This window comes from Muscardinus avellanarius (genome assembly GCF_963383645.1).
Source record: "Muscardinus avellanarius genome assembly, chromosome: 15".
Taxonomy (NCBI): domain Eukaryota; kingdom Metazoa; phylum Chordata; class Mammalia; order Rodentia; family Gliridae; genus Muscardinus; species Muscardinus avellanarius.
This window is the reverse complement of record NC_137801.1, coordinates 57,089,283-57,377,640: the sequence shown is the minus strand read 5'-3', so window position 1 is coordinate 57,377,640 and position 288,358 is coordinate 57,089,283. Positions and strand designations below refer to the sequence as shown.

The window sequence follows — 288,358 nt, the reverse complement described above, 5'->3', positions numbered from 1 at the left end:
CATCCTAGGAAATGGCTTTCCAGAGTCAGCATCCTTCCACCCGCAGCGGCACATGGCATCACTGCACAACATTGCCTTAGAAACTTCGTGCTTAGGAGCCCGGCGTGGTGGTGCACGCTTGTAATCCCAGCATTTGGGAGGCTGAGACCGGAGGATCGTGGTTTGAAAACAGCCTCGGCTACTTAGTGAGGCCCTTGGCAACTCAGTGAGACCCTGTTTCAAAAACAAAAAGACTACAAAATAGGGCTGGGGGTGTAGCTCGGAGGTACAATGCCCCTGGGTTCCATCTCCAATACCGCAAAAGAAAAAAAGATTAATGGTCATCAAAAATCAGAAAAGCTGGCGTGGTGGTGCATGCCTGTAATCCCAGTACCTAGGAGGCTGAGACAGAAGAATCACAGGTTGGAGGGCAGCTCACAGTAACATAGTGAGATCCTGTCTCAAAAGAAAAAATAAAATAGGGCTGAGGGTATAGCTCAGTACCCCCCCACACACATACATACCCCTAAATAGTTAAATAAACCAGAAGAAAAAGTTTGGGTCACCAGGAAACTTTCAAGAAGAAAGAAAATCCTGATAGTCAAGCATTTCAACAAGCAAAGATTCCCCAAAAGGTAGAGAAACAGAATGGACAATTGGAACTAGAACAAAAATCACAAGTAGAAGATGCAACGCCTTTTTTTTTTTTCCAGTACTGGGGATGGAACCCAGGGACAGTTTACCTCCAAGCTACACCCCCAGTCCTATTTTTTTCATTCTTTAATTTTTGAAACAGGGTCTCACTGAGTTGCAAAGGGCCTCACTAAGTAGTAGCTAAGGCTGTCCATGAACCATGATCTCCTGTCTCAGCCTCCCAAATGCTGGGATTACAAGCCTGTGCCACTACACCTGGCTTCAATGCCATCATTAAGTACTTGTGTAACAAATCCCTCCTGTGTGGTCATAGGAGACTTACTGCACGGGGCCAGAAGGTCACAGGCAGCGCAGGCTCCAGCCCAGCACGTGTGGCTCTGCTTCAGCTGGACTTCTCTGCCACCCTTTTGGCCCTGTCTTCTTCCCATGTCTGTTCCTGTCCACAGCTATTCAGGCATCTCATGCAGAGCCAACAGCTCCTGAAGGAGGGACTCCTTCCCTTGTCTCTTTTAATGACCCAGTAAACTTTGCCTACAGTTCCAGATTCCCCTTCCCATCTTATTGGCTGAGGTGGAGTCACACAACCCTTCCTAAGTCAATCACTTGCAAAAGTGAATGCTACCTTCCTGAACAGCTCAGGGCATTAGGGTTTCCTCCCCTTCACAGGCTCCTTCATGGACCCCAGACATGCAAGGGCTCTATGGGCCAGGAAAAGCAGTGAGTGTGTTGCAGGCAGGGTTTCTCACTCTGACACTGCAGATAGGAAGTGTGTTGGGGAGTATTTTCCGCATCAACCCCCGGGGAGGGGGGAGTAGAACCACAATGCAATCATGATCATCGCTTTAGCCGATCCCACAGGGAGCTCTGGGAGGTGACAGTTCAGAGTTGCTCCACACTGGATGAGTCTCAGAGTGGAACTCAGCCCACAGCTGCTGCCATCGACATTTCCAGTAGAGGGATGGGGTGTAGCTCAGTGGTACAGCATGTGCCTAGCATCATGCATGAGGGGCTGGGCTCAATTCCCAGTACCACAAACAAAACAACAGTCTAGTCCTACTAGACAGGGGAAACTTCAGTCTTGGAGGATGGTTCGGGGTAACTAGACTGTCATTCACTTCAGGGGAAATAGACGTTGCATGGGCAATCCCTCATGTCTCCAAGGAATCAAACTGGAGTCCACACGCTTCTTCAGAGAAAACATTATATGGCAGCCATTACAAAGACTATCTCTGGAACCCCAGTATCTCCTTACTCCTCCACTTCCCTAGGAAGAGGGAGCGGGAGAGTCTCCAGGAGGCAGCTACTACTCTGGTCTTCATGAGGACAGCTGGAAGGCAGCTGCACAGACTGAGTTTGGTGGGATCTAAGCCCTCAGATTTAAGGGGCATGATGCCCACAAGAATGAAAATCCGCAGGATTAATTCTGAACAAGCCAAGAGCCTGCTAAGCCCTGGCATCTGCTGATCTTCCTAAATCACACACATTAGACCGTTCCGTTCCACATTTCCATAGTGTGCTTCCTGCCAAGCTTCCCAATACACTTGACACAATAGGAAAATCAAAATGAGCAGTTAAAACAATTATAAATATGCAGGTCAACTAAATATGCCTTTATCTAGGGTTTAAGCATAGTCAACAGGGTTTAATCCAAAACTGAGTTTTGGACAAAGAAAGGCTCTACAAAATAATAAAAAAAAAAAGGGAGTAAAGATGTTTGAGCGAGCAGGGCATGGTGGTGCACACCTGTAATCCCAGTACTTGGGAAGCTGAAACAGGAGGATCACAGGTTCCCAGCCAGCCTCAGCAATTTAGTGATACTCTCAGCAATTTAGTGAGACCATGTTTCCAAATAAAAAATAAAACAGGGATGGGGGTATAGTCTGAAGCTCGAAGGCCCCTGAGTTCCATACAAACAAACAAACAAATTTGCGTGGATGTTTTCTGTCTCATTAAAATACTAAAATACCATTTTCTCCAGCCTCTCTGTGCTGCTCTGGCTCCCTGCCTCCCATCCCCCGCTCTCTGAAGATGCTGTAGCGAGATCACTAACCTGGCTGCAGGGCCAACTCCCAGGAAGTGGTATGCTAGGGCATGAAAACAGTCATCACTGAAAAGAACTGGGGAAATTACTTTATTCATTGTTGTATAGGTAGTTCAATGCCTAAGAATTAAAGCTATACACATGAGACTTTGTGTGTACATTCAGGAAGTACAGAGATTATGTGTTACTGAAACTGCAAGCATTTCAATCAAGTAAATAGAGTGAGGAGCTCAAATCTGATACTGTGAGCTGCTCCAAAGCCAACCAGCAGCGCTAGAGCTGTGTGTGTGTGTGTGTGTGTGTGTGTGTGTGTGTGTGTGTGTTATTGGAGATCGAGCCCAGGACTTGAGCATGCTAGGTAAATGCTTGACCACTGAGAGCTACACTTCCAGGCCTCTTTTTTTTTTTCTTTTTGCAGTATGGGGGATGGAACCCAGGGGCTTTCTACCTCCAAGCTACACCCCAGCCCTATTTTCTGTATTCCTTATTTTGAAATAGGGTCTTACTGAGTTGCAAAGAGCCTCACTAAGTAGCTGAGGCTGTCTGCGAACTGCGATCCTCCTGTCTCAGCCTCCTGAATGCTGGGTATACAAACCTGTGCCATCACACCCGGCTCCAGGCCTCTTGTTTTCTTCCTTCCTTCTTTACTTTTTTTTTTTTTGGTGGCAATGCTAAAGATTGAACCTAGGGATGCTCTACCTCTAAGCTACACCCCCAGCCCTTTTACTTTTTTTTTTGAAACAGGATCTCACTAAGTTGCCAAGGCTGTCCTCAAACCTGTGTCGCTCTTGTTTAGCCTTCCAAATAGGAAGATTACAGCCATTCACCGAATGCCTTGCTCTTATCCTTTACATTCTTTTTTTTTTTTTTTTTTTTTTTGGTGAGGGGATTGAACCCAGGGGTATTCTACCTCTGAGCTATACCCCCAGCCCTCTTTTATTTTTATTTTTAAACAGGGTCTCACTAGGTTGGTAAGTCTCACTACTTGTTGAGGCTGTTTTCAAATCTGCAATCAATCCTCCTGACTCAGCCTCCCAAGTACTGGGATTATAAACGTGCACCACCACGCCCGGCTCCTCATATCCTTTTCATTTTTTCCTTTTCCTTTTTTTTGTGGGTCTGGGGGGGCATTTGACCTCCGAGCTACACTGCTGCCCTATTTTTTACTCTTTATTTTGAAACAGGGTCTCACTGAGTTGCGGAGGGCCTCACTAAGTAGCTGAGGCTGTCCTCGAATCGCGATCCTCTGGTCTCAGCCTCTCGAAGGCTGGGATTACAAGTGTGTGCCACCACGCCCAGCTCTCTTACCTCTTTCTTTCTTTCTTTCTTTCTTTCTTTCTTTCTTTCTTTCTTTCTTTCTTTCTTTCTTTCTTTCTTTCTTTCTTTCTTTCTGGTACTGGGGATGGAACCCTTCTACTTCTGGGCTACACTCCCAGAATTATTTTATATATTTTTTGGAAACAGGGTCTTTTAAGGTTGTGAGGCTGGCTTCGAACCTGTGCGGTCCTCCTGTCTCCGCCTCCCAAACCCAGGGATTACAAGCGTGCACCACCACTCCTGGCCTTATCCTTTTCTTTTTTCCTTTTCCTTTCTTTCTTTCTTTCTTTCTTTTCTTTTTTTTTTCTTTCTTTTTTTTTTTTTTTTTTTTGCAGGTCTGGGGATGGAACAAGAACTGTTTACAAGTTCCTCATCCAGCAGTGCAGACACCGGTGTCCTTGGAAGGAACCACTGCAAGGCCCCTTGGGTTGTAAGGATGTACGGCCAGCGCATACTTGTTCAGGAAAAGGGAAATGAAGAACAGTTTTGTTTTGTTTTCTTTATCTTTTTCCTACTCTGGCCTGACAAAGATCACTCCCTCTCATAGGCCCACGGTCTTCTCTGCACTTCCTTTTATTTCTATTTTTATCTCTCAGGTGCTGGGGACCAAATAGAGGGTCCTGTGAGTGCTACGTGTGGCTTCACCGCTGAGCTCATCCCTTGGCCTCCTCTGCAATTCTGAAGCTCGTAAAGCTCTGGGAAATAAAAGTTTTTTTCATAAGATGGCACTAAAACAAAATTAGTTGCAAAATCTGACAGGAATTTAAGGGAAGGTAGTTATAATTTTACAGATCCCATTTTATTTATCCCACGTTTAATTACAAATATGATAATGTGCTTGATCACATTCAAGGCTCTCCTCAAACACATTAATACATCTGTAGTAAAACCTGAGAGCTGGGCGTGGTGGCGCACGATTGTAATCCCAGTGTTCAGGAGGCTGAGACCGGAGGATCGCGGTTCGCGGACAGCCTCAGCTACTTAGTGAGGCCCTCTGCAACTCAGTGAGACCCTGTTTCAAAATAAAGAATAAAAAAAAATTGGGCAGGGGATGTAGCTCGGAGGTAAAATGCCTCTGGGTTCCATTCCCAGACCTGAAAAAAAAAAAAATCTGATGGGAGGAAATAACCCCAAGTGAGGCAGGAATACTGGGTCGTCTTGACTAGTGACCACAGGTTAGCCGTAGGGTCGTGTTGGTGGGGGTATGTGCTGGTTCTGGGCACAGTGAGTAGCTGATGGGAACCACCCATATCCAGCCACCTGTACGGTGGGACGGCAACAAAATCAGCAACCCAGGCCATCATGTTTTTGATGGACAGAAGCACCCATTTTGTAAGGTACATGGCCAGGTATTGAATTGCTAGGATGTGAAACGTATAGTTTTAGTAGTTACAGGCAAACATGTTTCCAAAATTGTTATATCGATTCACATACTCCCATCAGTGTGAGGATTCTACTTGCTCCAAATTCTCACCCAAATTTTGGTATTCTAAAGTCTTTTGAAAGTTTAGCTATCTCAGGGTAGTTGTAGTGGTGCCTCATTATGGTTTTAAATTGTGTATCCTTGATAAGACAAGAAGCACCTTCTCATATACATTATTATTTGGGCAGCTCCTCCTCTTCCTCCTAACATAAGGTGATTATTTAGGAAATTGGGGTTCAGTTTAAGAGAAGGCCATGATAAAGAGTTAAATTCCAGAGAAAGGGTCTGGAACGGTCCATTTCTGGAAATGGGAAATGGCCTTTAGAGTACCAGTACTGGGAATGGCCTAGGAAGATTTGAGAAAGCTCTGATTATTAATATATTTCAAACAGTGGGTGCGGGGCAAATCTGTGAAAGGACTTGGTTTCTGCCTAGGAGCAGGCAACTATTTGAATGTAAATTAACCTAGCTAAAGGTAATTAGCAAGTCCACAGGAGAGGGGAACTAGGGCTTCCTCATCCTCATTCTAAAGACAGGTTTACATAATAATTGGATAATCTAGCTAGGATGGGGGGAGGGGCCGACCTTTGTGAAAGGCGGTACCTTACAGGGTAAGGGGAGGTACCTTACAGGGACATTTACTATGTCAGAATTACATGAACAAGATGGAGGGTGTCATGTATAAAAAGTCTGTTCTGTGTTTTGTACTTTGGTGATTCGTTTTTTACCCTTGGGTAACTGGGTAACACGAGGTTGTAACTATCTTCTGTATTTCTATCTCTTTAATAAACTCCTTTAAATCTTCAGCAAGAGTCCGGGCTATTGCATATCTATCCTTAGCTTAGGACAAGAACCCGTACTTCTTTTTGTGGTTTTTGTGGGTTTTTTTTTTTTTTTTTTTTGGGAAATTATTCCCAGGGGTCTAACAAAGGTCCCTGGGGACAGTTTACCAAGCCATAACATCTTCTTCCAAACCGTAACATGTGCTTTCTTTTGTGAAGTGCCTGTTCAGGTCCTTTGTCCATTTTAAATTGGGTTGCATGCCTTTTTCAGATTAATTTAGAGGCTTTCTCTATGTATTCTAGATTAGTCCTTTGTTAAATATATGTATGGCTTTCCAGGTTCGTTCTTTCTTTCTTTCTTTCTTTCTTTCTTTCTTTCTTTCTTTCTTTCAGGTCTGGGGATGGAACCCAGGAGCATTCGACTTCCGAGCTACACCCCCTACCCTATTTTTTATTCCTTATTTTGAAACCGAGTCTCACTAAGTTGTAAAGGGTCTCACTAAGTAGCTGAGGCTGTCCTTGAACTGCAATCCTGATCCTCTAGTCTCAGCCTCTGGAATGCTGGGATTACAAGTGTGCGTCACCACACCTGGCTTCTTTTCTTTCTGTGGTAGTCAGGTGTGTTCTACCTCTAAGCTACTCCTCCAAGTCCTATTTTTTTTCTTTTCCTTTGCTTTTCTTTTTCTTTTCTTTTTTCTTTTCTTTCTTTTTGGAAACAGGGTCTCACTCGGTTGCAGAGGCTGTCCTCAAACCTCAAATACAAGGCTCCTGTCTCAGCCTTCCAAGTACTGGGATTACACACATATGCCACCATGCTCAGCTCCAGATTTTCTTTGTAAATTAAAAATTCACTGAGCAGAGTCTATCCAGTACTTGGGAAGTTGAGACAGGAGGATTACAGATTCAAGACCACCATGTAATAACTTAGAAACATCCTGATTCAAAATAAAAAATTTTTAGAGCCAAGCGTAGTGGCTCATGCTTGTAATCCCAGTACTTGGGGACTGAGATAGGAGAATCGCAGGTTCAAGACCAGCCTCAGCTACTTAGTGAGGTCCTTCAAAACTTAGTGAAACCCTGTTTCAAAATAAAGACTAAAGGGGACTCTGGGCCCTGGGCTGGAGCGCGTGTAGCACGCCAGACCCCTGGAGAAACTGGGCCCAGTGCCCTGGGTCCCGGGCGGGGGTCGCACAGGGCATGCCAGCCAGGGCCCGGATCACGGGACTCTGGGCCCCGGGCCGGACCGCGTGTAGCATGCCAGACCCCTGGAGAAACCGAGCCCAGTACCTTGGGTCCCAGGCGGGGGTCGCGCGGGGCACGCCAGCTGTGGCCCGGGTCACGGGACTCTGGGCCCCACACAGAGTAGTATGGAGCATGCTGGACCCATGGGGAAACCAGGCCGGGTCACAGTGCTATTGAGTGCCTGGTCCCACTACCTCCTCAAACCACACATACTGTCTTCTCTTATTGAGAAAAAAAAAAGAAAAGAAAAAGAAAAAGAAAAAAGAATATCGGAGAGGGGTTAAGAAGGCCGTTGTGGATGCCAGGATACTGGAGATGCAGACAAAACTTATCCAAATGCACTGGAACTTATGGAAAAATTCCCCGTGAAGGAGGACTGCTGTTTCTCTATATTGTTAAAAATCTTGGACATCACCTGTAAGGAGAGAGTTTAGCGGAGACCAAGGAAAAAGGCGGTATTGAAAGCAGTCTCCACGATGGTGGCGGAGACTTGTATTCAGGAGAAGCAGAAATCGGATCCTACCAACCTTATTTTTTTTTGGAGAAATTACACCAAATGTCGAATGCTACCGTCATGCATGCTTAGGAACACTGGACAACATTCAGAGTGGAAAAAGAGCTTGGGAAGGATTTGAAATGGTGGAGGCAGTGGCAATGGCAGTGGCCAGTACTCAGGGCAGGCAGAGATCTGATGCATTATACCTGGAACCTTTGAAATAATAACCCCAGAGGCAGAATGCTACCACCACGCACCCTCGAGAACATGGGACAATTGGTTGGGCAAAGAGGGTGCTCGGATTGGAGCCTGATGAGGGGTGAGGCTGGTGACAGACACAGCAAAGCTGGGATTGGAGCCTGCCGTGAGGCAAGACCAGTGTTGGAGCCTCCGAGGCCGGGATCGGAGCCTGCCGAGGGGTTAGGCCGATGCTGGGGTCAGTGAGGCCGGGATCGGAGCCTGCCGTGAGGCAAGGCCGGTGCTGGAGCTTCGAGGCAATGACCAGAGCCTGCCGAGGGGTTAGGCTGGTGCCAGGGCCAATGGCTGATATCGGAGCCTGCCGTGAGGCAAGGCCACTACTGGGGTCTCCGAGGCCGAGATCGGAGCCTGCCGAGGGGTTAGGCCAGTGCCAGGGCCAGTGTAGTCGGGACTGGAGCTCACCGTAGGAAAGGCCGGTGCTGGAGCCTCCGAGGCTGGATTGGAGCCTGCCGAGGGGTTAGGCCGGTGCCAGGGCCAGCGGCCGGCATCAGAGTCTGCCATGAGGCAAGGCCAGTGCTGGGGCATCTGAGGCCAGGATAAGAGCCTGCTGAGGGGTTAGGCTGGTGCCGGGGCCAATGGCTGGCATCGGAGCCTGGCATGAGGCAAGGCTGCTACTGGGGCCTCCGAGGCTGGGATCGGAGCCTGCCAAGGGGTTAGGCCGATGCCGGGGCCAGCGGCCAGCATCAGAGCCTGCCGTGAGGCAAGGCTGGTGCTGGGGCCTCCAAGGCTGGGATAAGAGCCTGCCGAGGGGTTAGGCCGGTGCCGGGGCCAATGGCCAGCATCGGAGCCTTCCGTGAGGCAAGGCCGCTACTGAGGCCTCCGAGGCTGGGATTGGAGCCTGCCGAGGGAGGGGTTAGGCCAGTGCCGGGGCCAGTGGCCAGCATCGGAGCCTGCCGTGAGGCAAGGCCAGTGCTGGGGCCTCCGAGGCCGGGATAAGAGCCTGCCGAGGGGTTAGGCCGGTGCCGGGGCCAATGGCCGGCATCGAACCTGCCGTGAGGCAAGGCTGGTGCTGGGGCCTCCGAAGCCGGGATCGGAGCCTGCCGAGGGGTTTGGCTGGTGCTGGGACCAGCAGCCGGCATTGGAGCCTTCCATGAGGCAAGGCCGCTACTGAGGCCTCTGAGGCAGGATTGGAACCTGCCGAGGGCTTAGACCGGTGCTGGGGCCAGCAAGGCCGTCATCGGAGCCTGCCGTGAGGCAAGTCTGGTGCTAGGGCCTCCGAGGCTGGGATCGGAGCCTGCCAAGGGGTTAGGCCGATGCCAGGGCCAACGGCCAGCATTGGAGCCTGACAGGAGGCAAGGCCGCTACTGGGGCCTCCGAGGCTGGGATTGGAGCCTGCTGAGGGGTTAGGCCGGTGCTGGGGCCAGTGAGGCCGGGATCGGAGCCTGCCGTGAGGCTAGGCCGGTGCTGGGGCCTCCAAGGCCGGGATGGGAGCCTGCCAAGAGGTTAGGCCGGTGCCGGGGCCAATGGCTGGCATCGGGAGCCTGCCGTGAGGCAAGGCCTCTACTGGGGCTTCCGAGGCCGGGATCAGAGCCAGCTGAGGGGTTAGGCTGATGTCGGGGCCAGCAAGACCAGAATGGGGGCCTCCCATGAGACAAGGCTGCTGCTTGAGCCAGCGAGGACTGTATCAGTCCACCGGGTAGCCAGGCCACTACTGGGGCTGTCAAGAGTAGGATCGGTACTTGCAACGCGGCATGCACAGAGAAATATCGCAGAAAATAAAAATCAGATGCTTCCCCTAATCAGCAAAAACTAGGAAGGAAAGGGGCAACAGGAAGAGGTTGAGCTATAGAAAGGGCCCTATAGTGAAGCAACTAAGGTGACCAATCAGAGGGTATGGAATAGGGGAGGATGGAGCCTCTTTAAAACACAGGAGGTACATAAACAAATGTATCAAAGTTAATCACCAAACAAGCATGGGATCGAGGGAGGGGGAGGGAATGGAATGGGGACTGGATGAGGGCTAATTGGATGATGTGTGCTTGTATATCCTCTCAAGTCTTGTATTCCAATGTGATATATGATTACAATGCACCAATTAAAAAAAATAAAAAAAAATAAAGACTAAAAAATTGAGCTGGGGATGTAGCTTGGAGGTAGAATGCCCCTGGGTTCTATCTGCAGTACTGAAAAAAAAATTATGAATGAAAAATGAGGCTGGGATATAGCTTAGAAGTTGAATGCCCCTGGGTTCAATCCCTAGTACACAATTAATCAATAAATAAATAAAATTTAAAGTGTTGGGGGTACAGTTTAGAGGTAGAGTGCTCCTATGTTCAACCCCCTACCTCTACCCATGCCACAAATTAACTAATTAAAAATTCCCTGCACTGGGAGGGAGACAAGTCTTTATTCCAACTAGTCAAGGACAAAGGTAGAGAAAGCAATCAGGTAAACTGGAAATTTTTCCATTAACAAGGAGGCAGTGAGCCTTGAATGTTGGACTAGATTTTGGAACTTCTTCCCCTATATTATAAATATGTCTTCTTGTTCCATGGGCAAGAACCCTGAAAGGGTGATGTTCATCTGTTCCAAATAAACTACATTGTATTTAAAATTTTTAAATCCCCTGCATGGAGTTCGGTGAGCTGGGGAGAAGCAAGGTTGGGCGGGGAGACATGTTAGGAGGCTGGGCAGCGAAGACGACAGTTAAAAGATGGAGGTTTGGACTCATGTAGAGAGAGTGGGTATGGGGAGAAGCAGATATTTTGAGATGTTTATGAGCTAGCTAGATTGGCTATTGGGGGAGGAAGAGGAAGATTGTGGAAGAGAAGAGTCCTGGTTTGCTGGACTGAGCGGCTGTGCCGATGGTGGCAGTGCCATTTGCCGAGTCTGGGGACCCTCCGGGCAGGGCGAGAGGGAAGGTGATGGAGTTGGTGGTGGCCAGGGAGAGTGGGCTGCCTGCGTGATGTGCAGGTAGAAATGTCACAAGCAGCAGGATAAGAGTCAGAACCCAGAAGAGAGGCCAGGGGTGAAGCCATAGGGATACCCCTAGCAAGTATCAGCATAGTGATGGTACCTGAATCACAGGTGGATGGAATGTAGGTGACTGGGAGGGGAAGAGGGCCTAGCACAGCTCTTTGGTGGATCAAATTTAGTAAATGGGGCCAGAGAGAAAATCTAGCAAAAGGAAGCCAGGAAGTACTGAGAGATAGGGGGCCCAGGGTGTAGAGGTGCTGCAACCCAGAGGAGAGCGAGCGTCAGCACAGAGGGGAGGGGAGGTGACGGGCCGGCTCCTGGAGGCCAGTGCCCAGCCGCAAGGCACCTGCGGGGTCGGCAGCCTCCGTGGTCTTGACTCCTACGAGGCCGAGAGCATGGCTCAACTCATTGTGTCTTTTTAATGGCACTGATTTGTGATCTATTGGTTACAGGCGCCAATAAGGACTTGTTCATTCAGTGACTATGCCAATTAAAGTCCTAGATCAGAGGCCCTGCTGGTGTTAGGGCCTCATTTGGGATAAAAGGCTGGGAAATGACAGAAAGAGCCCAGAGAAAGAGCATGAAAATGCCTGAGGAGTGAGAGTCCAAGGAACATTTTACTTTTGACCAAATGAAGGAACTCAGGGCTGGGGAAGGAGGGAGTGAAAACTGTAAGTCTATAAGGTGAAGGAGAAAGAAGAACCACTGGGGAGGGGGGCGAGTAGGTCAGCCCCATACATATCTCGTACAAGCTCTATAAATTGGAGTGATTTACAGGGCCTTACAGATAATGAGGTTGGCTATATTATTTCACAAATGAAAGTGACTAAGAAGTAAGAGGAGTCTTCAGAGTGCTCAAAAAATCACTATGGGAACAGCTAGTTACTGGCAAAGCCTGGACGTGCACTGAGGGCACTGCAGTGTGTGGAAAGCGCTGCCGCTGCTACAAGGAGAAGAACTGTCTTCTGCTCCAGAGGTTATATGCCGCAAGTGTAAGACAGCCAAAGGCCTTTGTGCCAGCCGCTATTACTATGGCTCGTAGCTCTAATTTTCAGCCAAAGGAATTTGATCCCCCAACTTCACCAGGAAGAAAACAGCTCTATGGCATGCAGCACAGAAACACTTAGCTTGGCATCAGAAAGGATCCTTTGGGGTTTAATTCCATTTCCAACAGATGAATGGATTACAAAATTATGCAATATACACACAGTGAAATTCTACTAAGCAATAAAGAAAAACAAAATCATGCCATTTGCAGAGAAATGGATGGACCTGGAGAACATTATGTTGAGGTTAGCCAGCCATAGAAGTGCAGGGGCATTTGTTCTCTCTTATGTGGACTAGGGACTAAAGGGGATACAAAATCGACTTTAGTAAAGGAAAAGAAACCTCGGAGAAGTGATGGTGGGGGTCTAGGGAAGGGTGTGGTGTGTGCCGGGGGAGGACCGATGAAGGAAACACTTCCATTGGCAGTATTTGCAAATGTGGGGTTATCAGTGCCAACCTCAATATCATGTATGGGGAAGGGGAGGGACTGAGGAGTGGGGTGCGGGGAGCTCATCAAGTGTGGTGCATGTATCCCAATCACTCTGAACTATATTTTGATGTGAAATTATAATGCACCAATAAAGGAATATTAAAAGAAGGGAAGGAGGGAGGATACCTTTGCTCTGGGAAGAATCCAGGGTATTAGCCTCTCCATCCAATGTCAGTAAGTTCCTATCACTGACAGATTAAGACACAGTCTTACTGTCTTGCCACTGCAGGAGATTTCTGAGAGTATGGATTTCAACCTACCAGCTTGGCCACACACTGCTGGGAGGAATTTCAGGGAAAAGGGAGCCACTGTCCCCCAAAGATGCACACTTTGCCGGCCTGTATCATTAGACCAAACACGGGCTGGCTTCTCTGCCTATGGACAAGCAACATCCTTAACAGTCAGATGTCTGTGCTTTGAAAGATCCCCATGAATGAACATGCTGAGGTATCTAATTGTAATTAAGAGGTTATTTCCCCCAGTCTAGTTCAATAAATCTTGATTAAGCAGCTGACTTACATGAAATGACATCATGTGCTACTAGAAAACTGATATAAGGCCCCGTTCCCCGTTCCCCAGACCTCAAGGAGCTCACCGTCTGGTAAGAAGGTAGCCCTGGGCATCTCAGCTATGGGCTCTGCTATACACAGTGTCCCCACAGGTTAGACGAGACCTGGCAGACTTTTTTGCTCTCTGGTTTTCTGTATGTACTGACACGTTAGGCTCAACTCTGTGAGCAAATACTCTGTACTTTACAGAGGCAAGTTTGCTGGGAGGACATTTGCTCAAATTGGCCCAGGAGGGGAGAGTGTGGGGTGGGAGGAAAGTACAGGAGTCATCCCTTAACACCAATAAATGTGTTGTGCAGAGGCTGGGGATGCAGCTCAGCAGGAGAACACTTGCTTAGCATGTGACGCCCTGGGTTTAATCCCATGCTGCAACAAAGATAAAAATAAACTGTGTTGCAGCAAAGCTAAGCAAGGAGCCTCTTCACTTGGTGGCTACCTTTCCTCAGAACGAAGTCTGAGTCCAACCTTCTGTTCAGCAAGGAAGTTTTTCTTCTCAGATAAAATTAGCTTATTTGGTTTAAAATGCTTTGTTTTAAACGATGCTTATTGGAAAACCACAAAATGATAATAAACATTTTTTTCTTGGTGAGGCCCACTGCTCTGCTCTAACTAGTTAATTTGTAATAATATAGCAGAATCAGGGTGAAGACAGACTCTTCTACCCCATTTTTGCCTCTTTCATACTGAAAAGCTCTCAAAAGCAAGGGTTACTGAGCATCTTTAACTGTCTCCTGTAGCCTTTATATGAGGTTAAAAAGAATGAGTGGAAAGAGCAGGATTGTTTGTATTTTTGCAATAATTTACCCTCTTTGAACATGAGATTGGAGAAAGTACATTTTAGATCTTCTAAAAAGGACACTGAAAGTGTGTCAGATGAACATAAGCTTTCTCTTGCCTCTAAAAAAGTACCCTTTTCAGTTCTTTGGTGTATATTATCTTGTCTGCAAAGGATCTGAATTTAAAGCACATTTCCCACCAGGCCAACTCAACAGCAGTGTAAGAAACATCATCAGATTTCCTACCTAAGTAGGAAGACATAAATGGAAAAACACAGGATCTGAATTTACTTGTTCTTCACCCCCTTCCATTCCTTTAAAAAAGTATATATTTGTCTCTCTATTCTTAAGACTTTTGGCAATACTCATTTAAAAGAAAGAATCATACAGCAATTATTAATTTTGCACGGGATCAACTCTGGCCTCAGATTTCGTTAGAGACCCAGTTACATGAAAAACAGACTGCAATAATTTCATCCCCTCTGGAGTTGCTTGGCAACAGGCCTCGTTCCAGACCATCTCTTCTTGGCCCACAGTGATCTCTTTGAGGTGTCACTCATGATAAGGCAATCATCGCCCTATTGGGGTTGCTTCTGAATGTGTCCCTGTGGTCCTGATGGCCTAGGGGGTTGGTGATTGATTCAGTCTTACTGGCAGGAGTCTGTATATCCCAGGCATGTCAGTTCAGAGAATAAACTGGGATTAGAAAATTTTAGATTTGTGCAATACAGGTTAAACAGAAAAGAAAGCCTGAGAAATGTCTGACGTGATACTGGAGGGGAGTTGGACTGAGATGGGGTAAATATTAAAATCCATTTTAAAAAAGCATTACTAAGCTGGGCGTGGTGGCACACACTTGTAATCCCAGTACTTGGAAGGCTGAGACTGGAGGATTGCAGGTTCATGGCCAGCCTCAGCTACTTAGTGAGGCCCTCCACAACTCAGTGAGACCCTGTTTCAAAAATAAAGAATAAGAGCCAGGCATGGTGGTGCACACTTGTAATCCTAGCGCTTGGGAGGCTGAGACAGGAGGATCGCACAGGTTCGAAGACAGCCTCAGCTACTTAGGGAGGCTCTCAGCAACTTAGTGAGACCCTGTTTTGAAATAAAGTATATATAAAAAAAAATAGGTCTGGGAGTATAGCCCAGAGGTAGCAAAGCCCCTGGGTTTCACCCCCTAGTACCACATACACAAAGTAAGAATAAAATAGGGCTAGAGTTTAAGCTCAGAGGTAGAGTGCCCCTGAGTTCAATCCCTGGTGCCACACACACAAAATAAATTTAAAAAGCATTACTATGTTCTGATTTGGAAATATTTCTAAGCTATATTGCTAAATAGTAACACAAGGTCTATGAAAGTCAACATGGGATGCTAGCTTCTGTAAAGGAGCAGTGAATGGGGAGCAAGAAAATATTGTATGTTTGCATAAAGAAAAATACGGATGGTCACCTGAGTTTGTAGTAAGAATATATAAAGGGCAGAGGCCAGAACAAGATGCCCAGCTTGTGCATATCTTTTCTTTTTTCTTTTTGCAGGTCTGGGGATGGAACCCAGGGGCATTCGACCTCTGAGCTACAGCCCCTGCCCTATTTTTAATTCTTTATTTTGAAACCGGGTCTCACTGAGTTGCAGAGGGCCTCACTAAGTAGCTGAGGCTGTCTGCGAACAGCAATCCTCTGGTCTCAGCCTCCCAATTGCTGGGATTACAAGCGTGCGCCACCACGACCAGCTGTGCATACGTTTATATTGTTTTCCTTTATCAACTAAAAGAATGAGTTATCTAGCCCCACCTCCAAAAAAAAGGGGGAGGAAGAAAAGAAACATCAGAAAATGCTAGCCATCAGCTTGGCATGGTGGCAAATACTTGTAACCCTAGTACTTGTGAGGATGAGGCAGGAGGATCACCGGCTTGAGGCCAACCTCAGCAACTTAGTGAGGTCTTCGGCAACTTGATGAGACCCTATTTCCAAATAAAAAATAAAATAGAGCTGGGGGTGTAGATTGGCAGTGGAATGGTGGAATGCCCTTGGGTTCAATCCCCAGTATCACCAAACAAACAAACAAACAAACAAACATCGCTAGCCATCTAATGCAAGTTGTTATCATTTGGGGGAGTGGGAAAGGCTGGCTGAGGGCATATGGGTGTTCTTTGTGTTATTTTTGCAATTTTGGAGGTGAGTCTGGAATCATTTCAAAATTAAAAGATAAAAGATATTTTCAGTATTAGCAACTCAAACAGATCTATTTCCCTTCCTGTTTAAACCCCCTTCCTGTCATCTTTTGTAAAGAAAATCAATCCGCACTGTTTGAATATTTTGAGTGACTTGGTAGGAGACAAGGAAATCATTAAACATTCTGAGCTACAGAGAAAAGCCCTTAGCTAGAAATCCCAGCTTTGCTCCGAGTGCGGTCCTTTCCCTGTCCTGAGTGGCCTCAGCTTGGTCCTAGGGGCTGGGCTCTGTGTGGAACTTCCATGACGGCAGCATCACTCTTCAATTCAGTGTTTTTTTCTTATCTCTGCAGCAAACAGTCCTCTCTTTTTCTCTCCTACTCTGCCAATATCTTTCTCTACTAGATTTATCTCCTTAACAATGGGTACGAGGGTTATCACCATACATGGCTTCCCTAGTATATACTTTTCCCTTAAGTTTTTCTTTGGAAATTAAAGATTCACATGAAGTTGCAAAAAAAAAAAAAAAAAAAAAAAAGTTCTTTGGTCACATTCTGCATTCCATTCTGGAATACCGCAGCCTCCTAAATTATTTTTTTAAAGTTACTCATTGCGATGCAAAGTTTTGCAGATTTTGAAAAAGTTTAATGTCTTGTATTTACTCTTATAGTAGCATACAGAATAGTTTCACTGCCCTAAAAATATCTCCTGTGGCTCAGTTGTTCAAGTCTCCCCAACCCTGATTCCCTGATAGCCTTGGATCTATTTACCATTTCTATAGCTTTACCTTCTTCAGCATGTTACCTAATTGGACTCATATAGTATCTTCTCTTTTTTTCAGACTGACTTCTTTCACTTAGCTAGACATTTAAGAGTCATCCACACCTTGAACAGCACAGCTCTCTCTTGCTCTCTCTCTCTCTCTCTCTCCTTTTTCTTTTTTTTCCTTTTTTTGGGTAGTAGGGATTGAACCCAGAACTGCACATACTAAGCATATGCTCTACCACGAGTTACATTCCCAGCCTTAGCCAACTTCTTTTTAATGTTATATAATATACCATTGTATGGATGTACAGTTTATATATCTAGCTCCATAGTGAAGATATAAAAGTTTCATAACTACAAAGATTACTCTGTTACTTTTTACAATCATATCCATTTCTTTTCTTTTTTCTTTTTGGTGGTACTGGGGTTCCTGGAAGCCCTTCTACGTCTGGGCTATACTCCCAGACCTATTTTATATTTTTTTATTTGGAAACAGGGTCTCTTAAGCCAGCGAAGCTGGCTCTGAACCAGCGTGATCCTCTTGTCTCTGCCTCCCAAGCGCCGGGATTACAAGCGTGTGCCACCACGCCCGGAACAATCATATCCATTTCTATCCACTCCTCCCCACATACCTAAACTCTGGCAACCACTTACTAATCAATCTCTCCTCTATTTCTAAAATCTTATGTCAAGAATGTTATATAGGCTGGGCGTGGTAGCACATGCTTGTAATCCCAGTATTTGGGAGGCTGAGACAAGAGGATCACAGGTTCAAAGCCAGCCTCAGCTACTTAGTAAGACCCTTTGCATCAGTGAGACCCTGTTTCAAAATAAAGAATAAAAATAGGGCTGGGGGTTTCACTCAGAGGTAAAATGCCCCTGGGTTCCATCCCCAATACCAAGAGAGGGAAAAAAAGCCATAGCAAGGCTCTCAGCAACCTGGTGAGACCCTGTTTCCAAGTAAAGAAAGAAAATCGGGCTGAGGGTGTAGTTTGGAGATAGAAAGCCTCTGGGTTCAATCTCCAGTACAAATAAAAAAGAAAAAGAAAAAACAAAGAAAGAAAGATAGAAAAAAAGAAAGAATGTTACATAAAATTGAATCATATAGTATGTATCTTTTGGGACAGGCTTTTTTTAATGCAACATAATATTCCTGAGATCCATCCAAGTTGGTCCATGTATTAATACTTTATACTGCTGTATTGCATTCTATAATATAGTAATTCCAAAGTTTAACCATTCACCTGTTCAATGACATCCAGATTGCTTCCAAATTTTTACAATTATGAAAAAAGTTACTGTAAACATTCAAGTGCAGGTTTTTGTTTGAGCATAGGTTTTTATTTCTCCAGAGTTTAATTGCTGGGTCATATGGTAAACACGTTTAGGTTTGTAAGAAATTGCTAATCTGTTTTCCAGAGTGGTGTACCAAACAGTATATTCAACATTTGTGTGTTCCAGGTTTTCTTCATCCTTGCTAGCATTTGGTATTACTAATTTTATTTCAGTCATTCTGATAGATGTATGTGCACTTTCTTTTGGAAAGCTATGTATATCTTAAGGTAACTGAGCCATGCGCTTTCCATTAGAGAAATCAACATATAAGGAGAAGTGTCATTTTGGCTCAGTTTTCCTGTTGCTTTGGGCTGTGGCAGTGTATCAGAGCAGAAGTATGTGGTGGATCAAAACTGTTTACCTCATGGCCAGGAAGAAGAGAGAGAGAGAGAGAGAGAGAGAGAGAGAGAGAGAGAGAGAGAGAAGGAGAGAAAGAGAGCCTCATGATTCCCTTTAAAAGCCCTCAGTGACCCAAAGACCCCCAACTAGGTCCTACCTCTTAAAGTTTCTGTACCAGTATTGGGAATGGCCTAGGAAGATTTGAGAAAGCTTTATTATATTTCAAAAATTGGTGAAAGGACTTGGTTTCTGCCCAAAAAAGGGCAACTATTCCAATGTAAATTAACCTAGCTAACGGTAATTAGCAAGTCTATAGGAGAGGGGAGCTAGGACTTCCCGTCCTCATTGTAAAGACAGGTTTACATAATAATTGGGTAATCTAGCTAGGATGGGAGGAGGGGTCGACCTTCAACCATGACCTTCATGAAAAGGGACCTAGGCAGGAAAGTAAGGGAGGTACCTTACAGTGTAAGGGGAGGTACCTTACTACCAGTAAGGGGAGGTCTTACGTGAATGAGATGGAGGGTGTCATGTATAAAAAAGTCTTTTTCCGTGTTTTGTATCTTGGTGAATTCATTCGAAACCCCTCCCCCCATGGGGCTGTAACTGTCTTCTGTGTTTCCATCTTTTTAATAAACTTCTTTAAATCTTCAGCAAGAGTTCGGGCTAATGTATATTTATCCTTAGCTCAGGACAAGAACCCACAGTTTTTTCTGTGGTGTGTGTGTGTGTGTGTGTGTGTGTGTGTGGTTTTATTGGGAAATTATTCCCAGGGGTCTAACGAAGATCCCTGGGGACAGTTTCCCCCAAACAGTAACCCTCACTCCCAAACCGTAACAGTTTCCACAGCCTCCCAAAAGGGCCTCCCTGAGGACCAAGCCTCCCCACACAGGCCTTTGGAGGATATTTAAGATCCAAACTAGCTGGGCGTGGTGGCATACACTTGTAATCCCAGCATTTGGGAGGCTGAAACAGGAGGATCATAAGTTTGAGGCCAGCCTCAGCTACTTAGTGAGGCCCCCTGCAACTTAGTGACACCCCGTCTCAAAATAAAGAATAAAAAATAGGGCTAGCCTATTTTTTATTTTTAATAGCTCAGAGGTAGAATGCCCCTGGGTTCAATCCTCAGTAACACACACACACACACACACACTAAGCCAGGCCTGGTGGCACAGGCTTGTGATCCCAGCACTTGAGAGGCTAAGACAGAAGGACCACAAGTTCATAGCCAGCTTCAGCTACTTAGTTGAGTTTTACACTGTTTTAAAATAAAAAATTGTGTAGGGGTGTACTTGGAGGTAGAAAGCCCTTGGGTTCAATCCCTAGTACAAAAGAATAAGCAACAACAAAAAACCCAAACTATAGCAAGGCAACACTTAACTAACACTTTCTGTGCGCCTGGCTCCAAGTTAGGTGCGTAGAGTGTGGCAGAGACCCCTCTCCTGAATGTGGAGCCAGCTCCTCCAAAGTCACCCCTAAAAGCCTCACAGGCTCACAAGGAAAGACACACGCTGGACGTCGAACCCTTAATTCCGAACAGGAACCTGTACCAGGCACAGGTTCTCTGGGGACTGCCCAGCTCAGAGGTTAAAAGCAGCTCTGTGGAAGGGAAAGACACCGTGCAGATCCAGTAAGGCGCAAGTCAGCTACTGGAAGTCCTGGCGGAGGGAATGACATCGACAGCCTGGGTCTGACCAAAGGACTTCAGATTCTGCCTGTGTTTGCAAAATAGAACTAAGCTAACAAAGCTCCTGCCCACATGTGGTGAAATTGGGCTGATTTTTAACCGAATGAGCACCCTACCCCTTCCCAGAGGGTTCTGCTACAGAAGACTCCCAGGTTACAGTCCAGCTCCAGCTCATTTTCTTCAACTTCTATTTCATTAAAACACGAGACAATGAGTTCCATCTACTAATAGTTGTGATTATGGGGGGAAAAACATTTTTTTGTACAATTAATGGATCTCTTCTAAGGAGCGGAGGTCCTGGATGGATCAAAAATACACAGTTAAAAAAAAAAAAACTCTTTAGGCAAAGATCAGTTTTGCCTGGAATGGCACAAAAAAAAAAAAACTGTGTTCGGAACATCATAGAGCAATAATGCTCTCAGGGAACTTTCTGTCCTTCCAGCACACCTTCCTCCACCCGCCCTTCCTGTCCTTCACCCTAGGGGATATCTATTGTCCTCGCTTTAGTCAGATTTTAAAAAGATATTTATTTATACCCCACCCTACTCCAAAAAGCTTTGAAGTTTTTTGTTTTGTCTTGTGTGTGTATGGGATGAAGTCCAGGAACATTCTACCTCCGAGCTACACCCCCAGTCCTATTTTTTATTCTTTAATTTGAAACAGGGTCTCACTAAGTTGTGGAAGGCCTCAGTAAGTAGCTGAGGCTGGCTGCAAACCTGCAATCCTCCTGTGTCAGCCTCCCAAATGCTGGGATTACAAGTGTGCGACACCATACCTGACTTAAAGAAATTTTAAATATTTTCCTCTAAAAAAAACTAGGGCAACAAAAAGGAAAACAGGCCAGGTGTGGTGGTGCATGCCAATAATCCTAGTACTTGGGAGGCTGAGACAGGAGGACTGTAGATTCAAGACCACCATGAAGTAACTTAGAGGGACCCTGTTTCAAAATAAAAAATAGCTGGGCATGGTGGTGAACACTTGTAACCCCAGCATTTGGGAGGTTGAGACCCAGAGGATCGTGGTTCGCGGACAGCCACAGCTACTTAGTGAGGCCCTTTGCAACTCACTGATGCCCTGTTTCAGAAATGAAAAGACAAAAAGTAGGATTGGGAGTGTAGTTTGGGAGGTAGAATGCCCCTGGGTGATGTACACCTGTAATCTAAGTGCCTGGGAAACTGAGACAGGGGGATGGCTGGCCTGAGGCCAGCCTTAGCAACTTAGTGAGGTCCTATTTCAAAATAAAAGATAAAATAGGGCTTGGGTGTATTCTAGAGGTATTATGCCTCTGGGTTCAACCTCCAGAACCAAAAACAAAAATTTAAATAAATAAATAAATGAAAGCCATCATTTATCTTCTTTTCCCATGTTATGTCTTCAAAGTTCAGTGTGTACTACCATATTTTCTACTTCACAATTTGGTTTTTCTTTCTTTCTTTTTTTTTTTTTTTGTTACTGAGAGTGGAACCCAGAGGCTTTCTACCTCTGGGCTATCCTGCCAGACCTATTTTTATTATTATTATTATTTATTTGTTGGTACTGGGGATGGAATCCAGGGACCTTCTACCTCTGGGCTACACTCCCAGACCTATTTTATACTTTATTTTGAAACAGGGTCTCACTAAATTGCTAAGAGCCTCACTAAGTAGCTGAGGCTGGCTTCGAACCTGCACGATCCTCCTGTCCCAGCCTCCCAAGCGCGGGGATTACAAGCGTGCGCCACCACGCCCGGCAACAATTTGGTTTTTCAATAACTGAAAACTTAGTGGTTTGTCACTTAAGTGAACAGCTTAAGGATTTTCCAGTAGTTTGACTCCAGCTGATGGTTGACTTCCTTTCTAGAAACAATAAAGATGGCTTCTCTGTTGCTCTAATGAGCCAACATAATTAATCTCAAAGACTTTCTGATAATAACTTGCAAAGACATGATAAAACCAGTGCTATGGAGTAAGCTGCACCCCCCCAAATTTTAACATATGTTAAAGCCCCGTTGTGATGGTATTTATTTGTTTTAATTTTTGTGGTACTGAAGATTGAGCTGGGGATATTCTATCTCCGAGCTACAAGCAAGGTCTTGCTAGGTTGAGTAGAGTCCCACTACTTGGCGAGACTGTCCTTGAACCTGCGATCTTTCTGTCTCAGTCTCCCAAATAGCAGAATCTTAAGTGTGAGGCTTACATGTGAATTACAAGCGTGTGCACCACCAGGCCTGGCTAATGTGGGGGTACATAGAGATGGGGCCTCGTCATTAGACTAGTGTCCTCACTGGAAGAGAACTGAGCTTGTGAGATCATCTCTTTCTCTGCCATGTGAGGATACAACGAGAAGGTCACCACCTGTAAGACAGGAAGAAAGCTCTTACCAGGACCCAAAGAGCTGGCACCTTGATCTTGAACTTCCCAGACTCCAAAAGTATAAGAAATAAATACCTATTTTTTTAAACTATCCAGCCTTTGATATTTTGGTAAGGCAGTCCAGGCTGACAAAGATGGTCAAATTAACCAATGAAGAAATACATACTGAGGTGTTCCTGTCGATATATGCTATCTGAGGCATGGCCCTGTCTCTCCTGTCCACGACTGTGATTTCACACAGTTCCTGGGACACAGAAGTTCAAATGCCAACTGAAAATTGTTGAGTGTTTTCTCTGAGCAGGTTACTGTTCTTTTACTTTCTAGAAATGTGCAGCGACAAAGGAATCAGAGGTTCATGACAAGCAACACTTCCTACACCCCCTATACCTACCCAAGGTCCCTCATGGCACCTACATTTTGTGGTGAGCAAAAGCTGAGGCCTCCTATGGAAAGGCCTTTCAGAGCAGCCGTTTCCCTTTGTGGTTTTCATCCTCTCTGCAGGTCACGGAAACCCTGCACCAGCTTGGGGTGTGTTTACTGGATGTGGTGATGATGCGGTTCTGCCAAGTCTTGGCTGGTCACAGATTGAGATATTCTATTCTACCACATGGTTACCCTTTTGGCAGCTCAGCTGCTAGAAATGGCTACAATATAACCATTTTTGAAGGAAATACAGAAGCAAGAAGTCATGTTGAAATATCACCCAGCTCCTTTAAGTTCTGCCTTGGTGGTTTATCTCCGGTCTCGACAGGACTGCCTCACAGTGAGACCGGTTCTGAAGCCACGGGCCTTCCTAAGCCCCGGGCTGTGACAATGTTACACTTGACTTCCTAGGTGCCACCTCATCCTCTCTCCCAAACACTTCTCCATCAGTGTAGGGTGGTGCTCAGAGGCTGCATCACTTCAAGTTTGGCTCCTGCCCTCTTGGGCAACAGGCAAGTGTTTAGTGCAAGAGAAGTGACTAAGATCAACCAATAAATAAACATGTAAACCGGGTGAGGTGGCGCACGCTTGTAATTCCAGCATTCAGGAGGCTGAGACAGGAGGATCTGGGTTCGCGGACAGCCTCAGCTACTTAGTGAGGCCCTTTGCAACTCAGTGAGACCCTGTTTCAAAATAAAGAAAAAAAAAAAAGGACTGGGAGTGTAGCTCAGAGGTAGAATGCCCCTGGGTTCCATCCTCAGTACCACAAAAAATAAAATTAAGTAAAATAAACCACATAAGATACACTTTCATGTTCCAAAACCCTACCTGAGAGTAAAAGCCCCGGTCTATTTAATCAGTCCATACTACTTTTTTTTTTTTTTTTTTTTTTTTTTTTTTTTTGTGGTACTGGGGTTCCTGGAAGCCCGTCTATCTCCGGGCTACACTCCCAGACCTATTTTATTTTTGGAAACAGGGTCTCCTAAACCAGCACGGCTGGCTTCGAACCTGCGCGATCCTCCTGTCTCTGCCTCCCAAGCGCGGGGATTACAAGCGTGCGCCACCACGCCCGGCATTACTTTTAAAAATTATTATTATAAACAAGTTAGGTAGAACAAGCTCTAACTTTAGTGCCGTTAGCACTTCCATTCAGATCATTTCTCCTGACAGAACCACTTGGGGAATGCAACACAGTCTGAAACCCAGGCATACAAAAAAGGCAGAGAATGCACAAGGCCAAAGCTGATGGAACAGGTCCTTAAAATGGCAAAATGACAGTGATTGATGAAATTTGCAATTTTCTATAAACCTGAAATCATTTCCAAATAAAAAACTATAAAAAGGTATAGCTTGGATTTCAGCTTGATTCCTTAAAAAAAAAAAAGTTTTATTGAGCTGGGCATGGTGGTTCACGCCTGTGATCCTTGTACTTGTGAGGCTGAGACAGGAGGATCTCATGTTCGAAGATAGCCTAAGCAAGTAGTGAGACTCTCATGAACCTAGTGAAGCAATGTTTCAAAATAAAATATAAGCCGAGCTTGGTGGCGCACGCTTATAATCTCAGTGCTTGGGAGGCTGAGACAGGAAGACCGCACAGGTTCGAAGCCAGCCTCAGCTACTTAGTGAGGCTCTCAGAAACTTAGTGAAACCTTGTTTTCAAATAAAGTATAAAATAGGCCTGGGAGTATATAGCCCGGAAGTAGAAAAGCCCCTGGGTTACACTCCCACTACCACAAAAAATAAAAAATAAAATAAAATAGGGCTGGGGGTATAGCTTGGAGGTAGAATGGCCCTGGGCTCACTCCCCAATACCATGTACAAAAAAAGTTTTATTGAGATAGTTTATACCAAACTATTCACCAATTCAGAGGGTGAATTTAATTTAGTCAATGTTCTTATTTAAAGTCCATTTAACATGCTACTTAAAATCAATATTCTTGCCGGGCATGGTGGTGCACGCTTGCAATCCCAGCATTTGGGAGGCCGAGACAGGAGGATCGCAATTCGCAGACAGCCTCAGGCTACTTAGTGAGGCCCTTTGCAACTCAGTGAGACCCTGTTTCAAAATAAAGAATAAAAAATCAGGCTGAGGGTGGTGTAGCTCGGAGGAAGAATGTCCCTGGGTTTCATCCCCAGTACTGCCCCCCCCCAAAAAAAAGTCAATGTTCTTTTAGTAAGTTCATAAATTTGTTAAAACATCACCAAAATCTTTTTTTTTTTTCATCCACATCATGGCCATCAATACTTTATTCCCTTTTTTTTGGGGGGGGGGTTTACTGGGGATTGAAGCCAGGGGGTTCTATCTTTGAGCTATACCCCCAGCCCTTTTTATTTTGAAACAGGATCTCACTAAGGTAGCATGCACTGGCCTCAAACCCACCCATGCACAATCTTCCTGTCTCAGCCTCCCAAGTAACTGGGATTACAAGTGTGTGTCACTGCACCCAGTTCATTCCTTTTTATTGCTGAAAAATAGTTTTTGGTGATTGTATGTTTTCATTTCTCTTGGGTATCTATGTAGGAGTATCGTTTACTGGATCATATGGTAACTCTATGTTGTGATTTAGAGAAACTATCAAACTGTTTTAGAAGGTGGCTGTCCCATTTTATAACCCCACTAGCAAGGTAAAGGGTTTCACTTTCTCTTCTTCCTTCTCAATACTTGTTCCTGTCTTTTTCTTTATATAGCCATGCATTGTGGCTTTGATTTGCATTTCTCTACTAATTAATGATATTGAGCATCTTTTCAATGTACTTATGGGCCTGCTGCATCTTCTTTGGACAGATTCTTTTCTATTCAAATCCTTTTTCATGAGTTGGGTGTGATGGCCCACATATGTAATCCCAGTATAGGGAGGTTGAGACAGGAGAATAGCAGGTTCAAAGCTAGCCTCAGGCTGGACGTGGTAGCACATGCTTGTAATCCCAGCACTTGGGAGGCCGAAATAGGAGGATCATACAGGTTCAAAGCCAGCCTAAGCTAATTAGTGAGGCTCTCAGCAACTTAGTGAGACCCTGTTTCAAACTAAAAATAAAATAGGAGCCAGGCGTGGTGGCGCAAATTTGTAATCCCAGCATTCGGGAGGCTGAAACTGGAGGATGGCAGTTTGCAGACAGCCTCAGCTACTTAGTGAGGCCATTCCCAATTTAGTGAGACTCTGTTTCAAAATAAAGAATAAAAATAGGGCATGAGGTGTGGCTCGGAGGTCAAATGCCCCTGGGTTCAATCCCCAGACCCACAAAATATAAATAAATAAATAAATAAATAAATGAATAAATAAATAAATAAATGAAAAAAATAGGGCTGGGGATATAGCTCAGAGGTAGAACACCTCTGGGTTCAATCCCTAGTACTACACACACACACACACAAACACACACACACACACACACACACACTTTCTTTTCCACTTTTTTTTTCAAATTAAGCTTGCTTTTTCTTCCTTTCTTCCTTTCCTTCCTTCTTTCTTTCTTTTTTTGAAGTATTGGCAATGGAAACCAGGGACATTCTACCTCCGAGCTACACCCCCAGCCCTATTTTCTTTATTTTGAAGCTGGGTCTCACTGAGTTGCAGAGGGCCTTACTAATTAGTTGAAGCTGTCCACAAACTGTGATCCTCAGGTCTCAGCCTCCCAAATGCTGAGATTACAAGTGTGCGTCACCACGCCCGGCTCAAATTAAGCTTTTTCTATGACAGCAAGGCTCCCTTCTATTGCCCTTTCACAGCCACTTTGGTTTTGCCCCTACCCTGGCAACCACTAATCTGTTCTTCATTACTTGTATAATTTTGTCATTTCAAGAATGTTATATAAATGAGCCGTGCACTCCTGGGCGTGGTGGCACACGCTTGTAATCCCAGCACGTGGGAGTCTGAGACAGGAGGACCTCACAGCTCTCAACTTAGTGAGACCCTGTTTCTAAATAAATTATAAAAAATAGGGCTGGGGGTGTACCCCGAAGGTAGAATGCCTCTGGATTCCATCCCCAGTACTGAAAAAATAAGAATGTTATATAAATGAAATAATGCAATCTTTTGAGATTCTTTTTTCACTCTGCATAATTCTCTGGAGAATTACATCCATGTTGTTATTGAGAGTGTCCGTCTTTTTATACCATTCCAAGGATGTATCAATTTGTTTAACCACTTATCTGTTCCAGGACATCTAGGCTGTTTCTGGTTTTGGTGTACTATAAGTAAAGTTACTATAAACATGTGTACAGATTCTGGTTTAGACATATGTCCTCATTCCTCTACGATAAATGCCCAGCAGTTAAAACTGCTGGGTTGTAAATTCAGAATAATAATGTAATTCCCTACATCCTCTCAGACCATAATGCACTGAAAGTAGGATCAACAACAAAAAGATCCAGAGGAGCCGCACAAACCCATGGGAACTGAACTTGCATCACAGAATGAAGACTGGACCAGGGAAGAAATGAGGCGAGAGGTTAAGGGACTCATAGGATCAAGTGAGAACAGAGACACACCCACCCTAATCCAAGGGACACACCAAAGGTTGAGTTAGGAGGAAAATGTATAGCATTAAATGCCCACATTAAAAAACAGAAACAAGCCGGCAGTGGTGGCGCACGCTTGTAATCCCCATGCTTGGGAGGCGGAGACTGGAGGATCATGCAGGTTTGAAGCCAGCCTCGCTGGCTTAAGAGACCCTGTTCCACCAACCAACCAACCAACCAACCAACAAACAAACACCCCACAAAACCAAACACCCCCGCCCCCCCAAAAAAAAACAACAGATGGCCGGGCATGGTGGTGGTGGCGCACGCTTGTAATCCCAGTACTTGGGAGGCTGACACAGGAGAACTGCACAGATTCAAAGCCAGCCTCAGCTACTTAGTGAAGCTCTCAGCAACTTAGTGAGACCCTGTTTCCAAATAAAATAGAAAATAGGTCTGGGAGTGTGGCCCAAAGGTAGAAAGCCTCTGGGTTCCACCCCAGCACCACACACACACACACACACACACACACACACACACACACACACAGAAAGACTCAAAATAATCTAATTCAGCACTTCAAGGCCCTTGAAAAGCAGGAGCAAACTAACCCCAATGCCAGCAGAAGGCAGGAAATAATCAAAATCAGAGCAGAGCCAGGTGTGGTGGTGCACACTTAAAATCCCAGTACTTGGGAGGCTGAGACAGGAGAATCCTAGGTTCAAGGCCAGCCTCAGCAACCTTGTGAGGCCCTCTGCAACTTAGTGAGAACCTGTTTCAAAATAAAAAATAAAATCAGGCTGGAGGTATAGCTCAGAGGTAGTATGCCTCTGAGTTCAATACTCAGTACCAAAAATAAAAAATCAGAACAGAAATTAATGATCAATAAAACAAAAAGCTGGCTTTTTGGAAGAACAAACAATATTGACAAGTCTCTTTGGTCAAAGAACAGACAAAGATCATAAGGATGAGATGAAATGGAGATATCACCACAGATAATGTGAAAATACAAAAAAATTATTAGAAGCTATGCAAAGCAAGTCAAAATAAGAAACAAGGCACAGAAATGATGCCAGCAGGTAAGGTGGCCAATATGAATGGTCTGATTAGTTTTAGATGCTGAATAGGAGGTCAGACCATAGTGGCTAGAACTTTCCATCCTCACCTTTATCATACTCCACCAGGGGCTAGAGGTAAAGAAGAAAAGCAGGTAGAACCTCCAGATGAGCTCATAGCAGAGAACAAGAGAGAAGAGGCCTACGGGGAAGAGGAATTTGAGGAGGTGGCCCAGTAGAGCCATGGCCACAAATGCCCCCTGGCCGGAGCTGGATTCAAGCCGAGCAGTTTAGTGAAGCCACTCGAATCTCTTAATCCCATGTACTCTGGGCTAACCAGAAAATAATGCATGCAGCTGAATAAAATTATTGACTCGCCGCCCTTTGGGAATTCTGTGTTTTCCAACAGCCAATTAGAAGATAGTTGTATTAGAAACTGTTGCATGGTGGGCTTTCTTTTCTTTTCTTTTCTTTTTTTTTCGGGTCTGGGGACGGAACCCAGGGGCATTGGACCTCTGAGCTACACCCCCAGCCCTATTTTTTATTCTTTATTTTGAAACAGTGTCTCACTGAGTTGCAGAGGGCCTCACTAAGTAGCTGAGGCTGTCCGCGAACAGCGATCCTCCTGTCTCAGCCTCCCGAATGCTGGGATTACAAACGTGCACCACCACGCCCGGCTTATGATGGGCTTTCAATACTTTTCCTTCCTTCCTTCCTTCCTTCCTTCCTTCCTTCCTTCCTTCCTTCTGTCCATCCTTCCTTCCTTCCCTTCCCTTCCTTCCTCTCCCTCCCTTCCTTCCTTTCTCTCTCCCTCTCCCTCCCTCCCTCTCTTTTTTTCCCCCTTTTGTGGCACTGGGGATTGAACCCAGAGGCATTCTACTTCTAAACTACACTCCCAGCCCTATTTTACGTTTTGTTTTGCAACAGGGTCTCACCAAGTTGCTGAAGCTGGCTGCAAATGTGTGATCCTCCTGTCTCAGCCTCCAGAGCACTGAGATTACAGGCGTGCACCACCATGCCTGGCTCTTCCAATACTTCTGTGAGGCTAGGCACAGTGCCAGGTGCTTCAGATCCACCAATGTCTCTAATCCTTTCTACAGCCCACCAGAAGAGGCCATTGAGGCTTAGACAGTTACTCACTCAAGATCACAAAGCTACCCAACCAATGTTTAACAAGATAAACAGGCACATTAAAAAACTTAAAGAGTTTATTTGAGCAGTTATTCATGAATCAGTGAAAAAACCACAAGTGGGAAAACTTTAATAAGGTGTTTGCAGAAGCAAGGCAAAATATATTTGATTAGTTGAAGTGGAAAATCCCTAATTAGAGGTTGGGGTTTTCGACTGGTAAACCCTCTAGCTAGAGATTAGTTAGCAAATTTGGAAAGGTTAAGCTTATACTTTGCTTTGCTAGGCTATGACTATTCACTCTGAGTGTGCCTTACATGGGAATCTAAGGCACAACTCATTCAATGTAAGGACCTCTTCATTTTTTTTTTTTTTTTGGGGTGGTATTGGGGTTCCTAGAAACCCTTCTACCTCCGGGCTACACTCCCAGACACCTATTTTTTATATTTTTATTTGGAAAGAGGGTCTCTTAACGCAGTGAAGCTGTCTTCGAACCTGCGCGATCCTCTTGTCTCTGCCTCCCAAGCACGGGGATTACAAGCATGCACCACCACGCCCGGCGAACCTCTTCATTATTTTAAAACTAGAGAACTTTCAGTTGTGCCCATCTGACTTTGACACAACTAGCCAAGAATAATGATTCTCAAATTGAGGAAGGACCAATTTTTAAAATTTCCAATCCATCTAAAATGGATACTTTTAGTCAGGAGTGGTGGTATGCGCCTATAATCTCAGTACTTGGGAGACTGAGGCCAGAGGATCGCAAGTTTAAGGACAGCCTCATCAATACAGCAAGACTCTCAGCAACCAAGAAAGACACTGTTTCAAAACAGAAAATAAGGGCTCAAGGTTGCCGGGGTGGTGGCCCATGCTTGTAATCCCAGCATTCAGGAGGCTGGGACCGGATCATGGTTCGCAGGCAGCCTCAGCTACTTAGTGAGGTCCTTTGCAACTCAGTGAGACTCTGTTTCAAAATAAAAAATAGGGCTGGGGGTATAGCTTAGAGGTAGAATGCCCCTAGGTTCCATCACCAGTACTGAAGAAGCAGAAGAAGGAGGAGGAGGAGGAGGAGGAGAAAGAGGAGGAGAAAAGGAGGAGGAGGAGAAAAGGAGGAGGAGGAGGAGGAGGAGGAGGAGGGGGAGGAAAGAAAGAAAAAAAGAAAGAAAAAAAGAAAGAAAGAAAGAAAGAAAGAAAGGAAGGAAGGAAGAAAGAAAGATAAAAGGCTTGAGGTGTAGCCCAGAGGTTCAATTACCAAGTGCCGAAAAAAGGATAAATTTTACAAAATATAAAATGAGCTGTGAGTGGTAGTATCCATCGGTAATTCCAGTACTTGGGAAACTGAACTGGTTCATGACAAATTTTCTCTGAGTAGCAAATTAGAAGCAGTCAAAATTGCATTTTTAAGCCGGGCGTGGTGGTACACACTTATAATACTTGAGAGGCTAAGACAGGAAGATCAGATGTTTTTGGCCACCGTCGGGTACATAGACCCCTCCAAAATTTAGTGAGACCCTGTTTCAAATTAAAGAATAAAATTAGAGCTAGGGGTGTAGCTTGAGGTAGAAAGCCTCTGGGTTCAATCCCTCATAACCACCCCCCCCAATTGCATTTTGCAGATAATCACTTCCATCTAAGACGACACCTGTTTTTCGTTTCCTCTACAGTTATGCCTTTGTGAGAACCAGTCACCTCCTGCATCCTGCATATGAGGGATTCTGGGGACAGTCCACACCACAGAAAAACTGTGCACATGTAACTATTCCCAGGTAAATGCAAGTGGGTGCAGCAGCAGAGCATTTTCAAGAAGAAACAGTCTGGCAGGGGGAGGAGGCACTTCATCTTTTAGATCAGGACCAACAGCGAATGGTGAGAGGTGAAGCCTCACAGGAAGGTTCACTTAAGACACCAGGGGTCTGGTTCAGCCGTGAATTGCTTGCCCAGCATGCAGGAGGGGGCTCTGGAGTCAACTCCCCCCAACCTCAGAGAGAACAGTAAGTGCTGATTTACTCCTTCAATAAAAAAAAAAACCCACTGGCTTACGTGGCCCCCGTAAAACTGGGGCTCAAGAGGATGCTTGTGCCTCTAGGCTGAGTCAAAACATAATGGATTAATTTTCTCTCCTACTCCCAGTAAGTATGTGTGTTGAACTGATCCTACCAGAATGTTAGATGAATGCAGAGTTTGATGTATAATTTTTGCTCAATTCTACTTCTTTTATTTCTTTCTTTTAGTACTAGGGATCGAACTCAGGGGGCATTCTAGCTCTGAGCTACACTCCCAGCTCTTTTAATACTTTGAGATAGTCTTGCTAAATTGCTATGGCTGGCCACAAACCTGTGATCCTCCTGTCTCGGCCTCCCAAGTACTGGGATTACAGGCATGCACCTCCATACCTGGCTAGCACTTCCTTTCTTTTATTTTTTCTTCTTTCATTTTCTATTTTGCAGTACTGGAGATTGAACCTATGGGCACTGGGGTACATCTTCAGCCCTTTTTATTGTGAGACATAATCTCACTAAATTGGCCTTGAATCTGTAATCCTTCTGCTTAGCCTCCAGAGCAGCTGGAATTACAGGTGTGTATCACAGTATCCAGTGCAGTCCCATTCTTGATGGGCATCTTTATATAGTAATTTAGAATTTAAAAATATTCCTCCAATTTCATTCTCTAGGATAAGCAAAAAAATATTATTTTTTTTGGGGGGGAAGGGCTAGGGATTGAAACCAGGGGCATTCTACCTCCAGATATACCTCCAGCCCTTTTAATTTTTTTTTTTTTAATGTTGAAACAAGGTCTTGCTAAGTTGCTAAAGTTGGTCTTGAACCTGCAATCTTCTGTCTCGGCCTTTCAAGTACTAGGATTCAGACATACGCCACCACACCCAGCTTAAACTAAAAACTTCTTGGTGGGTGATCATTTCCAATCTACATCTAAGGATCTTACAAATCAATAAGAGACAAAAAAAGAAAGAGGCAAAGAACCATTTAACAAGGATACAGCAAAAATGTAAAACAAGATGTTCAACCTCATTGGTTGGGAAAATTAAAAACAGGAGTTACTGATTTATCATATTGTATAATATCATAATAGTATGATATCAAACACTGCAAGAGCAAAGGGGAATACATACTCTCATACACTCCTTGTTAAAAGTATGAATTGGTTGGGCCTCTTTAGAAGGCTTTTTGCCAATATCTGCTTGTATCCCAGGTTTAGGGGCCACTTCATACTAACTTTTAAGAGCTGACTGTGCATTAATGTCACGTTAGTAGCTTAATATCGGCCATGGCCAGCCAGGCGTCATAGTTCACACTTGTAATTCCAGTATTTGGAAAGCTGAGACGGGAGGATTGCAGGTTTAAAGCAAGCCTTGACAACTTAGCGAGGCCCTCTGCAACTTAGTGAGAGCCTGTTTCCTAATAAGATATAAAATCGGGCTGGGGTATAACTTGAAGATAGAATGCCTCTGGGTTCAATTCCCAGTACAATTAATTAATTAATTAATTAATTTAAAAAACCATCCATGGTAAGAGAAATCACACCATGGAAATATACAGCTGCTACAAATCAGTCCCTACCACCAATTTTTTTTTTTTTTGAAGACTAGTTGTTAAACACTTACCAGCATTCTACATATAACCCATTATATAGCATGCTATAGTTTGAATCTGAAATGTTCCCCAAAGCCAGGCATGGTGGCGCACGCTTGTAATCCCAGCATTCGGGAGGCTGATATAGAGGATCGCGGTTCGCAGACAGCCTCAGCTACTTAGTGAGGCCCTCTGCAACTCAGTGAGACCGGTTTCAAAATAAAGAATAAAAAATAGGGCAAGGGATGTAGTTTGGAGGTCGAATGCCCCTGGGTTCCATCTCCAGACCCACAAAAAAAAAAAAAAAAAAAAAAAAATGTTCCCCAAAGGCCCACATGTTAAAGGTTTGTTAAAGATATTCTCTATGCCCATTTGATGGGCTATTGTTTGTTGGGTTTTTGTCTCCAGCATGGTGCTCTTGGGAGGTGATGTAACTTTTTTTTTTTTTCCAGTACTGGGGATGGAACCCAGAAGCATTCTACCTCTGAGCTACACCCACAACCCTATTTTTTATTCTTTATTTTGAAGCAGGGTCTCATTGAGTGGCAAAGGACCTAAGTAGCTGAGGCTGGCCATGAACCCCAATCGTGCTGTTTCAGTCTCCCCAGTGCTGGGATTACACGTGTGTGCCACCACACCCAGCTCGTGATATAACTTTTAAAAACTGGAGTCTGGTGGGAGAAGTTAGGCCCATTGGGTGTGTGCCCTTGAAGGGGATTATGAAATTCCAGTGTATTAGTTAGCTTTCTGTGACAGTGACAAAATACCTGAGATAATCAACATAGAAGGTTTTGGCTCACACTGTTAAAAGATTTTAGGTTTCAGCTCATAATTGCTCAGCTTTGTGGTCTTTGGGCCAATGGTGAGGCAGTAATAACATGGTAGAATCACAAAGTAGGAGAAATTACTCATCTCATGGTAGCTGGGAAACAGAAAGACAAGGACCAGGGAGGGTCCCAATAGCCCCTTTATGGCCACAGCCTCAGTGACCTAATAACTTCCTTCATTAGGCCCACTTACTAAAGGCTCCACCATCTCCCAATAGTATCACATGCTCGGCCCAGCTCGAGCCTATGAGGGACATTCAGGACTATAGAAGGTGCTGTCGTCAGACCAGCCACGAAGTAAACAGGCGTCCTCTACCATGTGCTCCTGCCATGATATGCTCTGTTGCCACAATGATCACCGACCACAACCTCCAAAACTGTAGATAAGTCAGTCTCCTCCTCCTCCCCTTCCTTCTTCTACTCTGTGTGTGTGTGGTACTGGGGGATGAACCCAAATGCATTCTCCCTCTGAGCTACATCCCCAGTCCTATTTTATTTTTTATTCTGTGTGTGTGTGTGTGTGTGTGTGTGTGTGTGTGTGTGTGTGTGTGTTTACTGGGGATGGATCCCAGGGGTTTCTACCCTGGGCTACACTCCCAGACCTATTTTATTTGGAAACAGGGTCTCACTAAATTGCTGAGAGCCTCGCTAAGTAGCTAAGGCTGGCTTTGAACCTGCACGATCCTCATTTCTCAGCCTCCCAAGTACTGAGATTACAAGCATGCCCCCCCATGCCCGGCTCTGTTTTTTATTTTGAAACAGGGACTCACTAAACTGCTGAGGCTGGCCTAGAACCTGCGGTCCTCCTGTCTCAGCCTCCCAAGTACTGGGATTACAGGTGTCCCACCACGCCCAGCTTAAGTCTTTTTTCTTTGTAAATTGATTCTGTGTAAATTGATTATCTCATGTATTTTGTTACAGTAATGGAAATCTACATAACACATAGCAATTCCCATGTGAGTGTGTGTGTGTGTGTGTGTGTGTGTGTGTGTGTGGTACTGGGGTGGAACCTAGAGGCTTTCTACCTCCGGGCTACACTCCCAGCCCTATTTTATATTTTATTTGAAAACAGGGTCTCACTGAGTTGCTGAGAGCCTCACTAACTAGCTGAGGCTGGCTTCGAACCTGTGCGATCCTCCTGTCTCAGCCTCCCAAGTGGGGGGAATTACAATCATGCGCCACCACGCCCGGCTTGTGTGTGTGTTTTATACAGGGAACTGAATCCAGAGACATTCTACTTTTGAGCTATACTCCCAGCGATTTTATTTATTTGGAAAGAGGGTCTCACTAGGTTGGTGAGAGTCTCACTACTTGCTGAGGCTGTCTTTTAACCTGTGATTATTAGTCTCCTAAGTACAGGCATTATAGGCATATGCCACCACGCTCAGCTACAATTCTTTTCTAAAATGTATTTGAACATGCTTATAGGTAGGCATGTTCAAAGATGGTCACTGCGCCGGGCGTGGTGGCGCACGCTTGTAATCCCTGCGCTTGGGAGGTTGGGACAGGAGGATCGCACAGGTTCGAACCCAGCTTCAGCTACTGAGTGAGGCTCTCAGCAACTTAGTGAGACCCTGTTTCCAAATAAAGCATAAAATAGGTCTGGGAGTATAGCCCAGAGGTAGAAAAGACCCTGGGTTCAACCCCAGTACCACCAAAAACAAAAACAAAAACAAAACAAAGATGGTCACTGCAGCATTGTTTGCAATGGAGGAAAGTTGGAGACAACCTAAAAACCCATTTTTTAGGGATCTCAAAAACATCATATTCTATGGGATACAATGCAGCAGTTGAATTGAGGTTCATTTTTATTAACCTAAGGAAAAAAAAACTACTAACCTGTGGATGGCCTAGGAATTAACTGAAGAATGACAAATTAACAGGAGGAAAATGTACATACTCTCTCCACACACACACACACACACACACACACACACACACACACCCTAAAGAGAGTGACTTCCAGAATAACCAGCACTAAAGAAACATACCAGCTTAGTAAGGGCAGAGGAATCTGGTGCTTCAAAGAATAGATTTTGCATGAGGCTTGTTGACACACTGTGTTTTGGGAATGTCTTGGTGCTCAAGGTCAGTGACCCCCTAACTGGAGACCTCCCTGGGGAGGGGCCAGTGAGGGAGGCAGACCCAGGAAAGCTCTGCTTTCACCAGATAAGATAATTTCAGATAATATTTCCTTCTGCTTCTCCTGTAGGTCAAGATGTTTCCACTTGCTGGGTTGTTTGATGAGTTGATGGGTTTTTAAATACTAATCTGGAAAAGTCTCAAGACATTGTTGGGGGGTAGTAATTTGTAAGACAGTATATTATGATTGCATTTAAGTTATAGGAATACAGAAAACAATACTGCAAATATGGACATGTCCGCAAGTGGTTAAAATCACAAAAAGAATCAAGAAGCAGACACATGCAAAATGGCCGCAGAGGTTACTGCTGGGGAAGTAGAGAAAACCAGTATGGATGGCACTGGTCCAAGGGAACTTTACTTTTAACTATAAGGTTTAAATACTTCTCAAGGAAAATGTATGTATTTATATGTTATGTGTGTAAAGTTCAAATCAAAAACTCCTTGAAGACAGAATTCCCTTAGGCCAAGAAAGCAATCTGTGTTCTGAACTCCTGAAAGGGAGGCACGTCACTCCTGGAATACAGCCCTCCTCCTCCAGTGACCTGGGCCTCTTGGGCAGGCCTAACTTCTTCCCCTAGGGCTCTCTGGAAATTGTGGGATATCCAGTCAGATTAAGACTTAAAATCCCCTGAAAATTGAGTGCTAGGTGTAGTGGTACATATCTGTAATCCTAGTCACTACTTGGGAGGCTGAGATGGGAGGAGCACAACTTTGAGGACAGCCTCAGTGACATAGCAAGATTCTCGGAAACCTAATGAGACCCCATTTCAAAAATAAAGGGCTGGGTGTAGCTGAGAGGTAGAATGACCCCGAGTTCAATCCCTAGTACCACATACACACACACACACACAGCTCCTGAAAAGGCCAGGATACAGTTGCACACTCCTATAATCCCAGTACAGCCTCAGCAATTTAGTTAGGTCCTCAGCAACTTAGTGAGATACTGTTTCAAAATAAAAAATAAAATAGGTCTGGGGGTGTAGCTCGGAGGTAGAATGCCTCTTAGTTCAATCTCAAGTAGCCAAAATACAAAAAAAAAAAAAAAAACAACCTGAAAAGAACTAAAAAGATTATAATTCTCTTCTCCACATTTAAAAACCACTTCTAGTTGGTCGTGGTGGCGCACACTTGTAATCCCCGTGCTTGGGAGGCGGAGACAGGAGGATCACGCAGATTCGAAGCCAGCCGTGCTGGCTTAAGAGACCCTGTTTCCAAATAAAATATAAAGTAGGTCTGGAAGTGTAGCCCAGAGGTAGAAGGTTTCCATCTTTCCATCTCCAGTACCACCAAAATAAATAAATAAATAAATAAATAAATAAATACCACTTCTACAAAGTTATGATTTTTCCTATTATGATTATGGTGATGCTTTTTTTTTTTTTTTTTTTGGTGGACCTAAGGATGGAACCCAGAGGCATTCGACCTCCAAGCTACACTCCCTGCCCTATTTTTATTTTTTTTAATTTTTTTTTTTTTTTTGCGGGTTTGGAACCCAGGGGCATTTGACCTCCGAGATACACCCCCTGCCCTATATTTTTTATTCTTTATTTTGAAACCAGGTCTCACTGAGTTGCAGAGGGTTTCACTAAGTAGCTGAGGCTGTCCGCGAACCGCGATCCTCCAGTCTCAGCAGTCTTGGCCTCGCCTCCCAAATGCTGGGATTGTTAGATGAATTAAGTTCTTACTTCAGAACCCTCCCCCCCACCCCGAGTTTCCTGAAAGGCCCTGGTCTGACCAGATAAACTACCATCCCCCGACTGGACCTGGTCAGTTACCTGGGAGACCTGCCCTCTTTTGGTGCCCCTGTCCAATCAGTGAAAGGACATTCCTGGCTGACCTGAGCCAATTACCTGACTGCACGACCCCCTCCTGTGGGACTCTAGCCAATTAGCTCAAAAGGCATTTCCCCTAGCTTATTAGCCCCCAACATGAAACCCCAAGCCCATATGTAATGCTGACCCCAGCCTGCCCACTCTCTCTCTCCTTTGTTCTTCTTTTTCTCTCTCCCTCTTTCTTTCTTTCTCCATTTCTTCCTTTCATGCTGACCCTTCCAATAAATCTCTTGGCCACAAGGTGGTCTCTGGTGTGGTCAAACTTTGTCTTTTCGGGGATTACAAGCGTGCGCCACTATGCCCGGCTTTATGGTGATGCTTTTTATATTTCAAAAATCTTTTTAGTCTCTTCAAAATTTTGGCTGGGCATGTTGACACATGCTTGTGACCCAGTACTTGGGAGGTTGATACAGGAGGATTGTATATTCAAGGACAGCCTCAGCAAGTAATGATACTCTCATAACCCTAACAAGACCCTGTTTCAAAATAAAAATTAAGTAGGGCTGGAGGTATAGGTCATGATAGAATGCCCCTGGGCTCAATTTCCAATGTCACCACAAATAAATAAATAAAAAATTGGGGCTTTGCCAGGCATGGTGGTGCAAACTTGTAATCTCAGTTCATAAGACAGGAGGATCATAGGTTCAAAACCAATCATAGCGATTTGGTGAGGCTTTCAGCAACCTAGTGAAATCCTGTTTCTACAGCTGGGCGTGGTGGCGCACGTTTGTAATCCCTGCGCTTGGGAGGCTGAGACAGGAGGATTGCACAGGTTCGAAGCCAGCCTCAGCTAGTTAGTGAGGCTCTCAGCAACTTAGTGAGACCCTGTTTCCAAATAAAATATAAAATAGGGCTGGGAGTATAGCCCAGAGGTAGAAAGCCTCTGGGTTCCACCCCCAGTAACACACACAACACACACACACACACACACACACACACACACACACACACACACACGAAATCCTGTTTCCAAAGAAGAAATAAAATCATCCTGAGATATAACTCAGAGGTAGAATGCCTTTGGGTTCAATCCTTAGTACCCACCCCCTTTTCAAAATTGGGGCTTAGCTACAGGCATGTGCTTAATTCTGACTTACTGGGTAATTTAGCATCTGGCAATTTAAGGTTAAGCAAGAGACCAGCAATTTTCAGTCATTCCCCAAAGAGTAGGATAAAAGAATGGAAGGAAGAGGTAAGAGTTTAATTACTACGAGGATCCTCAAACCAGCATCACAACAACATTGCACAGTTAATTGGCTAAACTGCCAGGTGCAAAACTAGGTGTGGCATCGGAGCTACAAAGAGTGGCACAGGCTCCGTTACTGTAGTAACCACTTTTCTCCCGGGGCTCACTCAAAGCAGTAGGGACTTGCTGGGTCTTGCCCCCGCACCAATGGTTCCTGGGCTGGTTGCCCAATGGGCCTGTGAGTTGATTCTCCCAGGGCTGGGCCCCCAGTGAGGAGATTTCTCCAGCTCTTCAGGGACCTTGAAAACAAAATTCCCTTAGCTTTTTGTTCAGCTGTCTCCATGTGTGCTGGGAAAAGTACTGTTAGTAAAACTTTTGCGTTGGGTCTCCCAATTATTAAAACAACATCCACAAGCACTAATGAAGAAAAGGCCAGCTTTTCCTACCTGTCTCAGCAAGGGAATTGGGTGTCCAGGGAATACCCAGGGGCATCCCATCTCTGAGCTATACCCGCAGTCTTTCTGGTTTGAAAACGGTCTTGCTGAGAATCTGGCTATGTTGCTGAGACTGTCCTCAAACCCGTGATCCTCCTGTCTCAGCTTCAAGTACTGGGATCATAGGTGTGTGCCACCACAGCTGACTCACACATTAATTATGACTTGTTTGCTTCCAGCTCAGAGGGGATCCTGGGAAAGGCACCCCCGAGGTCCACACAGTTCATCTGCACCCAGAGAATTTAGAGTCTCATTTTCAGCTCCATCCACCATCAACCTGGGTCAGTCTTGGGCTCTGGATAAGACTGAAATGTTACAGGGCTAGCCTGTCTTCTTGTGCCATGATTAGGCTGATATTGGTTGATAGGTAAATTTAAACTTGTTGGACAAAGTTCAGTTTTACACATATTAGCAACCTTCACCCCTTTAAGTTTCCATAGTAAATTCTGCTTTGAGGGAAAATTAGAAAGATTTTTTTTTTTAAAGAACCCTCATTCAGCCAGGTATAGTAGCATATACCTGAAATCCCAGTAGCTAGGGGGGAGGGCTGCGGGCTCAAGGCCAGCCTCAGCAACCAGGCAAGACCCTCAGCAACTTAGTGAGACCCTGCTTCAAAGTAAGAAATAGACAGAGCTGGGATGTAGCTCAGTAGAATGCCCCTGGGTTTAGCCTCCAGTATTAAACAAAACACCGAAAAGCCTCATTTCCTCTGGTAACCTGCTGGGGTATACAAACATGAATCTCATGGTTTAATGAGACAATGGTTCTGGTTTTTGTATTTCTTTCACTTTCCCTTCCCTTCCCAGAGCCTCGGCCCTGAGGATTCTCTTTAGGGGGCAGGTCAGAGACCCCTGAAAAAACCTTGGATATTGCCTTCCTTCATAGTTGATTTGGAAAGGCCCCTCAGCTCTGTCACGGAGGCTGCAGAGACTGCTTCTGGCCTCAGTTCCTCAGGGAGGGAGGGAGCCTTGGGGTTTGTCAGGTTGTGCAGTTATCTTCTGTTGGCAGCCAGAGGTTCTCTTACCCAGCTCTGTTTGTCTCTGTTTGACTGTCTTCCATGGGAACACAGCTGACTAGCCCTCCTGGTCTCAGCTCCTCATTTATAACAATTCATCGCCAAGAACCCAAGTGCCCCTGATGAGCTGAATATGATCCATGCGCTCTGTGTGTGTGGGGGGGGGTACTGGGGATGGAATCCAGGGGCATTCTACCTCCAAGCTACACCCCCAGCCCTGTTTTTTATTCTTTATTTTAAAACAGGGTCTCACTGAGTTGCAAAGGGCCTCACTAAGCTGAGGCTGTCTGCGAACCGCGATCCTCCAGTCTCAGCCTCCCGAATGCTGGGATCACAAGCATGCACCACCACATCCAGCTTTCTCTCTCTTTTTTTAATGGTACTAGGGATTGAATCTAAGGGCATTCTGCCTCTGAGGTACACTCTCAGCACTTTCCTAATTTTTGTTTTTGGAACAGGGTCTCAGTAGGTTACTGGGCGTCTCACTATGTTGCTCAGGTTATCTGCAAATCTGCAATTCTCCCGTCTCTGCCTCCCAAGCACTAGGATTAAGGTGTGTGAAACACGTGCGGCTCATCACATCTCTGGATGTTCTTTCCTCTTATGCACATCTGTAAAGGGACTTTTGGAGTATAGCATATAGTAAATGGGGAAACAAAGACATGCACTCTAGTCCCTGCCCTCAAGGAGTTCACAGCACTTGGGAGACAGACAAATGTGAAGAAAAGGAGGCCTACAAATGTAGGTATTGAGATGGCAGGTAGAAAAGCTCAGCAAGCACAAAGGCAGACAAGGCTGGTGCTCTTAGAGGTGTCTGAGACTGTCACACAGGAAGTACACTCAGAATTTACAATCTGAGCCAGGCATACTGGCACACGCTTGTAATCCCAGTACTTGGGAGCCTAGGACAGAAGGATCACAGGTTCACAGCCAGCCTCAGCTACTTAGTAAGACCCTTCACAATTTAGTGAGACCCTGTTTCAAAATAAAGAATAAAAAATAGGGCAGGGGGTGTAGCTCAGAGGTCAAATGCCCCTGGGTTCCATCCCCAGACCCGAAAAGAAAGAGACAGAGAGACATAATAAAAAATAGGGCTGGAGGTATAGCTCAGAGGTAGAGGTACAACACTCTGGGTTCAATCTACAGTGCTACAAAAAAAAGAAAAAAAAGAAAGAAAGAATATTTTTGTTTTTGCAAACAAAAACCTTTACTGTAGGAAAAGCTATCACCTAAGCACAGTGAGCAAGGGCATAGGTATTTTTATAAACACATACTTTTTGAAGGGTCTTACAGATAAAACATAGAAATGCAAGAAAGCATCCCTTAAATTTCTTCCTGACTATGGCCTCATGCACGTACTCTGCCCTATCCAGAAGTTTCCCCATTATCAACAAGAGCTAAAACAGCTTCTACCAGAACCACAAATAAGTCATTCTAAAATCTATGCCAATTCTTAGTCAGGTTTCTAAAATTAGAACAAAAATCAAAATCATATAAAATCCCTGAATTTTTAAAATTAAACATGAAAACAGTATAATAGTATTAAAAAGAAAAAGGTTTTTTAATAACTTTTCACCCTAAAATTTTTTTAGACTGTATATTTTTCCACGGGTACAATCAATCAAATTTATATTTCACCCCTTTCATCCCTCCCCCACCTGCATCCTGTAAACCAACTGAACTCAAAACCTTAATACCAGCAGAAAACAGAAAACTAATCAAGAAAAGATGAAAGAGAAACAAAAGGCCTAATTACAGTCCTTGGAGAATTAATGATGTAAGTACCCATATTTTACTATCTGCTCATGTACAGCTTTAGTATTTTATTCTGGTAATGTATGTAGGGAACTTGTAAGCTGTGTTAGCAGGCACCCTTATCTAGCAGGAAGCAGGCCCAGGCAGGTTCCTTGTGACAAAGGCAAGCTCAATACAGTTGTGATGCTCTGACAATTATGCCATCTCCATATAAGGGAAAACTGACTCCTGAAGATAAAATGGCTATTTACCAAATTTTGAGGCTAAAAACTATATATTCAGCTGGGCATGGTGGCACACACTTGTAATCCCAAAATTCAGGAGGCTGAGACTGGAGGATTGCGGTTCGCAGCCAGCCTCAACTACTTAGTGAGGCCCTCTACAACTCAGTGAGACCCCGTTTCAAAATAAAGAATAAAAAATTGGGCAGGGGTTGTATGTTGTTCATATGTTTCTGAACATATGAACATATGTTCTGGGTTCCAGCCCCAGACCCGCAAAAACAAAAAACAACAACAAAAAACTATGTACTCTATAACTAAAGTGTAAACTAGTCACATGCTGTTTAGCTTTTCCCCTCCTCAGGCAATATCAGCAGTTAAACTACCTGAACACCTTGGCTGTAAGGTAGAGAGCTAAGAATTAAAGTTTAGCAATTGACCAGGCATGGTGATGTATGCCTATAAATCCCAGTACTTGGCTGAGACAGGAGGACTGCAGGTTCAAGGAGTCTCAGCAACTCAGTGATACAGTTTTCAAAAACAGGGCTGGGGGGTGGGGTGGGGAGGGCTGGGGGGGGCGGGGTGACTTGGAGGTAGAATGCCTCTGGGTTCAATTCCCCAGTTCTGAGGAGAAAAAACAATTGTCCCATAAAGGGGGAAAGCAGACTGTTCCCTTAGGAAAGCAGCAATCAACTGGCCCTAGGATTGCTTTTATATCTGTGTGTCTCTTTTACTGGTCTAGATATTTAACTGAGCATTTCAAAAGACAATTATTTTCTAACATTTATTTTCCTTTAATTTCTATCTTCCAAAATCTCACCCAGATCTAAAAAAAGAACTTCAAATAATTAATCTTGACAATGATGTCAGCTATTTAAGACTTCAGATATTCAGTGTCATGCTCTGCTTTTCACCGCCTTCTTGCATTTGGGGGAGAAGAGTTAAGCTAAGTTCTTTAAGTGGTGGACTTCTTTTTGAATCATCATTAAAATAAGACTGGGTGAAGAGAAATTATATAAAATAAAGATGAGGCCATGATGACAGAACTTAGGCCTTTGCTGACAAAGCTAATAGGCCAGAATCGGAGCTTCCAAGAAGAGCTAAACCTGAGGATAAGGCCAAGGCCTTTGCTCATTATCAACATGGCGCCACCGAAATCTGGGGCTACTTTCTGACTTGATTCTGAAAGCTTTTGGCTTGGCTGGCTGATTTCTAACAGACTGAAGCAGGAATAACTTCTACAAGGCTTCACTGAGGTTGGGAGTTCTTTTTATTTCATTTCTTTCACTTGAACTCAAAAGTGGTTGACACCCAGGACCACAGTTATTAGGAAACCTAGTGGGATCTCTGGGACTCTTCTGCTAGTTTTCTTTCTTGGTTCTTTCTATATGCTTACATCATTACCAGGGAGATGTCCTGGTGTGATATAAGTATCCCTTACAAAAATTTCCAAAACATGCTGGATATGGTGGTGTACTTTTGTAATCCCAGTACTTGGGAGGCCGAGACAGGAGGATCACAGGTTCATAGCTGCCTCTGCTACTTAATGAGGCCCTCTGCAACTTAGTGAGATCCTGTTTCAAAATAAATAAAAATTAGGGCTGGAGGTGTAGCTCAGAGGTAGAATCTCAAGTAAAAAAGAAAATTACAAAAACAATTTAATCTCAAGTAAAAAAGAAAATTACAAAAACAATTTAGTGTTAGAAAATACAAAGAAAAGGGGGTGGGGAGAGCGAGCAAGCGCGAGTGTGGTGTGGTGGCGCACGCTTGTAATCCCAGTACTTGGGAGGCTGAGACAGGAGGATCCGGGCTCGCTGCCAGCTTCAGCTACTTAGTGAGGCCCTTCACAACTTATTGAGACCCTATTTCAAAAATAAAGAGTAACAATAATAAAAATCAAGCCGGTGGGGTGTAGCTCAGAAATGGAATGCCCCTGGGTTCAATCCTCAGTACCATGAGAGAGAGAGAGAGAGAGAGAGAGAGAGGGAGAGGGAGAGGGAGAGGGAGAGGGAGAGGGAGAGGGAGAGGGAGAGGGAGAGGGAGAGGGAATGAATGAATAACCAGTTAGGCAAGAAAAAGAGGGATTTACTCACATACTTTGTGTGTGTATTTGTGGTGCTGGGGGTTGAACACAAGGGCATTCTACCTCCAAGTTACACGTACTCCAGCCTTTTATATATATATATATATTTTTGGAAACAGGGTCTCACATTTTTATAACAAACTATAATAGACATATACTCCTTTGGTAATAAGACAAAAAAAATTTTTTTTTGTGTGGTACTGGGGATGGAACCCAGGGGCTTTCTACCTCCAGGCTATACTCCCAGACTTATTTTATATTTTATTTGGAAACAGGGTCTCACTGAGTTGCTGAGAGCCTTACTCAGTAGCTGAGGCTGGCTTCGAACCTGCTCAATCCTCCTGTCTCAGCCTTCCAAGCGCTGGGACTACAAGTGTGTGCCACCACACCTGGCTTAGAAATTGTTTTTAAAAAAACCAGTAAATATAAGATGCCCTACCCAAATAACTTTCATTTCAAAGTGTTTAGTAAGTTGAACACGGTGGTGCACATTTGTAATCTCAGTACTTGGGAGACTGAGACAAGAGGATTACAGGTTTATGGCCGACCTCAGCTATCTATTGAGATCCTCTGCAACTTAAGTGAGACTGTGTTAAAAAAAAAAAAAAAAAAAAAAAAAGAATACCCAAGCATGGTGAGACACACCTGTAATTCCAGTATTTGGGAAGCTGAGATAGGAGGATCATAGGTTCGAGGACAGTCTCAGTATGTAGTGAGATTCTCATCAACATAGTGAGACCTTGTTTCCAAATAAAAATAAAAATAGGGTTGGGGGTGTAGCTGAGAGGTAGAGTGTCCCTGGGTTCAATCTCCAGTACTGCCAAAAAAAAAAAAAAGTGTTTGGTATTAACCTGGAGACCATCTTTAGCAGTTTTCCTTTCTAATTACTATTCTGGAAAACAGTATCAAATAGCAGTAGTTTTTCTAATGACCTAGGGTTTGGAGATTTAATAAAAAGCCTATGCCCTTTGTTGGTTGGTTGGTTGGTTGGTTAGTTGGTTTGAAGCTAGGGACATTTTACCTCTAAGCTATATCTCCAGCCCTTTAAATTTTTTATCTTAAAACAAGGTCTTACTGTATTGCTGAGAGCCTTAAAATGTTGCTGAGCCTATTCAGGAACCTGTGATCCTCCTGTACCCATGTTCACTTTTGTGGATATTACGTTCATGAAATGACCTAAGAAGAGCTTCAAACCACAATGGGTGAGCCATGGACTGTTCCTTTATGCTTCTACAGAATTTCATGGACTCTGCAAGTCAATCCTAATGTGGTAGCTCTATCTTTTCCTTTCAAAGCCATTATCTGATGAGATACTCTTTTCCTCCATTTTACAGGAGACATTAACCAAATTCTCCTGGATCACATGGGTAGCCCTGAGAACAGAAAGCAAGTTTTAATGTTTTTTTTGTTTTGTTTTGCCAAACCACAAGCCTTTCCTGAATCTAAAGTACTGTGTCAAGATGTTTTCTGAAGGGTCCACAGGGGCTACATTTAAAACCTTCTGGTGATTGTTTGCTAACTGCTGGAATGGTTTTAATCAGACAAGAAGCCAACATTTTCAGCTTGGGTGTTGGAAGAGCTCCTAAAATGTCTCCAAACTGACTCAGGAGAAGCTGCTTAACAAAGAGGATGCATGCCTTCCTGGAGACAAACGCATCAGAATGGACATATGCTGTGGCCACAGAACAAGAACACTACAGTTTGGGAACACATTACATCCCGAAGGCAATTGAGGTTTCTAAATATCATCATTATCAGGTGACACACCTGTTGAACAAGGACCACTGCCTCAATGTACTGTTTGACAGCCTACTCTTGGAATATTCTTGGCATTTGGTAACTTCTTGTTTTGATTTAGACATTAAATGTCTCCTAAAGGCTATATGTTGAAGACTTGGTAAAAGGCAAAAGACTTACACAATCCAGAAAAAAACCAGAGTATGCGTTGAAGGCTTGGTTGCCAGGCCTTGGTGCTGTTGGGCGGGGTAGATCTTTTAGGGGAGGGGCCTATGGAAGGTAGATTACTGGGGGCATGCCTGGAAGGAGACACTGTCTCTCTCTGCTTCTTGGCCACCACGGAGCAGTCTGCTCCACCACATGCTCTCTGCCCCATGTGCCGCCCACCCCAGGCCCACAAGCGCTAGCGCCAAGCAACCAGAGACTGAAACCTCTGAAACCATGAGCCAAAGTCAAGCTTTCCTCCTTTTAAACTGATTGTCTTGGGTATTCTGTCTCAGTGATGGAAAGATAACACCCTCCTCTGTTAGGATCTAGGTTTGTTACACCACTTTTTCCTGAGGACATGTTCTGAAAGAAGCTTTACTTGATGACTCAAGTAAAATTTTCTGAGGTAAAAGACTTCATATCACTTCAGTGGACATTTCCCCCACATCCTGACTTGTGACAAGAAAGGGATGGAGCCCCCCTGTTACAAGACCTATCAGATTTAGGCTCCAGAAATGCCCAGCTCTCTCAGTAGTCCAGATCAAACCAAACCCCTCAAGTTTAGGCAGAACTAGTTCAATTACCTGAATTAGTTTTGGGAGTGTCTTACTAGAGTCTACAGGTCAGTCTCTTCCAGTTCAAGCAGGTTCCTCTAGGCCTCAGCTTAGGGCAAGGGACATTTCAGAAAGTACTACATTTGCATGGCTAAAGTATTTTCATTTTGGTAAACTCTGTATTTGCATGATGAAAATTATTCCTTCTTCCTTTTCTAAATTCTTTTTTCCCCCTTTTCTCTTTTCTAATTCTTGAATAACTTATCACATATAAATTCCTAAAAATCTCTCCCAGGAACAAACAAGCATAGGAAGGATTTCTAAAACTGACCCGATCCCAGTCCTACTAACTCCAATAAGGATAAGGCCCTAGAAGCCTACCATTTTGTGTGTGTGTGTGTGTGTGTGTGTGTGCGTGTGTGTGTGTGTGTGTGTGTGTGTGTGTTTGGTATTGGGGATGAAACCCAGGTCCTCACACATGGGTAGGTAAGTGCTATACCACTGAGTTATATCCGTAGCACTACTCCCCACTTCAAAACTTTTCTGTGTGTGGCACTGGGAATTGAACTCAGGGGCATTCTACCTGTGAGCTGCACCCCCCAGCCCTATTTTAAGTTTTAATTTGAAACAAGGTCTTGCTAAATTGCTGAAGCTGGCCTCAAACCTGTGATCCTCCTGTCTCAGCCTACCAAGTCCTGGGATTACAAGCATGTGTCACCATGCCTTGCTAAAATTTTAATACAGATTCTTTTATAAGTTCCCTTAGAGTCTTCAGGCATGCTGAAGTATATATATATGAGAGTTCTTCACTAGAACAACTGTAAAAGTGAAAGATCCTGGCAAAGAGAAGCAGGCAAAATTTGACTTTGAGGATTTAATACCAACAGGGAACAAAATTTTAAAAGTGTCAGTGGGGAGGGATGGTGAACACCTTTGTTTCCACAACTCCAGCTTTCCTTATCATCTTCAGTTAGGCTGGCTTCATCAGTGCGCTGATACTGTCTTCTACTTCTGAGAGCTTCTTCAGGGTTTGGTTGATCTTGACCTCATCAAATTCCAAACACAAAAATTCAGATTTCTGTAAAACATAAGAGGACGTTTTAGAGGAAACTTCTAATATAGCTAAGGCTGTTTATATGCATAATCATGATGATCACACTACAAAGGTCCAGGGCCCTAACCCAGCAAGCCTGGCTCAGGTCTGAATACTTAAGTGACATATTACTCTGTAAAGCAAAATTTCACAATGTACTAAATGAAATCATCTTTCTCTCTCTCTCCCATTCATATTCTCTCTCTCTCTCTCTCTCTCTCTCTCTCTCTCTCTCTCTCTCTCTCTCTCTCTCTCCCTCTCTCTCTTTTGTACTGGAGATTGAACTCAGGAACATTCTACCTCTGAGCTACATCCCCAGTCCTATTTTATTTTTTATTATGAAACAGGGTCTCACTAAGTTACAGACAGCCTCACTAAGTTGTTTGAAGCTGGCTGTGAACCTGAGATCCTCTTGTCTCAGCCTCCCAAGAACTGGGATTACAGGCATGCACCACCACACCTGGATTGAAATTATTTTTATAATCACATTTTATAAGATGTAAAGAGGCAAACAGACACCAGATGTTCTCATTATGACACATGTGAGCTCTTCTCATCTCTTATTTCATTTGATTCTATAATCATTTTTAAGGCACTCAAGTATTGCTATTTTGTAGCTAAGCACTCTGGGGCACGGAAAAATTAATCTGTTTTAAAAAGTCACAAAATGGCAGTGAGATTGTGAACTCCAGGCTCTGGCTGACTCCGAAGTCTGTACTCTCTACAGCACGCTGTCATGTAACAATCAAAGAAATGGTTATGTCAGAAATTATAACAAGCTTCTTGGGAAACATTAGCCAGTCGCCAGACAAATGAAAGATAACCAAATCTTTAAAGAGCAACAAACATTCCCCTGGTCTTTCCACTTGCTTCAAGATTTCCCTCCCCAAAGCTCTCTTGAATACATTATCTCAATCACTACATTATCTCAATCATTAATTAGGATTGATAAATCAATCCCCAGTTAGGTAGATATCAAAGAAGGTCTTTGAAGTGTGGTAGAAGAAGTAATTTTATAGAAGTACAACTCCGTAGGAATCATATAATCCAATTGCTTTGTTTTGCAGATAATGAAATTAATGCCACAAGCATACTAAATAACATACCCAATATCGCTTTGATGATGGCAGATTCACCCAGATAATGTGCTTTTCTATTTCCCTCTCTAAATACAAAAGGCAGGTATGGTTGCGCATGCCTGTAATCCCTAGAGTTGGAAGCTGAGATAGGAGTACTGCAGGTTCAAGGCCAGCCTCAGTAACAGTGAAATATTGTTTCAAAATAGTAAAATTTGGTGCATGCTTGTAATCCCAGTAGCTACGAGACTGAGACAGAAGGAACACAAGTTCAAGACCAGCCTCAGCAACTTACTGAGACACTGTTTCAAAAGTAAAAAATAAAATAGGGCTGAGGGTGCAGCTTCAGCCCCTGGGTTCAATCCTCAGTGCCACAAAAATTAATATAAAACACAGGACTGGGGAACTAGCTCAGAGTTCAATCCTCAGCACTAAAAATAAAGAACATGTGCCCCTCGTCCCAGCATGCCACTTTGGCATACGGATTACTCTGAACTGAAGGCAAGTGAGAATTGACAAATGGAGAAAAAATATTTTTTAAGAGGTTTTTTTTTTTATCTGATTAAAAGCAAAAACTTCTAAGCTATGCATGATGGCACAGATCTGTCATCCTAGTACCTGGGAGGCTAAGACAGGACTGCAGGTTCAGACCACGCTCAGAAACTTAACCAGACCCTTTTTAAAAAATAAAAAGTAGGAGCCGGGCATGGTGGCACACGCTTGTAATCCCAGCATTCTGGAGGCTGAAATAGGATGATCGCGGTTGGCAGACAGCTTCAACTACTTAGTGAGGCCCTTTGCAATTCAGTGAGACCCTGTTTCAAAATAAATAATAAAAAAAATAAGGCTATGGGTGTAGCTCAGAGATAGAATGCCCCTGGGTTCCATCCCAGTACCACAAAAATAAATAAATAAATAAATAAATAAATAAATAAATAAATAAATAAACAAACAGTAGGGCTAGGGATACAGTTTGGAGGCACAATGCCCTGGGTTCAATCCCAAGTACCAAATATACACACATTAAAGAAAAAAAGAAAAAACTTCTGTAAAATAAGGACTGCCATAAATCCATCTTCTGATGGAGTTTCATGGCAATGAAGATGGAAAGTTGTTAACAAGATGAGTCTGCACGAATTCACTCATTAACTGGGCCTAGCGGTGCACAGCTATATTAGCAACTTGGGAGGCTGAGGCAGGAGGATCACAAATTCAGAACGGACAACTCAATAAGAACCTGCCTCATAAATAAAGAAATAAAATAAAAAATAAGGGGTGAGGGATACATCTCATTGGTAGAATGTTTGCCTAGCATGCATAGCCTTTGAGTTCAATTCCCAGTATTACAAAAACAAGCAAGTAAATGAGCTTATTAAAATTCTTTGCATTAGTTTTTCTATATTATTGTCTTCCCACAGTTACTCACTTCATAATTTATTGCTCTTTGTTAAAATGGTGTGTGTGTGTATGTGTAAAGCCCTTGTGCATATAACAGTGAAAATATCAATGGCAATGTATTTTGTAAACGTTTTCTCCTGTTAATCTTTTCCCAGTTTAATTCGCAGGTTTCATACAAAGAACCTGAGGACAGAGGAAAAGTTTCCCATGCTACAGTACTATGGCACTTTCCACTCTGTCCTCAAAATGCAGGAAAAAGAGCAAGCAGCATCTTCAGAGGGAGATCACTGCCATGGCTAGGACAACCTTCAGGAGCTTATTATGGTCAAGTTCTTTTGTTGTTGCTGAACTTGGCTGTCGGCTGCACTGAGTGCTGATGGCGCTCTACCCATGCCCCAGAGGGGAACAAGGGACCTCTCGGGTGTGAGGGTCCACACAGAAGAGCAGCTTCCCCTGGATACCTGTATTTATCCAAGCACATGTGTTTGGACAGAAAATAAGTGTTGCCTCATATGAGAGTTTAGAAACTGTGAAGTTTTCATTTAGTCCAAACAAAAACCAAGTTTAAGTAAGAAAAGAATGTTAATAATGGGAGTTTCTTGTGTTTCAAGTTATAAGAGGAGTTATCACCTTTTGGAAAGAAAAGCAAATTTATGAAAAATTAGTCATTCCATTGGAAAATTTTTCAACAGAGATAGATTTCTTGCCTAGCACATGAAAAACCCAAGGTTCAATTCCTAGACAGTCAGACACACACACACACACACACACACACACTCAGATTTAAAAGTCTTTTGTTCTCTATTAAATTTTACTGAGTTCCTTAGCTTGACTTTAAACTATTTTTTAACATTTGGCCCTGGAAACAAGAGTCCAGAAATGAATAATCACCAGTGTCTCTCTCCCCTTCCTTGTTTTCTATTATTACAGTTCTTGTCTTTTTTTCTCTTCTTCTACAGTCTTCCATTGTGATCAGTTACTTGCTCTAGTAGTAAGTTTTGATTCCTTGCTTATTATTATTATTATCTTTGCTTATTATTATTCCGGGTCTCACTGAGTTGCAAAGGGCTTTGCTAAGTAGCTGATGCTGTCCACGAAGCACGATCTTCTTATTTCAGCCTCCCAAATACTGGGATTACAAGTGTGCACCACCATGCCCAGCTTTTTTTTCTTCTCCTTTATTGTTACATATTTTTAAAATTTTATTTTATTGGTGCACTACAGTCTCGCATCATAATGTGGATCATGTTAGCCGGGCATGGTGGCGCACGCTTGTAATCCCAGCATTCGGGAGGCTGAGACCAGAGGATCACGGTTCACAGACAGCTTCAGCTACTTATTGAGGCCCTCTGCAACCCAGTGAGACCCTGTTTCAAAATAAAGAATAAAAAATAGGGTTGAGGGAGTAGCTTGAAGGTAGAATGCCTCTGGGTTCCATCCTTAGTACCACCCCCAAAAAAATATATATATGTATGGCTGGGAGTGTATCTCGGAGGTAGAATGGCCCTGGGTTCCATCCCCAGTACTGCAAACAACAACAACAAACTACATATAATGTGGAGCACACCAACAATGGCATATATTCACACAGTACTTAGTGCCACCCCAATATTCCATTTTTTAGAGAGTTCCACAAGATGGAAAAAGTGAAGTTTACGTGAGTAATTTACTACCACAGCAACTCTGTAAAATGTTTTATAGAAAAATATTAGCCGGGCGTGGTGGTACATGCCGTAATCTCAGCATTCAGGAGGCTGCAACTGGAGGATCACAGTTCGCGGACAGCTCCAGCTACTTAGCAAGACCCTTCACAACTTAGTGAGACCCTATTTCAAAAGTAAAAGTACTAAAAATTAGGACTGGGGGTTTAGCTAGGAGGTGTAATGCCCTGGGTTCCACCCCCAGTACCGAAAAAAAAAAAAAAAAATTAGAGCCGGGCATGGTGCCACATGCTTGTAATCCCAGTACTTGGGATACTGAGACAGCCAGCCTCAGCTACTTAGGCCCTCTACAGCTTAGTGAGACCCTGGTTGTTGTTGTTGTTGTTGTTGTTGTTGTTGTTGTTGTTGTTGTTCAAATCTGGAGATGGAACCCAGGGGCATTCGACCTCTGGCATACATCCCCAGCCCTATTTTTTTTTCTTTATTTTGAAACCAGGCCTCACTGAGTTGCAAAGGGCCTAAGCAGCTGAAGCTGCCCTCGAACTGTGATCCTCCTGTCTCAGCCTCCCAAATGCTGGGATTACAAGCCTGAGCCACGTCTGGCTTTTATTCTTTATTTTGAAACAGGGTGTCAGCTGGGCATGGTGGTGCGCACTTGTAATCCCAGCATTCAGGAAGCTAAGACCAGAGGATCGCGGTTGGTAGACAGCCTCAACCACTTAGTGAGACCCTCTGCAACTTAGTCAGACCCTGTTTCAAAATAAAGAATAAAAAATAGGGCTGGGGGTGTAGCTTAGAGGTAGAATGTCCCCAGGTTCCATCCCCAGTACCCCCCCCAAAAAAAAAACCCCACAAAGAATAAAACATAGAGCTGGGGATGTAGAACAAAGGTAGAATGCCCATGGGTTCAATCCCCAGTACTACAAAAAAAAAAAAAAAAAGAAAAAGAAAAAAAAAAGGCCGGGCGTGGTGGTGGCACACATTTGTAATCCCAGCATTCAGGAGGCAGAGGCATAAACCAGAGGATTGCAGGTGGACAGCCTCAGCTACTTAGTGAAGCCCTTCACAACTCAGTGAGACCCTATTTAAAAAAAAAAAATTAGAGTTATTGGGAGAAACTTTGTGACTTTACATAACTACTTTTGAAAATCAAGCCTTATGATGTAACTTAAACCAGAAAGATATTGTTCCCAAATACCGATCTTCCTTCAGTGGCTAGGACTATTGCTCTCAGCCTAGGCTACATCTTTAAAACATAAGTACTCTGAATAGAAGTAATACAAACAGCGGTTAACACCTTTATATTACTTAAAGATCAGAAGATTTGGCTGGCGATACAGCTCAGTGGTAGAGGTTCTTGGTTCAATTATCAGCCCACTACTGCTACATATACAACAAATGCAAAATCAGGAGATTTGTTTTCTCACAGCAAGAATAAGTAGCTTGCCTTAAAGCACAGGGTTTACACATTAAGTGGAGTCTGGTAGTGATGGGTATATAGGTGGGGCACAAAGCATAATAGGCAAACTCCTCTCCTTACCCAATAGTCCCTAGCAGATGCACACACATATTCAAAGTGAAGTATCATCATATCTTCCCTGACCTTCTAAACATGAAATCACCAAGATAATCAGGTACCAGGAAAACCCAGGGACCCTTACAAGGGGGCCATTAGCAAGATAAGTGAGGTGAAAGCTGTTAGTTTTGTTAGTATAACAAATCCCTCAGATAATTAACTTATAAAAAGAAAAGGTTTACTTTAGTCCACAGTGTGTGTGTGTCGTGTGTGGTATACTAGGGATTGAATCCAGGGGTATTCTACTTCATAGCTTCACCCAGCCCTATTTTATTTTTATTTTGAAAACGGTCTCACTCAATTGCAAAGGGCTTCACTAAATTGCTGAGACTGGCCGTGAACTTGTGATCCTCCGGTCTCAGCCTCCCAAGTGCTGAGACTGCAGGCATGTGCCACCACACTGTGCTTAGTTCATACTTTCTAAGGTTTCAGTCCATGATTGACAGCCCCTTTGCTTTGGACTTGAGATGGCACAATGTATCATGGCAAGAGTATCTGGAGGTGGCGGAAGCCCAGTCACTTCATTGCTGGGGGTGCGGGGGGGGGGATGAAGGAAGCTGAGGGGCAGTGTCCCACTATCTTTTTCAAGGGCACACCCCCCCAATAACAAGAGGACATTTTCATTAGATCCCACTTCTTAAAGTTTCTACCACCTCCCAACAGTGCCAAGCTATAGCCTGGGCCTTTAAGGGACATTTTAGATCCAAACTACAGCATAAACCAAAGGTGAAATTTATACATACACAACCCACAACCACCTGTACCTCATCCCTACACACACACTCGAGGGCTGCTGTGCTTTCATGTCTACCTAGAGGCTCAGGTCTGTGAGCTAGCAAGGCAATAAAATTCCAAGAACACTGTCCACTCAACCTTTGTTTTAATTTCTAAAAAGAGAAAATGAGACTGTGCCAAGAACAAAACTTTAAGATTCTTTTCTTGGTTTAAGATTTCTTAGCTGGAAACAAGCTAGAAACATAATTTAGAAGAAAACTAGACACACCTATCCTGCTAGTATGTGGACAAAAAGAACATGTATTTTGGCTCGGGCAACCCTGACATGTTTCTGAAAGAAAGAAAATAGTTTTGTTCTTAGCAAGAACAAATGGTTCCATCATTGTTTAATTATATATAGCTAACAAAGACGAACATTGTTATTATTCTCCTAGAGAGTTCAAGGCAGAATGATAGATATTCTGTTTCTCATTAGAGACCAGGGTCAATAAATAATGAAAGACAGAAGTGTCACTGGTCATCATTTTACTACAGAAGGAAGAGAAGGAATGCAGTGATAAGAATTAAAAAATACACAATGATTTGGCTATGTGGTATCTCCCAAAGAGCTCCTGTGCTGGCAGTGCAATATTCAGGGCTAAAATAATTAAATCAGGGCTACTGTGATCAGTGGATAGATCCACTGTGATCTGGATGGACTCACTGAGTGGTAACTGTAGAAGGAAGTGTGGCCAGAGGTAGGTCACTGGGGACATGAACATGGGGACTATTTCTGTCCCTGGGCCCTTTCTGCTTCTCTCTGCTTCTGGCCACCATGAGTTAATCAGCTCTCTTCCACCACCCCTGCGGCCACCATGTTTCTGCCTTGGAGTCAGTTGACCATGGACTGAACCTTTGAAACTGTGAGGCACAATAAACTTCCTCCTCTACGTTGTTTTTGTTAGGCATTTTGGTCACAGTAACAACAACAACAACAACAACAACAACAACACCCTATTATACCCAGAGACTTGCCCCACTGTGTAAAGCCCCGAATCCTTAGTTCTTTGGTCACTTTCAAATCTGATTACTGTCTATTTAACAGAGTACAATGAGGATTCATTAGAGTTACTAGATTCTGTGTTGACTACATGAACACCAAGAACAAAGCCTTTACAAAGAAAAGAGATTTTAGAAACACCAGCAAAAGAAAATAAAATGTAGCCAAGTTTTATAGACCCTAAAAGCTGAATACCAATGAATCACTAGCTAATTTCTGTTTCTTTTCAAAACATCATGTGCCAGTTTATTTTACAACTTCCCATTTAGGGCAGGATTTAATGTTCAGCTGTTCAGATTCTCGTATTCTGAAATCCCCTGTTGAAAAATATCCTGGTAAAAAAAACATTTTTAGCCGGGCGTGGTGGCGCACGCTTGTAATCCCCGCGCTTGGGAGGCGGAGACAGGAGGATTGCGCAGGTTCGAAGCCAGCCATGTGTGCTGGCTTACAAGACCCTGTTTCCAAATAAAAATATAAAATAGGTCTGGGAGTGTAGCCCGGAAGTAGAAGAGCTTACAGGAACCCCAGCACCACCAAAAAAGAAAAAAATAATAATAATAAAACTATTTTTAGGTGCTCTGGTTCGCTCTGAAGGAAGTCATACTAATTTTTGGAAAAGTAGAACTAGTTACCACGTGACAATGAACAGAGTACCTGAGGAACAACTGCTGAGTAGCTGAAAGGCAAATCACATTGACAGGAGAAATTTCACTTAAGAAATGAAGTGACAAAACTCATTGCCTATTAGAGAGGGAACAATGCTGATTTTAGGTTTTAGTTTAAAGTTCAAATTGGGACTCATCATCATTCCTGATGAGGTACATTCCAGAGTCAACTCATTTGCAAACAAATTTGACAAACTAACTACAATATATTTACATGAAAGGAATAAAGAAGATTATCATCTGGCCTCCAAATCAAAGTTGTCTGAACTTACTGGAACATCATTAGTGAGGCAAGAACAAACTATGTGTTGGCACTAGCTTTCTAAGGAGTTCCTGATAACTTACAGATTAAGATAAAAACATGGTGTAATGCATCCAATAAAAATCAGGAGAGGATAACACGGCAGACTCCATGGCAGAGCAGGAAGGCAGAAGTGGTACTAACCAATTCTGGGACTAGAGATTCTATTCAACTAGAGGGAGCACCAGCCTGCTTTGCCAACAGCACCATCTTCCTAACCCAGCTTTCTCAGTGAGGTTCCTTCTTTCCTTCCTTCTCTCTCTCTCTCTCTCTCTCTCTCTCTCTCTCTCTCTCTCTCTCTCTCCCTCCCTCCCTCCCTCCCTCCCTCCCCCCCCCCTCTCTCCTTTTGCAGTACTGGGGATGGAACCCAGGGACATTCTATCTCTGAGCTACACTCCCAGCCCTATTTGTGTGTGTGTGTGGGTCTGGGGATGGAACCCAAGGGCATTCGACCTCTGAGCTACACCCCCTGCCCCACTTGGCAGAAACTATTTGGTCTTGCCCTCGCTGAACTTTATTTTGAAATGTCATTTAATCTATGGGTGTTGCCAGGATAAAAGTTGTCAGGAAGGGGATTAGAAAAGAGTACAATAGAAACTGCCCCTAATCCCCATTCCTACATCCTATTAAGTGCCTCACCTGTCATACTGTGTCCAAAGTCTAGGTGCGGGATTGGGCCACTGTTCTGTAAGAGACTAACGTGGGCCTGAGGGAAGGAGAAAGGGCTCGTAGTCATGCATGGGGTTAATCACCAGCCTCTCTGGCTCAAAGAGCTACTGTAAACTTGTGGAGGTGGTATGTAAGGAGGAGGAAGGAAAGAGGTTACATCTTTATTTTCTAGGGTTGAATTTGGATATCACTTAGGCTGCCTGGTCTTTGTTCAGTTGCAATAATCATCCCTCATATTAACTGTGCTTCGTAGTTTAGAAAACCCTCTCACATGCATGGTTTAGTCTGATCCTTTGAACAGTCTTATTAACTAGGAATAGACAAAGCTAGAAGATAATTATAAAGTGACAGAATCTGCCCCGACCCAAAGCAGATCTTTTTTGCCATATCTACCACAAAGACTGGCAGCAAATGCAATGAACTTGGTGGGATAGTACACATTTGTAATCTCAGTACTTTGGAGGCTGAGGTGGGAGGATATCAGGTTAGAGGCCAGTGTGTTGTAACTTAGCAGGACCCTGTCTCAAAATAAAAAGTGAATAGGGATAGTGGTGTAGCTCAGACATAGAGCATCCCTGGGTTCAATCCTCATTAGCACACATAAGAAGAGAAGAGAAGAGAAGGGGAGGGGAGGGGAGGGGAAGGGAAGGGAAGGGAGGGGAGGGGAGGGGAGAAGGGAGGGGAGGGGAAGGAAGGGGAGGAAAGGAGAGGAAAGAAAAAAGGGGTATTATAGACTTATCTGGTACCACTTATGGAAGAAAAGAAAGTAAGCCTCAGTTACTTATAATTGCCCACAATTCTATAAACTACAGTTTAAAAGCTCAGTCTTTGCAAAAGACAGAGCAAAGAGTCAGGTCATGACTAAGAAAGAAGTAAGATTCATACTTGGTCTTCACCATTCAAGCAGTAGACTTTGGAAGCAGTAGAGAGAAGAGAAAATTCTGGGGAAGGGATAGGAAACAGGGATTATCTCTGGACCCTTGAGAAAAATAAAATGCCACAATAAAAAGAAAAATCACGTGGAAGAAGGGAGTAGAAGAGATTGTAGGAAAAGGATGACAAATCTAAAGACATCCACAAATTCAGAAAAAGACAAAATTACACTAAAAATAACAGAGTGATAATGATAACATAAATAAGCAATGATAACTAACACTGGCTAACATATATTAAACACATAAAAATGTCAAACTTTGTATATGTATCACTTCGTGCAGGTAAGTTCATTTTATCCCATCTTAAAGAGATGCAAAGATAATGAGTAACTTGTTCAAAGCCACACAAGTAGTAAGTGGCAGAGCCAGTTTTAAATCCAAGTGTGACTGGCTTCAGAACCTGAGCACATAACCATTTCACAACACTGACTCAAATTCAGATGTGGCTAAGACACTATCATTTACTGGAACCCATAGGAAAGGAACGGAAGTGAGTGCACCAGACAGTCAAAGAAACAAAGTTCAGTGATACGGAGCCTTCTTGGGACCCACAGGAAAGAAACGGAAGTGAGCGCACCAGAAAGGCCCGAAACCAAAGTTCAGTGATAGAGGGCCTTCCTGGGACCCACAGGAAAGGAACGGAAGTAATAGCACCAGAAAGGCCCGAAACCAAAGTTCAGTGATAGGGGGCTTTACTAGGACCCACAGGAAAAGAACAGAAGTGAGCGCAACAGACAGGCCCGGAACCAAAGTTCAGTGATACGGGGCCTTCCCGGGACCCACAGGAAAGGAACGGAAGTGAGCGCAACAGACAGGCCCAGAAACAAAGTTCAGTGATACGGGGCCTTCCTGGAACCCACAGGAAAGAAACAGAAGTTAGCGCAAGAGACAAGCCCGGAACCAACATCCAGTGATTGGGGCCCTTCCAGGGACCCACAGGAAAAGAATGAAAGTGAGCGCACCAGACAGGCCCGGAACCAAAGTTCAGTGATAGGGGTCCTTCCCAGAACCACAGGAAAACAACAAAAGTGAGCGCAACAGAAAGGCCCGGAATCAAAGTCCAGTGATACGGGGCCTTCCCGGGACCCACAGGAAAGGAACGGAAGTAAGCGCACCATACAGGCCCGGAACCAAAGTTCAGTGATAGGGGGCCTTCTCGGGACCCACACAAAAGGAATGGAAGTGAGCTCACCAGAAAGGCCCAGAACCAACGGCCAGTTATACGGGGCCTTCCTGGGACCCCAGAAAAGGAATGGAAGTGAGCGCACCAGGAAAGTCTGGAACCAACATCCAGTGATACAGGGCCTTCCGGGCACCGACAGGTAAGGAACAGAAGTGAGTGCACCAGACAGGCCTGGAACCAAAGTCCAGTCATATGGGGCCTCCCTGGGACCCACAGGAAAGGAACGGAAGTGAGCGCACTAGAAAGGCCCGGAACCAAAGTCCAGTGATACGGGGCCTTCCCGGGACCCACAGGAAAGGAACGGAAGTGAGCGCAAGAGACAGGCCTGGAATAAAAATTCAGTGATAGGAGGCCTTCCCAGGACCCACAGGAAAGGAATGGAATTGAGCGCACCAGAAAGGCCCGGAACCAAAGTTCAGTGATAGGGGGCCTCCCTGGGACCCACAGGAAAGGAACGGAAGTTAGTGCACCAGACAGGCACGGAACCAAAATTCAGTGATACGGGGCCTTCCCGGGACCCACAGGAAAGGAACGGAAGTGAGCACACCAGAAAGGCCCGGAACCAAAGTTCAGTGATAGGGGGCTGTTCAGGACCCACAGGAAAGGAATGGAAGTGAGCGCACCAGAAAGGCCCGGAACCAAAGTTCAGTGATAGGGGGCCGTTCAGGACCCACAGGAAAGGAACAGAAGTGAGCACACCAGAAAGGCCTAGAACCAAAGTCCAGTGATAGGGGCCTTCCCGGGACCCACACGAAAGGAAGGGAAGTGAGCACACCAGAAAAACACGGAACCAATGTCCAGTGATAGGGGGCCTTCCTGGGACCCACAGGAAAGGAACGGAAGTGAGCGCACCAGAAAGGCCTGGAACCAAAGTCCAGTGATAAGGGGCTTTCCCGGGACCCACAGGAAAGGAACGGAAGTGAGCGCACCAGAAAGGCCCGGAACCAAAGTCCAGTGATAAGGGGCCTACCCGGGACCCACAGGAAAGGAAATGAAGTGAGCACACAATACAGGCCCAGAACCAAAGTTCAGTGATACGGGGCCTGCCCGGGCCCCACAGGAAAGGAACGGAAGTGAGCGCACAAGAAAGGCCCGGAACCAAAATTCAGTGATACAGGGCCTTCCCGGGACCCACAGAAAAGGAACGGAAGTGAGCGCACCAGACAGGCCCGGAACAAAAATTCAGTAATAGGGGCCCTTTCCGGGACCCCATGAAAGGAACAAAAGTGAGCGTACCAGAAAGGCCCGGAACCAAAGTTCAGTGATAGGGGGCCTTCCCAGGACCCACAGGAAAGGAACGGAAGTGAGCGCACCAGAAAGGCCTGGAACCAAAGTCCAGTGATAAGGGGCTTTCCTGGGTCCCACAGGAATGGAACGGAAGTGAGCACACCAGAAAGGCCTGGAACCAAAGTCCAGTGATAAGGGGCTTTCCCGGGACCCACAGGAAAGGAATGGAATTGAGTGCACAATACAGGCCCGGAACCAAAGTTCAGTGATACGGGGCCTTCTCGGGACCCACAGGAAAGGAAATGAAGTGAGAGCAACAGAAAAGCCCGGAACCAACTTCCAGTGATATGGGGCCTTCCCGGGACCAACAGGAAAGGAACGGAAGTGAGCGCAACAGAAAGACCCGGAACCAAATTCCACTGATACGGGGTCTTCTCAGGACCCACAGGAAAGAAACGGAAGTGAGCGCACCAGAAAGGCCCGGAACCAACGTCCAGTGATACAGGGCCTTCCCGGGACCCACAGGAAAAGAACGGAAGTGAGTGCTCCAGATAGGCCCGGAACCAAAGTCCAGTGATACGGGGCCCTCCCGGGACCCACAAGAAAGGAACGGAAGTGAGCGCACTAGAATGGCCCAGAACCAAAGTCCAGTGATATGTGGCCTTCCCGGGAACCACAGGAAAGGTACGGAAGTGAGCGCAACAGAAAGACCTGAAACCAAATTCCAGTGATACTGGGACCTTCCGGGGACCCACAGGAAAGGAACGGAAGTGAGTGCACCAGAAAGGCCCAGAACCAAAGTCCAGTGATAGGGGGCCTTCCCGGACCCAGAGGAAAGGAACGGAAGTGGGCACAACAGAAAGGCCCGGAACCAAAGTCCAGTGAGTGGGGGCTTCCGGGGACCCACAGGAAAGGAACAGAAGTGAGCGCACCAGACAGGCCCAGAACCAAAGTCCAGTTATACGGGGGCTTTTCCGAGACCCACAGGAAAGGAACAGAAGTGAGCGCACCAGAAATGCCCGGAACCAAAGTCCAGTGATAGGGGTCCTTCCTGGGACCCACAGGAAAGGAACGAAAGTGAGTGCACCAGAAAGGCCCGGAACCAAAGTCCAGTGATAGGGGGCCTTCCCGGGACCCACAGGAAAAAAAACGGAAGTGAGCGCACCAGACAGGCCCGGAACCAACTTCCTGTGATAGGGGGCCTTCCGGGGATCCACAGGAAAGGAACGGAAGTGAGTGCAACAGAAAGGCCCGGAACCAAAGTCCAGTGATAGGGGACCTTCCTGGGACCCACAGGAAAGGAATGGAAGTGATCTCACCAGACAGGCCCGGAACCAACGTCCAGTGATAGGGGGCCTTTCGGGACCCACAGGAAAGGAATGGAAGTGAGTGCACTAGAATGGCCCGGAACCAACGTCCAGTGATATAGTGCCTTCCTGGGACCCACAAGAAAGGAACGGAAGTGAGCGCACCAGACAGCCCCGGAACCAACGTCCAGTGATAAGGTGCCTTCTTGGGACCCACAGGAAAGGAACCGAAGTGAGCGAACCAGAAAGGTTTGGAACCAATGTCCAGTGATACAGGGCCTTTCCGGGAGCCACAGGAAAGGAACGGATGTGAGCCCACCAAACAGGCCCGGAACCAAAGTCCAGTGATAGGGGGCCTTCCCAGGACCCACGGGAAAGGAACGGAAGTGAGCGCACCAGACAGGCCCGGAACCAAAGTCCAGTGATAGGGGGCCTTCCCAGGACCCACAGGAAAGGAACGGAAGTGAGCGCACCAGACAGGCCCGGAACCCAAGTTCAGTGATACGGGGCCTTCCTGGGACACACAGGAAACGAACTGAAGTGAGCGCAACAGAAAGGCCCGGAACCAAAGTCCAGTGATAGGGGGCCTTCCCAGGACCCACAGGAAAGGAATGGAAGTGAGCGCAACAGAAAGGCCCAGGCTGTTTTTATGTTATAAATTTGTTACCTACTTTAATAGATGCTTATATTAAATTAGATGCCAATCCTATTATCCCTTAATGATACAAATACAACGTCTGCTTGAACATCGTCGATATCCAATATATATTCAGCATCTTAGGGGACATCATAACCTACCCGGGTTACTATCCAATGGAAATGCCATGGCTGACCAACTGGCCTCCACAAAAGTTCAAGCCCTATCTGTAGAAGAGGCCATGGATTTTCATCGATTAACCCATGTAAATTGGAGGGGATTAAAACACAAATATCTTCTAATCCCTACTAAGGATTTAAAAAGAATTGTTCGCACTTATAAATCATGTCAACCCTTCTTGCAAATACCCCTGTTCAATTGCCTTGACTTAACCCGAGAGACCTATGCCCCAATGGATTATGGCAAGTGGATGTAACTCATTTTCAACCATTTCGAAAACTCAAGTATATTTTTGTTTCCATAGATACCTATTCCAGGGCTGCTTGGGCCTCAGCTCATTCGGGTGAAAAGACAAAACATGCTACAAGTCATTTTCGTCAATTTTTTGCTATTCTTGGTATTCCTGAACAAATCAAAACTGATAATGGCCCTTGTTTTATTAGTCAACATTTTGCCTCTTTCCTACAATTATGGAAAATTATTCACACTATGGGCATTCCATATAACCCAAAAGGACAAGCTTTAATAGAAAAATATAATCATGTCTTAAAAGTTCAATTACAAAAACATAAGGGGGAGTTGCTACCCCCACATGATCAATTAAGAAAAGCATTATTAACCCTAAATATTTTAAATTTTTCAAAAGACTCCAACCTGTCCCCTTTTCATAGGCATTGGACCACAGAGATTCCCTTTTCCTCCATCAAAGTAAAATGGAGAAATCCCCTGACAAGAATGTGGATGGTCCCAGATCCCCTCATAACTGCAGGAAGGAGTTTTAGATGTGTCTTTCCCTATGATGATAAAAGACCACTTTGGATCCCAGCCGTTCATAGTCTTTGCTATGAAGTTGTCCAGCAATGCACCCATACGGATGGAAAGGTTTACTGGACAGCAGTGAGGAATCGGCGTAAATCTCCGGAAGGGAGCGGGTTTATTTTTTATTCATTTATTTATTTTTATTGGTGCATTGTAATCATGTATCACATTGGAATACAAGATTTGAGAGGATATACAAGCACACATCATCCAATTAGCCCTCATCCGGCCCCCATCCCATTTCCTCCCCCTCCCTAGATCCCATACTTGTTTGGTGATTAACTTTGATACATTTGTTTATATACCTCCTGCGTTTTAAAGGGGCTCCATCCTCCCCTATTCCATACCCTCTGATTGGTCACCTTAGTTGCTTCACTATAGGGCCCTTTCTATAGCTCGATCTCTTCCTGTTGCCCCTTTCCTCCTAGTTTTTGGTGATTAGGGGAAGCATCTGATTTATATTTTCTGTGATATTTCTCTGTGCCTGCCACGTTGCAAGTACCGATCCCACTCTTGAAGGCCCCAATAGTGGCCTGGCTACCTGGTGGACTGATCCAGACCTCGCTGGCTCAAGCAGTGGCCTTGCCTCATGGGAGGCCCTGATTCTGATCTCACTGGCCCCGACACCGGCCTAACCCTTCAGCTGGCTCCGATCCCGGCCTCACTGGCCCCAGCACCGGCCTCACCTCAAGGCAGGGTCCAATACTGGCCTTGGCGGCCTCAGTAGCAGACTTGCCTCACGGAAGGCTTCAATGTCGGCCACTGGTCCCGGCACCGGCCTAACCCCTCAGCAGGCTCTGATCCCGGCCTCGGAGGCCCCAGCTCCGGCTTTGCCTCACGGCAGGCTCCGATCCCGGCCTCGCTGGCCCCGGCATCAGCCTAACCCCTCGGCAGGTTCCGATCCTGGCCTCGGAGGCCCCAGTAGCGGCCTTGCCTCACAGCAGGCTCCGATGCCGGCCATTGGCCCCAGCACTGGCCTAACCCCTCGGCACGCTCGGGAGCGTGTTTATAAGGGCAGACAATAACAGTATGCTAGCCCCATGTCATGGTGAACCGGGGGATGAGGTTTTCTGGAATCTTGCCCCCCATCCATGTTACAGATGGTGGTGGAGTCCGAGATGAGGTTCGAAAACAAGAAGTAGTAGCCGGGCGTGGTGGCGCACACCTGTAATCCCCGCGCTTGGGAGGCAGAGACAGGAGGATCGCGCAGGTTCGAAGCCAGCCGCGCGCGCTGGCTTAGGAGACCCTGTTTCCAAATAAAAATGTAAAAATAGGTCTGGGAGTATAGCCCGGAGGTAGAAGGGCTTCCAGGAACCCCAGTACCACCAAAAAAAAAAAAACAACAAACCCCAACCCCCCCAAAAAAAAACAAACAAAAAAAAGAAAACAAGAAGTAGAAAAACAAATTATCCTTTCCCAATATCCTGAGTTAAATTATCATCCCATAGCTCTGCCCAACAACAGAGGGGACTTAGCACTTGATCCCCAAACAGAATCTATTTTGCATTCAACATACAATCTCCTTAATCAAACCTCCCCGGAATTAGCTAGAGATTGTTGGCTTTGTCTTCGAGATGGACCACATCGGCCCTTGGCCCTAATCAATCAAGGGGAGTCCCCAAAACTAGATCACCCCAATTTCTCTATGTCCTACCCATTATCTGTTTAGCTGTTTAAAAAAATCAATAAATAATACCTGTTACTGGGCGCCCAACGTTGATGGTTCAATTTTTGGTCTATAAATATTACTGTTGAATCTTCCTCCCAAAATCTTTGTGATAGCATGGCATATGGATCCTTGTCCCCATCATGGACAGGCCTTTGCACCCTTGCCTCCCTGCTCCCCGATATAAATATTATCCCAGGGGAGGAACCAATGCCCATCCCTCCTTTGATTATTGGGGAGGATGAAAAAGGAGGGCAGTACAAGCCATACCCCTCTTAATCGGCCTGAGGATTACTGCCGGAACTGCCACGGGTGCAGCTGGCCTTGGGATGGCCTTTGAGTTACACAGAAAACTCTCCCTCCAAATGATCGATGGTATTAAGGCCGTCTCAGAAACCATCCTAGACTTACATGCCCAATTAGATTCTCTAGCTGATGTGGTATTACAAAAAGGACGGGAATTGGATTTATTAACAGCCGAAAAGGGAGGCATCTGCTTATTTTTGCAGGAAAAATGCTGTTTTTATGCAAATAGTTCTGGCCTGGTACAAGATAAGATTAAGCAGCTCCAAGATGATCTGGAGAGGCAGCAACTAGATCTTCAGGAGAATTTGTTCTAGACCGGCTTTCATGGACTTTTGCCCTATTTTCTTCCTTTGTTGGGTCTGTTGCTGTTTATCATAGTTTTGTGCACCATAGGCCCCTGTGTTTCTAATAGATTAGTTCAGTTTCTGTTAAAATCAACTAAATAGAAGTGCATTAACAAAGGCTTGCCAGCAAAGAAAATGAATTTTATGATTGGCGCTCTGAATATGACTGCCCCTCTCCCGCCTTACAAGTCCCCCAGATGGGGGAAATTGCAACATGTTAAAGGGCTGGTGTCCAATGATAGGCAAGATCCCCATGGGCCAGGGAAACCTAAGACAGGAGGTACAGCATATCTGTGCTATCCAATGACGGGTAATCCCTTATACTTGATGAGGACAACCTAAGACAGGCCCAGTCCCAATAAAATAAAAGAAAAAGGGGGAGATGTTGGGGTGTGTACATATAGCGCCTAAAGAGATACAGCCTCCCTTGGCCTGAGTGGCCTGCAGGCTAAGCCTTAGGCAAAGTTTATGAACTTCCGCAGAAAAAGGGCTAGACTGCGCCTGGAGGAAGTTACAAAGGTGTGTTTTCCCCAGTCATTATGGGTGGGGAGACTAAGTAGTTTTTCTCTTTTTCCCTTTAAAGGAGCTTCCGCACACATGAATGGCTCGGGATTGGCTGCAAGCTACATGCTGGGCCCGTGAAGAGGTGACCTTTATCCCGATAGGCTAGGCTATTTCCTCATTGGAAATTCCCCTTGTGGTTCTGTGCTATATATATGATGCTTGAAGAAGAATAAACGAGCTCCTGCTTGACTTGGGGGAAAAAAAACCCAGGGCTCTTTACATTTGTAATCAGAAAGAATTCCCAATTCTGACTTATTGTCTATTGCAACATCAATTATTCATCTTTAAAAAAATTACATCAGCATTTATAGGCACTTTGGGAATGCAATAAGAGAAATACATTAAATTGTGAATTTTAGCCATTAACATCCTTCATATTTGGCTCACATCTATTCCATGGCTAAGCCAAGGATAAGTGGAATTGGGTGGAATAAAGTGTTAAGAGAGCCCTTGAGATACACACACACACACACACACACACACACACACACAATCATATAAATGTATACCTATATAATATATACATATATATATGATCCAGGCTTAAATGATATACCATCTAAAACACAGAGAGTACAGGCAATGTGTACATTGCTATAAATAAAAATAAACAAAAATAATCAGTAAAAACAAATGACTCTCACTGTACTTTGTAGCTATCCTTTCAATAAAAAGAAAGTATTTACCATATTACCTTAGATTATGCTTAGTAAATCAGAAATATGAATTATGTGAGAAGAATCAAAAGAAATGAGATAAGCCAAAACAACTAATTAAGGAAAAATGAGGTACAAGCTGGGTACTGTGGCCTGTAATCCTAGTAGTTGGAGACTGAGACAAGAAGATCACAGATTTGAGGTCAGCTTCAGCACCTTAATGAGATCCTCAGAAACTTAGCAAGATTCTATTTTAAAATAAAAATAAAACAGGACTGGGGTATGGCTCAGAGGTGGAACATCCCTGAGTTCGATCCCTAGTACTTCAAAAAGGAAAGGAAGCCGGGTGTGGTGGCGAATGATTGTAATCCCAGCATTTGGGAGGCTGAGACAGGAGGATCGCAGTTCGCAAACAGCCTCAGCTACTTAGTGAGGCCCTCTGCAACTCAGTGAGACCCTGTTTCAAAATAAAGAATAAAAATATAGGGCTGGGGGTGTGGCTCAAAGGTAGAATACTCTTGGGCTCCATCCCCTTTACGACAAAAATAAATAAATAAATAAATAAATAAATAAAATAAATAATAGGAAAGGAAAAGAAGGTGAGGTGTGTCCTCAGTGGAGATATAAGAAAAAATTTTCAACACTATGACATACATACTATATATATATATATATATAAATATATATATATATATATATATATTTTTTTTTTTTTTAATTTGGTGGTACTGGGGTTCCTGGAAACCCTTCTCCCTCCGGGTTACACTCCCAGACCTATTTTATATTTTTATTTGGAAACAGGGTCTCTTGAGCCAACAAGGCTGGCTTCGAACCTACGCCATCCTCCTGTCTCCACCTCCCAAGCGCAGGGATTAGAAGCGTGCGCCACCACGCCCATCTGACATATATTCTCTCTGTGAAATGACTATCTATCTTGCCAATTGGTTTGGTAAATTCTTTGCCATGAGAGGAAGAATGAGTAGAATGCTGGCCTTGATTACTAGCTGAAATGCCTCAGATGAGTTTTTGTTGGTTTCTGAAGAACTTTATCTACATATAAAGAATGTAAGATATTTGATATAGCATTGTCATATAATTTCATGCATAAAAATATAAAAAACACCAATTGTTCACTTATTTACATTTTGCTATAATTGCTATATTTATCATTCTGTTTCTCAAACCCACTTGAGAGTAAATATAAGATGTAGCTGGTGTGGTAGCACACACTTGTAAACCCAGCATTCGGGACACTGTGACCAGAGGATCACAGTTTGCAGACAGCCTCAGCTACTTAGCAAGGTCCTTTGCAACTCAGTGAGACCCTGTTTCAAAAAAAAAGAAGTCTTCCCCATGCTTGGGAGGCTGAGACAGGAGGATCATGCAGATTTGAAGCCAGCCTCAGCTGGCTTAACAGACTCTGTTTCCAAATAAAATATAAAATAGGTCTGGGAGGGAGTGTAGCCCGGAGTTAGAAGGCCCCTGTGTTTCATCCCCAGTACTACAAAAAAAAAAAAAAGAAGAAGAAGTCTAAAAGATAGAGCTGGGGTGTAGCTTGGAGATACACAGTGCTCCTGGGTTCCATCCCCCATACCTCAAAATTAATTAATTAATTAATTAATTAAAAATAAATACAGGATGTCATGCTCCTTTATCCCTAAATTCTTTGGTGTGAATTTCCTAAAGATGAGAACATTCTCTTATAAAGATACAGTTATATAATTTTCATAAATACAGGTTGAATATCCCTAGCCCAAAAGTCTAACATCTGAAATATTACAAAATCCAAAGCGTTCTGAGTGACGAAATGATGCCACATATGGAAAATTCACATCTGACCTCATGTGACAGGCAAAAGTCAAAACACAGGTTCGCTGAAAATAGGGTACAAAATTAGGTTTTAGGCTGTGAGCATAGGTGTATGTGAAACATAAATTAATTTCATATTTACACTTGGGGTCTCATCCCTAAGATATTACATATATGCAAATATTCAAAACACCGAAAATATCTGAAATCTGAAATACTTCTGGTCCTGTGCATTTAGGAGAGATCTCAACCAATATATTGACATCTAATCCTCTCAATATTCAACTTTTATGAGATGCCCCAGTAATATGATGTATAGATTGCTTTCCTGTTCTGAAAGCAAAATCATGATTACACAGTGCATTCAGGCATCCTTATTTTATTTTTTGGTGTGGGTGGAGGGGTGGGCATTGAACCTAGGGTCACTCAATCTAAGAGCTACACCCCCAGTCCTATTTATTTATTTATTTATTTGGCAGTACTGGAGATGGAACCCAGGGGGCATTCTACCTCCAAACTACACCTATTTTTTATTCTTTATTTTGAAACCAGGTCTCACTGAGTTGCAAAGGGACTCACTATGTAGCTGAGGCTGTCTGCGAACTGTGATCCACTATGCCCAGCTAAAATTGTGATTAATTTTACAGATTTAACTGGTGGATTTAATGACAATGCATCTAAAGCAAGCTAACAATTTTGGCGGTAAAACTATGGCTTACACTGCTTTGACTCTGCCACAGTACCTTACACCTAACATTAAAATAGTATCTGCCAGTGAAGCAGTGTTTCTTAAATTTCCACAGGGTGAAATAAGCACTTTCCTCTGACACTAATACATTGCACCTGTAGCAATCTAGTCCAAGAGGCACCTGCCCGCTGGCTGGTGGAAGAGCACCAGAAGTGCCGCGGCTGAGTGGCTGCTTTCCTGAGGTCTGCTCTGGCAGTGGCTGGGGTGGATTTCGACACTGACAGGGCACACTTGCAAACAAGATGCCAGGCTGGAGCTGCTGAGACTGCATCGCCTAGGGGACTCCTAGGTACAGACTTTGTAATCCTGTCTCCACCACTGCCCATCCCAAGAGAAGGAAGAGAATACTCAAATCAAGCACTTTTCTTATAACCAAATTGAGAGATAATTTTAATATTCAACAATAATAAATCAGAAAGCCACAATTTAGATGCCATTCATATTTCATTTTCATAATTTCCTTGCCTTAGCAAGAGGGCAAGGGAGCCTGGTATGCAGAGCATTTCCAATCTACTTGTTTTGATATATTAATCTTAACCTCCCATCTATTGAAATAAATTTATACCAATAAACTTATTTGATTCATATTAATCAATCATGTATGTCAGAGATTGGAACAGAACAAAACAAGGATGATAGCAACTATAAAGATTTCTTAAACTTTAAAAGCATAAATTCACATTGAGGTTTGGAATGAAATTTAATTTGGGTGTTACTGACATTAGTTCAAATATTCAATTATCCCCCCTCCCCCCGTCAATTACAACTTCAAATGAAAGTCAAATGTTCCCTAGGGGTAAAAAAAACAAAAAAAAAATTGTTTTTTCAATGAAAGAAACAAGAAAACCCCAGTGTCATTCATTTCAAACTGTGAGGAAGGATCTCCAGCAAAGATAAGAGGGTTTATAGCTATGTCTTGAAAAGAGAAAAAATTCTAATGTAAAATATTATCTTCATCAACAAAGAGCAAGCCGGGCGTGGTGGCACACACTTGTAATCCCAGCATTTGGGAGGCTGAGACTGGAGGATTGCGGTTCACGGACAGCCTCAGCTACTTAGTGAGGCCCTTCGCAATTCAGTGAGACCTAGTTTCAAAATAAAGAATAAAAAATAGGGCAGGGGTGTAACTCGGAGGTCGAATGCCCCTGGGTTCTATCCCCAGGCCTGCAAACAAACAAACAAACAAACAAACAAACAAACAAAAAACAAAGAGCAAAAAAGTATGTTTATGTCACAGTAGTGACATAAACATTAAAATGGAACTTCTAATAATTTGTCATTTATAGGGCAAGGCCTTAAGTTTGAGACTGAAAAATACATTAAAATAGTTTTAGCTAGGTGCAGTGGTGCATGCCTATAATCCCAGCTACTCAGGAGGATTGCAAATTCAAGGCCAGTCTTGGGAATTTAGTGAGCCACTGGCTCAAAATAAAAAAGGGCTGAAGAAGCATTGTTCAGTGGCAGAAATGTGAACTCTCAACCCAGGTTTAATCTAAACACATGACAATGGAGATGCTATATCCTGAAGGTATGATTAGCCTCTTCTAAATTCAAAAATATCTTTTTATTTGTAGTACTGGAAATGGAACCCAGAGGCATTCTGAGCTACACCCCTAGCTCTATTTTAGTTTTTAATTTGAAACAGGGTCTCACTAAATTGCAGAGGGCCTCATTCAGTTGCTGAGGCTGTTCTGGAACCTGTAATCCTTCTGATTCAGCCTCCCAAATGCTAGGATTACAAGCATGTGCCACCATGCTTGGCTCATAAATACTTTAATTTGAGGGAAAAGGCTCTTCTCATATTATTCTGCTTTGTTGGAGCTCAGAAAATGATAGCCTAAAGTACTTTGACGTGCTGATCTAAAGTAGTCTCATATCTCTGACCTTCCCACTGCACCTGTTTCTCTTTCTTTTCAAAAGCACAGGAGGGGTTTCCTCTTAAGTTTTCTATCCTCTACAACTGCATTACCCACGAGATTTTGATATGATGTTTAAAAGTTCAATATATTTAAGGCATCTAGAAGGTCAGGGTTAGGAAGGAATCTCTACATGTAAAATCTATTTTACACCCAATTTCCCCGCTCTCTCTATAGTGAAGTCAGGAAGTGAGCCCTCCCTTCCACTACTACTGTGGAACCCAAAGCAGTACGGGAGGGGAAGGGAAGCCACTAGTTTGACAATTAGACTGTCTAAATTTAGATCTGGCTCTAACATTATTAGTTGTGTGACCTTGGGGGGAATCCATTTTCTTAAAGTCTGGTTTCCAAATATAAAAAATATGAAAAAATGCCCATTGTACAGGATTTTTATAAAGACTAAAATAGTCTGCGTGGGAGCACCCAGCACTGCACCTTGTGTGAAACAGGCTCTCAACAAGTATTAGTCTGCCTCTCTGTTATACACAACCTGTCCTCTGACACTTTATAAGGAATTCTGCTAACGACTTGGACTACCAGCTCTGTTTTCTTCAAAACAAGCTCTTGGCTCTTCATAGTGACAAATAGTCATGTGAAAAACTCCTGGGGCCTGACATTGTCCCGGAGAAACAAAAAAGTATACACACTGGGGACCAGCACCAGCTGCTTCAGGCTATAACAAGCCCCATCAACCCCTTCCTGCAAGTTTTTACAGTGCTACTTACTTAACATCCTGAGGGGTTTGTGGTCTTCCAAGAGTCTGTCTACTTACAAAGATCAGGCACACTGTCTTCTTTTCCCTTCTTTACAGAGGCCTTTATTCAACAAGACCACCAACTGGATTAAAATATTAGGAATCAAAAAAGTGCCAGGTTCAACCATGAAGAGACTGGCAAAGTCTTGGAAATAAACAGTAAATCCTTCTTAACCTTTCAGAAGCTAGATTTTTGTGCTTTCTGCTCTGAAGAACAGTGGACTTGCTGAATAGTGGTTCAAACATGTCATTTATATTTTCAAAGAACTCTTACCATATGGAAGACTTCTTACTGAAGTTCAGAGTCTTAGACTATAGGTACAATTCTAAACTGCAGTGCCTCCCAACCTCTCCCACTTCATGGGACAGACAGATCTTGATGCATGGAAAGCTCTGAACTAAAGGGACCTGAAAGCAATGATGGCTACAGATGGGGCTCAGGACATGCTACCCAAAACTGATCTTAGGAGACCAGAATATGCCCTCCAACATAAGCCTTTTTGGGCATCAGGACTATAATAAGAAACTGCAGACATAGGACAAGTAACTGAAAAGTTACTCTTTTGTAAGATGAATTTCTATCTAAAAAGGAAATCTCTATTTGTAAGGGTATACCTCTCGGTTTCAGCAAGAGAAGGATAATGAAATCATGAGAGATTCTCAATCAATGGATATGGTATAGACTTAAATCTGCATAATAATCTTAACCTGTTTTATGTTATTTTCCCCTGGGCATTTTAGCCAGGCTTTTCTCTACATTATTCTTTATTTCAGAAAATGATGGTACTTATGCCTCAAGTTTAAAATATACCTTTTAGACCTACTCTAGAGATTGACTCATCTCTCTGGTGTAGATCCCTAGCAGAGCCATGACAGGCTTCATCCACACAGTAAACACGCTAGGCCTAAGTTTCAGTTTCCCAGGAATACAATTAACAGCTAAGTGCCAGTTTTGGCACCTGGGTCAGGGTGAAAAACTCCCAACCAACCCCAGGTGGCACAAATCAAACGGGAGGCACCAAGTATCCTGTCCATTGCTTGAGATAACAGCAATAAAAATTCCTTTTGGTTTAAAGATAACTCCTTTGTAAATCACAGCCCAAGTGACTGAAATCTACAAAACTGCCTTGGAACAAAGACTCGGGGTCCTTGTCAAGTCTCCATTGTGCTGGATGAGACTCAGACCCTAGCTCGACCTAGTTTCCCAATAAACCCCTTCCGGTTTTTGCATTATTGTGTGTGGTGGTGATCTCTGTCACCTTGGGGTCCCTGATTTTGAGTATAACACTGGGTCATCTCTCCTGTATTCTGTAGGTATACAGTGCACCTTACGTCACCCTCTTCAGCTTGAAGAAGCCAGATGAGTCATCATCCTTATTCCTCTGCTACGGGTACATGTATGTAGTAATATGAGGGGAAAATTGATGGAAATAAGCTCATGTTACATGTTAATAGTATTGTAAAAGTTAAAATGTATTTTCTATATTTACCTTTGGCCTGACAGATGTCAGGAGGTTACTAGACAGAGGGGGGAATTTCCAGTATTGGAAATGGCCTAGGAAGATTTGAGAAAGCTCTGATTATTAATAAATATATTTCAAAAATCGTTGTGTTAAAAGGGCAGACTTGGGGAAGGACTTGGTTTCCGCCAAGAAGTAGGCAACTATTCTAATGTAAATTAACCTAGTTAAAGGTAATTAGCAAGTCAATAGGAGAGGGGTACTAGGACTTCCTCATTCTAAAGAAAGGTTTACATAAATGGATAATCTAGCTAGGATGGGAGGAGGGGGTCCACCTTCATGAAATAAGACACCTGGGCATAAACTAAGAGTTCCACAGAAAAAGTAAGGGGAGGAACTTTACAGGGACTTTTACTACATCATAATTACGTGAAACAAGATGGAGGATGTCATGTGTATAAAAGGCTGTTCTGTGTTTTGTGCTTCGGTGATTTTGTTTCGAAGCACCCCCTCATGAGGCTGTAACTGTCTTCTGCATTTCTATCTTTTTAATAAACTTCTTTACATCTTCAGCAAGAGTCTGGGCTATTGCATTATTTATCCTTAGCTCAGGACAAGAACCCATGGTTTTCTTGAGGGGAATTGCTTCAGCAGGGTCTAACAAAGGTCCCCGGGCACTGTTCCCCTAAACAGTAATGGTCACCTCCAAACTGTAACATTCATCTTTCACCGCAACATCTCTTTAACATACAGGTTATTAAACTCATTTGTTAACTTTTTATTTTTAACAGGGGAACCCAGTAAGAACTCATGAAAACTAAAGGAGAAATTACTATCTTCTATACTACAAAGGGTTAATGTCCAAGCAGCACTCAAAGAACCTAGCACAGAGACTTTCTACCACATAAACTAATTGTTTCAACTCCAAGCAGCTCAGGGTCAATGTCCATGCTCTCTTATGGGGCTGATGACTCTGTCAGATTGAAAGGAGAAAGTATATAACAGGAAAACAACAAAAGTTGGGGCATGGTGGTGCACACTTGGAATCCCAGCACTTGGGAGGCTGAGACAGGAAATTGCAGTTTGTGGGCAGCCTTAGCTACTTAGTGAGGCCCTTTGCAACTCTATGAGACCCTGTTTCAAAATAAAGAATAAAAAGCCGGGCATAGTGGCGCACACTTGTAATCCCCCGTGCTTGGGAGGCGGAGACAGGAGGATCGTGCAGGTTTGAAGCCAGCCTCACTGGCTTAAGAGACCCTGTTTCCAAATAAAAATATAAAATAGGTCTGGGAGTGTAGCCCGGAGGTAGAAGGGTTTCCAGGAACCCCAGTACCACCAAAAACAAAGAAAGAAAGAAAGAAAGAAAGAAAGAAAGAAAGAAAGAAAGAAAGAAAGAAAGAAAGAAAGAAGAGAGAGAGAGAGAGAGAAAGAAAGAAAGAAAGAAAGAAAGAAAGAAAGAAAGAAAGGAGTGAGTGAGTAAAAAATAGGGATAAGGGTATAGCTCAGAGGTAGAATGCCCCTGGATTCCATCCCCAATACCGCAAAAACAAAACAAAACAAAAAACCAACTAGCCGGGTGTGGTGCACCCTTGTAATCCCAGCATTTGTGAGGCAGAAACAGTATGATCCAGGTTCACAGCCAGCCTCAGCTACTTAGTGAGACCCTCTGCAATTTAGTGAGACCCTGTTTCAAAGTAAAGAATAAAAAAATAGGGCTGGGGGTGTAGCTTGGAGGTAGAATGCCACTGGGTTTCATCCCCAGTACTGAAAAACAAAACAAAACAATACAAAAAACCAACCAACTAACATTTAACATGTAGTGGCCATTTCTTAATGTAAGAATCACAAAATCTTTTGTTTCTTTATGGTACTGCAAATGGAAGTCAGAGGCATTCTACCTTCAGGCTACCCCAGACCCCCTTTTCTCTTGTGTGTGTGTGTGTGTGTGTGTGTGTGTGTGTGTGTGTGTGTACACACACACACACACACACACACACACACACACACATATTTTTTGTGTAGTCTGGGAGTGAAACTCAGGAACATTCGAACTCCAAGCTATACCCCCGCCCTGTTTTTTATTCTTTAATTTGAAACAGTGTCACTAAATTGCAGAGGGCCTCACTAAGTAGTTGAGGCTGCCAGCAAACAGCTATACTCGTCTCAGCCTCCTGAATTACTGGGATTAAAAGCGTGTGCCACCATGTCTGGCTTATTTTATTATTTTATTTATATTTAGTTGTTGGGATTGAGCCCAGGGGCATTCTACCTCTGAGCTACACTCCAACCCCTATTTATTTTTTCATTTGGAGATAGAGTCTCACTATGCCATGGAAGGCCTCTCTAAGTAGCTGAGGCTGGGCATGAACCTGTGATCCTCATCTCAGCCTCCCAAGTACTAGAATTACAAGCTTGCACCACCTCACCTGGCCCTTTTTCTGTTTTTGTTTGTGGTACGGGATGGAACCCAGGAACACTGTACCTCCTAACTATACCCCAGCCCTATTTTTTAGTCCTTTTTTAATTTTTTTGAAACAGGATCTCACTGAATTGTTAAGGGCCTTGCTAAGTAGCAGAGTTTGTCTACGAACCCTGATCCTCCAGTCTCAGCCTTCCAAACCAAATGCTGAGGTTTACAAGCATGTACCACCATACCCAGCTCCTTTTTCATTTTTCTTTTCTTTCTTTTTTTTTTTTTGCTAGTACTGGGGGTGGAACCCAGAAGCTTTTCTACCTCCAGGCTATACTCCCAGACCTATTTTATACTTTATTTGGAAACAGAGTCTCACTAAGTTGTTGAGAGCCTCACTAAGTAGCTGAGGCTGGCTTCGAACCTGCGCAATCTTCCTGTCTCTGCTTCCCAAGCATGGGGATTATAAGCGTGAGCCACCACGCCTGGCTTGCTTGCTTGCTTATTTATTTATTTATTTATTTATTTATTTATTTATTTATTTATTTGCAGGTCTGAGGATGAAACCCAGGGATATTTGACCTCTGAGCCACACCCCCTGCCCTATTTTTTTATTCTTTATTTTGAAACAGGGTCTCACTAAGTTACAGAGGGCCTCACTAAGTAGCTGAGGCTGTCCCTGAACCGCGATCCTCGGTTTCAGCCTCCCAAATGCTGGGATTACAACCGTGCGCCACCATGCCCAGCTTTTATCCTTTATTTTAAAGGAGGGCCTAAGTAGCTGAGTCTGTCCACAAACTGCAATCCTCTGGTCTTAGCCTCCAAATGCTGGGATTACAAGTATGCGCCACCATGCCTGGCTCTTTTTCTGTTTTTAAACAGTGTCTTCCTAGGTTTCTGAGGCTGTCCTTGAACCTGCGATCCTCTTGTCTCAGCCTCCCAAGTACTGGGATTACAGATGTATGTAAGAATCATAAAATCTTGCCCGGGCATGGTGGCACATGCTTGTAATCCCCATGCTTGGGAGGCGAGACAGGAGGATCGCACTGGTTCGAAGCCAGCCTCGCTGGCTTAAGAGACCCTGTTTCCAAATAAAAAAAATATATAAAATAGGTCTGGGAATGTAGCCCAGAGGTAGAAGGGTTTCCAGGAATCCCAGGTACCCAGTACCACCAAAAAAAAAAAAATCATAAATCTTAAATTAATGAATTAGTCATAAAATACTGAGTATTTTATACTTGTCAAGTATAGTTCTAGACACTGGGAATTCATCTTTAAACAACACAGAGTCTCAGTCCTTAAGGAGCTCACCCCCCATTTTTTTCCAGGTCTTGGCGTGAAACCCAGGGACATTCAACTTCTGAGCTGTACACCCCCTGCACTATTTTTATTTTTTGAAACAGGGTCTCACTAAATTACGGAGTGCCTCACTAAGTAGCTGAGGCTGTCCATGAACCGTGATCCTCCAGTCTCATCCTCCCAAATGCTGGGATTACAAGTGTGAGCCACCACGCTTGGCAGGAGCTCCAATTTTAATGCAAAGAAAAAGACAACAAATTAGAACAATGTAGAAAGCAAATTTAATAGTTTAAAATGTTTAATCTGCAGTAGAGGTGTAGAACAATACTTGTGCTGTCATTAGAAGCTGCTAGCTGCACCAAGTAGCTGACTCTGGAGTAAAGAAGACTGAGTGCACTGCAGCCAGAGGCTAGCCCAGCCCCAAAGCTCAGCCCTCACACGGGGTCCCTGGCTCCGCTCAGGCAGTGCCTCTGCCCTTCGGCAACATACAAAGGCAAGGTGCCATCATTTATAGGGGGGCGATAAAGACCCAGAAAGAGTAGGATTACACAACACAAGACAAGGGATCAGATCCAGGATCTACTCTAATCCTATCACTCAACATTCACAGAAACTTTGGTAGCTCACTTAAATTCTTGAAGCCTGACTTTCTTCATCTTCTTTATTCTACTTCATAGAGCTTTTAGGAAGTTCTACTGAGGCAATAAAATAATATTTAAAATACTTAAAATAATGAACAAATGCTAATATAACTATTAAAATATTTATTAAAAGACTCAAAGGAGAGAGACGGGGGTAACATTTAAAACCAAAATGAGCTCTTGCTCCTATGTCTTAGCTACTTAGAAACCTTTACTTCCTTTTTTTCCCCCCCTAAAAGATTCAGTTACTTTTTAGAGAAAATGAATTCCTAAAATGTTAGTCACTAAGCAAGACACGGTTTCTTGGGGTAAACTACATGAACACACCTTCAAAGCATTCTTTCCTTTTCTTTCAGCTCAAACTTTATGGAGAGACCTAGGAACAGCAGAACACCAATCAAAACCGCCAAGATCACTGAACCACTCTTTCTTTTAGGCTCCTAGAGTAAACTTAGATCATTATAATATTTTGTGGGGGGGGTACTAGGGGTAGAAGCCAGGGGCTTTTCTACCTCTGGGCTATACTCCCAGACCTTTTTTATACTTTATTTGGAAACAGGGTCTAAGTTGCTGGGAGCCTCACTCAGTAGCTGAAGCTGGCTTTGAACCTGTGCAATCCTCCTGTATTAGCCTCCCAAGGGCTGGGATTACAAGTGTGCACCACCATGCTGGCTGGATCATTATAATATTAAAATGATCATTCTGGAGGGTTCCTGTTAGCCATCTTTGTGATGCTGAACTGAGTATGCCCAGAAGCATCTGTGTCCATCATCTTTAAGTGTTCCTGTTCACCATCTTAACCTTTGAACATGTACTCTATGATCTCGAGCTGAATATGCCCAGAAATGTGCCGCCATCTTTTCTTTTTGAATCCTGTACTGAGTATGCTCAAAAATCTACATCCTAAGCGTGGTGGCACATGCCTGTATTTTCAGTACTTGGGAGGTTGATACAGGAGGATCTCAGGTCCGAGGCCAGTCTCAGCGACTTAGTGAGATTCTCAGCAACCTAATGAAACCCTGTTTCAAAATAAAAATAAACAGGACTGTGGGTACAGCTTGGAAGTAGAATGCCCCTGTGCGCAATTGCCAGTACTACAAAAATTAAAAGATAAAAAAATTAAGAGATAATCACCTCTCAGCTCCAGCCTATTGTTTGTAGAAAATTCAACCAAATGTCAAGAGATCTTTATTGCTTCACAAAGTTTCAGAAACTACATTTTTGTGTGACACCCCCAGGGGCTATTATAAATTGAAGGGAATCAGAGCATGCCACCCTAAAATATGCCATCTTGATATAAGGATTAACTTGAACTGAAAGCAAACGAGGAACTGCAGCCAGAGAAAAGCTTTCTACCTTCCCTATTTGCCTTACAGGCAGGGCATAATTTTCTTTTTATGGAGGAGTTGCCCCCCACCCCCACTTTCATACAAGAAGGAGCAGAGCTACTTTGAATCACCTGAGAGGACTGTGGAGTGCAGGCTGTGCCCAGCTCTGAGTTACTCCGTTTTGTGAAGGACCACAAGTTTGCCACAAGTTGCTCCACTTTGAGTGTAAGTGCTGAGGTAGAACATTCTACATCTTGTTTGTACATGTAAACAAACACTATCTGCACAGCACAACTGTAAGTAAATTAATTGTGCTAACAGATAATGACCATCTATAAATGTATCAAATTAAATCAGCAAAACATGGATGCATGTGTGTATCAATCCCAGATGAGAAAATCAGGCCCTTGAGCTCATGACCTCACTAGAAATAATCCTTTTAATTAAGACCCATAAAAGGAGGAGTCTCCCAAGACTGATGGCATATTGACCCCATCACCTGTCACAAAACTTGCCCGGGAAAACTCCCACAGCATTGAACCTTCAGCTCTCCACCCCTGGGCCTGAGCTCAGTGTGGCTTCTCCTTGTCCATGACAAAGACACATGGCCCTCTCCAAGCCGGCATTCTGAAATGCCTGTCCTCTAGATCCTGCCTTAAAGCAAGTTCTGAGCTGTGAACAAGTTCTCTGGCAGGTTTATAATCACATCTGACCACCTTTAGTAATTCTTGTATCTTCTCTCTGCCTTTGTTCTCAGTTCAGCCTCCTAACTCCTGTGGCTACCCTCCTCCTTCCCTAATCTTTCTGTAAAGGATATATACCATTTTGGAAAGTATGATGTGTTACAGATATTAGTAATTAAGACTGGGTTGATATATTAAAGAACCTGAGATGATGATGATGATGATTATTATTTTGCGGGTTTGGGGATGGAACCCAGGGGCATTCGACCTCCAAGCTACACCCCCTGCCCTATTTTTTATTCTTTATTTTGAAACCGGGTCCCACTGAGTTGCAGAGGGCCTCACTAAGTAGCTGAGGCTGTCCGCGAACCACGATCCTCCGGTCTCAGCCTCCCGAATGCTGGGATTACAAGCTTGCGCCACCACGCCCGGCAATTTGCTGAGATTATGACTACAGGTAACCCATGAGTGCTCAATGAACTAAAACCAATGAAAGTACTGCAGCTTGGGAATGCACTTTTATTCTCTTCAATAAATTGTGACACTGTAGAAAGACACAAGCATGTTTAGTCTATGTTAATGACAGAGTTTACTCAAGACAAGTACTTTAGATTCTTAACAACCCAGAGATGGTGTGAGAGAAATCTGCATAACAAACCTTACTAAAACAAATCTTTTCTTCCACTACTTTCTCTTTCTATTACCTTCCACAATTTACCATGCCTAGAAAACTCAATCCTTTTTCCTTTGCATTTTCACCTGCCCACAAGTTATTATTCTTCTTTGAGTCTGAACTACTTTTCTATAAAGACCTCTCAGTGCCAACATAGGATTCTGTTCATCTGTCCCATCGACCTTTTTTTTTTTTGTGTGTGTGTGTGTGTGTGGTGGCTCAGGGGATTGAACCCAGAGGCATTCTACCTCCAAATTACACCCCAATAAAAAAAGTTTTTAGCTGCGCGTGCTGGTGCATGCTTGTAATCCCAGCATTTGGGAGGCAGGGACCAGAGAATTGCAGTGGACAGCCTCAGCTACTTAGCTAGGCCCTTCGCAACTCAGTGAGACTCTGTTTCAAAATAAAAAGACTATAAAATAGGACTGGAGGTTTAGCTTGGAGATAGAATGCCTCTGAGTTCCAGAACTCCAGTACTGGAAAAAAAAATTTAAGCAGGTCGTGGTAGCGCATGCTTGTAATCTCAGTACTTGTGAGTCTGAGACAGGAATATCAGGGTTTGTGGACAGCCTCAGCTACTTAGTGAGGCCCTCTGCAACTTAGAGAGACCCTGTTTTCAAATAAAGAAGAAAAAAATCCGTCTGGGGGTGTATCTTGGAGGTAGAATGTCCCTGAGTTCCATCCTCAGCATCATACACATACAAAAGTTTGTTTGCTTGTTTGCTTGTTTGTTTGTTTACTGCAGTACTGGGAATGGAACCCATGGGTGTTCTATCTCCAAGAAGCACCCCCAATCCTATTTTTTTTTGTTGTTGTTCTTTATTTTGAAACGGGATCTAAGTTGCAGAGTACCTCACTAAGTAGCTGAGGCCATCTGCAAACTGCAATCCTCCTTTCTCAGTCTCCCAAATGCTGGGATTCCAAGCATGAGCCACCACACCTGGCTGGCTGGCTGGCTTTCTTTCTTTCTTTCTCTCTCTCTTTCTTTCTTTCTTTCTCTCTTTCTTTCCTTATTTATTTATTTATTTCCTTATTTATTTATTTATTTATTTATTTATTTTATTTTTGTGGGTTTGAGGATGGAACCCAGGGGCATTCGACCTCCGAGCTACACTCCTTGCCCTATTTTTTATTCTTTATTTTGAAACAGAGTCTCACTAAGTTGTGGAGGGCCTCACTAAGTAGCTGAGGCTGTCCACAAACCACAATCCTCTGGTCTCAGCATCCCTAGTGCTGGGATTACAAGCATGTGCCACCACGCCTGGCTTATTTATTTTCTTTAAATGGGGTCTTGCTAGGATGCCAAAGCTGATGTGAACCCGTAATCCCCTGTCTCACCCTCCTAAATACTGGGATTACTGGTGTGTGCCACCACACACAGTGTACCTTCTGTCAGTTAAATCTACAGGATCCCAGGCACTGAAACTAAAAGAGTAGAGAAAAAGGTTTTTCTTCCTATACAGATTTTATTGTATAGATTTCTTTTACCATTTTGGGCAAAACTGAGTTTTTACTTAAAAAGTATTAGCCAGGCATGGCCTGTAATCCCTGTACTTGAGAGGCTGAGACAGAAGGATCATATGTTTGATGCCAGCGAATTTAGCAAGGCTCTATTTTTTTTTCCAGGTCTGGGGATGGAACCCAGGGGCATTTGACCTCCGAGCTACACCCCCTGCCCTATTTTTTATCCTTTATTTTGAAACCAGGTCTCTCTGAGTTGCAGAGGGCCTCGCTAAGTAGCTAAGGCTGTCCGCAAACCATGATCCTCCGGTCTCAGCCTCCCAAATGCTGGGATTATGTGTGTGCCACCACGCCCAGCCTAGCAAGGCCCTATTTAAGAATAAAATAGGATTAGAGGTGTAGCTTGAAAGTAGAACACTTTTGGGTTCAATTCCTGGTAACCGCATATGTACTTATTGATGCTAACTCATAATGTTATCATTTTTCTGATATGGGGAAGTATTATGCTGGGTCTTGAATACTAGATATAGGAAAGTGAACATTTCAAGCTAATCAATGTGATATACAAAGACAGGAGACAAAAATATGCCTGGCATGTTGAAGGGAGGAAGGAGGCAGATGAAAAAATTAGTTTGCTGAAAGACTGGATCTCTAGCCCAACCTCTAATCCTAAGTAGAACACAGATGGAAAAAACTGCAAAGACATTGAATCCTAAAGAGGTTTATGAATAACTTTTAAAGAATAAAGTCTATAGATATGGCAAACCATTAGAGTAAGGACATTACATTGCACTGTATTTCCTATCTCACTCATGGTTACACTGATGTTCTTTCCATTTTTGCAAAATAGAAGATGAAGCTGAATCCTGAACCATGAAACATAAGAGTTTTGGAAAATTCCCAAATGAATATCAGCTTAACCAAACATACTCTAAATCAGGTCTGTTGGTAATGTGGTGGTCAAGGCTTTCAAAGGAAAATTTAAATGATCTCTAAAGAGCTATTTCTTTCTGATCAATAAAAACATTTAGAATTTAAAACTCAGAAAGCTACTGGTTAGGCTGGCATACTGTCAGGTTCATCATCAGGCAGTGCTCTTAAAAGACTGCCTGTCGTGTGGCAAGAAGCTGGGTGGGGAAGGCTAGACTCAAAAAGTCTTCAACCAGGAACAAGGAAATACCGCCATCCACATTTACCATGTAAGAGACATGTTTCAACCTCAAGAGTCAGTTTTGTTTTCTTTGGCAACATATGACTCTGGGGCTATCAGTCCAGTTGATACTCTTAGTAAAATTCCTGAAGACAGCTGGGCATGGTGGCACACGCTTGTAATCCCAGCATTTGGGAGGCTGAGACAAGAGGATCCTGGTTCATGGACAGCCTCAGCTACTTAGTGAGGCCCTCTGCAACTCAGTGAGACCCTGTTTCAAAATAAAGAATAAAAAATAGAGCCGGGGTGTAGCTTGGAGTTAGAATGCTCCTGGGTTCCATCCCCAGTACAAAAAAAAAAAAAAAAAAAAAAAAATCCTGAAGACAAATGGCCAGGAGAATAGAGTTAATGATTCTCACCATGACCACCATACCTTTGCTCTTTCAGAGAAAGCAGTATAGAGGACAAAGTTGAAAAGGGACATATATGCATTGCTAAAGAACATAAACTTCATTTATGAGGCAACAAGGAAACCATTAATGAGTTTTGGCCAGGTAAAGAACATGAGCATAGCAGATTTTAAGAAAAATTAATCTGGCCATAATATTCAAGATGCTTTGAAGCAGGGAAGGAGCAGAAGCAGGGAGAATTTATGCACATACAGTGTTGAGAATAAGGGCAGTGAGAAGGCCAGCCTGGGCCTCAGGGCCTAGGAAACCATGAGCAACTGGTGCTATTTTTCATGGGCATGTCTGTCAAGGCAAACCCACACATGTGCATGTGTACTTCACAGAGTCTCTGCTTCTGCCAACTCTTCTTTTCTCCCTTCTATAGTACAGAGAGAGCCAGTGACATTTACTACAAGAACTCAAGCTCAATGTGACCTCTCAGTTACACTGCTCACCATCATCTGGCAGCTTCACTACATCAGTTAACTCAAAATCCAGAGAGGACTCCATCCCACTAAAAACTATTTTATCTGCCTAAGCAGAGCCCATCACAGCATGCCATGCAAACATGCCTACTGAGCCTCCTTTGTTTAAGGTTTTCTCTGGTTTAACTAGCTGAGGACAGTAAGCAGTGCTGAAAGGCTGGTGTCTGCTACTCCTACAGTGAGTAAGGGAAAAGTGACTTCTCTTAGGTTAGCTGGCAGAACAGGGTGTTCTGTGGTGTTACGACAGTACCACAGATTGAGTGATTTTTTTTGGTACTAGGGGTTGAACCTATGGGTGTTGTGCCTCCAAGTTATAACCCCAGCCCTAGTTTTTATTTTTTATTTTGAAATAGTCTCACCATATTGTGGAGGACCTTATTAAGTTGCTGAGGCTGGCCGAAAACTTATGATGCTCTTGTCTCAGCCTCCAAAGTAATGGAATGACAAGAATACGCTATGCATCATGCTCACACTGGGTAATTTATTAAAAAGTAAAAATTAGTCCTAGCCGGGCATGGTGGTACATGTTTGTAATCCCAGCATTTGGGAGGCTGAGACAGGAAGATTGTGGTTTGTGCACAGCCTCAGCTACTTAGTGGGGTCTTTATTTTGAAATCCTGTTTCAAAATAAAGAATAAAAAATAGGGCTTAAGGGTATAGCTTGGAGGTAGAATGCCCCTGGGTTCCATCTCCAGGACTACACACACCAAAAAAAAAAAAAAAAGCCCTTACAATTTTGCACCTGACTAAGATCTTCTTGATACATATCCCATGGCAGGAGGTGGAAGGGCAGGAGAGTACTTGTGTGAGAGCCAAAGGAAACCCACAACCTCAAGACCTAAACACCTCCTAACACTGTTACCCTGGGGATTACATCTCCAACACATATTGGAAGGACTTTCTCAAACCACAACAGTAGGACTGGCAATGCTGAGTTCTTTTTTGCTATAGCTCAAAGAAGAGCAAAAACAAAGCTATCCTAGGTAGAACATAGAGAACATTTAAAACCAAGAAGAAGAGCCAGGGCTGGTGGCGCACACTTCTAATGCCAGTGCTTGGGAGGCTGAGACAGGAGGATCACAGGTTCGAAGCCAGCCTCAGCAGCTTAGTGAGGCTCTCAGCAACTTAGACCCTGTTCCCAAATAAAGTAGGTCTGGAGGTGTAGCATGGAGGTAGAAGGCCACTCTGGGTTCCATTCCTAGTACCACCAAAAAAAAAAAAAAAAAAGAAGAAGAAGAAGAAGAAGAAGAAGAAGAAGAAGAAGAAGAAGAAGAAGAAGAAATAGTCCTTTAAGATCAGCAAACATATAGATTTAACAGGTACTGATAGAAATAAATTAAACAAATGCCGACAAATTCACACACACACACACACACACACACACGCATGTATAGCCATATATAATTATATTCCTTGATCTAAAAAGCAAGCTATCATATATACTGAAGTTTCACACAAGTGGAAAATAATTATTTTCTAAAAGATTTCATGAGTCTTTTAAATACAATCCCCTTAGGGCTAGGAATGGAGCTCTGTGGTAGAATGTTTGCCTAGTATGCACAAGCCCCTGAGTTCAATTCTCAGCACAGCTAAATAAATAAACAAGTAAAGAAATAAAGACTCTTAATACTGTAAAATTAAAATTTCAGACATTAATGTTCACATGACTTTTCTAGGAACTTACATATTATTTAAAATAACACATGCTAGCCAGGAGTGGTGGTGCACGCTTGTAATCCCAGTATTTGGGAGGCTGAGACAGGAGGATTGTGCTTCGCAGATAACCTCATCTACTTAGTGAGGCCCTTTGCAACCTAGTGAGACCCTGTTTCAAAAAACATAAAGAAAGCCGGGCATGGTGGCGCATGCTCCCCGCACTTGTGAGGCAAAGACAGGAGGATCGCGCAGATTCAAAGCCAGCCGCGCTGGCTTAAGAGACCCTGTTTCCAAATAAGAAGTATAAAATAGGTCTGGAAGTGTAGCCCGGAGGTAGAAAGGCTTCCAGGAACCCCAGTACTACCAAAACAAACAAACCAAAAAAAAAAAAAAACCACATAAAAGAGTAAAAAATAGGGCTGGGAGTATAGCTCAGAGGTAGAATGCCCCTGGGTTCCATCCCCAGTACTGTAAAAAAATATATAAATAAATAAAATAGCACATGCTATTAATAAATCATTTAAATTTAATAAACTCTATTTAGGTTTAATATTTACAGAGTACTATGTAATCTGGACCCCAAAATACAAACCTTAAGCAAAATTAACACAAGCAAGGAAGTTGACAGACATGCAAGGATTTCAATTTTAATTTAAACTTAGAGCAAGCAATTTAGCCCAGATTCTGACAATCAGATATATTTTTCTGTTTTCTTAGTATTCTATACCACTTCCTCTGCCACAAATGCTATGTACAGTTGCTTTCTTTATATAACTGTTTCCTGAGTCTAGAACAGAGATTGTGTTTTTTTCATAGGTGTATCTCTAGCACCTAGAATTGTGCCTGGTACCCAGAAGGTACTTCTAAACAATGAATGACTGGCTAGTGGGAAAGATGAAAGAATGAAATAAAATAAGAGATGTTCTGAATCTAATCAGCCTGTAGTATTGTCCTACAATAAGCTTTAATGAAGACAGATGGAACATATACAACATTAGAATTCTATTATCGAGAATTGTTTGCTTTGGATGATATAAAGTTCCATTTATATTTATATCACTAACTTCAGAAAACATAAAAACACAGAAACTTTTTCTGAACTTTACCATCTGCAAAACAAAATTATTCTTTCTAATCATTTATTTGGAACATGAAGAAGAATCAATTCCTGCAATGGCCCAACTGATCTGCTTAAAGAATTATAGAATTCAACTAAAAGTTGAAAGCAAAACCACCACATGTAAAGTTATAATGGTGTGACGGTGTGTGCTCGCGTGCACTCGCTCTATCTCTCTCTCTCTCTCTTTTTTTTTTTTTTTTGCGGTACTGGGGATGGAACTCAGGGGCATTCTACCTCCAAGCTACACCCCAGCCCTATTTTTTTAGTCTTTTTTTGAAACAGGGAAATTGCAAAAGGCATCACTAAGTAGTAGCTGAGGCTGTCTGTGAACAGTGATCCTCCAGCATCAGCCTCTTAAATGCTGTGATTACAAGCATGTGCCACCATGCCCGGCTGATGTGATGATGTTCTCTACATAGTTTCTATCCACAATCAAATCATGGTAGTGAGGAGGTAGAAAGGAAGTAGGCATATAGGAAAGAGGCCTCAGTAGAAAAACTTAATTTCCTGAGGAGCGACGAATACTAATTAACTTCCAAGGCTCCTAAAAGAGACCAGCTCTTCCAAAGTTCAGAGATAAGAAAGACCAAAGCTTCATAAAACCATCTCTTTACTAATCAACAAACCCAGGAGATATCACTGGAGCATGTCTAACACCCCTACTGAAAGGAGACCCCTCAAAGGACATGCAAATACCCTATGCAAATTTTAAGAACTGCCTCCCAAACTCCAACCAACAAAGGACATGCAGAAATATATAAACCCCTAGACCAGTCACCAGGACGGTTACCCACTCTGGGAACCCCTCCCTGTTGGGGAGCTTTTCTCTCTCTCTCGCAGATCGCGTTAGCTTTGAGAGAAGGTGGGGTGCAATTGAAGGCACTTGGCCGGGGCTACACTCGGGCCGACCAGGGCCCCTGGGGTGACCTGCACTTCTTTTCTGGCAGATCGGGTGGACTCTGGGAGAAAGCAGCTTGCAACTGAAGGCAATTGACTTGGGCTACCCTCAAGTATTGTCCTGAAGGCAGCTGCTCGACATCAGAGACCTGACAGCCCATAGAGGTGTTCTACCAGTTTGCCTATTTCTTTCTGGCAGATCGCATGGACTCTGGGAGAAAGCAGCTTGCAACTGAAGGCAATTGGCTTGGGCTACCCTCAAGTATTGTCCTGAAGACAGCTGCTGGACTTCAGAGTTCCAAAAGCCCTTAGGGGTGTTCAGCCACTTTTCCCTATTCCCTGCTGCTTCTAATAAACCTTTTACTCCCTTCCTGTCATCTGCGGGTGTCATTCTTTACTCACCGCAGATAAGAATCTGGTAAGGAAACGCCGAGTTTCTTCTCAAGAAACCCCATTTCATCTTAAGGAAACACCATGTTTCTTCTCAAGAAACCCCATTTCAGTAGTATGGAAAAAATGTATATACATGATGACCTACAATCTAAAGTCCCATATCACAGATATAAGAGAAAAGGTCTATTATAACACATATAAGAGGGATATTGATCTTCTAGCCAGGAGGATCATGAAACTTCAAGAGTTTCATAAAGAAGATGGCATTTAACTGGGCATGGTTGCACACACTTGTAATCCAAGTACTTGGGAGGCTAAGACAGAGGATGGAAGGTTCGGAGACAGCCTCAGCTACTTAGTGGTAACTTGTTTCAAAATAAAGAATAAAAAACAGGACTGGGGGTATAACTTGGAGGTAGAATGCCCCTGGGTTCAAGCCCCAGTACTGCAAAAATATAAAAAAGATAGCATTTGTTCTAGCATTTTTACAGGAATAAATACAAGAAGGAATATTCTGGAGTAGAGGGAATAATATATATACAAAAATAGTTGAGAATGTTTTTATAAAAATTTCAAGTATAGCCGGGCGTGGTGGCGCACGCTTGTAATCCCCGCGCTTGGGAGGCGGAGACAGGAGGATCGCGCAGGTTCGAAGCCAGCCGCGCACTGGCTTAGGAGACCCTGTTTCCAAAATGAAAATGTAAAAATAGGTCTGGGAGTGTAACCCCAAGGTAGAAGGGCTTCCAGGAACCCCAGTACCACCAAAAAAAAAAAAAAAAAAAAAAAAAAAATTCAAGTATAGTCTGATGGAAAGAGACCATTATCAAGGTGGGACTGAGTCAAAGTGAGAACTCATCATAAGGCATTAGGGACTTCCGGGAAGATGGAGATGGAGGAAAGCGGGGTTTACGAGCCCCGCTAACAACCAATCTCTATTACCACAAAATCAGCGCCTTTGATAGCCAGAAAACACCATCAGCAGAGAAACAAAAAATGTAAATACAAGGGACAGAGAAAAAGGGGGCTGGAAAAATGAGACACCAGAAAAAAACCAGAACGCAGTACTGCAGCCGGAGGCACAGCGCGGAACGGCGCAGGCGCCATCTTTTCTTGCAGCACCAGGCCCCAGGGGGAGGGGGATTCAGAACGGAGGCCAGAGCCACAGAGGAGATACGCCGGCCTCACGCCCGAAGACACGGCAGCAGCGCCTTATTGCCGGCGGCGGCAGCAGCGAGTTCACCGAACGGCTACAGACCAACGCACTCAACAGCCCACCAGGCTCCAGAGAGGAGCGGTGGACAGGGAGACGAGGTGAGCCGCTACGGATCAGCCGGGAGGAATTCAGCAGATTTCTTGGTGCAGGGAGCATCTAAAGCTCCCAGGGGCTGGGCTCGGCACACCTTTCAGGGACTCAGAGCGGAGCTCAAAACCGGAGAAGAAATACGCCAGCCTCACGGCCGAGGGTATGGCAGCAGCGCCATATTGCCACCAGCGGCAGCAGCAGCGAATTCACCGAGTCCAGTAAAGCTCCATCTGCGCACTCAACAACAGTGAGTCAAATTGCCGGCCCCGGAGGAGAAATCCCAGTACTGTACTCCCAGGGACTTGACCCAGTGGGGGAGTGACGGTGGCAGAGATATCACACCATAGGAGAACACCCAACCTGGCATCCCCCATGGTCTAAAGCAGCCTCGATTTACTCTCTGGGTCTGAGACTCTGCCATACAACCCAGTAAAGGGGACTGAGATACCATAGACTCGAGATCCAGAGCACCTTAAGTGAAGTCATAGTGACCCAGGGAAGAACCCAGAGAAGGCACAAACTTCTGAAATCATGGGAAAGAGGAATAACAATGGAGCAATGAATGCCCATACCCCACAACATCAGAACCGGATAAAACAGAAATCCAGAGATTTCTAGAAGATCAAATCAGGAAAATAACTGTAGAAATAATAGAGGTGTTTCGAAAAGAATTCAGAGAGAGCCAAAAAGAGATAAAGGATGCAATTAATGATGTAAAGGCCTCAATTCAAAGTACAAACAACTGACTACACCACATGGAGAATAGAATCTTGATCTTAGAAGATCATTCAAAAAATGAACGCATAGTTTCTAATTTAGAAAAAAAAAATCCAACAGCAGGAATCTGATATTGAAGAAATATGGGCCCATTTTATGAGAGCTAACCTAAGAATAATGGAATAGAAGAGAAAAAAGAAGGTGAAACCAAAGGGATAAGTATTATCTTCAAAGAAATAATAGCAGAAAATTTTCCAAACATAGAGCAAGAGGTTGATACACAGGTCCAGGAAACTTATAGAACTCCCTTTACACAGGATCGGAGAAGAGGATCCCCACGCCACATAATTGTCAAAATGACCAATGTGGAAGCCAAGCAGAGAATCTTAAAGGCAACAAAAACAAAGGGCCAAGTGACATTCAGAGGCAAACCAATTAGAATCACTCCAGACTTCCCAAACCAAGTCATGAGAGCCAGGAGGGCTTGGAGTAACATATTCCAAACTCTAAAAGAAAACAACTTCCAGCCAAAAATTTCCTACCCAGCAAAACTTTCTATCAAATTAAATGGGGAAATAAGAAACTTCCACGACAAACAGAAACTGAAGGAATTTATGTCTTCAAAACCAGTGCTAGAGAAAATACTCAAAGAGATTAACTACAAAGAAGAAATAGGTAACTCACACCAGAACCAGAGAAACAAGATTTTCCATCCAACAGACAACTAAGATTAGTTATCTGTGGAGATTCATTATTTATGTTAGTCTTTTACCTATCTCTAAATTGTATTGTTTGCTTTTATTGTTGCTAATTTTTAGGATTTCTAGTTGGAATATCAATATACCTTCAGATATAGCATTTGGAAATATTTTATCCCATTCTCTCAGTAACTTTTAACTCTGTTTACATTGTCTTTGGATATACAATATTTTTTTTTTTTAGGGAGTTTGCCTACCCTTTTGTTGCCTGTGCCATTGAAATCATATCCAAGAAATCACTGCCAATTTCAATGTTGTGAGGTTTTATGACCCAGATTTTCTTCTAAAAGTTTATAGTCTTAAGATTTATATTTAGGTCTTTTATCTATTTTGAGTTAATATTTGTAAATGGTGGTAGGTAAGGGTCCAATTTTATTCTTTTTCATGTAATTATTATTTTTCAACAATATTTAGTTAAAAGATAATTATTTCTTCCACCAAATGTTCATGGAAACCTTGTCAAAAATAACTTGACAATATATGGAATAATTTATCTCTAGGCTTTTATTTAACTCCAATGGTTTATATATCTGCCTTTAGAACAGTACTACACTGTTTCAATTATTGTAGCTTTATATGGTTTGAAATCAGAAAATATACACCTTCTAGCTTTGTTCTTTTTCGAGATCGTTTTGGGTATCTAGAGCCCATATTCCATATTAGGATAGATTTTTTTGTGAAAAATAAATAAATAAATGTATGATAGTTTCACCTTAAAAAAGAAAAAGAAAGAAATATTCTCTGGTAAGAAAGCAAAAAGAAATATTGAAATGTTATCTTTAAGCCATCAAAAGCTTGGTATCAGACAAATGAGACTGTTATGTGAGATTATCATTGTTAATTTTGGATAAATTGCTATAAATACTAGATGTCAACTACTAAGCCAAGCATGGGAAGGAGGGATGGGGAGGGAACGGGGTGGGGATCGGGTAGGGGCTAACTGAGCGGTGTGTGCATGTATGTCTACAAAAGTATTATTTTTATCCCATTATGATGTATGAATACAGTGCACCAATAAAACAAATAGATTTTTAAAAAACTTAGAAAAAAAATAAGGCATTAGGACTTTATACTTCAGGTGATGAAAAGCTGTGATACAATGGGAAATATATCTTTAATCCTGGTTTCTGACACACAGCCTCTAAAATCTTTAGTATCTCCCAAAGTATCGTTTATGTATATTAATGAGATGACCAGTGGCTAGAGGTCCCTAAATGGTTTCAAGATGGAAGCTGGCAGTCAGAAAGACTAAGGCATGCTTAGAGGGTGGAATTTCAGTCCTACCACCTGAACTATGCAGAGGAGAGGGGCTGGGGATCAAGTTAATCACCAATGATTTAATCAATCATGTTTATATAATAGAACCTCCATAAGTACCCACAAGGACAGGGTTCAAAGAACTTCCAAGTCAATGAACACATCAAGGTACTAGAAGGGTAGCATCCCTTCCCCTAACCTTGCCTTATGCATCTTTCCATTGAGCTGTTCCTGTGTAGTATCCTTTTCAAATAGTAGGTAATAGTAGGTAAAGCTTTTTCCTGAATTCTCTGAGTCATTCCAGCAAATTATTCAACCTAGGAGGATGGAATATTCAATTTTCACCAAGTAGGATAGAAAGTAGGGAACGAATACTTGCAAATGTATCTGACGTGGTGACAATCTTGTGAGACTAAGTTCACAACTGATATCTATGGGGTCTTCACTAACTCCAGCAGTGTGCCAAGTAAACTGCAGAGCCTCCAGGTGGTGGCCAGTAGGTGTTAAGAGACAAAGAGAATGGGCTGGTGTGAGGGGGGGGGAAACTCGCACATTTGATGACAGAAGTGCTGTCATCGAATAATAATAACAGCCCAGAGAAGCCATTCAAGAGCAGTCAAAAGCAAGGTATATATTTCAGAAAACTGAAGAACTAGAAAGGTAAACAATTAGGAACTAGGAGAAGAGGGCCTGATTTTGGGTTTCTGCCATGGGCGTGGTTGGATGAGTACACAAAATACTACAGACATGCAAAACTGGGTAACTGAATGGACTGGAGATGAAGGGAGAAAAGTAACCAAGATCACTTGTATTTCCAGTCTGGGTTATGAGCATGACAGTTATGCCAATAATTGAAAACGAGGGGAAGAAATATACTTGAAGAGTAAGACATACAGAGCTAGAAAAGGCCTGCAGGACATGCAGCTCTGCTTAGCATAAAGCCAAGAAATGTGTATTTGGCCAGACGTGTGGTGCACACCTATAATCCCAGTACCTAGGAGGCTCAGACAGGATGATCACAGGTTGGAGACCAGCCTTAGCAACGTAGCAAGACCCTCAGCAACTTAGTAAGACTCTCTTTCAAAATAAAAAATAAAAGGAGGGCGGTATAGCTCAGAGGTAGAATATCTCTGGGTTCAATCCCGGTACCAACCAATAACCAACAAACAAACAAACAAAAAATGTTGATCTGAGTCTCAGGAAAAAGGAAACCTGAAGATTTGATGCAGCTCACATGGAACTGAGAATGCAGATGAGGGGTTAGAGGGCAGACAGGACTTTCAAGTGAGAGCATAGAGGAAAAAGAAAGCTAAGCCTAGAAAGTATAGGAGAAGTGGTGAAATAATGAAGAAGGCCACCAATAAAGGAGATTAGAAGAGAAGAGAAAGGAAGGGAAGCTTAACAGGAGAAAGCATCAAAGCCATCATGGAAGGAGGGAGAGGTCACAGTATTCAATATGACAAGTGAGCTGAAATGAGATAAGACGATGCTGAATCCAGCAGTAGAACAGTTACGACTTTTCTAAGAAGAGTTTTTTAAAAATAGGTAAAGAATGCCGGCAGGCGCGGTGGCGCACGCTTGTAATCCCAGTGCTTGGGAGGCTGAGACAGGAGGATCGCATGGGTTCAAAGCCAGCCTCAGATACTTAGTGAGGCTCTCAGCACAAAAGTGAGACCCTGTTTCCAAACAAAGTATAAAATAGGTCTGGGAATATAGCCCGGAGGTAGAAAAGCCTACTATCTATAGAAGATTACTTAGAAATCATTCCAAAATTTGATCATTATTTTACATGTACAAAAGTATCTTTATCCAAAAAAATAACAATATAAGCAATCAGTGTCCAAAAGAAGTTTGCATCCTAGGAACACTGTCTAGTATTAGGGAACATTTATGTACAAAGTATTATTCTTACTGAAGACATTTAGGTGATAAAAAAATAAAGAATAGTGTGTCCTTGTTCTTTGTGAAGTCTTAAATATTTTTGAAGAGTGGAATTATTCATCAAGTATCTGTTAAGAACCCACCAGAATTGTATATTTAAGCATAAAATGCACTAATCAGAAAAGAATAAAATTTTCATTTCATGTTTTTATCTTCTGACTAGAAAAAAGTTCAAGCAAGCCGGGTGTGGTGGCACACACTTGTAATCCCCGCGCTTGGGAGGCAGAGACAGGAGGATCGCGCAGGTTTGAAGCCAGCCGCACGCACTGGCTAAGGAGACCCTGTTTCCAAATTTTAAAAAAATGTAAAAATAGGTCTGGGAGTGTAGCCCGGAGGTAGAAGGGCTTCCAGGAACTCTAGTACCACAAAAAAAAAAAAAAAAAAAAAAAAAAAGTTCAAGCAAAAACTGTGGACTTAAGAGTGGCCTAGAAAAACTAAGAAACAGTTTTAAAAATGCATTCCTACTTTTGCTTTTAACTCGATGTGAAACAGATTTCTAACCTCTTAAAGACCACAACTATGTCTGTAAATTAGGATAATAGTATTTTATTTGCCTACCACTTCAGAGGGCCATTTGAGAATTATGAGATAATGTTCTTGTAGCTCTTTGGAAACTCAGATAAAAGGCCTTAATTATCAATAATCAGAGAAATTATCATGATGTCATTTTTCCTACTCAGGTTTCTTTTCCTTCACTAAAGCCTATGCTTGGAAAAGGCTACCAATAATAATAATAACAATAATAATCTTTAAAAATAAGCTTTAGCCTATCTAATCTAGAAGTAAAACAGTTTTAACAATTATAGAGCTTATGTAGAATATTTTAAAGAATACTAATAGCCAGGCATAGTGGCACACACAAATCCTAGTACTTGGGAGGCTGAGACAGGAGGATCCAGGTTTGAGGACAGTCTCAGCAAGTAGTGAGACTCTCATTAACCTAGCAAGACCCTGTTTTCAAGCTGGGTGTGATGGCACACACACATGAATGTATGTAAGTCATTGTATATGTCATCTACTCCCCAGATTTATGACAGTGGAAGTTGTGTTTAGAGATAAATCTATAAAGAAGAAACAAAACTACCCAGAAAATCATGTTTTTTAATTGGCCATATTTAGAAGAACATAGATGTTTAATCACATTCTTTAAAATTCAATATTTCTTGATTGGGTTATTTGTTTTGCTAGTGTACAGCCTTTTGTATATTCTGGATATTAGCCCTCTATCAGAGTGGTAGCTGGTAAAGATCTTCTCCTCCCATTGTGTAGGATTTCTCTTTAGGATCTTTTTTTTTTTTTTAATGGTCTGGGGATGGAACCCAGAGCTACATCCCTGCCCTATTTTTTATTCTTTATTTTGAAACAGAGTCTCACTAAGTTGCAGAGGGCCTCACTAAGTAGCTGAGGCTGTCCGGGAACTGCGATCATCCAGTCTCAGCCTCCTAAATGCTGGAATTACAAGCGTGTCACCACTACACCTGGCTCTCCTTAGATTCTTGGTTTCCTTTGATGAGCAGAAACTTTTTTTTTTTTTTTTTTTTTTTTTTTTTTTTGTGGTACTAGGGTTACTGGAAACCCTTCTACCTCTGGGCTACACTCCCAGACCTATTTTATACTTTTTATTTGGAAACAGGGTCTCTTAAGCCAGCACAGCTGGCTTTGAACCTGCGTGATCCTCCTGTCTTCATCTCCCAAGTACGGGGATTACAAGCGTGTGCCACCATGCCTGGCTGAGCAGAAACTTTTTAATTTGATGCCATTTCACTTTTTAACTATTGCTTTAATTTCCTGCGCTTTGGAGGTCTTGTTGAGAAAGTTACTGCCTGTGCCTATAAGTTTGAGCCTATGCCCTCCTCTTATAGCTTCACAGTCTCTGGTCTAATTTCCATGTCTTTAATCCATATCGAGTTGATTCCTGTGCATGGTGAGAGAGAAGGATTTAGTTCCATCCTTCTACAAATGGATAGCCCATTCTCCCAGCACCATTTGTTGAAAAGACTGTCTTTTCTCCAGTGTATGAGTTTGGCCCCTTTGTCAAAGATCAATTGACTATAAGTGTGTGGGTTTGTTTCTGTACCTTCTATTATGTTTTTTCTATGCCTGTTTTTGTGCCAATACCATGCTATTTTAACTACTATTACTCTGTAGTATAATTTGAAGTCAGGGATTGTGATGCTTCCTGCATTGTTCTTATTGCTGTGAATTGTTTTGGCTATTATGGGTCTTTTGTTTTTCCATATGAAATTCATGGGCAACTAAAATGAAAAGACACTTCACAAAAGAAGAGATACAAATGGCCAAAAGATACATGAAAGAATGTTCAACATCATTAGCCATCAGGGTGATGCAAATCAAAACTAAGTTGATATTCCATCTAACCCCAATTAGAGTGGCAAGCATAAAGAAGTAAAAAAACAACAAATGCTGGTGAGGATGTGGGGAAATAGGAACTCTTACATTGTTGGTGGGAGTGCAAACTAGTTCAGCCGCTAAGGAGATCCGTGTGAAGATTCCATAGAAAACTGGAGATTCCATAGAATGGATCCACCATATGATCTGGCTATACCACTCCTGGGTATTTTCCAAAGGGGTTGAAATCAGAGAACTACAGTAACATATGTATGTTACTGTATGTATGTACCCATGTTCATAGCAGCATAATTGGTAATAGCCAAAACATGGAATCAACCTAGGTCTCCATCAACAGATGAATGGATTGCAAAATTATGGGAAATACACAAAATGGAATTCTACTCAGCAAAAAAGAAGAACAAAACCATGCCATTTGCAAGAAGATGGAAAGACCTGGAGAACATTATGTTAAGTGAGATCGGCCAAGCATAGAAAGAGAAGAGACATATGTTTTCTCTAATATGCTCAAGCTAGGGAGCACTGGGGATACCAGAGGGACTCCAGATAATGGAGGGGAAACCTCAGCAAAGCTAGAAAGGAAGGATTGGAGAGGAAGAAGGCTGAGGTTGATTAATGGAGGACCTACATTTGAATGTATGTATAAAGTGTGAATGTAGCATGGTCAACGTGGACATTCATTGTTGAGGAGGGGAAGGGAAAGCAGGGTGGGCACCAAAAACTGTATGAATATATGACAATGTCAATATGATCCACATTATGATGTGAAACTACAGTGTACCAATAAAAAAGAAAAAAACAGAAAAAAAGGATCAAGGTTCATGGCCAAACTCAGCTACTTAGTGAAGCCCTTTGCAACTCAGTGAGACTCTGTTTCAAAATAAAGAATACAAAATAGGGCTAGAGTGTAACTTGGACATAAATGGCCAGTGGGTTGCATCCCCTGTAACATGTAAGCACCTCCTTGCTCCCTACTTTCAGCTTTTTGGGCTTTGAGATTATGAAACCAAGGCATCCCCTTGGTCCCCAAGAGACTGGACGCTTGCTTCCTGGTCTACACATCTGAGAGAGAGTCCTCAGGGGAGGAGGAAGAACAGTGCTGCTGAGATGGGCTGAAGGCTGAGCCGCTGGAAGGCAGAGAGCTCCCCAGTGTGGGCAGCCCTTGCCAGGTGGCCCGCTGCAAGCTGCAAGGACTCTAGAACTCCTCTCTCCGGCTGTGTTTTGCTGTGGGGTTTTTTTTGTTTGTTTGTTTTGTTTTTTGTTTTTTGTTTTGTTTTGGTAGTACTGGAGATTGAACTCAGGGGCATCTACCTCCAAACTACACCCCCAGCTCTATTTTTTTATTCTTTTTATTTTGAAACAGGGTCTCACTGAGTTGCAAAGAGCCTCACTAAGTAGCTAAGGCTAGCCACAAAACTGCGATCCTCCTGTCTCAGCCTCCCAAATACTAGATTACAAGTATGCACCACCATGCCTGGCTTGAAATGAAAATTTCTATTTTATTTTTTCATTGCTGGTTTAAGATGATTCTGATTATCCTTGTATTTTGAAGAATTTGTTATTTGAAGTATTTTGGAAACAGTCTTTAGGTCTCTTAACTTGGAAAGATAGGTATTAATCTACCCTTCTATTACTCTTGAAAATCAATGGGAAGGATCACACCTCAAAAAACAAGAGAGGAAAGAAGAAGAAAAGAAGCAAAGGAAAGGAAGAAAGGAAGGAAGGAAGGAACGGAGGGAGGGAAGGAAATTGTCTGGAGACTTTTGACTATGGACCAAATCTGGCTTGTTCTTTTTTTTTTGTACTTAGGACTGAACTCAGAGGCATTCTACCTCTACGCTATACCCCTAGCCTGATTTTATTTCTTATTTGGAAACAGGGTCTCACTAGGTTGCTGAGAGCCTCACTAAGTTGGCAAGGCTGGCTTTAAACTTGCAATCCTCCTGTCTCAGCCTCACAAGTACTAGGATTACAAGTGTGCGCCACCATGCCTGGCTTACTCCTGTTTTCTTGACCAACATTTTATTGGAATACAGTTAGAATCATTCATTTTCATATCATCTGTGACTGCTCTCAAGCTCAAACAGCAGACTTGAGTAGCTGTGACAAAGACATTATAACAACAAAAGCTTAAAATGTTTCCCATCCAGTTTTGTTTTTTGTTTTGGTTGTGGTAGCAGGGACAGAACCTTGGGGCATTATATCTCTAGCTATACCCTCAACCTTTTTTAACTTTTAGAAATAGGGTCTCCTAAGTTGCTGAGGCTGGTCTCAGCTGGGATAGCTCTTCCTATCTCAGGCTCCCATGTGTGTGCCACTGCACATCCAGCTCCCATCTAGTTCTCTTTTTAAAACAGTACTAAGGATGAAACCCAGGGGCATTTTACCTCTTAAGCTACACTGCAGCCCAATTTTTTATTCTTTATTTTGAAACAGGGTCGGGTCTCACTGAGTTACAAAGGGCCTCACTAAATAGCTGAGGCTGTTCATGAACCCAGATCCTCCTGTCTCAGCCTCACAATGCTGGGATTACAAGCGTGCACCACCACGCTTGGCTCCTATCTAGTTCTTTATAGAAAAATTCTGCTGACTTCTGCTTTTAGATTAAAAGAGAAAAATACAGAAACAATTCAATATGAGAACATTTATTTGATCCTGGTTCAAGTATCTGCAAAATACATACATGTTCAGAACTAGAAGAGTCTTTGTTCTATTCTTTACATAAAGAAATAGAAAATTAAAAAATTATCTTTTTTTGTGGTACGGTATGGGGGTGGAACCTAGAGGAATTTTACCTCCAAGCTACTCCCCCAGACCTATTTTTTCTAATACTAAGGATAAAACTGAGGAGGCTTCTACCTCCGAGCTACACCCCTAGCCCTATTTTTTATTCTTTATTTTTAAACGGGGTCTCACTAAGTTGTAGAGGACCTAAGTAGCTGAGGCTGGCTGTGAACCATGATCCTCCTGTCTCAGCCTCCCAAATGCTGGGATTACGAGCATGAGCCACCACACCTGGCTTTTTATTTATTTTTAAACAGGGTCCACTAAGTTGCAGAAGGCCTCACAAATTGCTGAGGCCTGTCATGAACTTATGATGCTCCTGTCTCAGCCTTCCAAGTACTAAGATTACAAGCCTGTGCCACCCACGCCCAGCTAAAATTAAAAATTTAGCATCACAAATAAAAAATTTATACAAGCTTTTGGAATGTGGTCTGTGGGAACAGGGGCATCTCCCGTGAGATATGAAGTTAGAAGTCTCTAACTTCCCATCCAGGGATATATTAATAAACACAGGGTGACTTTGAGGTCCAAAGATAAGTGTATTTCTTTTAACCCAGGGCCACTCTTCCACTGAACTGCATCACAGCCCAATCGCCATGTTCATCTTGGGCAGTGAATAACAAACACCAAGAGCACAGGTTATTCACTCACTGAAAACATATTCATTCTTTGCCAATGGAGTAGTGAACAAGGCAGGCCCAGTGCTAGCCTTCATCCTGGTGCTCCTTTTCTGTTTTTGTTTTTGGTTCTCAAGACTGAACCCGGGCCCAGCAGGCATGTGCCCTATCACTGACTATGACCTCCAATCCCCATTCATTCTGGCATTCTTTGAGGACACTCTTTAGCTTTCCAAACACCCCACCCCATTCCTGCAGTACTGGGAATTGAACCCAGGACTCATGCATGCTAGGCAAGTATTACACCACTGAGCTACATTGCCAGGCCTGGCAATTTAGCCCAGGTTGGCCTTAACTTGTGATTCTACTGCTTCAGCTTCCTAAGCCCTGGGATTTCAGACAAGTACTACCACACTTGGCTGGAAATATATTCTTTACATGATTTCTATACCATAGGCAGGAACCACACCAATCACGGCCAGCCTGCCTGCCTTCACTCAGGGGCACCCTACCTCCAAGCTATATATGCCAGCCCTATTTCATTTTGAAATGGGGTCTCACTGAGGCTGGCCTCAAACTTGTGATCCTCCTGTCTCGGTCTCTCAAGTACGGGGATTAGAGGCATGCACCACTGCACCCAGCTAGCACCAGTCATTCTATAGAAGGAAACCTGAGGTTATCAACTATTTAAATTTAGCAGAAAGGAGAATTCTTTGAATAATTACTTCAAACCTTTTGGAAGGATTATATTCAGCTAATACTTTTTATTTAACCCAGGGGCTTTCTACCTTCGGGCTATACTCCCAGCCCTATTTTATATTTTATTTGGAAACAGGGTCTCACTAAGTTGCGAGAGCCTCACTAAGTAGCTGAGGCTGGCTTTGAACCCATGCGATCCTCCTGTCTCAGCCTCCCAAGTGCGGGGATTACCAGTGTGCGTCACCAAGCCAGGCTTCTTCCTCTAATTTAGTAAACTGATATTCCTTAATTTTCTGGCTTTGGATCTTGCCTTCCTTATTCTTCCTATAGACAAATGTCAACCAACACATGACAATCACTACAGATTAGTTATTCTCAGATTAATAATTTAGATCCTGATATATCTCCTGACCACAGTCCCTATATTTCCAGCTATATGCTAGCCACTATTACAAAGTCATCTTCCTAGTGTTAGAACCCTAGTTCTGCCACTAGATTAGCTACAAGAGATGAGTAGGTTACTTAAATATCTGAACCTGCTTCCTTCTCTGTAAATGCAGATAAGAGCAGATCCTTCAGCAAAGGCTCACTGTAATGACCAAATTAAGATCATGCAGGTAGACCCAAGTGTAGCACCTGGCACAAAAAGAATGTGAAAAATATACTGGCCACTTTCTCTGCCAAACTTGCTCATTATCCTGTTTACCATTTCACCAAAGAACATTACTATTCTTCCAGTCACCAACCTCAATTCCCATGATTCTCTCTAATACCTTCCTTTTCTTTACAGCTAACATCCCATTAGTTGTCATATATTTTAGTTTTCCCCAATAAATCCAACTGCAACCAATAAGCATTTATGGAATATCCACTCTGTTCACAGGCACTGTGCCCAGTAAGTAGGGAGAGAAAGAAGAGTTAAGATATGTGATCTGCCTTCAAAAAGATGACAGTGTATCTTCCTCAAACACTACAATTCCTCTCCACTGTCATGCCACCCCTCCCCTAGATCACCTCCCTAGATCCGTGAGGTTTCTCCTCCATTATCTCAAGTCCCTCTGGTATCCCCATTACTCCCTAGTTTTCACATACTAGAGAAGCTTGACTCTTTATGCTATGTGACTGGCTTATCTCACTTAATATAATGTTATCTAGGTCTTCCCATTTTTCTGCAAATGACATAATTTTGTTCTTTATTGTTGAGTAGAATTCCACTGTATGGGTATCCCATAATTTTGTAATCCATTCATCTGTTAATGGACACCTAGATTGGTTCCATAATTTGACTATTGTGAATTGTGCTGCTATGAACATGGATATGCGTATATTACTGTAGTTCTCTGATTTCAACCTCTTTGGAAAGACAACTTCTTAACTGCTGACTTTGCACCTCAATCTTATAATACCTCTAAATACCCTTGATACATCAACAAACTACGTACTCTTCTTGGTATGTGGCCCTGTTTTCTGGCTCCTTTAGTTTGTTCTCACTACTCTTTCCATTTCCCTCCCACTCCTGCTGTCTCACATGTACCCATTCTTCAACATGTGGCCAAAGGCATCCTTTTTCATTACATACCTCTGAGATGTCACCCGAATCCCCTCTGGCCTAATTGTTCTTTCCTGACAAGGACTACAATTACATACATCATGCCTCTTTTTCACAGGTGTCTGATACATTATAACATTTACACTGTTTTGAACACAGTATGCACTCAATAAATTACTAATTGGAGCCAAGGCATGGTGACGCATGCTTATAATCCCAGCATTCGGGAGGCGGAGACTGGAGGATCACAGTCGCAGACAGGCTCAGCTACTTCACAAGGCCCTTTGCAACTCAGTGAGACCCTGTTTCAAAAAACAAAAAAAGACTTAAAAATAGAGCTCAGAGATAGAATGCCCCCCTGGGTTCCATCCCCAGTACCGGGGGGGGGGGGGGATACTAATCTGTTGATAAAAGAATGAATTTGTATGGACCACAGTCTGGCAATTGGCGAGAATGAGAGAAGTCAAATCCATTGCACAGCTCCCAAATGCACCCTGAGTAGCTAAGACAGCAGTTAAGTAACTGCAGGATCTTTTCCTTTCCCTTTATTATAGCCTCTCCCTCTAGACTTCAGCAGGAAAGTTCTAGGAAACTTAGAGCCAGAGTGGTCTCAGACTCTGGGAAATTCCAGCACCTCAGATGGAAATTACCTTTCTCTAGGACTTCCACATCATGATAATGGTATGAAAAACATATGGCTCATACAAATTAGACACTAATAAACTTACTGCTCAGTTTTTATTTCAACAAACACTTCTTATGCTGTCCCACTAAGGCAAGAAGCTGTGCCTAAATTATGGGCTGCAGCTCTCAGAGTGGCCCAGGAGCCAGAGTCTGCATCTAGAGAAGTAGAACTATAACCAGCAAAGAATGAGATCTGAATTCTAGTTTTTCCACATATCAAGACGTTTGGAGAAACTCACTGAGCCAATTTCATTCTGTTCAACTACAAAATGAGAGTTGGAATATTTACTCCATATGATTATATCCAGAGTTAACAAGAATGGCATAAATAAGGGACTTTACCCAGAGACTAAAACCTCATAGATGGGCACTTCCAACCCCAGAAAACTCAAGAGATTCTTCAAAGGTCAAGTTTCGAGATAGAGGTGAGATAAAGTAAGAGTAAGGACTGTAATAAACTTGAGAGACTTCTAAACCGCATTTTGTGTGTGTGTGTGTGTGTGTGATCCTGGGGTTCCTGGAAGCCCTTCTACCTCCGGGCTACACTCCCAGACCTTTTTCTTATACTTTTTTAAAATTTGGAAACAGGGTCCCTTAAGCCAGTGCGTCTGGCTTCGAACCTGCACGATCCTCCTGTCTCCACCTCCCAAGCGCGGGGATTACGAGCGTGCACCACCACACCTGGCCTAAATCGCATTTTAAAGAGGCCAAGCCTGTAATCCCAGTACTTGGGAGGCTGAGACAGGAGGATCACAGGTCTACAGCCAACCTCAGCAACTCAGCCAAACATTGTTTCAAATAAAACAGTTAAAAGGGCTAGAGGTGTAGCTCAATGGTAAAGCACACCTGGTTTCAATTCCCAGTAACACAAAAAACTTAAGATTTTAGAAACCAAGGGGACATTCCACTGCAGCCAATTACTGCTATACAGGAACACAGACCCAGTGATTTTTTTTTTAGTTTCCTGACTAATTTATTTGTGGTCCTGGGGATTGAACCCAGTGGCATCTTACCAATGAGGTACACTCCCAGCCCTTTTTATTTCTTATTTTGAAATACACTCTCATTAAATGGCCAAGGTTAGCCTTAAACCTATGATCTTCCTGTCTCTGCCTTCCAAGTACTGGGATTGCAGGTACAAATGCTCAACTGAAATCTATGTCTTAATGGCTACAGAAGACAGAAACAGCAAACATGGTTCCCTTGCTGGATAGAAGCTTCTAAGACTTTGTGAGAGTGGAAAGTGATCATTTGTTAGTTTCATCACTTGGTTCTTAATTTGTGTGCTGCAAAAACAGTAAAAGAAGATGAACTACATACTACAGTGCTGAGATAATGGCAAACACACACACAAAATAAAGGCCTTGGCTATTCTTTAGCTCTCTGGGCTCCAGGTATTGTATAATACAGAACTTGACTGGTTTTTGTTTCAGGTTCCTTTGGACTTTCCCAAGTGACAGGAGTATCTTTGGTAGTTTGACCTAACATGTAGCATGGTGGTAGTCTCCAAGGAGCATATGCTAATGAGACAACTCAGGGGTGGAGCTTTGAGCCCAACCTCGGGGACAAGGAGTGCTTCAAATTCCATTTAACCACAGGCTAGAGAGCCAATTAATCATACCTACATAATAATTCCCTAAACTGTGGACTCAGGAGCTCAGTGCAAACTCCTGGCTGGTGAGCACACTTATGTGGTGTGAGGAGGACACACTGTATTCCCAGAGAAGAGGGTACAGCTTTGTTCTGGACCTCGCCCTATGCGCTTCCTCATGTGACTGGCCATGATCTGAATGCTTTAAAATTCAACTCTAATCACAAATACAATGCTTTCCTGAGTTCTGTGAGATGTTCTAATTGGGGGGGGGGCTGGGGGGGGGAATGAGTCCAGGGGCATTCTACCTCCAAGCTACAACCCCAGTCCTATTTTTTTTTTTTTAAACAGGGTCATGCTAGGTGGTAAGAATCTCACTACTTGGTGAGACTGTCCTCGAATCTACAATCCTGTCTCGGCCTCCCAAGTACTGGGATTCACACAACCACACCCGGCTTTTTCTAGTTCATTATTACACCCTAGGGGAGTTGTGGAAGCCAACAACACAGTTTAGGTAGTTGGTCAAAAGCCAATGGCCTGGGACCCCAAATTGTGAAATAGGCCTCGAAGTGAGGGAACTATGTAGGGAACTGCACCTTTAATGTTGGGTCGGCTAATACCGGGGTTAGTATTAAAAAGGAAATACTGCAATATGTTAAGAGCATATCCTCTAGTGTAAGATTTAACACTGTTAACACATTTTGATCTAAATTGTTGATGCTACAAAGAATAATTTCAGAAGTAGGCAATAACCAGCAATTTGTACCTCAGCCACAAGTGATGTTAGCAAAGCAAGTGTCACGTGTTACAATGAGAACACAAAGTGAACTTGGAAATTATCTTTTTCTTAAACCAATATGAAAAACTAACCTTTATTCCCTTTGAACACTTACTGTCACAAGCTGGTCAATCAAGAAACACATCCACTGAGGTTTGCCCTTCACACCGCAGCAGTCTGCACGCCCTCACTCCGCTTTGGGTCCTAGCCTTCCCACCATTCCCATCAACCTTTTCCTTCCAGTGGCTCTCGCCTGGGCATTGTCTCCAACACTACCTGAGCTCTGAGGATTTGTCTCATGTCCATTAACTGGCCTTAACTAACAAGGGTTTCTCCTGCCACATCATTCCCTATCACACTGTCATCGATTTTGGCTTTCTCACTGAAAACTTACAAACCTCGCAAATATGCCTCTGTCCTGCTCCTTAGAGTTCTAAAACAAAGAGTTAATGTTATGTTAAACATATGCCAACACCAGGAAAGTAAAAATAGGGTCAGAACATAAAAAAATCTGGCCTTTTGTTATACAAAAACCAAGTTTTCTAAATCTCCCAAATTAAGGCTATAGTAAAACTACTAAATGCTTGGATTGCTTGATTTTGATAGTAAAATCCCTATTCTCCAAGAACAGTTTTTAGTATCTTTTTGCCTAGTTTAAGAATATAACATAACCGGGTGTGGTGGCGCACGCTTGTAATCCCAGCATTTGGGAGGCTGAGACAGGAGGATGGCGGTTCGCGGACAGCCTTAGCTACTTAGTGAGGCCCTCTGCAACTTAGTGAGACCCTGTTTAAAAATAAAGAATAAAAAATTGGGCAGGGGGTATAGCTCGGAGGTAGAATGCCCGTGGGTTCCATCCCCAGACCCGCAAAAAAAAAAAGAAAAAAGAAAAAGAATGTAACACTATTTTGTGTGTGTGTGTGTGTGTTACTGGAGGTTGAGCCCAAGGGGGCATTCTACCCCCAAGATACACACCCAGACCTATTTTACTTTTATTTTGAAACAAGGTCTCCCTACAGAGATAAGTCTCATTACTTGCTGAGACTGTTCTCTACCCTGAAATTCTCCCATCTCAGCCTCCTAAGTACTGGGATTACAAGCACATGCCACCATACCTGGCTATTACACTATCTTTAAAGTTCCTCCATTCCCCTTTTGAATTGTATTCTCTAGTATTACCTTTTAGCAATAAGTACTATACTTGGAGTACTTCCAGTAGACAATTTTCCTCTGTTCCTTTCTTTCTTTCTTTCTTTCTTTCTTTTTTTTTTTTTTTTGCAGGTCTGGGGATAGAACCCAGGAGCATTCCGCTTCTGAACTACACCCCCTGCCCTATTTTTTATTCTTTATTTTGAAACAGGGTCTCACTGAGTTGCAGAGGGCCTAAGTAGTTGGGGCTGTCCATAAACTGCGATCCTCCAGTTTCCGCCTTCTGAATGCTGGGATTACAAACATGCGCCACCATGACCAGCTCTCTCTGTTCCTCTTCAAATTACATTAAATTTACACATAATAACTTACTAGCTTTAGTGTACAGTTCTATAGATTTTGGCAAAGACCTATTATCATGTGATCATCAATGTAATAAAAATATGGAACTGTAATATTCTAAAAAAGTTCTTTCACACCTGTCAGCAATCAACCTCTCGTTTTATACCCTAATAACCACTCATCTGATTTCTGTTCATATGAGTCTACCTTTTATAGAAATATCAATATAAGCCGGGCGTGGTGGCGCACGCTTGTAATCCCCGCACTTGGGAGGCGGAGACAGAAGGATCGCGCTGGCGTAAGAGACCCTGTTTCAAAAATATAAAATAGGTCTGGGAGTGTAGCCCAGAGGTAGAGGGGCTTCCAGGAACCCCAGTACCACCACAAAAAAAAAAAAAAAATGTCAATATAAATACAACTGTATAGAATGAAACCGTTGAATCTGTTTTTACTTAGCCCAAAACACAGGAGAGTCATTCATGTTACTGGACATGTCAGTAATTCATTCCTTTTTATTGTTCAGTAGCACTTCATCATAAGAATGTACCACAATAATTTCCCCAATGATCTACTAAAGGGCATTCTTGCCAGTTATTACAATGCTGCTATAAATGTTTTTGCACAGTTTTATATGAAGATAATTTTTCATTTCTCAGTAAATAAGTACCTAAGAGTAGAATTGCTGAGTCATAAGGTCATAACATTTTTTCTTTCTTTCTTACTTTTTTTTTTTTTTTTTTTTTTTCTGGTACCAGGGATTGAACCCCTGGGGCATTCTACCTCTGAACTGCTGCCACCAACCTGGCTAAGTAATAACATTTTTTCAAGAAGCTGCAAAATGGTTTTCCAAACTCTTACACTATTTTCCATTTTCATCAGCAGTGTATAAGAATTCTAGTTGCTCCAATCTATGTCAATACTTGGCATTGTCAACTTTTTAAATTTCAACAAGTCTAACAGGTGAATATTGTTATCTCATTGTGGTTTTAATTTTTATTTTTCTTAATGGTTAATGATGTTGAGTAATCGTGTGTTCATGTGTCATTCATGCTTTTTTATTGTTACTGAATTTTGAAAATTCTTCATATATTCTAGATACAAGTCATTTATCAAACATGTGCTTTACAAATACTTTGTCTTCTATCTCTGGCTTATCAAAGTCTCTTAATTGTATAGAGAGCAGAAGTTTCTGATATTGACAAAGTCTAAGCTACTAATTTTCTTCTTTGCTTTATATATGAAACAGGTAATGCACTTATGTCATAATGAGGTTTGAGGGAGAGACAGGTCCCACAATGGCATGAAAATCCTATCACACTGACCAGTCACAAAAGGACCCAATTCTTTTTATGGATCAGGTTTTTCAATATCATATCTAAGAATTCTTTACATAACCCAAGATCATACAAAAAAAAAATCCCATTTTTTACTTTTGCTTTGCAAAAGACACCATTAAAAGGATGAAAGAAGCCGGGTGTGGTGGCGCACACTTGTAATCCCAGCATTTGGGAGGCTGAGACCGAAGGATCATGATTCGCAGAGAGCCTCAGCTACTTCATGAGGCCCTCTGCAACTCAGTGAGACCCGGTTTCAGCATAAAGAATAAAAAATAGGGGAGCGGGTGTCGCTCAGAGGTCGAATACCCCTGGGTTACATCCCCAGACCTGCAAAAAATAAATAAATAAATAAAAAAGAATGAAAGAATGAAAGAACAAAGCTGGCCATGGCAACGCACACTTGTAATTCCAGCATTTGGGAGGCTGAGACAGGAGGATTGCAGTTCAAGGACAGCCTCAGCTACTTAGTGAGGCCCTTTACAACTCGTGAGATCCTGTTTCAAAATAAAGAATAAAAATCAGGGCTGCGGGGTGTAGCTCAAAGGTAGAGTGTTCCTGAGTTCCATCCCCAGTACCACAAAAAAGAGAGAAAAAGAGAGAGCATAAAAGAACAAGCCAAAAACTATCCACCTGCAGTGGATACCGAATGAAACTTCTATTCAGATATTATAGCTTTATTCCAGGCTTCATAGAATCTGTCCTATACATTTAAGAGTTTACCTTTTAGCCAGAAATCTCAGTAGAGTACACACCAAGTATTGGCTTCTTCTCCGTTGTTGTCTTTCTTTGAGGGATTTCCCCTTAATTTCAGGCTGGTATAATAGCCTGAAACTCTGTCATCTTGATTTCTCAAGCCAGTTAAGAATTGCAGATTTCTGTCCAAGTTTTAGTTGCCAACCCAGCACTCACTGGAGCCTGCCCTCGGCAAAAAGCTATTGAAAATTCTTAAAAGAAGCATGGACTCTCCCGGCCAGCTCCATTCTTAGGTGCTCACTTCCTGGCAGTTTCTGTCTTGTGCCATTTTTTCAGTGCCTTGAGATAGTTTTTGTTTTTCTTGTTTTGTTTTTATAATTCTCATTTGTGGGATAAGAAGTTAAATACATACTGCTCCACTACTGCCTTAGGTTGAATAAAAACCATCTAAAAATGTTTTTAGAAGAAGAATAGGGGAAAGAAAATTTCCTGTAATGACTTAAGGTTCTTTTCCTTTGCTATTCTGGACATAGATATTATTGGTGTTTATATCCATTATTAAAAGTTGGAAACAGGATGTCTGCATGATACAGGAGAAAAATCTGAGCATGAGCTTCAAGAGACCTAAACTATAGACCCAGCTCTCACATGAACCAAATGTTCTGTGACTCCAAGGTTAATATAACTTTTCACTTCCGTTTACAAGTTTGGAAACAAGCCGGACTGGTGGCGCACACTTGTAATCCCAGGTTTGGGGAGGCTAAGATGGGAGGATCAAGGTTAGAGGACAGCCTCAGCTACTATTTAGTAAGGTTGTTTGCAACTCAGTGAGACCCTGTTTTAAAATAAAGAAAAAAACAATAATAAGGCTGGGGGTGTAACTCGGAGGTAGACTGTCCCTGGGTTTCATCCCTAGTACCACACACAAAAATAGAAGTTTGGAAATAAATGTGCCTGTTCATTTATACTTTATTTATTTATTATTACTTTTTTTTTTTAGTACTAGGGATTGAACCCAGGGAAATTTTACCTCCAAGCTACACCCCCAGCCCTATTTTATTACTCTTTATTTTGAAAAAGACCCTAAGTCATGGAGAGCCTCATTAAGTAGCTGAGGCTGGCTGTAAACCTACTGCTCTCTTGTCTCAGCCTCCCAAGTACTGGGATTACAAGCATGTACCACCATGCTCAGCTTCATTTCTGATTTAAATAATTTGTGCTGATTCTCTTTTTCTTTTAGTTAGTTTGGCTAAGGGATTATCAATCTTGTTAATCTTTTCAAAGAACCAGCATTTTGTTTTGTCAATCATTTGTATTGTGTTTTGTTCTCAGTTTCATTGATTTCTGCTCTGATTTTAACTATCTCCTGCCTTCTTCTGGCATTGGGACAACACTGTTTCTCTTTTCTCAGGTCCTTGAGGTGTGTCATTGGGTTGTTTATTTGGTGACTTTTTGTTTTTCTTACATGGGCAGTCAGTGCTATAAAATGTCCTCTTATCCAGTTGTGGTGGCTCACACCTATAATCTCAGTACTTGAGAGGCTGGGACAAGAGGATCACAGGTTCCACAACAGCCTCATTAAGTAGTGAAACTCTCATCAACCTAGCAAGACCCCGTTTCAAAATAAAAATAAGGTAGGGATGGGGTGTAGCTCAGAGGTAGGATACTGAGGTTCAATCCCCAGTACCATGAAATATAAAGTAAAATTTCCTCTTAAAACCACCTTCAAAGTGCTCCATGTTTTGTTATGTTGTAATTCTATTTTTGTTTAATTCTAGGATTTTTTTATTTCTCCCCTTATTTCTTCTCTGATCCAGTCCCCATTCAAAAGTGTATCATTCAGTCTCCACGTACTAACTTAATTTCCTTTGTTCTTCTTATTGTTGATTTCTACTTCCCTTTCATTATGATCTGAAAAGATGCAGGGAATTATATTACTTCTGAACTTGCTGGTACTTGCTTTGTGTCCCAGGATGTGGTCTGTTTTGGAGAAGGTTCCATAAGCAGCAAAGAAAAGTGTGTGTATTCAGCTGGTTAGAATATTCTGTACATGTCTCTTAGGTCCATTTGGTTTATAGTGTTCTTTAGATCTGAAGAATCTTTACTCATCTTTTGCCTGGAAGATAGATCTAGTGGTGTGAGCAGTGTGTTAAAGTCTCTCAATATTATTGTATTTGGGTCTATTTGAGGCCTGACGTGCCAAAGAGTTTGTTTTATAAAAGTAGGTGCCCCCTACATATCAGGCATAAATATTTACTACCATTACACCTTCTTGTTGGATTGTTACTTTTATTAGTAAGAAGTGACTCACTCTGTCTTTTAAATTTTAGCTTAAAGTCTGTTTTGTCAGATAGGAGCACTGCTATTGCTGCTTATTTTGGGTCTCCAATGTATATCTTTTTCCATCTTTTCACCTTTAGGGTGAGTTTACTGCAAGCAGAATATAGTTGTACTGTGTTCTTTAATCCACACTGCCAGGCCATGCCTTGTAGTTGGGGGGGTTAGACCTTTGACATTTAGTGTTATTACTGAAATGATCACTGTTTCCTATCATTCTGAGTTATAGTTTCTGTTTGATACAATGTTATTTCTACTTCTCTTAGTTGCCCATCTGGTGAAATTCATCCTTTCTCTGGTTCTGCCATATACCTCTTTTATCCTTGTGTCTTATTTCTTTAAATATTTTTTGAAGTGCTGGTTTGGTAGCCAAGAATTCTTTTAGTTTCTGCTTGTCTAGATATATTTCTATTTCTCCATCAATTTTGAATGATATCTTTGCTGGATATAGCAGTCTTTGTTTTGGAAGTTGTTTTCTTTTGGAGTCTGGTGTACATCATACCAGCCCCTGTTGGTTTTCATGATTGGATTTGGAAGTCTGGAGTGATTCTTATTGTTTTACCCCTGAATGTCACCTGTTCTTTTGTTCTTTCTTCTTTTAAGATTCTTTCCTTGGCCTCTATGATAGTCATTTTTATTATTTAGTGGTGTGAAAGAGTTCTTTGATCTTGTCTTATTGATGTTCTGAATGTCCCTGTAGATGGATGTCCAACTTTTTCTATGTTTGGGAAATTCTCTGATATTTTTTCTCTGAAGAAATTTCTAGTACCCTTGGTTTGTGCCTCTAAACTTTTTCCAATGCCTCTTATCTGTAAGTTAGGTCATTTCATAATACTACATATTTCTTGGATAGTCTATGCTCAGCAGGGCCAAAGATCATTATGTTCTGGGCTCATAGTCTAGTTGGCTGAGCTTTAATGGCCAGGGATATCACTGCTAGTCTGCTGGTTAATATCACATGGAGCACTGTTAGTAACAGGCATGCATGTATGCCAGGCTCAAACTCTGGTGACCAGGAGAATGTTGAGGTCCCAGCCTGTAGGTATGACCTCGTGAATCCCTACTGGCCCTGGCCTCATTGCTTTCAGAGCCCACGGTCTGAAAGGGAGAGACTGTACCATTCTGAGCCTATTTAGCCCCAGGGACACTGGTGCTACTCTAGGCAGCTGTGATCACATGAGACCTTGTTGGCCATTGGCGTGGTACTTGCAAGTGTCCAAACACCGCCGAGAGCAAGTTTATAGCCTTCTGAGCCTACAGCAGGGTTGGCTGAGTTATTTTCACCCACAAACACAACTGCTGGCAGTCCTGTGGTGATTGCCTAAGACCTTCCAAGGGCACAGCAAAGTGCCGATCCTGGATCCTTCCAGCCCGAATGTCCCTAGGGACTGTCTGCTAATTCACATTTCAGCTGTGTCTGACTATAGCGCCCACTCCCACCTTCACAGGGATGTGTGTGTGTGTGTGTGTGTGTGTGGTGCTGGGGGTGGAACTCAGGGGCTTATCTACCTCCGGCCTAAACTCCCAAACCTATTTTATACTTTATTTGGAAACAGGGTCTCACTAAGTTGCTGAGAGCCTCACTAAGTAGCTGAGGCTGGCTTCGAACCTAAGTGATCCTCCTGTCTCCGCCTCCCATGCGTTGGGATTACAAGCATGCGCCACCACACCCGGCCAGAGGGATGTTTTGAAAACTCACAGACCCCATGGGTCTGTTTGTTGCCATGCAAATCCCTATATCTATGCAGGCTCCCACTGTGACATTTTGTAAACTCAGTCTTGGAGAGTGCCGCTCACATTTGGGTCCCTGTAGGCAGGGATGAGTTTAGTTGCAACCACGTAATATTGCTGAGTGATTTGCCTGGTTGGTCTATAGATTCACAGTGGTCTTGACAAGGTGTGATGTAGCCACTGGGGTTCCTGCGGGAAGGTCCTGGCATCTCTCAGTCCTAAGTTCAGTGCAGCTGCAGGATTTTGCTGGTCTGTCTTGCTGGACAGTCTGGGGAGTCAAGTTGAAGTATTTAAGTACGGGGGAAGAGTGCGATTGCTTTTGATATAGTTTTCTGCAGTCACTGCTCAACGGCATTCGGCTTCCCCTTTGCTATACTTGCTCTCTGAGAGCCCCTGCTCCTCGTAGCCACGAGACCCGATGTGGGCTCGCCATGCTGGCATTGCCTCTGCTCTCCACTCACTGGACCAGACACGGGGAGCTCTTTTCAGCCTGTGTTCTCTGTGCTGCATCCAATTTAACTGCATCTCAACTGCCCTCTGTTGAGTTCTGGCCACTTTCCTTCTCTTGCCAAGAACCAGTCTTCCCACTGTTTGAGTTCAAAGTCTCAAAATAACCAAAATGTGCTGTCTCCCTCTATTCTGCCATTGCTAATCCTTACTAAGTATTTTAAACCAAAAGAAACTGAGAAAAGGTTACATAAGGTTCCCAAAGTGGGCAATACCATCCCCAGGGGGTGACAGAACAAACACAGACACATAAAAGAATGCAAATTTGTCACTGCATCTTTTTATTTATTTGCTTAAAGAAGATAGATTACCAGGGAGATACTGAGTAATTTTTTTTTTTTCCTGAAAAGGGGGTGGTAGGCCAAAGTTCCACATTTGGAAACCTAGGATTTAGCAGCAAAAGGTTTCTCTGACCCCCTTTTTTGTTGTTGTTGTTGTTGTTGTTGTTGTTTGTTTGTTTGTTTTGAGCTACACCCCACTCCTAACCCTATTTTTATTCTTTATTTTGAAACAGGGTCTCACTAAATTGTGGAGAACCTCACTAAGTAGCTGAGGCTGGCCATGAACCTGTGATCCTCTTGTCTCAGCCTCACAAGTACTGGGATTACAGGCACACACTACCATGCCCAGCTCTGATCTTCTTAAAGACTCTCATGTGACATGTATCATGCCCTATCCCACAGGGAAGGATGATTGCTTAAGACCAAGAGTCAGAGAGACCAAGGAGAACCTGAACAGGCAGGCTTTACTATGTGCGCTCCAATTTAATACCATTAGCTCATATTCCATTTTGTCTAATCATACTTCTATAAAACTACCCATTCATCAAGCCTGACCATATAAATAAATACATAGTTCGTAGTACTTGGAAGGCTGAGACAGGAAGAACCCAGGTTCACAGCCAGCCTCAACAACTCAATGAAGCCCTCTGCAACTTAAGTGAGATTATATTTAAAAAAAAAAAAAAAAAAAAGTAGGGCTGGAATGTAGCTCATTAGTAGAATGCCCCTGGGTTCAATTCTCAGTACCACAAAATAAACAAAAAAATAGTTTTCTCTTTTTCTGAAAGCTCTTATGTCATATAAAACATATGTACGGTTTTCTCCTGTTAATCTATCTTTTGCTATAGGACTGTTAGCCATGACCTGCATCACATAAAAAAAAAATATATTGCTTTTTCTACCCTACAAACCAAAGTCACATAATTTCCATTGGATTTGGGAACAATATTTAACAATGAGGGCCTGCTTTAGTCAAGTTACAAAAAAGATAGAAAAATGCTCTGAATGAGCTATATAAGTAAGCAGGTTTATTCTGATTTTTCATTTAGGAGACTAATTTAAACTATTCATAAAGACCAAGTTCCATCTTTTTATGTATATATGATATTAAAACTTGGACCTGGACTTTAGCAATAACAAAGAGCTTACCAAATCTGTACAGATATACTGCTGATTTGCATCCCTGATCAGTTATGATAAAAGTAAAACAGCTGTAGTCAAAATGTCTCTTCATTGTCCCCTGGAGATTGGGCATTTTCACAGTCTCCCTCATGCATATATTCTGCTCCCTTCTCCTTCAATCTTTAGTGATATTTAAATGTTAAACAAAGATCAAGTTAAGAATTGCAGCATAATAGAGAAAAGAAAGGAGCATTCCTATAGATTATTTCAGAAAATAACTGAGATTGGAATTCAAGAATCCACTTGTCCTCTCTCCAATTTTATCTTTCAAAAGAATGAGAACAAGTGCCCTTCATCAATTCAAATTAAACCTGAGTAATGTCATTTTCATTGCCTATAATCAGCAAATTAAGTGGGGAATTCTGATGTACTTCAGGGTGTGTGGGAAATGGAAAGGCCCAACCAGCACACCTGTGTATGCCACATACTTCTTACAGTCTAACTAGCTACTTCCCATTCTTGTTTCTTTGTTTTTATTTTTTAAAGCTTTTAAAACACTCTACTTTAATAATTAAACTGCATAATATCATTCAAATAATAGCAAAGAGCTTTCCAGTTTAATGGTTCCTCTTCTTCTAAATTATACAGAAATATCTAGGTTAATTTTTGCCATGAGGTATAATCTATCAAAAGTTTCATTCTAAAGACTTTTATTAAAAATGATTAACAATTATAATAAACATCATGCCATCATCTAAATGACATTATTCCTGAAAGAGCATGTGGAATGAAAGTAACAATTAAATTCCATATTCTGTTTAAAATCAGTGGATACAAAATGTCACTACTGTAATTTTCTGGGTCATGGTGGCCTGGAGTTATAATTAGTTTTGATTCACATATTTTTAATCTCTGCATCTTACTGACAAAATTTCAAGCTACATCACACACTTGCCAGATAAAAAGTCATATTTTACAATGTCAAATACTGGCACAGAAAAGCTCTTTGTTTTCTTTTAAGTTAATATATACATTTGCATCCATCCATACAGAAAATCTTTAATAATACTATCTTAGTTAAAATAACTGAAGTCTTTAGTTTCTGAAGACATGGTGACTAAAATATCCTAAAAACATCCTAACAAATGTTGGATAAAAACACATTTTTAAAAATGGTCAAAACCCACAAAAACAGCAAAAGGGTGCCAAGAAAAGAGAGTTGAAAAATCAGTAGATTTACTGATCCCACAAGAAAGAAGACAAAGCTGGAGGCCATAAAATGCAGAGCGGGAATGGAAATGGCAGTATTTTAAAGCTGCAACCCTCAGAGAGCTTTCTCCTGAGCAAAGAGCAGAATAAGCCAGAAAGCTACATACCACAAAGCAAAAGAGATCAAATGAGCTCTAAACCCCAAATGATAAAGCATAAGAAGAAAAGCCACAAACGAGAATAAGCAGAAGCAAAGCTGAGACCTTCCTTCAAGAACGTCACAAATTAAACCATGAGATAAAGATTATTTTAAATAAGAAGGCAGATTTTTTTTTTGGGGGGTGGGGCACTGGGGATGAAACCTAGGGGCATTTTACCTCCAAGCTACACCCCCAACTCTATTTTTTTTTATTCTTTATTTTGAAACAGAGTCTCAGTGGGTTGTAAAGGGTCGGCTGAGGCTGTCTGTGAACGGTGATTTTCCTGTCTCAGCCTTCCAAATTGCTGGGATTACAAGTGTGTGCCACTACGCCTGGCAGCAAGCAGATTTTAAAAGACTCAAATAGAGTTTCTAGAAATAAAAACCACAGGCTGGGTGTGGTGGCAAAGGCTTGTAATCCCTGTGCTTGGGAGGTGGAAACAGGAGGATCACGCAGGTTTGAAGCCAGCCTCGCTTACTTAGGAGACCCTGTTTCCAAATAAAAATATAAAAAAAATAGGTGTCTGGGGATGTAGTCAGGAGGTATAGGGTTTCTAGGAACCCCAGTACCACACACAAAAAAAATTAGATTTTTATTTCATGCCACTAGATCTAAGTGGCTGTTCTAATCACAAAGAAAAATGCTAAAAATTAGCACAGTGATGTTAAGAGTTTATATAAAAAAAGATTCTTAGGTTAATTTATATATAGAATACCCCAGCAAGCACACATGCTATATCTTTTACCAAAAAGTACTGAGTAATTAATGTAGGAACCTGCCTTAAAAAATACATGTATGTCCTAAAATATGATAATGTGTCTGTAAGAAACTCAATATTAGGCCAGGTGTGGTGGCACACATTTGTAATCCCAGCATTTGGGAGGCTGAGACAGGAGGATCACAGTTCGCGGACAGCCTCAGCCATTTAGTGAGGTTCTTTGCAACTCTGTGAGACCCTGTTTCAAAAATAAAGAATAAAAAAAATTGGAGCTGGGTGTCGTGGCTTACGCTTGTAATCCCAGTACTTGGGAGGCTGAGACAGGAGGATCGCACAGGTTTGAAGCCAGCCTCAGCTACTTAGTGAGGCTCTTTGCAACTTAGTGAGACCTTGTTTCCAAATAAATTATAAAATAGGTCTGGGAGTGTAGCCCAAAGGTAGAAAGCCCCTGGGTTTCATCCATAGAACCGCAAAAAAAAAAAAAAAAAAGGGAAGGGGGTGCTGTGGGGGTCGAATGCTCCCGGGTTCCAACCCCAGTACTGCACAAAAAAAAAAAAAAAGCTATATTATTCACATATTAAATAATTTAAGAAGCATTTATTAAGCAGCTACCATGTGTAGGACAAATGTAAGTAAAGTTAAGGAGAATCTATAAACTGTCAGTACTAAATTGAGAGGCAATTCTTGGTTGTAAAAGAATAATTGAATTTTTCTGTCAAGCTTTGATTTTGCTCTCTCTCTTTTTTTTTTTTTTTTTTTTGTGGTACTGGGGGTGGAACCCAGGGGCCTTCTACCTCCCTCCTGTCTCAGCGCACAGGAATTATAAGAATGCGCCACCACGGCCAGCTTGGTTTTGCATTTTTTAATACTTTTTCCCTTTTTTTTGGTGGTACTGGGGTTCCTGGAAACCCTTCTACCTCCAGGCTACACTCCCAAACCTATTTTATATTTTTATTTGGAAACAGGGTCTCTTAAGTCAACGAGGCTGGCTTCAAACCTGCGTGATCCTCCTGTCCCCACGATCATCCTGTCTCCGCCTCCCAAGAATGGGGATTACAAGTGTGCACCACCACGCCTGGCTTCCATTATTTTTTACAGGGCCAAGGATCGAACCCAGTGCTCTGTGCGTGTGCTAGGCAAGCGCTCTGCCACTGAGCCAAATCTTCAACCCCTTCTGTCAAGCTTTAAATAGATTAAATGGACAAGAAATGTGCCAAGATTGTGAAGACTTTTGATTACTAAATTTCAATTAGAACGTATGACTGGCAATCAGAGTATTTTCACAGCTAACAACCTGTCTCAATTTCTCCTCTGTTAAATGGTGACAGCACTTATTTTTTCTACTTTATAGAGAAACTGTGAGGATAACACACACACACACACACACACACACACACACACACACACACACACTGTAAATAAACTTTACAAGTGCTATGGAGATCCAAAGGACTGGCCAAGTAGTGAGTTTTCTGAAAAGAAAAGGAAAAAAACCTATTCATCCTCTTTGTCCTGTACACGTTTATCTATGCAAAATTAAGTTTTAAAGAAAATCTCAAGTGACAACACTGAGAAACAAATCTCCACGGGTCTATCACATTTCTGTGCATTTTGTGGGCAGCAGCACTGACAGCAATCTTTTCAAGAATATGAACAGAGTGAACAGCTTTGGAAGACAGGTGTCCACCTTCAGAGCAGAAGCCAAGTCTGTTTACTCTCTAGTAATGACCATGTCAGCCCAGGATGCAGGGCTCCTCTCCTATAATGCACCCAACTGCATGTGCAGGTGTGACTGAGACCTCTAGTACCATTCCAGTAGAACAGGGCACAAGTAAATGGCACAAATTCAGATGCAATGGCTACTGCTACACCACGAACGATGGAGTTCTTTGTCTCTACCCCAGGAATCTCATGACTTTTGCCAGCACCTATAAAACCATAGCAGACTAACTTACCTTGCTAACGGTAAAATTTTTCATAGTTCTTAAAATGTAAAGAACCATAGCAACTCATTTACATCTTTAATTAGCACAGTGCTCTAAACAGAAATACATTGTTTTGTGATCACTACCTATAAAACAATCTAACACTGTCATCACAGGAAACAATTTATTCAAAGGTCCACATTCTTTGGCTTCAAGATGGTCTTCAGTGGTTTTCCCACTCAAGATTATGACCTACTAGAGCTCATCAGGGTTAACCATGCAGTCATTATTTTATTTCAAAAACACTTAAGACTTAAGTTCCTCATTCCTGCTTTCTTTCACTCTTTTTAAGGAAAGTTTTTGTTGTGGGGTGGTACTAGGGGTAGAACACAGGGACCTTCTACAGAACTCCAGGCTACACCCCCCAAGACCCATTTAATTTTTTTATTTGAAAACAGAGCCTCACTAATTTGCTGAGGCTGGCTTTAAACCTGCAATCCTCCTGCTTTAACCTCCCAAGTACTGGGATTACAAGCATGTGCCACCATGCCCAACTAGGAAATAATTTTGTTAGATATAACTTATGTTAGCATTTGAAACATCTTTCTAAATCCAAAGAATATGAGTTGTGAAGGGGAAAAAAGAAAATCAACACAATAAAAAGCAAACTATAACCAGGAGTGGTGACACACACCTGTAATCCCAGTATTTGGGAGGCTGAGACAGGACCACAGGTTCAAAAGTAGTGAAACTCTCATCAACCTAGTGAGACCCAATTTCAAAATAGAAATAAAATAGGGCTGGGATGTAGTTCAGAGGTAGAATACCCTGAAATTCAGTCTCCACACAAAAATAGCAGAATAATCAACCATATAAATTTGAAATTTGTCAGGTCCTAAAAGATTTTAGTAGGGAGAATTTATTTTGCAGACATACATACCACTAGACACACAAAATAATCTAAAGGAGATTTATACAGTGCAAACTTGTTATTGGAAAAACAACTCAGTTTATTACCCAGGGATGGTCCAGGTATAACGTGTTTAATAGTTAAATCTTGACTCAACAACAGCCAGTTAAACAGGTGTGCCTTTCTGGCTTGTTGCCCTGCCTGGCATGGAGTGCAATTTGTGGGCAATGCATTATTTTACTACTGGGTGATGATGACACAAAAGTACAAGGGACAGGTGGTTATTAACAGCACCCACCAGAACAACATTAGGAGATCTCTACCAGTCTCACAAATTCACAGGCTCCACCAGGGAAAAAGAATCTGAGAACAATACTTTTTCTTTGATGAAAATCAAGTAATTTAGTATAAGACTGAGTTAGATATGCAGAAAAGTTTTGCTGATATTATTAGAGTGTCCAAATGTATGTAGGTATACACATTTTGAAAAGGGGAAACTGTAAAATTGCCCAATTTCCTTCAGGGAGCAGCCTCCACTTCTCATTAAGTACTACTTTTTACTTTTCATTGCGTTTATTTTCTCCTAATTCAAATCTTATAGATTAAAAAAATGTTTCAAGCCGGGCATGGTGGTGCACGCTTGTAATCCCTGCGCTTGGGAGATGGAGACATGAGGATTGCACAGGTTCGAAGCCAGCCGCATGTGCTGGCTTAGGAGACCCTGTTTCCAAATAAAAATATAAAATAGGTCTGGGAGTGTAGCCCAGAGGTATAAGGGCTTCCAGGAACCCCAGTACTGCAAAAAAAAAAAAAAAAAAAATTTTTTTCAAGTACTAATATTAGGACTAGGAATATAGCTCAGTGGCAGAGTATTTGTTTAGAATAAGTGAAGCTGCAGCTTTGGGGCTCAGCACTGCAAAATAAGTAAATAAAAGCAATAATAACATTATTACATCTAATGTTAAAAAAATACCATAACACTAGAAGGTCTAGGTAAAGCCATATGGAGATAATGCTAAAATTTAAAGTATCAATGAAGCCAGACGTGGTAGCACAAGCTTGTAATCCCAGCATTTGGGAGGCTGAGACCAAGGGTATCGGTTTGCTGACAGCCTTAGCTACTTAGTGAGGCACTCCACAACTCGGTGAGACCCTGTTTCAAAATAAAGAATAAAAAATTGGGCAAGGGGGGTAGCTCAGAGGTCAAATGCCTCTGGGTTCCATCCCCAGACCTGCAAAAAAAAAAAAGTATAAATGAGCCCGGTATGGTGATGCATACTTGTAATCCCAGTACTTGGGAGGCTAAGACAGGAATACGGCAGGTTCACAGCCAGCCTCGGCTACTTAGCAATGCCCTTCACAATTTAGTGAGGCCCTTTTTCAAAATAAAGAGTAATAAAATAGGGCTGGGGATGTAGCTTGGAGGTAGAATTTCCCTGGGTTCAATCCCTAGTACTGCAAAAAGTAATGAATAAATAAATAAAGTATAAATGAACAGGGTCATTTGTTTCCAAACTTGTAAACAGAAGTGAAAAGTTATATTAACTTTGGAATCACAGAACATTTGGTTCATATGAGAGCTAATTTAGGTCTCTTGAAGCTCATGCTCAGATTTTTCTCCTGTATCATGCAGACATCCTGTTTCCAACTTTTAATAATGGATATAAAACACCAATAATATCTATGTCCAGAATAGCAAAGGAAAAGAACCTTAAGTCATTACAGGAAATTTTCTTTCCCCTATTCTTCTTCTAAAAACATTTTTAGATGGTTTTTATTCAACCTAAGACAGTAGTGGAGCAGTATGTATTTAACTTCTTATCCCACAAATGAGAATTATAAAAACAAAACAAGAAAAACAAAAACTATCTCAAGGCACTGAAAAAATGGCACAAGACAGAAACTGCCAGGAAGTGAGCACCTAAGAATGGAGCTGGCGGGGAGAGTCCATGCTTCTTTTAAGAATTTTCAATAGCTTTTTGCCGAGGGCAGGCTCCAGTGAGTGCTGGGTTGGTAACTAAAACTTGGACAGAAATCTGCAATTCTTAAATGGCTTGAGAAATCAAGATGACAGAGTTTCAGGCTATTATACCAGCCTGAAATTAAGGGGAAATCCCTCAAAGAAAGACAACAACGGAGAAGAAGCCAATACTTGGTGTGTACTCTACTGAGATTTCTGGCTAAAAGGTAAACTCTTAAATGTATAGGACAGATTCTATGAAGCCTGGAATAAAGTTATAATATCTGAACAGAAATTTCAGCAGGTATCCACTACAAGTGAAAGAGTTTGGTATTGGAGTCAGCCAAGTCAACTGCTTGCAAACACACAAAAAAATCATAGTTCCACTAAATATTATGACAGAATCTATAGTACCTACAACATATCTTTCACAATATCCAGTATACAATATATGACTATTAGACACATGAAGAAACGTGTCTTTTCCTGTCCTTTTCCAAAAGACAATGGACAGAGACCAAACTTGAAAAACCTAGATATAGAATTAGCAGAAAAAAGCTACAATAACCACACTTTAAAATGTGAGGAAAAAAATGTTTGAAACAAATAAGGCAGATGGGGAACTCATCAGAGATGTGAAAGATAGTCAAGTCAGTATTCTACACTTGAAAAAACACATTTGAAGCAAAAGTTTCACTAAGCGGGAAAAACCAGATTAGAGAGGGCAGGAGAGTAAGTGAACTCAAAATGGAAATCATTCCGTATGAAAAACACGTGAGATGGTATCAAAAACGTTAACACATGTGTAGCTCGGAGGGCAAATGTCCCTGAGTTTCATCCCCAGACCCGCAAAAAAAAAAAAAAGTAAAACTTAAAGGCCAGGCATGGTGGTATACACTTGTAATCCCAGCATTTGGGAGGCTGAGACAGGAGGATCACAGTTCACAGACAGCCTCAGGAACTCAGTGAGACCCTGTTTCAAAATAAAAAATAAAAAATAGGGCTGGGGTTGTAGCTCAGAGGTAGAATGCCCCTGGGTTCCATCACCAGTGCTGAGGGGGAAAAAAAAAAAAAAAAAAAAAAGGTAAAACTTAAAAGTTAAAAGGAAAGCCAGGCATGGTGATGCATGCTTGTGATCCCAGTACTTGGGAGGCTGAGACAGGAGGATCGTGGTGCATGGATAGCCTCAGCTACTTAATGAGGCCCTTTGAAACTCAGTGAGACCCTATTTCAAAATAATAAAAAACAGGGCTAGAGGAATAGCTCAGAGGTAGAATGCCCCTGGGTTCCATCTCCAGTACCATAAAATAAAATAAAATAAAATAAAACAAAACAAAATGAGCCTGGTATGGTGGCACACACTTGTAATCCCAGTATTTGGGAAGCTGAAATAGGAGGATCACAGGTTCAGTCAGCCTCAGCTACTTAGTGAGGCCCTCCACAACTTAGTGAGACTCTGTTTCAAAATAAGAAAATTAAAAAAAAAAAAATAGGGCTGGGAGTGTAGCTCAGAGGTAGAATGCCATGGGTTCAATCACAGTACAGGGTTGCAGTGGGGGGGGGGGGGGTTAAAAAGAAATACAGATATGGTAGCACCTGTAATCCCAGCACTTGGGAGGCAGAGACAGGAGGATTGCAGATTTGGGGCCTGTGTCAGTAACTTAGCCAGGTCCTCTGTAACTTAGTAAGACCCTGTTACAAAAAATAAAAAATAGGGCTGGGGGTGTATGAAGTTAGGCATGATGCCACATGCTTGTAATGCCAGTACTTGGAGATTGAGATAGGAAGATCACAGGTTTAAGGCCCTCAGTAACTTAATGAGACTCTGTCTAAAAAAAATTAAATAAGATTGGGGGTGTAGTTCAGAAGCAGAATGTCCCTGGGCTCAATTCCCAGGATGGATGGATAGATGGATGGATGGACGGACGGACAGATGAACGGTTATTCGGAAAGATAAGGGTTGAGTATATAGCTCAGTGGTAAAGGACTTGCCTAGCATGAAGCCTTGGGTTACAACCTCAAACAATGATGAAGTAAATATATACTTTTTAATAAATAAAACCTAAAAACTCCTGGCTAACACACCTACAACAAGAAGAAATACAAAGTAATGACCCAGGGTTCAATTCCTAGTACAAAAAATATATATATCACAAAAACAGAATTCTGTACTTACAATATTTAGATAAGTAATATTTAGAGCCGGACGTGGGGGCGCACGCTTGTAATCCCAGCATTTGGGAGGGTGAGACAGGAGGTTCACAGTTCACGGACAGCCTCAGCTACTTAGTGAGGTCCTCCACAACTCAGTGAGACCCTGTTTCAAAATAAAGAATAAAAAATTAAACAGGGGGTGTAGCTCGGAGGGCAAATGCCTCTGGGTTCCATCCCCAGACACACACACACACACACACACACACACACACACACACACACACACACGATAGTAATATTTGCAAGGAGTGGTGATGCAAGCCTATAATCCCAGTACAGGGAAGCTGAGACAGGAGGACAGGTTCAAAGACAGTCTGAGTGATGGAGTGAGACTTTCAGCAATCTAGAGAGACCCTGTTTCAAGATAAAAAATAAACCGGGTATGGTGGCGCAACCTGTAATCCCAGTACTTGGGAGGATGAGACAGGAGGATCACAGGTTCGCAGCCAGCCTCAGATATTAAGAAGTTCTCCACAACTTAGTGAGACCCTGTTTCAAAATAAAGAATAAAAAATAGAGCTAGGAGTATAGCTCAGAGTAGAATGGCCCTGAGTTCAACACCCAGTACTGAAAAAAAAAGAAAGATAAAAAATAAAATAGTGCTAGGGGTGTAGATCAGAAGTAGAATATCCCTGAGTTCAATATTCAGTACCACAAAAAAAAGAGAAGATTTTACACAAAGTGTTTGCTTTAATTATAAGTAGTTCAATATTCAGTACCGCAAAAAAAAGAGAAGATAGTAATATTTTACACAAAGTGGTTGCTTTAATTATAAGTATACTACACAAAGGATGTATATAGTAATTTCTAATATAATCCTACAAAATGATGCTGTTAAAAAACTAATAGAGCCAGGGGTGGTGGCGCATGCTTGTAATCCCCGCACTTGGGAGGTGGAGACAGGAGGATCGCGCAGGTTTGAAGCCAGCCGCGCTGGCTTTAAGAGACCCTGTTTCAAAAAGAAAAAAAAAGTATAAAAATAGGTCTGGGAGTGTAGCCCCGAGGTAGAAGGGCTTCCAGGAACCCCAGTACCACCAAAAATAAATAAATAAATAAATAAATAAATAAATAAATAAATAAATAAGCAAGCTAATAGATGCTGAGTGTAGTGGCACATACTTGTAATCCCAGTACTTGGGAGGCTGAGTCAGGAGGTTCACAGCCAGCCTCAGCTACTTAGTGAGACCCTCCTCAACTTAGACCGTTTCAAAATAGAAAATAAAAAATAGGGTTGGGGGTATAGCTCAGAAGTAGAATGCCCCTGGGTTCAATCCCCAGTACCACACATACGCAAAAAGTAATAGATAAGTTAAAATAGCATTCTCAAAAAATTCATTAGGTTAAAAGAAAGGATAAACATGAATAAAAACAAGTAGCAGAGCAAAGCAGATAGAATTTTTAAATTCTTATTTTTAATATTTCTGATATTAAGAAGAAAATTTTAGAGAAATAGAAAAATCTTAATAATCTCCAACTAGCCAGGCATAGTGGTGCATGCTTATAATCTCAGCACTTGGGAGGCTGAGACAGGAGAATTGCACAGGTTTGAAGCCAGCCTCAGCTACTTAGTGAGGCTCTTAACAACTTACTAAGACTCTTTTTCCAAATAAATTATAAAAATAGGGCTGGGGATGTAGCCTGGAGGTAGAAAGCCCCTGGGTTCTACCCCAAGTACCACCAAAAAAAAAAAAAAAAAACTTAAAAAGAACCAGGCATGGTGGTGCACACTTGTAATCCCAGCATTCAGGAGACTGAAATAGGAGGATCTTGGTTCGCAGCCAGCCTCAGGTATTTAGTGAGGCTCTCCCAACTTAGTAAGATCCTGTTTCAAAATAAGAATAAAAAATAGTGCTGGGGGTGTAGCTTGGAGGTAGAATGTCCCTGGGTTCCCTCCCCAGTACCACGCAAAAAAAAAAAAAAAAAAGAAAGAAAAAAATCTCCAACTAGGCCAGGCATGGTGGCACACCCTTGTAATCCAGTACTTGAGAGGCTGAGACAGGAGGATCTGAGTTCACATCCAGTCTCACTTAGTGAGGCTCTCAGCAACTTAATGAGACACTGTTTCCAAATAAAATATAAATAGGTCTGGGAGTGGAGCCCGGAGGTAGAAGGACCCTGGGTTCCATCCCCAGTACCACAAAAAACAAACAAACAAAAATAAAACACCTCCAACTAGGGAGGATTGCAAGTTCGAGGGCAGCCTCAGCAACTTGGAAGGCTGAGATAGGAATACTGAAGGTATGAGGCTAGCCTCAGCAGCTCTGTGAGACTCACACTTTGGCAAGACCCTATTTCCAAATAAAAAATAAGCCCCTGGTTCAACTCCTAGTACACACACACACACACACACACACACACACACGTTGTTGTAATGTACTGTTTAGAAACAATAGCAAAAAAAAAAAAAAAAAACCACCTGTACATGTTCCATATAGACACAAATTCTTTGCAGTACTGGGGATTGAACCCAGGGACATTTCACCTCTGAGTTACACTCCCAGCCCTATTTTTATTCTTTATTTTGAAATAGGGTTTAAGTTGTAGAGGGTCTCACTACGTAGCTGAGGCTGGCCAGGAACCCCAATCCTCCTGTCTCAGCCTCCCAAGTACTAGGATTACAAGTGTGCACCACCACACCTGGCTTTTATTTTTATTTTAAAATATAGTTTTTAAATAAATCTCTGAGACCGGACATGGTCGATCACGCTTGTAATCCCAGTACTTAGAAGGCTGAGACAGGAAGATTGCACAGGTTCGAAGCCAGCCTCAGCTACTTAGTGAGGCTCTCTGCAACTTAGTGAGACCCTGTTTCCAAATAAAATATAAAATAGGTCTGGGAGCATAGCTTGGAGGTAAAAAGTCCTAGGGTTCCATCCCCAGTACCACACTAAATAAATAAATAAATAAATAAATAAATAAATAAATAAATAAATAAATATAAAATAGGATTGGGGATGTAGCTCAGAGGAAGAAGCTCAGTTCAATCCCTAGTGCCACACAAAAAAAAGCAAAAAAAAAAAAAAAAAAAAAAAAAGACTGTTCAGGTTGGCCCCAACTTGCTATCCTCTGACCTCAGCCTTCCCAGTAGCAGAAATTATAGACATGTTCTATCATGCCTGACTCCTATCTACTCTTTTTTCTTTACTACCTTTTCTCATACTCCCAACCTTAGAGTCAGCTCATTAGCTTCAGAATTAGCTCATTAGCTTATGTATGCTATTTACATAAGGCCTGTGTTCAACCCTAGGTAGGTAGGTAGGTAAACTGCATGCTGACCACTGAAAGTTGAGAATTAATACTGCTCTCATCCACTAAGAAAACAAAGTGGAAACATAAGCCCTTGTTTTATTGTGCTAAATCCTATTAATAAAAATCTGAGACAAAGGCAGGCAGGCAGGCTGGCTGGCTTAAAATACAGGAGCACTTTAGGATGTCAGCTTCTCAAGGTTCCATGTTATCTTCATATTCTGCCTTAAATGTCTTGCATTACTAGGGAACTTTTTTTCTTTTTTCTTTTTTTGGTGGTACTGGGGTTCCTGAAAACCCTTCTACCTCCGAGCTACACTCCTAGACTTATTATTATACTTTTTTATTTGGAAACGGGGTCTCTTAAGCCAGCGCGGCTGGCTTGGAACCTGCGGGATCCTCCTGTCTCTGCCTCCCAAGCGCAGGGATTACAAACGTGCGCCACCATGCCCTGCGGGAACTTTTTTTTTTTCTGTATCAAATTTGAATTTTATTTTTTTTTATTGGTGCACTGTATTCATACATCATAATGGGATAAAAAAAAAACTTTTATAGACATACATGCACACATCGCCCAATTAGCCCCTACCCGATCCCCACCCTGTTCCCTCCCCATCCCTCCTTCCCATGCTTGGCTTAGTGGTTGACATCTAGTATTATAGCAATTTATCCAAACTTAAAAATGATAATCTCACAGAACAGTTTCATTTGTCTGATACTAAGCTTTTGAGGACTTAAAGATAACATTTCAATATTTCTTTTTGTTTTCTTTCTTACCAGAGAATATTTTTTTCTTTTTTTTTAGGTGAAACTATCATACATTTATTTATTTATTTTTCAGAAAAAAACTATCCTAATATGGAATATGAACTCTAGATACCCAAAACAATCTCGATAAAGAACAAAGCTAGAAGATGTATATTTTCTGATTTCAAACCATATAAAGCTACAATAATTGAAACAGTGTAGTACTGTATAAAGGCAGATATATATACTGTTATAAAGGCAGATATATAAATCATTGGAGTTAAATAAAAGCCTAGAGATAAATTCTTCCATATATTGTCAAATTATTTTTGACAAGGTTTCCACAAACATTTGGTGGAAGAAATAATAATCTTTTAACTAAATATTGTTGAAAAATAATAATTACATGAAAAAGAATAAAATTGGACCCTTACCTACCACCATATACAAATATTAACTCAAGATAGATAAAAGACCTAAATATAAATCTTAAGACTATAAGCTTTTAGAAGAAAATCTGGGTCATAAAACCTCACAACACTGAAATTGGCAGTGATTTCTTGGATATGATTTCAATGGCACAGGCAACAAAAGGGTAAACAAACTCCCTAAAAAATAAAATATTGTATATCCAAAGACAATGTAAACAGAGTTAAAAGTTACTAATAGAATTGGATAAAATATTTCCAAATGCTATATCTGAAGGTATATTAATATTCCAACTAGAAATCCTAAAAATTAACAACAATAAAGGCAAACAATACAATTTAGAGATAGGTAAAAGACTAACATAAATAATGAATCTCCACAGATAACTAATCTTAGTTGTCTGTTGGATGGAAAATCTTGTTTCTCTGGTTCTGGTGTATGTTACCTAATTCTTCTTTGTAGTTAATCTCTTTGAGTATTTTCTCTAGTGCTGGATTTGAAGACATAAATTCCTTCAGATTCTGTTTGTCGTGGAAGCTTCTTATTTCCCCATTTAATTTGATAGAAAGTTTTGCTGGGTAGGAAATTTTTGGCTGGAAGTTGTTTTCTCTCAGAGTTTGGAATATGTTACTCCAAGCCCTCCTGGCTCTCATGACTTGGTTTGGGAAGTCTGGAGTGATTCTAATTGGTTTGCCTCTGAATGTCACTTGGCCCTTTGTTTTTGTTGCCTTTAAGATTCTCTGCTTGGCTTCCACATTGGTCATTTTGACAATTATGTGGCGTGGGGATCCTCTTCTCCGATCCTGTGTAAAGGGAGTTCTATAAGTTTCCTGGACCTGTGTATCAACCTCTTGCTCTATGTTTGGAAAATTTTCTGCTATTACTTCCTTGAAGAGATTGTTGATCCCTTTGGTTTCACCTTCTTTTCCCTCCCCTATTCCAATTATTCATTAATTGCATCCTTTATCTCTTTTTGGCTCTCTCTGAATTCTTTTCGAAACTCCTCTATTATTTCTACCGTTATTTTCCTGATTTGATCTTCTAGAAATCTCTGAATTTCTGTTTTATCGGGTTCTGATGTTGTGGGGTTGTGGGCATTCATTGCTCCATTGTTATTCCTCTTTCCCATGATTTTGGAAGTTTGTGCCTTCTCTGGGTTCTTCCCTTGGGTCACTATGACTTCACTTAAGGTGCTCTGGATCTCAAGTCTGTGGTATCTCAGTCCCCACTACTCCTTTACTAGGGTGTATCGCAGAGTCTCAGACCCAGGGAGTCAAATGAGGCTGCTTTAGACCATGGGGGGTGCCAGGTTGGGCGTTCTCCTGCGGGGAGTTGTGACTATGGTGTGATATCTCTGCCACCGCCACTCCCCCACTGGGTCAAGTCCCTGGGAGTGCAGTACTGGGATTTCTTTTCTAAGGGCCGCAATTTGACTCACTGTTGTTGAGTGCGCTGATGGAGCTGTAGTAAAATTGGTGAATTCGCTGCTGCTGCCGCAGGTGGCAATACGACACCGCTGCCATGCCCTCGGCCGTGAGGCTGGTGTATTTCTTCTCTGGTTTTGAGCTCCGCTCTGAGTCCCAACAGAGTGTGCCAAGCCCAGCCACTGGGAGCTTTAGATGCTCCCTGCACTGAAAAATCTGCCGAATTCCGCCCGGATGTTCTGCAGCGGCTCACCTCGGCTCACTGACCGCCGCTCCTCTCTGGAGCCTTGTGGGCTGTTGAGTGCGTTGGTCTAGAGCCGTCCGGTGAACTCACCACTGCCACTGGCAGTAAAGTGCTGCTGCCGCCTTCTCAGCCGTGAGGCCGGCGTATCTCCTCTGTGGCTCTGAGCTCCGTTCTGAGTCCCCCTCCTCTCTGGAGCCTGGTCGAACTTTTTTTTTAAATCAACTTTCTGTCTTTTTTGCCTTGTGACTGTTCTCACATTCATTTTCCTTTCATTATGTTGTGAATGACATTTTTATATTCTGTATGTATTCAGGAGTTGAAATAGAGCACCCTTATCTTTCTAAGGTGAGTGAAGTAGGCATAAGAATTACCAATGCTATTAAGAATTTTTTGGGGGTACAGGGAATTCAGGCATTATACCTCTGAGCTATACCCCAGCCCTATTTTATTTTTATTTTGAAACAGGGTCTCACTAGGTTGACGAGACTCTTACTACTTGCTGAGGCTATCCTCGAATCTGTGGTCGTCCTGCCTCAACCTCCCAAGTATTGGAATTACAAGCATGTGTCACCAAACCCTGCTAAGATACTTTTTAATAAGCTTAGGTTTTATGCCCATGACTGTTTGAAGACTGAATGAATCTCTCATAAACATGACTGCTAGTCAGATGTCCCTTTAGCCCAACCGATAGAAAAACTGCAGTGTGAGAAAACAGACTACAGTGATATATGGAAATTCAATTGGAGAACTGATTAATATGCTAATGCATAAGTCATATCAGTTCTATTTTCCCCTAATTTTAGTCTACCCTCAAAGTTCTTATCAATAATATTCTAAAGACACTATGTTAAAATTGATATATAATTGTTTTAAAATCTCTTCTACTTAATGACAGAAAATGAAGCAGCAGGCTGGGCGTGGTGGTGCACGCTTGTAATCCCAGCATTTGGGAGACTGAGACAGGAGGACCGCAGTTCACAAACAGCCTCAGCTACTTAGTGAGGCCCTTTGCAACTCAGTGAGACCCTGTTTCAAAATTAAAGATGAAACAGCCAATACTATAGCAGCCTGCCCTCAATTCCAAAAGCCACCTTCCCTTTTTCTATAGTAATAAGCTGGACAGAGACCCAGAATAAAAACCTGTCCTCCCCTACGCTGAAGCTAGACATGACCAAGTGACTAAGTGGAGGAACTAGTGGGTGCTTCAAGGAATCTTCCTTACACAGGAGATATGCACCTTTGGCTCCTTTCTCCTTTAACCCCTCCTGCATCCTGGCCCCTTGGGTGTACATGTAATGGTCTCTCGGGCCATGAGGATAAGGATTAGACTCAAGGGACAATGGAGTGATCTGATGGAAAAGCCTGGTACTCTCAAATGACATGGAGCAGAATCATCTTTGAATTTTTACATAAAAATCAATGAACATCTATCTTTTCTCACCATTAACTTGGATCCCTTATAGCTGAACTTAACTTTAATTGAAATAATGAACAAGGAAAACCAGGATGGTGCAGAGACCTCCTGTGAGTTGTCCAGGCCTCCCACTGAAGCAGACTGAATAAGTAGATGATACATTTTTTGAAAAAGGAGATGAAGAACTTTTTTATTACTATTCCTTTACTATAATGCAGCAGGTCTGCAAGGCTATCTGTAGAAAGTGAACTCAGCTGAGTGAATATACTAGGTCTTTGGCATATTTACAGAATGCTAACAGTTGCTATGGAGTCCAATCACACTGATAACAGTATATGAGCTTCCTAAAGCATTAACATGCTTTTGTGAACATATGGCTTTAAAAACCTTTGGACTACTTACAGCGCTGCTTTCAGTCAATTGCAGGAGGCCCGAATAGAACCAATTGTGATATGAGAGATTTAAAAATCCATTCCTGAAAGAGTCACATCTAAGAAAATGTATAAGAAGTCACTCAACAGTGTAACAGGATTAAATAACCAGTGAGGTACATTATGTAATTGTAATTTTAGAAAATTGAGGTCCGGGGATCAAACCACCTCACACATGTGAATCACACGCTTTACTAATGAGTTATAGCAGTAGCTGAGGCTGTCCGTGAATTGCAATCCTCCTGTCTCAGCCTCCCAAATGCTGGGATTACAAGCATGTGCCACCATGTCTGGCCTTAAGTCACTATTTTTTGAGACTGACAAGATGGATAGACGAAAACACTTCAAACAAGCTGGGCATGGCGGCTCTTGCTTGTAATTCCAGTACTTGAGAGGCTCAGATGGGGGGGGGGGGGGGGACGCGCAGGTTCATAGCAGCCTCAGCTACTTAGTGAAACCCTCTGCAAATTAGTGAGACTCTGTTTCAAAATAAAGAAAAAAAATAGTGCTGGAGGTGTAGCTCAGAGGTAGAATGCACCTGGGTTCAAGCTCCAGTACCAAAGAAAAAAACTTCAAGTATAAGCTAATTGCTTGTCAATCTGGAAGACTACAAGATACTTAGGCTAAAATGAGCAAGTAATAAGTAAGCGGCATCAGAAACACCGAAAAAAGGGGGGACACTTTACTCTAAAAATCTGTGATTTCATTAACCTCCTCTCTCCTCAGAGGGCACTACAGTTTGGATGTGGCTTGGTCTCCAGTTTGGTGCTACTGGGAGGTGGTGAAAACTTCAAGAGGTAGGGCCTAAGGGGAGGTCTTGGGTCACGTCCTTAAAGGCAACTGTGAGACCTCAGTCCCTTCCTTTCTCACTCCCACAACTTCCCGGCCATGAGGTGCTTAATTTTGCTCCACTAATGCATTCCCGCTGTGATGTGACCCTCCCCCACAACCCCAGCCCAAAGCAACAGGGCCAACCAATCAAAAACTAAAACTGGGCCAAAATAAACCTTTTCTCCTTATATGCTGATTATTGCAGGTGTGTGTTACAGTGACAGAAAGCTGGCTAACACAAAGGGTGTCACTGAACTAATAAGCAAATGGAGAATTCGACTCATGATAACAAATACTTACCCACAAATTCTGAGTAACTGCACATATCACAGTATACCTGTTCTTTATCCCACATCTGTCACCAAGTATCCAACTATAAGGAAGTAAAGGTGTTTCTTTGAGGGAAAAAAAAAAGTTCAATTTCAAGTAGCAATGGCATGTTCCTTGACCAGGTCAAGTTCTAGAATAGAAGTCACAAATCTTCAAGGAAAAACAAATCAAATTTAAAGGCACAGACTTCTCATTTTAGTTTTAAATGTATGTTAAACTGCCACATGCCAGGCATGGTAGCACATACTTGTAATCTCAGCAACTTAGACCCTGTTTCAAAATAAAAAGTTTTAAAAATTGGGCTGACATGTAGCTCAGAGGTAGAAGCCCCTGAGTTCAAGCCCCAGTACCAAATAAATAAACAAACTGCCACATGACATAAGCCAGCTTACAAAATTAAGTCTCTACAGAAAGGCATGTGATCCTTGATCTCTCTCTCTGCAGGTTGCTTCCTAAGTAAAATATTCTTTCCTAAGACAAATTATTCAAAGCTGAACAAAAATAATAATGGGGAGGACAAATGAGAAAAAAATAGAGAATTTTTCTTCCTCCCCCTCCAACAAAAGCAAATACAAAATTATATAATGCATACGCTATGTTTGAGAATTCTTTAAGGATGAAATAAACAAAAGAAGATTCAAAAAAATACTAGCAACTTCAATGGCATGGTGAACGTTAGTACTAGTGATTTTCATTTTTTCTTTTTGCAAATTTTCTCCAACATTAGTTTTGCCACTTTTATAATTTAGAAAATAAAGTTATGAATTAGTAAAAAATGGGAAAAGTGGTTTAAAATTAGTTGTCTTCCTTTAGGTCAAAACAGCGATGCTTTTAAAATGCATATTTTGTGCAGTGATATATACCCTCATCTAGCCTTGCTTCTCAGGATAACAGAAATGCAGAGTCTCAGGCCTCGGCTCTGACTTACAGAGTCAGTTATATTTTAATAAGATTTCCAAGCCGGGCGTGGTGGCGCACGCTTGTAATCCCAGCATTCGGGAGGTTGAGACCTGGAGGATCACAGTTCGCGGACAGCCTCAGCTACTTAGTGAGGTCCTCTGCAAGTCAGTGAGACCCGGTTTCAAAATAAAGAATAAAAAAATAGGGCAGGGGGTGTAGCTCGGAGGCAGAATGCCCCTGGGTTCCATCCCCATACCCACCAAAAAAAAAAAAAAAAAGATTTCCAGGTGTTTCATATGCATATTAAGCTAGTGAAGCACTGTTTTAGAGTATTTATCTAAGCCGGTGTGGTGCCACAGACCTATAATCCCAGTACATAGGAGGCTGAGACAAGAGGAGCACAGGTTTGAGGACAGCCTCAGCAATGTGATGAGACTCTCATCAACCTAGGGAGACCCTGTTTCAAAATAAAAATAAAATAGGGCCGGGGGTGCAGCAAAGAGGTAGAATGCCCAAGTTCAATCCTCAGTACCACAACAAATAAACATAGTATTCATCTAGAAATAAGCACCTATCTTGGTTCCTTACTAAGAACTTTCTATATCTCAGTTCCCGTTATGCTTTTGTTCATTTACCTGTTCGATATATGCATGCAATTTCAGTAAATATTGACAGTAAGAGATAATGATAAGTACATATTAATCATACAATTTATAATTTGGGATAGGGGGAGTACTGGGTTAGAACCTAGAGGTATTCTACCTCTGAGCTACACACTCAGCCTTATTTTGTTTTTATTTTGAAAAAATAAGGGGTCTTATTACATTGCTAAGGTTGTCCTGTGATCCTTCTGTCTCAGCCTCCCAAGTACTGGAATTACAGGTGCACCACCACACCTGGCAGGGCACTGTGTTTTAAAAGAAAGCAGTTCCAAATTTCAATAGCCACCATCCCCTATTACATTAAACTATATCCCCTGAAATGGGCCAAAACCAGAAAGTAGAATATGCCAGAGATGCCGGGCATGGTGGCACATGCTTGTAATCCCCGTGCTAGGGAGCAGAGACAGGAGGATCGCGCAGGTTCGAAGCCAGCCGCACTGGCGTAAGAGACCCTGTTTCAAAAATATAAAATAGGTCTGGGAGTGTAGCCCGGAGGTAGAAGGGCTTCCAGGAACCCCAGTACCACCAAAAAAAAAAAAAAAAAAAAAATGCCAGAGATATTCTTAGTAAGTCTGAAATCTACTAATGAGGAAATAGAACTATAAGGTGGCATGATACTGCAATCCTGGAATACTGGAGTATGCCCTGCCTCTGACCTTAGCAGGGCCTAGCCAACAACTCTGACTTTACAGCTACTTGGAAAAGCCCACCTAGCCCCAGGTTCCTCGGCCTTTGTGGTGCGGCGGTCCTGTGCACTGCAGGTGGCACAGCATCATCATCCTTGTTTGTCCTCTATCCACTAGATATCAGAAGCACATCCCCAGCTAAACCACCAAAGACGCTTCCAGACACTGCCAAGTGTCCACTGGAGTCCAGCCCTCCCCCCAACCCCTTATGAGAATTCACTAATCTAGGGAGAGACTATCAGAAATGGGTCTTGCCAATATAGATCTATAATCTTATTTGGGTCAGGCGTGGTGGCGCATGCTTGTGATCCCAGCATTTGGGAGGCTGAGACAAGAGGATCGAGGTTTGCAGACAGCCTCAGCTACTTAGTGAGGCCCTTTGCAACTTAGTGAGACCTGGTTTCAAATTAAAGAATAAAAAATAGGGCAGGGGGTGTAGCTCGGAGGTAGAATGCCCCTGGGTTCATCCCAAGTACTGGGGGGGGGGGGATCTTATTTGGGATTTTTCCCAAAAAATAAAAAAACACATTTTGGGTGAATATGGTTCTGGGGATTGAACCCATGGGCATTCTACTTCCAAACTATATCCATCTCTTTTTATTGTTTGTTTTGAAATAAGGTCTTGTTAAGTTGCCACCACACCCAGCACCCAAAAAACACATTTACAAGCACAATGGTGCATGCCTCCTGTAATCGCAGTACTTGGAAAATGGAGACAGGAGGATCGCAGGTTCATGCCCACCCTCAGCAACTTAATAAGATCCTATTTTAAAATATAAATAAAAGCAGGGCCCACGCTTGTAATCCCAGCATTTGGGAGGCTGAGACAGGAGGATCGTGGTTCTTGGACAGTCTTAGATACTTAGTGAGCCCCTCTGCAACTCAGTGAGACTCTGTTTCAAAAAAAAAGAATAAAAAATTAGGGCTGGGAGTGTAGCTCAGAGGTAGAATGCCCCTGGGTTCCATCCCCAGTACCATAAAAAAAAAAAAAAAAGCTGGGTGTGGTGGCGCATGCTTGTAATCCCAGCATACAGGAGGCTGAGACAGGAGGATCGCAGTTCACAGCCAGCCTCAGCTACTTAGTGAGGCTCTTTGCAACTCAGTGAGATCCTGTTTCAAAAATAAAGAATAAAAATAGGGCTGCAGGTATAGCTCAGAGGTAGAATGCCTCTGGGTTCCATCCATAGTACCAAAAGAAAAAATAAATAAAAAAATAAGAAAGAGCTGTGGGAGCTGAGAGTGGTGGCACACACCTATAATCCAAGTACTTAGGAGGCTAAAACAGGAGGATTGCAAATTATAAACCAACTTCAACAATGTATCAAGACTCACAACTTAGTGAGACCCTGTTTCCAAATAAAAAATAACATAGAGCTAGAGACTACAGTTTGGAGGTAGAATGTCCCTGGGTTCAATCCCTAGCATCATACAAACACATAAAAGGGGGAGCTGGGGTAGAATGCCCCTGGGTTAAATGCCCAGTACTACCATAACCCCCAAAAAGGTACAGTTAACACTTTGGTAGATGTTAATAAATTATTATGCACTTATTTGTAAGATAAGCTCCATAGAGCTAGGTCTATTTTCCTGGCATTGATATTCTCAGGAGTTTCTCACTCAGCCAGGCTTGGTGGCGCACGCTTGTAATCCCAGCGCTTAGGAGGCAGAGACAGGAGAATCGCACAGGTTCGAAGCCAGCCTCCGCTACTTAGTGAGGCTCTCAGCAACTCAGTGAGACCCTGTTTCCAAATAAAGTATAAAACAGGTCTGGGAGTGTAGCCCAGAGTTAGAAAAGCCCCTGGGTTCCATCCCAGTACCACACACACAAAAAAAGAAGTTTCTCGCCCATGATAAGTATCTGCCAAGTGTTTGTTAAACGAGTTAAAACATGTAGACATCATACTGTTAGTATGAGGCAGTTAATTACTATTCAATTTTCCAATTAAAGTTGCATAATGTTGACAACATGTATTCCTTTTCGAGTATTATTTTTCTCACCTATTTCAACTAGAAAATAATTTTTACTAGTTAAATACATCTAAAAATGAGATCTGCCGGGCATGATGGAGCACACTTGTAATCCCCGCGCTTGGGAGGTGGAGACAAGAGGATCGCGCAGGTTCGAAGCCAGCCACACTGGCTTAAGAGACCCTGTTTCCAAATTTAAAAAAGTATAAAACAGGTCTGGGAGTGTAGCCCAGAGGTAAAAGGGTTTCCAGGAACCCCAGTACCACCAAAAGAAAAAAAAAAATGAGAAGATCTAGTTATGACCAGTAACCACCATATCTAAATCTGCTCTGACTCTCAAAACACATGGCCATTGCCATGGAAAAGAGGAAGCAAACCCCATCACAAAACTGCGAGGAAGACTCGGTGTGGCTCAGGAGGCTATGTACAGAAGGGACGAGAAATTGTAGGTGCTGCCATCTCTGTCCACACTGCTCTGAGCTCACCGTGGCCTCATGCTCTAAGAAGTGTTCTCCAAAATACTCCAGACGAGCAGTACTTATTTATTCATTTATTTTTTTTTTATTTTTTTAGTGGTACTGGAGGTGGAACCCAGGTGTTTTCTACCTCCAGGCTACACTTCCAGACCTATTTTATATTTTATTTGGAAACAGGATCTCACTGAGTTGCTGAGAGCCTCACTAAGTAGCTGAGGCTGGCTTCGAACCTGTGCGATCCTCCTGTCTCAGCCTACCAAGCGTGGGGATTACAAGCGTGCACCACCACGCCTGGCAAGACAATCAGTATTTAAACTGTCTTTAGACAACAGACTCGCGTTCAAAGTCATCAATTTTATGTATGTATGTACGTACGTATGCATGTATGTATGTATGTATGTATGTATGTATTTGTGGTACTGGGGATGGAACCCAGGGGCCTTCTACCTCCGGGCTATACTCCCAGACCTATTTTTTATATTTTATTTGGAGAAAGGGTCTCTTAAGCCAGCTCAGGCTGGCTTTGAACCTGCATGATTCTCCTGTCTCAGCCTCCCAGGCATGGGGATTACAAGCCTGAGCCACCACGCTCGGTGCATCAACTTTTTTAAATAGCCGGGCGTGGTGGCGCACACTTTTAATCCCCGCGCTTGGGAGGCTGAGACAGGAGGATCGCACGGGTTCGAAGCCAGTCTCAGCTACTTAGTGAGGCTTTCAGCAACTTAGTGAGACCCTGTTTCCAAATAAAATATAAAAAAGGTCTGGGAGTATAGCCCGGAGGTAGAAAGCTTCTGGGTTTTTTTTTACCAAAAAAAAAAAAAAAAAACTTTTTTAAATAAGGAAAAAATACAGCCAGTTGTGGTGGAGCACTCCTATAATCCTAGTACTTGAGAGGCTGAGTTGGGAGGATATCAGGATCAAGGACAGTCTCAGTAATTTAGCAAGGCTCTCAGAAACCTATGAATGCCCTGTTTCCAAATAAAAAAGAAAATAATAAGAATGGGCATGTGGCTCAGAGGTATAATGCCTCTGAGTTCAATCTCCAGTACTTCCCACCCATACAATACACACATTAAAAAAAATAGATGAATACTATGAGCTTTCTTCTTAGATACATGTACTTACAGATAAATTTTACCACATAATTTCAGAGAAATTCAGAAAACAGGTCATTCTTTGTATGGTTAAATGCCTGCTCCTCAAAGTGACTACATACCAATGATAAGAAGCTCATCTCCACCCTATTGTTACTTTGTGTATTTTTTTTCTTTCTTCTTTCTTTCTTTTTTTTCTTTTTTTTTTTTTTTGTGTGTGTGTGTGGTACTGGGGGTGGAACCCAGGGGCTTTCTACCTCCGGGCTATACTCCCAGACCTATTTTATACTTCATTTGGACACAGGGTCTCACTAAGTTGCTGAGAGCCTCACTCAGTAGCTGAGGCTGGCTTTGAACCTGTGCGATCCTCCTGTCTCCGCCTCCCAAGCGCTGAGATCAAAAGTGTGCGCCACCACGCTGGGCTCTGATTGTTACTTTGGTAGGTTATGGGGAAGGAATGGAGCTCAGATCCCAAAAGTCCTGTTCTGTCACTTCTTCTTACTGTGTGTGTGTGTGTGTGTGTGTGTGTGTGTGTGTGTGTGTGTGGCATTGGAGATTGAACCCAGGAGAATTCTACCTCCAATCTACCCCCAGCCCCATTTTTTGTTTTTATTTTGAAACAGGGTCACGCTAGGTTAATGAGAATCTCACTGTTTGCTCAGGCTTTCCTTGAACCTGCAATTTTCTTTGTCTCAACTTTCCACTGGGAATACAAGTGTGTACCATCATGCCGTATTCTTTTCACTTTTCCTTGACACTGACTGCTAGTCTGCAATACTTAATTTGCTCTTAGAGAAAGAGATAAACAAAATCTCAAGTTCTTTCTTTCTTTCTTTCTTTCTTTTTTTTTTTTTTTATGGGTCTGGAGATGGAACCCAGGGGGCATTTGACCTCTGAGCTACACCCCCTGTCCTATTTTTTATTCTGTATTTTGAAACAGGGTCTAAGTTGCAAAGGGCCTCACTAAGTAGCTGAGGCTGTCCACAAACCGTAATCCTCTGGTCTCAACCTCCTGGCTGCTGGGATTACAAGCATGTGCCACCATACCTGGCGCAATAATCTCAGGTCTTAAAACTACTCTGCAAAGATACCAGGAAGAGAAATAAGACATTTATAAAATCAGGAAGTAGTCTGGAGGAAAGATATTATACAAACAAACCATATTAAAGAACTACTTTCGAGCCAGTATGGTGGCACATGCCAGTATGGTGGCACACAGTTGTAATCCCAGTACTTGGGAGGCTAAGAAAGGAAGATCAAAGGTTTGTACCCAGCCTTAGCTACTTAGTAATGCCCTTGGCAATTTAGTGAGACACTGTTTCAAAATAAAGAATAAAAAAATAGGGCTGGATGCCGGGCGTGGCAGCACAAGCTTGTAATCCCAGCATTTGGGAGGGGGAACCGGAGGATATGACATGGTTTCTAGACAGCCTCAGCTACTTAGGGATGCCTTTTGCAACTCAGTGAGACCCTGTTTCAAAAAGAAAAAGACTAAAAAATAGGGCTGGCTGGGGATATAGCTTGCAAGTACAATACCCCTGGGTCCCATCCCCAGTACTGCTAAATAAATAAATAAATAAATAAATAAATAAATAAATAAATAAATAAATGGGCTGGGGGCATAGCTCAGAGGTAGAATACCTCTGGGTTTAATCCCCAGTACTACAAAATAAATAAATAAAAATAAAGAGCTACTCTCACAATTCTGAATTCTGTCTCTATTTTTCAATTTAAATAGATAGGTTAAAAAACAGATCAACCAGGCATGGTGGTGCACGCTTGTAAATCCAAGTTCTTGGAAGGCAAAACAGGAGGATCATGGCCAACCTCAGCAGCAACTCAGTGAGGCCCTCCAAACTTTAGTGAGACCCTATTTCAAAATAAAGAATAAAAAAAGGCTGGGGGTGTAGCTCAAAAGTAGAATGCCCCTGGGCTCAATCCATAGTACCACAAAACAAAATAAAACAAGAGATCAGCCAGGGGTGGTGGAGTAAGCCTGTAATCCCAGTACTTGGGAGTCTGGGACAGGAGGATCACAGCTTTTGGCCAGTTTCAGCAACTTAGTGAGACCCAGATTCAAAATAAGTAAGATAAAATAGCGCATGGGGTGTAGCTCAGAGGTAGAATGACCCTGGGTTCAATCCCCAGTACAGCAAAACAAAACAAAACAAAACAAAATACCACCAGAGAAATCAACAAAAAGAATGATTTTAGAATTCAGATTTTTTTTATTTTTTATTTTTTGGTACTGGGAATGACACCCAGGGACATTCTACCTCTGAGCTACACTCTCAGCCCTATTTTTTTATTCTTATTTATTTATTTATTATTTATTTATTTTGGTGGTACTGGGGGTAGAACCCAGGGACTTTCTACCTCCAGGCTATACTCCCAGACATATTTATATTTTATTTGAAAACAGTATCTCACTAAGTTGCTGAGAGCCTCACTCAGTAGCTGAGGCTGCCTTCGAACCTGTGGGATCCTACCGTCTCAACTTCCCAATGGCAGGAATAGCTTCCCAACCGTGGGGATTACAAGCGTGCTCCACCACGCCCAACTTGTTCTCTTTATTTATGAAACAGGGTCTCACTGAGTTGCAGAGGGCCTCACTAAGTAGTAGCTGAGGCTGTCCACGAACCCAGATCCTCCTGTCTCACCCTCCCAGATGCTGGGATTGCAAGCATGCACCACCATGCCCAGCTCCAGAATTCAGATTTCTGAATCAACAAAAAACAAAAGTAAGATATTAGTCAGGGGCTGAGGGTATAGCTCAGTGGTAGAGTATTTGCCTAGCATGTATGAGGCCCTGGCTTTGATTCCCAGTACAGTAGAGAGAGAGAGAGAGAGAGAGAGAGAGAGAGAGAAGAGAAGAGAAGAGAAGAGAAGAGGAGAGGAGAGGAGAGGAGAGGAGAGGAGAGGAGAGGAGAGGAGAGGAGAGGAGAGAAGAGAGAGAGAGAGAGAGAGAGAGAGAGAGAGAAAGATTAACCAGAAAATAGGTTAGAAGGTTATCAAAGGTAAAATAAACATCTCTTCTTTAAAATGGCATCTCTAACAAATGTTACAAAGACTACTCAAACAAAATGAAGACCTGTTATATAAGCCACAAATTCAAGTAAACCCACATATTAAAATCTAGTTTTAGTTAGTCATAATGAAGAAAAAGAATAAACAAATGGATTACAAAATTGCTGCCAGAATTTGCAAGGGTTTTGGAATTTAATTATTAATATATTTAACACAAGAGGGAAGCCAAAAGGCAAAAAATTTATAGCTGGATGGCCATAAAACCAGCAGAAAACAAAACTTTACTACAAGGTCATGATATTTCTGCAGAAAATGTTCGGATTCCCCTTGCTCCCTAACCACCACTTAGAAACAAAAATATGCAAGTGATATAACAAATATTCTTCAATGTCATAGTGAGTGATACAGAACTATCACTGTTTCCACAGCCTGCTTGGTCAAAAGAGGAACTCTGGTGAGGTGGGAGACAGGAGGATGGAAGACGGTCCAAGAGGCTGGTAAGCTGGGTACATGCCTGTAATCTCAGTACTTGGAAGGCTAAGACAGGAGGATCCCAGATTTGCCTCCAGCTTCAGCAATTCAGTGAGACCTCTGCAACTTAAATCAGACTCTATTTCAAAATTAAAAAACCAAAAAGAAAAGAAATAAGGTTGGGAGTATAGCTCAGCGGTAGAATGCCCCTGGGTTCCAAAGAGGTTGGCAGCAGGGAGGCACACACCTGCAATAAATTTAGCAACAAAAAATAAATTTAGTTAACAAAAAAGCAAATTACTATCCATCTTGCTAATTTACACAGGATCCTCCCTAACAAGAGTTAGCTTTCTTCATATTAGTTACTAATATTATTCTTTCACTGAATATGGTGGTGTACATTGTAATCCCAGTACTTGAGAGGCTGAGACAGGAGGATTGCAGGTTTGAGGTTGGCCTCAGCAACTAAGCAAGATCCTGTTTCCAAATTATAAATAAATAAATAAATAAACAAATAAATAAATAAATAGGAGGCTGGGCGTGGTGGCACACACTTGTAATCCCAGCGCTTAGGAGGGTGAGACAGGAGGATCGCACAGGTTCAAAGCCAGCCTTAGCTACTTAGTAAGGCTCTCAGCAACTGAGTGAGACCCTGTTTCTAAAATAAAAAAATATAAAAACAAGTCTGGGAGTATAGCCCGGAATAGAAAAGCTCCTGGGTTCCATCCCCACTACCACAAAATAAATAAATAAATAAATAAATAAATAAATAAATAAATAAATAAATAAATAGATAGTAGGGCTTGGGGGTGTAACTTAAAAGGTAGAATGCCCCTGGAGTTCCATCCACAGCATCACATCACACACACACACACACAAACACACACACACACACACACACACACACAAACACTCAGACAAAAAATCATAAGCTAACATGAGCACCAAGAAAAAACTAATACAGAGCCGCCTAACCTGTAAAAATAAATTCAGAAATGAATGATTTATTGTTCTCATGATTAACAAAAAAGCAAATTACTTCCCATCTTGTTAGTTTACACAGGCTACTCCCTCAGAAGAGATAACTTCCTTCATATGAGTAATATACATTATTCTTTCACTGAGTAGAGTGGTGTACATTATAATCCCAGTACTTGGGAGACAAGAGAATCACAAGTTCAAGGACAGCCTTGACAATGAAGTGAGACTCAACCTAGAGAGAGCCTGTTTCCAAAAGAAATAAAATCAAGCTGAAGGTGTAGCTCAAAGGTAGAATGCCTCTGGGTTCAACCTCCAGTACCCCCCCCACACACACACACAAAAAAAAAAATACAGGTATATAAGTATGTATGTATGTATGTGGCTGGGGGCAAAGCTTGGAAATAAAAAGAAGTCGTCTCTGGATTCAATTCCCAGTACCATAAATATTTTAAAAAACAAAAGATCTAAGCCAGGTATGGTGGTGCACGCTTGTAATCCCCGCACTTGGGAGGCTGAGACAGGAGGATCACACAGGTTCAAAGGCAGCCTCAGCTACTTAGTGATGCTCTCAGCAACTTAATGAGACCCTGTTTCCAAATAAAGTATAAAATAGGTCTGGGAGTATAGCCCGGAGATAGAAAGCCCCTGGGTTCCACCCCCAGTACCACAAAAAAAAAAAAAAGATCTTCTTTCAAACTCTACTTAGTAAAGGCAGTTTGCAATATGTTTTTTTATTTTTTTATTTTTTATTGGTGCATTATATTCATACATCATATTGGGATAAAAAAAAAAAACTTGTGTGTACAGACATGCACACATCACAGATTTAACCCCTACCCGATTCACACCCCATTCCCTCCCCGTCCCTCCCTCCCTTGCTTGGCTTAGTGGTTGACTTCGCAGTTTGCAATATGTTAAAGGGAGTTTTAAGTTTAGAGAATTAAAATTCTGGAGAGAATGAGTCAGGCAAGTCCTCAGCCAGAATTACTAGTCTCTTATAACATCTGTCCATTTATTTGTACATTAATGTAACAAGTTTATATTTGGTATCACTATGCCTAATAATGTCATAAGCACCTGTGATTAAAAAAGAAGTAAGAATAGCATAATTCCTATTTTCCTGACCCTCAAAGTCTGGTGAGACAGATACTAAAGAAACAAATGGTGATAAGGCTTTGTAAAGAGGGAAAGGGAGAAGTTCTGAAAGACAGTACAGTAGGGAAAACTAACCCAGACACAGTGTCAAGAAAAAAATCTTGATAATCAAGAAATATTTGAGACATGAAGGAAGAAAAGGAACTGGTTAGGTTACATTTTCCAGAATAAGCACATAAGCTTCCTTCCTTGTGTTCATCTGCAGAATAATGGTACTCCTTCACCTTCTCACTTACAGTCTGCCATGTTATTTCAAGTTCATTTTATTTCAAACCTTAAGACATCCTAAATTCAACAGATCCTGTATGAGCAGGCAAGAGAAAACTACAGAAGAGTCAACCATATAGCCAGGCATGGTGGTGCACACCTGTAATCCCAGTACTTGGAAGGCTGAGACAGGAAGATTACACAGATCCGCAGCCAGCCCGGGCCACTTAGCAAGGCCTCTGGCAACTTAGTTAGACGTGTTTCTAAATAAGAAACATCTCGTCAATAGATTTAATCAGAACTAACTCTCAGAAGTAAAGTTCAACTTAATTCAAATTTGAAGTAAACAATGGAACACAAAGGATGTGCAAGTCTGCCTAGGAGATACTAGTAAAAGAGAACAAAAGTTTTTTAAAAAATCTTTCCTTCTTCCTCATGAGATTAAAAAATTATTCCAGATTTGGTTATATAAAATATAAAGAAACAAAGGAAAAGCAAGGAAATAGGAAAAAAGGTAAGGTCTGATAATAGCTGGGCGCAGTAGTGTATGCCTGTAACCCCAATTCTTGGGAGGCTGAAATAGAAGGATCACAGTTTGAGGACAACTTAGTGAGACCCTGTTTTAAAAATAAAATACAGAGGGTGTGGTGGCACACCCTTGTAATCCCCGCGCTTGGGAGGTGGAGACAGGAGGATCACACAGGTTCAAAGCCGGAGAGACCCTGTTTCCAAATAAAAAATATAAAAAATAGGTCTGGGAGTGTAGCCTGGATGTAGAAGGGTTCCATCCCCAGTACCACCAAAAAATAAAAATAAAAAAATAAAATATAAAGCAGTAGCACAGTTAGTAATCTCAGTACTTGGGAGGCTAAAACAGGATAATCAGAGAATCAAGACCAGCCTCAGCAACTTGGTGAGGCTCTCTGCAACTTAACAAGACCCAGTTTCCAAATAAAAAATAAAATAGGGCTGGGGGTATGGCCCAGAGCTAAGCTATTTCTGGGTTCCATCCCCAGTACCATAAAACAAACAAAATATAAAAAGGGCTGGGAGTATAGCTCAGAGGTAGAATGCCCCTGAGTTCACTCCCTAGTACTACAAAAAAAAAAGTCTGATATTTCGATGAGACACCTCTAGAACTTCTAGCCATTAGTAAGTAGAGGCATCTTTAGTGAATAGTAACTACAATTCTTATTAAACCTCCAGTTGGCCAAGACACAAACTATTCCCTTTGCATGAAGTTATATCCAGTATCACTGGCTAAACTGGCATTTCCAAAAACTCTGACTCATAGACCTCAAAGATGATGATAAGGTCTAGCATCTTCAAATAAAAAACTATGTGTTTAGAAGATAAAAGACTACATAGTTGGTGTTTTTACTCCAAAGTTAGAGAATATGTAACAATCTTCTCAGAGTCTAAATCTTCAGCCGGGCGTGGTGGCGCACGCTTGTAATCCCAGCATTCGGGAGGCTGAGACCTGGAGGATCGCGGTTCGCGGACAGCCTCAGCTACTTAGTGAGGCCCTCTGCAACTCAGTGAGACCTGGTTTCAAAATAGAGAATAAAAAATAGGGCAGGGGGTATAGCTCGGGGGCCAAAAGCCCCTGGGTTCCATCCCCAGACCCGCAAAAAAATAAAAATAAAAAAATTTTAAAAATAAAATAAAAAAATAAAAAAATAAATCTTCACAGAAAAATAGATTTGGAGTATTGCTCAGCCTTAAATAGAGGTAGTTTTTACAATTTCTTGTAAATACTTTTGGAGGCAGGGGCTTTAACTGGACTAACAGCTCACCTGCATTAAAGGGCTGTGTTTACCTGTGGTACCATTACCCCACTGACAGCACACAAAATACATAAAAACAGCTCCGTAATCGCTCAAACTCTTTTATTAATAAAGTCAGCAAAAGAAAACAAAAATCAACTTAATAAATATAATTTATCAAAGCAAAGAAAATTAGATGCATTTTTTTATCATTAACAAATTAGAGAGCTAGAAATTTTCATCCAGAGAATAGAAACTGACCTGTTTCAAATAAGCTAACACTACAAATAAAAGGAGTTTCAGGCAGTATTAGATAATGGCACCTACTGACCACACGTAGCAGAGCATCCCTGCATTAGTCACGGACAGCCAAAGAAAGAGCAATGTCTCTAGTGTTGGGGACCAAAAAGACACCCTTAATGTATTGAGGGCAGAGAGTGCAGCAATGTGAAGAGAAAAAAGGGCTGGGTGTGGTGGTGCACGCTTGTAATCCCAGTATTTGGGAGGCTGAGATGGGAGGATCCAGGTTCGTAGACAGCCTCAGTTACTTAGGTCCTTCGTAACTCAGTGAGACCCTGTATCAAAAATAAAGAATAGGCCAGACATGGTGGTGCACGCTTATAATCCCAGCATTCAGGAGGCGGAGACCAGAAGATCGTGGTTCATGGACAGCCTACTTAGTGAGGACCTTCGCAACTCAGTGAGACCCTGTTTCAAAAATAAAAAGACAAAAAGATAAGGCTGGGGGCATAGCTTGGAGGTACAATGCCCCTGGATTCCATCCCTGGTACCGCCTATTTTATATTTTATTTAGAAACAGGGTCTCACTAAATTGCCAATGGCCTCACTAAGCTGCTGAGGCTGGCTTTGAACCTGCAATCCTCCTATCTCAGCCTCTCAAGTACTGGAATTACATGCATGCACCACCACATCCAGCTATCTTCCTGAAATATTTTAATTTTATTGTTTGTATTTTAATATTTAGAAACATTATGTGTAATTTACCCACGACCTGGAAAAATAGAATCACTTGATATAAATTGTTTTAAAGCCAGGCATGGTGGCAAACACTTATAATCTCAGTAGTTGGGAGGCTGAAATGGAGGATAGCAGCTTTGAGGCAAGCATCAGCAACTTGTGAGACCCTCCACAACTTAGACTAGGGGTGTAGCTCAGAGGTGAGTGTCCCTAGCTTCAATCCCCAGTACCACACAACAAAAAATAAACAAAAAATAAAAAATAAATGCTTTAAAATGAAACTTTGAACCAGGCATGGTAGTGCACATTTGTAATCCCAGTACTTACAAGGCTGAGACAGGAGGATCACAGCCAGCCTCAGCTACCTAGTATAGCCCTTGACAACTTAGTGAAACCCTGTTCCAAAATAAAGAAATAAAACAGGGTTGGGGGTATAGCTCAGAGGTAGAATGCCCCGAGTTAAATCTTCAGTACCATTAAATAAATAAATAAATAAATATTTTTTAAAACTAAGTATTTTAAAGTAAGAGATACATTTCATAAGCGATTCTTCACTGAGAAAGAGCATGATTAGGAGAAAGAAATTAGTTTTATAGTCAGAGAGAACTGTGTTCAACTGGGCGTGGTGGCACACCCTTGTAATCCCAGCATCCAGGAGGCTGAGACTGGAGGGTCGCAGTTCACAGACAGCCTCAGCTGCTTAGTGAGGCACTCTGCAACTTAGCAAGATCCTGTTTCAAAATAAAGAATAAAAAATAGGAGCCGGGCGTGGTGCGTATGTTTGTAATCCCTGTGCTTGGGAGGCTGAGAAAGAAGGATTGCACAGGTTCAAAGCCAGCCTCAGTTACTTAGTGAGGCTCTCAGCAACTTAGTGAGACCCTGTTTCCAAATAAAATATAAAATAGATCTGGGAATATGTCCCAGAGGTAGAAAGCCACTGGGTTCTACCCCTAGTACCACCAAAAAAAAAGAAGAAAGAAAGAAAAGAACTGTGTTCAACCTTTTAATCCTTCAGCCCTACTACTACTATTACTACTACTACTACTATGATATACCACGTTGGGTATATTGCTTACCATTTCTGAACCTTTGTCATTTATTTACCTTAAAATATTATCTTAACTACTCATTCATAAGAAGTACTCTCAACAAGGGGCTATAATTATAATTATTATGGAACTGCTAGCTATATAAACTTTTCCCAGGAGGGCTTTTGGCAATAAAGTACATGTTACTGTGCAAGAAAATACCTGACCAGTTAAAGTTGCATAATTCCTATGGGATTCCTAGTTCTAAAAGAAGAACATTTTTTGTTTAGTACACAGAGGTTTAAATAAGGAAAAGGAACACTTATTTCAGATATTAAATTTTGCTAACTTCTAAAAGATAGAAAATACTACCTGGGATAGCTACAGGCAGATATATTTCTTCATGAGATAGGGCTGTGTTTTCCTATATTTCCATAATCACCAACTAGAAACTGGCTAGCTATGTTAACAATTGTAACTTGAGCAATTGTAACCTGCTGGTGCAAAACAAAAAGTAGTATACTTCCCCAATATTTATTTATCCATTTATTCATTTATTTTTGTGAAGGCGGTACTGGGGATTGACCCCAGGGACTTTGTACCTCTGAGTTACACACCCAGCCCTTTTTTATTTTTTATTTTGAAACAGGAACCAGGTGTGGTGGCACACACTTGTAATACCAGTACTTGGGAGACTGAGATAGGAGGATCACAGGTTGCAGCCAGTCTCAGATACTTAGTGAGGCCTTCTGCAACTTAGTGAGATGCTGTTTTGAAATGAAATAAAATAGGGCTGGGGGTGTAGCCCAGAGGTAAAACACCCCTAGGTTCAATCTCCAGAACCAAAAAAGAAAAAGAAACAGGGTCTTACTAAATTGCAGAGGGCCATGCTAAATTGCTAAGGCTGGCATCACACCTGCAACCCTCTGATCCTCCTGTCTCGGCACCCCAAGTACTGGGATTACAAGCATGTACCGCCACACCAGGCTTCCACTTATATTTAGAAAGCATATACTGGTTGTAGCCATTTGTGGCTGACACAAGAAGATAGTAGGTTTGAAACCACACTCAACAATTTAGTGACACTTTGTTTCAAAATAACAAAATAGGTCTGAGGGTATAGCTAAGAGAGAGAATGCCTAGGTTCAATGCCCAGTACCAAGGAATGAATTCGTACACACACACCAGGTATGCACCTGTAATCCCAGCATTCGGGAGGCTGAGACCTGGAGGATCGCGGTTCGGGGACAGCCTCAGCTACTTAGTGAGGCCCTCTGCAACTCAGTGAGACCCTGCTTCAAAATAAAGAATAAAAAATAGGCCTGGGGGTGAAGCTCAGAGGTAGAATGCCCCTGGGTTCAATCCCTACTACCACAAAAGGAAAAAAAGGAAGGATCACAGGTTGAAGGCCATCCTAAGCAACTTAGTAAGACCCTCAGCAACTTAGTGAGATCCAGTTTCAAAATAAAAAGGGCTGGGGATATAGCTCAGAAGTAGAATGCCCCTGGATTCATTCCCAGCAGCCCACATTCACACAAAATCATAAATACATACATTTCTATATATGTGAATAGTCATATAGAATCACTAACATTAGAAATAAAATTTTATAAAAGGTAGATGCTAATCTCATTTTTTAAAAAGGAGGAAACAATGCCCTCGATCACAGAAAATTGGAAAAATAAGTCTTTAGTCATTATTATGATAATTTCTACAACAAAATTCAAAATCATTTTGGAGTTATCAGTTATTGTCTATTAATAGGATAAAAACATTATAGCCAGGAATAGTGGTGTCCACCTATAATTCTAGTCCTTGGGAGGATAAGACAAGAGGATCACAGGTTCAAGGCCTGCCTCAGCAATTTAGTATATTTATTACACCATATATGTTTTGATTCATTGTTGTTCTATCCCCCAAGTGCTCTACCACTGAACTATACCCTCAGCCTAATTTGCTGGTTTTTATAAACACTTTCTGAAAACTCCTCTGTGAGGTAGACAGAATTAGTTTTATTTTACATATGAAAAACTGAGAAAGATATATTAAATACCTTGTCTAATACTAAAAAACTGATTACTGGGATAGCCAGACCTGAAATGTAGGTTCCTAACTCCTAGGTCTTTCTAGTAAGTTGATCATTTCAGTTTTTCCTTATCCCCCAATCCTCTTTCAAATTAAATCTTTTGTGGATCCCACTAATTGAACAAATAAATTGGAGCTGCTTCAACTTGCATAAATACTGGAGCCAGAGTCATGTATATTGGAGCCAGCCCTTCCATCCTCCATGATTTGAGACTCTTCTGGGAAACACGGTAACTCCGAGGAACAAGATATAAAATACCCCTATCAGAGGTTATTATCTCAACTCATGCCTCAATGAAAATCCCTAGTGCTCCAATTCAAATACGTATAAGACTAATACCAATAAAATGACACTCAGCAGAGTTTCATGGTCATCAATACTCAGAGCTATACTCCCTTACTCCAAATATCACGACCTCATAGGGCTTGCTAATTACAAAACGGTTCCTATGCACTGTGTAATATGATAGGAAAGAAGTGGGGCAGGATATATTCCATTTCTTTGGTAATATTACCAGCTCACAATTTTGCCATTTACAATTCTGTCATTTGTTTCCAAGGTTAAATACAGATACCTTCCATCAAATAAAATGTACGTACATGGGGCCGGGCGTAGTGGCACACGTTTGTAATCCCAGCGCTTGGGAGGCTGAGATGGGAGGATCGCACAGGTTCGAAGCCAGCCTCAGCTACTTAGTGAGGCTCTCAGGAACTTTGTGAGACCCTGTTTCCAAATAAAATATAAAATAGGGTTGGGAGTATAGCCCAGAGGTAGAAAGCCTCTGGGTTCTACCCCAAGTACCCCCCCACACACACGTATGTACATGGATGGTATCCTAGCAACAATTCTACATAAGTGGATAAAGAAAGCAGCCAAGCCTTTACAAAGAAGCCCAGAGCTCTGGAACACTACAGTGGAGGCACAGCTGGCAGAAGTAAAGAACTGTTTCCAGGTGTGGTGGTGCACACTTGTAATCCCAGTACTTGGGAGGCTGGAACAGGAGAATCACAAGTTCAAGGACAACCTCAACAACATAGAAGATTCTCAACAACCTAGAGAGACCCTGTTTCAAACTAAAAAATAAAATAAGGCCAGAGTGTGACTCAGAGATAGAACTTCCCTGGGTTCAATCACCAGTAGAAAAAAAAATTGCTTCCAGACTGAGGTGCTCTTAAATGCAAATGGGGAGTGGCATAAGATGTGGATGGACTACCATCTGAAGCAAAAGTAGAGGCATCAATCCTTTACTTATAAACGTAAGCAAGTGTACTCCAGTGCAAAGTCGAGCATAAACTTCCTGTCCATAATCATCTTAGTGAACCATTATATACCACTATTCTGCATGAAGCTCAGAAGAACAAAAAAGTATTATTTTACAAAACCGATGACAAACTTTTCAGGGCTTGAGCAATACTCAACCAGCAGGTCAGGTTTATAAATCCCAGGTGTCAAATAGAAAGCAAATCTCAACTGGGCATAGTGGCACACACCGATAGTTCCAGTCCTTGGGAGGCTAAGACAGGAGGATGGCAAATTCAAGGACGGCCTCTGCAACTTAGCTAGGTCCTCCACAACTTAGTAAGTTTCAAAATAAAAATTAAAAATAGGGCTGGAGGTGTAATACAGAAGTAGAACGCCATTGGCCCCAATCCCTGGTACCACCAGAAAAAACAACAAACAAACAAACAAAAAACAGAAAGCAAGCAAGCAAATTTCAAACTTCACCTACCTTTGCAATTAACCTTAAATTCAGAAAAGAACCAAGGTAGGGATGGTTTATAGTTTATATACAATGACACCAACAGACTATATCTAGAAAAACCATCAGGAAAATTAGAATGCATGACAAAGTATAAATCATATAAGATCAGACCTGGGAGCGGTGGCGCACACTTATAATCCCAGCATTTGGGAGGCTGAAACAGGAAGATCTGAGTTCGTGGCCAGCCTCAGCTACTCAATGAGGCCCTCCACAAATTTTGTGAGAACCCTTTCAAAATTAAAAAATAAGCTGGGCATGGTGGGGCACACTTGTAATCCCAGCGCTTGGGAGGCTGAGACAGGAGGATCGCACAGGTTCGAAGCCAGACTCAGCTACTTAGTGAGGCTCTCAGCAACTTGGTGAGACCCTGTTTCCAAATAAAATATAAAATAGGACTTGAGCCGGGCGTGGTGGCACACGCTTATCATCCCAGTATTCGGGAAGCTGAGACTGGAGGATTGCAGTTCGCGGACAGCCTCAGCTACTTAGTGAGGCCCTCTGCAACTTAGTGAGACCCTGTTTCAAAATAAAAGAATAAAAAATAGGGCAGGGGGTATAGCTCAGAGGTCAAATGCCCCTGGGTTCTATCCTCAAACACGAAAGAAAAAAAAAAAAATAGGTCTGGGAGTATAGCCCAGAGGTAGAAAGCCTCTGGGTTCCACCTCCAGTACCACCAAAAAAATAAAAAATAGGGCTGGGGGTGTAGCTCGGAGGTAGCATGCCCCTGGGTTCCATCCCCAGTACTGCAAAAAAAAAAAAAAAAAGAAGAAGAAGAAGCCGGGCGTGGTGGCATGTGCTTGTAATCCCAGCATTCAGGATGCTGAGACCACCAGAGGACAGCAGTTCGCGGACAGCCTCAGCTACTTAGTGAGGCTCTCAGCAACTTAGTGAGACCCTGTTTCAAAATAAAGAATAAAAAATAGGGCAGGGGGTATAGCTCAGAAGTAGAATGCCCCTGGGTTCTATCCACAGACCCACAAAAAAAAGAAAAAAACTCTCAGTTTCAAAGAACATGCATGGGCTTTGAACAATAGCTATACACCTTTTATTTCTAGTAGTCAATTGTTTGATACAGTCAAATTTGAGGTAATTCTTCCTAAGAACAAACTCAAAAAATTCATACACTCTGGTCAGTCTTTAATTATCTGCCAATCAATCACAAACATGTATTGAATCTTTTCAATAGCTTCAATACAAGACATATAACATGAAAAAACTAAATAAAAATAAATAAAAGGAAAAAAGAAGACATATAACACACAGTTCCTTTGCTCAACAGTTTTTGTTTTGTTTTGTTTGTGGTACTGGGGATGGAACCCAGGAGCTTTCTACCCCTAGGCTACACTCCCAGACCTATTTTATACTTTATTTGGAAACAGGGTCTCACTAAGTTGCTGAGAGCCTCACTAAGTAGCTGAGGCTGGCTTCGAACCTGTGCGATCCTGTCTCAGCCTCCCAAGCGCTGGGATTACAAGCATGTGCCACCATGCCCGGCTTACTCAACAGTTTTTAACTTGGAAAATAAAGAAAGCATATGGGGAAATAATTTGCAAATTATACAGGGACATGTAATTGTTAGGTTGTGTTATACACACTGAAGTGGAGAAAGATACCCAGAAAAAGTAGAGTGATAAAACTAAAAAGACTGTTCCCCAGAACCAATAGTCAAGCCAACCATGGTGGGGCATGCCTGTAATCCCAGTACTTGGGAGATTCAGACAGGAAGATCACACGTTTGAGGATAACCTCAGTAAGTAGTGAGACTCTCATCACTCTAGCAAGGCCTTGTTTCAAAAGAAAAATAAAAAATAGGGCCCCTGAGCCGGGCATAGTGGTGCACGCTTATAATGCCAGCATTTGGGAGGCTGAGACAGGAGGATCGTAGTATGCAGACAGCCTCAGCTAAAAAACAGGGCTGGGGGTATAGGTCAGAGGTACAATGCCTCTGAATTTCACCCCCAGTACTGCAAAAAAAAAAAAAAAAAAGGACCCCCTGAGCTCAATCCCCAACACCAAAGAAAAAGAGCAATAGTCAACTAAGTGTCACTAATGTAATAGCAGATGGTCTCACAATCTTACGCAAAGGGAAGCTGAACGTGGTGCACAGGCTTGTAATCCCAGCATTCGGGAGGCGAAGACTGGAGAATCGTGGTTTGCAGATAGCCTCAGCTACTTAGCAAGGCCTTCACAATTCAGTGAGACTCTAATAAAACAAAAAGACTAAAAAATAGGGCTGGAGGTGGAGCTCAGAGGTACAATGCCCCTGGGTTCCATCCCCAGTAAAGCAAAAAATAAATAAATAATGCAAAGGGAGCTAAAACAGCCCTGTTTCTATTTATTTCAAAGTAATCTGAGTAAAGGTCACTAAAATCCCTCCATAAATGTCTTTCCCTTATGATTTATTACAAATTCCAACTCTTCCTGAAAATGCAAAACCACTTTTATTTTAAAAGCCACTACTAATCACCAAGTGAAAACCTTCAAAATAAAATTCAATGCAAATGTGGCATCATGAAAATCAGTAATCAAATAAAATTTAGTTTAACATATATGACAACAGGCCCCCAGAGAAAAGATGAGCCCAGTGAGAGATGATGCCCTGGCTCTTCAGGTTAAGGTCAAATAAAAAAATATATGAGTTAATCTATTTTAATCAGCACAACCTTCAAAGCAAAGCACACCGGGAAATGAGTGATGTTTTTATCTTCCATCCTACAAATGAGTATTATGTTCCTTAACGTGCTTCAATCAAGCTAACTAATGGAATGAAGGAGGAAAAAAAAAGTGTGTGTGTGTGTGTGTGTGTGTGTGTGTGTGTGTGTGTGTGTGTGTGAGAGAGAGAGAGATAGAGAGATAGAGATAGAGATAGAGATAGAGATAGAGAGAGAGAGATAGAGAGAGAGACTAGGGATTGCGCATGAGCACAGGGGCATTCTACCTCTGAGCTACACCCCTAGCCTTATTTTATTTTGGAGTGCTGGGGATGGAACACGGGGTCGTCATTCTACCTCTGAGTTACACCCCAACCCTATTTTTTATTCTTTATTTTGAAACAGGCTCTCACTGAGCTGTAAAAGACCTCACTAAGTAGCTGAGGCTGGCAACTGAATTTTCCTGTCTCGGCCTCCCAAATGCTGGGATTATAAACATGCGCCACCACCATGGTCTCTAGTGCTAAACTGCAGAGGGCCTCACTAAGTTGCTGAGGCTGGCCTCAGCCCTACAATCCTCCCAAATACTGGTATTAAAGGTGTGGGCAACCATGCCCAGCTAAAAGGAATCTTCATATTCTGTTTTCTTAAATATTCTGTTTATACTTATTACATAAGAAAATACTACATGTTTACAGGATCCTGTAAACACAGAACATTTTTTTTCTGTGTGTGTGTGTGTGGTACTGGGGGTAGAACCCAGGAGTTTTTCTACCTCCGGGCTATACTCCCAGATCTATTTTATACTTTATTTGGAAACAGATTCTCACTAAGTTGCTGAGGCTGGTTTGGAAACTGTGCAATCCTTGTCTCAACCTCCCAAGTGCTGGGATTACAAGGGTGTGCCACCACACCCAATGGGGAAGTTACTTTTTAATGGATGCTGAATTTATGTTTGAAATAATAAAACATTTCTGAAAATAAATAATGACAATGGTTATATAACACTGTGAATATACTTAGTATCATTGGATAGTACATCTAAATTGGTTAAAATAGTAAGTTTATGTCTATATGTATGTGTCATAGGCATGCACCACCACACCCAGCTATCACAATTTAGCATGCTAAGAATGGGCTTAGACCAGTGGACTCCTACATTCACGTTGGCAGTAGAGTGATGGCAAATATGGAAGGAGCCAACCAGCCAGGAGTCAAGTATAAGACAAACAGCAATTTCAACATTGCTGGGCATGATACACTGTTGCCCTGAGTTTAAGACAGGGGGCTTAAGCCAAAACTCCTTTCCAAGCCCTGCTAATGCTTGGTTTCCTGGCTTCCTCTCAAGCACCTCCTCTGCCCACAAGAGAGCCTGAAAGCATCAGCCTGCAATAAGCCCAACAGCAGAGGCTGTTGGCAGGCTTAGTCAGAAGCCGAGTACTTCAGCAGAGCCAAAGCCCTGTTCTCACAGGGTCAACGAGTTTGCAGACACTCAGCTCTCTTACTTCCCCCCTTTAAATGGTATCCTATGAAATGATTTTTAAGTCCATTAGGGAAAACTTAAATTCAGTAACATTAAATTCATCTCTTTTATAACTTGAGAATGAAATTTCAGTGCAAACAGCATTTTAACTGCCAAATGTTAATTTTTTTTCATTTATTTTTTTCTCTCAAGTGGAAGGGCTAGATCTATGAAAAACTCAAGCTGCATGTTAGTCAACTTAGCAATAAGACTATAAAAATGACCAGAATTACCTGCTTATATTAACATATTCATTTGAGAATAAGAAATTATCCCAAATTCCTCAATTTTTCTTATTTTTTTATCCTTCCAATTCACCTCAAAGCAACATACCTGCATTCAAAACACATTCCCTACCTGCTTACTTTTCTCCACTTGGCTAAAATGTCTCCATCTTCCTAGAAATATCACCTGCCACACAGTAGCAGCCCCCTTAAGTGGTCCCTCAGCATCACCTCCCCCTCCCCCACCAGAAATACTGTTGATTATTGGTCATCCCAGAGCTTGATTAATGAATTTGAAATATTACAATATTTTTTTAAATAAGGGAAATGTCATAGTTGAGGAACAGATATGGAAATATCAGAAGTCTATATAACATTTCTTTTGGGAGGATATTAAGGGTTGAACTTAAGGGGCATTCTAGCTCTGAGCTACACCAGTAGCCCTATTTTATTTTTTATTTTGAGACAGGGTTTCACTAGGTTGTTGAGACTGGTCTTGAACCTGAGATCCTCCTGTCTCAACCTCCCAAGTATTGGATTACAGATATGTACCACCACACCCAGCTTATTTCTATTATTTTTTGAAGTAGAATATTAATATTGGCTCCATTTATTTCTGAATATTTAAATCTTTAATTTTTTTTTTTTTTTTTTTTGCAGTACTGGGGATGGAACCCAGGGGGACATTATACCTCCAAGCTACACCCCAAGCCCTAGTTTTTAGTCTTTTTATTTTTGAAACAGAGTCTCACTGAGTTGCGAAGGGCCTCACTAAGTAGCTGAGGCTGTCCGTGAACCGGGACCCTCCAGTCTCCACCTCCAGAATGGTGGGATTACAAGCGTGTGCTACCATGCCCAGTGTATTAAATCTTAATAAAAGATGTTTTTAATTTTTTTTTTACCTTGACATCCCATCACATAAAGGTTTGGAAGCAAATGACATTTGCTCTCAGTGTACAAAAATCAGTTTCAACCTTAACTATTCTCCCTCCTGGGATCTCAGTATCCTGGCTCACTCTTGCCTATATTCAATATTTTTATTTGTTTGTTTGTTTATTTATTTCTGTAGTACTGGGGATGGAGCCCAGGGGCATTCTACCTCCAAGCTACACCCTCAGCCCTATATTTTATTCTTTGTGGATCTGGGGATGGAACCCAGAGGCATTTGACCTCCGAACTACATCCCCTGCCCTATTTTTTATTCTTTATTTTGAAGAAGGGTCTCACCAAGTTGCAGAGTGCCACACTAAGTAGCTGAGGCTGTCCATGAACCGTGACCCTCCAGTCTCAACCTTCCGAATGCTGAGATTACAAGCATGTGCCACCACGCCCGACTCCTTGCCCTATTTTTTTATTATTTATTTGTTTGTTTATTTATTTATTGTGGTACTGGGAATGGAACCCTTCTACCACCAGTCTATACTCCCAGACCTATTTTATATTTTATTTGGAAACAGGGTCTCTTAAGCCAGCAAGGCTGGCTTCGAACCTGCGCGATCCTCCTGTCCCCGCCTCCCAAGCGCGGGAATTACAAGCATGCGCCACCAGCCCGGCCCTTTTATTCTTTATTTTGAAGCAGGGTCTCACTGAGTTGCAGAGGGCCTCACTAAGTAGCTGAGGCTGTCCACAAGCCACAATCCTCCAGTCTCAGCCTCCTGAATGCTGGCATCACAAGGGTGCACCACCACACCCGGTTTATTCTTTATTTTGCAACTCACTGAGTTGCAAGGGGCCTCACTAAGTAGCTGAGGTTGGCTGTCCGCAAACTGTGATCCTCCTGTCTCAGCCTCCCAAATGCTGGGATTACAAGCGTGCACCACCATGCCTGGCTTATACAATATATTTTCCATATGTGAATCAGTGATCCTATATGAATATAAATGACATCATTCATTCCCTTGTTTGAAACCCTCTAACGATTCCGATTACATTTAGATAAAATTTCAGATTTCTTCCCAAAGCTAACTTCTCCCCTCAGCAGTTTCCTCAATCTGTATTTTCTGCCCTTGGATCTCCCCAAGGGCCCCTTCCTGTTATTAAACACTCAGCTCACCTTCTGACGTCCTCCCTAATCACATGAAAGCAGCAGTCCCTTACTTTGAGGTAAGGTCTGGGTATCTTTTTTTTTTTTTAATTCTTCGGGTGAAGCTGATAGTGATACTGACTGAGAATCACTGTACTAAATGAGTCTTGCTTTTGCTTCATAGAGTTTTCTCGCCAATTTACTGCTTCCTACTTTTCACTGCTTATGGGTTGATAAAGTAGAAAACAGGAAGTGATGAGAAAGAAGCTGCAGGGTCAGGCATGGTGGCGCACACTTAGAATCCCAGTACTTGGCAGGCTGAGATGGGGGTCCCGGGTTCATGGCCAGCCTCAGCAACTTAGTGAGACCCTGTTTCAAAATAAGAAGTAAAATAGGGTTGGGGGTATAGCTTAGAGGTAGAATACCTTTGGGTTCAACCCCCAGCATAAATTAATTAATTAATTAATTAATTTCTCAAGATGTCAAAGGTCATCAATCTATTGAAAACGTGTAGCTGAGTATCAGAGGATTAGTTTCACTGATTTCTTTAGAGGTTTTCCTTTATGATACTGTTAAAAGTAAAAACCCAATATTAAATAGAAGAATGAAAGTAAAATTACAACACTAAATACAGAATTATTATAAACAAAACTGAATTGCTTGTATTTAGCGTATATAAGCAAATATGATATCTGAACTCCCCTCAGTAGCTATTTAAAATACAGCAATGTAGCCGGGCGTGGTGACAACACTTGTACCTAGGAGGCTGAGACAGGAGGACTACAGGTTCAGGACCAGCCTCAGCTACTTAGTGAGGCCCTCTGCGACTTCGTGAGACTCTGTTTCCAAATAAAAAATAAAAAGGGCTGGGGGGGCAGGTATGGTAGCACATGCTTGTAATCCCAGTACTTGGGAAACTGAGACAAGGAGGTTCCAGGTTCTCAGCCAGCCTCAGCTACTTAGTGAGGCTTCTGCAACTTAGTGAGACCCTGTTTCAAAATAAAAAAAGTAGGACTGGGGGGGTAATTCAGAGGTAGAATGCCTCTGGGTTCAATCGCCAGTACTACAAAAAAAAAGAAAGAAGAAAGAAAGAGAGAAAGAGAGAGGGAGAGAGAGAGAGAGAGAGAAAGAGAGAGAGAGAGAGAGAGAGAGAGAGAGAGAGAGAGAGAGAGAGAGAGAGAGAGAGAGAGAGAGAGAAGAAAGAAAGAAAGAAAGAAAGAAAGAAAGAAAGAAAGAAAGAATAAATTATAAATTAGGCTGGGGGCTTAGCGCAGAGGTAAAAGGCCCCTGGGTCCAACCCCTAGTACCACACACAAAAAAATAAAATACAGCAGTATGATCTGAAAATGGAGACTGAGTGCTGTTTCATTTACTCTATGAATCCTCCCTTACAAATTACAAACCCAGGGGCATACTACCTCCGAGATACACCCCCAGCCCTATTTTTTTTTTTATTCTTTATCTGGAAACAGGGTTTCACTGAGTTGCAAAGGGCTTCACAAGTAGCTGAGGCTGTCCTCAAACTGTGATCCTCCTATCTCAGCCTCCCAAATGCTGTGATTACAAGTGTGCACCACCACCCCTAGCTTTCCATTTACTTAAACACACAAACGCACATACATACTGCACGAGCCTAAAGGTACCTGTATAAGAGTGCCTGTTTTGTTTTTAGTTTGGCGTCTTCCTCTCTAGGTCTCTAAATCTGCTGATTCCCAAACTAAAAAAGTACTCTGTACACTAAGACTTAAGCCTAGAAAAGGCAATTACAAAACTGCTAGCCAGGCATGGTGGTGCATGCTTGTAATCCCAGCATTCGAGAGGCTGAGACTGGAGAATCGCGGTTCGCAGACAGCCTCAGCTACTTAGGCCCTCCTCAACTTACTGAGACCCTGTTTCAAAATAAAGAATAAAAATAGGGCAGGGAATGTAGCTTGGAGGTCAAATGCCTCTGGGTTCCATCCCCAGACCCACAAAAAAAAAAGAAAAAAGAAAAAAAGCAAGCCAGGCGTGGTGGCCACTGCCTGTAATACCAGCCTTTGGGAAGCTGAGATGGGAGAACTGCAGTTCAAGGACCACGTTAGCTACTTAGTGAGTCCCTCTGCAACTCAGTGAGATCCTGTTTCAAGAATAAAAAGACTAAAAAATAAGGCTGGGGTGTAGCTCAGAGGTAGAATGCCCCTGGATTCCATTCCCAGTACTGCAAATAAATAAATAAATAAATAAATAAATAAATAAATAAATAAATAAATACAGGATGATGTGTATTCATTATAAGTGAATATTAAATCATTTTATATAACGGCTGTGTGTGTGTGTGTGTGTGTGTATTAGTTACCAGGAATTAATCCCAGGCGCATTCTACCCCAGTCCTTTTTGTGTGTGTGTGTATGGTATTGAGGCTAGAAGCCAGAAGCATTCTACCTCCAAGCTACACCCCCAGCCCTATTTTTCATTCTTTATTTTTGAAACAGGGTCTCACTGAGTTGCAAAGGGCCTCCCTTAAGTAGCTGAGGCTGTCTTTGAACTGCGATCCTTCTGTTTCAGCTTCCTAAATGCTGGGATTACAAGCGTGTACCACCATGGCCAGATCCAGTCCTTATTTTTATAAGTCTCACTAGATTACTAAGAGTTTTGTTATGTTGCTGAGACTGTCCTAAAACCTGTGCTCCTCCTGTCTCAGCTTCCCAAGCCACCACATCCAGCTTATATAAAGGCTTTGAGGATGCCAGAAGTTTGGTATACATGTGGGGAGTGTGCTAGAACTAATCTCCCATGGACACTGAGAGATGACTATAATCACAAGCATCAGAATAAAAAGCGACCCGCCTATACAAATGGCTGGTAAAAGATATCCAAATAAACACTCATTGCACTTTTCTAATCTGTTAGATTTGGGGATTAAAAAGAATATAATATACATATGAAAGTGTGTATACACATAGGTGCTATGTAACATGATTAATGGAGTGGACTTTAGCATCGGACAAAACAAAGTTGATAAGTGAAATTACCATTATTTTACACTAGTTGAATAAAAGGTACTCCAAATTTTCTTTTAAAAATAATTTTTAATAAATTATCTTTTAGGTTAAAATTAAAGTCGGTATAGAATTACAAATACTGAAAAGATCCAAAGAAACTAAAGAGAATATGTGAGAAAACCTACCAGCCAAAAATAGTCTCATCACTAAGAAGAAATAAACTTCTACTCTAAGATGTAATAAAAGCACATATTTGACAATTTATTTGAAAATAAGTTCAATTAGCTAATTCAGGGATCTGGGTATTCTCTTCCTAACTCCCAGTTTTTCCCTACCCAGAAAGCCAATCATTAAAAGTCTGTTTGGCAGGCATCTGGAGCACAAACTGAACAAGGAAGAACATGCAGACAGTAAGATTATCTGCTATTATGATTGTAGAAATTATAACGAAAAGCACTGTTTTACTTAGTTTTTGTTTTGTGTGGCAGTGGGGATGAGACCCAGGGGCCTTCTACTTCCAGACTATATCCCCAGACCTATTTTATTTTTTATTTGAAAACAAGGTCTCACTAGGTTGCTGAGGCTGGCTTCAAACATGTGATCCTCATGTCTCAGCCTCCCAAATACTGGGATTACAAGCATGTGCCTCCACATCCAGCTTGAGAAGCACTATTTTATAAACAACCAAGACCAAATTGAGAATTATTTGTGAGCTCAAGGTCAGAGATAACACTTGGATCTTTAGAAATAATGCATTAAGCCAGGTGTGGTGGCTCACCCTTGTAATCAGAATACTTGGGAGACTGAGACAGGAGGATAGTGCAGGTTCAAAGCCAGCCTCAGCTACTTAGTGAGGTTCTCAGCAATTTAGTGAGACCCTGTTTCCAAATAAAATATAAACTAGGTCTGGAAATGTAGCCCAGAGGTAGAAGGCCCCTAGGTTGGGCCAGGCATGGTGATATAAGCTTGTAATCCCTGAGCTTGGGAGGCTGAGACAGGAGGATCGTGCAGGTTCGAAGCCAGCCTCAGCTACTTAGTGAGGCTCTCAGCAACTTAGTGAGACTGTTTCCAAATAAAATACAAAATAGGGCTGGGAGTATATCCCGGAGGTAGAAAGCCTCTGGGTTCCACCCCCAATACCACCAAAAAAACAAAACAAAACAAAAAGGCCCCTGGGTTCCATACTCAGCACCACAAGAAAAAAAAAAAAAAAAAAAAGAAAGAAAGAATGCATTAATGTAATTAAGATATATCATTTCCTTGGAAGGCTAACAAGGAGAATTACAGGTTTGAGACCAACCTCAGCAACTTAGCAAGTCAGATTCTGTTTCAAAATAAAAAAGGGTTGGGCATATAGCTCAGAAGTAGAATACCAGCCAGGCATGGTGGCACATGTTTGTAATCCCAGCATTTGGGAGGATCACGGTTCAAGGACAGCCTCAGCGACTTAGTGAAGCCCTTTGCAACTCAGTGAGACACGGTTTCAAAATAAAGAATAAAGCCAGGCATGGTGGCAAGCTTTAAAAAAAGAGGTAGACACCGGGTGTGCTGGTGCACGCTTGTAATCCCTGCGCTTGGGAGGCGGAGACAGGAGGATCACGCAGGTTCGAAGCCAGCCATGCTGGCCTTAAGAGACCCTGTTTCCAAATAAAAATATAAAATAGGTCTGGGAGTGTAGCCCAGAAGTAGAAGGGCTTCCAGGAACCCCAGTACCACCAAAAATAAAAAAAAGAGGTAGAATGCCTATGAGTTCAATACCAGTACCCCCAAAAGAAGAAAAAAATATATATATAGTGTATTACATTATATATATTATAATAAATATAGGAATAAAATCTCCTATACCTAAGACTGACCACAAAAACAACTGCATAAGATTGTTTTGTTCTGTTATTTAATACCAATTCTTGTTCTGTGTTATCTTGTTCTGTTCCATCACTGCTTGGAGATTCTGACTCAACGCCAAGGATTTTGAGATCTAACCAAAGCGCAGCAGGCGCCAACTGTGCAGTCGCTTTACTGGCCATCTGCTCTTCTGTTCTCAGACAACTGTGGGCCCTGGGGCTGATTTCTAGACTGTCCATACTGGGAAAATCTAAATTTCCAGATGATACTGCCTATGAAAAGGAATTCTAGGAAACAGTTTCTTTTCTGCTATTATTATCTCTACAAAGAAGACTGTTAAGTAAAAATCAATCCGAATGGATCGGGTAATAATGTAATGGAAATAGAGTTTACAAAGGGAAACTGACTGAAGTGAACTCACCTGTCCACTCTTCCCAAACTCTAGTTCTATGATGGCGACCGGGGTGTGTATCTGAGCGGAGTGCCTTGACTGAGACTTGCCATCAACTCTCCAGCTCAGGCCCCGAAGCCCATTGTCCCAGCGACTCTGGTTCACAAGGCTCTCTCGGATTTTTGTCTTGTGGCTCTTCCAGAATTTGGAGATGACAACAGCTTGGTCAGATGTGATCCCGCCTTGCTTTTTGGTTTGAGCAGTCAAGAATGCCTCCAGCTGGTTGAAATCCATGTCTGCAGATGCAATAGACTACAAAGATGAAGGAAAAAGCAGTTAAATTTCGACATGGACAAGAACTAGAAAATGAGCTTCTGAACTACAGAGAATATTCTGAGTGAGTCTTAAGCACTGAATACACTTGTGAAAGGGTCATCATGAAATTATAGTAAAAAGAATGAGTAATGAGTACAATAAAAATACAAAAACATGCCCATTGCAAATAACAAAAAACAGAAAAGCTGCCATTACACATTCCATATTAGCCAGGTGTGGGTTTTTTGTTTTTTGTGGGTTTTTTGGTGGTACTGGGGGTGGAACCCAGGGGCTTTCTACCTCCAGGCTATACTCCCAGACCTGTTTTATATTTTATTTGGAAACTGGGTCTCACTAAGCTGCTGAGAGCCTCACTAAGTAGCTGAGGCTGGCTTCAAACCTGTGCGATCCTCCTGTCTCAGCCTCCCAAGCGTGGGGATTACAAACGTGCGCCACCACGCCCGGCTGCAGGTGTGGTGTTACATACTCATAATCTCAGCATTTGGAAGGCTAAGACGGGAGGATCCGGGTTTGCAGCCAGATTCTTAGTGAGGCCCTCCATAACTTAGTGAGACCCTGTTTTAAAATAAAGACTAAAAAATAGGTCTGGGGCTGTAGCTTGGAGGTAGAATGCCCCTGGGTTCAATGTCTAGTACTGCAAAAACTAAAATAATAATAATAATTGTTACGGTTTGGACTGTGACTATTACCATCTAGGGGAACTGTACCCAGGGACCTTTGTTAGGCCCCTGGGAATTATTCCCCAAAAACCAAAAACCGCGGGTTCTTGTCCTGAGCTAAGGATAAATATGCAATAGTCCATATTCTTGCTGAAGATTTAAATGAGTTTATTAAGATAGAAATACAGAAGATAGTTACCAAAATACAAAACAGAGAACAGACTTTTTATACACATGACATCCTCCATCTTGTTTCACGTAATTCTGATGTAGTAAAAGTCCCTGTAAAGTCCCTCCTCTTACTTCCCCCCCCCCAGGTATCTCCTTTCACCAAGGTCGACCCCCTCCTCCCATCCTAGCTAGATTATCCAATTATGTAAACCTGTCTTTAAAATAGGATGAGGAAGTCCTAGTTCCCCTCTCCTATGGACTTGCTAATTACCTTTAGCTAGGTTAATTTACATTAGAATAGTTGCCTGCTTCTGGGCAGAAACCAAGTCCCTCCACAGATCTGCCCCTCACCCAATTTTTGAAATATATTTATTAAGCCAGGCGTGGTGGCGCACGCTTGTAATCCCAGCATTTGGGAGGCTGAGACCCGGAGGATCGCGGTTCGCAGACAGCCTCAGCTACTTAGTGAGGCCCTCTGAAACTCAGTGAGATCTGGTTTCAAAATAAAGAATAAAAAATAGGGCAGGGGGTGTAGCTCGGAGGTTGAATGCCCCTGGGTTCCATCCCCAGACCCGCAAAAAAAAAAAAAAAAAAAAAAAAAAATATATATATATATATATATATATATTAATAATCAGAGCTTTCTCAAATCTTCCTAGGCCATTCCCAATACTGGTACAATAATAAATTCCATGTCAGGCCAAGTGTGGTGATGCATGCCTATAATCCCAGTACCTGGGGGGGATGAGACAGAAAGATCACAGGTTCCAGGATGGCCTCAGCAGGTAGTGAGAGTCTTATCAACCTAGCAAGACCCTGTTTCCAAATAAAAAAATAAAATCAGGCTGGGAATATAGCTTGGAGGTAGAATGCCCCTGGGTTCAATCCCTAGCACCAAAATAATAATAATAATAATAATAATAATAATAATAATAATTATTATTATTATTATTATTATTATTATTATTATTTATTATTCCGTGTCAGCCAGGCATGGTACTACTCATTGTTAGATGAATTAAGTTCTTACTTCAGAAGCCCACCCTCCATGAGCTAAGTTTCCTGAAAGGCCCTGGTCTGACCGGTTAAGCTACCATCTCCCCCTCTGACAGCACCTGGTCACTTACCTGGGAGACCTGCCCCCTCCTGTTGGCCCAATGGCCAATCAGTGAAAGGGATATTCCCTGCTACCCTCAGCCAATTACCTGGCTGCACGACCCCCTCCCATGGGACTCCAATTAGTTCAAAGGGCATTTCTCTAAGCCTATTAGCCCCCAATCTGTAACCCCAATCACCTATATAATACTGACCCCAGCACGTGCTCCCTCTCTTCCTAGATTCTTCTTTCTCTCTCTCTCCCCCTCTGTCTCTATCTCTTTCTCTTTCTTTGTTTCTTCCTTTCATACCGGCCCCTCCAATAAATCTCTTGGCTACAAGGTGGTCTCTGGTGTGGTCAAACTTTATCCTTTCACTCATACCTATAATCCCAGTACTTGGGAAACTGAGACAAGAGAATCACAGGCTCAAATCTTAGCAACTTAGCAAGACCCTGTTTCAAAATAGAGCTGGGGATATGGCTCAGAGGTAGAAGAATCCTGGGTTCTATCCCCAGTACAAAATAAAGGCAAAAGATAATGGGCTATAATAAGCAAAGTTCCTTTTTTTGGACTGTGAAAAAAGTCCAAAATTCATAATTCAGTACTTTAAAATTCAGTGCTTCACACTTTGCAAGAAATTCTTTTACAAATCTGATTTTATGTCATTTGTCCAATTTAAACTTTTCCCTGGCTTTTTGATCCCCACAAAATAAAGTCCAAATGTATTAATACGGCATTTATCTTCGTGTTTTCTTTCTCTTCTCTCTCTCTCTCGCTCTCTCGCTCTCTCTTGCTCTCTCTCTCTTCCTTTCTTCCCTGGCTTCTTGCTCCCCAGAATATAAGATCCAAATGTAAGAGGGCTTCTTCCTTCCTTCCTTTCTTTCTTGTTCTAGAAACTGAACTCGGGGCATTCTACCTCTGAGCTATATACACAGTCTTTTAATTCTGAAACAAAGTCTTGCTATATTGCTGAGGGTCTGACTGAGTTCTGAGGCTGGCCTGGAACCTACAATCTTCCTGTCTCAGTCTCCCATAAGAGGAGATTGCAGGAATGCACCACCACCACACCACATGTGGCCAAGCAGATTCCTGGAATCAGGTCCCTGTTGTCCTCTTGTGTCTCACAGGTTTCACTGAGACCATGGTATCTTTGAACTCAACATATACTTCCATAGTTACACATCTTAATGTCCTGTTATATAGAACCCCTAACTGTGTGTGTGTGTGTGTGTGTGTGTGTGTGTGTGTGTGTATGTGTATGTGTGTTACTGGGAATTGAGCCTAGGGGTGTTTTACCTCAGAGCTATACTTTCAGTTCTGTATTTGTTTTGTTTTGTTTTGGTGAGAGTCTTACTACATTGCTGAGACTATCCTTGAACATGCAATCCTCCTGTTTTAGCCTTCCAAGTACTGGGATTACAGGCAGGTGCCATCATGCCCAGCTAAACACCCCTTATTCTACTGGTAGAAATCTTTTTAACTAGGAATTGAACCCAGAGGCATCTTATCTCTAAGCTACATTCCCAACCCTTCCCAACCCTTTCTATTTTTTATTTAAAACAGGGTTTTAGCTGGGTGTGGTGGCGTACGCTTGTAATCCCAGCACTTGGGAGGCTGAGACAGGAGGATCGCGCAGGTTCGAAGCCAGCTTCAGCTACTTAAGCTCTCAGTGTCTTAGTGAGACCCTGTTTCCAAATAAAAAAATAAAATAGTTCTGGGAATGTAGCCTGGAGGTAGAAAGCCCCTGGCTTCCATCCCCAGTACCACAAAAAAATAAATTAAAAAAATAAAAATAAAACAGGGTCTTAGCCGGGCATGGTAGCGCACACTTGTAACCCCAGCACTGGGGAGGCTGAGACAGGAGGCTGAGATATAGTGAGGCCATTCACAACTCAGTGAGACCCTGTTTCAAAATAAAGGATTAAAAAGTAGGGCTGGGGGTGTTGCTCAGAGGTAGAATGCCCCTGAGTTCCATCCCTAGTACTGTAAAAATAATAATAATAATAAAACAGGGTCTTAGCTGGGCATGGTAGCCACACTTGTAATCCCAGTGCTTCAGAGGCTGAAACAGGAGGATTACAGACTGGAGGACCGCCTCAGCAAGACAGCCTAGCAAAAGACCCTGTTTCAAAATAAAGAATAAAAGCTGGGCGTGGTGGCACCCGCTTGTAATCACAGCACTTGGGAGGCTGAGACAGGAGGATCACACAGGTACAAAGCCAGCCTCAGCTACTTAGTGAGGCTCTCAGCAACTTAGTGAGACCCTGTTTCCAAATAAAGTATAAAATAGGTCTGGGAGTGTAGCCCGGATGTAGAAAAGCCCCTTGGTTCCACTCCCTGTACCACCAAAAAAAAAAAAAAAAAAAAAAAAAGAAAAGAAAAGAAAAGAAAAAGAAAAAAATGAGAAAGAAGGGACTTTTTGTGTGTGTGTGCGGTATTGGGGGGGGGGGGGTTGGAACCCAAAGGCTTTTCTACCGCCGGGCTATCCTCCCAGACCTATTTTATATTTTATTTGGAAACAGGGTCTCACTAAGTTGCTGAGAGCCTAAGTAGCCGAGGCTGGCTTCGAACCTGTGTGATCCTCCTGTCTCAGCCTACCAAGCCCGGGGATTACAAGTGTGCGCCACCACACCCAGCAAACAAAATTAAAATAAAATAGGGCTGCGGTATAGCTTGGAAGCAGAAAACCCCTGGGTTCAATTCCCAGCATCACCAAAAAAAAATTTTTTTTAATAAATGAAATAAAACAGGGTCTTGCTAAACTGCGTGAGGATCTTGCTAAACTGCTGAGGCTGGACTGGAACCTGCAATCCTCCTAGGATTATAGGCATGTGCTACTAAGTCCAGCTAGAAATTATAACTTCTAGGCTCAACTTAAATGCTATTATAACCTAGTAATTAGAATTAATTAAAACTTAATTATTAGGTTTTAATTTCTTTCAATCCTTATCATTTAGATACAAGTTTGTTCCCCTTAGTAAATTACAGGCTCCTTATGAAATTTATAAAATAAATTATAGGCTCCATATGAAACTCTTTATATTCTCCTAATACTTAGCACAAAATTTTGAACATAGTTTAATGTGTGAAGAAATAAATAAAAGACTCCATACTTGCCTTATTACCTGATTAAAAACAATATTCCTGCCAGGCATGGTGGCGCACGCTTGTAATCCCCGCGCTTGGGAGGCGGAGACAGGAGGATCGTGCAGGTTCGAAGCCAGCCGCACTGGCTTAAGAGACCCTGTTTCCAAATTAAAATATAAAAAATAGGTCTGGGAGTGTAGCCCGGAGGTAGAAGGGCTTCTAGGAACCCCAGTACCACAAAAATAAATAAGTAAGTAAATAAATAAATAAATAAAAACAATATTCCACCAAGCATGGTGGTACACAATTATAATCCCAGTACTTGGGAAGCTAAAATAGGAGGACTGCAAGATGAAGCCAGCCTCAGCTACTTAGGAAGACTGTCAGCCACGAACGAAACCCTGCTTCCAAACAAAAAATAAAAAGAGCTAGAGATGTAGTTCAGAGGTAGAATGCCCCTGGGTGCAATCTCCAGCATGGTGGTACACATCTGTAATCCTAGTACTTAGGAGGCTGAAACAGGAGTGTGATCACAGGTTCAAGGAGAGCTTCAGCAATTAAAAAAAAAAAAAGCAATACATCAATTCTGCATCATCCATCATTCAGTTTGCCCTCCTAGACAGGAAAAAGTAATGATTTTGTCTAAGCTAATGGCGAATTAAAAGGGTTTCTAATTCAATACTGAAAAATCTTGACAGGTATTCTATAAATAGTAGTAGTTCCTGTTTACCCGCCCACTAATCAAGCCAGCTCTCCAATCTTAATATTCTGAATGTCTGAAAGAACAGCTTAGAATCTGCTTCAGCAAAATCTCTTGAGGCTAGATATCTTGAAAGCAATTTGCTGCCTTCCCCATTACCCAAGTCTAATTACAGAACATTACATTAGGATTATATCAAATTACACTGTTATTCAACAAAATAATCTATAATTTTGTCACTCTGGAACTAATTTACATGCTAACCCAGAAACCATGGATAACAAAGTCAATGGTGATTCCATGAATTTGAACCTTAATTATTTTCCTCCAAATATATTCCTAATCATTCTCTTACATAGGTAATATATAATCTTTGGCCAGAAGCCTACATAGGGCATGTTAAAGTAATTATAATTAATAGCATCTCTGGAACTACTCCATATTCTGCATAAAGTTACGAAAGGGAAGCCAGGCATGGTAGTACACACCTGTAATCCTAGTACTTAGGAGGCTGAAACAGGAGTATCACAGGTTCAAGGAGAGCTTCAGCAACAGCAAGATTCTCAGAAAATCACCCAGACCGTTTCAAAAGAAAAGATTCAGGCCTGGGGTCACAGGCTTGTAATCCCAGTACTTGAGAAGGCTGAGACAGGAGGATCGTAGGTTTGCAGCTAGCCTCAACGTCTGAGGCCCTCTGCAACTTAGGGCAACGGTTTCAAAATAAAGAATGAAATAGAGCTAGGAGTGTAACTCGGAGGTAGAATGCCTCTGGGTTCGATCCCCAGTATGGCAAAAAAAAAAAAAAAAAATTAAAAATTAAAAAGCTGGGCGTGGTGGCGCACGCTTGTAATACCAGTACTTGGGAGGCCAAGACAGGAAGATCTGGGTTTACAGCTAGTCTCAGCTACTTAGTGAGGCCCTCCGCAATTTAGTGAGACCCTGTTTCAAAATAAAAAAAATAAAAATAAATAAATAAATAAAAAATAGAGCTGGGGGTATAGCTCAGAGGTAGAATGTCCTTGGGTTCGATCCCCAGCACCACACACAAATAAATAAATAAATAAAATGCAACTAAAAAGGGCTGGGGGGGGGGGAGCTAAGATATAGAAAGCTCCTAGTTTCATTTCCCAATACCACACACAAAAAAAGTTACAGAAGGGGAAAAAAACAACCTCACAATTTTTTTTCTCTTTCTTTCTTTTTCTTTTTTTTTTTTTTTTTTTTTTTTTTTTTTTGTGTGTGTGTGTGTGGTACTAAAAGTGGAACCCAGGGGCGTATTCTACCTCCAAGCTGCACCTCCAGCCCAATTTTCTACTCTTTATTTTGAAACAGGGTCTCACTGAATTGTAGAGGGCCTAAGTACTTGAGGCTTTCCCCAAACTGCAATCCTCCTGTCCCGCCTCCCAAATTCTGGGATTACAAGCGTGCTCATGCTCAGTTTTTTTGTTTTTTTTTTTTTTTTTTTTCCTTTGTGGTACTAAGATTGAACCCAGGGGCATTCTACCTCCGAGCTACACCCCCAGCCCTATTTTTAACTGTTTAAGTTTGGACGGCCTCACTAAGTAGCTGAGGCTGTCAACAAACATGTGATCCTCCTGTCTCAGCCCCCCAAGCGCTGGGATGACAAGCATGTGCCACCATGCCTCACTTTTTTTCTTTTTTGTAGGAAGAAGTACTGGCAATAGAACCCAAGGGAATTATACCTCTGAGCTATACCCCCAGTCCTTTTTATTTTTTGCTTTGAATCAGGGTCTCACTAGGTTGTGCTAAAAGTCTCACTAAATTGCTAAGGCTGGCTTTGAACCTGTGATCCTACTGTCTCAGCCTCCCAAGAATTGGGAATTATAGACTTGTATTGCCACGCTCAGCTGCAGTCATCTTTTATTACAACCAGAGCCCCACTACCAACAGAAGTTTATTGTCCTACAAAAGAAGTGCTGAGAACAAACATTTAAAAGATTTAATAATAAAGAAAAATGGTAGCTACAGAAAAGACCAAAAAAAAAAAAAAGCTGGGTGTGGTGGCGTATGCTTATAATCCCAATATTTGGGAGGCTGAGACAGGAGGATCGCGGTTCGCAGCCAGCCTCAGCTACTTAGTGAGGCCCTTGCAACTCAGTGAGACCCTGTTTCAAAATAAAGAATAAAAATAGAGCTGAGGTGTCACTCGGAGGTAGAATGCCTTTGGGTTCCACACCTAGTACTGCAGGGGAAAAAAAAACATAGAAAATTTAGCTGGGTGTGGTGGCCCATGCCAGTAATCCCTGCACAGTGGAGTCTGAGGCAAGAGGCTCACTTGATCCAAGAGTTCCAGGAGACCTGGACCTGGACAAGGAACGTTGTAAAATCCTCTCTTTAAAAAAAAAAAAAAATCAGCCAAACGTGGTGGCGCACGCTTGTAATCCCCACAGTTGGGAGGCAGAGACAGGAGGATCGCGCAGGTTCGAAGCCAGACATGCTGGCTTAAGAGACCCTGTTTCCAAATATATATATAAAATAGGTCTAAGAGTGTAGCCTGGAGGTTTCCAGGAACCCCAGTACCACCAAAAAAAAAAAAAAAAAAAAAAAAAAGTAATAGTTAATAAGGTCACTGACCATTGTGACCATTGGAGAAGCTATAAAATGCATGACAAGGAATAAAAATATACAACCTGGGGAGAAGAATATATAAATGTATTCAATTATCCTTTATACAACTTTGAGGAAAAACATTTCTCAGTTATAAAGGGTTCTATTTCTTTAATGGAACTCAGGGAGCCAGGTGTGGTGGCATACCCTTGTAATCCCAGCATTTGAGAGGCCAAGACAGAAGAATTTAAGGTTCAAGACCAGACTCCTAATTTAGCAAGATTCTCAGCAACCTAGTGAGACCCTGTTTCAAAACAAAAAATAAATGGACTGGAGTAGCCATGCATGGTGGTACATGCCTATAATTCCAGTACTTGGGAGGCTGAGAAAAGGACTGCAGGTTCAAGGCCAGGCTTAGCAATTTAGGGAGCACCTCAGGAACTTAGCAAGACTCTATTTCAAATTTTAAAAATAAAGCAAAGCATTGTGACGAATGCCTATAATCCCAGTATTTGGGAGGCTGAGACTAAAGGATTGCACCTTTGAAGACAGCCTCAGCAAGTATAAAGACTCTCATCAACTTAGCAAGACTGTTTCTAAATAAAAATAAAATAACGGTGGGGTGTAGCTCAAGGGTAGAATGACTCTGGGGTCCATCCCAGTACCATAAAAAATTAAAAATAATAAAGGTCAGCCAGGCATGGTGGTACACACCTGTAATCCCAATACATGGAAGGCTGAGACAGGAGGATTGCAGGTGAGAACAGTCTCAACAAATAGTGAGAAATAGTGAGACTCTCATTAAACTAGCAAGACTTCATTTCAAAAAAATAAAAATATGAGTGGGGTGTAGCTTGGAAGTAGAATGTCCCTGGGTTCAACCCCCAAGCCACCAAATAAAAAAAAATTTTTAAATAATAATAAGGCTGCAGTGTAGCTTGGAGGTATATTGCCCCGGGTTCAATTCCCAGAACCAAAAAAAGAACCTCCAGAAAATGATATTTTTTTTTTTTTTTTTTTTGGTGGTGGTACTGGGGTTCTTAGAAGCCCTTCTACCTCCGGGCTACATCCCCAGACCTATTTTTACATTTTTATTGGAAACAGGGTCTCCTAAATCAGCGCGCGCGGCTGGCTTCGAACCTGCGCGATCCTCCTGTCTCTGCCTCCCAAGCGCAGGGATTACAAGCGTGCGCCACCACGCCCGGCAAGAAAATGATATTTCTAAATTCAAAGTATCAAGCCAAATTTGAAACTCCTTTTTAGGTAAGAAATTCTTATTTTCTGAATTAGAATATTCCAAAGAACATTTAAACATTATGTTGCTTCTAGCATAGGTTAACCATACATTAGCAAGCCAATATTCTACTGCCACCTACAGGAGAGAAACAGAATTACTGTTTATAGATAAGACCTAATAGTATGACCAGACAACAGAACATTCTCATTCTCTGGTTTATATGTTTTTATAAATTAAGAAAATTGTGTGATGCAATATTTTTTGAAAGAATAAATTTTGCTCATATTTTGGGCATAGTAAGACATTGAATATAAAGGATACAAAATATATGGTCTAAATATTGTGTGGGGGGGGTGGGGGGTTGCTGGGGATTGAACCCCTGGGCATTCTACCTCTAAACTACCTGTAAACTGAGCATGGTGGCACGTTCCTGTAATCCAGTACCTGGCAGGCTGACACAGGAGAATTGTAGGTTCAAGGCCAGCCTCAGCAATTTAGCAAGACCCTCAACAATCTAACAAGACCCTGTTTCAAAATACAAAGGGCTAAGATGTGAGGGCGATCTGGCTGCGACATCTGTCACCCCATTGATCGCCAGGGTTGATTCGGCTGACCTGGCTGGCCCCTTCCTCCCTCATGGCTCCATGTGCGTCCCTCCCGAAGCTGCGCGCTCAGTCGAAGAGGACGACCTTCCCTGAATAGAGGAGGACCAGGACCGGTCTTCGGTCAAGGGTATACGAGTAGCTGCGCTCCCCTGCTAGAACCTCCAAACAAGCTCTCAAAATACAAAGGGCTAGCCGGGCAGCACACACTTGTAATCCCAGCATTCAAGAGGCTGAGAATAGAGGATCGCGGTTCGAGGACAGCCTCAGCTACTTAGTGAGGCCCTTTACACCTCAGTGAGACCCTGTTTCAAAACAGAGAATAAAAAACAGGGCAGGGGATAAAGTCCGGAGGTCCAATGTCCCTGGGTTCCAACTCCAGACCCACAAAATAAATTAATTAATTAATCAAATTTTTAAAAATACAAAGGGCTGAGGTATAGATGGAGGTAAAATGCCCCAGGATCAATCCCCAGTACCTAAAGTAAATAATTTCTTTTTTGTATATGGTAATGGAGATGGAACTCAGGAGCATTCCACCTCAAGCTATGACCTCACCCCTATTTTGTTATTTTATTTTGAAACAGGGTCTCACACTAAGTTGTGGGGGGGCCTCACTAAATTGCGGAGGCTGGCAGCGAACCTGCAATCTTCCTGTCTCAGCCTCCCAAGTACTGGGACTACAAGTATACATCACCATGCCCAGCTTAACTACTGTTGTAACATCTATATTCTTGAAGAAACTATGGCTCACAAGGGTATAAACAGCTGTGCTGTTTACTGCCATGTCCAAAACATAATGCATGGCTTATAGTTAAGATGCTTAATAAAGTATTTGTACAATGCACAAAAATATTAGTATTGATTACATCAGCAGCTACTATTAGATATGGTTTTACAAATCTCAGATTTCTATACTCTTAATGTTCATAATAAAAATAATGAAAAGCATACAGGTGCCTAGGTCTTTGTTTAAAAAAAAAAATTAGTGAGGCATGGTGGCACACCCATGTAATCTCAGTACCTGGGAGGCTAAGACAGGAGGATTGTAGGTTAGGACCAGCCTTAGCTACTCAGTGAGACCCTGAATCAAAACAAAAAATAAGCTGGTGAGGTGGTACATGCTTATAATCCCAGCATTTGGGAGGCTTAGACAGGAGGATCACAGTTCGAGGACAGCCTTAGCTACTTTGTGAGGCCCTTTGCAACTCAGTGAGACCCTGTTTCAAAATAAAGAATAAAAAAATTGGGCTGGGAGTGTAACTTGGAGGTAGAATGTCCCTGGGTTCCAGCCCCAGTACCACAAAAAAATAAAAATAAAAATAAAAATAAAAACGAGCTGGGTGTAATTCGGAAGTTGAATGACCCTGGGTTCAATCCTCAGTATCATACCTGTAATCTCAGCTGAGGCAAGAGGATCACTTGAGCCCAGAAAGTATGAAACTAGCTGGGATGACATAGTAAAACCCCTTAACAAAAATAAATAAATAAATCCATCAAGTTTTAAGAACAAGTCAGAACTTAGCATGGTGCATATTTGTAATCCCAGTACTTGAGAGGCTGAGAGGGGAATCACAGGCTTGAAGTCAGCCTCAGAAACTTAGTGAGGCCCTCCACAACTTGGTGAGCCCCTGTTTCAAAATAAAGTGTAGGATCACAGTTTGAGGCCACCCAGGGCAACATAATGAGACTTCCTCTCAAAAAAGTAAATTGAATAAGAAGACCCAAAGAAACAACATAAACATGTGGAGACTGAACACCACCCTTCTGAATGAAGAATGGGTCATAGAAGATGTAAGAGGTGAAAGCAAGAAATTTCTAGAAACAAATGAAAATAAAGATACAACATATCAAAACCTCTGGGACACTTTGAAGGCAGTATTAAACCAGGAACAATCGAGCCCCAAATCTAGTAGAAGACAGGAAATTATTAAAATTAGAGCAGAAATTAACGAAATAGAGAATAAAAAAATACAAAAAATCACCAAAACCAAAAGCTAGTTTCTTGAAAAAATTAACAAAATAGATAAACCACTAGCCAATCTAAATAAAAAAAAAGAGAATCACCCCAAATTATGAAGATAAGAGATAAAAAAAGAGACATTACTACTGACAGTGTAGAAATCCAGAGGATTATCAGAAACTACTTCGAAAAACTATACTCCAACAAAATGGAAAATCTGGAGGAAATTGACAACTTCCTAGATAAATACAACCTTCCTAAACTGAGTCAAGAAGATAAAGAACATTTAAACCAACCAATAACAATCAAAGAGATTGAAACAGCAATAAAGAGCTTACCATCAAAGAAAAGCCCAGGACCAGATGGTTTCCCAAGTGAATTCTATAAAACCTTTATAGAAGAGCTAACCCCAATACTACTCAAACTATTTCACGAAATAGAAAAAACCGGGACTCTCCCAAATACATTCTATGAAGCCAACATCACACTAATGCCCAAACCAAATAAAGACAGTTCAAGGAAGGAAAACTACAGGCCTATATCTCTGATGAACTTGGATGCAAAACTATTAAACAAAATACTAGCAACACGCATTCAAAACCACATCAAGAAAATCATACACCATGACCAGGTAGGGTTCATCCCAGGGATGCAAGGCTGGTTCAACATACGAAAATCAATCCATGTAATTCATCATATAAACAGAATCAAAGACAAAAATCACATGATCATTTCAATAGATGCGGAAAAAGCATTTGATAAAATCTAACATCCATTTATGATAAAAAAAAAAACACTGCAGAGAATTGGAATAGAAGGAATATTATCTCTACATCATTAAGGCAATCTACAAGAAGCCCATCGCCAACATCATATTAAATGGGGAAAGACTTCAGGAATTCCCCTAAAAACAAGAACGAGACAAGGATGTCCATTATCACCACTTCTCTTCAATATAGTACTAGAGACTCTAGCCAAAGCAGTAAGTCAAGAAAAGGAAATCAGAGGAGTACAAATAGGAAAAGAAGAACTCAAACTTTCACTATTTGCAGATGACATGATACTACATTTAGAAAACCCAACAAACTCAACCAAAAGGCTTATAGAACTGATCAACAAATTCAGCAAATTGTCTGGATACAAAATCAATCTTAAAAAATCAGAAGCTTTCCTGTACACCAACCATAAATCCATTGAAAAAGAAATTCAGAAAACACTTCCACTCAGGATCTCCCACAAAAAAAAAAAAAAAAAAAAAATACTTAGGAATAAACTTAACCAAGGAGGTAAAAGATCTCTACAAAGAAAATTATAAAACAATGAAAAAAGAAATCGAAGATCTTAGAAGATGGAAAGATCTTCCATGTTCATGGATTGGCAGAATAAATATTATTAAAATGGCCATCCTTCCAAAAGTGATCTACAGATTTAACACAATGCCCCTTAAACTACCAAGATCATTCCTCACAGACATAGAAAAATCAGTCCTTAAATTTATTTGGAGTAACAAAAAACCCAGAATAGCTAAAGTAGTTCTCAGCAACAAAATCCATGTAGGAGGAATCATAATACCTGACTTAAACTATACTACAAAGCCATTGTAATAAAAAAAAAAAAGCATGGTACTGGCAAAAACAATAACAACAACGACAAAAAAAAAAAAAAAATACATACATAGACCAATGGAGCAGAATAGAAGACCCAGAAACAAGTCCACACACTTTCAGCCAATTGATTTTTGACAAAGGGGCCAAAAACATTCACTGGAAAAGATAGTCTGTTCAACAAATGGTGTTGGCAAAACGGGTTAACCATATGCAGAAAATTGGAAATTAATCCCACTTTCTCACCCTGCACAAAAGTCAATTCAAGATGGATCAAAGACTTGGAAATTAAGCCAGAGACCTTGAAGCTCCTTGAAGAGGGCATAGGTCCAACACTGCAACACATAGGCACAGATAAACACTTTCTCAACAAGACCCCAAAGGCACAACAAATTAAAAGGCGAATCAATATGTGAGATTGCATGAAACTGAAGAGCTTCTGTTCAGCAAAGGAAACTGTCAAGAACCTCAACCAAGAGCCAACAGAATGGGAGAAGATTTTTGCCACCTACCCCTCCAATAGAGAATTAATATCTAGAATATACAGATAACTCAAGAAACTCAACACTAAGAAAACAAAGCATCCAATAACAAAATGGGCAAGCGAACTAAATAGACATTTTACGAAAGAAGAAATTCAAATGGCCAATAAATGCATGAAGAAATGCTCGACATCATTGGCAATCAGTGAGATGCAAATCAAAAGTACCCTGAGATTTCACCTAACTCCAACTAGAATGGCAATCATTCAAAACACAAACAACAGATGCTGGCGAGGATGTGGAGAAGTGGGAACTCTAAAACATTGGTGGGATTGCAAATTAGTGCAACCACTTTGAAAAACAGTAAGGAGAATCCTCAGAAGAATGGGAACAAATGTACCATTTGATCCAGCAATACCACTTCTGGGTATCTACCCAAAAGAAAGGAAACCAAACTACCAAACTAATGCATGTGTATCTATGTTCATAGCTGCACAATTCACCATAGCCAAACTATGGAACCAGCCAAGATGTCCATCAACAGATGAATGGATTACAAAACTGTGAGATATGTACACAATGGAATTTTACTCAGCCATTAAAAAAAAACTCAATTTTACATCATTTTCAGGGAAATGGATGGAACTGGAGGACATTATGCTAAGTGAGATTAGTCAGTCACAAAAAATAAGAAATCAGATGCTTTCCCTAATATGTGAAAGCTAAGGAGAAATGGGTCATAAGAGGAACTCTAGATGAAAAAGGAAATCCTATAGAGGAGCAAACAAGACAACCTAAATGAGGGGATGGGAGGGGGGAAGAAGGAAATTCTCTAAAACACACAACATACTTAAACATATCGAAGTCAACTACTAAGCCAAGCAAGAGAAGGAGGAATGGGGAAGGAATGGGGTGGGAATGGGGTAGGGGTTAAAGCGGTGATGTGTACATGTATGTACACACAAGTTTTTTACCCCAATAGGATGTATGAATATAATGCACCAATAAAAAAATTTTTTTAAAGTAAATTGAAATGGATGTCTACCATGCTTTTTCAGGAAACAAAACAAATAATATATAAAATGTTTAGTTCCTAAAACATAAAAGCCCTATCAAAATCATTATTTTTCATAGTCTATCTCTACAGTACACTGTGGACTAACACAATAATGTAACGCATTTCTTGGCTTAAAAGACTTGTCCAATACCGCAGCATTAGCACACTGAGTGGCTAATGAACATTTGAATAGTTGCTAATTCAAACTGTTGTGTGCTTTAAGTGCAAAATACACACCAGATTTCAAAAACTTCGTTGAAAAAATGATATGAAATGTTATCCTAAAGATATGGTCTATGACATCTTTAATCTGATAAACCTAATACGATGTATGGTATAATTTTTTTGTACAAAGAAAAAAATGATATGAAATCTTAATATTTTGTACCTTGATTAATGTGAAATGATAATACTTTGAATATACCAGGTCAAATGAAACATTAAAATTAATATTGCCTCGTGTATTTTATGGGACAACCTGATCTACATTTAAGACTTCAGTTGGCAAATATGCTCTCTTATCTATTCAGTCGACCGCTTAACAGGTGCTCACTCTAGCTAACCCACTCTATCCCAGGAAACACTGGCTCATTTTAAGGCTCACAACTTACACAATACAGAAAAGCTCAGGGCAACCTATCACTTTTTTTTTCTTGGTACTGGAGATTCAGGGCATTCTACCTCCGAGCTACACCCCCCAGTCTTTTTTTTCTTTTCTTTTTGAAGCAGGGTCTTATTGGGTTGCTAAATGTCTTACTAAATTGTTCAATCTGGTCTCGATCCTGCGATCCTCCGATATGAGCCTCCCGTACTGGGATTACAGGCATACACCACCACACCCGGCTCGCTCTTGTATTTTATTTTATTTTATTACTTTTATTTATTTATTTATTTTTGTGGTACTGGGGGTGGAACCCAGAGGCTTTCTACCTCCGGGCTATACTCCCAGACCTATTTCATATTTTATTTGGAAACAGGGTCTAAGTTGCTGAGAGCCTCACTAAGTAGCTGAGGCTGGCTTTGAACCTGTGCGATCCTCCTGTCTCAGCCTCCCAAGCGCGGGGATTACAAGCGTGCGCCACCACGCCCGGCTCGCTCTTATATTTTAAAGCTCCAGGCCCAGGGAACCGCCGGGGAAACTCGAAACAGGAGAGACGCCTTGCACCCACAGGTGTCAGTGAGCCTGGGGACAGAATCTTGAGCCGAAAGGGGTCGCCCTTCGGAAACCCGCAAGGGGCGCGCCGCGGGGCCGGCGGGCGGCTGGCGGGGAGGCGCGGGTGGGCGCGGTGAGGAGGGCCGCGGGCTTCGGAGGGAGCGAACCTTTAGAATCCCCCTCATCTTCGCCAGGAAGGGGCGGAACTCCTCGGGTGGCACCTCCGGGTAGAGCTGGCTCCGCAGCAGCTCCTCGGTGACGCCCGGGTGCCCGTGGAAGGCGTCCTGGGCCAGGCCGCTCAGCAGCCCGCTCAGAGCCTTAGCGCCGTCCAGCTCGCCCGCCATGTCTGCGGCGGCCCCGCCCCCGGCAGCGGAGCACGGAGGCCCCGCCCCCAGGACCAGAGCACGGAGGCCCCGCCCCCAGGACCAGAGCGCGGCGGCGCCATGGCGGCCCGAAGGGGCCAAAAAGCCCCAGCGGGCGAGTGCGTGTGGACTGCGAGGCGAGCTCTGCTGGAGTCGTAGACCCCAGCTTTGCTCTGCAAAGCCCATCCCCTTAGGGCGCCTCGCGGGCGAATCCACTCAGTTCCGAGTAGGACGCTTACCTTCCGGCGATTTCTTTTATCTCTCAGAAGCCTACTCAAAGGAAAGATGGGTTGATGGTCCAGCTTAACTTTTGGGTGGCTGTATCTTATTCCAGAGCTTGTCAACCAATAAACAATAGGATCTACCAGGCAGATCTATTTGCTGCCTAGTCCTTAGGTCTCCTGACCACGTGATTCGTTCGCTTGTAAAGTTCATTCCTTTTTTATATATGTGTGTCTTGTCTTTGCAACCAACTCACTGACACTAATCCAATGTTCTTTCTATAACAAATATTTTGTCAATGACTTCTTTGCTACACTGAAATGCATAAAAACCGAATTACCTGTGCCGGTATTGGGGAATGACTTCAAAATGTATTTAAAAATAGCTTTGATATTAATGTGCCAGTATTGAAAAATGACTTCAAAATGTATTTGAAAATAGCTCTGGTATGTATTTATTTATTTATTTATTTATTTGGTGGTACTGGGGTTCCTGGAAGCCCTTCTTCCTCCAGGCTACACTCCCAGACCTATTTTATACTTTTTTACTTTTGGAAACAGGATCTCTTAAACCCGTGCGGCTGCCTTCAGACCTGTGTGATCCTCCTGTCTGCCTCACAAGCGTGAGGATTACAAGCATGCGCCACCACGCCCGGCTCAAAATAAAGAATTTTTTTTTTAATTTTATTTTATTGGTGCACTGTATTCATACATCATAGTGGGATACAAACTTTTGTAGACATACATGCACACATCGCCCAGTCAGCCCCCACCCGATCCCCACCCCATTCTCTCCCCATCCCTCCTTCCCATGCTTGGCTTAGTGGTTGACATCTAGTATTATAGCAATTTATCCAAAATTAAAAATGATAATCTCACATAACAGTTTCATTTGTCTGATACCAAGCGTTTGATGATTTAAAGATAGCATTTCAATATTTCTTTTTGCTTTCTTTCTTACTAGAGCATATTTTTTTCTGTTTTTTAGGTGAAACTATCATATATTTATATATTTATTTTTCAGAAAAAAATCTATCCTAATATGGAATATGAATTCTAGATACCCAAAACGATCTTAAAAAAGAACAAAGCTAGCAGATATATATTTTCTGATTTCAAATCATATAAAGCTACAATAATTGAAACAGTGTAGTACTGTTCTAAAGGCAGATATATAGACCATTGGAGTTAAATACAAGCCTAGAGCTAAATTCTTCCCTATATTGTCAAGTTACTTTTGACAAGGTTTCCACGAACATTTGGTGGTGGAAATAATAATCTTTTAACTAAATATTGTTGAAAAATAATAATTACATGGAAAAGAATAAAATTGGACCTTTACCTAATCCCATATACAAGTATTAACTCAAAATAGATAAAAGACCTAAATATAAATCTTTTTTTTTTTTTTTTTTTTTTTAATTTTATTTTATTGGTGCACTGTATTCATACATCATAGTGGGATACAAACTTTTGTAGACATACATGCACACATCGCCCAGTCAGCCCCCACCCGATCCCCACCCCATTCTCTCCCCATCCCTCCTTCCCATGCTTGGCTTAGTGGTTGACATCTAGTATTATAGCAATTTATCCAAAATTAAAAATGATAATCTCACATAACAGTTTCATTTGTCTGATACCAAGCGTTTGATGATTTAAAGATAGCATTTCAATATTTCTTTTTGCTTTCTTTCTTACTAGAGCATATTTTTTCTGTTTTTTTTAGGTGAAACTATCATATATTTATATATTTATTTTTCAGAAAAAAATCTATCCTAATATGGAATATGAATTCTAGATACCCAAAACGATCTTGAAAAAGAACAAAGCTAGCAGATATATATTTTCTGATTTCAAACCATATAAAGCTACAATAATTGAAACAGTGTAGTACTGTTCTAAAGGCAGATATATAGACCATTGGAGTTAAATACAAGCCTAGAGCTAAATTTTTCCCTATATTGTCAAGTTATTTTTGACAAGGTTTCCACGAACATTTGGTGGTGGAAATAATAATCTTTTAACTAAATATTGTTGAAAAATAATAATTACATGGAAAAGAATAAAATTGGACCTTTACCTAATCCCATATACAAGTATTAACTCAAAATAGATAAAAGACCTAAATATAAATCTTAAGACTATAAACTTTTAGGAGAAAATCTGGGTCATAAAACCTCACAACATTGAAATTGGCAGTGATTTCTTGGATATGATTTCAATGGCACAGGCAACAGAAGAATATACAAACTCCCTAAAAAATAAAAGAAAATATTGTATATCCAAAGACAATGTAAACAGAGTTAAAAGTTACTAATAGAATTGGATAAAATATTTCCAAATGCTATATCTGAAGGTATATTAATATTCCAACTAGAAATCCTAAAAATTAACAACAATAAAGGCAAACAATACAACTTAGAGATAGGTAAAAGACTAACATAAATAATGAATCTCCACAGATAACCAATCTTAGTTGTCTGTTGGATGGAAACTCTTGTTTCTCTGGTTCTGGTGAGTGTTACCTATTTCTTCTTTGTAGTTAATCTCTTTGAGTATTTTCTCTAGCGCTGGTTTTGAAGACATAAATTCCTTCAGTTTCTGTTTGTCATAGAAGCTTCTTATTTCTCCATCTAATTTGATAGAAAGTTTTGCTGGATAGGAAATTTTTGGCTGGAAGTTGTTTTTTTTCAGAGTTTGGAATATGTTACTCCAAGCCCTTCTGGCTCTCATGACTTGGTTTGGGAAGTCTGGAGTAATTCTAATTGGTTTGCCTCTGAATGTCAGTTGGCCCTTTGTTTTTGTTGCCTTTAAGATTCTCTGCTTGGCTTCCACATTGGTCATTTTGACAATTATGTGGCGTGGGGATCCTCTTCTCTGATCCTGTCTAAAGGGAGTTCTATAAGTTTCCTGGATCTGTGTATCAACCTCTTGCTCTATATTTGGAAAATTTTCTGCTATTACTTCCTTGAAGAGATTGTTGATCCCTTTGGTATCACTTTCTTTTCCCTCCTCTATTCCAATTATTCTTAGGTTAGCTCTCTTAAGATGGGCCCATATTTCTTCAATGTCAGATTCCTGCTGTTGGATATTTTTTTCTAGATTAGAAACTATGCATTCATTTTTGGATTGCTCATCTTCTAAGAGCGAGATTCTGTTCCCCATGTGGTCTAATCGGTTGTTTGTGCTTTGAATTGAGGCCTTTACTTCATTAATTGCATCCTTTATCTCTTTTTGGCTCTCTCTGAGTTCTTTTCGAAGCACCTCTATTATTTCTACAGTTATTTTCCTGATTTGATCTTCTAGAAATCTCTGATTTTCTGTTTTATCAGGTTCTGATGTTGTGGGGTTGTGCACATTCATTACTCCAGTGTTATTCCTCTTTCCCATGATTTCGGAGGTTTGTGCCTTCTCTGGGTTCTTCCCTTGGGTCACTATGGCTTCACTTAAGGTGCTCTGGATCTCGAGTCTGTATTATCTCAGACCCCACTACTCCTTTACTGGGTTGTATCACAGAGTCTCCGACCCAGGGAGTCGATAGAGGCTGCTTTAAACTATGGGGGGTGCCAGGTTGCACGTTCTCCTATGGTGTGATATCTCTGCCACCACCACTCCCTCACTGGGTCAAGTCCCAGGAGGCCCAATACTGCGATTTCTCCTCTGTGGCCCGCAATTTGACTCACTGTTCTTGAGTACGCAGATGTAGCTGTACTGGACTCGGTGAATTCACTGCTGCTGCCGCTGCCGGTGGCAATATGGCGCCTCTGCCACGCCCTCGGCCGTGAGGCTGGTGTATTTTTTCTTCTCTGGTTTTGATTTCCACTCTGAATCCCTGCAGCGTGTGCTGAGCTCAGCCACTGGGAGCTTTAAATGCTGTCTGCGCCGAAAGATCCCGCCTGGCTGTTCCGCAGCGGCTCACCTGGCTTGCTGTAGCCGTCCGTTGAGTTCGCCGCTGCCGCCGACAGTATGGCGCTGCTGCCGCATCCTCGGGCGCGTGTGTCTCCTCTGTGGCCCTGAGCTCTGTTCTCAGTCCGCTTTCTCTCTGGAGCCTGGTGGTTTTTTTTGTTTTTCTGGTGATGGTGTTTTCTGGCTATGAAAGGCGCTCTTTTTGTGGTAATGGAGATTGGTTGTTAGCGGGACTCTTAAGCCCCGCTTTTCTCGGTCGCCATCTTCCCGGAAGTCTCTAAATCTTAAGACTATAAACTTTTAGGAGAAAATCTGGGTCATAAAACCTCACAACATTGAAATTGGCAGTGATTTCTTGGATATGATTTCAATGGCACAGGCAACAGAAGAATATACAAACTCCCTAAAAATTAAAGAAAATATTGTATATCCAAAGACAATGTAAACAGAGTTGAAAGTTACTAATAGAATTGGATAAAATATTTCCAAATGCTATATCTGAAGGTATATTAATATTCCAACTAGAAATCCTAAAAATTAACAACAATAAAGGCAAACAATACAACTTAGAGATAGGTAAAAGACTAACATAAATAATGAATCTCCACAGATAACCAATCTTAGTTGTCTGTTGGATGGAAACTCTTGTTTCTCTGGTTCTGGTGAGTGTTACCTATTTCTTCTTTGTAGTTAATCTCTTTGAGTATTTTCTCTAGCGCTGGTTTTGAAGACATAAATTCCTTCAGTTTCTGTTTGTCATGGAAGCTTCTTATTTCTCCATCTAATTTGATAGAAAGTTTTGCTGGATAGGAAATTTTTGGCTGGAAGTTGTTTTCTTTCAGAGTTTGGAATATGTTACTCCAAGCCCTTCTGGCTCTCATGACTTGGTTTGGGAAGTCTGGAGTGATTCTAATTGGTTTGCCTCTGAATGTCAGTTGGCCCTTTGTTTTTGTTGCCTTTAAGATTCTCTGCTTGGCTTCCACATTGGTCATTTTGACAATTATATGGCGTGGGGATCCTCTTCTCCGATCCTGTCTAAAGGGAGTTCTCTAAGTTTCCTGGATCTGTGTATCAACCTCTTGCTCTATATTTGGAAAATTTTCTGCTATTACTTCCTTGAAGAGATTGTTGATCCCTTTGGTATCACTTTCTTTTCCCTCCTCTATTCCAGTTATTCTTAGGTTAGCTCTCTTAAGATGGGCCCATATTTCTTCAATGTCAGATTCCTGCTGTTGGATATTTTTTTCTAGATTAGAAACTATGCATTCATTTTTGGATTGCTCATCTTCTAAGAGCGAGATTCTGTTCCCCATGTGGTCTAATCGGTTGTTTGTGCTTTGAATTGAGACCTTTACTTCATTAATTGCATCCTTTATCTCTTTTTGGCTCTCTCTGAGTTCTTTTCGAAGCACCTCTATTATTTCTACAGTTATTTTCCTGATTTGATCTTCTAGAAATCTCTGATTTTCTGTTTTATCAGGTTCTGATGTTGTGGGGTTGTGCACATTCATTACTCCAGTGTTATTCCTCTTTCCCATGATTTTGGAGGTTTGTGCCTTCTCTGGGTTCTTCCCTTGGGTCACTATGGCTTCACTTAAGGTGCTCTGGATCTCGAGTCTGTATTATCTCAGACTCCACTACTCCTTTACTGGGTTGTATCACAGAGTCTCCGACCCAGGGAGTCGATAGAGGCTGCTTTAAACTATGGGGGGTGCCAGGTTGCACGTTCTCCTATGGTGTGATATCTCTGCCACCACCACTCCCTCACTGGGTCAAGTCCCAGGAGGCCCAATACTGCGATTTCTCCTCTGTGGCCCGCACTTTGAGTCACTGTTCTTGAGTACGCAGATGTAGCTGTACTGGACTCGGTGAATTCACTGCTGCTGCCGCCGCCGGTGGCAATATGGCGCCTCTGCCACGTTCTCGGCCATGAGGCTGGCGTATTTTTTCTTCTCTGGTTTTGATTTCCACTCTGAATCCCTGCAGCGTGTGCTGAGCTCAGTCACTGGGAGCTTTAAATGTTGTCTGCGCCGAAAGATCCCGCCTGGCTGTTCCGCAGCGGCTCACCTGGCTTGCTGTAGCCGTCCATTGAGTTCGCCGCTGCCGCCGGCAGTATGGCGCTGCTGCCGCGTCCTCGGGCGCGTGTGTCTCCTCTGTGGCCCTGAGCTCTGTTCTCAGTCCGCTTTCTCTCTGGAGCCTGGTGGGTTTTTTTGTTTTTCTGGTGATGGTGTTTTCTGGCTATGAAAGGCGCTCTTTTTGTGGTAATGGAGATTGGTTGTTAGCGGGACTCTTAAGCCCCGCTTTTCTCGGTCGCCATCTTCCCGGAAGTCCAAAATAAAGAATTTTTAAAAATAGGCTGGGAGTGTAGCTCCGAGCCATTAGCTCTGGTATTAGAAAATTGGAAGAAAGGGCAGGCATTCAGACAAGGGAAGAGATCCTGCAGGATTCCAGGCACCAACAGTGATTAGCAAGACAACAAAGATAGCCCCAGGGCCCTTTTTCATTGTAAAGTTAAGATTTCCCAAGGATGTGAGAGGATGCCATAAACCTTCAAAATATCCCAGACTCTAATGATCAATAAACACATTTTGGGGTGTAACAAGAGGCTTGGGGTCTGTACAGAAGACAGAGCAGACCTATAGGAAGGAATCCCCACATCAAGAGACTTGCCCCAGAAGGGGCAGATCTAGTGGGTCAGAAGATTACTGGTATAAAATGTTCTGTGTCCAAAAACCTCCAGTTACTTCAAGTCACCCCCTATACTACCTCTGGTATAGGCTTTATTAAGCTAATCTTTCTCTGTCTTTGTAATAATGAAATTGTTTAAGCTTGTAGCAAGAATTCGAGCTATTGTTTTCTACACATAGCTCAGAACAAGATCCCGCAGCTACATCTATGACTGTTACACTTTGGGAGCCAAACAGGTCTTTCACCTTAACATTACCTATATAATTACAAAATGTATTTATTATTCAGCCATTGAAAGGAAGGAAGCCAAATGTGGTGGCACACGCTTGTAATCTCAGTACTTGGGAGGCTGAGACAGGAGGATTGTGGTTTGCAGACAGCCTCAGCTACTTAGTGAGGTCCTCCACATTTCTTTCTTTCTTTCTTTCTTTCTTTCTTTCTTTTTTTTTTTTTTTTCTTTTGGTGGTGGTACTGGGGTTCCTGGAAGCCCTTCTACCTCCGGGCTACACTCCCAGACCTATTTTTACATTTTTTTTATTTGGAAACAGGGTCTCCTAAGCCAGCACACGCGGCTGGCTTCGAACCTGCGCCATCCTCCTGTCTCTGCCTCCCAAGTACCAAAATTACAAGCGTGCGCCACCATGCCCGGCATCCTCCACATTTCTAAGAGAAGCAAACTTCCTCAAGGATGTGGGGGAATCCCAGACTCCAGATGAGCAACTTAACACATTTTGGAGTGTAACAAAAGGTGTGGGGGTCCTTGCTGGAGACAGAGCAGGTCATCTACACATCAAAAGACCTGCCAGGGAGATCTAATAGGGTCAGAAGACTGGTTATAAAAATACTCTGTGTCCAGGAATCATCAGTGACTTTCTCTCTGGTCATCCCACTATGTCACTCTGTGGCAGAGTGCTTTACTCTGAGCTCTAGTGAAACGTGGGTTTCTTCTGAGCCCCCCAAGATGAAAAGGGGGGGTTACCTGAGAAGAAACCTGGAGTTTCATCATAGAAGAAACAGAGTTTCTTGAGAAGAAACTCAGCATCTCCGTACAGGGTACAGGGTTCTTGTCTACGGTGAGCGAAGAATGACACCCACAGAACTCAGGAAGGGGAGTAAAAGGTTTATTGGAAGCAGCAGGGAATGGGGAAAGGTGGCTGAATACCCCCAAAGGGGCTGGAACTCTAGGGTCCAGCAGCTGCCTTCAGGACAATACTTGAGAGTAGCCCAAGCCGAATTGCCTTTAGTTGCAGGCTGCTTTCTTCCAGAGTCCAAGCGATCTGCCAGAAGAGAATAGGAAAAGAGGCAGAACACCACTCGGGCTCTCGGGTCTTCTGGTGTCCAGTAGTTGCCTTTAGGTCACAACCCGAGTGTCACCCGAGCCAAGTGCCGTCAGTTGCAAACTACTTTCTCCCAGAGTCCACGTGATCTGCCAGAAAAGAGGTGCACGTCACCCCTAGGGGCCCTGGTCAGCCTTGATGTCCAGCAGAGGCCTTCAGGTCACTACTCAAGAGTAGCCCGAGCCACGTGCCCTCAGATGCACTCTGCCTTCTCTCAGGGCCAACACGACCTGCAAGAGAGAAAACAGCTCCCCAAAAGGGGAGGGGGGGAGGGGTCCCAAGAGGGAAAAGCCCCATTTGCTGTCCGACTAAGGCAAAGGCCTGACAGTTTGTGAGTCCTTTTTGGTTAGGGTGACTTTGGGAATTTTGGGAAGTAGCTCTCAGGATTTGCATAGGGTATTTGCAAGTCCTTTGAAGAATCTTTTTTCAGCAGTCCCAGACTTGTGGGTTTGTTGATTAGTAAACAGATGGCTTTCTGAAGCTCTGGTCCTTCTTATCTCTGAGCCTTTGGAATTTCAGGTATTTGTCACCCCTCAGGAAACTCCGGAAATTAACTTTTTCTACCGAGGCCTTTTCCCTATCTGCCTATTTCCTTTCTATCTCCTCACTAGCTGTCCCTCTTTCTAATGGTGTCATAACAGTTACAACCTGTATTTCTATCTTTGTAATAATAAACTCATGTAAGTCTTCAGCACGCATTCAGACTAGTGTATATCTATCCTAAGTCTGGACAAGAACTTGCATTTACGGGAACAGTTTCCAGAACCCTAACAGAGGTCCCCAGGAACAGTTCCCCCAAAATCATAACAGTTTAAACCATAGCAACCCCTGTTTTATTTTCTTTATTTTACTATCTTGTGGCACTTGGGTTTAAATGTAGCAGCATTCTACCTCTAAAGCTACACCTCCAGCCCTATATATTTATTTATTTATTTATTTATTTATTTATTTATTTATTTATTTATTTTGGTGGTACTGGGGTTCCTGGAAGCCCGTCTACCTCCGGGCTACCCTCCCAGACCTATTTTATTTTTATTTTGAAACAGAGCCTCACTAGGTTGCTCAGAGTCTCACTATCTTCTGAGGCTGTCCAAGAACCTCCTTCAGTTTCAATCTCCCGAATGCTGGGATTACAAGCATGCACCACCATGCCGGGCCTGCTTTTATTTTATTTTATTTTTTATTTATTTAGTGGGGGGTGGGTACTGGGATTGGGACCCTGGGGCATTCAACCTCTGAGCAAGACCCTCAGCACTATTTTTATTCTTTATTTTGAAACAGGGTCTCATTGAGTTGCAGAGGGCCTCACTGAGTAGCTGAGGCTGTCTGAGAACCGCGATCCTTCTGTCTCAGCCTCCCGAATGCTGGGATTACAAGCGTGCGCCACCACACCCGGCTGACACCTGCTATTTTTAAGTACTGTTAGATCAAAATAATCCTTTGGCCAAAGTGTCCTATTTCAGTGTGGCATATTCTGCCACAAATTTCTGAACATACTACTGTCTACCTGGCCGGTAGCAAATGACAAAACACCATTAGGCAATAAAAGAAATTCACTTCAGTGCCACTGGGGGGTGCTATTGCCAGTGCTACTGTTAAAGGTTGGCACCAGCTACATTTTTACAATGCCTCTCAAACAGAAGTTTCAAAGTACAAAGTTTTTATTATTATTAAATTTCAAAACACATTGTTTTGTAGATAGCAAACATGGACACAGACCTATTAAGAGAACTGCTTAAGCCTGGCATGGTAGTACACACCAGTAATCCCATTTCTTGGGAGGCTGAAACAGGAGAATTGCAATTTCACAGCCTGCCTGAGCAACAACTCATCCCAATATCCTTCAACTTAGAGAGTCCTTGTTTCAAAATAAAAAAAGGACTATGGGTGTAGCTCAGAGGTAGAAGGCACCTAGGTTCAATTTCCAGTACCACAAAATATAGGGGGAGGGAACTGAATTGCCTAGTATTTGGGAGGCTGAGATAGGAGGATCTCAGGGTGTTTTGTTTTGTTCACCCCAGCCCTATTTTTTTATTCTTTATTTTGAAACAGGGTCTCACTGAGTTGTAAGTGGCCTCACTAAATAGCTGAGGCTGTCCAGGAACACCCAGCCTAGGATCTCAGGTTTGAAGTCAGCCTCAGCAGCTTGGTGAGGCGCTCAGGAACTTACTGAGATACTGTTTCCAAATAAAATACACAATAGGTCTGGGAATGTAGCCCCTGGGTTCCACCACCATTAACACACACACACACACACACACACACACACACACACACACGATAAGACTGGAGGTATAGCTTAGAGGTAGAATGCCCCTGGGTTGTTCCATCCCTGGTACTATACACACACACACACACACACACACACACACACACACACACACAAGACCCTTTTTTTTTTTTTTTTTTTTTGCAGGTCTGGGGATGGAACCCAGGGGCATTTGACCTCTGAGCTACATCCCTTGCCCTGTTTTTTATTCTTTATTTTGAAACAGGGTCTCATTGAGTTGCAGAGGGCCTCACTAAGTAGCTGAGGCTGTCCGCGAACCGCGATCCCCCAGTCTCAGCCTCCTGAATGCTGGGATTACAAGCGTGCGCCACCGCGCCCGACTTAAAAGACTCATATTTAAAAGCAGCTCAGCAAGGCAAATTTTACTTTTGGCAAAATATCAGGAAATGCTATGTTAACAAAAATACAAGCACACACAAGGCTACACAACAGCAGTCTCCAATGGAGCCTCTATGATAGAAAAGATCTAATTTTACCAGGTGTGGTGGAGCACCCTTATCGTCCCAGTACTTGGGAGGCTGAGACAAGAGGATCACAAGTTCACGGCCAACCTCAGCTACTTAATTAGGGTTTAGGGTATAGCTCAGAGACAGAATGCCCCTGAGTTCAATTCCCAGAAACACACACACACACACACACACACACACACACACACACACCCCAAATCAAATTATATTCTCACATTCTCATATTGCTAAGGGTAACCAGGAACCTGCTATCCTCCTACTTCAGCCTCCTAAGTACTGGGATTACAAGCATGTACTACCACACTTTTTTTCCCCCGTTTCAAAGTAAAAAATAAAATAGGGGTATGGGGTATAGTTCAGAGATAGAATGTCTCTGGAAGCTGGGCGTGGTGGCGCACACTTGTAATCCCAGCATTCAGGAGGCTGAGACAGGAGGATCATGGTTCGCAGCCAGACTCAGATACTTAATGAGGCCCTTTGCAACTCAGTGAGACCCTGTTTTAAAATAAAAAATAAAAAATAGGACTGGGGGTGTAGCTCAGAGGTAGAATATCCCTGGGTTACATCCCCCCCCCTTTAAAAAATGCCTCTGGGTTCAATCTCCAGTACTAAAAAAGGAGAGGAACTGGGGGTGTAAGTGGGAGGTAGAACCCTCCTGAGTTCATCCCAATATCCAAAAACACAAACAATGAAGTAAGGGTTGTTACTACTTAGTACCTAGAAGTAGCTATGAGGTTTGGAAGAAATCCATTAACTCAGCCTGAGTAGACCAAGGAGAGTAAACATGCAGGTGAAACAGCATGTCCCTGTGTATGGAGGCAAGAAACAGGTGTGTGGCCACATCTGTAGATAGGGCAGCAAGAGTGGACACAGGAGACTAGGGCGATGGATCTGAGAAGATGGACAGGGACTAATCACGGAAAGACAGGGTTTACACATAATGCGTGTTTGGTTTGTTTTGTTGTTTTGTTGTTGTTTTGTTGTTGTTTTTTGTTTGGGTTTTGATTTTTTGTTGTTGTTTGGTTGGTTGGTTGGGGGTTTTTTTGTTGTTTTTGTTGTTGTTGTTGTTGTTTTGGTGGTATTGGGGTTCCTGGAAACTTACACTCCAGACACTTATTTTTCCTATTTTTATTTAGAAACAGGGTCTCTTAATCCAGCAAGGCTGGCTTCAAAACTGCATGATCCTCCTGTCTCCACCTCCATGTGGGGATTACAAGCCTGCGCCACCACGCCCGGCTTCATAATACGTGTTTATATACTTGCCCATTGAGTGCAGAGAAGAAAAATCTGTAGTCATATTACATTCTTGGCTGGATCTCTGTAACAAAAGCATATTAACAAGAGAAAAACATGCACACTTATTTAATATACATTTTACATGGAGTCTTCTTCATGAGGAATACCCAAAGAAGCAGTTTGAGCCAGAGGGTCATATGGTAAGTAGGAGAGAGGAGTAAATTGTGAAAAGACGACAAGACAAAGGGGTCTGGGCTAAGGCACTTAATCATGTAGTCACTGGGAAGACGAGGTTTACCTCAGCAGTTCCTTGGAGGTGTGTGTGTATGTGTGTGTATTGTTGTTGTTGTTGTTGTTGTTAGGGATTGAGCCAAGGGGCATTCCACCTCCAAGTTATACCCCCAGACCTATTATATATATATATATATATATATATATATATATATATATATATTTTTTTTTTTTTTTTTTTTTTTGTGGTACTGGGGTTCCTGGAAGCCCTTCTACCTCCGGGCTACACTCCCAGACCTATTTTATATTTTTGAAACAGGGTCTCTTACACCAGCGCGGCTGGCTTCGAACCTGAGCGATCCTCCTGTCTCTGCCTCCCAAGCGCGGGGATTACAAGCGTGCGCCACCACGCCTGGCCTCTTTTTTTTTTTTTTTTTTTTTTTGCGGGTCTGGGGATGGAACCCAGCTATACCCCCTGCTATACCCCCTGCCCTAGTTTTTTTATTCTTTAATTTAAAACTGGGTCTCACTAAGTTGCGGAGGCCCTCACTAAGTAGCTGAGGCTGTCCACAAACTGCGATCCTCCGGTCTCAGCCTCCTGAATTCTGGGATTATAAGTGTGTACCACCACGGCCGGCTCTATATATCTATTTAAAAATAGTCTTGCTGCCGGTTGTGGTGGCACACACTTTTAATCCCCACTCAGGGCGGCTGAGACCGGAGAATCGCACAGGTTCGAAGCCAGCCTCAGCTACTTACTGAGGCTCTCAGTAACTTAGATCCTGTTTCCAAATAAAATATAAAATAGGTCTGGGAGGTGCCGGGCGTGGTGGCGCACACTTGTAATCCCTGCGCTTGTGAGGCGGAGACAGGAGGATCGGGCAGGTTCGAAACCAGCCACACTGGTTTAAGAGACCCTGTTTCCAAAAATTAAAAAGTATAAAATAGGTCTGAGAGTGTAGCCCAGAGGTAGAGGGCTGCCAGGAACCCCAGTACAACCAAAAAAAAAAAAAAAAAATAGGTCTGGGAGTATAGCCCAGAGGTAGAAAAGCCCCTGGGTTCCACCCCCAGTACCACCACAAAAAAAGAAAGAAAAAAACCAGTCTCCTCACTAAGTTGCTGAGAGCCTCATTAAATTGCTGTGGCTAGCTTCAAACCTGCCATCCTTCTGTCTCAGCCTCCCACGTACTGGGATTACAGGTGTGCATGACCATGTCTGGCTAGCAAGTTTCCTTCGACTGTTTTGTTTTGTCTTGTTTTGTTCTTCCTGTGTTACTGGGGATTGAACGAGAGGCACTCTACCTCTAGGCTACACCTTCAGCCCTATTTTTTATTTTTATTTCTGACACAAGGTCTCATTAGGTGGCTGCGAGTCTCACCACTTGCTGAGGCTGTCCTCACTCCTTTGCTCTCAGCCTCTCAAGTACTAGGATTACAGGTGTGCACCACCACACCCGGCTAGCAAGGTTTCTTTGAACAGATTTCTCTCAACCTTCCTGATTCCCTGTCTCTAGTGATAAGAGTGTCTTCCTTCAAGTACAAGGAGGGCACCTTTCACATGGCAATTACATTCTACCTACTCACTAGGTGCGCCCCTGCTTGAGGCCACTCTTACTTACTCAGGAGCAGGTGCACCAAGAAGCCTTCTGCCCTTGGCTTTTCCTTTCTGCTTATTAAGGGTGACAACAGTGTGTTCTGACGCACCCCTTAGCTGCATAATTAGATGTTAGTGAAACTGGCTGGAGCCCCCAAGGGGGCCGCCCACTGCTAGAGTATCTTATAAATATTTATCCCCACCATGATTATTCATCCACCTGGACAATACAGGCAGGAAACCCATCAGTGCACAGGCGCTGCTCAGCCTTTGAACAAGCCTAAAATTAGCCCTTGAGTGTGCACATTTTCTTCACAATAAACTTTTTTTCTGCCAGTGAAACTCTGATGTGTCATTAAATTCTCTTCTGTAATATGCTCAAGCACCTGGAAGGTGCCAGGAATGGTGGCGCACACCTATAATCCTAGTTCTTGGGTGGCTGAGACAGAAAGATCACAGGTTCATGACCAACCTCAGCAACTTAGTGGAACCCTGTTTAAAAAAATAATAAGAGCCGAGTGTAGTGACACACGCCTGTAACCTTAATAATTTGGAGGATGAGACAGAAGGATCACTGGTTCGAGGACAGCCTCAGCAAGTAGTGAAACTCATCAACCTAGTGAGATTCAGTTGGTTTTGTTTTTTGTTTTTCAGTACTGTAGATGGAACCCAGGGACATTCTACCTCCAAGCTACACCCTCAGCCCTATTTTATTTTTCTTTATTTTGAAACAGGGTCTCACTGATTTGCAAAGGGCCTCTCTAAGTAGCTACGGCTGTCTGTGAACCTTGATCCTCTTGTCTCAGCCGCCTCCAAAGTGCAAGCCCAGGAGCATTCTTCCCCTGAACTACAACCCCAACCCCTTGTTTTATTTAATTATTTAATTATTTATTTATTTATTTATTTATTTATTTATTTATTTATTTATTTATTTATGCTTCTGGGGTCCCTGGAAACCCTTCTACCTCCAGGCTACACTCCCAGACCTATGATACATATGGGTTTTTTTTTTTTTTTTTTTTTGAAACCGTGTCTCTTAAGCCAGTGACACTGGCTTTGAACCTGTGCGATCCTCCTGTCTCTGCCTCCCAAGCGCGGGGATTACAAGCATGTGTCACCACGCCCGGCTTCCTTTTTTTTATTTTTTATCTTGAGATGAGGTCTTTTTTCTAGCTATCCAGGTTGCTATGAACTTGTGTTCCTCCTGCTTCAGCCCTTCCAGTTGCTGGGATTATAAGTGTATACCCCACAAATTGAAATTTTTACTTTTTTTGTCTGTGTGTGGTGCTAGGGATTGAACACAGGGGCATTCTACCTCCAAGCTACACCCTTAGCCCTATTTTTTTTTCCTCTATTTTGAAACAGGGTCTCACTAAGTGCAGAAGGCCTCACTAAGTGGCTGGCCTTGAACCTGGATCTTCCTGTCTCAGCCTTCCAAGTCCTGGGATTATAAACGTGCATCTCCACACCTGGCTAAATTTAATTTTTGTGTGTGTGGCACTGGGGGGTGGAACCCAGGGGCTTTTCTACCTCTGGGCTATACTCCCAGACCTATTTTGTACTTTATTTGGAAACAGGGTCTCAAAAAGTTGCTGAGAGCCTAAGTAGCTGAGGCTGGCTTCAAACCTGTGTGATCCACCTGTCTCAGCCTCCCAAGTGCTGGAATTACAAGTGTGTGCCACCACGCCTGGCTTATATTTAAATTTTTAAAAGATCTCTTTGTGAGCCAGGTGTGGTGGCCCACTCTTGTAATCCCAGCATTCAGGAGGCGGAGACAGGAGGATCGCGGTTCGCGGACAGCCTCAGCTACTTAGTGAGGCCCTTTGTAACTCAGTGAGACCCTGTTTTGAAATAAAGAATAAAAAATAGGGCAGGGGGTGTAGCTCAGAGGTTGAATGTCCCCAGTGCCATCCCTGTCCGCCCCCCACAATTCCCTTTGCTAGCTGGGAGTGGTGGTACACCTATAACTTCAGTATTTGGAAGGTTGAGACAAAAGGATCACAAATTCGAGCAACATAGTTAGTCTCTCAGAAACCTAGTGAAACCCTGTTTCAAAAGAGAGAATAGGCCGGGCGTGGTGGCGCACGCTTGTAATCCCCGCGCTTGGGAGGCAGAGACAGGAGGATCACGCAGGTTCTAAGCCAGCCACGAGTCCTAGTTTAGGAGACCCTGTTTCCAAATAAAAATGTAAAAATAGGTCTGGGAGTGTAGCCCGGAGGTAGAAGGGCTTCCAGGAACCCCAGTACCACCAAAAAAAAAAAAAAGAGAGAGAGAGAATAAAGCCAGGCGTGGTGGCGCATGCTTGTAATCCCAGCATCTGGGAGGCTGAGACAGGAGGATCATGGTTTACAAACAGCCTCAGCTTCTTAGGGAAGCTCTTGCAACTCAGTGAAAAAAAAAAAAAAAAAAGAAAGGAAAGAAGGAAGGAAGGAAGGAGGGAAGAGGGAAGGATAAAAAAACAGGGCCTGGAGTGTAGCTCAGAGGTAGAATGACCCTGAGTTCAATCCCTAGTAACACACACACACACACACACACACACACACACACACACCTTTATGTGTCAGATATTAATGTAGCAAATGAAATGGAGGAGGGTAGAGGGAGGCTAAAAGCTGAACTGTCACAATTATGGAAAATAAATGATGTTGGTCTGATTCATAGTGGCGTTAAGGATGGAGAACCTGAGATGGAGTCTTCACAGAGGAAGTAAAAGTAGCATGGGTGGGAAAAGAAAGAAAAGGCACGATTCATGGATTCTGGCTGAAGGGATGGTTATATGACAGTTCAGAGCACACAGGAGAGTCAGTTTATTTGTGGGCCACTTCTCGGCATTTTGTGTGTATTATTTTACTCTTCCATGAGTCCCATGTTAATCTAAATAGCTCTCATGGTAAACATTTGGAGGAAAGTGCCGCAGAACAAAATCCTCATTTTGCATGTAATTAAGTATTTTAATTCAAATTAGAAGAACTTAGTTTTGATCTCTTTTATTCAAGTTTTTTTTGTTGGTGGTGGTGGGTTTTTTGTTGTTTTTTTGTTTTGTTTTGTTTTGTTGGAATTACTGAGTATTGAGTATTGAACCCAGGGGCATTTTACCTTGGAGTTACAACCCGAGCCCTATATTCTATTGCTTATTTATTTATTTATTTTTGTGGGTCTGGGGATGGAACCCAGGGGCATTCGATCTCCAAGCTACACCCCCTGCCCTATTTTTTATTCTTTATTTTGAAACAGGGTCTCACTGAGTTGCAGAGGGCCTCACTAAGTAGCTGAGGCTGTCCACGAACTGTGATCCTCTGGTCTCATCCTCCCGAATGCTGGGATTACAAGTGTGCAGTGTGCACCACCATGCCCAGCTTTTTTTTTTTTTTTAATGGTACTTGGGATGGAACCCTTCTACCTCCGGACTACACTTCCAGACCTATTTTATATTTTATTTGGAAACAGGGTCTCTTTTTTTTTTTTTTTTTTTCTTTTTGCGGGTCTGAGGATAGACCATCATTCGACCTCCAAGCTATACCCCCTGACCTATTTTTTTATTCTTATTTTGAAACCAGGTCTCACTGTGTTGCAGAGGGCCTCACTAAGTAGCTGAGGCTGTCCGAAAACTGTGATCCTCCGATCTCAGCCTCCCGAATGCTGGAATTACAAGCGTGTGCCACAATGCCCAGCTTGGAAACAGGGTCTCTTAAGCCAGCGAGGCTGGCTTCGAACCTGTGGGATCCTCCTGTCTCAGACTCCCAAGCGTGGGGATTACAAACCTGCGCCACCACGCCAGCCTTGTTTGTTTGTTTTGTTAAACAATGGTTAGATGCCACAAAGTGGGTGGCAATGCCTTAACTGAATGTGTGTTGTCAGGCCCAAGGGCCTCTTCCATCCTTGTCAAGGGGAGTGCTAACCTTCTCTCCTTTCATACAACACTTTATTCTTAATTTTGAAACAGGGTCTCACTGAGTTGCAAAGGGCCTCACTAAGTAGCTGAGGTTGTTGTCAATCGAGATCCTCCTGTCTCAACCTCCCAAATGCTGGGATTACAAGTGTGTGCCACCATGCCCAGTTTCAAGTTTTTTTGTTGTTTTGTTTGGCTTTCTGGTACTGAGGATTGAACCAGGGGCATTCTACCTTCAAGATATATCCCCAGCCCTATTTTTTATTCTTTATTTGGAAACAGGGTCTCAAAGTTGCGGAAGGCCTCACTAAGTAGCTGAAGCTGGGTACAAACCTGCGATCCTCCTGTTTCAGCCTCCCAGGTACTGGGATTTCAAACGTGCCCCACATGCCTGGCCTTGTTTTGTTTTTTAAACTGAAGACTGAACCCAGGGACATTCTACTTCTGAGCAATACTCGCAGTCCTTTTATTTTGAAGCAGGATCTTGCTAAGTTGCTGAGTCTGGCTCCAAACTTGTGATCCTCCTGTCTCAGCTTCTCAAGGACTAAGATTACAGGTTTGTGCCACCACACCCAGCTTAAAGACTTTTTAAAAATAATAGTTATTGCCGGGCGTGGTGGCGCACACTTGTAATCCCCACGCTTGGGAGGTGGAGACAGGAAGATCGCGCAGGTTCGAAGCCAGCCGCACGCGCTGGCTTAGGAGACCCTGTTTCCAAAAATGAAAATGTAAAAATAGGTCTGGGAGTGTAGCCCGGAGGTAGAAGGGCTTCCAGGAACCCCAGTACCACCAAAAAAAAAAAAAATAGTTATTATTATCATGCTGGATGTGTTGGTACATATTCACCAGCTAGTCTGATCACCGAAGCAGGAGTTCGGGGCTGGCCTGGGCAATATAATAATATTTATATTCTCTCCCTCACCCTCTCCCTCTTCTCCCTCACACTGGAGACTGAGGGGGGAGGATACTACCCCTGAACTAAACCTTCAGCTCTTTTAATTTTTTTTCTTTTGGCACTAGGGATTGAACCCAGAGGTATATTACGTCCAAGCTAGACTCTCAACCAGATTTTATTTCTTATTTAGAAAGAGGGTCTCACTAGATTGCTGAGAGCCTTGCTAAATTTCTGAGGCTGGCTTTGAACTTGCAATCCTCCTGTCTCAGCCTTCCAAGTATTGAGATAACAAGTGTGCACCACCACACCCGGCTAATTTTTTATTTTTTGAAATAGAGTCTTTCTGGTTACTAAAGATTTTGCTAAATTTCTAAAGCTGGTCATGAACTTGTGATCCTCCTATCACAGCCTTCAAAGTACTAGGATTATAAGCCTGAGCCACCACACCTGGTCCCATCTTTTAAAAATAATAATCCAGGCATGGTAGCTCATGCCTATAACCCAGTACTTGAGAGACTGAAACAAGAAACTTGAAGGTTCAAGGCTAGCCTCAGAAATTTAGTTAGACCCTGTTTCAAAATAAAAGGGTCTAGCCGGGCATGGTGGCGCACGCTTGTAATCCCCGCACTTGGGAGGCGGAGACAGAAGGATCGCACAGGTTCAAAGCCAGCCTCAGCTACTTAGTGAGGCTCTCAGCAACTTAATGAGACCCTGTTTCCAAAATAAATATAAATGGGTCTGGGAGTATAGCCTGGAGGTAGAAAGCCTCTGGGCTCCACCCCCAGTACCACCAAAAAAACAAAAAAAAATCAATAAAATAATGATGATGGTGATGATGATGATGATGATGATGATGATGATGCCAGGTATGGTGGTACATACTGTAGAATCCTAACACTTTGGAGGCTGAGATAGGAGGATTGGGAAATCAAGACTACTCTCAGCAATTTAGCAAGACCCTTAGCAATTTAGCAGGACCCTTTCAAAATAAAAAAATATTCTGGAGGCTGAGACAAGAAGATCACAGCTCCAAGCCAGCCTCAGCAAATTAGTGAGTCTATTAGCAACTTAGTGAGACTTTGTTTCCAAATAAAAAATAAAGTAGGGCTGGAAGTGTAGCTCAGAGGTAGAATGTTCTTGGGTTCAACTCCCAGCACGACAAAAGTAAGTAAATAAAAGTAAAAAATAAAAGACAGCCAGGCCGTAGTAGTGTATGCTTGTAATCCCAGCATTTGAGAGGCTGAGATAGAAGGATCATGGTTCTCAGACAGCCTCAGCTACTTAGTGAGGCCCTTTGCAACTCAGTGAGACCCTGTTTCAAAATAAAGAATAGCTGGGCGTGGTGGCGCACGCTTGTAATCCCCACGTGCTTGGGAGGCGGAGACAGGAGGATGGTTCGGAGCCAGCCTCACTGGCTTAAGAGACCCTGTTTCCAAATAAAAATGTATAAAATAGGTCTGGGAGTGTAGCCTGGAGGTAGAAGGGCTTCCAGGAACCCCAGTACCACCAAAAATAAATAAATAAATAAATAAATAAATAAATAAATAAAAATAAATAAAGGATAAAAAATAGCATTTGGGAGGCTGAGACAGGAGGATCTGGGGTCGCCGACAGCCTCAGCTACTACTTAGGCTCTTTGCAATTCAGTGAGACCCTGTTTCAAAATAAAGGATAAAAAAATAGGACTGGGATTGTACCTCAGAGGTAGAATGCTTCTGGGTTCCATCCCCAGTACCACACACACAAAAAAAAAAAAGAATAAAAAATAGGGCAGGGGGTGTAGCTTGGAGGTCAAATGCCCCTGGGTTCTATCCCCAGTACCTTAAAAATAAAATAACTGGGTGTGATGGAGCACCCTTGGAATCCCAGTACTTGAAGAGCCTGAGACAGGAGGATTGCAGGTTCAAGGACAGTCTCAGCAACTTAGGAAGACCCTCAACAACTTAGCAAGGCCTTGTTTCAAAACAAAAAATAAAATAGGCCTGAGGGTGGAGTTCATAGGTAGAATATCTCTGGGTTTAATCCCCAGTACTGTAAACAAAGAAACCATAATACCATAACTACACACAAAATAAAACAATTTCTTAATAATCAATCATTAAATACCAAGTGGTATTAAAATTTCTAATTGTTTCACCCCATTGACCACAAGGGTTGATTTGGCTGATCTGGCAAGCCATGGGGGTGTCGCCTTCCTCCCACAGCACTCTATGTGCATCTGTTCCTCCCAAAGCCGTGAGCTAAGTCATAAAGGATTACCTTCCCCAAATAGAGAAGGGCTGGTCTGTGGTCCAGGGTATACAAGTAGTTGTACTCCACTGCTAGAACCTCCAGATAAGCTCTCATATACATATTTTAACCACCTGAATATTGAAAGACTTAACCAGCCTAGCGCAATTGTTTAACATCTCTGTTGAATTTTTCATTTGTCATTCATTGTATTCTTCAGTTCTGGAATTTGATTCTTTTTTTCTTTTTTCTTTTTTTAGGTACTAGGGATGGAGCCCAGGGGCATTCCAGCTCCAAGCTACACCTCCAGCCTTATTTTTTATTCTTTATTTTGAAATAGGGTCTCACTGAGTTGCAAAGGGCCTCATTAAGTAGCTGAGGCTATCCTCCAACTGCGATCATCCTGTCTCAGCATGCTTGGGATTAAAAGCGTGCGCCACGCTTGTAATCCCCGCGCTTGGGAGGCGGAGACAGGAGGATCGCACAGGTTCAAAGCCAGCCGTGCACGCTGGCTTAGGAGACCCTGTTTCCAAATAAAAATGTAAAAATAGGTCTGGGAGTGTAGCTCAGAGGTAGAAGGGCTTCCAGGAACCCCAGTACCACCAAAAAATAAAAATAAATAAATAAATAAATAATAAAAGCGTGCGCCACCACATCCAGCTTGTTTGATTCTTTTTTATGGTTTCTGTTTATTAGACCTATTGTTTGTTTATGCATTATTTTCCCAATTTCATTTCATTGTCTTTATGTGTTTTCTTGTGTATCTTGGAACTTCTGTAAGATAATTATTTTAAATTTTTCTCCAGGCAATCCATAGATCTCTATTTCTTTGTAGTTTGTTACTGGAACTTTATTAATTTTCTGTTTTGTGCTGCTATAAGAGTCCTCACGACTGGCTAGTCTATAAGGAACAAAAATCGATTTCTCACAATCTGCTGTGTGGGAGGTCAAGACACCAGAGTCGGCTGAGGCTCCTACTGCAGCCTCATGTGGGAGCGGGTAGAAGGGTAAGAGGGGCATGGGCTCAGTGTCCTCACCTGGCCAAAGAGCAGAAGCCCTTGGGGGTGTCTGCCATTCTGTTGTTTTGTTGTTGTTGTCATTTGTGTGGTACTGAGGATGGAACCCACATTCTATCTCTGATCTCTACCCCCAGCCCTATTTTATTTATTATTATTATTTTTTTTTTTTGCGTGTTTGGAGATAGAACCCAAGGGCATTTGACCTCTGAGCTACACCTCCTGCCCTATTTTTAAATTATTATTATTCTTTATTTTGAAACAGGTCTCACGAAGTTGCAAAGGGCCTCACTAAGTAGCTGAGGCTCTTTGTGAATTGTGATCCTCCTGTCTCAGCCTCCCGAATGTGATTACAAGCGTGGTCCAGCTTATTATTTTTTTTGTATATGTGATCTGAGGATGAAACACAGGGGCATTCGACTTCCAAACTACACCCCCTGCCTTGTTGGTTTTTTTTGTTGTTGTTGTTTTTATTCTTTATTTTGAAACAGGGTCTCACTAAGTTACGGAGGGCCTCATTAAATAGCTGAGGCTGTCCTGAACCGTGATCCTCTGGTCTCAACCTCCCTAATGCTGAGATTACATGCGTGTGCTCCACGCCTGGCTTTATTTGTTTATGTATTTATTTATTTATTTATTCATTCATTTTGGTGGTACTGGAGATGGAACCCTTCTACCTCTGGGCTATACTCTCAGACCTATTTATATATTTTTTATTTGGAAACAGGGTCTCTTCAGCCAGCAATCCTGTCTCCGCCTTCCAAGCGCAGGGACTACAAGCATGTGCCACCATGCCTGGCTTATTTTTTACTTTCAAAACAGGATTTCACTCTGTTACTTTGCTAAGTAGCTGAGGCTGGCCGTGAACCTGCAATCCTCCTGTCTTAGCCTCCCGAGTACTGAGATTACAAGTGTCACCATGCCCAGCTGAGAGTCTCTTTTAGGGGCTTCAGTTTCCAGCGTGCAAATTTAGGAGGAGGAGACAGGAGCATTCAGACCTTAATAGTCTCCTTTGCTGGTGTCAGGTTTACCTCATTCCTTATTTTCCATGTGGCCTTGCACTGGTGTCTATGTCGTTGAGGTAGAAAACCTCTTCCAGTCTTTAGACTGGTTTTGGCAGGAAAAGACCTTCTCCTGTTGGGCCTCTGGACTGATGAGATCGTAGTCAAGAGGGTTTGGAGAGCCGGGTTTGGTGGCGCACGATTGTAATCCCAGCACTGGGGAGGCTGAGACTAGAAGATCATGGTTTGCAGACAGCCTCAGCTATTTAGTGAGGCCCTTTGCAACTTAGTGAGACCCTGTTTCAAAATAAAGAATAAAAAAAAAATAGAGCAGGGGATGTGGCTCGGAGGTGGAATGCCCCTGGGTTACATCCCCAGACACCCCCCCCACACACACACACACACACAAAAGAGGGTTTGGAGCAGGCTGACTGGATGGCGGGGGCCTGGTAATAGATGCTCAAGCAGGCATGGATCCCATCTGTTTCTAGGTAGACTGAACTGCCCCCAGGACCTTTGTCAGTATAGCTGATGTTGGGAACAGGTCTGCTTCAGAGTTTGAAGTAAATGGGCTTATTACCACGTGCATAGATTGATATGAGTCTCTCCAGGTTCCTGGTAAGGGTCCTTCTGGGTCACTAAGCAGGCAGTATTGCTCCCTAACGAGAGTTTAGAACCAAGTCTTGGCTATGGGAGGGTCTGCAATGGAGACTGAGGTCTGTAGTCTGGCCCTTACCCTTTGGATCTCTGTGGCTGCAAATACTTTCAGACCACAGCTGAGAAGGGCTGGAGCAGAGGCTCACAGCTATTTCAGGGTTTTTGGGTGTTTTGTTTTGTTTTTGTTGTGACCAGGATTTAACCCAGAAGCATTCTATCTCTGAGATACATCCCCACCCCTATATTTTATTCTTTTTTTTTTTTTGCAGTATTGAGGACTTAGCTTGACCCCCAAACAAAACAAACCCCTGCTACTTCTCCAGTCTGGCTAGTTTAGCAAAGTCTTGGTTGTACCATAGAATGTGAACAAACCTTTATCATGATGAACTGTCAGTTCACTGTATCCCCCAGTAGACTACACGCTTTTCTTTCTCTCTTTCTTTTGTGTGTATGCAGTACTGTGGATTAAACCCAGGGTCATTCTATCTCTGAGCTACACTCCCAGCTCCCCCCACTTTATTTGGAAATAGGATCTTGCTAGGTTGATGAGAGTTCACTACTTGCTCAGGCTGTCCTCAAATCTGTCTCAGCTTCCCAAGTACTGGGATTACAGGCATGCACCAAGACAACTGGCTCTTACTGCACGCTCTTCTATCCTGATCATTTTGTATCTCAACTCTTAGCATAATGCCTGGTATTAAGAATAAAGAGAGCCGGGCGTGGTGGCGCACGCTTGTAATCCCAGCATTCTGGAAGCTGAGACCAGAGGATCACAGTTCATGGACAGCCTCAGCTATTTAGTGAGGCCCTCTGCAACTCAGTGAGACCCGGTTTCAAAATAAAGAATAAAAAATAGGGCAGGGGGTGTAGCTCGGAGGTTGAATGCCCCTGGGTTCCACCCCCAGACCCTCCACACACACACACACAAAAAAAAAAAAAAGAAGAAGAAGAAGAAGAAGAAGAAGAAAGAGAAGCAGAGCATGGTGGCGCATGCTTGTAATCCCAGCATTCGGGAGGCTGAGACAGGAGGAGCACAGTTCGTGGACAGCCTCAGCTACCTAGTGAGGCCCTCCATAATTAGTAAGACCCTGTTTCAAAATAAAGAATAAAAAACAGGGCAGGGGGGGTAGCTCAGAGGTTGAAATGCACCTGGGTTCCATCCCCAGACTTGCAAAATAAATAAATAATAAATAAATAAATAAATAAATAGCAGAATAAAAAGCCACACACACTTGTAATCCCAGCATTTGGGAGGCTGAGACAGGAGGATTCTGGTTTGACAGTCTCAGCTACTTAGTGAGTCCCTTTTCAACTCATTGAGACCCTGTTTCCAAATAAAAAATAAAAAATACAGCTGAGGGCATAGCTTGAAGGTAGAATGCCCTGGGTACAAAAAAAAAAAAAAAAAAAGAAGAATAAAGAGCTGGCCAGGTGTGATGGTGCACGCTTGTAATCCCAGTACTTGGGAAGCTGAGCTAGGAGGATTGCAGGTTGATGGCCAGCCTTAGGCTACTTAGTGAGGCCCTCCAGGTTCTGATCAACCTCAGCTACTTAATGAGGCCCTCCCAACTTAGTGAAACTCTATTTCAAAATGAAGAGCAAAATATAGGGCAGGGTTTGTAGCTCGGAGGTCAAATGCCCTGGGCTCCATCCCCAGAACTGCAAAAAATAAAAAATAAAAAATAAATAAAATAGGGTTGAAGTATAACTCAGAGCCAGAATGCCATGGTTTCAATCCATATTTCCACAAACAAAGTTTTAAAATATCATAAAATAGGGCTTGGGTATAACTCAAGGTAGAAGGCCCTTACAGATAGGTTAATCAGCACCTTCATGCCATCACCATCTGATCCTCTCTCAGACCCTTTACTCTGAACTTTCCATGACCCCAAACCTTGTTGAATCTGGGTGAAGGACAGTCAGCTGAGTCAGAAACATTAATTTAGGGGAAAGCCTCAATGGCTCCCCACATCTCAGCCTCCCAAGTACTGGGCTAACTGCACCACCACCCCTGGTCTTGCTATTGTAAAACCAGTGGTTGTAGTAGCTCGACAGGAGGTCCTGATTTGGAAGGCTGTCACAAGACCAAAACTCTGGCATGGAATCAGGATATATTTAAACTTCTACCACCCACTTTGAACCAATAGAAAATCTCAAACCAAGCCCAGCGTGGTGGTGCATGCTTGTAATTACAGCATTTGAGAGCTAAGACAGGAGGGTCACAGTTTGTGAACAGCCTCAGCTACTTAGTGAGAACCTGTTTCAAAATAAAGAATAAAAACAGGGCTGGGGTTTTGCTCGGGGGTAGTATACCCCTGGGTTTTATCCCCAGTACCAAAAAAGAAAGAAAACCCCAAACCTTGACACTTAATAATGCAAAGGAGAGCTTCAGTCAGGGTGTTGCAGGCCTGTATCCTAGTACCTGGGAGGCTAAAATGGGAAAGAACCCAGATTTGAGGCTACCCTCAGCACCTGATTAGGCACTCAGCAATTTAATGAGACCCTGTTCCAAAATAAAAAAATAAGCCTGACAAGGTGGATCAGGCCTGTAATCCCAGTACTTGGAGGAAGCGGGATAGGAGGATGGCAGGTTCCAAACACGACGCTCTCAACATTGTAGCGAGGCCTTGTTTTTCTTTCTTTCTTTTATTTTTTTGGTGGTACTGGGGTTCCTGGAAACCCTTCTACTTCCGGGCTACACTCCCAGACCTATTTTTATACTTTTATTTGGAAACAGGGTCTCTTAAGCCAGCGTGGCTGGCTTCGAACCTGCTCAATCCTCCTGTCTCCACCTCCCAAGCGCGGGGATTATAAGCGTGTGCCACCACGCCCGGCCCAAGGGCCTGTTTTCAAATAAGAAATAAAATAAGAGCTGGGTGTGATGGCCCACACTTGTAATCCCAGCATTTGGGAGGCTGAGGCAGGAGGATCACTGTTAGTTGATAGCCTCAGCTACTTAGTGAATCTCTTTGCAACTCAGTGAGACCCTGTTTCCAAATAAAGAAAAAAAAAAGGGCTGGGGGTGTGGCTCTGAGGAAGAATGCCCCAGTCCCTACCCTCTTCCCCACAAAAAAAGGTAAAATTAACCGGGTGTGGTGGTTCTTGGTTGTAATTTCAGTAGTCAGGAGGCTGAGATAGGAGGATTTCAGGATCTCAGCCTGAAAGTGAAATTCCTGCACAGTAAAAACCCAAGCGAGATAAGCAAGCAAGCAAGCAAAAGCTTTATTAAGACAGCCCTTTTATATCAGGCAGCTTGGGATTGTTTTGAAAAATAGGAGGGGGCTTCCACTCACAGCAGAAGATGGCACGAAGTACAGGGTATTTACTGATTGGGTGGCTCATACTCCAGTGAGTGTGTTATCAGGGGACTGGTTGTTGGGCATCCCATGCCCCTTTTGACGGGCTATGAGGTAGCCAGCACAATCCGGAAGAGAAGCGAGAGAGGCACCATCTTTGGTGTGACTGGGCTGCATATCCTTACATTCCTCCCTTTTTGGTTTTTTAGGGGCAGGGGGCGTCGGATAATCGTTCTGACTACTTCCTGCTGAGAAGGGGCGGTGATGGGAAGGGGTCAGGAGGAGTACAGAAAGCAGCCCCCAAGTCCAGGCCATAAAAAGTAAATTTCGTCGGGGCAAAAGTTGACAAATGTTCCCTGAAGATGCAGATCCCACAAAGACATGAGCCAGTCATCAGGATGGTGGATAGGAGGTATCATCCAGCTGTCTTTCAGGAGGGCTTGTATCATTAGTCTCCATCGCAAAGGGATCCGTCTCTGTATGCTGTCAGTCGTCCCTGGGAATCGGTATCTTCCGAGTTTAGAAGCTGGTAGTTTCTAAGGAGAAGCTGGTTAAAATTCTGATTAGATATTTTATTTACCTGGTTTTGTATGAGCTTAGTTACGCAGAGTAAGAACATGCAGGCAACCAATATAATAAAAAGTAGACCCAGGATGGGCTATACCCATGTAAGTATCGGGGCCTGAAACCATGTGGAAAGGGATGTTTTTTGAGATCCTTTTTAAGCCTGAGTATATTTTGCTCTACTATGCCTGATTCATTAACATAATAATAACATTCTTCCCATAAGAAAACATAGGTTCCACCCTTTTCAGCTGTCAAGAGATCAAGGGTCCTATGGTTTTGAAGCATTACTTGGGCCAGGGACGCAACCTGTTTCTGTAACGCTGAGAGTGATTCGGCAGTTGATGTGAGGGCACTTTCAAGTTTATTGCCTAAATCATCAATGGCCCATAAGGCATAGCCCGGGGCCCCTCCTGCAAGTCCGTTTCCAACGAGGGAGGAGGTTAAGGATACTTCAACCAGGATAGGGAGAAAAGCAACCCTTTTTGTAAGCTTGGGTGGGTTAATCAGATATTGTAGTTTGGCGTAGCAGTAGAGAGTCAGTTGTGGGACCACCATGACCAAGACACAGGGAGTGGTGGAGTTGGGATACATGACATTGCTGAGAGTCTCGTTGCACCAGAAGAAATGGCCTGGTTGGGTATAACTGGGACTGGCAAGAGTGATATTGTACTGACAAGTGGGATCTCGAGAGGAAGGTAATGTCACAAAAATGTAAACTCTATTTGGCTGGGTGATATTGTCTTCTTTGGGTTACCATAAGGGAATATTTTGGAGAGTATGAAATGAATTAATTTGAGAGGCAAAGGCATACTGAGAGGCATTTATAGGCACTGCTGCCAACAAAGGCCGGGCAAGCGATACGAAAAGAAAACAGTATGAGGGGCTCCAGGTGGGAGAGATAAGATTTAGAACCAATAGAGTTTTGGCAATCAGTTGAAACCACGTATATGTAGGGGAAGATGGGGCAGAGTCAGAGATTTTTCAGAGAGAGTTAAGTATCACCTGAGCTGAAGGTTGGATATTTGTGGAAACTTGTGAAATTTGGGTGTCAATAGATATATATTCACGGAAGAAATAAAGTGAACCACAAGTGGTAGAGGCATATCCGTTAAACTTTGGCTGTAACTCCAGAAGCCCATCTTGGATCCCAAGGGTCAGGAATAGTATAAAGGTAGGTTTTAGTTTTGGGATCGAATTTAAAATTTCCCAATCCTAGTTATCCTAGATAGGCATCGTGGATTTTGCATGACCAATATGGGCATCTGCCATATACATTATCCCAATTTGGGTTGCAGCAAAAACTTTCAGTTTGGTCAAAAAGAAAACAAAGATAAGGGCAGGTAGCTTGATGGACTAGCTTAATGGTAGGAGAGAAGGCTAATTGTATACTATGAGAACATCCCATCAGGGGGCAATCAGCCGTTGCGGCTAGTTCAGTGACCATTGTATTGTCTTCGGTGTAGGTTTGCTGAACCTAGACTCTCCAGACAAAAGGGGAGGAAAAGATTACGGGAAAGCATATGAAACTAGTGAATACAAAAAGGTAGTTATTCATTTTCAGGTATGGGAGAATCCAAGCAAAGTCGAGATATTTGGAGTTTTAGCGGATTATGGAGGGAGATAGTGGACATATAAGTTGGTTTATTATCCTGAGGTGTTTGGTGCTTTTTGTGAAGCTGCTGAAGCAGGTGACTGGATATGCTCTGGAGCTAGTTTGAGCCTAGAAATATGAATCCAGGGAGTATATTGATTATTATTTAATTTAAGTTTTGTAGCAGTTGGAGTACATAGGATAACCTGAGCCGGGCCATCCCATTTAGGTTGTAAGGAAGGTTTATCTCCTGGGTGGTTAAAGTAGACCTGTTGTCCTATGGTTAAGAAGCAGATGGTGGGTACCCGCTTGGGGCCAGTCTTGATATTTCCAAAGTTTTGATCTGAGATAGGATAAGAGAGGAAAGGCTATTTGTGAAGGAAGGACATCAGAACGGGGAGAAATCCCTGGGGGAAGTAAGGGACGGCCAAACATGATTTCAAAGGGTGATAAAAGAGGGATTTTTTCGGTAGGGCCTGAATGCGTAAAAGTGCCAGGGGAAGTAATTTTATCCAATTTAAATGTGTTTCCAGAGACAGCTTTGTAAGGACTTCTTTGAGAGTGTGATTTGAACATTCTACCTTTGCTGACGCTTGAAGATGGTATGGGCAATGAAAATGCCAAGGCAGAGATAGAGCTCGAGCTACAGATTGAGTTATTTGGGAAGTAAACTCAGGGCCATTATCAGATTGTACAGAGGAAGACATGCCAAAGTGGGGGATAATTTGAGAAATTAGGAGATCAGAGACTGTAGAGGCCCTTTTATTGGAGGTTGGGAAGGCCTCAATCCATCCCAAGAAAGTGTTGATGAAGACGAGAAGGTATTTGAATCTCTTAACCCTGTGCATATTGGTATAATCTACTTGCCAATCAGCAGCTGGAGTATGTCCCCTTGCGTGGTGGGCCAGAAAGGCCTGAGGTTTAAGGGGAATGGCTGGGTTTGTTTTTTGGCAGATGATACAATTGGATGTAATCTGATGAAGGAATTTTTATCTTTAGGTGTAATAATGAAGAACGACTGCAGGAATATCTCAAGGCTTTGTGGGTTTGAATGAAATAAGAAATGTAGATACTGCAGAAGGTCAGAAAGGAAATGGTTGGAATCAGAGGGGGAGTCCGGATTATTGTGGGCTAGTGAGGGAATGTTATCAGCATCATGTAATAACAGTATGAAGGGAAGGGGTTGATAAATTTTTAGAGCCGCCTCCCGTGCCACCTGGTCAGCCCTAGAGTTTCCCTGGGTTATTGGAGATGAGTCAGTCTAATGATATTTGCAGTGAACAGTGCCTAACTGCTGTGGGAGAATAGAAGCATGGAGGAGTTTGGCCATCAGTTTAGAATTAATAATGGCTGATCCCTTGGAATTGAGAAGACCACGTTCCTTCCAAATTGCAGCATGTGAAACTAAGATATGGTAAACATATTTGGAGCCTGTGTACAGGGTGAGGGTTTTTTGTGTTGCTAGTGTACAGGCTCTGATAGCCACCATTAATTCAGCCTGTTCATTGGTGGTATTAACAAGAAGAGGATGGGCCTCAATTGTCTCGGAGGATGAGACTATGGCGTAACCCGCCCGCCGTATCCCATCCAGAAGGAATGAGCTCCCATCAATGAACCAAGGAAAATCAGGATCCGTTAATGCATCACCCAGGATGGCTGAGGGGCAAGGGAGAAAGGTTTCTAGAATATCACAACAATTATGTATAGGAGAAGGATGGTTAGTTGTGGTTTCCGATAGCAAAGAGGCAGGATTTAGGGGTGGGCAGGCCTCAAATGAAAGGAACAGATTTTGAAGGAAGGAAACTAAGAGAGATAAGATTCTAGAGGAAGGTAAAGTCTGTAGGCCTTTATAGGCAAGCAAGTCTCGAAGATGATGTGGAGATAAAATGGTTAAGGGTGTCCTGAAAGTAAGTTAGTGAGCTTCCTTTTGTAGAACGTGGCCTGCTGCTAGGGCACGAAGACAAGGCGCCCAACCCTTGACTGTGGAATCTAGTTGTTGGATAGATATGCAACTGGGGCAAAGGTGGGTCCATGCTATTGGCCAAGAACTCCGAGGCCCTGCGCCCCTCTTTCATGTACATATAGAATAAACGGTTTCTTTAGGTCTGGCAGGTGTAAAGCTGGGGCTAAGAGTAGGAGATGGAAAGCATGTGAAGGGGAGGAGGCCAGGTGTTCATGAAGGGGGCCCTTGGCCAGATCATACAGGAGTTTGGCAAGAATGGAGTAGTTGGGAATCCAGGCCCGAAAATAACCAGCAAGACCCAGGAAGGAAAGAATTTCATTTTTTGTGTTGGGGACCAGGAGAGTCTGGGTAAGATTCTTGCGGTCTACTGTGATGTTTTGTTTTGTTTTTTTTTTCCTGTGAAATGTTGAAACCTAAATAGGTGACCAAAGGGAGAGATAGTTGAGCCTTATCTGGTGAGGTCCGATATCCATGTTCAGCAAGGAAATTAGGCAAAAAGACGGTGTCTTGATAGGATTGATCTAAAGAGGGACTACATAGCAGAAGATCATCAAAATACTGGAGAAGGGTGGATTCAGAACATAAAGCATGGAATTGGGTTACAGTTTTTCTTTTCAGATGTTTACATACTAGCCATAACTGACTGAGATAGCAGTGTTTTAAACAACCTTGAACAGCAAAGGTTGGAATCCAAATGGGACAGACTCTCAGAAATGTTTTTTGGAGGGCTCACTATAGGCTGATTTATTTATTTATTTATTTATTTATTTATTTATTTATTGGTGGTACTGGGGTTCCTGGAAGCCCTTCTACCTTCGGGCTACAGTCCCAGACCTATTTTTTTTTTTTTTTTACATTTTTATTTGGAAACAGGGTCTCTTAAGCCAGCGAGGCTGGCTCTGAACCAGCGTGATCCTCCTATCTCCACCTACCAAGCACAGGGATTACAAGTGTGCGCCACCCTGCCCAGCCTTTAGGCTGATTTCTGAGTAGCAACTCATTTTATATCAGGGTTAGAGGCTGATCATCAGGATCAGGCCAATTAGCATACAAGAGTAGACTAAACTACTTTTTATAAATTTAAGACATTACAAATTTATTTGGCCTTGGGGAGCTGTCAGCTCCAGGTACAAAATAGAGCCGGACGATCACAGTCAGGTACCCTGCTATAGCCAGGCTCAGGCAGATAGCCTAAGTGGGACTTACCCAGCTGGAGCAGAGTGACAGAGGTGGTCAGGATGGCCAGTGGTGGTGGAGTGGAGAGCGAGTGCCCAGAAAGGAGGATGAGGCCGGCCGGCTCTGGGAGAGCCAGGAAGAGGGAGTCCTCTAGATAGAGGTGTCTCCCTACCATTTCGGCACCAATGAAAGTGAAAGTCTGGTGCAGAAAAAACCCAAGGCCAGCCATCGGAGATAAGCAAGCAAGCAAGCAAGCAAGCAAGCAAAAGCTTTATTAAGACAGCCCAGCTCCCTTTTATATCAGGCAGCTGGGGATTGTTTTGAAAAATAGGAGGGGGCTTCCGCTCACAGCAGAAAATGGCACGAAGTACAGGGTGTTTACTGATTGGGTGGTTCATACCCCAGTGAGTGTGTTATCAGGGAACTGGTTGTTGGGCATCCCGTGGCCCCCTTTGATGGGCTATGAGGTAGCCAGCACAATCCGGAAGAGAAGCCAGAGAGGCGCCATCTTTGGTGTGACTGGGCTGTTTATCCTAACACAGCCAGCCTCAGCAACTTTGTGAGGCCCTCTGCAACTTAGTGAGACCCTGTTTCAAAATAAGAGAATAAAAAACAGGGCTGGGGGTGTAGTTGAGTCGAATCCCCAACACTATCCCAAACACACCTGCTGGGTGTGTACAGTGCCCTTGGGTTCAACTCCCAATACTCGAAGAGAAAGAAAGCACCCACCCATAGCGAATCTATCTTTCTTTCTTTCTTTCTTTCTTTCTTTCTTTCTTTCTTTCTTTCCTTTCTTTCTTTCTTTTTGTGGTACTGGAAATGGAACTTTTCTACCCCCAGGGCTACACTCCCAGACCTATTTTATACTTTTTTTTTTTTTTTTTTTGAAACAGGGTCTCTTAAATTAGTGCGGGTGGCTTTGAACCTGCGCAATGCTCCTGTGTTTCTGCCTCTCAAGTGCGGGTAATTACAAGCCTGCACCACCACGCCCCGCCAGACTTATTTTTTATACTTTATTTGGAAACAGGGTCTCACTAAGTTGCTGAGAGCCTAAGTAACTGAGGCTGGCTTTGAACATGTGCGATCCGATTACAAGCGTGCGCCACCATGCCCGGCCATCCCAAATCCTTTCCGCAATTCAGGTCTTCAAGGCTGGATCTCAAAGCCAGCTGAGTCACGGCCATTAGTAAGCAAAGCCGGTGTCCCACCAGCTGTCCAACACGTCCTGAGTTTGCGGGAGACTCTTAGGCCCCGAGGGCGGAACGGAAGACACGGGTGTCCTCAACTCCCGCCTCTAAAAACCGCGCTGTCACTGCGCCCCTCGGCAAACCGGCCCAACGCCGTCAGCCCGGCAGCAGCGGGATTGAAGCCCCCGCCCGTGCGCATGCGCGTGCAGCCACCAGCCGGCGCGCGCCGGGCAGCCTCCTACGTCACGCCGGCGCCGCGCCGCCAGGAAGGCCCCCTAACCCGCCTCCGTCTCCTCCCGGCGCCGCGCCGCCTTCTGGAAGGTTCGTGAAGGCGGTGGGCGCGCCTTACGCTGCGGCCGGTCTCAATCCGTGTCCATCCGTCTTCTCAGAACCCGCGCAGATCTCACCACACTTGCCATGCCGGAGAACATGGCACCGCGGAGCGTGGCGGGCGCTGGGACTCCTGGCAGCCGCGGGAGAGGCGCCTACCAGGACCGCGACAAGCCGGCCCAGATCCGCTTCAGCAACATTTCCGCGGCCAAAGGTACCCGGCGGCCCCGCGGGCTCGAGCTCGGCCCTCGCCGCGGCCCGGGGTGGGGATGGCCGCTGCTGCCCTCGAGGCGGCCCTCCCAGGCCCCTGGGGGACGGTTTCTGTTTTTATGCTAGTGACTTCTCCCCGAGCACTGGCGGCCTGTGGATCTGCCAGTTGTGATCTCAGCCCCCATAGTTCTTCGTGTGGAGTTTCGCATTATTCCCGTCCAAACGCGGAGCACTGCCCGCCGCGGCTCCTCGGGAACTGGTACTTAGCAGTGGACGTTTACCTGCTTAATGGACTCGCTGGTAGACGGTCGTTTGCACAAGATGTTTTCAGCCTTCTGATTGTTATAAAACCACTTAAATAACGGTCATCAGCACAGTTATTGGGACTAATTGGATATTCGCGTCTGAACGGGGCGGGACCCATTGTGCTCGGATGTGGGAAATCGATGCCCCAGTCATTTTTCTGTACTCCACAGCTGGCACAATACTGTTACCCACATTGTGAACCATATACGTAATATTTAAAAATTGAACAAAAGAAGCTGGGCGCGGTTTCATCGTTCTTACGTTTCTGCAGTTAGGAAGCAGACACCTGTCTTGGTTCTTGTAGAACAAGTAGTAAGACTTGAATTTCATTCTCTGGTTGTGTTATTTTGTGGCTTTACGACCTTTAACTTAAGAGCCAAGGTTTTCTTTTTGTGTGTGGTACTGGGGGTGGAACCTAGGGGCAGTCTACCTTCAAGCCTCAGCATCTTAATGAGGCAGCAACTTAGCAAGATCCTGTTTCCAAATACAAAATAAAATTATCCTGGGGGTATAGGTTAGAAGTAGGCTCTTCAATTCAATCCCCAGTTTTCCCCACAGACAGGCATATGTATTATGATTCACACAATCTGAGTGATGGCATGGTGCCAGTTGTGGAATGTAGAAAAATGTCTAGGGCACAGTTCTGTGGTATATGAGAAAGGGAAAGATCTAAAGTCATTTTGTGTTGGACTTGTCAAAGCAAAGGGGATAGAATACTGTTCAATTCCAATTTCTCTTAGAAATTAATTATAAATGAAATAAAATAGAAACATTCTCATGGATACCTACTAGGAACATAACCTTGGAATAATAAAACTATATCCAAAGATGTTTTGATGATGACTAAAGACCACATTGTGTGTGTATGTGTGTGTGTGTCACACACAAACACACACACACACACACACACACACACACACACTGGGGATTGAACCCAGGGGCATTCTACCTCCGAGATACACCCCCCAGTCCTATATTTTATTTTGACACAGGGTCTCACTAAATTGTGGAGGGCCTCATGAAGCAGCTGAGACTGGCTGTGAATCTGCCATCATTTCTCAGCCACCCAAGTACTGGGATTGCAAGTTTTTGCCACCACACCTGGCTAAAGGCCACAATTTTTTGAGTTTTTGCTTTTGTTTTGTTGGTTTTGTCAAAGGATGTGTTGTTATCTGTAGCATTTTCAAGGTTTATACCACTGTGATTTGCTCTGTTGACAATGTTATTGAATTTTGCTGGGCATGGTAGTGCACCTTGTAATCCCCGTGCTTGGGAGGCGGAGACCGGAGGATCCCGCAGGTTTGAAGCCAGCCACGCTGGCTTAAGAGACTCTGTTTCCAAATAAAAATATTAAAAAATAGGCCTGGGAGTGTAGCCCAGAGGTAGAAGGGTTTCCAGGAACCCCAGTACCACCAAAAAAAAAAAAAAAAAATTAATTCCTATGTCCCATCTTTATATCATGCTCACAGTACCAAACAAAATTAAAATCTTTGATTGCAAAGATTATGCTATTGTGGAGAAAGAAAAATAAGTGAATTGTAAAATAAGTTAGGAAGTCTAGTGTGTCTTGCTGCTTGTCCTCTTAAGAAATAGAGGAAATAATACAATCTGCAATCAGGTTTTAACTAGGATTGTACCTTTTTGTGTGTGTGTGTGTGTATCTGTTACTAGGGATGAAACCTACCTCTGAGCTATACTCCCAGCCCTATTTTATTCTTTTTTCTTTTGAAACAGTCTTACTAAGTTGTGTAGGCTGGCCACAAACCTGTTGTCTTCCTGTCTGCCTCCCAAGTACTGGGATTATAATCCTGTGTCACCATGCCTGGTTTAGATTGTACCACTTTGATAAATTTTAAAATGTAATCTGCCATAAGCATAGCACAAATACTACATATAGTGACTGTAACAAAAATGCAAAGTATCAAAATATTAAAAGCAGCTGTGAAATCCTTGGGCTTGGGAGGCAGAGACAGGAAGATCACACAGGTTTGAAGCCAGCCGCATTGGCTTAAGAGACCCTGTTTCCAAATAAAAATATAAAATAGGTTTGGGAGTGCAGCCCAGAGGTAGAAGGGTTTCCAGGAACCCCAGTACCACCAAAATAATAAAAATAAATAAATAAATAAAAGTAGTAATATATTCTGTTCCTAGAAGTTATTATTAGACCTTAATTTTCCTTAGTGGACATAGTAAATTGCTGTATACCATAACTTAATATTCGAGAGGAAGACATGTAGCTTTTTAAATAGTTCATTTCTTTTTTCTTTTACAGCTGTTGCTGATGCTATTAGAACAAGCCTTGGACCAAAAGGAATGGATAAAATGGTAAACAGTTCTACAAGGTCTAATGAAGGGTCAAGACAAAACCCCGTTTAAAAAGTAAAAACTAGCCGGGCGTGGTGACGCACACTTGTAATCCCCACACTTGGGAGGCGGAGACTGGAAGGTCCCATAGGTTCGAAGCCAGCTCTCTGGCTTAAGAGACTCTGTTTCCACTGGGCGTGGTGGCACACGCTTGTAATCCCTGCGCTTGGGAGGCAGAGACAGGAGGATCGTGCAGGTTTGAAGCCAGCCGCTTGTGCTGGCTTAGGGAGACCCTGTTTCCAAATTAAAATGTAAAAATAGGTCTGGAAGTGTAGCCCAGAGGTAGAAGGGCTTCCAGGAACCCCAGTACCGCCCCCCCCCAAAAGGACTCTGTTTCCAAATAAAAATATAAAAATAGTTCTGGGGGTGTAGCCCAGGGGTAGAAGGGTTTTCAGGAACCCCAGTACCACCAAAAAAATAAATAAATAAAAACTAAGCCAGGCATGGTGGCATAATTCTTTAATTTTCCAGTATTTGGCTGAGGCAGGAGAATCTAGTTTGACACTAGCCTCAACAACTTAACAAGACTCTCAGTAACTTAGACCCTACTTCAAACTGAAAAATAAAATAGGGCTAGGGACATAACTCAGAGATAGACTGCCCTCTGGGTTTAATCCCCAGTACCACACAGAAACACAAAAAGTAAAAACAGCCCAGGCACAGGCTTCTAATCCCATTACTTGGGAAATCGAAGCAGGAGGATTTCAGATTCAAGGCCAACTTCAGCAAGTTAGATCCTGTTCCAAACTTTTCATATAAATATATATTTTTATGGTACTGGGGATTGAACCTAGGAGCATTCTACCCTGAAGCTACATTCTCTGCCTTGTTTTGTTTTGTTTTTTTGAAACAGGATCTCACTACTTGCTTAAGGCTGTCCTCAAATCTTTGATCCTCCTGTCTCCCAAGTAGTGAGATTACAGGCCTGTGCTTCCAGGCCCAGCTCCTGTTTGAAAATTTAAAAGATGATTATATCTCGGGGTAGTATGTCCCTGGTCTTAGTCCCCAGTTAAAAAAAAGTAAAAACTGCTAGAAAGATGCCATGAGAAGAGAAGGAGAGATTATTTTGTGTTGAACAAGACTTAATGGTAAATCGTATTTTGTTTAATGCTTTTTTGTGGTATTGGGAATGAAAAGCCTAGGGACATTCTACCTCTGAGCTAATACTCCCAGCTCTGTTTTATCTTTTATTTGGAAACAGGGTCTCACTGAGTTGTGGAAGGCCTCACTTAAGTTATTGAGGCTGGCCATGAACCTGCTATCCTCCTGTCTCCGCCTCTTTAAGTATTGGGATTACAAACATATGCCAGCAAGCCCTGTTTGTCTAAAGCAGTAAGAGTAGCCAGGTGTGGTTGCACACACCTATAATCCAAGTACTTGGGAGGCTGAGATAAGAGGATCACAGGTTCAAGATTAATCTCAGCAACTTGAGACCTGGTTTCGTGGAGGGGGGTGTACTGGGGGGGTGGAACTCAGGGCCTTTCCACCTCTGGGCTAAATCCCAACCCTATTTTATAATTAATTTGGAAACAGGGTCTCACTAAGTTGCTGAAAGCCTAAGTAGCTGAGGCTGGCTTTAAACCTGAACCTCCTGTTTCAGCTTCCCAAGTGCTGGGATTACAAGTGTGTGCCACCATGACCAACTGAGACCTGGTTTCTAAATAAAAAGGGATGATGGTATATAGCTCAGAGGTAGAATCTCTGGGGTCAATCTTAGTGCCAGTAAAAAAAGAAACTACTCTGAAGAAAGGCATTTATTTCTTTTATAATAGATTGCTTCTTAACATTTTTAAAGTATTATACTAATGTAAAGAAATACTTTGAAATTAAATATTACACAAACAAATTTCCTTAGTGTGAAGTATTCTATCCAGCATTGCTGTGTGTTTGTTTGTTTTGTTTTGTTTGCGGGTCTGGGGATGGAACCCAGGTGCATTCGACCTCCGAGCTACATCCCCTGCCCTATTTTTTATTCTTCATTTTGAAACCGGGTCTTACTGAGTTGCAGAGGGCCTCACTAAGTAGCTGAGGCTGTTCGCGAACCACGATCCTCTGGTCTCAGCCTCCCGAATGCTGGGATTACAAGCATGCGCCACTATGCCCAGCTGCAGCATTGCTGTTTTGAGGCCAGTGTGTCCCAACTTAGAGAGTAAAAGTAAAAAGACTAGGGGTTAGCTCAAAGGTAGAATACCCCTGGACTTAACCCCCACCCCCCAAAATAAAAAGCTTTTGTAGTGCTTTTAGGGTGTCATCTTGAAATCTAAACACTTTTTAAACATTTTTTAGATTCAAGATGGAAAAGGTGATGTGACCATTACAAATGATGGTGCCACCATTCTGAAACAAATGCAAGTGTTACATCCAGCAGCCAGAATGGTAAGTATAATTATAAATCAAGTTTGTTTTTCCACTGTATTTGGTAAAAAGAGTTGAATTTTTCCTTTTTAAACTGAATAGGCATATTTTAGGGTATATAGTGTTTCTTCTGTATGAAGTGGCAACAAAACATCAGTCAACCTTTCCACAGATGTGTGCTATACAGTTGAGAAGGGAGGATTAAAACATGAGTCACAGATCCAGGTGTGGCTCATGCTTGTAAACCCAGCATTTGGGAGGCTGAGATTGGAGGCTCAGGTTCAAGGATAGTTTCAGCTATTACTTAGTGAGGCCCCTTGCAACTCAATGAGACCCTGTTTCAAAATAAAGGATAAAAAAAATAAGGCTGGGGGTATATCTTGGAGGTAGAATGCCCCTGGGTTCCACCTCCAGTACTACAAAGAAAAAATATGGTTGAGGTATAGTTCAGAGGAAGAATGCCTCTGAGTTCAACCTTTTCTTCCAAAATAAGTATTAACTGGGTGTGGTGGCACACACCTGTAATCCCAGTACCTGGGAGACTTACACAAGGATTGAAGGTTCGAGGACAGCCTTAGCAGATAGTGAGACTCTCGACCTACTGATCCTGTTTCAAAATAAAAATAAAATGGGACTGGGTTTGTAGCTTGGAGGTAGAATGCCCCTTGGTTCAATCCCCAGTGCCACACATGAAAAACAAAGAAAAATAAATGAAATTAGAGTTAAAAAACAAATTAGAAGGCAAGAATTCAGTCTTCAAAATTCTGTGGTTGTGATACTGATGTGACTTTGTGTGTGGAAGGGTACTGAGGATTGAATCTAAAGGCAGTCTATTTTTGAGCTATACCCCCAGTCCTTTCTTTATTGTTTACTTTGAAACATAGTCTTATTAAGTTGTAGAGGACCTTGTACTCCTGAGGTTGCTGTGAACCTGTGATGGCCAGCCTCAGCCCTCCTGTCTCTGCCTCCCAAGTGTTGGGATTACAAGTGTGTACTACCACACCTGGCTGATGTGATCATTTAAATTAGATGTTCTTGGGGTGTCACATTTCTTATTGAGCATCTTGGTGTGTCTGTTTACATAGCTCGTGGAACTGTCTAAGGCTCAGGATATTGAAGCAGGAGATGGCACCACATCAGTGGTCATCATTGCTGGCTCTCTCTTAGATTCTTGTACCAAGCTTCTTCAGAAAGGTAGGTAGGAGATCCCTTACTACTGAGTAAAATGGCAGAAAATTAAAAAAAAATTGGGAATATTGAATTTGTTCTTAAGTAATACAGGATTTGATTCAATTTGGAATAACTATTTTTACCAGATTTTTATTTAGATTTTGCCATTTTGCTTCTGGTTTTTGCTAGGCTTTTTGTATGGCACTCAATAGAATTTTGCTTTTCAGAAATGGTATTAGGAGGTGTGCATGGTGGCACAGGCTTATAATCCTAGTACTTGGGATGATGAGACAGGAGGATCACAGGTTTGCAACCATCCTCAGCTACTTAGGCCCTCTGCAAATTAGTGAAACCCTGTTTCAAAATAAAGGGTAAAAAGCCTGGTGTGGTGGCGCACACTTGTAATCCTAGTATTTGGGAGGCTGAGACCTGAGGATCGTGGTTCCCGGACAGCCTCAGCTACTGAGGCCCTCCGTAACTCAGGGAGACCTGGTTTCAAAAATAAAGAATAAAAAATAGGGCAGAGGGTGTGGCTCGGAGGTCAGATGCCCCTGGGTTCCATCCCCAGACCCGCCAAAAAATATGAATAAATAAAATAAGAGTAAAAAATAGGGTTTGGGTATAGATAGCTTGGAGGTAGAATGCCCTGGGTTCAATCCCCAGCACCACCAAAAAAAAAAAAAAATGGTTTTGGTATAACTAATCTTTGATTCTTCAAAAGATGATTTGGAAGAGAAAATAAGGGTATTTGCTTTGGTAAATGGTGTTTAATCATAGTGATTATTTAGTTATTTTGCTAGAAGTGTGATGTTTTGAAAAGTGGTTTCAGCCAGGCGTGGTGGCATAAGCTTGTAATCCTAGTACTTGGGAGGCTTAGACAAAAGGATCCCAGGTTCACAGCCAGCTTTAGCTACTTTGTGAGGCACTCTGAAACTTAGATTCTATTTCAAAATAAAATATAAAGAAATAGGACTAGGGGTGTAGCTTGGAGTAGAATGCCCCTGAGTTAAATCCCTGGTTCTGAAAAAAAAAAAGTAAATAAGAAAAGTATAAAATTTGGTTTTAATGTTAGGTATCTCATGAATTGATCTATAAGTTGATCTATTTCAAATTGAATGGAGGTAAATTGTAGCCATATTTAGCAGTAAATGTTATTTAATCCTTTATGTTTATAACTAAACCAAAAATTTGTTTTTTATTAGAAATATTTGTTGGCTGGGGGTATAGCTTGGTGGTGTGCTTGCCTAGCATGTGTGAAGCCCTGGGTGTGATCCCCAGTACCACAAAGAAAAAATTATTTGTGACTGTTCTGACATTTTAAAGAATGGGAAAATTTTTAATTGTGGCAAATATGTGGTGTATCTTTCCAACATTTAAATAACTAGACTTTCATAAATGGCAGGGATTCATCCAACCATCATTTCTGAGTCATTCCAAAAGGCTTTGGACAAGGGCATTCAAGTCTTGACTGCCATGTCTCGACCAGTGGAACTGAGTGACAGAGAAACTTTGTTAAATAGTGCAACCACTTCCTTGAACTCAAAGGTGAGATGAGCACTGAGGGATAGTTATCAATTACTTGTTTAAGGTACTAGTTTTAATGCTGTGATTCTTAATGCTAACTAGTAAGTACATAAACATTAAATCTCAAGAGAGACTAGGGTCACTAATTGTATAGCAGTGTTTGTGTTAAGATTAAGACAAGAGGAGCCGGGTGTAGTGGCACAAGATTGTGATTCCAGCATTCGGGATGCTAAGACCGGAGGATCAAGGTTTGCGGACAGCCTCAGCCACTTAGTTAGGCCCTGCACAACTTAGACCCTGTTTCAAAATAGGGCTAGTGGTGTAGCTTGGAGGTAGAATGCCCCTGGGTTCTATCCCCAGTACTGTAAAAAAAAAAAAAAAAAAAAAAAAAAGTTTTTGAGTTTTGTATGAAACTATCAGTAATCTGGGCAAACCCAAATACTTTGTTATAATCCAAGAGAAAAGCAAGCATACATATTTTTATTATGTGCCACTAGTGACTGACAACCTGAGTGGAAAAGGTAGTTTTGTGTAGTGTTTTGTCATGTGCTGCTTTCTCTCCACTCAACCCTAAAATGATTGTGACTCTTTGAGTGTCTTTTGTCATTGAAAAATTAAAGGACATTTTCCATCGTGAAGGTAACTGTTTTGTTAATTCTAGGTTGTCTCTCAGTATTCAAGTCTGCTTTCTCCAATGAGTGTAAATGCTGTGATGAAAGTGATTGATCCAGCCACAGCTACTGGTGTAGATCTTAGAGATATCAAAATAGTAAAGAAGCTTGGGTAAGCATTCTCATTACAACTATAATGTTGACAAAAATAAGCAAATTATGTAAAAAAGATCATGATGAAAAGTCAAAAGGTTAAATGAAAACCACCTAAATGAAAGTCACAAAGCTTTCTTGAACTTGTTGTTAGTATGGGAATCTCAAGGTGTATATAGTCTCATGATGGAAGGACAGCAGTGGATCGAATTGTTCCCAGGAATGGGTACTAATAAATATGAGGCCAAAGCATGTTTCATTGGACTGATGATTTTTAATGTTAGGAATCTGTTAAATACTCAGATTTCTACCTTCTCTAAACTATCTCTTCCTTGTTTTCGCTAGAGGGACAATTGATGACTGCGAGTTGGTGGAAGGACTAGTTCTCACCCAAAAAGTGGCCAATTCTGGCATAAACAGAGTTGAAAAAGCAAAGATTGGGCTTATTCAGTTTTGCTTATCTGCTCCCAAAACAGATGTAAGTAGAATCTAAGTGAATTGGTTATTGTTTAATTTTCTAATAACTTGTTAAAAAAGATACAGATCTTGGACTGGGGATGTAAAGTTTAACGGCTTAATAGAACCAGCAGTGTCCTTGTCCAATTCTGAGCAAGCCATAGAGAAAGGGATACAACTAAAATTGCTTCTATGGTACATAATATTGTTTGTAAGTAAAAGAAGATAGCAGTGGATATAGTTGAAAGTAAAAGACCCAAATTTGTGTATATATACATTTCCAAGCCTTTTTTAATGTATGTCTATATAATTTATTGTTCTATATGATTTTGGCTGACTTTATTTAAATACCTTCTTTTTCTACCGTGTGTCATGGGGCACGCTTGTAATCCCATCATTCAGGAGGCTGAGATCGGAGAATTGCAGTTCCTGGACAGCCTCAACTACTTAGTGAGGCCCTCCACAATTTGTGAGACCCTGTTTCAAAATAAAAAATAGGGCAGGCAGTGGGTCTAGCTCAGAAGTCGATTGCCCCTGGGTTCCATCTCCAGACCTGCAAAAAAATTATAATAATAAATAAATAAATATCTTACTTTTCACTTGAAATCTCTTAGTGCAAATTATTAATGTTTTCTTTTTCTAAACAGATGGATAATCAAATAGTGGTTTCTGACTATGCCCAGATGGACCGAGTGCTGCGAGAAGAGAGAGCTTATATTTTAAATTTAGTGAAGCAAATTAAAAAAGCAGGATGTAATGTCCTTCTCATACAGAAATCTATCCTAAGGTGTGGACTATATATTTTGTTAATCCTTTAATTATATTGATTTTGAATACCCAGTAGCTTGCTTTGTTGTTGCTGTTGTGCTGTGAATCAAACCCAGGGCTTTACACATACCAGGCAAGCACTTGACCACTGAGCTATATTCATAGCACCCACTATAATTTTTTAAGGTATAGTTTGCTGGTCCTGTTGGTGTGTGTCTGTAACCCCAGTACTTGGGAGGCTGAGACAGGAGGATTACAAGTTTTAGGCCCAGTCTTAACAATGAAAACCTGTTTCAAAATAAATAGGACTGGGTGGGGGAGTGGCTTGGAGGTAGAATGCCCCTGGGTTCAATCCCCAATATCAAAAAGAAAAGAAACTGTTGAGTATAAACTACCAGAAATCTAGAGTGAATTTATTTTTTGGGAGCAACTTTTTTCTTTTTGTCTTTTTTTGGGGGGGGGGGCTGGGGATTGAGCCCAGGGCTCTTCTACCTCTGAGGTATACTACCAAACCGGTTTATTTTATATTTTTAGATGGGGTGTCTCACTAAGTTTCTGAGAGTCTAGCTAAGTTGCTGAGGCTGGTCTTGAACCTGCAAAGTAAAGGGGGGTATGTGGTTTAGTAGTAGAGTACTTCCTGGGCTCATTACCTAAATGACAAACAGTCCATAAATAAATAAGTAGTGGGTTCTCTTCCCTTTGTGATTAAAAAGTATGGACAATAAATCTTTCTAGAAAGAGATCTTAAATAGTAACTATATGAAATACCTTGTTTTTAAAAGCTAAGTTTGATCTAAAAGTAGTTAACTATAAAAGACACTAAAGGCCCAGGCAATTGCTTATGTTAAAATGTAGTCCTTAGCTGGACATGGTGGCACAGGCCTATAATCCTAGGACTTGGAAGGCTGAAATAAGAGGATCCCAGGTTCTAGGACAGCCAAAACAAGTAGTGAGACTTTGATCAACCTAGCTAGACACTGTTTCAGAATAAAAATGAAAATAGGGCTTCGGGTGTAGCCTGGGGTAGAATGCCCCTGGGTTCAATTCCCAGTATTAAAAAAGAAAAAAAATGAGTTCTTGCCAAAGTTGGTGTTGTAGGCCTGTAATCCCAGTACTTCAGAGGCTGAAATAGGAGAATTGTAGGTTTGAAGTTGGCCTCAGCAATTTAGTGAGACCCTGTTTTAAATAAAAAAAATTATTTACAAGTCTGAACTGACCCCTTTTTTTCTCCTTCAATATTTTCTTCTAATAGGTAGGCACGTTCCCATGTACTACATTCATGTGTTATGCCAGAAAGTACTATGTGCCACTACACCTTGCTGAAATTAAGAATTTTGAAACAGGAATGGTGGCGAATGCCTGGAATCCTAGTACTTGGAAGGCCAAGACAGGAGGATGTTGGGTTCAAGGACAGCCTTAGCAGTGTAGTGAGATTCTCAGAACCTAGTGAGACCCTGTTTCTAAACAAAAAATAAAGCGGGCTAGGGGGTGCAACTTGGAGGTAGAATTCTCCTGGGTTCAATTCCCAGTTACACACACACAGACAAGAATTTTGAGCTTATAATTTAAAGCATTTTTCTTCACAAATAGTATAATTAGCAAGTTGAACATTAAAACCTTAAGAGCTGTTAAACTGAAAATTTTCACCTAGCATTAACATAAGCACATTTTATATTTTAGAGATGCTCTTAGTGATCTTGCATTACATTTCCTGAATAAGATGAAGATTATGGTGATTAAAGATATTGAAAGAGAAGACATTGAATTTATTTGCAAGGTAAGCTTAATACCTGTATGTAAAATTTTAAGGGTATGGTGGCACATGCATATGATCCTAGTACTTGGGAGGCTGATAGGAGAATCATAGGTTCAAAGCCAGCCTCAACAGTTTACAATGAGGCCATCGACAACTTAGTGAGACCTTCTTTCCAGATTAAAAAAAAATAGAATTAGGGTTGGGATGTAGCTCACAGGTAAATTCCCTTGAGTTCAGTCCCTAGTACCACACAAAAAGCGCATCAATTAAATGTATTGATTTATGTATTTAATTTTTTTCCTCAGACAATTGGAACCAAACCAGTTGCTCATATTGACCAGTTCACTGCTGAAATGTTGGGTTCTGCCGAGTTAGCTGAGGAGGTCAATTTAAATGGTTCTGGCAAAATGCTCAAGGTATTTTATTTGCCTGGGGCGGTATTGATTTTAGTTTTAACCTTTACCTCAAATAATTAATTTAAAAGTTGTGTCTTAAAGATTACAGGCTGTGCAAGCCCTAGCAAAACAGTTACAATTGTCGTCCGTGGTTCTAACAAGTTGGTGATTGAAGAAGCTGAGCGTTCCATTCATGATGCCCTTTGTGTTATTCGCTGCTTAGTGAAGAAGAGGTAATATAAATGATAGCATTACATAAGTAATATTCTGAACATTAAAACTTCTATATTTTGACTAATTTCAAAGTATAAAGAATAAATGTTAAAAATAGCTTTCTGTTGGGTAAAATATTCATCTAAAAATCCTGTGAATTTCAGAGCTCTTATTGCAGGAGGTGGTGCTCCAGAAATAGAGTTGGCCCTTCGATTGACTGAATACTCACGAACACTGAGTGGCATGGAATCCTACTGTGTTCGTGCTTTCGCAGATGCTATGGAGGTCATTCCATCTACACTAGCTGAAAATGCTGGCCTGAATCCCATTTCTACTGTAACAGAACTAAGAAACCGGCATGCTCAAGGAGAAAAAACTACAGGCATTAATGTCCGCAAGGTAATAACTTAACCTTCAGTTATAGCAGAAGATGTTAATAGAAAAACATTAAATATGAGACCTGCTGCAAGCTAATGTATGCCTTTGAGAGTAAAAGTGATGTGTTAATGGGAAGAGTTTATTAGCCCTACCACTTAGCAAAGTTTTACTTAGTGTGTTCTTCAGTTGATCAAATAGAGGTAATTAATAGTTACCTCAAGCCAGACGTGGTGGTGCACACTTACAACCCAGTACTTGGGAGGCTGAGACAGGAAGATTGCAGTTCGAGGACAGCATTAGAAAACTATGAGACCCTCATTAACCTAGTGAGACCCTGTTACAAAATGAAAAAAAAAAAATTAGCCAGGCATCACCATGTTTGTAATCCAAGTACTTGGGAAGCTGAGGCAGGAGGACTGCAGGTTCGTTTTACTTAGCAAGATCCTCTGTAACTTAGTGAGACCCTGTTTCAAAATAAAAGAATAAAATCAGGTTGGGGGTAGTTGAATGCCCTGTGTCCCATCCCCGGTACACAATAAATAAAAATTATAGAAATTAAAAACGGGTTTAGGGGTGTAGTTTGGAGGTAGACTGCCCTTGGGTTTAATCCCCAGTGTACTCACACACACAGATTTACCTCATAGATCTGTTATGAGGACTAAATGCATTACTATGTAAATATTAACCATTGCCCCTGTTGTTGAACAACAGCTAGTATAAAATGTATGGTAAACACATGGGATATAACATGCCCCATGTTGTGGTGCTGGTAAATTGAACCTAGGGGATTTCTAGCTATGAGCTAGATCTCTAGCCATTTTTTATTTTGAAACAAGGTTTCAACAGGTTGTCCAGGCAGACCTTGAATTTGCAATCCTTCCATCTCAACCTCCTAAGTACTGAAATTATAGGTATGCACCCAGGGGACCCTTTATATTGTTTTATTTGTTTTTTGTTTGGGGGGGGTATTTTGCAGTACTGGAGATTGGACCCAGGGACATTCTACCTCTAAGCTACACTCCCAGCCGTGTGTGTGTGTGTGTGTGTGTGTGTGTGTGTGTGTGTGTGTGTGTGTGTTGCTGGGATTGAGCTCAGGGGCATTCTACTTTTGAGCTATACCCCCAGCCCAATTTTTTCTTTATTTTAAAACAAGGTCTCACTAAGTTGTGGATGGCCTCACTATGTAGCTGAGGCTGGCCACAAACCTGGATCCTCCTGTCTCAGCCTCCCGAGTACTGGGATTATAAGTGCGCTTCACCATGTCTGGCTAATTTTTTTTTAAGTTTTTTGGAGTTGGGATTGGGGGGAAATCCAGTATTCAGGTATTCCAAAATGTAGTTGGAATACAACCTGCAATGTAGAGAAGAGCTTAGAATATTTTACCCTAATGTGCCTAGAACTAAAGGAAATCTAGATTTGAAAAGGTCTTGACATACTGATGACGAGGTATATTATTACAAACTTAATACTAAAAGCAACTTCTGCTGATTTGTAGGGTGGTATTTCCAATATTTTGGAGGAAATGGTTGTTCAGCCTCTGTTGGTTTCAGTCAGTGCTCTGACCCTGGCAACTGAAACTGTCCGGAGCATTCTGAAAATTGATGATGTGGTAAGCATACTTTTGTAAGTTTTTCTACAAGGTCAGAAAGGCTTATTTTTTAAATTGGTGGTGGGGTTTTGGTTGTTGGTGTTGTTTGGGGGAACAGATGTTTGCTAATTATCAAGGTGATAGCAGTTTATACTTAGTTTTTTCCCACCTATAAAAATGAGTGACAATTTGGATAATTGCCTTAAAAATCTTCCAACCTTAAGAATCTATCATTACAGGTTTTGAAACTTAAGTTTTTCTCTTATCAGGTAAACACTCGGTAATCTGGACAGCACTGGCTGACTGGCACCATTGTGGCTCCCAGTACTGCGGCTAGAGTGGAAGAAGATGGTCTTGGTGCTCCCTTAACTGCCTGGGAGATTGTTTCCTCTGAATTCCTAGCCTTGGTCTTCCAGTTGGCATTTGTTTGAAATAGTATTAAAACAGCTTAATTAAAAAATTAAATATTTCATTTCAAATGACAGATTAGTATATCCCACCAACACTGTTTTTGTTTTTGTTGTTGTTTTAACCTATGTAAGAACCCCCCCCCCCCTAGCCAGGTATGGTGGTGCATATTTGTAATCCCAGCATTTGGGAGGCTGAGACAGGAGGATCACGGTTGGCAGCCAGCCTCAGCTACTTAGGCCCTTTGCAACTCAGTGAGACCATGTTTTAAAAGAATAAAAAATAGTGCTAGGGGTGTACCTCGGAGGTAGAATGCCCCTGGATTTCATCCCCAGTACTGCAAAAAAAAATAAAAATAAAAAAAACAAGCTGGTCATGGTTGTTGTATGCTTTAATCCCAGTACTTAGGAGGCCAAGACAGGAGGATCACAGGTTCATGGCCAGCTTTAGCTACTTAGGCCATGTGTAACTTAGTGAGACCCTTTTTCAAAACTGAATAAAAAATAGTGCTGGGGGTGTATCTTGGAGGTAGATGCCTCTGGGTGCAGTCTCTAGTTCTGTGCCCCCCCCCAAAAAAAAAGCATAGTACTTATGCTATTTAAAAATTGAACAAAGCCAGATATAGTGGTGCATACCTATAATCCCACTACTTGGGAGGGGGAGACTGGAGAAGCTCAGGTTTGAGGCCAGCCTCAGCAAATGAGTGAAACCGTTTCAAAATAAAAAATGACTGAGTTGGAGCTCAGAGGTAGAACATGCCCAGCTGTTTTACTCGTTTTAAACATCTTGATTGCCACTGTCCTGGTCCATTCATCATCATAACCATGAATAGGATAAAGTATAACTGGTTTCTTCTTTTGTTTTAGGCACTTTTCAGTCTTGACACATTTTAGCTAGTGATCTTTGTAAATTTGTCAAGCCACACTTTCTGTTGTGAATTGAGTTCCTTAATCAGAAGTAATGCTGTAGCAGTGTATAAGACTTTTTTGGTACTGAGGATGGAACCCAGGGGCATTTTGCCATTTTACCTTTTTTTTTTTAAGTTGCTGAGTGCCTCACTAAGTAGCTGAGGCTGGATTTGAACCTGTGTGATCCTCCTGTCAGCTTCACAAATGCTAGGATTATAAGCATGAGCCACCATGGGTGACTCTTTAAGACATTATACAGGTGTTAGTTTGGCAGAGAGAAGCATTGCCTGGAGGCAAGACAAGTCTCATTCTGAGTCTACCGTAAGGACAACCCTGCCCTTGCCATAATATAATGCTCCGTTGTAATCAGTCCTGGTAGCTGAGGCGTGGTAGTGTCTCAAGGACTTGGTATTTTTCCTGCTGTCAGGTTTGGCACTCATCAGTTCAGCATAACTAGGAGGAGCCTTGGTAATTGAAAGTCTGTCACTAAGTCCATCTGCCTTTTTTTTTTTTTGGCGGTACTGGGATGGAACCCAGGGACATTCTACCTCCGAGTTACACTGCCAGCCCTACTTTTTATTATTTTGAAACAGGGTTTCACTAAGTAGCTGAGGCTGTCTTTGAACCTGTGCCATCCTTTCTGAGCCTCCCAAGTACTGGGATTACAAGGGTGCGCCACCACGCCCGGCTTGCCATCATCATTTTGTTTATGCCCCATGGAATGGTTGGAGAAAGAAACTGGTCTCCACAGAACAGGTCATACTTTCCACTTGATTATTAGAATTCTTTTCTGAGGTCATGATCTGATGAGCATTCACATGGGACCCAAATATTACTAGTTTTCCAATAGTGTTAGTTTCAAGCCCCTGGCTGTCCAGCCAAACCTTTTGCTACAACCTATGAACCTATACCTGTTCGTTCCATTTCTAGTCATGTCCTTCCCAAAACAGCGCACAACTAGGTGCACTGTCCAGAATTCTGCCCACTGGGAGAATTTCCCTTTACTATCCTTCAGAGATGTCTCAGAAAGGGGCTATAGTGCCTACCTTTGGGTGGTGCCTGCATACATTCAGCCATCAGGAGGTGCAGCAGAGAGGCAGAAGTGGGCACCCTTGGGCATTTGGGTCATATCTTATGTGCCTTCAAGGTATGCTCAGGCCCAATCATGCATATACTACTTTTGTTTGAAAAAAGAGTGCTAGTCTATCTTGCCATGAGTTCACCAGTGGGAGCCTGCCAGTCTCCAAATATCTCTATCTGCCACTTCAGATGCTATTGCATGTGCAAGCGTCAGAGCAGCTGCAGAGCAGCCTGGGCCTGTTGCAGACCCTCTGTTCTGGGATTCTATAGAAACCAGCAGTATTTTGAGTCACTCACCAAGTGGGTCAGAATAGTAAGCCCAAAGCTGGGCATGGTAGCACATGTTTGTAATCCCTGTCCTGGGAGGCTGAGACAGGACGATCGTATTTTAGTGAGGTTCTCAGCAACTTATGAGACCCTATTTCCAAATAAAATATAAAATAGGTCTGGGAGTATAGGCTGGAGGTAGAAAGCCTCGGTTCCACATCCAGTACCACCAAAAAAAAAAAGTAAGCCCAAATGAGTAATGTTGCCTCCAAAATCCAGAGACTTAATAAACATGCCTCTTAGTTGTAGGAGGCACCAGATACAACTCATCCTCCACCTTAAAAGGGGATATCTCATACACTACTAGACTCATGTCTCTGAGGTAGAAATCTGGACTTTCGTGATCATTTCCCATCCTTTGGCGTGCAAAAGTCTTACCAGTAAGTCTGTAGTACTTGTTGCTCACTAGGTCCAGCTGGCATAATGTTATCAGTATAATGGACCAGCGTAGCACTTGGAAAGATAATCAAAATCCCTGTTTTAAAATAAAATAGGGATGGGAGCTGGGTGTGGTGGTACATGCTTATAATCCTGGTACTTGGGGGGCTAAGACAGGAGGATTGCAGGTTTGAGGATAGCCTCAGCAAATAACTTCTCATTAATTTAGGGAGACTCTGTTTCAAAATAAGTTAGGGCTGGGGGTACAGCTTCAAGGTAGTGGGTTCAATTCCCCCACTGACCCCCACACATAAGAAAGACTTATTTAGAAAATAAGACTGGGAATGTAGCTCAGAGGTTGAACCCCCTGGGTTTAACCCCCTGCAATACACACACACATGGAAGTTTAGGCAGAGGAATCACTTTGAGGCCAGAACTCCCAAGGCCAGCCATGGCAACATAACAAGATCCTATTCCCCCTCACTTCTCAAAAAAAAGTAAAAAGTATATTTTGTCACCAGGCATGGTGGCACACGCTTGTAATCCCAGTATTTGGGATGCTGAAACAGGATCACATTTCGAGGACAGCCTCAGCTACTTAGGCCCTTTGCAACTCAGACCCTGTTTCAAAATGAAGAATAAAAATAGTGCAGGGGGTGTAGCTCAGAGGTAGAATGCCCCTGGGTTCTGTCCTCAGTGCAAAAATAAATAAGTAAAAACTATAGGACTGGGAAAGTATGTCTAAAACAATTGCATATGAATAGCACAAAAAAAGAAATTCTGCCAGGCGTGGTGGCGCACGCTTGTAATCCCCGCGCTTGGGAGGCGGAGACAGGAGGATCGCGCAGGTTCGAAGCCAGCCGTGGCGTAAGAGACCCTGTTTCAGAAATATAAAATAGGACTGGGAGTGTAACCCTGAGGAAGAAGGGCTTCCAGGAACCCCAGTACCACAAAAAAAAAAGAAATTCTGCTATTTGGTAATTACATATATTATTCCATTTGTATGAAGTCTTAACAGTTGAGGGGAATAGAGAATAGGCTAGGAAAGGGGCGTAAGGAATCTGGGAATGGAAATGTTCTAGATATTAATAGAATGAGTTTTATGTATGGACATATTTGTCAGGATTCATTTAACTACATTCTACATGTTTCACTAGCCAACAAAGTCACAGCTGGGCATGGTGGCGCACACTTGTTATCCCACCATTCAGGAGGCTGAGACAGGATCACAGTTCATGGACAGCCTCAGCTACTTAGCAAGATCCTTTGCAACTCATTGAGACCCTGTTTCAAAAATAAAAACACTAAAAAATAGGGCTGGGGGTGTAGCTCCGAAGTACAATGCCCCCCAGGGTTCCATCCCTAGCACTGCAAAATTAAATAAAAATAGCCAGGCGCAAGCTTGTAATCCCCGCGCTTGGGAGGCAGAGACAGGAGGATCGCGCAGGTTTGAAACCAGATGTGCACGCTGGCTTAGGAGACCCTGTTTCCAAATAAAAATAGAAAATAGGTCTGGGAGTGTAGCCCGGGGGTAGAAGGGCTTCCAGGAACCCCAGTACCACCAAAATAAATAAAAATAAAAAAAGCAGGGCATGGTAGCACATGTTTGTAATCTGCAGGTTTGCAGCCAGCCTCAGCTATTTAGGCCCTCTGCAATTTAGTGAGACCCTGTTTCCAAATGAAGGATAAAAAATAATTCTAGGGAACCAGGTGTGATGGCGCACGCTTGTAATCCCAGGATTTGGGAGGCTGAGACCAGAGGATCGCGGTTCGCAGAAGCCCTTTGCAACTCAGACCCGGTTTCAAAATAAAGAATAAAAAAATCTTATTATGATGTCATATGTCTTTGTGTGTGTGTAACTGGGGATTGAACCCAGGGCCATTATACCTCTGAGCTATGTCCCCAGCCCTGTTTTAATTTTTTTTTTCTTTTTTTTTTTGCGGCTCTGGGGATGGAACCCAGGGGCATTCAACCCCCGAGCTACAGCCCCTGCCCTATTTTTTTAATTCTTTATTTTGAAACCGGGTATGAGTTGCAGAGGGCCTAAGTAGCTGAGGCTGTCGGCGAACCGCGATCCTCTGGTCTCAGCCTCCCAAATGCTGGGATTACAAGCATGTGCCACCACGCCCGGCTTTATTCATTTTGAAACAGGGTCTCACTAAATTTTGGAGGGCCTCACTAAGTAGCTGAGGCTGGCTGGGAACCTGCAATCTTACTGTTTTAGCCTCCCAGATACTGGGATTACAAACTTGATACAAGCTTGCATCACCCTACCCAGATGTGATTTTCTTTTTCTTTTCTTTCTTTTTTTTTCTTCAGTATGAGGATTGAATTTTGGGGGATTCTACCTCTGAGATACACCCCCAACCCTATTTTCTATTTTGAAACAAGATCTCATTAAGTTGCAGAAAGCCTCACTAGGTAGCTTAGGCTGACTGAGAACCTGAGATCCTGTCTCAGCCTCTTAAGTACTTGTATTACAAGTGTACTCCACCATGCCTGGCTTTTAAAAAAATTTTTTTGTTTTTTATTTTTTATTTTTTAGCAATGGCGATTGAGCACAGGTGCAGTCTACATCAGTCTACATCTAAGCTATACCTCTCAACCGCATTTGTTTATTTTCGCAGTACTGGGGGTTGAACCTAGGAGCATTCCACCCCCAGCCCTATTTTAAAACATTTTTAGGCCCTGCAGTGGAGCATGCTTGTAATCCCAGCGCTTGCGCTGAGACAGGAGGATTGCACAGGTTCCAGGCCAGCCTCAGCTATTTAGTGAGGCTCTGAGCAATTTAGTGAGACTCTATTTCCAAATAAATTATAAAATAGGGCTGGCGGTGTAGCCCTGAAGTAGAAAGGCCCTGGGTTCCACCCCCCAGTACCAAAAAAATAAAATTATTTATTACTACTATTATTATTATTACTAATATTTTGCAGTACTGGGAGTGGAAGCCAAGGGCATTCTACCTCTGAGTTACACCCCAGCCCTATTTTTTAGTCTTTATTTTGAAACAGGGTCTCACTGAGTTGCAAAGGGCCTTACAAAGTAGCTCAGGCTGGCCGAAAACCACCATTCTTCTGTCTCAGTCTCCCAAATGCTGGTATTACAAGCGTGTGCCACCACGCCTGGTTACTCCTGTCCTATTTTTTATTCTTTATTTTGAAACAGGGTCTCACTAAGTTATGGAGGGCCTCACTAGCTAAACCTCCTGTCTCCGCCTCCCAACTACTGGGATTACAAGCGTGCCCCACCATGTCTGGCTTTTTAAATTTATTTATTGGCACTAGGACTGAACTCGGGCATTCTGCTTCTGCGCTATGTCCCCAGATATTTTTATTTTTGTTTTGAAACAGGATCTCTTGCAGAGAGCTACACTGCTGAGGCTGTCCTAGAGCCTATGAGTTGTCTCAGCCAGTGGAGTACTGGGATTACCGGCGTGCCATGCCCTCCCGGCAAGGATTAGCCTTTTAAGGCAGGAGGTACAGAGGGAAGGTGCCATTTGAAGCGCCCAAATCCCAAGTGTGTAGTTGGTGGAAGTGAGGTGCGGGTGGTAGCGTGTATAGTCACGGTCGGGCTCTCTTGTCCTCCAAACCTGCCACTCCCGACCTTGCACCATCATTTACAGGTGGACTCCCAACTCTGGGCTTTAGTTAGGACTAGAACAAGGCAGGCGGGACAACTAGTAGCCTCCTTCTCATTGGAGGAGCCCTCAGGTCAATCAGCGGAGAAGGCCCTACACTCCCCATTCTCTGGCCCCTGTAGCAGCCAGACCCAGCAACTAGTCTGAGACCAGCGCACAACGTTTTTCTACTCCTCTGTCTCCTAACACGTTATTTCAACCAATAAAAACTCCTTTTCTTCGCGAAGCGAGTTGTCCAAATAGTATAATGCGAGACATCTGCGTTTTAGACGCAAAAGAGGGGAAGCAGCGTCCTGTTCAGTCTGTGAGCCTTCTAAAACAGCAAAGACTCAGTACTGACGCCTGCCAGCCAGCAACTGGATAGCAACGCATATATGTTAGTAATAATTTTAACAACTGCCAAGGGACTATTATTTGAGCGACTCCCTTGAAGTTTAAACTCAGCTTTGGCTTGCTGAGGTAGAGCCAGTCATATATATAGTTGTAGCAACGCTTCCAGAATGCCCAGTTAAAACGCACGTTTGAGCCGGGCGTGGTGGCGCACGCTTGTAATCCCAGCATTCGGGAGGCTGAGAGCAGAGGATCGCGGTTCGCAGAAAGCCTCAGCTACTTCAGTAGTGAGGCCGTCGGTAACTCAGTGAGACCCGGTTTCAAAATAAAGAATAAAAAAAAAAAAAAAGAAAGAAAGAAATAGGGCAGCGGGTGTAGCTCGGAGGCCTAATGCCCTTGGGTTCCATCCCCAGGCCCGCAAAAAAAAAAAAAAAAAAAAAGACAAAGAATAAAAAATAGGGCTGGGGTTTGTAGCTTGGAGGTAGAATGCCCCTGAGTCCCATCCCCAGTACCGCAAAAACAAAACAAAATCCCGCATGTTTGTACTGTAAACTTATCACCTCCGGAAAGAGAAACGGAACGGAGGACTCGGGTCCTGGGCGGCAAGCGGGGGATTTGCGCGGCTTTGGTCCCTCGCGGCTCCCGTAGCGTCCCTAGTAACCGCGCCCCTAGTAACCGCCCGCCCAAGCCGGGAGCCGCCAGCGCCCGGAGCCGCGCCACCTACCCGCCGGCCAGCGCGGGCGCTGGGCCTCGGAGCGGGAGATGGCCTCCGACCGCGAGGCGAGGATCGCGGCCTCCAGCTTCCACATGCCGGGAGGCGCCATCGACGCGGCGCTGGCCTCGGACTACGAGGAGGCCCTGGCGGCGATCTTGGAGGAGGAGGAGCAGGCGGCGCGGTCGGCGCAGGCGCCGGTACGCGGGGCCGAGCGGGCGCGGGCGCGGTCGGGCCGGAGCGCGGGCGTGCGGACTCCGCGCGGCTTCTCCCGCCCTGTAGAAACCGGCCTGGCGCGGCGGCGCGCAGCGCGTCCCGGTGCTCGGGAGGCTGGGACCGCAGGATCGCAGGTTCGAGGACCGCCGCTGCAGTTTAGCGAGCCCCTGTTTAAGACCTAAAATAAAAAGGGCTGGGAGTATAGCTCAGAGGGAGAATCCCCCTCCCCGCCGGTTCCACCCCCAAAAACAACAGCCACAAGGCAAAGCTGAGGTAGCCCGGCGTGGGGCGCACGCTTGGGAGGCTGATCCTGGAAGATCGCAGGTTCGCGGACATCCTTGGCAACTTTTGAGGCCCTCCGTAATTTAGTGAGGCTCTTATTTCAAGACGAATAAAAAATAGGGCTGGGATTGTATCTCGGAGGTAGAATGCCCCTGAGTTCAACCCCCAGTACCACAAAGAAAAAAAGAAAGAAAGAAACCGAGGCATTGAAAAGTTGTTTAACTAACGAGACTGGTTTTTTTTTTTTTTTCTTTTTTCTTTTCTTTTCTTGGTGGTACTGGGGTTCATGGAAACCCTTCTACCTCCGGACTACACTCCCAGACCTATTTTATACTTTTTTTTTTTTAAACACCTGCGCGATCCTCCTGTCGCCGCCTCCCAAGCGCGGGGATTACAAGCGTGCAGTGCGCTACCACACCCAGCTGAGACTGTTTTTTTAAAAAAAATTTAGGGAGCATTTTAATAACTATTTCTAGAGAGTGCAAGGTCCAGAACTTTACTCCCTACCCTCCAGCATGTGTCGAGAATGGATATTTTCTTTAATAATAATAGTAATAATAATAACAATAATAATTTTTTTGCAGTACTGGAGATTGAACCTAGGGGCATTCTACCCCCGAGCTACACCCCAGCCCTTTTACTTATTTTTTTTTGTGTGGTACTGAGGGTGGAACCCAGGGGTTTTTTGCTTTTCTACCTCTGGGCTATACTCCCAGACCCATTTTATATTTTATTTGGAAGCAGGGTCTCACTAAGTTGCTGAGAGCCTCACTAAGTAGCTGAGGCTGGCTTCAAACCTGTGCTATCAACCTGTCTCAGCCTCCCAATCGCCGAAATGACAAGTGTGCGCCACCTCGCCCAGCCTGCCCCCCCTTTCATTCTTTACTTGAAGCAGGTCTAAGTTTCAGGGGACCTCACCAAGTAGCAGAAGCTGGCTGCAAACCTGTGATCCTTGTGTCAGCCTCCCAAGTACTGGGATTACAAACATGTGCCTCTGTGCCTGGCTTTAATAATAATTGTTGTTATTATCATTATTATTTTAGTACTGGGAATTGAGTCCAGGGGCATTCTGCCTCTGAAGCTATACTCCCACCCAATTTTATTTTTTTATTTTGAAACAGATTCTCGCTAACTTGCTGAGACTATCCTGGAATTTGTGACCCTGTCTCAGCCTCTCAAGTATGGAGATTATAGACATCCGTTGTGCCCAGGCTTGCTTATTTAATTATATATTTATGTATTTATTTTTAACTTGAGGAAAATTAATCTACTCCATAGTGGATAACCCATAAAAAACTCAAGTAAATCAGCTGTGATGTCAAGTTTGTTTTATTATCACCTTAAGATCTTAGTCTTAGAGACGGGCATGGTGGCACACACTAGTAATCCCAGCATTCGGGAGGCTGAGACAGGAGGATTGCGGTTCGCGGACAGCCTTAGCTACTTAGTGAGGCCCTCTGCAACTCAGACCCTGTTTCAAAATAAAGAATAAAAAACAGGGCAGGGAGTGTAGCTCAGAGGTAGAATGCCTTTGGTTCCATCCCCAGTACTGGGGAAAAAAATCTTAGTCTTAGCAGATTTTTAATAGAGATGGGTGTTTAAAAACATCGAGTTAGCCGGGCGTGGTGGCGCACGCTTGTAAACCCCGCCCTTGGGAGGCTGAGACAGGAGGATCGCGCAGGTTCAAAGCCAGCCTCAGCTACTTAGTGAGGTTTTCAGCAACTTAATGAGACCCTGTTTCCAAATAAAATATAAAAATGGTCTGGGAGTATAGCCCAGAGGTAGAAAGCCTCTGGGTTCCACCCTTAGTACCACCACAAAAAAAAAAAAAAAAAAAACCATGGAGTTTAGTGAATAGAGACACACACACGTACACTTACACACTCACTCAGACAAGCAATATACTGAGACTCTAGTGTCTTCTAAAAGGGTTTTCAGGATGGATGGAGTGAGAGTGTTTTGTTTTGTTTTGTGTGGTACTGGGGATGGAACCCAGGGGCCTTCTACCTCCAGGCTACACTCCCAGACCTATTTTATATTTTATTTGGAAACAGGGTCTCACTAAGTTGCTGAAAGCCTCCCTAAGTAGCTGAGGTTGGCTTCGAACCTATGTGATCCTCCTGTCTCAGCCTCCCAAGTGCTGGTATTACAAGCATGTGCCACCATGCCTGGTGTGAGACAGTGTTTTTACAGATAAATAAAAAATAGGGCTGGGAGTGTAGTTCGGAGGTAGAATGCCTCTAGGTTCCATCCCCAGTACCACAAGGGAAAAAAAAAAAAAGATGGAAACCCTAGCCAGATGTGGTGGTGCAAGTTTGCAATCCCAGTATTTGGGAGGCTGAGACAGGAGGATTGTAGGTTCAAAGCCAGCCTCAGCAATTTAGTGAGGCTTTCAGCAACTTAGCAAGAACCTGTTTCCAAAGAAAAAAATAAAAGTGGGGGTGTACCCTGGAGGTAGAATGCCTCTGTATTCAATCTCTAGTACTAAAAAATACAGGGTTCAGCCGGGCGTGGTGGCGCAAGCTTGTAATCCCAGCATTTGGAAGGCTGAGACTGGAGGATTGCAGCTTGCAGACAGCCTCAGCTACTTAGTGAGGCCCTTTGCAACTCAGTGAGACCCTGTTTCAAAATAAAGGATAAAAAAAAATGGACAGGGGGTAAAGCTCAGAGATCAAATGCCTCTGGGTTCCATCCCCAGACCCCCCCCCCCCCACACACACACACAAATAGGGTTCAGAGGTAGAATCCCTCTTTCCCACACACACAAAGAGAAGATAGGTAACCTACTTAAATGAGTTGCTAACATGTAAGTCCATGTCTGGCAGGTGAGAAAGCAGCCATTAAGGAGTGGGGATGGGAAGTGAGCATTCCAGGCAGAGAGAACAGCACGTAAGAGCTAGGATCTGACAGGAAGTCTGCAGGACTAGAAAAGGAAGAGAGAAGAGGTTGGAGAGGTGAGCATGCTACTGTGCCCAAGGGCGATTCCATCTCTTATGATTTAAAAAAAAAAATCTGGCATGGTGGCACTAGCCTGCAATCCCAGTACTTGGGAAGTGAGACGAGGACAACAGGTTCATGGCAATTTAGTGAGACTCTCAGCAACTTAGTGAGACTGTTTCAAAATAAAAAAAGATTGGGAGTAGCTCAGAGCTGGAATGCCTCTGAGTTCAATCCCCAGTAACATACACACACAACCAGATGTTACATATGAGGCTTATAACAGGCTTCATAACATCTTTCCCCATAAGAAGGAAAGCTGAGTGCCTGCTCTTTCCCAAGTGTTAGCCGCTGTTTTGAAATTGTTATGTATTCTGTTCTGGGCTTTTAAAATCTCCTATTAAAGCCAGGCGTGGTGGCGCACGCTTGTAATCCCAGCATTTGGGAGGCTGAGACCAGAGGATCATGATTCGCAGCCAGCCTCAGCTACTTATTGAGGCCCTCTGCAACTCAGTGAGACCCAGTTTCAAAATAAAATTGGGCAGGGGGTGTAGCTCGGAGGTGAGATATCCCTGGGTTCCATCCCCAGACCTGCAAGAAAATAAAAAAATAAATAATAAATAAAATAAAATATCCTATGAATAGAAGTCGGGTTAAGCCTGGCGTGGTGGCACTGCTTGTAATCCTAGCACTTGAGAGGCTGAGACAAGAGGATCGCACAGGTTCAAAGTCAGCCTCAGCTAGTTAGGCTCTCAGCAACTTAGTGAGACCCTGTTTCCAAATAAAGTATAAAATAGGTCTGGGAGTATAGCCCAGAGGTAGAGAAGCCCCTGGGTTCCACCCCCAGTACCACAAAAAAAAAAAAAAAAAAAAAAAGGAAGAAGAAGCTGGGTGTGGTTGTGTGTGCTTGTAATCCCAATACTTGGGAGGCTGAAACAGGAGGATCATAGGTCCAAAGCCAGCCTCAGCAGCTTAGTGAGGCTCTCAGCAGCTTAATGAGGCTCTCAGCAACTTAGTGAGACCCTGTTTCCAAATAAAATATAAAATAGATCTGAGGGTACAGCCTAAAGGTAGAAGGCCCCTGGCTTTTTTATTTATTTATTTATTTATTTATTTATTTATTTATTGTACTGGGGGTAGAACTTGGGCATTCTACCTCTGAGCTACACCCTCAGCCCTCTTATTTATTTATTTATTTATTTATTTATTTATTTATTTATTTATTTTGTGGTACTGGAGGTGGAACCCAGGGACTTTTCAACCTCCAGGCTATACTCCCAGACCTATTTTATACTTTATTTGGAAACAGGGTCTAAGTTGCTGAGAGCCTCACTAAGCAGCTGAGGCTGGCTTCAAACCTGTGTGATCCTTCAGGCTCAACCTCCTAAACGCTGGGATTACAAGCGTGTGCCACAATGCCCAGCTAGGGCCCTTGGGTTTAGAAGGCCCCTGGTTCCATCCCCAGTACCACACACAGAAAGAAAGAAAGGAAGGAAGAATCTTGTAGATATGTTGTTTTACAACTTGCTTTTTCTCTTTTCATTTCCTGAGGTTTACCTATGTTAATACTGATAGATCTGCCTCATTCTTTACAAGCCCTTTCCAATGAAAATAATTAAATAAAAATTCTAGAATTACAGGGAAAACTTTATAGACTACATACTAATAATTCATTTCAAATCCTACTACTAATAAAGCAACAGGTGCTGGAAGGATTCATTATCTAAGTGGGTCAAGCCAGTCTCAGGGAGATTATCTTCTAATCCAGTGGCAGCTTTATAGCATTTCACTAAAAGGCCGACAATAAATGGAGAGGAAGAATATAGAATATTGCCCATGGCCTATGTTATTTGACTTACCAAAATGTTTTCTGAGTGGAGACAAAGAGGAAATTAAAATTGGAAGTAATTTCTTAGCCATTTATCTGCTTTAGGCAAAACAGGTGAGATTTGTTTATCTGAAAAGTTTTAAAGTGTTAGTATTAAGCTGAACATGGAACAGAGACTGTGCGATCCTCCTCCTTCTGCCTCCCAAGCGTGGGGATTACAAGCGTGCGCCACCACGCCCATCTGTTATTTATTTTGAAACAGGGTCTCACTCAGTTGTGGAGGCCCTAACTAAGCTGAGGCTGCGAACCTGCAATCCTCCTGTTTCAGCCTCCCAAGTACTGGGTACAGTGTGCACCACCACGCTGTGCTTTTATCTTTTTCAGATAGTTCTTCCAGTTCAAAATACATTTGATCTCAGCCAGGTGTGGTGGCACACACTTGTAATCCCAGCATTCAGGAGGCTGAGACCGGAGGATCACAGTTCCTGGACAGCCTCAGCTACTTAGTGAGGCTCTCTGCAACTCAGTGAGACCCTGTTTCAAATAAAGAATAAAAAATAGGGCAGGGGGTGTAGCATGGAGATAGAATGCCACTGGGTTTCATCCCCAGACCCTCAAAAAAAAATAATAATAATAATAACTAGGGCTGGGGTGTTGCTTGAAGGTAGAATGACCCTGGGTTCCATCCTCAGTACTGCAAATAATAATAAATAATAATAATAAATAATAATAATAATAATATAAATTTGATCTGCAGGGCATGGTAGCACACCTGTAATTCCAGTACTTGGGAGGCTGAGATAGGATTGTAGTACACAAGGCTAGTCTCAACAACTTAGAGGCTCAATAATTTAGCAAGACCCTGTTTCAAAATTTAAAAAAAAAGGGTTGAGAGTGTAGCTCAGAAGTAGAGTACTCCTGGGTTTAGTCCCTGATACCAAAATATAAATAAAATAAATTTGATCCTTTTTATAAATGATTGAGATAAGACCTTTTTTTTAAGAGATGTTCTGAAAGAATGAATGAGAAAACATGGATGCTTTTTCCTAAAAAGAGTTTCTTTGGGATAACATCCCTATTTTGGTTTTTTTTTTTTTTTGTTGTTGTTGTTGTTGTTGTTTGGTGGTACTGAGGGTGGAACCCAGAGGCTTTCTACCTCTGGGCTATACTCCCAGACCTTTTTCATATTTTATTTGGAAACAGGGTCTAAGTTGCTGAGAGCCTCACTAAGTAGCTGAGGCTGGCTTCGAACCTGTGTGATCCTGTTTCAGCCTCCCAAGTGCAGGGATTACAAGCATGCGCCACCACGCCCGGTAACATCCCTATTTTAAATACAGTTTGTAGAACATTTTATTGAGTATTAATGCTTCCTTAATATTCAATAGAAGCCGGGTGTGGTGGCTCATGCTTATAATCCTAGCACTTGGGAGGTTGAGACAGGAGGATCGCAGTTTCAAAGCCAGCCTCAGCTCTTAGTGAGGCTCTCAGCAACTTAGACCCTGTTTCCAAATAAAGTATAAAAAATAGCTCTGGGAAGCCGGGCGTGGTATCGCATGCATGGTTCGTGGATAGCCTCAACTACTTAGGCCCTCTGCAACTCAGTGAGACCCTGTTTCAAAATGAATAAAAAATTGGGCAGGGTGTGTAGCTCAGACGTCAAATGCCTCTGGGTTCCATCCCCAGAACAGCAAAATAAATAAATAAATAAATAAATAAATAAATAAATAAATAAATAAATAGAATGAGCACAGCTCTTTATAGCAGCCAGTATTTCTCCCCATTAATTTGTAAGGGAATAGCCATTGTCTTTCTTGGTGGAAGTTGTACTTGTTTGAGTATACATTCACTTGTTCAGCAAGTGTTTATTGAGTATTTGTCATTGGCCAGGTAGTTTTCCTTACACTAGGAACACAGACGACATAAAGCAGACAAATCCCCGCCCCTGTAAAGCTTGCTTTCTGGCCGGGCAGGCATACAGTGCTCAATTCAGCAAGCAGACCTAGACTGCCAGCTGGTGGTTGAGCACTGGGGAAATCCAGCGCAGGAGGGGGCAGGTGGGATGGGGAGGAGTCCAGAGGCTGCGTGAGGAGGGGCTTCGCGGGAAGGCCACGGAGTTCTACCTCCAGTGCCAAAAAACAAAAACAAAAAACACTGCATCTAAGCCAGGCAGTACTTGGGAGGGTGAGACAGGAGGATTACAGATTTGTGACAAAAAAAAAAAAAGACCTTGTTTGAGAATAAAACAAAATAAAAATAAGGGTGGGCGTATACTTCAGAGATAGAACATACCTGGGCTCAATACTCAGTACTACAAAAAATAAATGAAAATACTACATCTATACCTATTATTTGTAACCGACTTTTAAAATTTTTCCTTTTTAGAAAGGCTAAACAGCCGGGTGTGGTGGTGCACGCTTGTAATCCCAGCATTTGGGAGGCTGAAACAGGAGGATTGTGATTCACGGATAGCCTCAGCTACTTAGTGAGGCCCTTTGCAACTCAGTGAGACCCTGTTTCAAAATAAAGAATAAAAAATAGGGCTGAGTATATAGCTCTGAAGTAAAATGCCCCTGGATTCCATCCCCAGTAACACACACACACACACACATACACACACACACACACAAAGAAAGGCTAAACAGATTTATTTTCTAGAATCATATCAAATTGAATCTGTAATTTTCTAAAACAAATATGTGTTTTTTACTTTGACTCTGTTCCAGACAGTAGGCTAAATTTGAAACTATGCTTATTTGAAACTATGCTTAGTATCATAAATAATTTCAATTTTTTGTGCAGTTCTGGAGATTGAACTCAGGGATATTCTACCTTTGAGCTACACCCCCAGCGCTATTTTATTTATTTATTTTTATTTTTGCAGTACTGGGGATTGAACCCAGCTTTCTGCTTCTAAAATACACCCCCAGTTCTATATTTTTTTTTTCTTTTGCAGTACTGGGGTTGGAACCCAGGGGTATTCTACCTCTGATCTACACCCCCAGCCCTATTTTTTATTTTTGAAACAGCATCTCACTAAGTAGTAGCTGAGGCTGTCAACAAACCATGATCCTACTGTCTCAGCCTCCCAAATGCTGGGATTACAAGCATGGGCCACCACCTCCAGCACCTATTTTTTATCTTTTTAGTTTGAAACGGGGTCTCAGTGAGTTTCAGAGGGCCTCAGTAAGTAGCTGGGGCTGTCCACAAACCCAGATCCTCCTGCAGACTCCCAAGTACTGGGATTACAAGCATGCCCCACCTTGCCCAGCTTCAACTCTTTCTTGGTTGGGAACATATTTATTTTTTATATTTTATTTGGAAACAGGGTCTCACTAAGTTGCTGAGAACCTTGCTAAGTAGTTGAGGCTGGCTTCGAACCTGTGTGATCCTCCTCTCTCAGCCTCCCAAGTGCTGGGATTACCAGCGTGTGCCACCATGCCCGGCTATTGGGAACATATTTAAAGTTTAATATCTGTAGAGGAAATGAGGCTTTATCTTCTTAGTTACTGCAGTTTAAAGAGCTGGGAGGTAGGTGAAAGCGTGGAGAAGTGCAGTTGGAGCCCTGTGGTGTAGCCTGCGGGTAGCCTGCCTGCAGCCACGCTCCTCCTCGTTCTGCGCTCACCGCTGGCGTTGCTGTCCGGGGACCCCTGCTCTTGTTGCCCACGGGAACGATTATTCTGAAAGACCTCTCCACCTCACCGATGTCCTCCTACTCCCTTCTGAGGTCGGGGCCCACCTGGCTCCTTGATGAGCCACTGAGAGCTCGGGCTGGCAGTGGGCTCTGCAGCGTGGCTCGCAGCAGGGGAACCGTGTTCCTTTCCATCTCAGTTAAAACTTGGCCCCAGGCTCCTTACAGGAACCCTTTATAAAGGGTGCTTGAGCTCTGTCCTACTCTAACGTGAATGTCATGAATTAGATACGTTTCGTTGGTTGATCTGGGAACCTAACCATATAATGAAATGGATTAAATGGCATTTGTTTTCTGGCAGTTTCATCTCATTCACTCTTGTTCTTTTTTTTTTTTTTTTTTTCCGTACTGGGTTTGAACCCAGGGGCATTCTACCTCCAAGCTACACCCCCAGTCCGTTTATTTTTTGTTTTGAAGTAGGGTCTCACTAGTTGCTGAGAATAACTATGTTGCTGGGACTGTCCTGGAACCTGTGCTGTTCTGGTCTCAGCCTCCCAGTACTGGGATTACAGACATACGCCACCATACCTGGCTCACTCTTGTTCTTAAATATTATGGAGCCAGGTGCAGTGGTCCACCCCTGTAATACTTGTGCTTGGGAGGCTGAGACAGAAAGATGGCCAGGTTTGAGGCCGGCTTCTGCAGCTTAGCAAAACAATCAGCAACTTAGTGAGACCCGGCTTCAAAGTTTAAAAGCTGAGCATGGTGGTGCATGCCTGTAATCCTAGTACTTGGGAGGCTGACAGGAGGATCAGAAGTTTTTCGCCACCCTCAGCTACTTAGTGAGGCTCTCTGCTGCTTAGACCCTGTTTCAAAAAAAAAAAAAAATTAAGAATAAAACATAGTTATCACACACAGAAAAAAAATACCATTATAGGAAAATGTAAATATCCCACAAGTAATTTATAGCCTAATTAGGTGGATCCTTTAAGAAGCAACATTTAGATCAGTGTCTACATAATTTTTCTTTTCTTTTTTTGGTGGTACTGGGGGTGAAACCCAGAGGCCTTCTACCTCTGGGCTATACTCCCAGACCTATTTTATATTTTTATTTGGAAACAGGGTCTCACTAGGTTGCTGAGAGCCTCACTCAGTAGCTGAGGCTGGCTTTGAACCTGTGCGATCCTCCTGTCTCAGCCTCCCAAGAGCGGGGATTACAAGCACGCGCCACCGCACCCGGCTGATAATTTGTCTTTAATTCCAAACACTATTAACAGGTTTTTTTCCCGCCCACCAGGCTGATTATTCCATCAACTTTTCTGAGGCGAATGAACATGAGAACTATGAGGACATTGTGAACTTTTCTGACATTTACCACTCTCATGAAGAGTATTTCAGGAAACTAGAAGAACTGAAGGCTGCCCACATAGAAACTATGGCAAAATTAGAAAAAATGTACCACAATAAATTAAATTTAAAAGAAGTCCAGCCAGTGATCATCAGGGAGAATGCTCCTAGTGTCTCATCCAGGTAAGCTTGTACTCAGTGTCAGTTATGGATGTAAAATAGAATGCAAGCTTAAAAGTAGGGGGCAAAATTATTTCAGAATATTTTCTCTTAAATACCCCTTTGTACTACTAAAAATGATCGAGGTGGGATTTATTTATTTGTGTGTGTGTGTGTGTGTGTGTGATACTGGGGATTGAACCTGGGGGCATTCTACCTCTGAGCTACATCCCCTACCCTATTCTCTATTTTTTATTTTGAAACAGGGTCTAAGTTGCAGAGGCCCCCACTAAGTAGCTGAGGCTGGCCGCACACCTGTGATCCTCCCGTTTCAACTTTCCAAGTACCAGGGTTACAAGTGTGTGCCACCATGCCTGGCTAAAGGTGCAATTTTACTCAAAGTAAAATGGTTTATCAGCTTACTAGGTGACCTTGCTTTGAGAGTCATCGATGGCCATTTGCTTTTTCTCTTGGACTCACCACTCGTGGACCTGCAGATATGTGTATGCACAACACACACACATGCATGCAGAGAACCTCCTCACTTCAGCTTTCTACCTCTAAATTACACCTATTTTTTTTTTCCAGTATTGGGGATGGAACCCAGGGACATTCTACCTCCCAGCTACACCCCAGCCCTATTTTTTTATTATTTTATTTTGAAACAGGGTCTCACTGAGTTACAAAGCCTCAGCTAAGTAGCTGAGGCTGTCCGTGAACTGAGATCCTCCGGTCTCCGCCTCCCAAATGCTGCACAAGCATGTGCCACCACACCAGGCTTAGGATTGGCATTTCTTAAAAAAATTAATTTTCCAGTGATGCTGGACTATCAATTTACATATTGAATTTCTCAGCAATAGCTAAGAAGGCCAGATAAAACATAGAAAACACATTCTTGAAAGGATTAGCTTGAAAAGACTAAAAGACTTTGAAAGGCCAGGATAAGTCAACTTTCCCTTTCATGTATTTGCAACTTTATTAGTAGTACAACCAGTGAGACTGAGGAGTAAGAATAAAAAAGCTGCTAGAAATAAAAAGATCTCTAGCAGGGCATGGTGGTGCTCACTTGTAATCCCAGTACTTGGGAGGCTGAGACAGGAGGATCACAGGTTCACAGCCAGCCTCAGCTACTTGATGAAGCTCATAACAATTTAGCAAGACCTTGTTTCCAAATAAATATAAAATAGGTCTGGTGGTGTAACCCAGAGGTAGAAGGCCCCTAGATTCTATTTAAAAAAAAAAAAAAAAAAAAGAAAGAAAGGAAGGAAGGAAGAAAGAAAGAGAAAGGAAAATTAGAAAATCTCAATAGATATTTTATAAATTCTACTTTTAGGAGAAAAGGAAAGAACTTTGAAAAAACTAGATATAAATATGTATCACAAAGCCATAGTTTAATAAAAGCAGTGTTTTACTAACACAAGCACCCAACAATAGACAACAGAATGAAATAGAAAGGCTAAGCCAACTGCCATGGTATATACCTGTAACCCCAGTACTTGGGAGGCTGAGACCGGAGGGTCGCAGATTTTGAGACCAGTGCACAGTAAAGCATAGCAAGATTTTATTTCAAAAGAAAAGAAAAGAAAATGCTGGACTATAGCTTAGAGGTAGAATACACTTGGATTAAATCCTCAGTACCACCACCACCAAAAAATGGAAAAATAAAGACTAGCCAAGAACCAAAAGTTACATTACCATGCAATTTAGCAGAGTGTTACAGAAATGGAGATAGAAGCAGTTGATCATGCCTAGGTGTTGGTAGGAGGATGCAGGAGAGAATTTTCTATAAAAATGTAACATCTAAGTTCAATCTTGAAGGAGGAATAAGAGGTACAGCGGATGCAGGAAGCAAGGAGTGGCCCTCTAGGCAGCAGAGACAATGTTTGCAAGGGCATGGTGGCCTGAGAAATGGTGTGTAGCCAGGCCAGGTGGTGCACACCTGGTCCCAGAACCCGGGAGGCTGAGACAGGAGGATCTAGGTTTGAGGACAGCCTCAGCAAGTAGTGATACTCTTCTCAACCTTGAGAGACCTTGTTTTCAAATAAAAATAAAATAGGACTGGGGCTATAGCTGAAGGTAGAGTGCCTCTGGATGAACTGCATGTGACTGGGCATTACAGAAGAGTGGGTACAGTGAGAGGTGAGACTGGAAGGTAAGCGGGGGCTGTGCAGTGTACAGTAGAATTTGCAGGCAAGAGAATTCATTGAAGAGTTTCAAGCAGGGAGTGATCAGATGTATGTTTTAATATGATGCCTCTGAAGCGGGCGTGGTGGCGCACGCTTGTAATCCCACCTTTCAGGAGGCTGAGACCGGAGGATCGCGGTTCGCGGACAGCCTCAGCTACTTAATGAAGCCCTCTGCAACCTAGTGAGACCCTGTTTCAAAATAAAGAATAAAAAATAGGGCAGGGGATGTAGCTCAGAGGTCAGTTGCCCCTGGGTTCCATCCCCAGACATAAACAAACAAACAAATAAATAAAATGATGACTCTGGGAAATATATGGAGAGTTAATAGAGATTAGATGCAAGGAGCCTTTGACGTCTCTGTTTTCTTCCTTGTAAATGAAGGAGGGAACTGATAATTTATAGGTGTCTCTCAGCTCTGTTTTAAATAAAAATAATTTTCACAAGCCCTATCTAGCTCCTCTCTTCTAGCTAATTATACCCTGATCTTAGAAGTTAATTATTTTATTTTAATGTTTACATTTGGTTGCATACAGTTGAAAGCATATCCTAATTATTCTTCCTTAGCTCTGTATCGGAAAAGAACTCCTATCACCCTGTGCCATTAATGATGTCGCTTTCGGAGCCTGACTTAGGCCGGTCTCCCTCCTTACATACTTCTTCCTCTGAAGAGGAGATTCCCAATCTAGAGAAAGAGTGCACCAGGAAAAACAAAATGATGAACTATGCCAAGGAGCTCATCAACAACATGTGGACCAACTTTTGCGTTAAAGATTATATTCAGTGTGAAGATTCTGAATTCCAAGCTGAAAAAAAGAAGAAGAAACCAAAAGAATGGGCGCCTGTGATTACAGTGCCTGTGCCTTTTCAAATGATGATTAGAGAGCAGAAGAAAAGAGAAGAGGCCATGAAATCGAAATCAGATATTGAAATGGTACGTAAACTTCTCAAAAAAGAAGAGGATTCAGAGTGTCAGAAGAAATTCCGAGCCAATCCTGTTCCTGCATATGTGTTTCTCCCCCTTTATCATGACATGGTCAAGCAAAAGGAGGAGCAGAGGAGGAATAGGAAGGAGAAAAGCAAAGAAGCCCTTTTGAATTCACAGAAGCCATTTCTGTTTATTGCAAGGGAGGAACAGAAGCAAGCAGCCCGGGAAAAACAGCTGAGAGACTTTTTTAAGCCTAAAAAGAAAAATCGATTTAAAGCCAGACCCATACCTCGGTCTATTTATGGTCCAACCAGTGGTGACAAATTAAAAGAAGACGACAGCTATAGAAACATTGGGATGCAGATAAGAGCCCAAGAACTTTTACAGAATTCACCCTGTAGGCCTTGTAAGCCAGCTTGCAGGTGTCTCAGGAACCTCAGGGGTCCTGAGCAGACTAGAAAGTCAAGGCGGAAACACAGGGCGAGGTGCCCGACTTCTGATGCTGAAGAGCTTCCTGAGAAGTTCAAGACGTGCTTCCCAGAACATAAGGGCCCACAGCTCTCAGCAGCCTGTAAACCATTCAACCTTCTTGCATCCTCAAGTGCATCTGCTAAAAGAGAGAAAATTTTGGCCGACATGAAGTTAGATGAAGAAGATTTGCAAGAAACCTGTTGGCCTTTTCAGATTCCGAGGCGTAAGTCACCAACCCGAAGTGCAAGTGCCAAGCCCCTGCCGTGTAACTGCAGCCCTCCAGCGCCCACGCTGTCTTCCAGAGGACGCGAGCAAGCCATCAGGTAAACAGCTAGAACTCAGCCCTGACTCGGTCACTAGGCTAGTGTACGTGGCCCTGTTGATTTTATGTTGGAATTGAGGATTCTAAGATATCTTACTATATAATACAGGACATTTTGCTAAAGCTGCTCTTCTAAGAAATGAAAGGTATTTTCTATTTTATGAATGTTTGATGATAGAAAAGGTAGTCAGCCTTGATTGGATTGCCAGTTTCACAAATCAGACTCAAAAGGTTGCCTTGTTACCAGCCTTTGAATTATCCTGTGTTAAATAAATCTTTGCTAAACGACTTTCTTCTTGGCTTAAAGTGAATTAAGCCTTAGTTTGTTGCCCTCAGGAGATCACTTGAGGAAAAGAAAATATTGGAAGAAGAAAGAAATCGGATGCTAACTAAGCAGAAGCAAAGAATGAAAGAATTGCAGAAACTCCTGGCAACCCGGGCTAAGGCTTATGACTCACATCAAAGTTTAGCTCAAGTGTCTAAATCTAAAGTAAAATACCTCAGGTATCATGAAAGATTCCTGAAACTCCAGAATATTGGTTTTCAAACTTTTATTTTTAAAAAAATCATTGGATGCCAACATATGAACAAATTGAGAGAGTGGTAATAGTATTTTAGCTTATGGATTCAAATTATAATTCCCTATACTCAGCCTGTGCATGCACACGCACACACACACACACACACACACACACACACACACACACACCTAATGGTGAGAACCAATAGACATACCTACTTCCATGTTAAAAACCACGAAGTTATGTTGATGAATAGAAACACTTTATATTGTGGCCATAGTTAATATCTATAATCTTTTTTTTCTTTTTCTTTTTTGTGATACTGAGGATTGACTTACATCCCTAACCCTTTTGTTTTTTTATTTTAAGACAAGGTCCACCTAAGTTGTCAGGCGGACCTCAAATTTGTAGTCCTCCTGCCTTAGCTTCTCAAGTAGTTGAAATTATGGGCCAGTACCATCATGCCCAGTTCAATAGCTATAATATTATATCAGCATTTAATTTGTGTGTGCGTGTGTACAGTACCTGGTATTGAACCCAGGTGCTTTACCCCCAGCCATATTTTATGTTATATTGAAACAGGGTCTCACTAAGTTGAAGAAGAGCATCACTAAGTTGCTGAAGCTGGCCTCAAACCTGCAATCCTCCCATCTTAGCCTCCCAAGTACTGGGATTATAGGCGTGCACTGCCACATTCAGCTCAGATTTTTTATTTTTATGGTGCAGGGGATTGAACCCAAGGCCCTGTGCATGCTTAGCATGTGTTCTACCGTGGATCTATACCCCCAATCCAGAATATTTTTTCAATAAAAGAGTTTTGTTCTAGGTATACACAAAATCTGATCATACGAATTAAAAGTGTGGTTAATTAACATCAATTATGTGTTGATGTTACACTTCATTTATTTACTTACTTGCTTATTTACTTATTTGTGCTGGGGATTGAGCCCAGGGACATCCTACCACTGAGCAACAACCAAGCTCTATTTTTAAGTTTTCATTTGGAAACAGGGTCTCACTAAGTTGCTGAGAGCCTTGCTAAGTTCCAGAGGTTGGCCTTAAACCTGCTCTCCTCCTGTCTCAGCCTCCTTAGTACTGGGATTACAAGAGTGCATCACTACATCCAACTATTTTAATATAAAAAGTAAAGATATAGACAGAATACCAACCCCTTCACAGAGTACTAGAATTCTTCAGTACAAAGTTTGAAAACCAGTGTTCTAGATGTTGCATATAAAAATATTCATGTTTAAGAAGGCAGTTATTTCTCTCAAAGCTGGGTAAGTAATATGATTTATTAATTTTTAATCTGATTTATAGCAGATTATATATGTATATATGCTTTTAATTACAATGAGAATTTCCTTATAGCATTAATCCATTGATACAGGGAGCTTAATTTGGTAAAATTTAAGCAAAAAGTTCCTTAGAAATATGCTCTTTATTTAAAAGCAGTAAGCTAGCTTTTTCACAGTACAACTTGTGTATAATTAGTCATAATTATTTTATTGTAAGCCAGGCATGGTGGCACACACTTGTAATCCCAGCATTTGGGAGGCTGAGACAGGAGGATCATAGTTTGCAGGTAGCTTCAGCTACTTAGTGAGGCTCTCTGCGACTCAGTGAGATCCTGTTTCACAATAAGGAATAAAAGGCCGGGCGTGGTGGGCATGCTTATAATCCCAGCATTCGGGAGGCTGAGACAGGAGGATCACACAGGTTCAAAGCCAGCCTCAGCTACTTAGTGAGGCTCTCAGCAACTTAGTGAAACCCTGTTTCCAAATAAAATATAAAATAGGTCTGAGAGTATAGCCTGGAGGTAGAAAGCCCCTGGGTTCCACCACAAAAAAAAAAAAAAAAAAGAAAAGAAAAAGAAAAAGAAAAGAAGAAAGAAAGACAGAATAAAAAAAATAGGGCTGGGGGTGTAGCTTGGAGGTAGAGTGCCCCTGGGTTTCATCCTCAGTACTGCAAAATTAAATAAATAAATATAAGAAGAAATAATAATAATAATAATAATTATTATTATTTCAGTATTGGGGATGGAACCCAGGGGCATTGTACCTCCGAGCTACACCCCCAGCCCTATTTTTTATTCGTTTGTGTGTGTGTGGGGGTGTGGGTGTGGGTCTGGGGATGGAACCCAGGGGCATTCGACCTCCGAGCTACACCCCCCTGGCCTATTTTTTATTCTTTATTTTGAAACCGGGTCTCACTGAGTTGTAGAAGGCCTCACTAGGTAGCTGAGGCTGTCCGCGAACCGCAATCCTCCAGTCTCAGCCTCCCGAATGCTGGGATTACAAGCCTGCGCCACCACGCCCAGCTATTTGATTGCTTTAATATATCTTACATAGACAGAAGGAGCATAGTTTTCTGATAGGGTCTTGACCAAAGAGTAAGTACACTTGTATAAACTTACTTATTTTGGCTCTTGTTCTGTATGTGACTTTCCCATGCTCCTCATGTCTTCTCTGACCCACTTCCGTGAAATTAACTTTGCCACTGACCTGTAGGAGATCTCATTTAGGATAAACGGTAAAAGCAAGGGATTACTTTCAGAAGAAATTTGTGTGTGGGGGGGGGGGGTTCTGGGGATCAAATCAGTATTTCACTAAGTTGCTGAAGGCCTTGCTAAATTCTCAGCCTGGCCTCCAATCTGTTGTGATCCTCCTGTCTCAGCCTCCCAAGTTTTAGGATTATAGGCATGTGCCACCATGCCCAGCACTTTCTTTTAAGTATGAATTTTTATTTATTTATTTTTTTGGTAGTGATACTGGGAATAGAATCCAGAGGCATTTTTCTGAGCTATACCCCAAACCTATTTTATTCTTTATTTGGAAACAGAATCTCCCTATGTTAAAGATGGCCTCACTAAGTTGCTGAGGTTGACTTTGAACCTGTGATCTGCCTCAGCCTCCCAAGTACTGGGATTATAAAGGTGCACCACCACACCTGGCTTCAGAAGAAATTCTTTAAGGAGATGATATATAATTTGGATATAATTGTCTTGGTTTTATAGACTTACAAATGAATTAAGGGGCATTCATTCTTCTCTTCAGACCACTTTGTTGGTTTGTTTGTTTGTTTGTTTTTGGTGGTACTGGGGATGGAACCCTTCTACCTCCAGGCTACACTCCCAGACCTTTTTCATGTTTTTATGTGGAAACAGGGTCTCTTAAGCCAGCGCGGCTGACTTCGCGATCCTTCTGTCTCTGCCTCCCAAGCGTGGGGATTACAAGCATGCGCCACCACACCCGGCTCTTCAGGCCACTTTGAACCCCTTAATGCATTATCCGTGAAGATTTGAGGAGTCTGAGTACCCAGATTCCTACCGGGGCAATAAAATGAGCAGTCTTACACTGGGGGTTTCTCTCTATTTTCTGTGAGAATTTTGTCAGTCTAGAAAACCAATGGAGATCAGCTGTGCCCTGAGCTTTTGACTTGTCCTCCAAGCTAAATGTTATATTCTACAGGTTCCTTTTCTTGGATGACTTTTAAAATGCCATTCCTTTTTTTGATTTTAGAAAAAGTGAAAAGGAAAGGATGAGAGAATACCGGCAAGAACTACAAGAAAGAGAAGAAAAATTAAAAAAGAGGCCACTGCTGTTTGAAAGAGTTGCTCAGGTTGTGTTTATTGGGATTTAAGAGCTACTATCAGCCTCTTTTTTTTGTTTGTTTTAATATATTTAGCTCCCAAATTTGCAGTCAGTTTTTCTTATGTAAGTATTGAGACATGTTACTGTTTCTGTGGTGGCTTCATCAAATCAACCACAGCAGTAATTTCGCTTCAAATCTGAGCATGGAGTCCGTTGACGAGGCACATAAGCTTGATTAAGAACGTGCTGCTGACCCAGTTGTTCTCATAATATTAGTTTCACAATTTGTTTTTAGTGACGGGGCTCTTTTCAAGTACCATCTTGATCATATATTAAGGTGAGGTTCATGATATGCTTGGGACATCTTTGAAGAATTAAAAAATGAAATGAAATGGCTAATTGAATCAGATTTATTTCTGCCAACTTTCTGAAAGTCAATATGTAATTTAATCTTATCTACAATTACTATAAGGACTTCTTTTTTTTCGTCATACTGGGGGTGGAACTGAGGGGCTTTTTTTTTTTTTTTTGTGGTACTGGGGGTGGAACCCAGAGGCTTTCTACCTCCAGGCTATACTCCCAGACCTTTTTCATATTTTATTTGGAAACAGGGTCTCCCTAAGTTGCTGACAGCCTCACTAAATAGCTGAGGCTGGCTTCGAACCCGTGCAATCCTCCTGTCTCAGCCTCCCAAGCATGGGGATTACAAGCATGCGCCACCACGCCCGGCTCTTAGGGGCTTTTCTACCTTCGGGCTATACTCCCAGATCAATTTTATTTAATTAATTTATTTATTTATTTATTTTTGCTTTTTTTTTTCTTAATTGGTGCATTGTAGTCATACATCTTAATGGGATAAAAGACTTGTGGAGACATACATGCACACATCACCCAATTAGCCCTTACCCGATCCCCACAGAGGGTCTCACTAAGTTGCTGAGAGCCTCACTCAGTAGCTGAGGCTGGCTTTGAACCTGTGCGATCCTCCTGTCTCAGCCTCCCACACATGGGGATTACAAGCATGCCCACCACACCCAGCTTCTAAGGACTTTTTTTTTTTTTTTTTTGCGGGTGTGGGGACGGAACCCAGGGGCATTAGACCTCCGAGCTACACCCCTTGCCCTATTTTTATTTTTTATTTTGAAACAGGGTCTCACTGAGTTGCAAAGGGCCTCACTAAGTAACTGAGGTTGGCTTTGAACCTGTGCAATCCTCCGGTCTCAGCCACCCAAGTGCTGGGATTACAAGTGTGCGCCACCATGCCCGGCTCTAAGGACTTCTTTTTTTATAGGAAGATCAAACTGGGCTTTTTGTGTGCGTGTGTTTGTAGTGCTGGTAATTGAACCCAGGAGCATTCTATTGCTAAGCTACACCCTCATCCCTTTTTTTTAGTTTTTATTTTGAAATAGGGCCTTGCTAAGTTGCTGAGGACCTCGCAAAGTTGCTGAGACTTGCCTCGAACCTGTGATCCTCCTGTCTCAGCCTCCCAAATACTGGGATTACAGGTATGCACCACTATGCCGGGCTCCAAACTGGTCTTATGAATAGTAGATACTGATTTTTCTAAATTTATACTTGGTTTTGTAATCTCTTTCTTAAGGGAGACTTATAAACTTCAGCTCTTCTCCTTTGTCCTTTGAAATGAAAGGCTTGTTGGGTGACATTGCTTCATGATAGATCTCTGGAGGGTCCAGTATTATTTTGTGACTTTCAAGCTACTACAACCAGATACTAGACAATGAAAACCTTGCTCACGGTGAGCAGAGTTGCAAGACTATGCTTGTCCGTGACTCAAGCATGGGCGAATCTGCCTTTTTTTTTTTTTTATCTGTGCCTTTTACTTACTCATTTTGATATAATTGTATGTAATGCCTTGTTCCTTTTTTTGTTTTTGTTTTTGTTCTACAGTGCTGGGGATAGAACCCAGGAGCATTTTATCTCCAAGCTACACCCCAGCCCTACTTTTTATTCTTTATTTTGAAATATGGTCTCACTAAGTAGCTGGTAGCTGAGGCTGGTCACAAACCTGCAGTCTTCTTGTCTCAGCCTTCCAAGTACTGGGATTACAAGAATATACCACCGCCGCCATCTAATGCCTTTTTTTTTTTTTTTTTTTTTTTTTTGGTGGTACTGGGGATGGAACCCAGAGGTGTTCTACCTCCAGGCTATACTCCCAGACCTATTTTATATTTTATTTGGAAACAGGGTCTCACTACATTGCTGAGAGCCTCACTAAGTAGCTGAGCTGGCTTCGAACCTGTGCGATCCTCCTGTCTCAGCCTCCCAAGCGCGGGGATTACAAGCGTGTACTACCACACACGGCATGGAATGGGTTTTTAAAAAAAAAGAATTTTAAGCTGTTCTGAATGTCTGCATTATATAGCTTAAAATGACTTGACTTTTGCCTGAAAAAAGTTATCTCCAGTTCTGAACTGCAATATTTTTTTGGTACAGGGACCTTCTAACTCTGGGCTACTCCCCCAGGCCTACTTATTTTTTATTTGGAAACAGGTCTTCGTAAGTTGCTAAGAGCCTCGCTAAATTGCTGAGGCTGGCCACGAGCCTGCAATTCTCCTGTTTCAGTCTCTTAAGTACTTGGATTCCAGGTGAGCTCCAACATGCCTGGCTTCCAAATTGAAACTTTTTTTCTCTCTTTTTTTTTTTTTTTTTTTGCAGTACCGGGGATGGAACCCAGGGCAATTCTACCTCTGAGGTACACCCCCAGCCCTAATTTTTATTCTTTATTCTGATACAGGGTCTCACTGAGTCTGTCCTCAAACCACGATCCTCCTGTCTCAGCTTCCCAAATGCTGGGATTACAAGTGTGCACCACCATGCCCAGCTCAAATTGCAAATTTTTATGTTCACTGCTCTGATGGAAAATTGTGCTCAGATTTATCATATGTGTTTTACATTTATCTTCTCTAACTAGATCCTTGTCTTGACTTTGTGTATGCGTGTGCATGTGTGTGTGTATGTGTGATACTAAGGATGTTTGAACCCAGGCCTATTCTACCTCTGAGCTATCACCCACCCACCCACCCCTGTCCTTTTTTTTTTTTTTTTTTTTGAAACAGGGTCTCACTAGGTTGATAAAGAGTCTCACTTCTTGCTGTGGTTGTTTTTTAACCTGCAATCTTACTGTCTCAGCCTCCCAAGTACTGGAATTGCAAGCATGCTCAGCCTTGTCTTGACTTTTTACATTGGTTGAGGGTGTAATTTAGGTGACTGAGAGCTACTTCTCTTCCCAATTGAGTTGGTCACTGAGAAATCTGTCAGATTTTCTTCCTAAGTAATCTGCCTTGAGTACTAAGTAGAGGTTTCAACCTGAAATGCCAGCTGAAACTTCTACAGTTTCCTGTCTAAATTACGATAATGGTGTGACTGAACTGGGTACAGGTGCACGCCTCCAACCCCAGCTATTCTAGAGGCTGAGGCAGGGGAATGACCTGAGCCTAGGGGTTTGAGACCAGCCTGGGCAACATAATGAGAATCTCATCCCTTTCAAAACATTTTTGGGTTGTTCTGCCTTGCCCTTTGCAAAGCCGTCTGTTACATCTTTACCTTGCTATTCCCATTCCCCGGCCAGATGTTGACCCTGGGGAGGCCGTGGTGAGCCTCACGGCAGCGACAGTCTCCCACTCTTGCTGGCTCCGTTCATTCTCATTTTCAGTGACGGAGAGCAAGGGGCCTTGAATATTAACTTCCCCGAATAGTGCTTATGGTAAGTCTCCCCATTGCACAGGTGCAGAAACTCCAGTTCAAGGAAGGTCAGGAATTCATAAAGTTTATAATTAGGAAGTGGTAGGACTGGGATTGGAACCCATGTTTATCTTTTCCTGAACACTTGACTCTAGGCTGTCCTGCTTCCTCCCTGAGGATAGACTCCCAGGTCTCATTAGCATGGCATACAGAGCCCTCTGCCCGCCCTGTTCTTTCTCTAGTCTGCCTCCCACTGCCTTCCTCCGCCCACTACTTTCCCTCATGTACACCCTTGACTTTCAGGCCATCTAGACCACTAGGCTAGAGCTTTCAGACTTGAACTCTGTATTGTTTTCTCAACACCCTTAGCGTCTCTCTTTGCCTATCTCCTATTTGTTCTTAAGAGTGTAGTGCCTCTTACACTGTGCCTCAGGTTGGGCTGGATCTCTTTCCCCTGCGATCTTTTACTAGTCTCTGCACACAACACTTTGCCCCTGCTGCAACACGTGGACATTTTCTGCTGAATAGCCTCTCTTCTGTTCTAGCTAATTTATTTTTTCTTTTTTGTTGGTATTGGGGCTTGAACCAAGAGGCATTCACCTTCAAGCTACATCCCCACCCTGATTTTATTTCTTATTTGGAAACAGGGTCTCTAGGTTGATGAGAGTCTCACTACTTGCTGAGACTGTCCTCGAACCTGTGCTCCTCTCGCCTGAGCCTCCCAAGTATAGGGATTACAGGCATGCACCATCATTCCCAGCTCTCGCTAATTCATTTTAAGGGTGGTGACCTAATCTTTGTATTCTCAGCGCTGAAGATAGTTTCTGGTATAGTAGAGATGTTACTAAGCATTTGTCGAACCAAAACTGAACAATTGTAATTAAATTAGCCACGCAGTGTCTTACATTTCCTCTCTGGGATTAGCCTGTGCTGAGAGTGCTGCTCTGATGTATTAGTGATGAACACTGGCATTAATAAAAGGTCTTGTCATGCTGTGAATTCCCACTGCTTCAGAGCACCAGAGCAAAGGTGGCAAAGTAAATGGTGTGGATCAAATAAAATCCATAAGGAAATTTTAAGTTGGGCATTGAGACAGTAGGATTGCAGGTTAAAGGCCATCCTCAACAACTTAGCAAGACCTCAGCAACTTAATGAGTCCCTGTTTCAAAGTAAAAGGTAAAATATCACTGTGGGGGTAGCTCGGAGGTAAAATGCCCCTGAGTTCAATTCCTAGTACCACAAAAATAGACAAGTAAATAAATAAATAAATAAATAAATATTGAAAACATGGGTTAGTTTTATATTTGATATTTCTTCTTTCACTTTTATTTTATTTATTTATTTATTTATTTTATTTATTTATTTGCAGGTCTGGGGATGGAATTCGGGGACATTCTACCTCCGATCTATACCCCCTGCCCTATTTTTTACTCTTTCTTTCTTTCTTTCTTTCTTTCTTTCTTTCTTCCTTTCTTTTTTGTGTGTGGGGGTCTGGGGATAAAACCCAGGGGCATTCGACCTCTGAGCTACACCCCCTTTTTTTTTATTTTGAAACCAGGTCTCACTAAGTTGCACGGGGCCTCACTAAGTAGCTGAGGCTGTCCGCGAACTGAACTGCGATCCTCAGGTCTCAGCCTCCCAAATGCTGGGGTTACAAGCGTGCGCCACCACGCCCGGCTTTTATTCTTTATTTTGAAACCGGGGCTCACTGAGTTGCAGAGGGTCTCACTAAGTAGCGGAGACTGTCCGAGAACCGCGATCCTCCTGTCTCAGCCTCCTGAATGCTGGGATTACAAGCGTGCGTCACTACGCCTGGCTCTTCTTTAACTTTTAGCCATCACATATGCTATTCCCACAAAATATGTATATGGTTACAGTTAAATAGTTAACTACAAACAGGACTCTGGTGATAAAAAATATTTTTCTTTTTGAATTAAGGTACTAATTAAACACATAGCTTCATCATCACTTATTTTAATTTCTGGAAGAAACAAAGGTAATCCTTTTTAGCAGTGTCCTTGATAGAAAAGAAAATAAACATACAATTGTTTAGTTAACTACTTAATTTTCTTTGCAGCACTAGGAATTGAACCCAGAGGCATTCTACCTCTAAGTTATACTCCAACCCTATTTTTTATTATATTTTATTTTTTGTGGTACTGAGGATGGAACCCAGGGGCATTCTACCTCCGAGCTACACCCCCAGCCCTATTTTTCATTCTTTATTTTGAAACAGGATCTCACTGAGTTACAAAGCCTCGGGTACTAAGTAGCTGAGGCTGTCCTCCAACAGTGTCCTGTCTCAGCCTCCCAAATGCTGGGATTACAAGTGTATACCACCATGCCTGGCCTATTTTTTATTTTGAAACAGTCTCACTAAGTTTCTGAGAGACTCACTAAGTTGCTGAGGTTGGCCTTGAACCTGGGCTCTTCCTGCCTCAGCCTCCCAAGTCCTGGAGTTATAGACCTGCTCTGCCATGCCTCACTAATTGTTTTAGCTGTTTCTTTTTATTTCATTGTCTTTACATAGTTCTTTTGCTTGGTGAAATGCAAGGGGGAAATATTTATTCCAATTAGAAATAATTATATATATTTATGTAAAATGCTAAAAGATAATTAACTATATACACAGTGACTATGGCAGTGAGTCATAATTGTTTTGGTTTTCTTAGCATAAATTAGTACTTTTTTCTTGCAGTCTATTTTTCTGTGACTGTTGCTTGCTGCTAATTAACAGCTATTTAATAAATTTACTTGCAACTTTATACATTGCCCATTATAAGACTGAATTGTGATCTCTCTGCCGTTGAGTTATCCTCTAGCAGAATGTGCCTGTGATTCATTACAGACCACACATTGTTTTATTTTTTGGCAATCACAGGGTTTATTAACCGAGTAGATATTAAATTGAATTTGAAGCCAAATTCACATGAAGTCTTACTGGCACTGACTTTGATTCATGTCTTTTTTTTTTTTCTTAGCTTCTTAAATCAGAATATTCTTTCTATTTTTTTCTTTTCTTTTCTTTTCTTTTTCTTTTTTTTTTTTTTGTGTGTGTGATACTAGATATTGAACCCAGAGGCATTCTATCTTGGAGCTATACCCCCAGCCCGATTTCATTTCTTATTGGGAAACAGAGTCTCACTATGTTTATGAGAGTCTCACTACTTGCTGAAGCTGTCCTCAAGCCTGCAGTCCTCCTGTCTCAGCCTCCCAAGTACTGGGATTACAGGCATGCGCCATTACGCCCGGATGAGTATATTGTTTTTGATGCATCCAGAGTTAGGTTTGAATTTCTTCATTCTTCCTTCTGCCCACCCACAGCTCTTGCTTCTCACTCCGCCAGGGCTGCTGTGTTGGCATTCACAGCCTCTGGGTGCGCGTTTAGTTACTTTCTTTTTTTTTTTCTTTTAAATTTTTTTAATGGTGCATTATATTCAAACATCATATTGGGGTAAAAAACTTGTGTGTACAAACATGTACTCATCGCTGATTTAACCTCTACCCAATTCCCACCCCATTCCCTCCCCGTCCCTCCCTCCCTTGCTTGGCTTACTGATTGACTTCAATATGTTTAAGTACATTGTGTGTTTTAGAGATTTTCCTCTTCCCCCTCCTTTCTCCTCCTTTAGGTTGTCTTGTTTGCTCCTCTATAGGATTTCCTCTTTCAAGAGTTCCTCCTATGACCCATTTCTCCCTCACTCTCACATATTAGGGAAAGCATCTGATTTCTTATTTTTTGTGACTGACTAATCTCACTTAGCATAATGTCCTCTAGTTCCATCCATTTCCCTGAAAATGATGTAATTGAGTTTTTTTGATGGCTGAGTACAATTCCATTGTGTACATATCCCACAGTTTTGTAATCCATTCATCTGTTGATGGACATCTTGGCTGGTTCCATAGTTTGGCTGTGGTGAATTGTGCAGCTATGAACATAGATACACATGCATTAGTTTGGTAGTTTGGCTTCCTATCTTTTGGGTAGATACCCAACAGTGGTATTGCTGGATCAAATGGTAGATTTGTTCCCATTCTTCTGAGGATTCTCCATACTGTTTTCCAAAGTGGTTGCACTAGTTTGCAATCCCACCAACAATGTCTTAGAGTTCCCACTTCTCCACATCCTCACCAGCATCTGTTGTTGTTTGTGTTTTGAATGATTGCCATTCTAGTTGGAGTTAGGTGAAATCTCAGGGTACTTTTGATTTGCATCTCTCTGATTGCCAGTGATGTTGAGCATTTTTTCATGCATTTATTGACCATTTGAATTTCTTCTTTTGTGAAGTATCTATTTAGTTCATTTGCCCATTTTGTTATTGGATGCTTTGTTTTCTTAGTGTTGAGTTTCTTGAGTTCTCTATATTCAAGATATTAGTCCTCTATCGGTGGTGTAGGTGGCAAAAATCTTCTCCCATTCTGTTGGCTCTCGATTGAGGTTCTTGATAGTTTCTTTTGCTGAACAGAAGCTCTTCAGTTTCATGCAATCCCATGTATTGATTCTCCTTTTAATTTGTTGTGCCTTTGGGGTCTTGTTGAGGAAATGTTTATCTGTGCCTATGTGTTGTAGTGTTGGACCTATGCCCTCTTCAAGGAGCTTCAAGGTCTCTGGTTTAATTTCCAAGTGTTTGATCCATCGTGAGTTGACTTTTGTACAGGGTGAAAAAGTGGGATTAATTTCCAATTTTCTGCATATATTAACCAGTTTTGCCAATACCATTTGTTGAAGAGGCTATCTTTTTTTCAGTGTATGTTTTTGGCCCCTTTGTCAAAAATCAATTGGCTGAAAGTGTGTGGACTTGTTTCTGGGTCTTCTATTCTGCTCCATTGGTCTATATATCTGTTCTTTTGCCAGTGCCATGCTGTTTTTATTACAATGGCTTTTTAGTATAGTTTAAAGTCAGGTATTGTGATTCCTCTTGAGTGGTTTTTGTTGCTGAGAACTACCTTGGCAATTCTGGGCTTTTTGTTATTCCAGATAAATTTAAGGACTGATTTTTCTATGTCTGTGAGGAATGATCTTGGTAGTTTAATGGGCATTGCGTTAAATCTGTAGATCACTTTTGGAAGGATGGCCATTTTAATGATATTTATTCTGCCAATCCATGAACATGGGAGATCTTTCCATCTTCTAAGATCTTCTTCGATTTCTTTTTTCAGTGTTTTGTAATTTTCTTTGTAGAGATCTTTTACCTCCTTGGTCAAGTTTATTCCTAGGTATTTTATTCCTTTGTGGGAGATTCTGAGTGTGGAAGTGTTTTCTGAATTTCTTTTTCAATGGATTTATGGTTGGTGTACAGGAAAGCTTCTGATTTTTTAAGATTGATTTTGTATCCAGACAATTTGCTGAATTTGTTGATCAGTTCTATAAGCCTTTTGGTTGAGTTTGTTGGGTTTTCTAAATGTAGTATCATGTCATCTGCAAATAGTGAAAGTTTGAGTTCTTCTTTTCCTATTTGTACTCCTCTGATTTCCTTTTCTTGACTTACTGCTTTGGCTAGAGTCTCTAGTACTATATTGAAGAGAAGTGATGATAATGGACATCCTTGTCTCGTTCTTGTTTTTAGGGGAATTCCTGAAGTCTTTCCCCATTTAATATGATGTTGGCGATGGGCTTATTGTAGATTGCATTGCCTTAATGATGTAGAGATAATATTCCTTCTATTCCAATTCTCTGCAGTGTTTTTTTTATCATAAATGAATGTTGAATTTTATCAAATGCTTTTTCCGCATCTATTGAAATGATCATGTGATTTTTGTCTTTGATTCTGTTTATATGATGAATTGCATGGATTGATTTTCGTATGTTGAACCAGCCTTGCATCCCTGGGATGAACCCTACCTGGTCATGGTGTATGATTTTCTTGATGTGGTTTTGAATGCGTGTTGCTAGTATTTTGTTTAATAGTTTTGCATCCAAGTTCATCAGAGATATAGGCCTGTAGTTTTTCTTCCTTGAACTGTCTTTATTCGGTTTGGGCATTAGTGTGATGTTGGCTTCATAGAATGTATTTGGGAGAGTCCCGGTTTTTTCTATTTCGTGAAATAGTTTGAGTAGTATTGGGGTTAGCTCTTCTATAAAGGTTTTATAGAATTCACTTGGGAAACCATCTGGTCCTGGGCTTTTCTTTGATGGTAAGCTTTTTATTGCTGTTTCAATCTCTTTGATTGTTATTGGTTGGTTTAGTATTCTATATCTTCTTGACTCAGTTTAGGAAGGTTGTATTTATCTAGGAAGTTGTCGATTTCCTCCAGATTTTCCATTTGGTTGGAGTATAGTTTTTCAAAGTAGTTTCTGTTAATCCTCTGGATTTCTACACTGTCAGTAGTAATGTCTCCTTTTTTATCTCTTATCTTCATAATTTGGGTTGATTCTCTTTTTTTTTTAGTTAGGTTGGCTAGTGGTTTATCAATGTTGTTAATTTTTTCAAGAAACCAGCTTTTGGTTTTGTTGATTTTCTGTATTGTTTTTTATTCTCTATTTCATTAATTTCTGCTCTAATTTTAATAATTTCCCGTCTTCTGCTGGCTTTGGGGTTCAATTGTTCCTGCTTTTCAAGGGCTTTGAGGTGTGTCATTAGGCTATTCATTTGAAGATTTTGTTTTTCTTATGTGAGCACTCAGTGCTATAAATTTTCTTCTTAATACTGCCTTCAAAGTGTCCCAGAGGTTTTGATATGTTGTATCTTTATTTTCATTTGTTTCTAGAAATTTCTTGATTTCACCTCTTACATCTCCTATGACCCAGTCTTCATTCAGAAGTGTGGTGTTCAGTCTCCACATGTTTATGTTGTTTCTCTGGGTCTTCTTATAGTTGATTTCTAGTTTCATTCCATTATGGTCTGAAATGACACAGGGAAGTATGTAACATTTTTTAAATTTGCTAGTGCTCATTTTGTGTCCCAGGATGTGATCTATTTTGGAGAAGGTTCTGTGAGCAGCTGAGAAAAATGTAAACTCTGCTGTAGTTGGGTGAAATATTCTATTATGTGTCCAACAGGTCCATTTGGTTAATGGTGTTCTTTAGTTCTGAGGCATCTTTACTGACCCTTTGTCTGGAAGATCGGTCTAGTATTGTGAGAGGTGTGTTGAAGTCTCCCAGTATTATTGTGTTGGGATTTATGTGTGACTTCATGTCACAAAGAGTTTGATTTATGAAAGTAGCTGCCCCTATGTTTGGGGCATAGATGTTGATTATTGTTATTTCCTCTTGCTGGACTATTCCTTTTACCAGTAAAATATGACCTTCTTTGTCTCTTCTAATAAGTTTGGGTTTGAAGTCTAACTTGTCTGATATCATAGTTGCTACTCCTGCTTGTCTTCGGGTACCATTAGCATGGATTACCTTGCTCCAGCCCTTTACCTTGAGTTTGTTCCTATCTGTACTTGTAAGGTGTGTTTCTTGTAAGCAGCAGATGGATGGATTCTTGTTTTTAATCCATTTTGCCACTTTATGTCTTTTTATTGGGGAGTTGAGGCCATTTACATTCAGTGTGATTATAGAGAGATAATTTTTAATTCCCATCATGTTAAGATCTTATTTCTGTTTGAGATAGTGTTTATTCTTCTTTGCTTAGTTGTCTGCTGGATGGGAATTCTTGTTTCTTTGGTTCTGGCATGTATTACCCATTTCCTCTTTGCAGTTAATCTCCTTGAGTATTTTTTCTAGCACTGGTTTTGAAGACATAAATTCCTTCAGTTTCTGTTTGTCATGGAAGCTTCTTATTTCCCCATCTAATTTGATGGATAGTCTTGCTGGGTAGGAAATTTTTGGCTGGAAGTTGTTTTCTTTCAGAGTTTGGAATATGTTACTCCATGTCCTTCTGGCTTTCATGACTTGTTTTGGGAAGTCTGGAGTGATTCTAATTGGTTTGCCTCTGAATGTCACGTGGCCTTTTGTTTTTGTTGTCTTTAAGATACTCTGCTTGGCTTCCACATTAGTCATTTTGACAATTATGTGGCATGGGGATCCTCTTCTCCGATCCTGTCTAAAGGGAGTTCGATATGTTTCCTGGACCTGTGTATTGACCTCTTGCTCTATGTTTGGAAAATTTTCTGCTATTACTTCCTTGAAGAGATTGTTGATCCCTTTGGTTTCACCTTCTTTTCCCTCCTCTATTCCAATTATTCTTAGGTTAGCTCTCTTAAAATGGGCTCATATTTCTTCAATGTCAGATTCCTGCTGTCGGATTTTTTTTTCTAAATTAGAAACTATGCGTTCATTTTTGGAGTGATCTTCAAGAAGCGAGATTCTATTCTCCATGTGGTCTAATCTGTTGTTTATACTTTGAATTGAGGCCCTTATTTCAATGATTGCATCCTTTATCTCTTTTTGACTCTCTCTGAATTCTTTTTGAAACTCCTCTATTATTTCTACAGTTATTTTCCTGATTTGATCTTCTAGAGATCTCTGGATTTCTGTGTTATCAGGTTCTGATGTTGTGGGGTTGTGGGCATTCACTGCTCCATTGTTATTTCTCTTTCCCATGATTTTGGAAGTTTGTGCCTTCTCTGGGTTCTTCCCTGGGTCACTTCGAGTTCACTTAAGGTGCTCTGGATCTCAAGTCTGTGGTATCTCAGTCACCACTACTCCTTTACTGGGTTGTATTGCAAAGTCTCAGACCCAGGGAGTCAATCGAGGCTGCTTAGACCGTGGGGGGTGCCATGTTGGGCGTTCTCCAGCGGGAGTTGTAACTATGGTGTGATATCTCTACCACAGCCACTCCCCCACTGGGTTGCACTGCTAAAATCTCCAACCCAGGGAGACTATCTGCACAAGTCCCTGGGAGTGCAGTACTGGGATTTCTCCCCTAGGGGCAGCAATTTGACTCACGGTTGTTGAGTGCGTTGATGGAGCTGTAGTGGACTCGGTGGATTCGCAGCTGCCACCACTGGCAATATGGCACCACTGCCACGCCCTTGGCCATGAGGCTGGCATATTTCTTCTCTGGTTTTGAGCTATGCTCTGAGTCCCTACCAGGTGTGCTGTGCCCGGCCCTTGGGAGCTTTAGATGTTCCCTGCGCCGAAAAAACTGCTGACTGCCGCCCGGCTGTTCAGCAACTGCTCACCTCAACTCACTGTCCACCCCTCCTCTCTGGAGCCTGGTGGCTGGTTGAGTGCGTTGGTTCAGCTGTCCGGTGGATTCGCCGCTGCCGCCGGCAATAAGGCACTGCTGTCTTGTCCTCGGCCATGATGTTGGCTTATTTCTTCTCTGGTTTTGATTTCCGCTGAGTCCCTGCGGGGTGTGCTGATCCCGGCCCTTGGGAGCTTTAGTTGCTCCTTGCGCCATAAAAACTGCTGGCTGCTACCCGGCTATTCAGCAGCTGCTCACCTCAGCTTGCTGTCCCCCCCTCCTCTCTGGCTCCTGGTGGCTGGTTGAGTGCATTGGCCTAGAGCCGTCTGGTGAACTCACTGCTGCCGCCGGCAGTAAGGCACTGCTGCTGCATCCTAGGCCACGAGGCCGGCGTACCTCCTCTCTGGATTTGAGCTCCGTTCTGAGTCTCCCTCCTCTCTGGAGCCTGGTGCTGCTAGGGAAGATGTAGCCCACCCTGCTCCGTGCTGTGGCTCTGGCTGCTCCGCGCGGCGGCGGCCGCGGCGGCCGCGGCACTTCAGGCTGGTTTCTTTCTGGTGTCTCGTTTTTCCAGCCCTCTTTTTCTCTGTCCTTTGTATTTACAGTTTTTATTTCTTTGCTGGTGGTGTTTTCTGGCTCTGTAAGGCGCTGGTTTTGTGGTAATAGAGATCGATTGTTAGCGGGACTTGTAAGTGCCACTTTTCTCTGTCGCCATCTTCCCGGAAGTCCGTGTTTAGTTACTTTTTAAAAAGCTGTTGTTATTCCCAGTGGTTGCAGTTTAGCAGCAACTTGAGGGCTGCTTTTTCAGTTTCCCAGAGAATCAGGAAATGTGCTAGTGATCATTTTTTCCATTGTAATTAATTATTCTTTGCTATTTTGGTTTTGCCTGTGGAACACTGAACACCATGGTCCCTGTTAGGCAAATATCTGACAACTGTATCACTGACTTCAGGCTTTGAGACACCGTCAGCCTCCAAGAGGACTGCCTCACTTGGAGAGAGCAGTATGGTGAAGCGGAAGAGATCCAGGACAGGCTCCAGGGACTTGGTTCCACCACTCTCTAGCCTGTGACCTTAATGCCTCTGGAGGGAGATTTTGTGTGTGTGTGTGTGTGTGTGTGTGTGTGTGTGTGTGTGTGTGTGTGTGTACACCCAATAGCATTCTAACTCTGAGCTTTCCCTCCAACCCTTTTGATTATTATTTTGAAACTGTCTTGCTGAGGGCCTTACTAAATTGCTGAGGTTGTCCTCAAGCCTTTGATCCTCCTGTCTTAGCCTCCCAAGTATTTAGATTACAGGTGTGAACCACCACACCCAGCAGTTGATTCATTTTTATTGCTTTGACCAGAGCTTATTTACCCATGCAACTGTTGACAATATTGGGCTGTTTACAATTTTAGATGATTACATACAGTACTATCTTGAACATTGTTGTACATGTCTCTCAGGACACAAATGTAGAAGTTTTCTCTGGGTATAGAATATGCATATTTCTCCCAGCATTTGAGAGGCTGAGATAGGAGGATTGTGGTTCAAGGACAACTTCGTCTACTTAGGGAGGCTCTTTACAACTCAGTGAGACCCTGTTTCAAAATAAAGAATAAAAAAATAGCCGGGTGTGGTGGTGCACGCTTGTAATCCCAGCATTTAGGAGGCTGAGACTAGAGGATCGCAGTTCTTGGACAGCCTTAGCTACTTTTTGCATTTTATTTTATTTATTTTTTTTTCACACCTTATGTTTTATTATGAAACAGAGTCTTGTCTAGTTAAGTTGCTGATGGTCTTGCCAAGTTGCTGAAGCTAGCCTCAGTCCTGCAATTCTCCTGTCTCAGCCTCCTCCAAAGTATTGGAATCCTCCACCTCTGCACCTCGATCATATTGCTAAATTTGTTTTTTGTTTTGTTTTTTTTTTATTGGTGCACTGTATTCATACATCATAGTGGGATACAAACTTTTCTAGACATACATGAACACATCGCCCAGTCAGCCCCCACCCGATCCCCACCCCATTCTCTCCCCATCCCTCCTTCCCATGCTTGGCGTAGTGGTTGACATCTAGTATTATAGCAATTTATCCAAAATTAAAAATGATAATTTCACATAACAGTTTCATTTGTCTGATACCAAGCTTTTGATGACTTAAAGATAACGTTTCAATATTTCTTTTTGCTTTCTTTCTTACCAGAGAATATTTTTTTTTCTATTTTTTTTTAGGTGAAACTATCATATATTTATATATTTATTTTTCAGAAAAAAAATCTATCCTAATATGGAATATGGACTCTAGATACCCAAAACGATCTTGAAAAAGAACAAAGCTAGAAGATATATATTTTCTGATTTCAAACCATATAAAGCTACAATAATTGAAACAGTGTAGTACTGTTCTAAAGGCAGATATATAAGCCATTGGAGTTAAATAAAAGCCTAGAGCTAAATTCTTCCCTATATTGTCAAGTTATTTTTGACAAGGTTTCCACGAACATTTGGTGGTGGAAGTAATAATCTTTTAACTAAATATTGTTGAAAAATAATAATTACATGGAAAAGAATAAAATTGGACCCTTACCTAATCCCATATACAAATATTAACTCAAAATAGATAATAGACCTAAATATAAATCTTAAGACTATAAACTTTTAGGAGAAAATCTGGGTCATTAAACCTCACAACATTGAAATTGGCAGTGATTTCTTGGTTATGATTTCAATGGCACAGGCAACAGAGGAGTATACAAACTCCCTAAAAAATAAAAAAAAATATTGTATATCCAAAGACAATGTAAACAGAGTTAACAGTTACTAATAGAATGGGATAAAATATTTCCAATTGCTATATCTGAAGGTATATTAATATTCCAACTAGAAATCCTAAAAATTAACAACAATAAAGGCAAACAATACCCTTTACAGATAGGTAAAAGACTAACATAAATAATGAATCTCCACAGATAACCAATCTTAGTTGTCTGTTGGATGGAATATCTTGTTTCTCTAGTTCTGGAGTGCCGCTTTCAAGCACGACACCGGAGACGATCTTCTTCGGACTCTTTATTATCCCAGGCTCTTACATACTCTTCCTCTCCGCTCCCCGCTCCCCGCTTATATATCCCAAGCAGCCAATCAGCCTCAGATCACTCGCTCCATGCAAAATTAGCTCATTTGTTACAAACAGTGGTATGTTGTGTTCCCGTGCGCCCCATGCTCCGGTTACCGGACTTCCTGAAAGTTGTTTACTGCTTAATGGGCCTCACAGAGCTTCCGCTCGGCGCTATTTTTAGGTCTTCGAGCTAGCAGGCAATGGGTGGGGCTCTTCACACTGGAGTGTGTTACCTATTTCTTCTTTGTAGTTAATCTCTTTGAGTATTTTCTCTAGCGCTGGTTTTGAAGACATAAATTCCTTCAGTTTCTGTTTGTCATGGAAGCTTCTTATTTCTCCATCTAATTTAATAGAAAGTTTTGCTGGGTAGGAAATTTTTGGCTGGAAGTTGTTTTCTTTCAGAGTTTGGAATATGTTACTCCAAGCCCTTCTGGCTCTCATGACTTGGTTTGGGAAGTCTGGAGTGATTCTAATTGCTTTGCCTCTGAATGTCACTTGGCCCTTTGTTTTTGTTGCCTTTAAGATTCTCTGCTTGGCTTCCACATTGGTCATTTTGACAATTATGTGGCGTGGGGATCCTCTTCTCTGATCCTGTCTAAAGGGAGTTCTCTAAGTTTCCTGGACCTATGTATCGACCTCTTGCTCTATTTCTGGAAAATTTTCTGCTATTACTTCCTTGAAGAGATTGTTGATCCCTCTGGTTTCACCTTCTTTTCCCTCCTCTATTCCAATTATTCTTAGGTTAGCTCTCTTAAAATGGGCCCATATTTCTTCAATATCAGATTCCTGCTGTCGGATATTTTTTTCTAGATTAGAAACTATGCATTCATTTTTGGATTGCTCATCTTCTAAGAGCGAGATTCTGTTCTCCATGTGTTCTAATCGGTTGTTTGTGCTTTGAATTGAGGCCTTTACTTCATTAATTGCATCCTTTATCTCTTTTTGGCTCTCTGAGTTCTTTTCGAAGCACCTCTATTATTTCTACAGTTATTTTCCTGATTTGATCTTCTAGAAATCTCTGATTTTCAGTTGTATCGGGTTCTGATGTTGTGGGGTTGTGGGCATTTATTGCTCCAGTATTATTCCTCTTTCCCATGATTTCGGAAGTTTGTGCCTTCTCTGGGTTCTTCCCTTGGGTCACTATGACTTCACTTAAGGTGTTCTGGATATCGAGTCAGTAGTATCTCAGACCACACTACTCCTTTACTGGGTTTTATCAGAGAGTCGATAGAGGCTGCTTTAGACTGTGGGGGGTGCCAGGTTGCACATTCTCCTATGGTGTGATATCTCTGCCACCGCCCCTCCCCCACTGGGTCAAGACCCAGGGAGTACAGTACTGGGATTTCTCCTCTGTGGCCCGCAATTTGACTCACTGTTCTTGAGTACGCAGATATAGCTGTACTGGCCTCGCTGAATTCGGTGCTGCTGCTGCCGGTGGCAATATGGCGCCGCTGCTTCGCCCTCGGCTGTGGGGCTGGTGTTTTTCTTCTTGGTTTTGATTTCCACTCTGAATCCCTACAGCGTGTGCTGAGCTTGGCCACTGGGAGCTTTAGATGCTCTCTGCGCGGAGAAATCCCGCCTGGCTGTTTCGCAGTGGCTCACCTCGGCTTGCTGTAGCCGTCCCGTGAATTCGCCGGTGCTGCTGGCAGTATGGCGCTGCTGCCGCGTCTGCCATGTCCTCGGGCGTGAGGCCGGTGTATCTCCTCTGTGGCTCTGTTCTCAGTCCGCTTTCTCTCTGGAGTCTGGTGATTTTTTGTTTCACTGGTGATGGTGTTTTCTGGCTATGAAAGGCGCTGATTTTGTGGTAATGGATATTTGTTGTTAGCGGGGCTCTTAAGCCCCGCTTTTCTCGGTCGCCATCTTCCCGGAAGTCTCAGCCTTAGCTACTTAATGAGGCCCTTTGCTACTCAGTGAGACCTGGTTTCAAAATAAAGAATAAAAAATAGGGCTGGGGGTGTAGCTTGGAAGTCGCAAGCCCCTGGGTTTCATTCTCAGTACAGCAAAAAAAAAAAAAAAAAAAAAAAAAAAATATATATATATATATATATATATATATATATATATATGCATATTTCAATCCATTATGATTGTTGGACTGAATTTTCAGTGGAGCGTCTAACCCATACTTTTTTTTTTTTTTTTTTTTTGGTGGTACTGGGGTTCCTGGAAACCCTTCTACCTCCGGGCTACACTCCCAGACTTTTATATTGTTATTTGAAAACAGGGTCTCTTAAGCCAGCGCGGCTGGCTTTGAACTTGCGTGATCCTCCTCTCTCTGCCTCCCAAGCGTGGGGATTACAAGCATGCACTACCACACCCAGCCTAGTAAACCATACATTCTTAATGGAAATTTAAAGTCTTTGTACTCATCTAAAAAGGTTTGTCTTTCCTATAGAAAAATGCGAGAATGGCAGCAGAAAAGCATTATTCTAACACCCTAGCAGCACTAGGAATATCTGATGAGTTTGTTTCAAAGAAAGCCCAGAGTGGAAAAGTGTTTGAGTACCTCAGCAAGCAAGAGATGAAAAGTTCCACTGAAGAAAAAGAAAGGTAACATATGTAAAATGTCTGAAAACAGCTTTGAAAACATCCTCACCTGCAGGAAAGCACACACTTCTGTATTATTTTTTTAATCTTTTATTTAGGGAAATGCATGTGAACTGTGGTAAAAACACACTGCTATTTTTCCATGTTTGACACAATCGAAATATTACAGTGACGAACTGTTTTGTTATTAAAGCAGGATAACTTTGATTTCTGACATAAAAAAAATAATAGCATGCTTCCAGGTGAATTTTAAAAAGCCAGTTACTCAAGTTTTGAAGTAGATTAGTTCCAGAGGAATATTTAGTTTCCCAATTCGCGCTTTCTTAGCATTTTCTTGGAACCCAATCACTTGAGGAAGACTGCCTGCACGATGGTGTATGTTGCTAAGGGTTGGCTCTGAAAAACCTTTAGACCAGCTCATGTTTCCTTTGAAAGATTCATGAATTTCTTCCTCTAGCTTTAATGAAGAAAAAGTAGAAGAAAGAGAGAATGGGGAAGACAATTATTGTATTGATACCAACAGCCAGGATTCTTGCAAGAAGGATGAAGATGTAGAAGAAAGTGCAGAAGACAAGTCAATTGAAGAATCAGACTGAATCACGCGGCCCCTGCGCCCTTGCTGTGGCGGCAGCGCCAGTGTCAGCCGCTGGGTTAAGGCGTCTGCGGGAGCCTCCCGCACAGGCTGCGGAACAGAGACGTTGTAGCGTTAGATGGCCGAGTCCCACCGATTGATGATTTGGTGGGTTAGAAGGTGGCTTTGCCTAGCTTGTTTTTTAAATTACTACATATGGTCTGTTTGCAACAATACCGTACTTATTTTTTTTTTAATGTTTTGGGGGAAAAGGTTTGAGAATCACAGCTATTACAAATTGGTTAGTGATAAAATATACATTATTTTATATTTGCTGGGGGAAATGGCGATCCTCGGGTCTCAGCCTCCCGAATGCAGGGATTACAAGCATGCACCACCATGCCCGGCTCCTATTTTTATTTTTTATTTTGAAATGGTCTTACTAAGTTGTGGAGGGCCTCACTCAGCTGATGCTGGCTGCAAACCTGCAATCCTTCTGTTTCAGTCTCCCAAATACTGGGATTACAAATGTGAGCTACCACACTCGGCTCACTTTTTCTTTTTATCCCTAGTTTTAGTCTTTTGTTGTTTCTGTTGTTTTTTGGTGAATCCAAGGTCTCATGCATGCTAGGCACATATTCTATCACTGTGCTGCACACCTAAGAGTCTTCCCAAATTTTTTTTTTGTGTGTGTGATGAAGATAGGACCTAGGGGCATTCTACCTTTGAGCTATACCCCCAGCCCTATTTTTATTCTTTATTTTGAAACAGGGTCTCACTGAGTTGCAAAGGGCCTAAGTAGTTGAGGCTGTCCTCAAATTGCAGTCCTCCTGTCTCAGCCTCCCCAATGCTAGGATTACGAGCATGCGCCACCATGCCAGCTTCCAAATTATTTTTGATATGTAGAGTATTAGAGAATTTTTATACAAATTTTTAACCCTGTATATTATTATAGATGGAAGTAATTATGGCATCTGTGAGTTATAATCTAAATTAGAGGTCAATATTATCTGCTTCATATCTACTAAAATTGTACATAATCAGTTGCCCAAGGAAAGACTTCAGGATAAGTCATTTATAACTTTTTAATGCGAGGCTCGTTTGTGTCAAGTTTTTACACACTGTTGCAAACTCACTGTCTTGTCCATGGCATTAACTTGATCTTATGAATAATTTTTCAACTTTAAGCAATTTTTTAAAAAATTCAATAATAAAGATGTTATAGGGCAAGACATTTACTTCTCTAAAAACAATTAGCATCTTTTAAAAAGGCTGAACTAAAAGGTATATATAATAGCAGTGTTTCCCGACTGGCAATTTATACTTTATCAAATAAGGTGATTTTTTTCAATCAGGGGCAAATGTTTACTTATAATTCCTTTCCTACAGATTATGTTAGACTACTTGTCACTATCATTAGATTGTTAACTTTGTAAGAGTTGGTACTATTTAAAAATTTGTATTTCCTTAATCACTAGCATGGGATTATGCATATGACAGGTACTTAATAAAGATTTGAATGAGTGAGTGTATGAATGTGGTTTTTATGTTTATTTTTTATTTTGGTGGTACTGGGGGTGGAACCCAGAGGCTTTCTACCTCTGGGCTATACTCCCAGACCTATTTTGTACTTTATTTGGAAACAGGGTCTCACTAAGTTGCTGAGAGCCTCACTAAGTAGTGAGGCTGGCTTCGAACCTGTGTGATCCTCCTGTCTCAGCTTCCCAAGCACGGGGATTACAAGCGTGCACCACCATGCCTGGCTGAATGTGGTTTTTAATTACACTGACGGTTTCTTTTCTTTCCTTTTCTTTTCTTTTCTTTTTTCTTTTCTTTTCGGCACTGGAGATTGAGCCCAGGACCATTCTACTTCTGGGTCATATCCTCAGTCTATTTTATTTTTATTTTGAAACAGAGTCTCACTGGATTGATAGTCTCACTACTTGCTGATGGTGCCCTTGAATTTATAATCCCGACTCAGCCTCCCAAGTACTGGGATTACAGGCGTGTACCACCACAATCAGCTATATTTACTTTAAAATTATTATTTTTGTGTATGTGTGATATTAGTGATTGAACCCAGGAGCATTCTATTTCCAAGGTATACACCCAGCATTTTTTTATTTTTTATTTTGAAAAGTGTCTTGCTAAGTTGCAGGGGGCTTTGCTAAATTGCTGGGGCTGGCCACGAACCTGCAATCATTCTGTCTCAGTCTCCCAAGTACTGAGATCACAGATGTGCGCCACCATGCCTGACATTGTTTAATTAGTAGAGCATTCTACCTCCAAGCTGCACCCCCAGCCCTTTTAATTTTTTTTTTATTTTTAATCAGGGTCTCACTAAGTTGCTGAGGCTAGCCTTGAACTTATAGTTCTCTTGTATTAGCCTTCCAAGTACCATGATCACAGATATGTCCCACTGCATCTAACCACTATAAATTGAGTACACAAGCTGGGTGTGGTGGTGCACGCTTGTAATTCCAGCATTCAGGAGGCGGAGACCGAAGGATTTCAGTTCGCAGACAGCCTCAGCTACTTAGGCCCTTTGCAACTCAGACCCTGTTTCAAACATAAAAAGGACCAAAAAATAGGACTGGGGGTGTAGCTTAGAGGTACAATGCACCTGGGTTCCATCTCCAGTACTGCAAAAAGAAAAAAAAAGTTTCAGCTGGGCATGGTGGCACACACTTGTAATCCTAGCATTTGGGAAGCTGAGACAGGGGATCATGATTCACAGACAGCCTTAGCTACTTAGGCCATTTGCAACTCAGTGAGACCCTGTTTAAAAATAAAGAATAAAAAATAGGGCTGGGGTGTAGCTCAGAGGTATAGAATGCCCCTGGGTTCTACCCCTAATACCACACACACAAAAATTTTCCTTCCAATTGAGAACCTGTGAAACACAATCTACAAATGATTTTTTTTTCCAGGTCTGGGGATGGAACCCAGGGGCATTCGACTTCCAAGCTACACCCCCTGCCCTATTTTTTAATTTTTTTAATTTTTTTAATTTTTTGGTGGTACTGGGGATGGAACCCAGGGGCTTTCTACCTCTGGTCCATACTCCCAGACCTATTTTATACTTTATTTGGAAACGGTCTCACTAAGTTGCTGAGAGCCTCACTCAGTAGCTGAGGCTGGCTTCAAACCTGTGTAATCCTCCTGTCTCAGCCTCCCAAGTGCTGGGATTACAAGCGTGCACCATCACGCCCAGCTCACAAATGATATTTAAAATGTTACTTGCTTCCAAAGAATCTCTCCACATTTTCCCACCTCCTTCCCCACTCTCGTATTTGTGTGTGTGTGTGTGGGGGGGGGTGTGACTGGTGATGGAACCCAGAACAGTCTACCTGTTGGGGTGAGTCCTCAGCTCAGGAACTCAGGGTCTGCAGGGTCCTTGGCTAACGTGGCAGAAAAGAATTTCAGCACGCACCAGTTAGAGACATGGACAGAGGTTTATTGGGGGGAAAGGAGAGGAAATACACATTCAAGAGAGAATGCGGGCTACCTCAAGATAAGGAAGGCATTTCAGGGAGTTCAGGGGACTCTTCTTATAGGGGACTTTCGTGAGGGGTGGGCTAGAGAGATGAGGATGAGCTTGGTCTAGTAGTCCCAAGGTGGTTTATGGTGGGCAGGTGGTCTAGCAGCCTTAGGGTGGATGAGCTCAGTCCAGTAGTCCCGAGGCACTTCCTGATGGTCTGTGGTCTGGTCAACCTTAGGATGGATGATCTTGGGTTGATTGGGGGTCCTCATTCGTTGATTGACGGATAAGCTGGAATATCCTAACTTATAGGTTTTCTCAGAAATATTGTTAACTCTAGGATCTACAGGTTTCCCAGGAATTTATGGGAGAGTCAGGCCTGGGAAAGAGAACTGGTTTGTGGACTAGAGGCTGAAGCATTTCAGCCCAGGATCTTATATTAAAGTTATATTTTTACTTTTCCTTCCTGTCTGTCTCCTTTCTATCTACTTATTTCTTCTATCCTACATCATACCTACTTTTTTTTTTTAATGGTCTGCCAGGCGTGGTGGTGCATGCTTGTAAGCCCAGAGGTAGAAAGCCCCTGGGTTCCACCCCAGTACCACAAAACAAAAAGCAATGGGGCAGCAAATATAAAGCCGGGTGTGATGGTGCATGCTTGTAATCCCAGCATTTGAGAGGCTGAGACAGGAGGATCACAAATTGAAGATGGCCTCAGCTACTTAGGCCATTTGCAATTTAGTGAGATCCTATTTCAAAATAAAGAATAAAAATTAGGGCTGGGGTATAGTTCAGAGGTAGAATGGCCCTTGGTTTCATCCCCAGTACCTAAAAAAAAAAAAAAAAAAAAAAAAAAAAAAAAAAATTAGCAAATATATGTGTTGGGTTTTTAGGCGCAAATAAAAAAGGCGAGAGAGACTGGTGTGCCAAGAAGAAAAAGAATTTTAATGTGGTCTCTCCCGGGGATCAGAGCTGGACCACTCCTGAAGACCTCCGAGCTCCTCCAATGCTGGAAGAGAAATGCCCTTCCTTTTAAAGTTTACGTCTTGTGGGCGGAGTTATGCGTGGAAACTCTGCCCCCTCGCGATATTGCCCATCTCGCAGTATTGCCCAGCAGTCTCCTTTTCTAAGGTCCCGCCCCGCGGGACCCAAATTGTCATCCTGGCCTTTTGGTGATAATGGGCGGAGATTCAAATCTTAAACTACTTCCTGCTGTCAAGGGGCGTCGTAAGGGGGCCCCTCAGCCAGGACAGGTTGGGTCCTTCAGAAGTGGGCAGGTGGGAGTATGGCTGTGGCGTGAGTCAGAGGTTACCCTGGACAGCTTGGTGATGTGTGCTCCAGGAGACTTTAGAAGATGAGGGGTTATGACAGTATGGTATCCGTTGAGGGAGAGCACCATAGTATGTGAACAAGTCAATCTGTTAAAATAAAACATCAAAAGGAATTAAGCCGAGAAAAACGAAGCTTAGTAGGCCCCAAGACCGTGCAAGGATTTGTCACAGGACAGTTGTAATGGAACCCTTTTTAGCCGGGTAAGATGATGCCAGTTGGGGTCCCCCAGCAATTCGGCTGTGGTAGGTGTGGTTAGGATCACTGTGAAGGGCCCAGTCCACCATAGTTGGAGATGTTTTGGTTGAGTCAACTTGAGGAGGACTTGATCCCCTGGCTTAAGGGCCTTGACTGCCGGATATGGAGCTGCTTTTTCAGTCCCGGGTTGGGGAAGATACCGGTCAGCTTGTTCTCTAAGAAGGTTTCTGAGAAATGACAATTAAGGAAGACAGGAAGCCAAAGGAGAGGAATCCGAAGGGAAAGCCGGGAATGCCTGCACAGAAAAGCCTGTATGTACAGAACTTCTGACCATTTTCCTGCCTGTTTGCAAAAGTTATTGAGAGATCAATTAACATTTTTAGATCTAATGTACCCATCTCAGGCCACCGAGAACCATTACCCAACTCATAAGTAGGCCAGACTTTTGTGCAGAAAAATATGAGCCACTCGGGGCACAGTTACCCAGATAAACCTAGAGTCTGGAGATTAACCAGAACACGGCCTAGTGCAGATTGGGAGTCTATTTTAGATGACTGGCTTCCCCCCATGACTGGTCAAGCAGGTGAGAACGAAAACAGGAATTTGGCGTCCCAAGAACCTGCCTAACATCCGGAAACAGTGTGGTTGTATTAGAGAAGGACGTCTCCGTTCCCTTTACATAACCAAAGGGCAGCCTGGCTACCCTCGGAGAACTTGGACACCAAATATTTGAGTTTTGTTAACAGCCGCAAGCCCAAGTCCAGAAAAGGCTAAGAGCTGGAACCCACTTGTCCAAGGAAGGGGAAGCTTACAACAGTGTAGTGTTATCAGCCAGTGAAACCGAAGTGCTGAGAGGCTGCAGAGCCAGGAGGGCACGCTGTGGAGCTGTTGGGTGGAATCAGGGCTGGATGAGGTTTAAGATGGCCTTCTGGGCTTGGCAGGGCGGTGAGATGGCCACCGGCTCTGAGTATGTGTCAGGAGAACTGGCCACCGGCTCTCAGCAGTGTCCGGGCCAGAAAGATGGCCACCGGCGCGGGGCTGGGAAGGTGGCCTCATGGATGGGAGAAGATGGCCGCCGACTCTTGGGAAGAGAGCCTGTGGGCAGTGGGAGAAGATGGTCGCCGACTCTCCGGAGGAGAGCCCATGAGTGGCGGGAAGATGGCCGCTGACTCTCAGAAAGAGAGCCCGTGGGCGGCGGGAAGACTCTCCGGAGGAAAACATGGGGCTGGGGGCTGAGGAAGAAGGCTTACAGTCCGGGCAGGCACGGGGCGGCGGCAGCAGTGGTCCTGGAGCTGCGGGCAGGGTGGGAGGGGTCCAAGCACCCCGGTGGATTCAGGCAGAGGTTTCTGCCAAGCCCGCCAAGAGCACGCTGCAGCAGCGGCAAGAAATTAAAAAAAAAAAATTAAAAATTAAATTAAAATAAAATAAAAATCCCGGGTTTCGGCACCAGATGTTAGGTCTTTAAGCGCAAATTAAAAAGGCAAGAGAGACTGGTGCGCCAAGAAGAAAAAATTTTAATGCGGTCTCTCCCGGGGATCAGAGCTGGACCGCTCCTGAAGACCTTCGAGCTCCTCCTATGCTGGAAGGGAAATGCCCTTCCTTTTAAAGTTTACGTCTTGTGGGCGGAGTTACGCGTGAAACTCCGCCCCTCTCGCAATATTGCCACTCTCGAGGTATAGCCCAGCAGTCTCCTCCTTTTCTAAGGTCCGGCCTGCGGAACCCAACCTGTCAATATGGTCAGAGAAGCTTATCTACACTATTTTGTTTATATTACTATGTAATTTTTGTTTCTTTTACTGTGTAACTTTAATTTACAGTGTTGAGTCTCACATCCAACCTGTGGAACAGGAAGTCTCTGCTGTGGTGCTGGGGAACCTGCCCTAGCACTGGCAATTTCATGCTGCTACTTATGAGAAAACTTAGACCAGAGTCCTCTGCCCCTTTGCAACCCAAGGTCGTTTCTAGCCTATGCTGACTCAGAAACAAAACTGTCAATACTTTCTCTAAACTATCTCAATATGAAAGTTAATTTATATACAATTTTAGTAGAAATACTCAGGGTTAGAATTACAAGGCAAGTATGTAGCTCAATGGTAGAGCACTTACCTAGCTCGTCCAAGAACCTGGGTTTCATCTCCCACATGGAAAAGAAAAGAAAAAAAAGTCATTCCAAAGTTTTCATCTTTGAATCAAAAAGTAAAGCTTGAACTGTGATGGTGCATATTTGTAATTGCAGTACTTGGTAGACTGAATTAGGAGGATTGCAGGTTCTCAGCCAGCCTCAGAAACTTAGTGAAGCCCTTTGCAACTTAGTGATACCCTGTTTTCACAAAAAAAAAAAAAAAAAAAAAAAAAAAATAGGGTTGGGTGTACCTCAGAGGTAGAACAATCCCCAGAACAAGAAAAAAAAAAGTAAACATTGTCTACATTTTATTTATTTATTTATTTATTTGGTGATACTGGGGTTCCTGGATGCCCTTCTACCTCTGGGCTACACTCCCAGACCTATTTTTATATTTTTTATTTGGAAACAGAGTCTCTTAAGCCAGCTGGCTATGAACCTGCTCGATCCTCCTGTCTTCGCCTCCCAAGCGCAAAGATTACAAGTGTGCGCCACCGCCCGGCCATTGTCCACTTTTTAATAAATAACATGCATTAGCCACCAGTCTGGAAATTCAGTATGTGTGGGCACCGTGAGGTCTTGCCAGAGAAGACCCAGAACAAAAGAAAAAGATCCGAGAAAGAAGAAAGAAATGCCCTAGCCCTTACCCTACCCCAGCCTATAGATTTACCAGATTTGGTCCAGGCTCAAGTTTACCAGTCAGCGGTACACAAGGCGGCTCCTGCGCCCTCATTCCCTTCCACCCACTCAGAGCCCCAAATCTGCTATGCGGCGGGCTTCCTTTACTCTGGCTTCCCTGTCAGCTGCTTCCTCCCAGGCTTTTACCCCAAATAAAGCCCGCTCCTTGCTCTGGAGCCACGTTTCTTCGTCCCATATTTCCTGGCGGTATGAATACTGCTTTTGTTTGCTTTGCTTTTTGTGATACTAGGGACTGGCATCCTACCTCCAAGCTACACCCCTAGTCTTTTTTATTTTGATTTGCAACAGGGTCTCACTACCTTGCCAAGAATCTTGCTACTTCCCGAGGCTCTACTTAAACCTGTCAACCTCCTGTCTCAGCCTCTCAAGAACTGGGATTACAGGCGTGTGCTACCACGTCCAGCATGCATTCTCTTTTACATCCTTATTTTATCTTTTTTTTTTTTTGAGGTACAAAAACGTGTTATCTTCTAGAAAATAATATGTAAGCAAGTCTCAGTATCATAGCATCATAGCATTGCAATTACTGTAAATTATATTACTTTGTTTTCTTTTTTAATCTTGATTTTTGAAAATATTCAAAGCTGGGCATGGTAGCACATGCCCGTAATCCCAGTATTTGGGAGGCTGAGACAGGAAGATTACAAATCTTTTTTTTTTTTTTTTTTTTTTTTTAGTACTGAGGGTAGAACCCAGAGGCTTTTTTCTACTCCCAGACCTATTTCATACTTTATTTGGAAACAGGGCCTCACTAAGTTGCTGAGAGCCTAAGTAGCTGAGGCTGGCTTTGAACCTGTATGATCCTCCTGTCTCAGCCTCCCAAGTACTGGGATTATCAGCGTGTGCCACCATACCCGGCTTGTTTTTTATTCTTTATTTTGAAACAGGTTCTCACTAAGTTGCAGAGGGCCTCACTAAACAGCTGAGGCTGTCTGCTGACCTGCGATCCTCCTGTCTCAGCATTTCAAGTACTGGGATTAGAAGCGTGTGCCACCACGCTCTGCTGAGATGTCACCTCTTTATGAACAACCTGTCCTTCCTAGACCTCCTTAGACTTTTACTTTTGACGTCTTCATCCCAGGAACCTCTTCTCTTCCACTTCAGCTGGCCATGCCCAAATCCCTTGTATCTGCCACTGCAACCTCGGCTGATTGGCGTTCTTTATTCTGTTTACATCTCCCCATCCATGTTTGTGTGTGTGTGTGTGTGTGTGTACGTACTGGGGATTGAATCCAAGGACATTCTACCTCCAAGCCACACCCCCAGCCCTATTTTATTTTATTTTTTTACTTTGAAACAGGGTCTCACTAAGTTGCAGAGGGCCTCACAAAGTTGCTGAGGCTGGCTACCAACCTGAATTCCTCCTGTCTCAGCCTCCAAAGTCCTGGGATTAACAAGCATGTGCCACCACATCAGGTTCACTTTTTTTTTTTTAGATACTGGAGATTGAACCCAGTGGCGTACTATCTCCAAGCTACACCCCCAGCCCTATTTTTATTTATTTATTTATTTACTTATTTATTTTTGCAGGTCTGGGGATGGAACCCAGGGGCATTCGACCTCCAAGCTACACCCCCTGCCCTATATTTTATTCTTTATTTTGAAACCGGGTCTCACTAAGTTGCGGAGGGCCTCACTACGTAGCTGAGGCTGTCTGCAAACCGCGATCCTCCTGTCTAAGCCTCCTAAGTACTGGGATTACAGGTATGTGCCACTACACCTAGTTCTCTCCTGTGTTAATAAACTCCAGATTCACCTGGGTGTGGTAAAGCACCCTTGTCAATCTCAGTACTTGGGAGGCTCATACAGGAGGGTTTCAGGTTTGAGGATAGCCTCAGCAAATAGTGAAACTTATCAACCTAGCAAGACTCTGCTTTATTTATTTTAAAAATAAAATAGAGCCTGGCATGGTGGTGCATGCTTGTAATCTCAATACTTGAGAGGCCGAGACAGGAGGATCTCAAATTCATGGACAGCCTCAGCTTCTTAGGCCCTTTACAACTCAGTGAGACCCTGTTTCAAAATAAAGAATAAAAAATAGGGCTGGTGGTGTAGCTTGGAGGTAGAATGTTTCTGGGTTCAAATCCCAGTACTAAAAAAGAAGAAGGGGAAAAAAAGAATAAAATAGGGCTGGAGCTGTTAACTTTCAATTACTTTTCTTTGTGTTTATGTGTGTTTTGGGAGGGAGGGTCACTGGAAACAGAACCCTCTATCTCCACCTCTTTTTATATTTTATTTTGAGACGGGGTCTTGCTAAATTGCTCAGAGTGGCCTTGAACCTGTGATCCTTCTGCCTCATTCTCCCAAGAAACTGCTTTTACAAGAGTGTGCCACCACATCCAGTTCAATTATGTAACTCGATCTCAGAGTACTGCACAGACCTTTATCTTGTAAGAACAAATTCAGCTCAGTTGCAGTGTTTGGTTTTCTTGCTTGTCCATTATGTAGCACTGCGTCTTCCTAGCAGCTCAAGCTAGACACCTGGGATGGTCGTCATTGGTTCCTGCTTCTCTGTCTTCCTACCTCCAAGTCACCAGCAAGTCCAATTGTAAATGTGTTTACAATCAGCTTCTATCTTTACTGCCCCTCTCAGCGCAAATCACTGTTCTCACCTAGATTAGTGGAATCCAATCTTTTAAGATTATAAGACCCATGAGAAAAAGAAATCTGTACATGTACCTCCAACATGTTTTTATCTTTATATGCTACTTATATTTTATAAGTATAGTATTTATTTTCTATTAAACAATGATTGGTTGATTGATTGATTTTGTGGTACTAGAGATTGAATCCAGGAGCATTCTACCTCTGAGCTACACCTCCAGACCTATTTTTTAAATTTTTGTTTTGAAAGAGGGTCTTATTAGGTTGATGAGCTATACCTCCAGCCCTATTTTTTATTTTTTATTTTTATTTCTTTTTGGTGGTACTGGGGGTGGAACCCAGAGGCTTTCTACCTCCGGGCTGTACTCCCGGACCCATTTATATTTTATTTGGAAACAGGGTCTCACTAAGTTGCTGAGGCTAGCTTTTGTTTATTTATTTATTTTTTTTTGTGGTACTGGGGTTCCTGGAAGCCCTTCTACCTTCGGGCTATACTCCCAGACCTATTTTTACATTTTTATTTGGAAACAGGGTCTCCTAAACCAGTGCGCGCAGCTGGCTTTGAACCTGTGCGATCCTCCTATCTCTGCCTCCCAAGCGCGGGGATTACAAGCGTGCGCCACCACGCCCGGCTATTTTATTTTTATTTTAACAGGGTCTTGCTACGTTGATAGAGTCACTACTTGCAGAGGCTGTTCTCAGTGGGATGAAAAGCATGAGCCACCATGCCCAGCTCTATTGTTTTCTTGACCATTTTAAGTTTCTGACTTGGTCCAAAGAGTTGATTAGATTGTTATTATTATTGTCACTTAACGAATCAGCATAGCTCTTACCAAGCTGGGTACGGTGACTCAGGCCTGTCATCCCAGTACTTGGGAGGCTGAGACAAGAGGATTGCATGTTCAAGTCCAGACTCAGCAATTTATCGAGGCCCTGAACAAGACACTGTTTTAAAAAAATAAAATAGGGCTGGGGGGTGTAGCTCAGAGGTCGAATGCCCCTGCTTTCAACCCTCACTACAACAAGTTCTTACCAGGTACAGAAGAGGCGCTCTCACATTTTCTTGGTCCCTTGAGCCTGTGTTAATAGTATTATCCTCAGTCTGAGGTTTCTTTGCTGGATTTCATTTCGAAACTGCTTGTTCATTTCGTGAGGATTGATTGGGAAAGCTGCTAACAGACTGTGAAGCTACCTTACAGGGCACAGGGTACAGAAGACACACAGCCAAGCTCCACACCAATGAAAGCGAAGGCCCCGTCCTTGTGGCATTTGGGCTATCTCAGACCTACCCACGTGGGCAGTGACAATCCACAGATTAATTTTTGGTAAAGCTTCAGTTCTTTCTTAGATGAAATTAAGCTGGGCGCGGTAGCACATACCTGTAACCCCAGTGCCTGAGAGGCTGAGGCCAGAGGGTCAGAGGTGCAGCCGGCCCTGTTGGGTGGTGCAGATTCCCACAGCACTGACCTATACAATGTTCTCCGAACCATGTCTGGGCAGAAGTAGGAACCAAGGCTTCCTCCTGGGTCATTGCTTCCCAGCGAGGCTTGAAGATGTCTCCAGAGAGGCACAGGTGGAGGAGCAGAGGGGAAGAGGTCGAGGAGGCGGCAGAGGCTGGAGAGACCTGGTCGCCAGGAGCTGCTCTCTTCTTGGGATTGAAGGACGACTTGTTGGCGTGTTGATCAGACGTGGTGGATCAAAAATAAGAGAAATCGAGCCGGGTGTGGTGGCACAAGTTTGTAATCCCCGCGCTTGGGAGGCGGAGACAGGAGGATTGCGCAGGTTCGAAGCCAGCCTCTCTGGCTTAAGAGACCCTGTTTCCAAATAAAAACAGGTATCTGAGAGTGTAGCCCAGAGGTAGAAGGGTTTCCAGAAACCCCAGTCCCACAAAAAAAAAAAAAAAAGAGAGAGAGAGAGAAATCCAAAATACGACAAACATCAGAATACAGATAATGATGAAGGGAAATCCTGAGACAGAAGTTAAAATTTGGGGGAACAAGGCAATGCAAATGAAAGCAAAGACAGTGATTAGATAATTTTTTATTAAAAACATGAAAATTAGCACCTGGCATGGTGGTGCAGGCTTGTAATCTCCGCACTTGGGAGGCTGAGACAGGAGGATCGCACAGGTTCGAAGCCAGCCTCAGCTACTTAGTGAGGCTCTCAGCAACTTAGTGAGACCCTGTTTCTAAATAAAATAGAAAATAGGTCTGGGAGTATAGCCCGGAGGTAGAAAGCTTCTGGGTTCCACCCGCAGTACCACCAAAAAAAAAAGAGACCCCGTTTCCAAAAATAAAATAGGTCTGGGAGTGTAGCCTGGAGGTAAAAGGGCTTCCAGAAACCCCAGTACCCCCCCACACACACACACACAAAACCCATGAAAATTATAACCCACAACAGAGTTGATATTCTTGCATTCCAACCTTCTGTAGAAAGAGATATGAGCACAAACAACGTTATAGAAGAACAGCTACTGAGAGATTGGGGTAAAATTTGAGAGGATGCACTGAGATGGGAGGGGAAAAAAGTGGGCAGATTTACCTCCAATTAAAAAAAACTTTTAGGCCGGGCATGATGGTGCACGCTTGTAATCCCTGTGCTTGGGAGGCTGAGCCAGGAGGATTGTACAGGTTCGAAGCCAGCCTCAGCTACTTAGTGAGACCCTGTTTCCAAATAAAATAGAAAATAGGTCTGGGAGTATAGCCTAGAGGTAGAAAGCCTCTGGGTTCCACCCCCAGTACCACCAAAAAAAAAAAAAAAAAAAAAAGGAGAAGAAGAAGAGGAAAAAAAAAAAACTTTTATGTAGAGTTGGCAACAACAAGCTCAATGGTAGACAACTGGAGGAAGGAAAATTTTAATATTACATGCAATGGCTTGAAAGATGGTGAGAAATGGCCTAGCCTCAATCCTACCTGTGAATTTGAAGATGCCTTTTAGTGGAAAACATTCAAAGGGCAGGTTTTCAAAAGCCGGCATCGAGTCAATCACAGGCATGGCCAAAAGTACCGCAAAGAATAGGTCTCAGCCAAGTAGCGCAAACTGGAGGTGAGAAGATGCTATCCCACTTAATGCCCGGTTTGTATTCATCTAGACTCTCAACCAATAGCTAAAGAAGAAAGAAATGGACCTGGCATGTTAGTCATGAGGCCAGCCTCAGCAACTAAGCAACACCCTGTTTCAAAATAAAAAATTAAAAGGAAGCCTGGCACAGTGGTGCACGCTTGTAATCCCAGTACTTGGGAGGCTGAGACAGGAGGATCGTA

General features: G+C 42.4%; 3 protein-coding genes across 3 annotated transcripts; 2 read left to right on the top strand and 1 right to left on the bottom strand.

The window, feature by feature from the left end:
- Nucleotides 1-48,319: 48,319 nt before the first annotated feature.
- Nucleotides 48,320-181,441, bottom strand: COMMD1 (copper metabolism domain containing 1; the record flags this gene model as incomplete). Its single annotated transcript, XM_080711873.1, has 3 exons — nucleotides 48,320-48,427; nucleotides 164,412-164,693; nucleotides 181,265-181,441. 3 exons carry the CDS (start codon nucleotides 181,439-181,441, stop codon nucleotides 48,320-48,322), a joined length of 567 nt encoding a protein of 188 aa, XP_080567999.1.
- A 33,875-nt stretch (nucleotides 181,442-215,316) lies between these two features.
- On the top strand, nucleotides 215,317-237,193 carry CCT4 (chaperonin containing TCP1 subunit 4; the record flags this gene model as incomplete). The annotated part of the gene is made up of 14 exons (XM_080711372.1): nucleotides 215,317-215,443; nucleotides 218,018-218,070; nucleotides 220,396-220,485; nucleotides 221,550-221,658; nucleotides 223,037-223,179; nucleotides 223,820-223,941; nucleotides 224,268-224,400; nucleotides 225,026-225,165; nucleotides 226,827-226,923; nucleotides 227,208-227,318; nucleotides 227,400-227,530; nucleotides 227,675-227,909; nucleotides 229,384-229,497; nucleotides 237,116-237,193. 14 exons carry the CDS (start codon nucleotides 215,317-215,319, stop codon nucleotides 237,191-237,193), a joined length of 1,683 nt encoding a protein of 560 aa, XP_080567498.1.
- A 114-nt stretch (nucleotides 237,194-237,307) lies between these two features.
- FAM161A (FAM161 centrosomal protein A) lies at nucleotides 237,308-274,687 on the top strand (the record flags this gene model as incomplete). Its single annotated transcript, XM_080711371.1, has 7 exons — nucleotides 237,308-237,535; nucleotides 247,446-247,678; nucleotides 250,405-251,559; nucleotides 251,895-252,062; nucleotides 255,601-255,700; nucleotides 273,940-274,094; nucleotides 274,549-274,687. The coding sequence occupies 7 exons, from the start codon at nucleotides 237,308-237,310 to the stop codon at nucleotides 274,685-274,687; spliced, it is 2,178 nt and encodes a 725-aa protein (XP_080567497.1).
- Between the last annotated feature and the right edge of the window lie 13,671 nt (nucleotides 274,688-288,358).